Source organism: Rana temporaria, chromosome 1 (genome assembly GCF_905171775.1).
Source record: "Rana temporaria chromosome 1, aRanTem1.1, whole genome shotgun sequence".
NCBI lineage: Eukaryota > Metazoa > Chordata > Amphibia > Anura > Ranidae > Rana > Rana temporaria.
In genome coordinates this window covers 236664990-236953347 of record NC_053489.1, presented here as the reverse complement: position 1 = coordinate 236953347, position 288358 = coordinate 236664990, and the positions used below count along the sequence as shown (strand labels likewise).

Here is a 288358-nt window from a genome sequence, read left to right as displayed (position 1 = left end):
GTATGGATCAATGTCTATTTGGTTATATAGATAACACTAGCCATGCCTTCTCTAATAAGCATCTTCTATTCACTACTAACAAGCCAACATTAAAACAACAGCACAGGAACTATGGCCTACCGTAACACAGTCCTCTAGGCCTTAGCTGGTATCTGATTAAGGGAATATTTCTATACCAAAAGAAATGCTGTCACTTTACCTATTATTGGGCTCCATTGCTGTAATAGATCTAGGCTTCTGGGAATGGGGGAGTAAGTGACCACTCCGATGTGACAGTACTTGCATTTAAGTGGCCAATTGCCATACCAGGGTAGGCTCCTGCATCAGGGAGGTGCCAAGAGAGCATGGATGGGAAGGTATACCTTGTTGTGGGGGGCTACCAGGAGACACTGGTCACTTTGCCCTAAATGCATATTGACATGTTTAATAAATATCCAAAAAGTAAAATTTTTCGTTATAGATTACAGTTATTATCAAACTTCTGAAGACGTGGAGCTGTCATGGCGTACCATCATAATTTATATTAAGACAGTATTCATAATATAGCTTTTTGTGAACACATGCAAAATCTCACAAATTTGCCTGTGGTTACAAAATTTACAAAAACGTGTGTCGCATTGTGGTGCCATTCATTATTAACAGCACCCCCATTGTGGCAAAGGAGACACACATTTTTCACGTGAATAAACATTCAACAAACACATCTGGCATTACACGTCAATGAGTGAATGGGGCCTAAGACAAGTAGTAGCTGAAAGGCTGGAGGATGTATCAGTATCAGTATCATCAGTATCATCAGAGGATGAACAAAGAGATTAAAAAAAATGCCTATTGTTTATAATACACAGTTCGTTAGTAAACTAATAATCAGTTAACGTGTATATCTACTTCAAAGTGTATCTAAGCCCAAAACTTTTTTTCATTTTTTGTGTAGTTTTGGGTAGAATGGGGAAGAATTAGATCTGTTAGGTTTTACTGCAATTGAGGGGCTCCAATGGAGAGATTCCATTGCTGCCTACCTAGCAAAAAGGCTGTCCTCAAGACAGGAAATTAGGAAAACTCTCTTTAACAACAACAGCACAGACAGAAGTTTTTTTTTTTTTAAGTAAGGGAATGCTACAAAATGACTTACGCCGCGTACACACGATTGGGCTTTTGCCTGGCCAAATCACATCGGAATTCCATCAGAAAAAAATAGAACATGTTCTATATCTAAACTCCGATGGAAATTCATCGGAATTTCTGATGAAAAAACTCAGATGGGGCTACACACGATCGAAAAATCTGATGGAAAAAGTCCATCTGAAATTTCGATCGTGTGTACGGGGCATAAGTTGTTTTTTTTTTTTTGCTTGTTTTCCTGTTGCAGGTTTCCCTCATTTCCTGAAAAAAATTGCTTCCACAGCAGAAATCTTTCTAATGATCCCAGACAGCAGTAAAACCTGAGAGGGGTTCCAACCTTTCCCCATTCAATCTAAAACTAAAAAACATTTTTCATATAAATAAACTAATAACTGCATTTTCTTTTTTTGTTTTACACTGATGTGCACCTGGCTATATAGTTTGTTTTTCATTTCAGCAAAGAATATCCAGTAGTTCCAAGAAGTACAGTGCGACAGAAAGTTTCATCCAATCATAGTCCATTTCCCTCTGAATCCCGAAATATTTCCAGTTCCTCCAACCTCAGTTCTCAGTTCCAGTGTGAGAATGGTGTTAGCAGCACCTCTCAGGACATAATGCCTCCTTCCAACTCATACCAACCTCTTCCTCACGAACCTGGGCCTATATATCACTGCACAAAAAGAAAAGGTATGTGCAATTTACTTTGAAGAGCTCTCTATTTTTGGTTGGAAAATTGATCATTGAAATGTAAAGAAGTAAACCTGCCATGCATTTTGAATGTTAAAGGGAACGTATAAAAACAGAAAAGAGGTGCCTTCCATTACCATAGTAAATCAGAAAAACACTTTAAAACTAGGATCAGCTAGTATTAGCACCACAACAGGGCGGACATACTGTACTTATAAACACAATTCCATTTTTTTTCTAGCTTCCTACAGCAAAGCTGGTATATCACACAAATAATGTAATAACCATAGGTGTGCACAGCCTATTGCATTAGGGTGTGCACCTCAAAGCTCAAACACATATGCATGTGGTGGGACATATGTACTGGCCTCTTCCCCACTATCCATCCTGAAACAATGGAGGGGTTGCAAGGGGGACCCGGGCAGCAGAAAGAAGATGAACAGGGACAGGAGAGGTGGCGGCGGTGGCATATATTGGTACCGATCCCCCTTCATTTTGCTAATATAGCAGATGACGGGGAGAGATGGAGAAGCCTACTTTCAGCTGCTGCAGGAGGAAAATACAGATCGGCTCTACTATATCCCAGCCCTGCTGCCCTTCCTGTCCAGATTCTGGGGATCAGCAAGGAAGAATCGCGGTTTACCTGTTCACGATTGGCAGGTAGATCACGATTGACGGGTTGCCAACCTCAGGATTAGGGTGTGCCCAGGCACACCTGGCACACCCCTTGTGCACACCTATGGTAATAACAATTTTTACTGAATTAATGAAGGTGGGATAGCCACTTGCCTATATGCATATAAGCTGACGGTCCAAAACCAGTCACCCAGAATAATTTGTTGACAGTGCCTGCCTTGTTTTAAGACCATTGTGAGTCAGTGGAAAGCAAGCTGTGTCTCTGCCTGCCTCTGATGACATGCTAAGAAGAATAAACTCCAAAACTTTTTTCATTACATTCACATGATTACGATACAAAAATGCATGTTACTATCTGTTCTTTGTTATTTTATAAAGGTTAGGTTGCTACTTCTCAATGTATTGCTGAGTTCACTTGTTTTGCAGTCTGCCATTTTCCAAATATTTTGGTTGATTTCTCCCAGTTAACTGTATTCATAAAGTGATGTGCATGTGATTTTGGTATATTTGTTTTTTGACTGTACTTTTTTTGTGGTGAACATAGGTGTTGGAAGATAATTGTCCAAGGCATGTAATAATGATTAGAAAGGATTATTTTCTGTTTTTGCACTGATAAAATTCTAATAAGATTGTAAACCAGTTTCATCCCATTGGGGAATAGGGATTTTAAACCAAATAAAATAGTTTTAACTACGAGTTTGTCAAATGCCAATACTAGTAATAACAATTTATGGTTGGCATCCCAAGCTGTGGAATGAATCTAGATATTAAACAAAAATTATATACGTATATATACGGTATATATACGGTATATATTTTTGCATTATAGTTATTGTATGCAAAAATTTGAAAAAAAGGAGTGCATCCTAATGTCATTATTGGAACTGGAGAAACGTAATTAAAAAAATCTAAAACTACAGTAATTGCATTTTTTTTCTTATAAAAAACAATGCACACTCCTACAAATATGGTGTTTCTTCTTATTCCAGTTTTCAGAGAGGTGTAATGTTTTCAAGTCCAAGTCCTTGAGTTTTAAACTAGGCAAGAATTACATTTTGCTTGCATAAATTGGGTGGAAAATGACTGCCATATTTTTCAGACAAATGGTGTTCGAAAAAAAAAAAAACGGCAAACTTAAAAATTTTACGCCACTATTTATAAAGAGGCTACTTTGTTATCAGGTCAGCATAAGCGCAAACAATGCTTAGTGGACTTTACATTTTGCAGTGGGCTTTAGTTATGCCTCTGCTTACATGTCACTTTATTTATTTTTGCTTGCTCAAATTAACCAAAAAATGTCTGTATTTATTGGCATATAACACTCACTTTTTACCCTGAAAATAGAGGGTAAACTGTGCCTGCGTGTTATACGCAGGGGGCTGTGGAAAGTTTTTTCCTGAAACTTCCCTCTTAAAATTAGGGTGAGTGTTATACGCCTGTGCGTGTTCCTTTCTGAAAGCACACCAAAAGTCCTACATGCTGGAAGGTTAAATGGCTCCTCTCTAAATTGGCCCTAGTATGTGTATGCATGAATGTGAGTTGAGGACCTTAGATTGTAAGCTCCATGAGGGCAGGGACTGAGTGTACAATATATATGTAAAGTGTTGCTTAAATTGCCAGCGCTTTACATCTGTAATAAATAAATAAGTCTAAAGTTAGAAAACTATAAAGCCACACCAGTGAAATAAACCCTTCTAATGTTTAATTACACTATATTATGTTCTTAAAGTGTTGACCATTGTTAAGTAAGACATGATTAATTTGTGTTCTTTTGAATGAAAAAAAATTAACCCATTTTCCCATCCACACCTTTGATGTGGATGGGGGAATCACTCCCATTGAGCTATTGTATTCTGCCAGAGAGGAGCCTTACCCCCCCATCAGAAAACAATGATCAGTGTTGCTGGCTTCAGCTGGAGGAACTGATCGTACAAACCCAACAGGCTGGTTGTACACAAGTCGATCAGTAGATAATAAAGCAGACTGAAGGAAAATATGAATAACAGGAAATGTAGCCATTCAAAATGGAGATCAAATTATGATTCATGACAAATAAATGATTTTAATTTGTTTATCTATTTCATACAAATATATATTGATTGTACATTTGTTATTTATAATTAATTTTTTAGAAATATAATGAATCTGTGTTTTTTAGGTACCGGTATGTATTGAACATTTCTGATAAAAACATTATTGTGGGATAAAATTCATATAAAATATATACATAAATATTAAATACAATTAAAATGTATACATTTTGTTGAATACGTAGATGTTAAGTGCCCTTTTAGGTTTCTCTGTATGAAAAAACAATGCACAACTTTATACACATACTGTATGGGGGAGATTTACTAAAACTGGAGAGTGCAAAATCTGGTGCAGTGCTGCGTAGAAACGATTTAGCTTCCAGGTTTTAGCCTAGGTTCACACCGATGTGGGTTAGAAATCGTGCAAGTTCAGCTGAATGCGCACAATTTCAAACTGGCAATCCAGTCCGACTTCGGGGAAAATTTGACAGACATCTGTGCGGGCAAATGCACAGATGTCTATTCAAAACACCCCCAAAGTCACCAAAAGTAGTTTGGTGACAAAAGTAGTGTAGGAACCACATTAGGGAATCAGTGCAGCACCGCAAAGTTTGGCATGCCAAATTGGCCCAATGTGAACTTGAGCTTATTGTCAAAGCTTAATTGAGCAAGCTGAAGTTAGAAGCTGATTGGCTACCACGCCCAGCTGCATCAGATTATGAGTGCACCAGTTTTAGTAAATCTCCTCCTATGTGTCACTTCTGTTCATTTAATGAACTGGACAAAGCAGCAGTAAAAAGGTTAATAAAGATTTGTTCCCTCCTCTAGTTTATCTGGACTTAAACCTGTCGGCACCAAAAATGTGCTTAACATGCTGTGGCAGGGTTATGTAGGCACAGTGGTGTACCTTCATATAGGTGACTCCTCAAGCAGTCCTCGACTTTTATGAACATGCTAGGGCACCGCATTCTAACTTTACACTTCTAAAGAGGCCCCCATATGGGTAAACGTGGGTACCCAACGTTGCTCTTTTGTGGATTTCCGGACCCTTCCATGGCTCCCCTCTCAATAAAAACCTCCATCCCTGCCTCTAATATGACATCATTTAACTGTATGGGGTAACATCATGTCACCGTACTAGCCCATATTACCACTCTCAGGTAAACCATTTTTCTCCCCAGACCTGGAATTTCCTGCTGTGATTAATTGGTGGATCTTTCATAATTTTCTCAATGAATGCAAAGTTTTCTCTGATTGGATGATCTGGAGATTGTGACCTCACTGCCCCACTTTTCTTTTTCATCCAATCAGAGAACATTTTGTATTAATTGAGAAAAATTCCTTGATTGGCACCTGTGCTGAGCAAGCAACCTGCTGTGTTCAGTATGCAGAAATGCAACCACTTAGGAGGGGACCCAGAAGCTAGTGGTGACCACTGTATTAGCAGTGCCTACTACAGTGATATCAAGCTTCTACTGGGATCCCACAGGTATGGCATACACATTCTTACATTGGTCTAAGCAGGACCAATGTAACTATGTAAAAATTGCCAAACCTGGATTTTACCTTTAAAATAGGCAGCAGAAACAGGTTCTATTCTGACATGTTTCATGCTAGGCACAGTCATTTCTCAAATAAATCACCATGTCTATCCCAGCACACCTCAGAATAGAACCTGTTTCTGCTGTCTATTTTAATATTATTTAGTTAGTTATTATTAAATAATCAAATGATACTTTATCAATTAATAAACCTAAATAGCTAACAAAATATTAAACAATTTAATACTTGTCCCTGCCACAACCTAAACACAACTAAAAAGTTGTGTATGGCTTTAGTATGCCCTTGGTTCCAAGGTGTGCACTCCAGAAACATCAAACTTCCATGTAAATCACGTTATCACCCTAAATAAACTATTATTAAGTAATATCAGTTTATTCAAAACAACATATTACCTAGCAGAGAAGCAAACAAGTTTCTCTGGAGGTGACATCTAAGCACAACATGCAGATAGAGTTTAAAGTCCTGAATTTAAAAGTGGGGGTTATTTACTAAAACTGTGTGGCGCAAAATCTGGTGCACTATTCACAGAAACCAATCAGCTTCCAGGTTTTATTGTCAAAGCTAGAAGTTAGAAGTTGATTGGTTACCATGCACAGCTGCCCAGATTCTGAGTGCTCCAGGTTTAGTAAATCTCCCCCACTGTGTTGTTAAATATAGGACTGTTAAAATAAGGCTCACCCATAAGAATGAAGACGGTCACGGTGTGCATGCGCATCAAGAAAAAGAACCAGAGAAGGCATTTGTGGGAGAAAGGTTGTGCACCACCGGTCACGGCCGCAAATCACTGCAATAGGGAGGAAGGTAAGTATTTAACACATCACTCTACACTAAGGATGGGGGAGAGGAATTATTGAAACGACAAGTTTACTAAAAATGTATTTGTCCTTTGAATTATAGAGGAAAGTAAATTTGGTACTGTGTAGTAAAAAAAATATATTTTTCTTTTCAGCAAGTGAAGAATCATCTGAAAATCCTTATAAGAAGCCCTACATGGACACATCTCCAAACGAAGAAGATCCATATTACAGATCTGGGTATCCACAACCATCATCCTCTTCTTCATCCTCAACCTCATTTCGCACAGAGTCTGCTCAACGTCAGGCCTGCATGTATGCTAATTCAGCACCTGCCACAGAGCCTGTCACGGGCATAGAAGACATTTCATGTAATAGCTGGTCAAGTGTGCCATCTTATAGCAGCTGCACAGTGGGAAGTGGAATGCAACCTATGGAGCGATTGCCCTACCAGCACTTCTCTGCTCATTTTACCTCCAGCTCACTCATGCCCAGATTGGGCAACCATGCAAGCACACAGGCTGCAGATACCCACTCCATGTTCCAACATCAGCCTTCTCACCAAGCTATTGTAAGGCAGTGTGCACCTCAGCCTGCAGGGTTACAACCGGCTTCTTCCCTCCAGTCCTCTGAGTTCCTTTACCCACATGGAGTTCCTCGGACCCTATCACCACACCAGTATCACCCTGTTCATGGGGTGGGAATTGCACCAGACTGGATCGAGAATAGCTAACAGAACACAGACATTAAATATACATTGTTTTGAAGTAAAAGCCTAAAACAAAATGTTTGTAGGACAACATAAAGTGAAGATATCCTAAAAAAGACACACAAACTTGTATGCTGGATCATTGCTTCTTAAACACCTCAAACTTTCACCCAATTTTTCACTTTATTCCTATTCCTTCTGGCACCAGGATCACAAATGGGGTTAAGAGGAATGCAAGAAAAAGCAAGCTGGGAAATGCAAGCTGAACAGTCTAAAATGACCTAACTAGAGTTTTTGTACTTCACACAATGGGCTTTATTAGGATGATTGGTGCTTATATGTGAAAGCAGCACTTCATAAGTTCACTGACATGCCTCTGCCAAAACGTTGGGTGTTTGCAGTTTGTTACACTGTGTGACGTAGGAGGCTGGGAGAATAGTTTTCAAATATGTCAGAAAAGGGGGGGAACACAGCAAGAGTGTGTTGGAGAGGAGCAGAGATTCCATCAAAGCTACACTTCCCCTGTGTTCTTCTGTTCTTTCATTTTTTTGGGGTCATCATATCAAAAATATCGTACAAATGTTAAAAAAGGTAAAGCTTGTATATAAACCAGGTCAATAAAAGGTACAGCTAAGAAACAAAAATAAACGTGCTCTCAATCACCCAAGCACAGCAACAATTATGTTACCCTTCCTACTTTATAAAGGTAACATTTTTGATCATTTTGAGTTTTGGCATAGCACTAACATATATTTCTAGGGAATTCTCTGGTTCTTTACAAGAACATGCTAAAGTTGGTGACATTGGATTCCACTGTGTTTGAAAGTACATTAGCAATCAAAAGTGTACAAGAATATGTAAAAAGTGAACACTAAAAGGTAAATGAATGATGAATTAATGCGCTTAGTAAGGCTGCAATGCAATTAAGACATTTTCTTTTAAGCAATAGTCTTGTTGCCATTTTAACCTATTAAAGCATTGGACATTTGGATTTCTGCCCTCTCCAAATACACAGTGGGGTTGATTTACTAAAACTGGAGAGTGCAAAATCAGGTGCAGCTCTGCATGGTAGCCAATCAGCTTCTAACTTCAACTTGATAAAGTGGAACTGCAGTCTGCTCACATAATTTGTAATAAAAACATCTTTGCTATTCTGAAGCTTCCCTCTAACCACTTTGCATATTATTTTATATATACTGTGATTCTGTACTTGCCAAATATGCTGCAGAAATCTCCCTCCACTAAGTCTGGCTGCAGCCATTTTAACGATGGGCAGCTGAATCTGCTGCCTGTTCACTTCCTGTATTTACACAGACACACAGAGGCGAACCTCCAGCTCTGCAGTCCTGCAGCTCTCATTGGCCCTCTTATGACTCACCCCCCCCCTCCCTTCCTGGCAAACTCTCACGAGAGTGAGAAAGAGAGCTGTGCATGATGTCACAAGCTTAGGCTAATGACCAGACAAGAAACAGGAAGTGGGCTGTATAAGGTATTTACTGGCAGGAAAAAAAAATTACTACCCAAAGTTAAAACAACAAGGGCAAATGATGGAAAGATGAAAAAATTACTGAGGGTCCGCTTTAAATTAAGCGTTAACAAAAAAAAACCTGGACGTTGATTGGTTTCTGTGCAGAGTTGCATCAGATTTTGCAAACCTGTTTTAGTAAATGAACCCCACTGTGCTATGTTTGTAAACTGTTGCATTATTGACATTGTTATATAATAAAAAATAATATATTTTTCCTGCTTGATTGCTTTTTTTGTGACGTTCTAACAGTTCTGCAGTGGAAAATAAATAAAGTAAATTCAAAATGTACTCAACAAGACAAAAAATGTAATAGTTACCTTGTTTTAGCAAGGGAGTGGTTAAATATATATATATATATAGTAAGAGTGTGTTGAAGAGGATTAGTAAATTAGTACATCAGTTTGTGCTGGATATATTAGTAAATTAGTACATCAGTTTGTGCTGATGTGGTGTAACCAGTTATATGTCCAAAACATTTTTTGAAACAAAGTTTGCAAAATACTGTATTTATTGGCGTATAACACTGAAAATAGAGGGTAAACTGTACCTGCGTGTTATACGCAGGGGGCTGTGGAAAGTTTTTTCCCTGAAACTTCCCTCTTAGGCCTCGTACACACGACCGAGTTTCTCGGCAAAAACCAGCAAGAAACTTGCTGGGAGATATTTTTTTGCCAAGGAAACCGGTCGTGTGTACATTTTCGTCGAGGAAACAGTCGAGAAACTCGACGAGCCAAAAAGAGAGCAAGTTCTCTATTTCCTCGACGGGAGTCTCAAATTGGCTCGTCGAGTTCCTGGTCGGGCTGGTTTCCGACGAGAAACTCGAGCGTGTGTATGCTAAAAAAAAAACACGCTTGCTCAGAATAAAGTATGAGACGGGAGTAAAAGTAGCATTTGTACTGGAGATAACACATTTTTCACGCTGTAACAGACTGAAAAGTGCAAATCGTCTCTTACCAAACTTTTATTTAACACGCAAACACATGAAATTAGCAAAACCAGCCCCAAGAGTTTAGCCAGTGGAATCGAACTTCCCTTGCCGTTGTATGTGTTGTATGTCACCGCGTTTGAGAACGAGGAGATTTTGTCTTGACAGTGTGTACACAAAGCAAGCTTGTCGAGTTCCTTGACAAGCCTAACAAGGAACTCGACGAGGAAAACGATGTGTTTCGCCCATCGAGTTCCTCGGTCGTGTGTACGAGGCCTGCAAGTTAGGGTGTTTTTTAATACGCCTGTGCGTGTTATATGCCGATAAATACAGTAAGTTATTTTCAGCTAACTGTAGACAACGTTATCTTATTTTTTAATATATAATACACATTTGTACAGTACAGTTTTGCATAATATGGGATACTATTTCTTTACAGCGTATTCTGTAAATATATCAGTGCTGCTATTTAAAATGAAAAAACAGAGGTAATCACTGCAATAAATCTGAAATGACAACATGGCTTTACAACACAAGGGCAAAGGTCTATTTGAGAATACATATTTGCCAGCAGATATGCTTTTTCATGATTTCCATCATAAAGAAATATTAAAAGTGTAAATGCTTGTCAAATCTAAATGTATTCAGAGAAACAAGTTATGCCAGGGTTAAACATACAAGAGAGCGACAATTTATAGATGAAGGGCTTAAGTCATCATCGCTCTTGATTGCCTCAGGTTTTCTGCATTTGAGCGTGCACAGGAATAGAGAGAAAGGGAAAACCTCAACTATCTCTCAGGGGGGTACTTAAGAAGAGAGGCAGCGATGGATCCGCCAACATGAACCAAGAACCAAAAAACCTGGAATGTGTTCCAGAACTTATTTATGTTGTGATCACAAGGGAAAGACCCCAGCTAACCACAAAGCCCCCAACCCCCTCCCTAGTTAGGTGCAGTCACCAGATTTACAGAAAATACTTCTGAGCAAAGGGGTTGTACAGAAGCATGTGTAAAGGATATAATACATATAATATGGCATACTTGGGTGAAAAGTACATGCTTGTAAAAGAGCTGGTCACACAACTATTCGCAACAACGAGGTCTGACGATAGGATGAAAAGCTCAGTTTCAGGGGAGAAACATAAAAAAAATTGTTGCCGCACAAATGGGTGGAAAAAAAGCAAAGACTTAACATTAGGTATTATAGTAAAGCAATGCGAAATATTAAATCATGAGTAGGCTGATTTTAAAAAGTGTATGGTATATGTTAGAAAGATAAGAACTAATTAATAAAGGTTTGTTTGCTATGGCTACTGATAACTTATAACAAAATATAATGAGGTATAAAATGTATACAGTATATAAATTGCTTATTCCTAAATATTCCCATTATGCCATATTGCATCAGGCTGGAAGAAGGAAGCCAGCTAACAGATGTTAAAGCACATTTTATATTTATTTTTCATGATTAATTAGCAATGAAGGAATCTGTTTACCTGTACCAGTATTCAGTTCAGATTGAGGAGAATTGCAGATTGCAGACGTTAAAGCAGTATTAAACCCCAAATCAAAAATTTTATATATTGCCGTTTACAAATCCCTAGATGTGGAGAATGTGCATTCATTTTTTATGTTTTTTTCTTTATTTTAACCTGGTGATCTGGCCAGTAACACACTTCCTATCTTAGGGTGTCTCCACTCCACTGGAGCAGAAACAGAGACACCTTTGAACTACAGCATTGTCAATCTGAAGAGAGGGTAGTGTTAGGTCTGCACTAGCAGGTTTAGATTGACTTTACTCAAGTGACTAACTAATTAAGGCCTCTTTCACACAGATGTTCCAATCAGGTCCGTTCTTAAGGCGGACCCGATCGGAAACTCCATTCTTCTCTATGGAGCGGCGGGTGTAAATGGACATGTGTCCTTTTACACCTGCCTACATCCAATCCAATCCACCAAAAAGAGACGGTGGGTCCAGTGGATCAGATCGTATGGCAATCTGGTGTACACGGACAAGCAGTCTGTTAACATCCGGCTGCCCATAGAAGAGAGTTGTTTGTGTCTGTGTCTGTTCTGCTCCTTTCATTTGCCTGCTCAGCAGGGATCGGCAGAGGCTTCCCCTGCTGAGCAAGCGGATCACAGCCACAGTCCACCCCGTGTGAAAAGGGCCTAAAGCCAAACTCCAGCTAACACTTTTTAACCACTTTAGCCCCGGACCATTTTGCTGGTCAATGACCGGGCCACTTTTTGTGATTCGGCACTGCGTCGATTTAACTGACAATTGCGCGGTCATGCGACGTGGCTCCCAAACAAAATTGGCGTCCTTTTTTCCCCACAAATAGAGCTTTCTTTTGGTGGTATTTGATCACCTCTGCAGTTTTTATTTTTTGCACTATAAACAAAAATAGAGCGACAATTTTGAAAAAAAAATGAATATTTTTTACTTTTTGCTGTAATAAATATGCCCCAAAAATAAATAAAAAAATATGTTTTTTCCTCAGTTTAGGCCGATACGTATTCTTCTACAAATTTTTCGTAAAAAAATCGCAATAAGCGTTTATTGATTGGTTTGCGCAAAAGTTATAACGTCTACAAAATAGGGAATAGTTTTATGGCATTTTTATTAATATTTTTTTTTTTACTAGTAATGGCGGCGATCAGCGATTTTTATCAGTACTGTGACCTTATGGCGGGCACTTCGGACACTTTGACACATTTTTGTGACCATTGGCATTTTTATAGCGATCAGTGCTAAAAAAAATGCATTGATTACTGTAAAAATGTCACTGGCAGGGAAGGGGTTAACACTAGGGGCGAGGAAGGGGTTAATTATGTTCCCTAGGTGTGTTCTAACTGAAGGGGGGGTGGGACTGACTAGGGGAAATGACAGATCGCTGTTCATACATTATATGAACAGACGAACAGTCATTTCTCCCCCTGACAGGACCGGGAGCTGTGTGTTTACACACACAGCTCCCGGTTCTCACTCTGTAACGAGCGATCGCGGGTGCCCGGCGGTGATCACGCCCACCGGGCACACACGTCGGCACCAGGGGCGAGCAGGGGGCGCGCACACGCGCCCCTAATGGCTCAAATGCAAAATGACGTATACCTACGTGATTTTGCGCACCCGAGCCAACCTGCCGCCGTATACGGCGGCTGGGCGGCTAGTGGTTAAGCAGTTACAGCAGCAGCTTTTTTTTGGGGGGGGGGGAGTATTATGAAAATGAATAAAAGTTGATCATTGCAATCATCCCTGTCAGTGTTAAATGGTTTGTCTCAACCTTCTAACTGCTACTTTTGGTGTACAGCTTGGTCTGTTAACGACATTGAAAAATAACAGACCTACTGGTCAGAACAACAGATGAAAGGGGAGAAAACCCTAACAAAGCAAAATTAATACAATCACCACAACAAAGAATTTGTAAGTTGCAATATGTTACATTAACTTTTTGTTATTCACCAGTAACCAATTTGCTTGATATTTGAGCTGCTGGACACAGCTTATTACCAAATCACTGTGGCATCTAAGGCCCCTTTCACATTGAGGAGTTTTTCAGGCGGTACATCGCTAAAAATAGCGCTGCTATCCCGCCTGAAAAACTCCTTCACTGCAGACTCAGTGTGAAAGCCCGAGGGCTTTCACACTGAGGCGATGCGCTGGCGGGAGACAAAAAAAATCTCCTGTCAGCAGCATCTTTGGAGCGGTGAGAGGAGCGGCATGTATACCGCTCCTTCACTGCTCCTTCCCATTGAAAACAATGGGAAACCGCGGAAATACCGCCCGCAATGCGCCTCTATAGAGGCGCATTGCGGGCGGTATTAACCCTTTATCGGCCGCTAGCGGGGGCTAATACCGCACCGCTAGCGGCTGATTCCCGCGGCAATCCCGGCAGTATAGCGCCGCTATTTTTAGCAGCGCTATACCGCCACCGCGGCTCCCGCCCCAGTCTGAAAGGGGCCTAAGAGATAACATTTTAGGAAGTGCGCTAAACCAATTGAAAGTAACTATTTATGTTTATAAATGTCAGCTCTGTAATTAACTAATGCAGTAATGTGCAATCCAGCCTGTGTCTGTTGTTTGTATGTGCTTAGAATTACAGGGAGGTAATGCTTCTATCAACCAAAATGTAATATCCCACCCCCATTGTGTTTAGCTGTTTAGTGGACATGGAGGAGGAGGGAAGGAGTGGGCTTTCATTTATCACTGTGTATACACCCACATGTGTGACTTTATAGTCATGTGGGCTGCACAGTTAAGAAAAAGGAGTAAATGAGCAACTTAGAAGGGAACTAAAACTGGAGCATGCTCAGTCGATGTAACAACTGCTGGTCTACACGATCTCAGGCTGTAGTAGGGACACAGACAAGGAAGGGAGATACAGTGAACACATCAGGATCGACCATTGTTTTTTTCTTGAGTGAGTATGAACATCATAAAATACAGCAAGTACTGACCGTTTTAAATGTTGTAGGTTTAATGACACTTTAAGCCTATCCCTTCTTTCCTGGCAGCCCAACTGGATATTAGGACCAGGTAAACCACTGCTTTTACACAGATTGTAGCAGTCTGGATCTCCGGCCTACTTCTGGGGAAGTGGACATTGGCAAATGCAGGAGAGTGGATTAGGACGGGAGCACTATTAAGGAGAAAATGTTAAATATATTATTTTCAGCCTGACTTATTCTATCAACTAAACGTTCTAATGTTTGAGCACCTAAAGCATAGTTAAAGCACATCAATTTATTAATATGTTGGACCAGCAGCATGTTAGAATTCTATTTTGGGCATCCAATAGGATCAATTTTCTAAACAAATAGAGACTGTTCATTAAGCAAAATTATATTTTACTGAGTTCTAATCAACCGACATGCTAGCAAAATCCTGTTTTTTTTTGGTTTTGTTTTTTAATGGATTTCTCTCACATATTCTTAAGAATCAATTTTTTTTTTTCACCCAAGATTCGAACATTTTTTTTATTTTATTTAAAAAAAATGCATGAATCTTAGGTGAAATTTGTGGGAAGATTAAGTGAAAACAATAATAAACAGACCCCAAAGTCGATATAAGTTAACTTTATTTAATATCATTCATTTTGAAAAGTGAACACACACTTTATATAATATTTATTTTGTTAGGTGATAAGCCTTTAATAAATCAACCCCACTGTGTCATTATTCCGTAAATAACTGCCTATCAGAAGGTGACACTTAAATTCTTTGCAATGAAGTCTTGCTAAATAAGTGTTCCAAAACAGGCATGTGGTATAAACGTCCATATTGACTGATTAATTGCCCTACTAGCCCAGTAAATTTCTAAATCAAAATTTGAATTAGGACTCAAGATCTTATTTACTTAATAAGGTGTTCCTTCACTAAATTACACATCAACAGGGAATCTTCAAAGGTTTCATGAATTTATTCATCCAAACCAACAAAGCCAGTTACTTAGCCAGAGGTGACACAAAAAGTTTTAACTTAATAAATAGCAGAAGCTCAAATCTAACCTTAAAACTTTAGGCCTGGAGTTAAGCTTTGCTTTATACATCTATTTCCAATTAAAGTTCTACAGTGCTAGAATTCTACATCTAAAAATGTTTATTTAGCAACAGTTGAAGTCTAGTAAAATGGTTTGTGGATTGGCTCACTCAATGGATTACATGCTACTAGTTTTGTTATATATCTCTTTTGTTATTCCCTTAAATCCCTTACAACTGATACATCTCAGAGGCTTCATTATAAGCATTTAGTAATATTATTACTGGATTTGAATTGCAGCAAGATTTAAAGGGGTTGTAAAGGTAAAACGTATGAGGTAAGTGAAGGAGGACTGCACTAAGGTAAAGGAAGCTATTTAGGGATTTTTTTTTTTTACCTTTACAACGCCTTTAAGTGTCTATAACATGGAGCTAAATAACAAAAACAGAGGGAAAAAAACATATCTGTTGGTAATTGCAAACGGTTGTTACTATTTATCTTTTTTTCTAATATTAAGTATATGGATGAGGTTTGGGTCTATCATGGGTTTGACACTCACTGTTGTCTCTTTTTGCGGGTTGCAGACCCAATGAACTAATGTGGCATTTCATCCACCCAAATTAATTGTAATGCAATGCACTGCAAGAGCCTTTGAACTCTGGACAGTTGACTTACAGGGGTCAATAATGGGGTTTTAGTTATGTTCCAACCTTCTCACTATAAAAGAGAAATGCAGAGTAGCCATGCAGAGTAGCCATAGTGTCAGTATACTGGAAACTCACAAACTACATAGGGAAACATTAGGAACAGTTTGGAAACCTTACCTTAATTCTGAGCTTTTTGGGCAACATCAAAGTACCCCATTTGCTTTTCTTTTTTTGTGGGCTTATTTGTCTTCAAAACAGTCTTGTGGTTAGCTTAAAGTCAGAGACCACTTTCAGCTTCTGTCCTATAAAATAGATTTACCTATAAAAGAAGCTTTTGTTTTTGTGGGGAACAGTATTTTGGGGTTTTCATTTATTTGGAAAATGTATTGTTTTTTATTTTATGTATATAGTGCTTTTAATAAAGGTGAAATTGCCTTTTTTCTGCAAGGCTTTCCTTTAAAGGATAAATTTGTCTTAATGGAAAAGAATAAATGCACATATTTTTGCAGGAAAAAAATGTGCATTCACTATTTTTGTTCCCAGGAGCCTGAAAAAAATTGCATCTGTGATCAGTGAATTGTGGGTGCAATGTCAGGTTCCCAAAGACATTGCATACAGCTCTGTGTCTGTACCGCGGTACAGGCTGTCAGTTTTAGAGCTGTAGGAAGTGTAAATGGTCTATAAGGGGAATGATAAGCATTCTCCTACTCCATTGAGAGCTACAAGATGTCTGCTGCTATGGCAGAAAGGACTTGTGGTTTAAACATTCACAGATCACTGTCAATGAATGATGTGGCCATGCAGGTGGAAGAACCTCTGGTTGCTGTTACAGGGAGGGGGCTCTGCAGGTGGGAGGCAGGTAATTAGGATCATGTTGCATATTATAACCTAAATACAGGTGTAACATGTAACATGTTCCTAAAGGTGGCCTTTAAAAGAGAATTATGGCCAACACTTTTTTTTAGGTATGTCTCTCTTTTGGGTCAAAGGAGTACATTTACTTTTGTTCTTCTGTGACCTAGTCAATTGACAGCTGGCTACTGAATGCTATCAGCTGATATATAGCTTGACAAAATTTGTCAAGATCCACCAGGGGAATTTTATGAAATCAGTTGGACTGTGTGCAACATCATAAGCTGAGCCCTATTGCTTAATAAAAAGAAAAAAAAATTGCGGCATACTTAGTGCACTGTGGCAAAAAAGAGTGCATGGTTTTCATTGTGGCTGGGGTGTTGATAGGATTGTAAAATACCTGGGGCATATCTGGGAACCTCAAGTGCAATAGTGACTGCAACCTAATTGCGTTGACCCTGGGAGCAGCTTAAAGGTATGTTGTTATGTACCCAAAAAACATAACTCTTCTGTTACATATGATTTTGCATATGCTGAAAATAGTAAGAAAGCTAACACTTTATCTGAGCCTACCTTACAGAAGAACTCCATTAAAATAGCCAGGGACTGCTCAGCAACGAGTAACAGTTAAGACAATGAACAGTTTGGTGAAAAGAATGTAATGTACAATATAGTGCATATAGTGCAGAAGAGAGAATGTCTGCACATTCCCCCACCATCCTCAGGCTTCACAGTCCTCCCCCATCCTCAGGCTTCACAGCTCCTCACAGCTCCTTCACCCTCAGGTCTCACAGTCACCCCACCATCCTCAAGCTTCACAGTCCCCCCACCATCCTCAGGCTTCACAGTACCCCCCACTATTCACAGGCTTCACAGTCCCCCCACCATCCTCAGTCTTCATAGCCCCCCCACCACCCTCAGGTGTCACAGCTTCCCCACCATCCTCAGGCTTCCAAGCCTCCCCACTATCTTCTTCTGTGATAGGAGCCAGAGAGAGGGAAGTGACAGGCACAGCTGCAGCACCTCAAGCTTGTCCCATCCATGGGTGCAAAGTAGGTTAGAGCACAGTAGTCCCCATCCCCTTGGGGCCTGCGTGCACTTCACACTTTGCACCTATGAATATGTCACCAGGATCCACCCAGCTGTTGATAAAAATTCAGTAACATTTTTGTTGCCAATCTGTTATGATAGTTGCCTTTTGTTTGCATCACACTAGTGCACCTTGTGAAAGAAAAAAAAACACAAAAATTAAGAGCAAAATTCTTGTACATAAAAATCACCCCATACCACTACCCATGTTCACTGCATCCCCTATCCCCATAGCAAAATTAAAGGTTAGGCCTACAATTGATAGGCCTATTATCCCTGATTAAACTTGTCTGGTTGCTTTTCAATTTTACACAGCTGTATCCTCTGCAGTATTTTAATTACAGTATTTTAATAAAACACAATCATTGAGCTCCTTATCTCCATTAAAGTTAAGCCTAAATTGAATACAAATTTAAATTGTTCCATTGCTGGTCATTTTAACGCTGCTTTATCACATGTGGTCTCTTAAATCTTGTAGCTAAACACCTCCTCTTTGTTTATAGTAATGTTGGGCCTAAAATTGCCCTCCAAAGTTGTCCTAAAATTGCTCTTAAACCCAGACCAGCCATTGCATATAAATGGCCTTAGCGGAAGCTTCCACGGTTTGGCAGGATGTACCCATATTTTTCCACCTTCCCCGCCTCATATGCACCTTCTAGGCATGCAGCGAAGGCCTCTGTGATCACTGTGGGTCTCTATCATGTGATCACTGTGACCAATTACAGCATGATTGTAGCCTTTGAGACAATTATTCTCACAGCGATCAACTGTGAGAGGGAACAGACTGCTTACTATAGTCATTGGGACTGTAGCAAGCAGTCAGAGTGTAACAAACAAACAAAAATAATCCCAGCCCCCTGAACAGTACAGTGTTGCTATGGTGACATTGTACTACTCTCTCTGGTGATCAAAAACACTGGGTGCTACATTGCAGCAGCAAGTGTCTCTAATCAATTGCCGCTGCATATTGACACTAGTGACATTTGTAAGGGGTTAGCTCGGTAGCGGGGTGTGTGACTTCCTGAGTGGGTTAATTACACACTGAATTATACAGAGAGGCAGCCGTGTGTGTTGGAAAACAAGGGTTATGGTTTATTCTTCCATATTGCTGGAAACAAGTGCAAGCATCAAAACAGCATAAACAAAATAAAACATAACATAAACCCTGGCCACTTGGGCCGTCTACCTTCACAACACAGGAACCTACCTATGGAGTCTGGCACAGCCTACTGCTGGGCAGACACTGCTGGTCTTCCAGCAGAAAACAATAGTCTTTTTGATTTTCTTATCACACAGCAAAATTATCAACAACCACTTCACCTTCAGAAGTCTTTCTCTCTCAGCTCACTGCTCTCCTTAACTCAACAAGCCTCAGGATGCAGCATTCAGTAGTAATCCTCTGGACAACTTATAGAGGCCTTAATTTTCTCATTCTGAACAGCTGAAGCTATCCAACGTCCTTAAACCTTTCTGGCTACCTCGTCAGTCGACACCTGATAGTAATTGGTGAATTTTCGAAACAAGGCAGAAATGTATCTCCTGTCTGTGACAACACCCCCAGATTTACCAGACTTCCTGTCGCATACCCCCCCCTCGTTTCAACCCTAGGGTTGGGACACAGGTTGCCAGGCACACATGTACTCGGGACAAACCATCTGCATTCCCTATTTTAACTCCGGGGCGATGTGTTACCACAAAACTAAATTCCTGAAGGGCCAGGAACCACCTATTTATTCTCCTATTGGTCTCCTTGTTTTGTGCCATCCACTTCAATGGGGCATGATCCGTCACCAGTTCAAACTGTCTACCCACGAGGTAGTACCGGAGAGAATCCAAAGCCCATTTCACCGCCAAACACTCTCTCAATGGTGGCATAATTCTCCTCATGGGCCTTCAACTTTCGGCTGAGGTAAAGAACAGGGTGTTCCTCCCCCTTGATAATCTGGGACAGTACAGCTCCTAACCTCACATTTGACGCATCTGCCTGAACCACAAAGTCCCGTGAAAAATCAGGCGAATTTAAAACTGGCTGACTACATAAGGCCTGTTTTAAAGCCTGAAAAGCTGTTTCTGCTTCAGGAGTCCATTTGGTCATGACAGACTCCTTCCCTTTGGTCAAATTGGTCAGGGGAGCAGCCTGTGAGGCAAAATGGGGGATAAAACGGCGATAATAACCTGCAAACCCCAAAAATGCACGAACCTGTTTCTTATTGGCGGGACGTGGCCAATCCTGAATAGCCTCAACTTTGTTTATCTGGGGCTTGATTAGACCTATTCCAATGGTATACCCCAGATACTTTGCCTCCTCTAACCCAAGGGTACATTTTTTTGGATTGGCTGTAAACCCGGATTCCCAGATGGAATCCAACACAGCCTGAACTTTTGGTAAGTGTGAGTCCCAATCCTCACTGTGGATGACCACATCATCGAGGTATGCAGCAGCATAGGCTTGATGAGGCCGAAGGGTCTTATCCATGGTGCGTTGAAACGTGGCGGGAGCATTCTGTAACCCAAAAGGCATCCTCTGAAATTGGAAAGATCCTTCTGGAGTTACAAATGCTGTTTTTTCCCTGGCCGACTCCGAGAGAGGAATTTGCCAATAACCCTTGGTCAGGTCTAACGTCATCATGTGCCGGACAGTGCCTAGGCGATCAATCAGTTCATCTATGCGGGGCATAGGATTGGTGTCAAACTTAGTGATAATATTCAGGAGGCGAAAATCATTACAAAACCGCCAACTTCCATCTGGTTTGGGTACTAAGACAATGAGACTGGACCAATCACTATTTGACTCTTCTATCACCCCTAGCTCAAGCATTTTTTTTACTTCCTGGCGAATTGCCTCTCGCCGGGCTTCTGGAATTCGATAAGGCTTCAACTTGACCTTATCCCCTGGTGTGGTGATAATGTCATGTTCAACTCCGGAGACCCAACCTGGCAAGTCTGAAAACTTCTCCCTATTTCGGAGCACAAACTCTTTAGCCTCCTGTTGCTGAGTTTTGGACAGAGTCTCCGCTATCCCAACTTCAGGGACAGCCAGGTTAAACGGAGCAGAATATCGGGTAGTCTTAGCGACCAAGGACTCTCTATCGTTCCATGGTTTCAACAAGTTCACGTGATAGAGTTGCTCAGGTTTTCGTCTTCCCGGTTTGCTAATTTTATAATTCACCACCCCCATTTTCTCCAACACTTCATAGGGACCCTGCCATTTGGCTAGGAATTTACTTTCGACAGTGGGGACCAACACCCTATCACCAGGTGCAAAGGAACAGACCTGGGCCCCACGATTGTAAATTCTTTGTTGAGCCAACTGGGCTTGGGCTAAATGTACCTTTACAATCGGCATCACTTGGGCAATTCTATCTTGCATTTGTGCCACATGTTCAATCACACTTCGATGAGGGGAACTCTCACTCTCCCATGTTTCCCTGGCAATGTCCAGTAGGCCCCGGGGGTGCCTCCCATACAGTAACTCAAACCCAGAGAACCCTGTGGACGATTGGGGAACCTCTCTTATGGCAAACATCAGATAAGGGATCAGACAATCCCAATTCTTTCTGTCTTTATCCACCACCTTCCTCAACATTTGTTTTAAGGTTTTATTAAACCTTTCCACTAACCCGTCTGTTTGAGGGTGATATACTGATGTACGCAATTGGGTCACTTTCAGGAGTTTACAAAGTTCTCTAGTCACCCTAGACATAAACGGGGTGCCCTGGTCAGTTAGGACTTCCTTAGGGAGACCCACACGGCTAAAAACCTGAAATAACTCTTTAGCAATGGTTTTAGCACAGGTGTTTCTGAGAGGAATCGCTTCTGGGTAACGGGTGGCATAGTCCATTATTACCAAGATGTGCTGGTGCCCTCTAGTGGACTTCAGTAAGGGGCCAACCAGGTCCATGGCAATCCTCTCAAAAGGGACCTCAATAATGGGCAGGGGTACCAACGGACTGCGGAAATGTGGCATGCGCGCAGTAATCTGACACACTGGACAGGAAGAGCAGTACACTTCCACTTCCTTAGTGATCCCAGGCCAATAAAACCTCTGGGTGATTCTCTCCCGGGTTTTTTCTGCTCCCAAATGTCCCCCAAGAATGTGCCCATGGGCCAGTTCCCACACCATCTTGCGGTACGGTTTAGGCACTACCAGTTGCTCAATGGTGTCCTCTATCCACTGTGACACTCGATATAACAGGTCCCTTTCAATAATGAAGTAAGGCAGGGCAACCCTCTCGTCAGGGTTAACTAACTCCCCATCTATCTTCACTACATTCTCCCTTGCTCTTAGCAATGTGGGGTCCCTTAATTGCTCAGTGATAAAAAATTCTCTGTGCACCTTGAGGTCATCAAACCCTATCAGCCGCTGTTCCTCTTCTGAGGTAGCCGGCTCCTCCCTAGGGACAGGTGTTTCCCCTGCTAAGACTGAGAACGGAAACTCAGGAGAATCCTCACAGTTAGAGGATTCTGGAGTAGATGGTTCAGGCTCAGAATAACCACTTACTGGGGATTCTGGGCAATCCCAGAGTTCCCAGAACTTTGGGAAATCCCTTCCCACAATGGCGTCATGTGGCAGTCGGGGAACTAGACCCACTTGGTGACACAAGTTACCGAGGGAGGTTTCAAAGGAAACCGTAGTCACCAGATATTCTCGAGTGTCCCCATGTACACAAACTACAGCCATTTTCCTAGGATGTAAGGTTTTTCCCACCACTATATCACTTTTCACTAAGGTGACCAGGCTACCTGAATCCAACAATACCACAACATCTTTACCATCTAAGCACATTCTACATAAAGGTTTCTCATTCCCCTTTACGGCAGTGCATGTGGTTGCAAAAAGGGACTGTCGTCTCTGTCAGAAAGTCACACTGCATGGATTCATCAACTGCTGGGCAAACCGCTGCTACATGTCCCTCTTCCCGGCAACGGTAACAAATCAACCTTCTGGTCCTCTCTTGTGGGATGGGTCTTCCAGGCCGCTCTCGCCAACCACTAGCAGTGGTCCCGATAATACCTCTAGTTGTTCTTTGGTCCCTCTCTCCACCCCCATCCCTTGATGCAGTCTTACCTATAGGTGGGGAGGGTCTGGTCTTGGGGTGGAAAGTCTGTGCATCTCTGGGGAAAGGGGACAAATTTTCTGTTGTTAGGTACCTTTCGACCAGGTCTACTAGTTTGTCTGCGGTTTCCGGACCGCCATGGCTCACCCATTTCTGCAGGGTGTTAGGAAGAGACCTAAGAAATTTGTCCATGACTACTCGCTCCAAAATTTTTGGTCCGGACAGAGTTTCTGGCTGCAGCCATTTCCTGGCCAAATGGATGAGGTCATACATCTGCGATCGAGGTGGCTTCTTCAGCTGATAACTCCAATTGTGGACCCGCTGAGCATGGACAGCCAAGGTTACACCAAAACGTGCCAATATTTCCTCTTTTAACCGATCATAGTTTTTTGCATCTGCAAGCTCCAAATCAAAATATGCCTTTTGGGCTTCTCCAGATAATAGGGGGGCCACTAGTCCAGCCCACTGTTCTTTAGGCCAACTCTCTTTTTCCGCTGTTCTCTCAAACGTGGTCAGAAACATCTCAGGGTCATCATCTGCAATCATCTTTGGCAATAAGTGGCTTACCCGAAAAGTCGGTATGTTACTGGCTGCTGTCTCTGAAGCTGTTTCATGATGGCCTCCATTTGCTGCTGGTGTCTCTGTTCCAAGCCTGCAATGCTCTCTCGGTGAGCTGCAAGGCTCCGCTGCAAACCTGCATTTGTCTGCTGTTGATTTGCATTTGCTATAGCCAGCTGCTTCAGTATCTCCTCCATTTTGGGTTTACTTTAACTGCCGCAGCACTCCACCATGTGTAAGGGGTTAGCTCGGTAGCGGTGTGTGACCTCCTGAGTGGGTTCACTACACACTAAATTATACAGAGAGGCAGCCGTGGGTGGTTGAAAAACAAGGGTTAAGTTATGGTTTATTTTTCCATATTGCTGGAAACAAGTGCAAGCATCAAAACAGCATAAACAAAATAAAACATAAAATAAACCCTGGCCACTTGGGCCGTCTACCTTCACAACACAGGAACCTACCTATGGAGTCTGGCACAGCCTACTGCTGGGCAGACACTGCTAGTATTCCAGCAGAAAACAATAGTATTTTTGATTTTCTTATCACACAGCAACATTATCAACAACCACTTCACCTACAGAAGTCTTCCTCAGCTCACTGCTCTCCTTAACTCAACAAGCCTCAGGATGCAGCATTCCGTAGTAATCCTCTGGACAACTTATAGAGGCCTTAATTTTCTCATTCTGAACAGCTGAAGCTATCCAACGTCCTTAAACCTTTCTGGCTACCTCGTCAGCCGACACCTGATAGTAATTGGTGAATTTTCTAAACAAGGCAGAAATGTATCTCCCGTCTGTGACAACACCCCCAGATTTACCTGACATCCTGTCACACACTGCACTGCTCTGGTGACAGTATATAAATAAAAAAACATTTTACATACTGTCACTAAAGCAGTGTGGTGTCGATATAGTGACATAATACTGTTATAGCAGTTATCGTGTACAATGGCTGGCTGCCATGATATCACTGTAATTCAGTGCAGCCAGACATTATTTTTGATCACGGCCTAAGCAGTAAAATGTCACCAGACCAAAGCAGACAGTCACAGTGTCCTCAATTACCGTGTGTGGATCACTCTTCAGAGAGCATTTGACAGACTGTGACCCAAGGTTGCCACCTATGTGTTTTTTAGTGCATTTTTCAGTTTGCAGAAATGCACTACAGTCCATTTAACATGATTTCCTATGGTACACGTTCACATGTATGCATTTTGCGGCCTGTGCATTTTTGGAACAGGTCAGGGACTTTTTACTACGTTTTGCGTCTAATAGACTTCAATGAAATCACAACAGAAATTCACTTTTGTTTGTTAAGCGATTTTTGATGTGTTTTGCATTTTGCATTTTGCATTTTTCTGTTTAAAACACTGTATATAGCTGGTTGTTAAGGAGGGGGCGGGAAGCCAGCTGCCACATCCTTAACAACCTCTGACTCTGAGTCATCATCTGTCACTAGGGTTCTCTGGTCTAGTATTGATTCGGAGGAGACCCCCCCATGCCAGAACTGAAGAAAAAATGCTGTGGGGTTCCCCCCAAAATCCATACCAGACCCTTATCTGAGCATGCAGCCCGGCAGGTCAGGAAAGGGGACAGATGGATGAGCGAGCCCCTCCCCCCTCCATACCAGGCCTCATGCCCTCAACATGGGGGGGATGAGACAGCAGCGGGAGAAGACAACTCCAGGAGCAGACAGCTCTAGGAGAAGACAGCTCCGAAAGAAGATGACAGCAGCGGGAAGAAAACAGCTTGTCGAGAAAACAACTCAGAGAAAAGACAGCACTGGGAGAAAACAGCTCAGCGAGAAGACAGCTCAGTGAGAAGACAGCTTTGGGGCTTCTTTTTTAGTAAAAGACTTGTGAAAAACTGATTCATTTTTTTTTACATTCCACTGCTTTTTGGGGTGAGTGGGTAGGGGTACGATGTACCCTTACCCAATCATATAGGGGTGGCAGGATCTGAGGGCCCCCTCGTTAAAGGGTGCTTCCATATTCCGATAAGCCCCTGACCCACAGACCTCGACAACCACAGCCCACAAAGCACCCCAAAGCACCAATCCCCCTCCATGTTGAGGGCATGCGGCCTGGTATGGTTCGGGGGGTGCTCGCTCATCCCCTCCCTTTCCTGACCTGCCAGGCTGCATGCTCGGATAAGGGTCTAGTATGGATTTTTAGGGGGTAGAACGCACGCCAGTTAAAAAAAAAAATTGGCATGGAGGGGTCCCCTCCGATTCCATACTAGTCCCGAAGGGGCTTGTATGGACCTGGGGGGACCCCACACTGTTTTATTTTGCAATTTTTTTCTCCTAAAGGGACGTACAGGTACGCCCATTTGCCTGCCCGTGCCATTGTGTCGACATACATCTGCTTGCGGCGGTCGGCAAGTGGTTAAGCAAGTGACACAGCACTCAGTTGGTCAATGTATAAACCTTTTTCTTGAAATTCAATAGAAGAGTGGCATCCAGAGGCTGTGCCAAGGCTCTGAACCTGGAAGACTCTTGGTGGTTAACTAACACCATTCACAAAGATCTGGAAAGTACCCCAAGCATTGTCCAATGCCTAAAAGTCACATTCCAAGCAATCCCTGTGCTCGTCAGTCCAGCATTACATCCTCTAATGCTAGTGTGGAGGACATGCTCATATGGATAGCTGCCTGAAATTATCAGATCAAGCAGATAAGGTCTTGTCTGAAGCAAAAAATCTTGAAATATTATGAAATGGTATATAAAAAGTTGCACCATTCTCGGTAGAGAAAAAACGTCTATCCTCCTAGGACACAAGCAAAAAAATTGAAGCATGCTGGGGCTTTTCTTGTTGCCAGTTTAGCACCCTCTACATAGGTTGGTGCTAGATTAGGATTCTTTTTGTGAGTGTAGGTAAATTTAGGCAGGCCTGGCTGGCAGCCAAGCCTGTTTGTTTTGGTTTGTGTGGGCTGGGAGTGGCTCAGAGTTAGCCGCTGGTGATTCACAGGCAGTGTCACTGAGAACTCCCTCTTTCTTCTAGAGGATTCTAGAAGGAGAGGAGGAGAGGAGAGGTGGAGCTGGCTTGGAGTTCTAAGGATTCTAAGGATTGGAAATCATGGGGAACGACTAGCTATGCGACTTTGCAGTCCCAAGTCGTAGGACAAGTTGTACAAGTTTGAAAGGGGCCTTAGGGTGACTGAGAAGTGAATGTCGGGCTGGGCAGGGTGACAGGTGGACCACTAAACTCAGCGGTTCCTAGGGGGGCACGGCTACACCAGTGTCCAAAACATCCTTTAGGAAGCAGTATTAAACAAGTTAAAGCAGAGCTCCACCCTAAAGTGGAACTCCCGATGATTGGAACCCTCCCCCCTCCGGTGTCACATTTGACACCTTTCAGGGGGAGGGGGGTGCAGGTACCTGTCTAAAGACAGGTATTTGCACCCACTTCCGGCCACACAGTCTCGGGTAAACTGCGGGCATGACGTCACCTCCCGCCCCCCCTGTTGTGTTCTGGGAACACTCGGCTCCCAGTACACAGCAGGAGCCAGTCGGCAGGTGTAGCGCAACTCGCGCATGCGCCGTAGGGAACGGGCAGTGAAGCTGGAGCACTTCCTGGTTCCCTCACCGAGGATGGTGGGGGGGCAGCAGAGCGATAGCTCGTCCTCTGCTGCGGACAGCGCTGGACTCCAGGACAGGTAAGTGTCCTAATATTAAAAGTCAGCAGCTGCAGTATTTGTAGCTGCTGGCTTTTAATAGTTTTTTTTCAGCGGACATCCGCTTTAATGAATAACTCCAAATGTGCATCAACGTCAATTGTATTGTCCTGAGATGTAAACCACGTCAATCACAGCATCCTGTGATGTAAATCAATGTCAATCATGATGACCCATTGCCTGATAATCTTTACACAATGCACTCCAGTCAATAAATGGGAGATCTTTGGACCTGCAGTAATGTAAACACACAGCCAGGAATAAAGGGTGATGTCATTGAGCACATTTGTTCAATGCTGTCACATGGGACTGCCAGGGGTGTATTTACATTACCACAGCACCAGAGATCTGATGTGTAGGGCTTGCCATTTATCTGGCATTTGCCAAAGTGTTACAGATTATACAGAGGGGAAACTTGGATATAGAAGTACCAAGATAAAAATAACTCCAATGGGAAACACACAGTGGTGTAGCAAAATCACAAACTAGAAAATATTTATTAATTCAATAAACATTCCACAACAAAAAGAGCAACCTTGACCACACCATAATAAAAACTGTTTAAGACAACGTTGTCAGCAACCAGATAAAAGAAAGAGGACCCGGGCTCACATACATTACCCACTTGCACACCTCCAGATGACCAAGTGCTTAGGTTAAAAACAGTGATAGCCAGTGTCAGTACAATAGTTGTATGGTTAACAACAATTGGGGGCACACCCCCCCCCCCCCAACTATTCAAGCACCTGAAAATACAGCATCAGTCCACACAACACGGCCGGTTCGGTCCCCTCCCTATTGTTTTCAAGGACTATTTTTGATGTGCCCCCAATTGTTGTTAGCCATACAACTATTGTACTGACACTGGCCATCGCTGATTTTCACCTAAGCACCTCAATTAGTGCATATGGTCGTTTGAAGGTGTGCAAGTGGGAAATGTATGTGAGCCCGGGTCCTCTTTCTTTTATCCGATTTCTGACAACGTTGTCTTAAACAGTTTTTATTATGGTGTGGTCAAGGTTGTTCTTTTTGTTGTGGAACTTTTATTGCATTAATATATATTTTCTAGTTTTTGATTTTGCTACACCGCTGTGTGTTTCCCTTTGGAGTTATTTTTATCATGGTAATTCTATATCCAAGGTTTCCCTCCTCTGTGCAATTGCTACCTAACTCCAGGATCCCCCACCCCTCAATAGGGGTGAGTAGGTGGACCATCAAACTACTTGACCAAGTGTTGATTTTCCCTTTTTATACTTAATTTTATAGATTATACAACACATTATTCTGAATCATTCATAGGTAAATAAAGTATGTGTAGAAATTGCCATTAAAGTTGTGTCAATTACTAAATGGTGTTGACCTATTATGTACTACTCTACTGGTTTTAGTCATGACAATTGAGCTGTTATGTTATCTGGATAAATTATCTATTATCATTGATGTATAACTACTTCCTGTCATTTACTATGTTGTAAAACTTTAAAAACTCAATAAAAAAATATATATATATAAAAAAAAAAAAGATTATACAACAAACTGACAAAAATTAGGTTGTCATAAGTCCAATCTAATATTATCAGAGAACGGTTTCCGATATGCGTGTCTATCCCAGTACATGGGAAGATCATGCTGATATTAGTACTTATGAATGCAGAGTTCCCATGAGATAGCAAGAATGTAATTTGGAAATCATAAAAGACAAGTGGTGGTAAAGCAAAATTTATCAAACATACAGAATGTTTGTTTGTGTGCTGCTAAGACAGTTGCTTAAGATACATATGTACATGGTGGGAACATTCTATAGACTTGCAGTATCCAGTCTTATAGTAACAACATCCACAGGAGACAGTTCTGCATCATGCTCTACTTCCTCTGGTTCATCTAAGGTTAAAAACGGAGCACGTACACAAAATGAATAAAATCTTTAAGACAGTAGTGCAACCATTTGAAGAGCTGGGATCTATCTGATGTTGAGCAGATCCCTCTGATGCAAATGTCTGCAGCATTTTTCTTTAGACCGTCTGGATACCTATTGGTCCCCTCCCCTTATCCCAGCAGAACTAATTCCATATGGGTGTGTGGCTGCAGTATGGAATCCTGATAAATTGCCATGCATGTTGCGGGCAGCGCCAACATATGAAGGAGGGAGACAACAATGAACAAAAACGTAACCAAAGCGTTATAGGAAAAAGAAGGAGGGTGAAATTCAGAGGATGGGGGATGTCAATTTTTCTTAGTGGCAGGAAGAATTTTTATAAACATCTGCATTACCTAAGTGGACAGACGGGGGAGTGGGTGGATTTTCTTTTCCAAGGAGTGCGGAGAGGATGTAAGCCTCCTTGTATCTTTAATAATATATCCAGATAACATGGTTAATTGTACTCTGATTTATATATTGAATTCTGATGCTGAAAACTGCAAAACTATTCAAAAATTCTATTTGCCTGACATAAAGTGAGAATAGTAAGGTAGTATAATGGTGCAAAACTAAGCTGTTTATTAAAGGAACATGGTCCAAACTAGCTGCAAAGGTTCCAGGAATTTTATAATGTTGCCTAGCATCCATCAACAGGCCTGCCAATAATACGATTTTTTCTGAGTCTCTTGAGTTGCCATTATGTTTCTTATTGTCAAAATCACAATTTTTCTCTGATTATGATATATAAAGTGCTGCAATTGTGTGTTCACAACAGAATTCCTGTGACATTATCATCATGTAAAGTATTTTTCTACTTATACGCTATAAGTTAACTGAGAGTATCATACACAATGCTGCCAAATGCCAATCACATAGGGCCAGATTCTCGTAGATCGGCGTATCTTTGCGCGGGCGTAACGTATCCGATTTACGTTGCGCCTCCGCAACTTAGACGGGCAAGTGCTGTATTCTCAAAGCACTTGCTCCGTAAGTTGCGGCGGCTTAACGTAAATAGGCTGGTGTAAGCCCGCCTAATGCAAATTTGGAACAGGGGGGCGTGTCTTATGTAAAATAACCATGACCCGACGTGATTGACGTTTTTCACGAACGGCGCATGCGCCGTCCGTGGACATATCCCAGTGTGCATTGCTCCAAATACGCCGCAAGGACGTATTGATTTTGACGTGAACGTAAATTACGTCCAGCCCCATTCACGGACGACTTACGCAAACAACGTAAAAAATTCAAAATTCGACGCGGGAACGACGTCCATACTTAACATTGGTACGCCGCATGTACGCCACCATATAGCAGGGGTAACTTTACGCCGGTAAAAGCCTAACGTAAACGGCGTATCTGTACTGCGTCGGCCGGGCTTACGTTCGTGAATTCGCGTATCTAGCTGATTTACATATTTCTAGCCGTAAATCAGCATACACGCCCCTAGCGGCCAGCGTAAATATGCAGTTACGATCCGACGGCGTAAGAGACTTACACCGGTCGGATCTAATAGAAATCTATGTGTAACTGATTCTAAGAATCAGGCGCATAGATACGATGGCACAACTCAGAGATACGACGGCGTATCTGAAGATACGCCATTGTATCTCCTTTGTGAATCTGGGCCTTAGTCCATAACATATTCCAAAACCGACACATATTAACTGATCATTTATTCTAACAGTCTACAATTTCACAAGATACTTCCTTTTAGCTTCACCACCATAAGCCGTCATCTTGTGTTCTGTAGAATACATCTTGACAGCTTTCCATCTTAGAGAAAAAAAAAAAAACATTTTAAAGGAACCGTAACTCTAGCATGCAGCAATAATACAAATGCATTCAGCTGTAATGTAAAACATTTAAACCAAAACACTAAATGTAGAGCATTCCTAATTATTGTGTAGCACTATCGGTAGCCAATTTACCATATATTGAAGAGATACTGCTCTTCACCTACCCAACAGCCACATTATGAATGTCCCAGACCCACTTACTTGACAATAAATATCCCAGGGACATTCATACCAGGGTGGAGTTTTTTCATCTGAATGTTCAGAATGATGGGCACCACACCTAGGCGTTTTTGGGCGTTTTTCTGCTCTAAGCCTCAATACCCAACAAGACAAATCCTATTCATTTCAATGGCCCCTGTTCATCTAATGCCGTGTACACACGATCGGAAATTCCGACAAGAAAACCATGGATTTTTTTCCGACTAAATTCTGACTTAAACTTGTGTTGCATACACACGGTCACACAAAATTCCGACCATCAAGAACGCGGTGACGTAAAACACTACATGAGCTATGAGCCGAGTAAAATGAAGTTCAATGATTCCATGCATGAGTCGAATGGATTCCAAGCATGCATGTTTTTTGCATGTCGGAGTTGCTTACAGCCGATTGTAATTTCCGACAAGAACTTTTCCCGTCGAAAAATTTGAGAACCAGCTCTCAAATTTTTGCTGTCGTAAATTCTGACAGAAAAAGTCTGATAGGGCCTACACGCGGTCGAAATTTCCGACCAAAAGCTCACATCGAACCTTTCTTGTCGGAATTTCCGACCTTGTGTACGCGGCATTAGAGTTCTGTTGCCTAAAGCAAAATGCCTATCGCTCAAAAAAGTACATGAATTTCTATTTTAGCAGATCACAGGCGTTTTAATTCTTTTACATTGGTGACCTTTTGAACTTAAAATTGCCTGTACGAAAACGCTGCAAAAACGCCCGAAAAAACACCCGAAAAATGTCTGTAAAATAGCAATGACTAGATGTAAACAGAGCCTAATGCATGGAGAAGTAGGAGGTAAGGTGGACTGAGTACAGGATACTAGATATGTGCATTCCCGTTCGTACGAATGTTATTTTCGTACGAAAATGTTCATTTTCGTACCCGCAGAGTAATGTGTACATACGAAAAAATTAAAGCACCAAAATACGAAAACGACGGGATTACGAATGAGCCGCATTACGAACAACCGCAAATACGAACGAAAGATCTGACGAAAATACGACAAAACGAAAACGGCAAAAGAAGAAAATTACATCTATAACAAAAGATTTGCATTCTGTATCCTGTTTGAATCCCCTCTCTGTTCGTATCCTCAGCCGTATGTTCACACGACATCCACAACAAAAGATTTGCATTCTGTATCCTGTTTGAATCCCCTCTCTGCTCGTATCCTCAGCCGCATGTTCACACGACATCCACAACAAAAGATTTGCATTCTGTATCCTGTTTGAATCCCCTCTCTGCTTGTATCCTCAGCCGTATGTTCACACGACATCCACAACAAAAGATTTGCATTCTGTATCCTGTTTGAATCCCCTCTCTGTTCGCACCCTCAGTCGTATGTTCACACGACATCCACAACAAAAGATTTGCACTCTGTATCCTGTTTGAATCCCTTCTCTGTTCGCATCCCCAGTCGTATGCTCACACGACATCCACAACAAAAGACCCGCACTCTGTATTTTGAATTCCTTTTTTCTGTTCGTATTTTGGATTCAACAGAATTCAAATCTTTTGCCATAGATGTCACACAAACACACGACCGAAAACACCAAAAGATAAAGGACCCAAAATACAGAATAGAAATCTTTTATTATAGATGTCATTTTCGTTTTTTTGAATGGGCAGTGAGTGTAGTTAGTGAAGCAGCTTCTCTTTTGTGCTGAGTAGTACAGTAAAGCCAAATAAACTTTTCTGTGGATTTTCATCTGAAGGGAGATCAGTTGGCCAGACTTTTGAACCCAAAAATGGTTTTCTGATGGAGTTTAAAAACTAACAAATTTTCTGAGAACGAACGGAAAACTATCGTTTTTATGTTTGTTGTTAAAAAAGTCTGACCAAGTGTATGGGACTTAACAATCGTTAAAATGGATGAGCCGCGTGTTGAAAGTGCCGCGAATCACGCGATATATTTACGAAAGTACAAAATGACGAAAATCCTTTTTCTGTTCGTATTTTCAGTCGCATGTTCATATGACATCTATAACAAATTGTTATAGATGTCATATGAACATACGACCGAAAACACGAACAGAAAAAGGAATCCAAAACACAGAATGCAAATCATTGACGAAAATTCATGAAAATTATTGTCTAACAAGTAACGAACATGAATTAAACAGAATAACGAACCATCCCGCATGTACGAAAATAATACGGTAACGAAAATACGAAACGATCGGAATGCGAAAAAATCTCGTCGTACGAAAAATGAACGGGAACGAACAGGAAAATGGGCGTCTTACAAAAAACGAACGGAAACGAACCTACGGAACGATACGAAACAGAACAAAAAAAAACGAATTTTTTTTTTGTGCACATGTCTACAGGATACCTGTAATTCTACTTTAAACACAGTCATTGATCTTCTACATGCCTTTCTAAATTTCTGGGTCCCCTTCTTACAGCGCTATACTGGCTGAAGTAATAAACTTCAAAGTGTCAGGAGCATCTAGTGCTCCTGCTCCTCATTACAGCATATGGGTTTTGGCTATGGCATTCTCCCTGTCTGTCTGTCCACCTGCAAGGTGATTAATGTGATCAGTCTCTGGGTGGAGACCAGGCCTGTTATAAGCCAGCCCAACCCTCACTTGCATGCTTGTGATAGAGAGCGATACGTGTGTTATTCCTGATCCTGATCAAGCCCCCTGTGTGTCTGCCCTGCTCTGCTAGATTGGATTTCCCTGTGCATGACCTTGGCCCAGATTTTGGACTATTCCCTGAACTCAGACTGCCTTTTACCTGGACTATCATAGAACCACGCTACCTGTCTGCCCAACCGCAAGTACCTGTTTGCTTTGCTCAGTTCGCGCCTGCCTTGGCGTGGTGACCAGGCACTATATAATTGTGTATAAGACCTGGGGGCAACTGAGTTCCGGTAGGCCTGCTTGCCTTATGGGAAAGGGGGCTGCTGTAGGTAAAGTAGACAGTAGCCAGCTATAGTGTCTGACCACCTGCGTTGGGGTAGTTGACATTATCACAAGCCTTTAAGAAAAAAAAAAAATTCTGTGAAGATGGACTCTACACAGGCACTTTTATTTGCTGAGGGAATATGCAAACTGAAACGCCAAGTCCAGGAACTGTCTTTGCGTGTAAACACACCTCCAGCAGTAATGCAGGATCCAGAAACCCAAAGTTAACCCGCCTGATCGTTTTTCTTGTGTCCCCCATATGCTTTAAAAATAGTTGTATGCTATACTTTAAAGTAACTTAAGCCCCATTCCTCTGGTTCTGAAGCACAGCGGGTTGACCTGATTATTACATGGTTTCAGGGGGATCCCCAGTCTTGGGCTTTTAGTCTCCCCGCAGATGACCACCCAGTCAGAGGGTCAGTTGAATTTTTTTTCAAGGCCCTAGGTTTACTCTATAATGATCCTGACTGTGCCCATTCAACTGAAACTAACCTTAGGTCATTACGTCAGGATAAACGCACCACTGAACAACACTGTTCTGATTTCCACCGCTGGGCACCTGATTCAGAGTGGAATGACCCTACTCTAAGAAGCCAGTTCAGGTTAAGTTTATCAGACTCCATCAAGGACTCCTTAGTACACTACCCTGAACCAAAGTCGTTTAATGAAACCATGCAAGTAGCCATCTGTATTGACAGGCGTTTATGGGCCCCCTAGTACGCTGCCCACTTCTTTATCAACCCTTACTGAGCCCACTTAACCTCTCCTGGAGGATAAGTCCATGCAAATGGGCGCTACACATTTATCCTCTGGGGAAAAGGCTAGAAGAAGATGTCAGGGACTCTGCTTATACTGTGGCAACCACTTTGTCGCCAGCTGCCCTAATAAGCCGAGAAATGCCTTATTAGACAGGTTTGATTCTATAGACTATACTGTGTCAGTTTCCCTTGGAGATAAACTACTATTTGTTCCTGCACAAGTTAGTTCTGCCATGTTTTCTCATCACCTCTCAGCTTTCATAGATTCTGGTGCTGCAACTAATTTCATTGATAGGGACCTATCACAGCATCTACAGATTCCTGTGATGAAGGTGCACAGACCCCTTTTAGTCTTATATGTTGATAACTCTCCCTTGTCCATGGGCCTGGTCACCTTGTGCACGGTACCTATTACTCTAACCACGTTATGACATCACTCCCGGTACCCTAAAGTAAACAAAGCCGCAATCGCGGCTGTCGGAATGTGATCGGTGATTTTTTTTGCAGCTACATGCATCATTCAGATATAGCCGTCTTCAGCCGCCGATTCTGTGCCATCTGTGCCTTATAGGCAGCGGGAGGGGATGTCCCATCCGGTGCTTCTCCGGGCTCTCCCGTGCCATCAGGGGCCCGGAGAGCGAATCGGTCGGCGCTATTCCCTTAACTCAGCCTGCCTTTTACCTGGACTGGCATAGAACCACGCTACCTGTCTGCCCAACCGCAAGTACCTGTTTGCTTTTCTCAGTTCGCGCCTGCCCTGGTGTGGTGGCCAAGCACTATAGCATTGTGTAGAAGACCTGGGGGCAACCGAGTACCGGTAGGCTTGTTTGCCTTATGGGAAAGGGGGCTGCTATAGGTGAATAACACAGTAGCCAGCTATAGTGTCTGACCACCTGCATTGGGATAGATGTGACACAAAGTGGCTCTTTAACAACTGAGGTTCAAGTGGTACCTCCATCTTGAAATTCACAGGAGTACAGCAAGGAACATTAGTCGCTTACCAACTCCATGTGGGGAGCAACCACAGTCTGCTTCCTTTATGCCCAATGTAGCACTCTATGGCAGCTAGTATATACAATGATTCTTCCATGGAGGGGAGATCCTTGCAGATTACCACACCCCTAGTTCCAAAGTCCTAAGTACAAGACAGGTGTTTGATCAACATCCTCAAAGGGCAAAAACCCAGGAGGAAATTCCATGTCCCAGAAAGTGACTGCTGATGAAGTACCACCCACTGGGACGATACGCGTGCAGGGGAATCCACACCACGTCGACTGCAGCACCTCTCATTCATTTCATTTTATCACTGATCACAAGGTGTCTGACCGTATGCTGTTCATCCAGGCACTAGGATTTTAGTGCCTTGTATGTAAATGTAACCTGTTATCTTCTTAATAAATGCATACCTATAAGCAGAAAACACTATATATTCTTTATTGATTTTACATGATACAGTGCAACGCTGTCCCATATTGAGTTGGAAGATAAAGCTGACTTTCTTGAAGTTGTGTGATCTAAACCTCTCAGGATCTCCACAGAGGCAATCAGCATATACTACTCCCAGTGTGGGAAGGCTTAATTGACCTGACTGTGTAAACAGGGGTTCATTGAACAAGGTGAACGTGCCTGTATTTTTCTATGGTAGAAGCATTATTATGGATGCACTATAACAAGAAACGCATGACCACGCTTTGGGAATCTATTTTCTTGAAAACCTTTCCCGGCTCAATCTCTACATTTATGGACATTTTCCAATGAGGACTTTTTGTGTTTGCAATCTTGTTTAAAGACTATGTATTATATTATGCCTGTTTTATATTTCTCAGCAATTATTGATCTGATAATTGTGTTTAATGACGTTATATTTTTAGGTTTTATTAGTGCTGCACAAGTTACACCTAGGATTTGATATATTGACCTTGATTGCATAGCTGCTTACAAGTTAGTCAACATATTGCGCTGGTTAATTTTCAATTTATGTGCCAGAAAGTGCCTCAGATATTTAATAACACTCCCAGCATGCACCAACCTGGCAGCCCAAGCCTGTCGGATTAACAGACATTAAACATCCTTAACACAGAATACTACAGTATCTCTAGCACATTCTACTGCAGCAAACTCAACACAACATGCAACTGAGATAATATACTCAATGCTTAGAGAACACTAATATACTCTCTGCTTAGAGAACACTTGCCATCACACAGTTAAGCTTATTAAAGCTCACTACAAAATCACAAAATAGAATTTGGAAAAATATGTATTTGCAATAAAGATATGTAAATAAGAGGTGCTAAAATGATTAGAACATACCTATCCCGCATTTTCACAATAGTCCTGGAGTCTCGTGTACTGAGGCTTTATCCCACAAAGGCTCTGCCTCTGCTACAGTGTGCCCACAGCTCATTTATATGCAAATTAACACTGGAGCACCATAGATTTACACATTTTACATTTATACTATATTACCTGCGGGACCAAGTGACTGAGAGCGACTGTGGAGGCTGTGGACCCAACGGCTGACTGCTGAGAGTCGATGGTACTGAGAAGCAGCTACACAGGGTCGCAGCCACGGTCCTGGACAGGCAGCTAGAGCATAAGATTCCCCAGGGCACAGGGTCTAAGAGCCAGCAGGTTTTCACCAGGGCCTCTGATAGCGAGGTTGGACTTGGCTGTAGCTGACTCCAGATCACGGCCCCCAGGATCTCCTAGCTCATGCTCACGGCTGGTTCTGGTGGATGGAGAGGAAGCAGCATTCCAGGGCAACAAGGAACAGTCAGAACGTCAAGCTAAAGGTTGGGGCACCAGCTGATAGGGATGGTCAGAAGAACGAACTGAAGGTCAGGGCAACAAGCAAACAGGAGAACAAGCAAAAGTTGGTACACTGGAATCAAACGTAGAGCACACGCCAAGAATCACACAGAGAATCCTTGGAGAACCAATCCATTACCACCTAAATAACCATATCATTCTCAGACAGTGGAAGATTGGTGATAAAGTCCTTGGCAATGTGAGACCAGGGCTCCTTAGGAAGGGCATAAGAAGACCAGCAGGAGCTTGCGTGGAGGATTTAGACTGTGCACAGACATGACAATGTAGTCTTTGACCAACAAAAGGAGAGTAGGCTACCAGTAGTGACGACTGATGAGAAGGAAGGTTCGGAGGAGCACAGAATGACCTGCCACCTTGGAATCATGTCCCCAATGAAGGATCTTAGCTCTTAGCTCAGTGGGCATGAAGGTCTTTCCAGGAGGACTTTTTGACTCCAAGCTGGTAGAATGGGCAAGAATGAATGAGGTAGGAATGATTGGCTAAGGTTCAGAGGTGGGCTCCTCATCCATGGTGTCAAATGACCCCGACTGTTGCAGGAACCAGGTTTGTACGTAATAATTAAATTAAAATGTAATTACTGCAGATTTTTATGATCAGTGAAATATTTTATGGAGTGAGAGGAACCCTCCAAGAGATCACGCCACACCTCTAACACCAATTTAATTGAACTAAAAACTCAAAGAAGTTCCCGATCGCCAAAAGCGGAATTTCTTGATCATACATCACGGGATACAGAGCCTTAATTACTTAATGTGTTATGTAGTCACCACAGGTGATTGGACACTGGCAAACCCAATTATATAACCCCTCCCAAATGGAGAGTACCTCGGTTTTTTAGCCAGTGTTTAAGGTGGTTGGTCACATTCAACATGTGCTAAGAAGAAAGTGCTCTTTTGATGGCCTGTTTGTGGAGGCCTAGGAGCTATAACCGTATCCATACCTCGGCCGATATCAAAAGCCTCAGGCCCCATACTCACGACCAAACATGTCTGCTGAAACTGGTCCGCGGACCAGTTTCAGCGGACATGTTCGATCGTGTGTAGGCAGTAACGGACAGGATTCCAGCAAACATTCGTCGGCCAGACCGTTTCCCAACGAACAACTGTTTCCTGGTCTTGCTTTAAAACAGTCCGCTGGAATCGTGTCCGTCAGACATGTTCGGTCGTCTGTACACAAAAGCAGCGTACAAAAACCCTGTGCATGCTCAGTCAAAATGAGGAGACGGGAGCGCTCGTTCAGGTAAAACTCGCGTTTGTTTGGGATATGGCACATTCGTCATTTGAAAGCTTTTATTCTAGCAAGAGAACAATGTCTTAAAAAGGCGCACTAAACCACAGTTTCTTGCCTCGTTTTATTAATTCTTCTCTTGCTAGAATAACCCCGTTCTCTTGCTGATGCAATTTCAATTGAGTTGTCCCATACTGAAATGTCACATTTCTTGCTTGTGATGTAATCCTTTAAAAATGTTTTCTAGGCCAGACGTGTGTTTTTGTTGGTGGTCCTCCATAATTTTTTTTAATCATTTTTGTAAAGGAATGTGCATCTTTATTTTTTTTTTTGGTGTTACTAGTTATGTCACCATTTTCTTCATTTTTTTCTTACATGTTTTTTTTTTTTATAGTGCTTTTTTTTTTTTTTTGGGTTTCATTTGAGAATATTGAACCATGTTGGCACACCAAATGTCCCCCCCCCCCCAAGGAGTGTGTCCTTTGTAAATGACCCATTGTATATTTATTAAAGGTTTGCTGCCTAATAATCCCCACAGTATAACAAACAATAGACATGTTTTCAAATGATAGCAAAAAGACATTTATTTATGCAAATGTCATCCAAACAAAAAAAGAACGGCAGCACTAGAACAGATAGCAAACTATATGCAAACTTGCATTTCCAACATGGTGAAGGATAAACTACCAAGCCTCAGGAGGCAAAACCAAAAATATTAAGCAGCAGCACAGAAACAAAGGAACCCAAACTGTGGTAGTCCAAACAAGATGTCCTTTGTGTGGAAGTAAATGGAAGGCAGGGAATCACCGTTTCCTCCTCTTTCCAGCCTTCCCTCCAGGCAGCCTTCCAGCGGATCTTACACGGGCTCTTGCAGGTGGGGTCGATGTGGCAGCAGGAGGATGGTGTTCAGCAAGCCGGGCCGGGTCACATAGCCCAGTGTCTGGGGTCAGCAGGCCCTTCTGCATCCACCAAAGGACCTGGTTCATCAGGGCCTTTGCCAGTCTTCTCTGGTCCTCCTCCCCTTCATTTAAATCGTGTGCCAAGGAGGCACTGAAGGCCTCTGTGGGGTTGAGGGGGGCCCTCATGATGGCGCTTGCCTCCTGGATCATGCGGAGGCTTGCCTCCTCCACAGGCCTCAACTGCCTCCTTCGGCCTGATGGCCTCACCTGGGGGGGAGAAGACTGGCTGGTGGTGGTTCTCCTGGGCGGGGGGACCTGCTGCAGGCCACTGGGCCCGGCCTCCTCCTGGCTGCCACTGACCCCGGCCTCCTCCTGGCTGACAGACACGTGAGGATCTGCCACCTCCTGGCTGATCTCTTCTTCCTGTGTGCAAAAAAAAAGGACATTTTTTACAATTTCGCTAAATAAAACCACACTCATTTTCCTGTTTTTCGTTTAGTATTTTCGGTTCATTATTACTTGAATAGACTCTACTTCTGACCCCTGCAGTTGTCATCCCTGACACCTATTTGTCTGTACACCTTTTTTTTTGCTTTTTCCCAGCTTGGCTTTTCTTTTACAATATCAACTCATTAATCCACCAATAATTATTTACGCCAGAAATATAGAGGAAACTACTATACCTCCTCATCGAAGGGTGGCAGATCTGCATCTCTGTCAGCCAGGCCCTCTTCCTCCGACTCTGCAGGGCTGTGATCATCTGGGGAATGTCCGCTGGAAGGTAGCGTGGAGGGAAGGTTGGAAGCAAGACTAGACATCATTTTCCTGCCCTCCATTTCGTCCCGCAAAAAAGCCATCTGTTTGTAATACCACAGTTTGGGTTCCTTTGCTTGTGTTGCTGCTGCTCCCGATTTTTTGGTTTTATTAGCTTTGTATGCTCTTCTATATGTGCTTCTCAGGTTGGCAAGTTTATCCTTCACCATGTTGGCAGTGCATCCTGGCACCCATGTTTGCATATAGTTTGCTAGCTCTTCTAGTGCTGCCGCTCGTACATCTTTATTGCAATATAACGAGTGTTTTGAATCCCACAGGATGGGCGTGTCCTGAAATTTTTCTAGTAAGGCCTCTATTGATTCCTTAGTTTGTAGGAGGTCCATTTCCCGGTGTGATTTTATAATTGTTTTTTTGAGTCTAGATTCGCAAAACATAAACCAAAGAAAAATAGATATTAAAAAGGATCAGCGTTGACCTTGATATAATATGTGTCTTCAAATTTATGACCTATATCTAATTACAAACACAGTCTCTCTTGTTGAAAAAATGATTGGCAGCTCGGCCGCATTGGTTGTACCAAACATTGATTTGCTAGATGCAGAGCCATTGTTAACATTGCAGTAACTAATTTTAATATCGAAAACTAAACAATGATTACAAATGAGAGCATTCATCTAGGCACTCTTTCATGTGTAGATCTCCTGCCCCTGACAATGGATGACATAAAAGACACTTCCTAATGACCTCTGTACAACCAACACTTGAACAATACTTTGCCTGATCTGAATACACCATTCAAAAACTTGTCAATGAGGTACAGCATTGTTCACATCTCTATTTTGTGAGGTGTCCAAAAGCATTTGGACACCAAAATAACATTGTGGTACCCCATAGACAGAATAGCTTAAAAAGGGTGCAACCAACAGCCCAAACCCCCATCCCATGGCTCTCCATTTTCTAGGCCTCTGCTGATCCCATTTTTAATTTCCTTACCTTCCTGTCTCTCGCTCCTCGTTTCTCACGCTCGCCTAATTACCGCGTAAGCTGCGTAATCACGGCGTGCACCTTTTAAACACTCCGCGTATGTATGAAACGCCGCCCTCGTCACCTTTGCTAGGCCCCTAATCAATGTGTTTAGGAAATATGGCGTTAACTGTGTATGTTCTGGATGCGCTCGAATATTCTCCGCGTAACCTACGTAAACACGTTGTTTGCATTCTCTACACTCCGCGTATGTATGAAACGCCGCCCTCGTCTCCGCCCATGGCGTAACAATTCCTCTTTTCCCCGCCCATAATCTCTGTGGGAAAGGAAAGATGGCGATGTCACACGAGCGGGCACGATGCTCTCATGCCACAAGTGAAGGGACAGAGGCAGGGACGTCCCGATCCAGGCAAAGAAGATACAAAGCCACTAATATGCGGTTCCAGGAAATGGTGGAGTTAGTTTCCATCATGCGGAGGAAGGACTATGATGGTGAATTAGGGCCATACAAGACCCCTAACCGCCGAAAGGCACATATTATGGACAAGGTGGCGAGGAGAATGCAGAGGATGTTTGGGATCACCAGGTCCAAGGAACAGCTGAGGAAACGCTGGTCAGACTTAAAATTGAGGGAGCCACATCAGATGAAGAAGATCCTTAAAATTCTGCGTAAAAGTAAGTAAATATTTTTGGGGGTTGGGGGGGGGTTGATAGTCTGCAAGAATGTGTTGCCATGTATATTTCACCATCTGCCTCCTTGGCCTGCTTGTAATTTTGAAGACATGTTGTCATTTATTTTTTATTACATAAATACCTACATATTTACAAATAGTGTTCTTAGTAAACCACGTAACATCACATAGTTTCTCAGAAAGGCTTGGTTATTCCAGGAACAACACACCTGGACATGGCTCACTGGCCAAAAACTTTGTAAACATTGTGTAAAAGCTAGTTTAAAAAAATATAATTAAGAGAATGGGAAAGGCAAACAGGATTCATTCTAAAAACAGTGGTAATAAAGCAGATGTTTTCACATCTGCAATGCAGAGCACCTGTGTCTCCCCAACTAAAATTTTGTTTTTGGTAGGGTCTCCCAGAAATACAGTTTAGGGGGGACATCCATGTGTGTCACTTTGCTAAAAAGGGGCAGGATCAGAGCTTGCCATAGAAGTCTTTCAAAAATGTAGGTTTGGTGAAAGCTAAAAGTAAATAAATGAAAGCCTCTTCTAAGCAATGTGTGCGATTTCTGCTCTCCAATATCTGTGTGCTGATGAGTATACATTTTGTTTTGTGTTATTTAGGGGAAAGAAGTCGCCAGCATTTGGAGGAGGCAGAGAGGGCCAGACAAGGCCAAAATCTTCCATCTCGCCATGTGGAGGAGGAGGAGGATGTGGAAGGAGAAGAGGATGTGGAAGGAGAAGAGGATGTGGAAGGAGAAGAGGATGTGGAAGGAGAGGAGGAAGTAAGAAAGGAGGAAGGAAGAGAGGAGGAAGAAGTAATTTTGGACTTAGAATTTATAGCAGATGAAGGGCAAGTGGCGGAAGAAGAATTTGGCGAATTGAAAGAAGGTGGATTGATGGATGAAGGAGGAGTCGAAGATGATGGGGAGGTGGTGGAAGAAGGAGGAGTGATAGAAGATGGCGAAGAGGTGGAAAGGAGAAGCCCATCAGGTCAGTGTCACCCTAGCTTGATTTTCAAAAACATATGTAGATAGGCCTCATCAAATATTTAATTTTTGAATGCCCATTTTTTATTTTTTTAGGGGAGGAAGATGGTGTGGCAATATTTTCGCGTGCAAGTGCTGCTATAATTATTCAACAGGTAATGGAGTGCAGCACTGAAATGCACAATATGCGTGAAAGGATGGTTGTCATGGAACAGAATGTAACAAATGTCCTTTTGGAATGCAGCACGGAAATGGACAATATGCGGCAAAGAATGATGGTAATCGAAGCAAATTTTAAAAATATTATTGACATGATGGGCCGTGTCAAAGACTGAAACACCCCCCGCCCATCCCCCGCCCCACAACCATTTTTACTGTTTTAATAATGAATACGCCAAAATTTGAAGATACACACACAGTGTGCCAACATGTGCTATCTGCCATCACAGAATATCTAGTGTCTGTGCTTTGTGGGTCCAACCCCCTCCTCCATCCTCAAGTAGTTGAGAGGAAGGGTTTGCTCCCACAAAACACAGACATTGATCACCCATGATGTCAGATAGCACATGTGGCCATTTGTCTGTTGAACCAATGACATTTGGCGATTTTTCACTGAATGTGTGTATCTTCAAATTTTGGCGTGTTCCAGTGTGAAAGCACACCATGACTGACTGCTGTTGTGAATTCTTATATTTTTATAAGGTTTAAGTTCTTTTGTTTGTCCATTTTGTAAATTTTTGTATACTATAAAGTTTATACCATAAACAATCAAAGAATAAACACCCAAAAAAAAGTAAATATATATATATAGAATTATAAATCTCTATAATCACTTAATTTAGTGACGTCGAGATTTTACTCCTAAATCTCCCCAAAAAATATTCGTATTTAAAAACCCACAAAAAATTTGAAAAGAAAACTACAACAAAAAAACAAAAAAATAAATAAAAATTATAATATATTTGTAAAAAAATCTAAAAAGAAAAAATTTAGATTTGAATGTTTTTAAATATTTATCAAATTTTTTTTTGATTTTCGTGAAACAAAAGTAAAAAATAACAAATAGAGGTTTTTTGACACAAAAAATATGCCGAAAAGAAAAAATACAAAGGCGGTAAACACCCCACCAAAAATATTCTATATATATATATATATATATATATATATATGTAAACAATAAATAGAACTATATTTGATAACCAAAACTGTGAACTTGTTAAAAAATGTATATTCTTGATAATATTTTTTGTTTAATTACCTGAAAAAATACTACACAAAGTACAAAAAAAATTGTAAACTCCTAAGTACAAAAGCAGGGAGTACTTAAAAAAATATAAAATAATTGTTGTGGTCATGAACAAGCAGAAATGAAAAAACTTGACCTCAAAATTTTAAAATGGAGTGGCTTCTTATTTCTAGACTCAATACCCTGTTTGTAGATGAGTGAATACTGTGCAAATGTGGTTATTTACTAAAAGTGGAGAAATACATTTTGCACTATAAATGCAGAAGTTAGTTTGAGAACCAGGAAGACAGATAAAAAGAGAAAAAGCATTAATGACAAACAACTGTATAAAGTCCAATGGTCTAATTATTTATTAGTTGTGAGAATATTCCTTTCTATTGGGGGCCGAATTAGAAAGAAATATGATCTGGCATAGCAATGGCCCCCCGACCCATGAAGTACTCCACATATTTGTCGCGTACCTCACGAGCTGATTGGGGGGCCAAGCCAGCGCGACCAGTGTCCAGCCCGGGAAGGGGATCTGAGGGTAGTCTTGCCTCAGAACCGATGTCGGGTAGGTACGTCTGGGAGTGCCTGCGTAAAAAGTTGTGCAAAATGCAGCAGGCAAATACAACGGTGTTCAATTTATATTCCGCCAGATGTATCGATGTCCTGAACAGGCGGAACCGGTTGGTGAGTATCCCAAAGGCATTCTCGACTACCCTCCGAGCCCTGGCCAACCGAAAATTAAACACACTCCTCTCTGAGGTGAGGGTCCTCTGGGGAAAAGGCCGCATGAGGTGAGGACCAAGCCCGAAAGCCTCGTCCGCTAGGAACACAAACGGAAGTCCTTCCACATTATCTTCATCTGGTGGCAATGCCAGACCACCAGCTTGGAGACAATCATAGAAATCAGTCCGTGCGAACACTCCCCCATCAGACATCCGGCCATTCTTCCCCACGTCCACATATAGAAACTCATACTGTGCCGACACCACCGCCATCAACACAATACTATGATAACCCTTGTAGTTATAATAGTAGGACCCCGAGTGGGGTGGGGGCACAATGCGGACGTGTTTCCCATCTATTGCTCCACCGCAGTTAGGAAAATCCCACCGCTGGGCAAATTGGGAAGCCACAGACTGCCATTCCTGTGGTGTGGAGGGTAGCTGTGGGGACAAACAAATAAAGAGATTTAGTACTTTGGCACATAAACATTAAAAACATAATCCTACAAGCATCCTTGTGCTACTTCACAGTATTAAAATTGCATTTCAAAAATGTGCAGGGAGAATTTGGGGAATGAAATATATAGGGCCACTTAATTAAGAGACTCCACGGCCCTCTGATGGGGACTAAAAAAGTTTTAAGGGGGGGGGGGGAACACAAAAACCAAAAAGTCGTGTTTTAGAAATTGGCAAGGTGGGTTTGTCCCTAGGATAGCATGCTGGACAGGTTAATATTGGGTAAGGGACAAATATGCAGGTAGGCCAAGAATAAAACATTTAAAGCTTATATCAACATGCATAGGGAGAAAAGGGAACGTTAGTTAAACACACAGCATATCTGGGAATTTAAAAATAAAGTTAGTTGGCCACATTATTACAGCCAGGAAACTTACCTTAAGATACTCCTCATGCAGAACTTTGATGATGGCAGCACACGTGTCCGGTATGATGACCCCAAGCGCCTGCGGAGAGATGCCTGTCGAGAACTTGAGGTCCTGCAGGCTCCTCCCAGTCGCCAGGTACCGCAACGTGGCAATAAGCCTCTGCTCGGCCGTGATGGCTTGGCGCATCACAGTGTCCTGCCTCGTGATATAGGGGGACAGAAGATCCAGCAGACTGTTGAATACGGGGTCCGTCATGCGGAGAAAATTCCTAAAGTCATTAGGATTATTCTCCTGGATTTCCCTAAGCAGAGGCATATGTGAGAACTGGTCACGCTGGCGCAACCAATTCTTGGTCCAGAAACGCCTCCGCCCCCTGTTTCTGGCCAAAGTACTGGAATAATGAACATATCCAGCAGCCATCCCATAAACAGCACCAACTCGCGAAAATTGACGCTGCTGCTCCATCATGGCTTCAAACCGGCCGGCTGGTCAGTCAAGAACACACTCCAACAGAAAGCACTCGCAAATCCAGCACTACCTGCGACGAACGCGTGACAAACAGATACGAGCGCACAGGATGCAACTGCAAAAGCAGAAACAACCTGCTAGCCTATAGCCGAATGACAACTACGATCCCGCAAGCACACGCACTGAACCCGTGAATACACGCTGTCAAAGCGTGGAGACCGAGAAGCGCGAATCAGCTCTAACCAAACCTTCACTAACACGAGCAAACCCGTAACTAGCAAAAGAGGAACAGAGGGCGGCGCCATTAACTTTGGTCTTCCCCTTTATAGTGACGTCGTACGTGGTTTACGTGCACGCGTTCCGGTACGTCGGGAATTTGGTCCGCTGGTGTGTACAAGCCAGCGGAACAAAACAAAAATCAGCCTTGTACGCCGGAAACTGTCCGGCAGACAGTTTTCAGCGGACAGATCCGGTCGTGAGTACAAGGCCTCAGATGGGTGGTACCCGGGCCTTGTGTAATGAAGAAACAAGGTTTGCCTGTAATATCTCTCTGTGGAGGTCTGGGCTCTGGAATCCAGACTTTGGTGTACTAATGCAACTGTGGCACGAAAAGTTTCTGGCAGAGTCTTCTGACAGGTCCAGGTATGAGGTTTCTCTAATGGAACCCTTGATAAACCTGAAGGTTGGCACAACTTTCCCGTCGTGATGGGTGAAAGCTGGAACTACTTTTAGTAGCTTTTCCTGCGGCGTAGATAAGGTAAGAAGAGGAAAATGTATTTTATATTCATCTTCTGTGAGTAGGATGCCTTTCCTGGTTTTCACCACTGGAGGGAGTAAGTGCATACCTGGTGTATTCTTACATAGCCATCCAGGAACAAGCTCAGTGAAGTCGGTCAATTTAAAAGCCACTCAACTCCTCCGCTGCAAGCTCTGCCACAAAATGCATACAGGGGTCCCCAATGATGCCCCCAGTAATCTCTCCCTCTTTCCTCTGGGCGCCGCCATGGCAGTGGCACGTGCGCGCCGGGAGTGCGCTTTTAGCTGTCTTAATGAGAGATGGAGAGGGCGAGGGCTGTGGTTGCTAGTGCCCATGCGCAGACACGGAACACCTGTGTGCAGGCGCCAAGAGGCTGGTTTAAAGCCCAGCATACCAGAAGCCTTCTGTAAAGCGGCATGGACACAGAGCTGTGGGTTGTAAGCATCCCTGTGGATTGAACCAGGCAAACCTAAGACTTTTACTCAGCATCAGGTTGTGCAGTGAGCTGATATACAGGTGGTTCTCAAATAATTAGCATATTGTGATAAAGTTCATTATTTTCTGTAATGTACTGATAAACATTAGACTTTCATATATTTTAGATTCATTAAACACAACTGAAGTAGTTCAAGCCTTTTTATTGTTTTAATATTGATGATTTTGGCATACAGCTCATGAAAACCCAAAATTCCTATCTCAAAAAATTTGCATATCATGAAAAGGTTCTCTAAACGAGCTCTTAACCTAATCATCTGAATCAACTAATTAACTCTAAACACCTGCAAAAGATTCCTGAGGCTTTTAAAAACTCCCAGCCTGGTTCATTACTCCAAACCGCAATCATGGGTAAGACTGCTGACCTGACTGCTGTTCAGAAGGCCATCATTGACACCCTCAAGCAAGAGGGTAAGACACAGAAAGAAATTTCTAAAGAATAGGCTGTTCCCAGAGTGCTGTATCAAGGCACCTCAGTGGGAAGTCTGTGGGAAGGAAAAAGTGTGGCAGAAAACGCTGCACAACGAGAAGAGATGACCGGACCCTGAGGAAGATTGTGGAGAAGGACCGATTCCAGACCTTGGGGGACCTGCGGAAGCAGTGGACTGAGTCTGGAGTAGAAACATCCAGAGCCACCGTGTACAGGCGTGTGCAGGAAATGGGCTACAGGTGCCGCATTCCCCAGGTCAAGCCAATTTTGAACCAGAAACAGCGGCAGAAGCGCCTGACCTGGGCTACAGAGAAGCAACACTGGACTGTTGCTCAGTGGTCCAAAGTACTTTTTTCGGATGAAAGCAAATTTTGCATGTCATTCGGTAATCAAGGTGCCAGAGTCTGGAGGAAGACTGGGGAGAGGGAAATGCCAAAATGCCTGAAGTCCAGTGTCAAGTACCCACAGTCAGTGATGGTCTGGGGTGCCATGTCAGCTGCTGGTGTTGGTCCACTGTGTTTTATCAAGGGCAGGGTGAATGCAGCTAGCTATCAGGAGATTTTGGAGCACTTCATGCTTCCATCTGCTGAAAAGCTTTATGGAGATGAAGATTTCATTTTTCAGCACGACCTGGCACCTGCTCACAGTGCCAAAACCACTGGTAAATGGTTTACTGACCATGGTATTACTGTGCTCAATTGGCCTGCCAACTCTCCTGACCTGAACCCCATAGAGAATCTGTGGGATATTGGGAAGAGAAAGTTGAGAGACGCAAGACCTAACACTCTTGATGAGCTTAAGGCCGCTACTGAAGCATCCTGGGCCTCCATAACACCTCAGCAGTGCCACAGGCTGATTGCCTCCATGCCACGCCGCATTGAAGCAGTCATTTCTGCAAAAGGATTCCCGACCAAGTATTGAGTGCATAACTGAACAGAATTATTTGAAGGTTGACTTTTTTTTTATTAAAAACACTTTTCTTTTATTGGTCGGATGAAATATGCTAATTTTTTGAGATAGGAATTTTGGGTTTTCATGAGCTGTATGCCAAAATCATCAATATTAAAACAATAAAAAGGCTTGAACTACTTCAGTTGTGTGTAATGAATCTAAAATATATGAAAGTCTAATGTTTATCAGTACATTACAGAAAATAATGAACTTTATCACAATATGCTAATTATTTGAGAACCACCTGTATATGTATTGTAAGACTATAGCACAACAGTGATTGCATTTATTTTTGTGGATAGTACCTTTGATTTGTAGTAAGGACTATGTCCCCGAGAAGAAGAACAAGGGCTAGTAAAGGCATCAGAAAATCCCTGCTTACGGCTACGGATTCTGAGCTTGCCTGCAGTTTACCATCCCCCTCTGTCAGCCTGATAGCAGCCTCACAGGATGAGCCCCTGTTTGCTACTATTATCGCAACCTCCTTAAAAGATAGCAGAAAACGGGGTAGATCCCCTTTATCTGCTCTGGCTCTCTCATCGGATAAGCCTTCTGAGGGTGAAAAATCCCTCTCTGAAAATGAGGATCATGTGCAGTCTGATGACTCATATGATGAGAGGATGCCTGCTACCTCTCAGTCGCTAAAAAGGCAGGTGCAATATTATGCAGAGATGGTGCGTGCCACTTACAAATTGCCTCCTGTTGAAGCTTCTAGGTCCTCTGTTTCCTCTTTGGGATCTCGGAAATGCCTGCAGGCTGCATGCTCCTTTTCAGTTCATCCCTTGCTGGATAACCTGATGTATGATTACCCAGATAAACTGTTTTCTCCTCCTATGCAGTTTTCCCTCCTTTAACCTAAGGAGGAAGGTTTCACTAAGAAATGGGGGGTACCTGCTATTGATGCAGCTATTTCTTGTGCAAACAAAAACCCGACCTGTCCTATAGACAATGCGCAGGGTTTTAAGGATCCAACTGATAAAAAGCTGGAGTTCCTATTGAAAGCCTCCTCTTCCATGGCTGGGGCTGTAGTACAACCTGCAGTTGCAGCCATTGGTGTATGTCAGTTCCTCAAGGAACAAATGAAGCAGATGATTAACCTCCTCCCTACAGAGGAGATTGAGGTTTATGAGGACCTTCCTAAGGCCTTGTGTTTTGCGATTGATGTGATTATGGACTCTGTTCAGCAAGAATCCCGCTTGAATCTCCTGCAGGTACACATGCGCAGGTAAATACATCCAAAAGATTACCGGAGGCAAGTATACTCTGTTGCTGGTTAAGAAGAGTAAACGTCCTTCATTTAAGCGTTCTCTTTCTCCAGCCCCTGGAACCTCATTCTCCAGGTAGTGGCGACGGCCTCCCCAGTCTAACACTAAGGCAGTGGTTCTCAACCTGGAAGTCGGGACCCCCTCGGGGGTTGAATGATGATTTGCTAGGGGTCACCAAATCCTGGGCTGTTCCTGAAGCCTGCACCGCTCTCCCTTTATTTTTGCGGTCACCCAGCAGGACTATCTCTGGAGCCTGTGGCTGCCCACTCAGGCTTTTCGCAGCCGCCCATTCAGTTCATGGCATGGCTGGGGGGCAGAGACTAGAGGTCAGCTGACTGGTGAGTAATGTGAAGTGGGAGGGGCTGGAGGAGACCCTTTCTTCTGACTTCAGCATGTTACTGCTGGGAGACACCACAGAGCTGGAGACACAGTGAGTAACACTACCTGGGATTATATTTGCCATTAAAAGTCCCCACTACAGTTCTCAGATCAGCACATGACCTTGATCAAGAGCACCTAAGTTGGCTGATCAGAACTCCCCCCAGCACTGTCACTGATCCCAACTTCCCTCCAGCACTGCCACTCATCCTCGGCCCACACCACCAAGGTGTAAGAGAAGGAATAAAAATAGAGAATACGTCAGATGATGACACTTTTTCCGGAATCTCTGTATTCCTGTGATGACTTTTGAACCCTTTTCCAGGTGATGACTGTAAACCCCCATTCTCCCCCCACCCCCAAGTCTTGTATGTGCAGTCACAGCATCTGATCTTAAAAATAAATAATTAGAGAATACATGGAAGTGAGAGGAAAAAAAGGGGAGGAACAAAGAAAAAGAGAGAGAAAGAATAAGAGAAAGAACAAGAAATATGGCTAGAGAGAGGGATGGGGAAAAAAAACAAGATATTAGGATAGAGAGAGATACAATGGAAAGAAAGGAGAACAAAGAGAAAGAGAGGTACATCCTAAAATGTACCATAAGGGGTTTTAATACTGTGCGAGTGGAAGGGACCCAGGGAGCTCTAAATGGCTGTAAGTTAGGGGCGCAAATAACTTGCCTTGACTTGGGTGCTGACAACCCACGCTACGAAAATAATTTTACTGTTAGGGGTCCCCACAACTTGGGAAATTTTATCAAGGGGCCATGGCACTAGAGAGCTTGAGAACCACTGCACTAGGGGAAAGGCCCAGAGCCAAGTCCAAAGGGAAGAAAAAGACTTAAGGTTCAAAGTCGAAGCAGACCCCCAAAACTTCCTTATAAAGGGATGCCCCCGCTCAGCCGAGTGGGGGGAAGGCTGCAGCAATTTGCAAATGCCTGGTGGAACGAAGTTCAGGACAAGTGGGTCATCTCCACAGTGTCCTCAGGCTACAAGCTAGAATTCAGAGAACTTCCGCCACCCCGTTTTCTGAGGTTGCGAGTTGCCAAAGATCCAGAATAAGGAAGGCCTTTACTGTTGGCCTTGGAACACCTGTTGTCCCAAGGGGTAATCATGGAGTTAGCCCCAGAGGATCAGGGATCAGGATTTTATTCAAACCTTTTCACGGTTCCAAAACCAAAACGGGGATGTCAGACCTATCCTAGATCTGAAAAGCCTGAATCAGTTTCTGAACATTTGCTCCTTTCGCATGAAGTCTGTCCGTTCAGTTGAATAGACATTAGAGATATCTACATGTGGCAATATTCCCCGCTCACCAAAGGTTTCTAAGTTGCGGTGGATCAGCGCCACTTTCAGTTTGTGGCCCTTCCTTTCGGACTGGCTACAGCACCTCGAGTGTTCACAAAAATACTGGTCCCGGGCCCTATCAAGGCTAAGGGCATGAGGCATAGCAGTAACAGCCTATCCGGACGATCTGTTGATGCATGTTTCCTGGTGTGAACCCAGAAGGTGGCATCCTAGGAAGTATGCCATTAATAGAATTCTTGCCTTTCTTCAGTTGTGTCAGATCTCAGCCTTGTCAGTATTCTTGCCTCTCATTCCCTAGTCCGGGCCTTTGTTCAGGGAGCACTGGGTTTGAATCAGCCGGTTAAGTCTCCCGTGTGCCCATGGTATTTGAATTTGGTATTATCTGTTTTACAGAAGCTACCTTTTGAACCATTACACCAGGTTTCTCTAAGTCTTTTAACAAAGAAACTGTTTTTTCTCGTAGCCATATCCTCAGCAAGGAGGGTGTCAGAATTGGTGGCTCTTTCGTGTAAAGAACCGTATACGATAATTCATGATGACAGGGTGGTGCTGCGTCCTCACCCAACTGTCTTACCTAAGGTGGTTTCAGGATTTCATCTGAATCAAGATATAGTCCTACCGTCTTTTTTTCCAGATCCGCAGTCTGCGGAGGAAGAGAGTCTACACTCTCTAGATGTAGAAAGAGCGGTAAAGGTTTATCTGCAAGCTATGGCTCAGATAAGAAACACTGACTGTCTGTTTATTCTGCCACAGGGCCCAAGGAAGGGCCAGGCAGCGTCAAAGTCCACTATTGCAAGTTGGATTCGACAAGTCATTATCCAGGCATATGGTTTAGAAAAAAAGAAGATCCCTCCCTTTCAGATGAAAGCGCTCTCAACTAGAACAGTTGGTGCTTCATGGGCAGTGCATCACCAGGCCTCCATGGCTCAGATCTGTAAGGCTGCTACTTGGTCTTTGGTCCATACATTTACTAAATTCTACCTGGTAGATGTGAGAGGGTACGAGGATGCCGCCTTCGGTTTTAGTGTGCTGCATGCAGCAGTATAGATCCTCTGGCCCGATGGCGGTCTTATTTCTGATCTGTGTCTCCCTCCCCACAATTTTTGCATTGCTATGGAACATCCCATTAATTAATTAAGGCTCTGTGTCCCGTGATGTATGATCAAGAAAATAGGATTTTTTAATACAGCTTACCTGTAAAATTATTTTCTTGGGAATACATCACGGGACAAAGAGCTCCCGCCACTCTACGGAGTTAAACGTATTGCTTTGCTACAAAACTGAGGTACTCTCCATTCGGGAGGGGCTATATAGGGGAGGAACTCAATTTTAATTGGGTTTGTCAGTGTCCAATCACCTGTGGTGACTACATAACTCATTAAAGAGGAGTTCCACCCAAAAGTGGAACTTCTGCTTAAACCACTCCTTGCCCCCTTAAATGCCACATTTGGCATTTTTTTGGGGGGGGAGTGGGGGCTTAAGTAGAAGTGAAACTTCCTGTCCCACTTCCTCCTTCCCCCCAGGGACCACTTAGGCGATACGTCATATCGCCTACGCCGGCCCCTCCCTGTAGGCGATCGCCTGGGACATGTGACAGGTCCCAGGAGATCGCCTGACCACTCATAGAGAGCAGCGCCACTCACGCATGCGCAATGAGTGCCCGGCCGTGAAGTCGAAAGCTGTCACGGCCGGGTGCCCACACTAGGACTGAAGGCGCCGGTGGGAGAGGGGGGAGAGAAGCGGAGCTCCGGGCGGCACGTCGCTGGAATGTGGAGTAGGTGAATGTCTGTTTATTAAAAGCCAGCAGCTACACTTTTTGTAGCTTCTGACTTTTAATAAATATAAAAAAAAAGCCTGGAACTCCCCTTTTAGTAATTAAGGCTCTGTGTCCCGTGATGTATTCCCAAGAAAAGGATTTTACAGGTAAGCTGTATTAAAAAATCCTAATTTTTCTCTGCCTGAGAAAATCTTTTGGAGAAAAATGCACATAAAAGCTAAAGGTTAAAGTTTTTTCTTAAAGGCTTGAAGAAGCACAGCTCCCACCCCTGTCGAAGAAGCGTCCACTTCAATAAAAAAGGGATCCCCAGGATTAGGTCTCCTCAAGAGAAATCCAGAAACAAAGGCTTGTTTTAACTCATGAAATTCAGAGAAAGCTTCTGAAGGCCACTCCTTGGCATTTGCACCCTTCTTGGTCAAGGCGACAATAGGCGCAGCAATGGACGAGTAATTCCTAATAAACTTTCCGTAGTAATTTGTGAAGCCAAAAAAAGCATTGTGTCGCCTTGAGGCTGGCAGGGAGAGGCTAGTTAGTAATGATTGAGACCTTTCCAGGATCCATATGAAGACCCAAACTAGAGACAAAAAGGCTAAAAACAGGACCTCAGAACATTTAAAAGAACACTTTCCAACTTGGCATACAGATTATTACCCTGGAGTACAATCAGGACATGGTTTCTGTGAACCACCAGGTTTTCAGAAAAGATGGGAATGCCATCTAGATAGATGTCAACAACTTGATATAACAAATCCCTGAAGATTTTGTTGACGTTTTGGAATCTGGATCAGATTGTATGCACCCCTGAGATCCAACTTAGTAAAAATGGAGGGACCATTCAATCTGTCGAACAGTTGAGATATTAAGGGTAAGGCGTATCAATTTTTGATTGTTATTGCGTTTAAGCCACGATAGTCAATGCAGGGTCTTAAAGTACCATCTTTCTTGGTGACAAAAAATAACCCTGCTGCCGCAGGTGATGAGGATTTCCGGATGAATCCTTTTCCCAGATTTTTTGTAACAAATTCGGACATGGCCTGGGTTTCTGGGATGGACAGGGGGTAGGTACGACCCCTGGGCAGAGTTGCTACGGGAACAAGGTCAATAGCACAGTCAAAGGAACTGTGAAGAGGAAGCACCTCAGCTGATTGTTTGCAGAACATATGCCAGAAATCGCTAAATGCAGTGGTTGAGGCCTTGGGATAAGGAAGGATATCCAGTCCTGGTGGAGTACCCCTACCGACATCCTAAAGGGAGGGTCTGGAAGTGGATATGGCCCCCTAGAAGAACAGTGCCATCAATCGCAGAGACCAGTAGCGGAGTGGTGAGGGGCGAAAGGGAAATTTAAATGGAAGATGCCTTTCCCCAGTCCATAAAATTGCCAGCGGCTCCAGAATCCAATTATGACCTGACCGAATGAGAGGAAGAGCCAACATGGAGGAACACAGAAATAAAGATAAGAAGGTGAAAGTGAATCAATTGTTAGCCTCTTAGATAAAGAATGTATCAAAAGTTTAAGGTCGGGGCAACAAGCAGACAGGGATGGTCAGGAAAACAAGTCAAAGTTGGTACACTGGAATCAAACGTAGAGCACAGGGCAAGAATCACCCAGGTAAGCCTTCACACAATTGTTGATCGGCAAGACTGGCTTGCAGTGCATGGGGTTAAATAGTGTTTCCTGTTAGAGGCTGGGGTGGAGCCATGCTGAGAGAAGATTACTTAAAGTGACACTAAAGTTTTTTTTTTACTAACAAACATGTCACATGTCACCTCAAATGTGTAGTTCGTTTTGCACAGAGTGGCCCCGATCCTCCTGTTCTTGGGTCCCATGGCGGCTCTCGCGGCTCCTCCCCGCAATAGATAACCCCCTCTGGGAAGCTCTCTCCCGAGGGTGTTACCTTGCGGGCGTGCTCCCGTGTCATACAGTCGGCATCCATAGCTGCCGAGTGAATGAATCGGCCTTGCCCCCCGACGCCTGCGTCATTGGATTTGATTGACAGCAGCGGGAACCAATGACTGCGCTGCTATCAATCTATCCAATGAAGAGCGGAGAAGCAGTGGAGAGAGCGACTCAGGATCACGCCCACTTAAATTCGGGGCTCAGGTAAGTAAAACGGGGGGGCTGGGGGGCCGGACAGTGCAATGTGATTTTTAACCTGAAAAAACATGAAGGCTTACAACCCCTTTAAACACACAGGTGTAAGAGCACGGTCCCTAAAGCTGATACACAGACCAGAGAGGTAAGCAGACAGTCAGGGCATGAAACATTACTGCAGATTCATGACCATATCTCCATTACTAGACCCTCTGCCTGTAACCCGGACCTGCCTCCTGCCTCCTTGACTTGATCCTCTACTTGTGAACTCTTGTGTCTCAGCCAGTGATTGGGAAATAACTTCATCCTCCAGTGTTTGACCCTCAGCCTGTTCTGGACTTTTGTTAGAGAATCTTCCAGCGGGCCACCCTACCCGCCGGTCACCGCACAGCTGTACAGTTCTACCAAGACCATCTTGCAAGACCTATCCTACCTGCTGGTAGCCAGTGCCCCTTCGTGCCTTCCCCTCCCTGTACCACCTCTAGGGGGCGGAGTGCGCCTAGTCGCAAGGGTGAATGGCTCTCGGCATCTCAGCCTCGGTAAGTACTTACCTGACATTTGTACAGAAAAAGAGGGTAGATACTTGGTATCACGCAAAGGCTGCACATTATAACATTTGTATCCTACAGGTTCACTTTAAAGGCATTATATACATTTCTACCTCTACCTTGTGTTTTTCGCTCGCATAAGATGTACTGTATATAGATCATATAGTGTCATGGGGCCATTTGTTGGCCTGCACACAGAGGGGCAGATCCACAGACAGAGTACGCCGGCGTATCTACTGATACGCCGGCGTACTTTCAAATTACCCGCATCGTATCTTTAGTTTGAATCCTCAAACCAAGATACGACGGCATCTGGGTTTGATCCGACAGGCGTACGGCTTCGTACGCCTTCGGATCGTAGAGGCAATACTTTGGCGTCCGCTGGGTGGAGTTCACGTCGTTTTCCGCGTCGGGTATGCAAATTAGCTATTTCAGACGGTCCACGAACGTACGCGCGGCCGTCGCATTCTCTTACGTCGTCTCTAGTCGGCTTTTTCCGGCGTATAGTTAAAGCTGGTATTTTGCGGCGTATAGTTAGATTTGCCATGTTAAGTATGGCCGTCGTTCCCGCGTTGAAATTTGAATTTTTTCTTTTTTTTGCGTAAGTCGTCCGTGAATCGGAATGTACGTAAGTCACGTCTAAGTTTAAAAAATTACGTCCTTGCGACGTCATTTCGCGCAATGCACGGCGGGAAATTTAGAAATGGAGCATGCATATTTCATTCGGCGCGGGGACGCGCTTCATTTAAATGAAACACGCCCCCTAATCGCCGATTTGAATTCCACCGCCAGAAATACACTACGCCGCCGTAACGGCACGAATTCTTCCAGGATTCGAACCAGCAAAAAGTAAGTTACAGTGGCGTAGTGTATCTCTGATACGCTGCGCCAATCTAATTCTATGAGAATCTGCCCTAGAGTCTATAGTGGAGTAAATCTTCAAATTCTGGTGTCAGAAGTTTCTGTTTGTGTTCAAACATGAGGTATGTGGCATGGCACTTTAAAGGTTAATGCATGATCTCTGTCTGTAGCCTAAATACTGACACTTCCTGTGAAGAAACTATATCCCACAATCCCTGGGTCTCAAATGTTAGTGCTCTACAGGTGAGAACTAAATAGTAATTAGATCTGGCACAGCTACAAGCAGACAGATTAATTCCTGGGTCTCAAATTTTAGTGCTCTACAGGTGAGAACTAAATAGTAATTAGATCTGGCACAGCCACAAGCAGACAGATTAATTAACAGAGATCACCATGCAGTATTTAATCATATTAGCATCATAGATTAAATGGTGAGGCATGGATTGGGCACTGTGGGGAAATTATTCAAACCTGGAGTAAACAGAATGTAGAAAAGGTGTACAAGGTAACAAATCAGCTCCTAAATTCAGCTTTCTCAGCTGTGAAAATTAAAGCGGAGGTTCACCCAAAAATCCACTTTTGACATTAGCTGTAGCATACTGCTAACATCTGCAGTATGCTGTTTTTTTTTTTTTTACTTGTACTTATCGTTATATGAGCCCTTGTTTTCCGGCTCCGAGCGGGGAATCCTGCGGGGAATGGGCGTTTCTAAGCGAAGAGGAGTTGATTGACGGCTGCTAAGGTGCGTCTTGGCCTCTGTTTAATCTTCAACTGCCATGATGCTGCACATGTGATCAGTTATGACACCAGCCATTGGATGGTTTGGCAGTTTGGTTGAGAGCACAACCAATGTGACAGTTAGCATTCCCGGCATGCCAGGAATGTAACTGCTTTTTCAAACTGTTAAATTGATGGGTTTACTTCCGCTTTAAGGATGCTGGAAAGTTCATTTTGAGGGTGAACCTCCGCTTTAAAGATAGACGCTGCTTGGTTGCCATGCACAGCTGCTCCGGATTCTGCCTGCTCCAATTTTGATACCCCCCCATGCAAAGTTGTACAATAAATTGCATTTCCCTTTAGTGAATAGGGACAAGCTAGGTAAATTAATGCATGGATAATACAAACTGAAGGCACAACACATGAGCCCATCATTACAAGGTAAGGCAACAAACAACACAAGGAATATAACTACACTAATACTTAGTTAAAAACGTGGATGTGTACAATGCCTTTTAATTTCAGAAGATGGAAAAAAACACATGTATCAGGAAAATTTTAAACAGAAAATGCATAAACAATTTTTGGATCATCACATTATCCTGCTTTACATCATTCATATAAATGCATCTCTGTTCTCGAGTGGATCACAGGAGTGCAGTTCGTTCTGCACTCCTGTGACCCATTTTCAGCAGACAACGGGCTGAAGTAGCACGCTCTATAGCGCCGGGCAGGCACTCTTCAAGGGGGGATATTATACAATGTACAAATATATCAAAGGTGACTCAAATAACTGTAATAAATTGTTTATTCCAAGGTCCCTGAAAAGGGTCATAATTTGAGGTTAGAAAAAGGAGGTTTAACCTTAAATTGAGAAAAGGGTTTTTTACTGTTGGAACAGTAAAAATATGTAACTCCCTCCTCCAGGAAGTGAACTAGACAGGCAATGGCAAAGAGTTGTGTTCATTGGCTATGTCTTAGGCTGGTTTCACATAGGCTTTGTCAGTAGTCTGCATCTGCCTGAGCAGGCAGGTCCGTGTCTGCTCCGCTATGCAGAGTTGAAAGCGGACACAGCACCGCTCTATGAGGCTCATCCGACTGTCATCGGATGCCAGTGGGTTTCAGGTGCAAAGCTCCTATTCCCGAAGTAACGCTTTTAGCTGTCCATGAATTATGAGATTAATACTTCAGTGGTTGTACCTAAACGTATTATGATGAAGCCCAGAAGCGATTCAGTTCGCATGCGCCGCGCTTTATAAGTTTTTCATTCATTCATGACCAAATAGTAGGTCAACAAAGTGGTGCACCCTTTAGTAAAAAAAAAAAAAAAAAGCAGCAGTAAACTGCAGAAAATAGGATGTTTTAGAAAGACAAATGCATGTACCACCAGACAAACATTTGGCAGAACCACTGGCTGGCAAGGTTACATTAGCAGAGACATTGCTGAGAATAAATAATATACTCAATATACTATTTACTGAAGAAGTGATTGTTCAAGTGAGGCCTGAAATAATATTCCTCAAGATGTTGTCAAACATCATTTCAATTCAAAACATAACAAGTGAATATTTTGCTTCAAATGGAAACCATGCTGTTTATCGACTTTCATTAAATGAACTGAAGACACTTGTTTTAGAGTATTTCATTAAATCTATAAACCCTGCATAGATGTGGCAAGTTCTGTAAAAGCCTGAGTGCTCCAGGTTCCATTTACTGTTACTCTAATGGAAAAAAAACTCTAATAGTAAACTTTAAGTTAAAGATTAAGACTTTACAGAAATATGTAACTGCCCTTCATCGGAAACGATGATCTTCATTTGCCCCTGTTAATTATTTTTAATCCTGAAAGTTCATATTTCCTTTTAAAGATTCTTTGCTACATCTCTCTACAAATGCATTACGATTGTGTCACTTCTTGCCTACTGTCAGTATAGGTACGCACCCTCCCTCACCCCCATATTCCCTCAGGGACACATGCCAGGCACTGCGTGTTTTGACAAGGGACATGCAGCTCTGTGGGCATCGGTCTGTCAGACACCATGTTAACATCACTCTTCTTATAATGTTACGTGAGGCTCTTAGTCCAGACACAGCTAGAGGTCAGTGGGTCTTTCTTCACTCACCAAATTCTACCTGATCAATAAGCCATTAATACTACACGTCTGGAAGGGGGCTTTGGCATCACAACTTTCCAGAGATCCATTGGGAGTAAAAGAAAGGCAATTTAGTAACTTTTTTTTTAAATGATCCAGTGTAAAGCATCTCCAGAGAATCTTGTATGTCTATGTACCAGAAGTGTTACAGGACAGGACTGATGTGCATTGGGAACAGAAGTATGATGAATTGTATTGACAGCTGCAGAATGGAAAGAATAAAATGCTATTATAATAGAGTGGTGTTTGATTACAGTCAATGCATTCTGCACAAAATATACTTGTTTAAAAAGGGTGGTATCACAGTTAATGTGATCACTACAGAAACATCTGAGATATTTTTAAGACATTACCATTTTCAGGATTGAGCGTTCTATAGCATTAAAACAATAAAATAAATGCACTGTTTATTGTGATGAGTAAGTTTTTTTTAATTTAATTTCAGAATGGCACAGGAAACTAGAGGTACAATATGGCTGTCTGCCGAGAGCAGCAACATCACATTTACTCCACTGGTTTTGAAGCTTTCTCATGGAAACTTTACTTAAAGCGGAGTTCCACCCAAAAGTGGAACTTCCGCTTTAAGCACTCCTCTCCCCCTGACATGCCACATTTGGCATGTCATTTTTTTTTTTGGGGGGGGGGAGTGTGTACCATGCTTCCTTTCTTTGACCGCCTAGGCGACTCCTCCTCTCGCCCTAGGCAGCCCCTCCCTGCCAGCGATCTTCTGAGACACAACTCAGGTCCAAGAAGATCGGCTGGCCAATAGAAGAGCGCAGCGTGACTCGCGCATGCGCAGTGCGTGCCCGGCCGTGAGGCCGCAAGCTGTCATGGCCGAGTGCCCACAGTTACTATGTTATAAATATATTGAAGTAGAGTTCACAGTATCTCCCCGCAGGGATGTAGTCCCAAGGGAGGGGGCGAGCACGCTGAATAACCCCCAGCCAGAACGGCTCGGATGATGGGGGCAAGCTTACTGAGGAACAGGAAATGAGAAATTCAGACAAAGAAAAAAAACATTTAGAAAGCAAATCGAAGGAAAAGGTAAGTGAACCAACATGCACTAGCTTAAATTAACCTTTTCAACCCCTTTAAGCACACAGAACACAGTTTTAGCACAGATTATACACAATAAACAAACGACACAGAATATTTTGAGTGTTTACCCTAATGCAAACTAGTCTGCAATGCTGTAGGAGGTTCTACTGAAAGAATATTTGAACGTTTGCTGTTGATTTTTATACTAGAACATTTTGGTTATGCACATACATAATTAAGAGCAGATCCAGTTGCGAACCTAAAATCGTAAAAGAAAAATAGAGCATAAACTATAACAGACAAACTATAAAATTTCACATATGTCTGTAGTCAAATGTGGCTATAAAAAGTAACAAGTACTTTGTTGTACTATGCAGGCGCGTGATTACCTTTTGCCCACTTTTTATTGTGTACACTTTTTACAGTACTACTACTACATATCTCTGTACAGCCCCTATTGTGGTACAAACATGTATGAGACAGGAGCTTATACATCCAAATGACCCAACACCCAAAGCAAAGCAACCTGCTATACAGTATCGAGTGCAGTGTAGTGAGAAATGCAAAGACCTGTACATTGGGGAAACATAACAAACTTTTTAATAAACAGATGTTCTAAGATAGGAGAGTGAACTCTACAGGTCAAAATTTTGCAGTTTTCCTACAACTTAAAAAAAAGGGACATTCTTTTATAAAAGTGAGGGGCACATTTTTGACACAGGGTTAAAAAAAAGGCTATCAACTTCATAACGTCAGGTAGCACAGTGGTGTAGTGGTTAGCATGTTTGCCTAGCAGCAAAAGGGTCGCTGGTTCAAATTCATGGCACTACCTGCCTGGAGTTTGCATGTTCTCCCTGTGCCTGCGTGGGTTTTCTGAGAGTCCTTCTGTTTACTCCCACACTCCAAAAACACATGCACAAATGCTGGTAGGTTAATTGGATCCTGTCTAAATTGCTCCTAGTATGTGTATGAATGTGAGTTGGGAACCTTAGATTGTAAGCTCCTTGAGGGCAGTGACTCATGTGAATGTACAATGTAAATGTAAAGCACTGCGTAAATTGACAGCATTATATAAATACCATAAATTAAAAAAAATTAAAAAAATAATGGAACAACCATCCCTGCATGGAGCTGGGGGTCTTTAACCCACATATAATGCGTTTTTTAACATTGGTACCCCAGAAATTTTGCAACAAATCACACATTTAGTCATGGTAATCAAAGGATTAAGACCTGTTGCAGACCTCCTACCACCAAGGAATTGGATTATATACAGTAATTGGAACAAGGTGTTTCCACAAACTTTCACACCTCCCAAACTGTTCTTGGACAGTCATCATCTGTCTTGATACATTCCATGGTGATTGGATTAATAGGCTGAGTAACAAGTGTGACTATAAATACTGGTGTATGATACTATTTCCTGACACTTATTGAAACTGAAGAAGTTGTTTGAACAAGCTATGAAACATCTTCAACTGTACAGAACAAACCCAGTTAAATGGGCATGGGTCTACTACTACTAGCTGAGCAAGATAAAGTAACCCTTAACTCAACCAATACTTTTCACAAGCTCATTACTGTTTTCTGTGCCTTACTCTATAAGACCATTGAGCTGATTTCCAAAAATTGGAGAGTACAAAATATGGTGCAGCTGTGCATGGTAGCCAATCTGTTTTGACAATGAAACAGGAAGCTGATTGGTTTCTAAGCATAGCTGTAACAGATTTTGCACGCTCCAGTTTCAGTAAATCAACCCCCATATGTTTCTATGATCTTTAGATAGTTTGTGAAAAGCTAAGAATTCCTAATTACATTTGGTCACTTCTTAACTGTAAGGAAGTATAATTGTATGAAAATATAGTACCATATAGCAATCAATCAGAATTTTTTTTTACAGAAAATCCAGTTCTGACTAGTAATAGTTAGGTACCTCTATATAATTTATTCCGCATTTTGAATAGCCTGGCAGCCTCTTAACTTAAGGCACACTTAACTTTTCTAATCTCAGCTATTGTCGAGAAAGCGTTGTCCTACTCTTCCCGTAACTCCCTATTGGTTATTAATCACTTAAGGACCGCCGCACGACGATATATGTCGACAAAATGGCACAGCTGGGCACAAGGGCGTACATGTGTGTCCCCTTTAAGAACCCAGCCATGGGTCGTGAGCCCGCCGCTGGCAGCGCACTCGCGACCCGGTCCGAAGCTACGTGTCCTAGCCAGGGCGGGACCCGCGGACCCGATCGCTGCAGGTGTCCCGCGATCGGGTCACAGGAGCTGAAGAATGGGGAGAGGTGTGTTAAACAAACCTTCCCCGTTCTTCTCTGTGGCTTGTCACTGAACGTCTGTTCCCTGTCATAGTTTATAGCGCAAAAATTAAAGACCGCAGAGGTGATCAAATACCACCAAAAGAAATCTGTATTTGTGGGGAAAAAAGGACGCCAATTTTGTTTGGGAGCCACGTCGCACGACCGCACAATTGCCAGTTAAAGCGAAGCAGTGCCGAATCGCAAAAAGGGGTCAGATCCTTTACCTGCATAATAGTCCGGGTTTTAAGCGGTTAAAGTAATGAGATGAAAGTTGTAGGGAGTCGCATGGGGCAACCCATGACTTTTTCTGTAAAAGTTGAGATAATATCAGGGCACCTCGGGTTTGATGGCAACCAGGGCACTAATGATGCTGGATAAAGAATGTGCAGGTAACTGAGGGTGCATTGTTTTAACCCTTTAAATGCTTTGGACTTGTGCTATTTACCACAGGAAATAAAAAGGTTTAAATAACCTCACAGCCATAAGTCTATATTGAAATTCATAAGCCAACTTTTTACTACTTACTAGAGGTGATTGAGGAGGATACCCCCTTCTGGTTCTGGCACCCACCAGGTTTCTCTGTGAGCTCAGGAAGTTGTTGGCTGCCTCAGGACAAAAAGTGGATGAGATTGGTGAACTACTGTGAGGGCCTGGACTTGAAATTGGGACCGCTACTGTGTCTGGAAATGACTCTTCTCGTCAGGGGCATACCTAGAGCATTTGGCACCCAGGGTGGATCCTACAACTGGCACCCCCCCCCCCCCAAATTTTAAACATTGCCTTTTGAAGTCCACCATGCATGATTTACTGGAGCACATACTGTATTGAGATTTGGATAAACAAGCATTGAATTTTTAGAGACATTTTTTTCTGGTTATATAATTTACTTAGGTATAAAGGACACATTGGATGGACTTTGAATACAATTTGCGGTTTGTCATTGGATATTTACCACGTTAAAGGAGAAGTCTGGCCTGAGCTGTTTAGGCTGGGCTTCTCCTATGGGTCGCAGAAGTGCAATTTGTTTTGCACTTCTGTGACCCATTTTCAGCGGAGATCGGTCTGAAATCCGCTCTCCACTGACGTCACTGCCTTCAGTCGGGATCCGCCAGCTGCACTGATTGATTGCAGTCTCAGCATGCCTCTCCCTGCCCCTGAGAGAGCCTCTCCCTGCCCCTCCGCGGCTCAGCGATCCAATGAGCGTAGAGAAGCAGAGCAGAAAGACGCTGACTGACAGCAGCTTTCCTCTCAGGGATCTGTGAGAACCGAGCCATCGGCGATGTTCGGTGGCTCAGTTCTCAGTGCAGAGACAGCGGGGGGACAGATGGAGCATCAGCCTGATGCTCCATCCACCGAGGTAAGTATGAATAAAACCCATACTTCTCCCCCTCCCCTTATCAGCTACTTCAGGTGGGTAATATATAGCACACACCTGGATTCTGCACCCTGTACATAGCACACACCTGGATTCTGCACCCTGTACATAGCACACGCCTGGATTCTGCACCCTGTACATAGCACACGCCTGGATTCTGCACCCTGTACATAGCGTGCGCCTGAATTCTGCATCCTGTACATAACACGTGTCTACATTCTGCACCCTGTAAATCGCACGTGTCTGCATTCTGCACCCTGTAAATCGCACATGTCTTCATTCTGCACCCTGTACATAGCACATGTCTACATTCTACACCCTGTATATCGCACATGTCTACATTCTGCACCCTGTATATCGCACATGTATACATTCTGCACCCTGTATATCGCACATGTATACATTCTGCACCCTGTAAATCGCACATGTCTACATTCTGCACCCTGTATATCGCACATGTCTACATTCTGCACCCTGTATATCGCACATGTATACATTCTGCACCCTATAAATCGCACATGTCTACATTCTGCACCCTGTAAATCGCACATGTCTGCATTCTGGGCACAGCAATCACCCCCCCCCCCCCAATCAGGTCAGCTACTTACAGTGCTAGTACACATGGCAGGGGGTGGTGGAGACAGCAATCACCCCCCCCCCCCAAATTCAGGTCAGCACATGGTGGCAGAGCAGACAGACACACACTTCTCCAGGCTCTTCTTCTTACAACACCCCCCCCCCACTCTCCCCTGGCTCTCAGACTCAGTCTCAGCTAGGGAGGAACTTGGGAGGTCCGGATTAGATTCCTGATTCTGACTGTGTCTGTGTGAGGTAACAGCAGCTGAGCCGCCCCAGCAAAGAGGGCTGACAGACACAGGCTTAGGCCGCAGTGGTGGGTGGAGGCGGAGCTAGCAGGAGGGAATTCAGTCACTGAACGTGTGGACGGTCTGGACCAGTCCATTGCGGCCGCGGGGCTGGGGGTGTTCTAAAAAACACCTAAAGGGAGCAGCCAGAGGCAGCAGGGATGCCCTTGGGATAATCGGACGGTGTCACCCGACTCGGGTGCGGAGAGCACCCATATAGTAAAGTCACTCGGCCACTGGAACCTGGGGCGGAGCGCACTCCCGCCCCCCTATTGGTACGCCTCTGCTTCTCGCTGAGCTACCTGAAATTCTGGAAAGCAACCCGTCTGAACCACTGGACAACCCCGCCTTGTGTCTTAAAGTGGTTGTAAAGGATCAATAAAAAATAAAAAACATGTCATACTTACCTCCACTGTGCAGCTCATTTTGCGCAGAGTGGCCCTGATCCACCTGTTCTGGGGTCCTCGGCGGCTCTCGCGGCTCCCCCCTGCATTAGATAACCCCCTAGGAGAAGCACTCTCCCGAGGGAGTTACCCTGCGGGCGCGCTCCTAAATCATTCATTAGGCATCCATAGCCGCCGAATGTATGACTCGGCCCCACCCCTGGCGCCCGCATCATTGGAATTGATTGACAGCAGCGGGAGCCAATGGCTGCGCTGCTATCAATCTATCCAATCAGGACACAAGACAACAGCCATAGGTGTGTGCTCGTCCTCGAGGAGAAGAAAACCGGGCTCAGGTAAGTAAAACTGGGGGGCCGGTGACTGCAAGAAGTTTTTTCACCTTAATACATAGGATACATTAAGGTAAAAAAACATGAGGGTTTACAACCCCTTTAACTCCTGCCAAACCTTTAACTCTTTGCTCCTCCCATTAACATTCTGATTTCAGCCATGTCACTGCACTTCCAGTTTGCCAGGTTATTGTGCTCTCTCCAGCAGTATCTCGCTCTCGTCTTCCCTGCTGCTATCCATATTGTGTTTAATCCTTACCTGCTTATCTGCTTCTGGACCCTGGCTTGCTCACCTCCAAGTTGGGCGATCCTGAGGATGGTGACCTGGTGCTAACATGCAGAAAAATCCATATCCACCAGGCCCGGACTGGCCATAGGGCACTTGCCCTTGAGTCTCACCGCGGCTGGCTGGCCGGCCGGCCGGCCGGCTGCCATTTCGGTTCGGCCGTTGGTACGGGGGGGGCGGCGACTACAGGTCACGTTACCTGTGACCACGAAGAGGGAGGAGATCTACATGAGATGCAGCTGCCGGACAGGAGGGAAAGTGAGTGCGGCTCCCCATGCGTGCACCTGGATAGGAGAAGCAGCTGCATACACAGTAGAATAATCCATCTCTTTATTTTTCTCCTACAGCCTCTCAACGCCTGATCCTCATTCCCTCTCTCCTGTGGGCATTCAGAAGCTGTAAGAGAAAAATAAAGAGATGGATTCTTCTACTGTGTATGCAGCTGCTTCTCTCTATCCAGCTTCTTTCTACTGCCCCCTAGTGCTCTCAGGCTCCCCCCACTGCTCTTTGGCCCTTCTCCAGTGATCTCCAACTTCCCCAGTGCTCTCCAGCCCATGTACACTCTGGCCCAACAGAGCTCTCCAGCCCCTCCCAGTGCTCATCAGCCCCCCTGTGCTCTCCGATCCCTCCCAGTGCTCTCAGGCTCCCCTGTGCTTATCAGCCCCTGTACTCTCTGGCCCCCCCAGTGCTCTCCAACCCCTCCCAGTACTCTCCAGCTCCTTTACTGTCCGCCCCCCCAGTGCTCTCCGGCCCCTCCCAGTGCTCATCAGCCCCCTTGTACTCTCGGGTCCCCTAGTGCTCTCCAGCCCCCCAGTGCTCAAAGGCCCCCCTGTGCTCATCAGCCCAACTGTACTCTCTGGCCCCCCAGTGCTCTCCAGCCCCTCCCAGTGCTTTCCAGGCCTCCTGGAAAATATCCCATGGGCTGCTTAGTCTAAAATGCCCGGGCCTATTTGTTGTCTCAGTCCAGGCCTGATATCCACCATCAGGAGCTCCGGTACACACCAGTCAATTTTTAGACTCCGCACCCCAGGTGAGCCAGAGTCATCCACCAGGGTGACTGCCTGTGTACCTATCCTGCTGGTGAGTGGTAGTCCCACTACTGCTACAAATGGTCTTTGAGCCTGACCCCTGATCGTGACAACTACCACTTCCCTGCATTGAAAACTGAAGTGCTCTAATAACGTCCAAGTTCAGACATTGAGTGTAAGGTATATTGGTAACAATGACTGGTTAGGGTGCAGTTCAGAGACTCTGATCAGGGACCACACATGGCAGAGGTTAAATCACCTCTCACCATCAGTTTAGGCAACTCTAAAGTAATGAGCTGTAAAGGGTTTTTTATTTCCAGTCTTGGCTCTGTACAATTCTTGTAGCCTTTGCAAGCACTTGCAACTCCGAGGCTAGATATATTAGGTATTTAATATACAGTACAAGATTATATTCACATACAAAACCAGAGCTAAAATTCAAACATGTGCTACAAATAAAAAATACAATGTTGCAAGGTCCACAATCTTTTAGTGTAATGCTGGCCATACACTATTCGAAAATTCGGCCGAAAATCGGTCGTAAAGAAAGATCTTTCGTTTTTCGGCCAGTTAATGGGCACAAAATCGAAAATCGTTTGGACGTTTTTGAGCCGAAAAAACGAAGGACAAGTTTGGAAATGTTCTGCTGAACGAACGATAAATCGGAAGGTTAATGTGTTTCCCGTCCGAACTTTCTGCACTAGGTATATGTAAAAAAAAAACGAACCATTTTTTTTATGTCCACTGAACGATTTATTGCCCATTACATGATGGCACTATCGTTTGCACTCACGAAAGAACTTTCGTTTTTCGAAAGTTCTTTCGGACGATTTTTCGTGGAGTGTATGGCCAGCATAACTGTGGTGCATTAACCAAACAAAGAATGTTCCCCATTAAATGAATCAACCTTTATTCAGGTAAATAATCAACAGTGCAGTGCAGTGCTGCATGTGACTGTCCAGAACTCCACATCAGAAAGACTCACTAACCCGATGGGATGGACCTTAAAATATAATGGACAGATGTTCTTTTTCACAATTATCTCGAGATCTATGAAAGGAAAAAAAAACATCCAGATAGGAATACCAAATTATTTCATAAAGAATCTTATTTAATTTCAATGTAGGAAGGATATAACCATACAATGTATTATACTCAGTGTCTGAAAACACTTCTATTAAAATAATAGATGCCTCATACATTTCTATTATATGCAGTGCTTCATACCCATGTATAATGCACAGTGCCTCGTACTTCTTTAGTATACACGATGCATAATACCTCTCTATTACATACAATGTCATATCTCTCTGTTACATGTAATGTTTAATACCTTTGTTTAGTACCCCTGTTGCATATTTTCCCCACTCCCTGTCTGTTAAAATGGAGTTGCCAAAACAGACCATTAGGGGAAATCTTCTTATCCTTCCCCACTCCTTTACAACTAAAAAAAATGTTTTACCTATATATTCACTTTAATGCCACTAGGGCAGGGTTTATTAACAATTCTCTTTTTGAAATGTAATGTATTAGATTATAATGTTGTGTTTATATGAAAAACGAATAAAGATAAAAAAAAATACTAGCTGCTAGCGATAATCGCATGCAAGATCCAGCAGGCTGGTACCCAAGTTGATCAATCAATCAACTTGGTACATTCATCCTGCCCATGCTTGGTTTGAATCTCGGCCGGTTCCTGCATCTGTCTATGGCCTACCTTAGTGTGTGGGCAGTGCTCTGATCTAGCTGCAGTAAGCCCGGTGTAGGGGTGGTGTAATGCACATTTTACTGTATCGCACAGTTTTGTACAAACTTTATCTGAAGTGCACAAAAGTGATATTTAATTCATGTCACTGTACAGCAGGATGGTGCATTGCACTGCTGTACAGTGACATGTAGTGCTTTCCAATGCGCTGCAATAAAATGTAGCTTGTCTGCATTTTATCACTGCTCACTGCACCAACGTTTCCAGCTGTGTTGCAGTATGGGCAAGGCACGTTGAAAACAATTGTTTTATGTGTGTCTTAGCAGTGACAGTCGTTCTTCCAGTGCAGAAAATCCAATGCAAATCACTGCAATATATGAGAATAGTCACTTATTTGTGTGATTTGTGGAAAACAACAGCAATTGTTACCTAGTACCTATGCAGCTTGATCTATAATAACTATACCCAGGTGTAACAACTTCGAATTAATACAGGTACTGAATAAAGCTTGTACAACATGGGAAGGTGGCATGATGAAGTCGATATAAATGAAAGACATTGCATGGAACAAGGTACACTGTAATCCCTATGACACACAGTGCTTCAAAGGGAGTTCTTGGCTACTTTGCCACTGCATCAATTAATACCAACGGTATTGCTCTGTTCCTTCCTGGAAATGGTGATGCCACATTACCTGCCAGGAAATGCAATTCTGCTGTAGTCAACTGTTTTTATTCTTTGATTTTCCAGTATAAGGCAATACTGTTATTTGCTTTTCTCTATAAATTAATTCACATCCACTTATAAGAGACCTGAAACAGTGCTGCTATATTGAAAGTAATACATGTTTTACTCATCCTGGACTTGCTGGCTGTTGCTTTTATTAAAATGCAATAAAGTATTATTTTTAAATATAGTGCTTTGTGCCATTTCTTCGTATTTTTAGTTTATTCCCACCCAGGACTCATGAGAAGAACCTTAGTTAATGTGTACTTTGCCAAGTATGGTTCACTGCACATCAGGGACTTTAAGCGGTCAGTACTTACCTTTTATGTGCCTCCTCACTACCTCAATCTGTTGCCACACTGTCCAAGATCCTAAAACATAATGGAACATTGTACTGTCTACAGCAGACCAATACAGTATGTGCTCCCAAAAGTCTGAACAATTAAATGCTGTTTTTCTTAGGTAACAGCATAGGTCATATAAGGTTCCCATTTAATAATTATGGGTTCCTATCTGAGATATATATGTATGTTTACATAGTTTTGGCCTTCATGTATTTCTTTGTTGGGTTAATTCAGTATGCAAGCATTTAAGTTCATTAACCTCTTTCCCAGAGGCTTCCCAAATTCAATACCCAGACAGCTTGTCACATCAGAATACTCTGATGACCAAACAAGAGAAATCTACAGATCATTGATATTGATTCAATCAATTAAAGAAAGCAGATGGGGCCACCCATGTTTACAATCTTTGGAGACTAAATGCTACAGTGCTGGCCAAACTGACAGTTATTGTAAGTTTATTTATTGCGCATGACCTGTTTTGAAGAATCACCCTGATAAGTACTATTTGCACCCAAAATGGCAACCTAAAAATTTAAGTTCATCCCTAGGCAAAACATTTATTTTATTTTATTACCTGGTGCAGCTTTTTAAACCAATTTATGTCTGCCAACCAAGTCTGTCACCAGAGGAACAGCATTTCATTGCTGTAGTTGAGCCTATGTTGGCCAGTCCCAGACAGTCCCCTCGCCCTGACATCATCACCTGCAGACTCCTACCGGATCCAAAGAGGACCACAGTGCTAAAAAATAAATAGAAAGTCACCTGTAAACAAAAGGTAAAATGATTTAAAAATATCACATGACTACAGATGTTAGTCTCCTGTCAAATCCTAGTTCTCATTACTGGCACGTGCAGGGTCAGAGCAAGGTTTATGTACTCAAGCTTCTTTTAAAATGACTAAACTACTGTGGTTGTAGTGCTCAAAATTCTGGAGGAGCGCAAACAAACTGGAAAATTTTGGGGAAAAAAACAATTGCAGCTTCACTGTGCCCATCAAACGCAGCCACTGTGCCCATCAATTTCAGCCACTGTGCCATTAAACGCAGCCAATGTGCCATCAAACGCAGCCACTGTGCCCATCAATTGCAGCCACTGTGCCCATCAAACGCAAACACTGTACCCATCAATTGCTGCCACTGTGACATAAAATTCTGCCACTGTGCCCCATCAAATGCTGCCTCTGTGCCATCAAATGCTGCCACTGTGCCATTAAACGCTGCCACTGTGCCATCAAACGCAGCTACTGTGTCATCAAATGCTGCCACTGTGCCCATCAAATGCTGCCACTGTACCCCATGCATCTTCTCCTGTCCTCCCATCCTCTTTTCTGATAGGTGTCCAATCACAGCGCCTGTCATTTCAACCAATCAGGTGACGGGTAACAGATTCAAGCACCTGATTGGCTGAAAGGCGGTTCAATGTTAGGAAAGCGAATATTCATTATAACACACCTGAGTGAGGTCAGCTTTTTTGACGCCTATTAGAGCCTATGGCTCTAATCAGGTGCTTCAAAATGACCCCCTGCCTCTGTAATTGAAAAGGGGCTGGGCGCCTGAATAGGGGGTGGCAGCGGCGGCTATGCATAGATATGCATGAATCTATCCATTGGTCATAGAGGGGGGTGGCTGGAGAGAGGGGGCGGCACCCCTGCGACCTTATGGATGTACCGCCACTGGTAGTAGCAAATATTCAAACACTACACTAACAATTGACGCAAACAGACTAGTATGTGTCAAAATAAAATGCTGAAAGGGAAACTTGACTTACATGTTTGTTTTAGCTTGGTGAGTCGCTAAGTAGAGAGTAGCAAGTATAAGTATGATAGCCCCAAAGTATAGAAATGGTAAAAGTTTTGAAAAACTTACTACAGAATATGCTTTTTACTCATTCTTTCTAAAAAAAATGTAATGCAAGTACATACCTGTGCTACTATTTGCTTCTCCATTGCAAAGACCTTGTTTTTCTCAAGACTGCTGGTAAACTAACTTCCTGGGGAAACAGTCTTTCTGGCCCCCCTGTAGGATACAGTAGTGACCTGGAGTATATGTTTGAAATAAAAATGGAATAAGGTGATGGGGTCTCCTATATATGTATTAAGATATGTACTTATTTTTTACTGTAAAAAAAAAAAAAAGATATGTACTTATTACCTCTCACATACAGTAGGTCATAGTGCCACCCCTGATAACCATTTTTCCTTCTCCTCAGAAGGCTGGTACCATCTATGTTCAGGCATCAACTACCATCTACTTCCAGGACAGAGATGTGGACTCAGAGATGATTTAAAGGGTTATGTCAGCTTTAATACTACTACTGATAATATTCCCCACCTCTCATTTCCCACTGCACGTACCTTATAAACTGTTTTTTTTGTAATTCCTTTATTTTTTCAAAAAGTTGCAGTTTACAGTCAGGTAAACAAAATGGGAAAACACAGTATTTATCAATTGACAATAACCAAGAGGGTCACACCATTTAGATCCAAAAGCCAACAGGCTAGGCAAGACACAGTATATATGGGACATAAGACATTACCAACATTAAAATGATCATCAATGTGCAGGGTATATAAGGCATATGAGGTGGCGGCATGGGAGACCCAGAACGAATACTCGTAGACTTAAAACTGTGCAACTATATAGGACACAACATTATACTGGGAAGCTGGGCATCCCGATGGCCACCCAAACACAGACAGGGAACAGTGAGACTCGGATAATGCATAAAAGGATATTCAAATACCTGAAAAATAAAACGCCCATGGCTGAGTATATGGGGGTGGGGGGGATGGGGAGAGGGGAAGAAAAAAAAGTGTGAAAAGGGGTGGGAGGGGACATTAGGGAAGAGAAGGAGTAAGGGGCCAGGTGTCCCTTGTTAGAAGAAAAAGTACAGATTTAGAACGATAGATAGATAGTGCCTCTCGCCCAGGGAATCCGAACCAAGTCCAGGAGGTCAGCAAGGTTGCGAGACCTCCTGAACCTAGGCATCGGTGTATACGAAGGTCTCCAGGTATCACGGAAGATCTCCTCCCGGTTGTTCAAGGTAGCTGTGATATCCTCCATATACCCAAGTTCATTGACTTTTGAAAACCACAGGGACTTTGACAGCGGGTTCTCGGATCTCCAACACAGGGGGATGTATGCATTAGCTGCGTTCAGTAGCTGAATTGTAAGAGAAGTCTTATACTTCTTAATAGGTCATTTTGATGGCTGTAACAAGCATGCCACAGGGTTTCCCTCCAAATCAATGTTAGTCAAGTGCTTGACAGTACAGATCACCTCTCGCCAGAAAGGCCTGAGTTTGGGACAATCCCAGGAAATATGTAGCATCGTTCCCTCAGCATTGCCACATCGTCAGCAAGTACTAGGGACCTGAGGAAAAACTAGTCTCTTGAACTCTAGTGGCAATGGAAGATTTCTGGGCAAAATGAATGGTTTTCTCCTCCTGTGAGTCAGTGCATTGGGTTTCAAGGTCTGATTTCCACTTAGTAAGGAACATAGGGACATAACCTGTCTCTGGTCGAATCAGGGCGGGGTAAATCATTGAAAGACAATGACAGATCGGTTCCCTCCTATGACAGATGCGCTCCAGTTCTGTAAGCTGGCAAAGTATACCCGGAGAACGCAAACACTGGCAAAGAAAATTACGTAACTGGAGATTGCTTCAGAAGTCTAGCGGAGGGTCAGTCGTGGTCTCTCCGGCAGAAGAAGAGAGCTGACCGTCAGATCCTGTAAACTCACAAAAATTAAGGCGACCACTCAAAACCAGACACTGGAAATTAGAGTTCTGGAGGCCTGGTTCAAATTCTTCATTACTCAGTATTAGGGATGAGCCGAACACCCCCCGTTAGGTTTGCACCAGAACCTGCGAACAGACCAAAAGTTTGTGTGAACTTTAGAACCCTGTTAAAGTCTATGGGACTCGAACGTTTGAAATCTCAAGTGCTAATTTTAAAGGCTATTATGCAAGTTATTGTCCTAAAAAGTGTTTGGGGACCTGGGTCCTGCCCCAGGGGACATGTATCAATGCAAAAAAAAGTTTTAAAAACTGAAGTTTTTTCATGAGCAGTGAATTTAATAATGCTTAAAGTGAAACAATAAAAGTTAAAATTTCGTATTTGGGGGGGGTGTATAGTATGCCTGTGAAGCAGCGCATGTTTCCCGTGCTTAGAACTGTCTCTGCACAAAGTGTCATTTCTGAAGGAAAAAAAGTTATTTCAAATCACTCGTGGCTATAATGAATTTTCGGCTCCCAGGAATCTAGAAAAAAGTCATTCATAAAAAATAAATTGAAAAATAAGCATGGGGATCCCCCAAATTCAATTACCAGGCCCTTCAGGTCTGTTATAGATATTAAGGGGAAGCCGGCCGTCAATTAAAAAAAAACTAGACGTGGGGTTCCCCCCAAATATCCATTCCAGACCCTTCGGGTCTGATGTTGATTTTAAGGGGAACTCCACCCCAAATTTAAAAAAAAAATGGCACGGAGTTCCCCCAAAAATCCACACCAGACCCCTTATCCGAGCACGCAACCTGGCCAGCCGCAGGAAAAGAGGGGGGACAAGAGAGCACCCCCCGCCCCTGAACGAACCAGGCCACATGCCCTCAACATTGGGAGGATGCTTTGGGGGTCTGTGACCTCATCCCCACAACCCTTGCCCGATGGTTGTGGGGGTCTGCAGGCAGGGGGCTTATTGGAATCTGGAAGACCCCTTTAACAAAGGGGACCCCCAGATCCCGCCCCCCCATGTCAATTGGTAATGGGGTATATTGTACTTCTACAATTTCACTAAGAACGTGTAAAGAACTGTAAAAATAAAACACACACACCGTGGAAAAAGTCCTTTATTAAAAAAAAAAATCCAGCGGTGGTAATCCACTCTCAGTCCCCGCTCCGACGTTGCCGATATCCCGCGACGGGTGATCTCCTCTCCGCCGGGGTCCAGCGATGAGAAGATCTCTTCATCCAGATCCGGGATCCAGAGCACACTCATCGCCGGAAGCCTGTCTCCACCGGAGACAGCCCGACGAATGACGCGGCTTGAGCCAATGACAGCTCTTATATAGGTTAGGGTGGGGTCACCCGTCACTTGACCCCGTCCCCCTCTGATGCACCCTCTGACTACGTCACTGGGAAGCCCAGGCTCTCCCTTGCGTCATAGGGGGACGGGGTCACGTGACGGGTGGCCCCGCCCTAACCTATATAAGAGCTGTCACTGGCTCAAGCCGCGTCATTCACCGGGCTGTCTCCGGTGGAGACAGGCGGCCGGCGATGCGTGCGCTCTGGATCCCGGACCTGGAAGAAGAGATCTTCTCTTCGCTGGACCCCAGTGGAGAGGAGATCACCCATCGCAGGATACCGACAACGTTGGAGCGGGGACCGAGAGTGGATTACCACCGCTGGATTTTATTTATTTTTTTAATAAAGGACTTTTTCCACGGTGTGTGTGTTTTATTTTTACAATTTTTTACAAGTTCTTAGTGAAATGGTAGAGGTACAATGTACATTACCAATTCACATAGGGGGGGGATCTGGGGTCCCCTTTGTTAAAGGGGTCTTCCCGGTTTCCAAACCCCCCCCCCCGCCCACAGACCCCCACAACCACCAAGCAAGGGTTGTGGAGCTGAGGCCCTTGTCCCCATCAACATGTGGACATGGTGCTTTGAGCGGTCACAGACCCCCCAAAGCATCCTCCCAATGTTGAGGGCATGTGGCCTGGTACGGTTCAGGAGGGGGGCGCTCTCTCTCGTCCTCCCTCTTTTCCTGCGGGCAGCCAGGTTGCGTGCTCGGATAAGGGATCTGGTGTGCATTTTTGGGGGAACTCCACGCCGTTTTTTTTTTTACATTTGGGGTGGAGTTCCCCTTAAAATCCACACCAGACCTGAAGGGTCTGGAATGGATATTTGGGGGAAACCCCACGTAATTTTTTTTTAAATTGACAGCGGGGTTTCCCTTAATATTCATACCAGACCTGAAGGGCCTGGTAATTAAATTTGGGGAGATCCCCACGCTTTTTTTTTTTTTTTTTATGAATGACTTTTCTCTGAATTGCCGGGAGCCGACAATTCATTATAGCCGCAAGTGATTTTAAATTACTTTTTTTCCTTCAGAAATGACACCTGGTGCAGAGACAGTTCTACGCACTGCTTCACAGGCATACTATACACCCCCCCCCCCCCCAGGTATGAAATTTAAAGGAATATTTAACTTTTATTATTTCACTTTAAGCATTATTAAAATCACTGTTCCCGAAAAAAATGTTAGTTTTTAAAACTTTTTTTTGCATTGATACATGTCCTCTGGGGCAGGACCCAGGTCCACAAACACTTTTTAGGACAATAACTTGCATATTAGCCTTTAAAATCAGGACATTAGATTTCTCCCAAAGACTTTAACAGGGTGTTCCGCGGCTTTTCGAATTTGCCACAAACTCCCTAAATTGTTCACTGTTTGCCGAACTCGAAGCTCATCCCTACTCAGTATAGGCAACATGGGAGAAGGTAATGGTGACTAATTTAGGTCCCTGGGTCCCTCTGGTGGCAGTGGCTTCCCAAGTAAGTGTATCAATACAGTTCCACTCTGATATAACAGTGAGCTCTGGACATAAGTATTCCACCAACTGTCTCTCCTCACCCTCCACATGAGATTTTCAAATTCCAGGTTTCTCCTTTTTCCTTCTCTCTCTAGCCCACCTTCCTCCTATGACTTGTAGTCCCACCAAGTCTCTCTTAGTATAAAGTCTCCAGGTGGGAAACACATATCCCACAAATCCCTGCAGCTCCAATAAATCATATGCAGCCTCCTGGGTTGGCTTTCTCCTTCACTCATGTAGCTAATCACAGTGTCTCACCTGCTGTCCTTCTGTCAGGTGGCTATGGCTGTAAAGCAGCCTTTCACAGCCTCTGGCTAGCTCTCTCTACTCTCCTCCCTTTCTCCCTGTGAATCCACTCAGCACACCTCACTAGAGGGGACATTACAAATGACAATGTGCTGGTAGTTGTGAGCCGTCATAGCTCAGTTTGTGCGGCTACAGTCCTGGGAGTGCCACAAACTAGGCTTCACATATATACAGTATCTCACAAAAGTGATTAAACCGCTCACATTTTTGTAAATATTTTATTATATCTTTTCATGTGACAACACTGAATAAATGACACTTTGCTACAATGTAAAGAAGTCAGTGTACAGCTTGTATAACAGTGTTAAATTGTTGTCTCCTCAAAATAGCACACAGCCATTAATGTCTAAACTGTTGGGAACAAAAGTGAGTACACCCCTAAGTGAAAGTGTCCAAATTGGGCCCAATTAGCCATTTTCCCTCCCTGGTGTCATGTGACTCTTTAATGTGTTTCAAGGTCTCAGGTGTGAATGGGGAGCAGGTGTGTTAAATTCAGTGTTATTACTCTCACTCTCTCATACTGGTCGCTGGAAGTTCAACATGGCACCTCATGGCAAAGAACTCTGAGGATCTGAAAGAAAGAATTGTTGCTCTACATAAAGATTGCCTAGGCTATAAGAAGATTGCCAAGACCCTGAAACTGAGCTGCAGCACAGTGGCAAAAACCATACAGCGATTTAACAGGACAGGTTCCACTCAGAACAGGCCTCGCCATGGTCGATCAAAGAAGTTGAGTGCACGTGCTCAGCATCATATCCAGAGGTTGTCTTTGAGAAATAGACGTATGAGTGCTGCCAGCATTGCTGAATAGGTTGAATAGGTGGGAGGGGGGGGGTAAGCCTGTCAGTGATCTGACCATACGCTATACACTGCATCAAATTGGTCTGCATGGCTATCGTCGCAGAAGGAAACCTCTTCTAAAATGATGCACAAGAAAGCCTGGAAACAGTTTGCTGAAGACAAGGACATGGATTACTGGAACCATGTTCTGTGGTCTGATGAGACCAAGATAAATGTATTTAGTTCAGATGGTGTCAAGCGTTTGTGGAGGCAACCAAGGGAGTAGTACAAAGACAAGCGTGTCTTGCCTATAGTTAAGCACGGTAGTGGGTGTGTCATGGTCTGGGGCTGCATGAGTGCTGCCAGCACTGGGGAGCTACAGTTCATTGAGGGAACCATGAACACCAACATGTACTGTGACATACTGAAGCAGAGCATGATCCCCTCCCTTTGGAGACTGGGCTGCAGGGCAGTATTCCAACATAATAACGACCCCAAACACTGGCTTGCTAAAGAAGCTGAGGGTAAAGGTGATGGACTGGCCAAGCATGTTTCCAGACCTAAACCCTATTGAGCATCTGTGGGGAAGGTAGAGGAGCGCAAGGTCTCTAACATCCACCAGCTCCGTGATGTTGTCATGGAAAAGTGGAAGAGGACTCCAGTGGCAACCTGTAAAGCTCTGGTGAACTCCATGCCCAAGAGGGTTAAGGCAGTGCTGGAAAATAATGGTGGCCACACAAAATATTGACACTTTGGGCCCAATTTGGACATTTCCACTTAGGGGTGTACTCACTTTTGTTGCCAGATGTTTAAACATTAATGGCTGTGTGTTGAGTTATTTTGAGGGGACAGCAAATTGACACTGTTATACAAGCTAGACACTCACTACTTTACATTGTAGCAAAGTGTCATTTCTTCAGTGATGTCACATGGAAAAATATAATGAAATATTTACAAAAATGTGAGGGGTGTACTTACTTTTGTGAGATACTGTAGTACTGAGGACATTTTGAGACATTAGAAACGGGGAAGTGTGAAGAAAAAACGATAAATGTTTTTTTTTTGTTGTTTTTTACTATTTTTGTTAATACTGAAGGTGGGACTTACATTATCTTTTCATAAGTGTACTGAAAATAAGATATCATTTAAAATGCAAAGAGACCATTAACTGGGTCGTTAGGGCAGATGTACTGCACACCAATCCAACTTAAGATCCCTGGGCCTTTGCTGTCCTGTAATTTTTCCATGTAATTTTCTTGTTTCAGTGCCTGCACTAGCAGGTTATTGGCAGATTTAACTGTAATTTGGCATATCAGAACATTCTTCTTCACCTATCTTCTTTACAAATGCCTTACATGAAGAGCATGCAATACAATGGGTAAGCGGCAGAATGATCAATCAGAGAGTAACTACACTAAACAGGTGCAAAGTTCAAAGTAGCTTAGTAAGGGTAACATAATTTCCCAGTGTGTGCTTGAGAAAAGCGGAAGTAACCTAACCGGAAGTACCCCAAGCATTTCGTCACTCATGTGAGACGTCCTCAGGTGCTCCTGAGGACATTGCGCATGAATGACGAAATGCATAAGGAGAGACTTCTGGTACATCACTTCTGCTTTAGTGGAACACACGCTAGAGAATCAGCGGCACTTCCGGTTTTGTTGTAGTAAATACCTGGTTTCACTTAATAGTCTGCAAGTGAAATTTTATATTTGCTTGCAATATAATAAAATGTGTTTTTACTATGGGAGGTTACTCCTTTCCTTCTTAATCGACCTGCTGTCCGGTGGCTCTGGGAGGATTTAAAGGAGTTGTAAAGGCAGAAGGCTTTTTTTATCTTAATGCAGTCTATGCATTAAGATAAAAAGCCTTCTTTGTGCAACAGCCTCCTCAGCACCCAATTCATCTCTGTCCACGAGTCTTTCAGCCATCCGAGACTCTCCCTCCTGGTTGGCTGAGACACAGCAGCAGTGCCATTGGCTCCTGTGGCTGTCAATCAAAGTCAGTTAGCCAACCAGGAGAGAGATGGGGCAGGGCCAAAAAACATCTCTGTTTCTAAATGGACACACAGAGCTGCAGCTCGGCCTAGGTGCCCCTAGCAATCTGCTTGCTGTGGGGGCACTCAACAGAAGGGAGGGGCCAAGAGCACAGAAGAGGCACCCGATAAAAGAGAAGCATCTGGGCTGCTCTGTGCAAATCCACTGCACAGAGCAGGTAAGTATAACATGTTTGTTATTTAAAAAAAAATAAAAAACAAGACTTTACAATCACTTTAAGAAGCAAAGTAATATAGGTTGAAGAGGTAGTGGAAAATGGCATCCTGGGCAATCCCTCTGATTTATAGATAGCACAGTGTTCCTGGTCTCCAACTCTGGTCCTGAGGTGTACATTATATCAACAAGTGTCATGAAATACCTCAGCCACCAGATGGCGCTAGCGGCACATCGGCGCGCGCGGGGCACACGCAATCGCGGCAACGGCGCGCACGGGCACGCGCACCGGCGGCAACGGCGCGCACGGGCACGCGCACCGGCGGCAACGGCGCACGGGCACGTGCAAACGGCAATTCGGCGCCAAAACAAGGTACTTAAGGCGTCCTGGGAGTCTGGCCCCTTGCTGTCCGGTCTGAAGTGTTTCCTGAACCTGCCAGTACCTGTTACCCCTGCTTGAATCCTAATCCTGATACCCGGCTTGTTCCTGTTGATCCTGTCTTCCGCCTGCCCTGACCTTTTGGCTTGCTCCGACCATCCCTCTGCCTCATCCCTGGTACTCTGCCGCCCGCCTGTTACTGACCCGGCTTGACGACCCCTCTACCATCCTGACCTCCCTGCGCCTGATCGGCTGGTCCAGCTTCTCTCCGGCTTCTGGGACTTGCACTGTCTTCTGGGACTTGTTGCTGCTTGATCTTCCAGACCTCTTCCCATCGGTCTGCTACTTGCCAGGCTGCACCTGCCTTCCAGAGACTCCATCAGACCCTGCAGAAGCGACCAACAGCCCTGCATCAGCGTCTCTCCAGGCGCTTGTGCGACTCTGCATTTCCGTTCCCCCTGTCTACTCTATCAGGGGTCCCGGAATCAGAGGAGTAACGGCTGCCACTTCCTGCACGTCGGGCTCACCCTCTGAGGTACGTGACAGTACCGGACAGCCATGTCCGAGCCCGCGCAGGGAGTGGATCCTATGCAGGAACTTTGCCGCCATCTTGAGGGACTGACCCAGGCCGTCCGAACCTTACAAGAAGGCTACACGCGTTTGGAGAATCGTGTCCAGGCTCTATCTACTCCCACCACCGCTGCAGCGGCTTCTGGGGCATCTGCTTCCCCATCCGTGATCATGCTACCGCCCGAACCCAAAGTCCCTATGCCCGAGAGGTTCGCGGGTGAACGTAGTAGATACCGGGCCTTCCGCAATGCTTGCGAACTGTACTTTGCTCTGCAGCCACGGACCTTTTCGTTAGAAGCCACTAAAGTGGGTTTCGCCATCTCACTGCTGTCTGGCGAACCGCAAGCTTGGGCCCATCGCCTCCTGGAAAACAAAGATCCATCACTTGACAATGTTACTACCTTTTTCCAAGCCATGTCTCTGCTGTATGAGGACCCTCACCAGGCCGCCTCCGCGGAGGCCGCTTTGCACGCCCTGCAACAGGGTCGCAGACCAGCAGAGGACTATGTGTCCGAGTTTCGCAGATGGAGCTCAGACACAACCTGGAATGACTCGGCCCTCTGCTACCAATTCCGCCTTGGTCTTTCTGAGCCACTGAAGGACGAACTGGCCCGGGTAGGAGTTCCAGGGACCCTGGAGGCATTAATTAACCTGACCATCCAGATCGATCGGCGCCTGAGGGAGCGCCGAACGGAAAGGACCACTACCCCATCTCGTCCGGTCTGGATGCTGCCACGGGTGCCTCCCGTTTCCAGTATAGTTCCTCCGGTTCCTTCAGCCTCACCTATTCCTGACACCTCAGAGCCCATGCAGTTGGGTCTCCTCCGTCCTTCCCTGACGCCCGAAGAACGACAACGCCGCAGGGTCAACAACTTATGCCTGTATTGCGGAGAGGCCGGGCACTACGTGAGGACCTGTCCTGCCAAACTTCGTAAGTGTCTGTCCATGTCTTCCGTTCACCTACCTGTTCTGCCAAGTAATTCCGCTCATCTGGCTATTCCTATTCTCTTCCAGCTTCCAGGAGAGTCCATCCAAGTCAGCGCTATAATTGACTCAGGGGCCTGCAGCTGCTTTTTGGACCAGTCTTTCGCCATCAAGCATCGGATCCCTCTTCGTCCCAGGACTACTGGACTCTCTGTTTACCTAGCGGATGGCTCGGTGCTAAAATCCGGACCAGTCACCCGAGAAACCCAGCCTCTACCCACCACCATTGCTGAAAATCACCATGAATTGCTATGCCTAGATGTGATTCACTCTCCCCTGTTTCCTGTCATACTGGGGGTACCATGGCTTCAAATTCACAACCCGCAGATTGACTGGACCACGGGCAAGGTCAGCTTCGGTTCTCTGTTCTGCCGACAGCACTGCTTACAAGTGTCACCTCCTCCTCTGCCTTTACTTTGTATGGACTTCGACATCGAGACCCGTCAATCTGTTCCAGAAGCTTACCACGACTACCTGGATGTTTTCAGCAAGAAGGGGGCTGAGACCCTTCCACCACACAGGGCCTACGATTGCCCCATTGAACTCCTTCCAGGTGCTGAAGTTCCCTTCGGAAGGATCTTTCCCTTAACAGGACTTGAACTAGAGACTTTAAAAACATACATCGATGAAAGTCTGAGGAAGGGGTTCATCCGCCCATCCACATCACCCGCGGGAGCAGGCATCTTTTTTGTGGAAAAAAAAGACCATTCCCTTCGCCCTTGTGTGGACTATCGGGAACTTAATAAGATAACAATTAAGAACCGGTACCCTCTCCCCTTGGTGCCTGAACTGTTTCAACGTCTTGGGTCCGCGGTTGTCTTTACCAAACTAGACCTCCGTGGGGCCTACAACTTAGTCCGCATACGTGAAGGGGATGAGTGGAAAACCGCTTTTCGTACCCGTTTCGGGCACTTCGAATATTTAGTCATGCCCTTCGGGCTCTGTAACGCCCCAGCAACGTTCCAACACTTCGTGAATGACATTTTTAGAGACTACCTGGACCTCTTTGTCATCATTTATCTGGACGATATCCTGATCTTCTCCCCTTCTCTGGAAAAACACCGGCTACACGTCAGGAATGTACTTGAGCGCCTCCGAACCCACGGACTGTATGCCAAACCCGATAAATGCGAGTTCGAACGCTCAAGTATACAGTTCCTGGGGCTTATAATTTCCATAAAAGGCGTTGAGATGGACCCCCAGAAGGTCTCAGCGATTCTCGACTGGCCAGCACCTACGGACCGAAAGGGCGTTCAGCGATTTGTCGGCTTCTCAAATTTTTATAGGAAATTCATCAGAGCTTTCTCCAGCATCATTGCTCCTATAACGGATTTGACCAAACAGACTGCTCGTTTCCGCTGGACTACGGAAGCCCAAACAGCCTTTGAAACCCTGAAGAACTTGTTTACTTCGGCATCCATTCTCAGACACCCCGACGCGAGTTTGCCATACATTCTTGAGGTGGATGCGTCTGAAACCGCGGTTGGGGCAGTTCTTTCGCAGAGACAGGGCCCCAAGGCTCTGTTACACCCCGTTGCTTACTTCTCCCGTAAGTTGTCTGAAGCAGAAAGAAATTATGACGTCGGGGACCGAGAGTTGTTGGCAATAAAGGCCGCTCTGGAGGAGTGGCGTTACCTCCTGGAGGGCGCAGCGCACCCAATTTTAATCTACACTGACCACAAGAATCTCGAGTACCTGAAGGTGGCCAAGAGACTTAAACCACGCCAGGCCAGATGGGCACTTTTTTTTACGAGATTCTCTTTTCATATCACATACAGGCCAGGGTCAAAAAACACCAAGCCGGATGCTCTTTCCCGCATGTACGGAGATTCAGGGTCTCTCAGTCCCCCTGACACCATCTTGTCATCTGGGAACTTTCTATTGTTACAAAGGGACTTATTACCGCAAATCAGGCAAGCCTCTGCTGGAATTTTCCCTTTATCTGGTTCGGAGCTGCAGTCCAGGGACGGTTTGCTATGGCATCAGGACAAGATCTTCGTGCCCGAGAGTCTACGAATTGATGTTCTGAGCTCTTGTCACGATCATGAGTTGGCCGGTCACTTTGGGATACAAAAAACCTCGGAACTTTTGCAACGCACCTTTTGGTGGCCTCAACTTCTGAAGGACTGCAAGGACTATGTGGAGTCTTGCACCACGTGCATTCGCAACAAGGGAAGCAAGCTTAGAGCCTGGGGACTCCTTAAACCGTTATCAGTGCCAGAGAGACCATGGAGAATGATCTCCATGGATTTCATTGTGGAACTTCCCCCATCAGAAGGCTTCACCACTATCTTTGTGGTCGTGGACAGGCTCTCAAAGATGGCACACTTTGTCCCTTTGAAGGGCACACCCTCTGCCCCGGAAACAGCCAAAGTTTTCATCAGGGAAATTGTTAGGCTTCACGGCGTCCCAGCGGACATCGTGTCCGATCGGGGGGTGCAGTTCACGTCTAGGTTCTGGAGGGCACTCTGCAGTAGTCTCAAAATCGGTCTCTCCTTTTCATCAGCATACCACCCACAGTCAAATGGGCAGACGGAGAGAACAAATCAAACTCTTGAGCAGTATCTCCGCTGCTTCTCCTCGTTCTCTCAAGAAGATTGGGTGTCCCTGCTGCCCTTAGCGGAATTCGCTTACAATAATTCTATTCACTCCGCCACCAAACAGTCACCCTTTTATGCCAACTACGGGTTTCATCCTCTGTTCCTGTCTAATTCTATTCCGGAGAGTACGGTACCCGCTGTCCAGGATACTCTAAATTTTTTCAACACAAATAACAGGATCCTGCAGGAGACAATGACTAAGACACAGGAACGCAATAAAGAGATCTTTGACAGGGGAAGAAGAGGAGAACTCAATCTGGAACCTGGAACCAAAGTTTATTTGTCCACTCTGAATCTAAGACTTGCATGTCCCACGAAGAAGCTAGGCCCTAAATTTGTGGGCCCCTTCTCTGTTAAAAGAAAGATAAATGAGGTAGCCTACGAACTTGATTTACCAGAAACCTTTCGAATTCATCCAGTCTTCCATGTTGCTTTGCTCAAGCCGGATGTTCCCAATCCCTTTCCTGAACGAGATACTGGTCCCCCAGAACCGGTATTAGTCAATGGGGAAGAAGAATTTGAGGTAGAATCCATCCTTGATTGCAGGAGGAGACGCAACCAAATTCAGTTCCTCGTTAAATGGAAGGGGTATGGGCCCGAGGAGAATTCATGGGAACCAGAGGACAACATACATGCTGAGAGACTAATCCAATCATTTAAAGACTCGCATCCACTGGAGATGTCTCGATTGGGCATCCGGAGGCTGCCCATTGGAGGGGGGCAATGTCATGAAATACCTCAGCCACCAGATGGCGCTAGCGGCACATCGGCGCGCGCGGGGCACACGCAATCGCGGCAACGGCGCGCACGGGCACGCGCACCGGCGGCAACGGCGCGCACGGGCACGCGCACCGGCGGCAACGGCGCACGGGCACGTGCAAACGGCAATTCGGCGCCAAAACAAGGTACTTAAGGCGTCCTGGGAGTCTGGCCCCTTGCTGTCCGGTCTGAAGTGTTTCCTGAACCTGCCAGTACCTGTTACCCCTGCTTGAATCCTAATCCTGATACCCGGCTTGTTCCTGTTGATCCTGTCTTCCGCCTGCCCTGACCTTTTGGCTTGCTCCGACCATCCCTCTGCCTCATCCCTGGTACTCTGCCGCCCGCCTGTTACTGACCCGGCTTGACGACCCCTCTACCATCCTGACCTCCCTGCGCCTGATCGGCTGGTCCAGCTTCTCTCCGGCTTCTGGGACTTGCACTGTCTTCTGGGACTTGTTGCTGCTTGATCTTCCAGACCTCTTCCCATCGGTCTGCTACTTGCCAGGCTGCACCTGCCTTCCAGAGACTCCATCAGACCCTGCAGAAGCGACCAACAGCCCTGCATCAGCGTCTCTCCAGGCGCTTGTGCGACTCTGCATTTCCGTTCCCCCTGTCTACTCTATCAGGGGTCCCGGAATCAGAGGAGTAACGGCTGCCACTTCCTGCACGTCGGGCTCACCCTCTGAGGTACGTGACAACAAGCGTAATTCTTGTTAGTCTGGTGAGTGTGGTGTGTGTTGATTTGGACATGGTGGAGTGAAGCACATATCCTTTAACTTGTGAAGTACGTGGGGTGTACTGAACACTATTTTGTTTAAACCACTAAAACAGCAGAACTAGAGAAGGTCCTTCTCACAGTAGCTGGAACTAGTAGCAATCAAGAAGGGTTTCCTCGCAGTAGCTGGGTCTTTTGGCGAATCCGCCTGCTAGTAGGCTGTGGCCCAGAACAAACAAGCCTGTTCTGACAGTGTAAGGCAGGGGTGCCAAACTCAATTTCATCGTAGGCCACATCAGCATTATGATTGCCCTCAAAAGGGCCAGTTGTATCTGTAAGATTAAATGTCCAGCACATCCCTTCCCCTTTTCATTAGATGTCAAGAGCCACCCCACCATCAGAAGTTGAGTCCCCCACTCTCCCTTACATCACAGTGCACCCCACTTTCAATATGCTGCAGCTGGGAAGAAGCTGGATGCATTGCTTGAAAGCAGAAAGTAAGGGTCTGGAGTAGGACCAGAGGAGGGCTGGAGCTGTCCTGCAGCTGCAGGAGAGGTGCAAAGGCCACATGAAATGGCCTGGAGGGCCGAATTCGGCCCACGGGCCTTGTGTTTGGTGTAAGGCCTCTCACCTAGCGGAATATCACTTGCCTAGCTACCTCTGTCTCATCAGGTGTTTCTTCTCTGAGCTGGTGAGGGAGGGAGACAGAAAACTGTATCTTCCCCAGGCATGTCCAGGAAACCAGGTAGTTTGGGGAAGAAAAAGCTAAAAGGGCATGTGCCTGCATCTGAGCATGGTGAGCAAATGGACACCCTGCTACAAGCATAGAGAGAACCTGTCATATATTATCAACTTTACAACAGTCACCAACATGTGCTGGCAAGGACGCTTACAAATCTGCATTTTGTTTCTTTATAGCTTAATTCCTAGAGCATTGTGGAAGCAGGTCCCATCTTCACTCCATTGTAGAACTCCGCCACACACTGCACAAAAGAAAAATAAGCATGGGGGAGCTCAGTGCTGGAGCAAAGCCAAGGTCCTCCTTCCAGTATCTAAAAAAAAACATATTTACTGTGATAAAGGTACATTTTTATTAGTTTCTACTTCACGTGGCCATTATAATTAGCACATCCTTAAGCAAGAAACAACACCGTTTATACCTTTGTATCTTATATAATCTGAAAATGGTAACCAGTAAGATCAGTCACAGGAGGCCTTTAAAGGAATGCGTTTTGGCTTACCTTGAGTTGTTGTGCAATTATACATTTTATAAGAAAGGTCAGTTACATAAGGCAACCATTTGTGAGAAACCATACAGGACATGAAACATTTCTTTTTCCCAGAATAATCTGTATATTGCTCGTGTTTCTTGTGTTTATATTAATGTCCAAGAGGAATTAGAGGCAAGCTATAATAGCCACACTCTGTATATATTATACAGCAGAAGGGGGGCTCACGTTCCCTTGAGGCGCCCACCTCAAAGCATCTCCCAGGAATCTTGTTTTGACATTCAAGCATTAAGGGTCTGAATGCGATAGCCCCAAAGCCAAGGTCCCTTTGATCAGTCGGCACATAACTGTGTAGATAGACAGACTGTATATATTAGTCACAAAATTAATTTTATTGCAACATGGGACACCACTTCTCTTATACCCTCCAAAAACAGCTTAGATTCTCATCTTATGTAATACATTTCATATCAAGTCACAGTGCAGTGAGGATGAGACTTTGAGAAAAGGGACGTTCTAACCCTTGGATGACACTGATAAGCAGACCTTGCAAATGACTTGTGAAAGTTTGTCCTGGTTGCTGCACAGGTTAAAAACTGTAAAACTCTCAGAGCTTTGTACTGAACTACACAAGTAAAAGAACACTACATGAAGAGACTGTAGAGAAATAATAAACACATTATTTAAAACAAAGACTAGTCCATTCAATATAATATTTGTTCAAAGCAGTCCAGGGTTTCAAGCATTGTATGCCAACTGTTCAAGCTTAGTTAACAAAAAATCAATGTATTATGCATGCATTAATGCCTCTGATAATATCTTAAAAAAAACAGCACAGCAAAAGACTACATACCAGATTAAACTACAAAAAAGTGCACTGTCTCTTGATCTGTCATATGTTATAACCAATATGTGATAAAATATACAACGATACATATAAAAGCTGTATCACATCATGTGCAAAAAAATGCCAAAATATATTAATTTAAATAACACTTTGTGAACCCAAGTGCTAAATTATTAAATCAGAAAAAGTGCAAAAGAAAATTCATACGTAAGTGACTAAAAATATTAATTAATATATTTTAAAATATTAATTAATATATTTTAAAATATAATCTTTGAATAAAGTCCATCCAAGTGATTAAAAAGTGCTCTGTGCTGAAAATTCACGAAAGGTGCTTCAGTACCTCAGAGTCAAACAATATACAAATTTCCTTTGCACTTTTTCTGATTAGATAATTTAGCACTTGGGTTCACAAAGTGTTTTTTGAATTAATACATTTTGTAGTTTTTTTTGCACATGATGTGAGATAACTTTTATGTGTATCATTAAATATTTTATCACATATTGGTTATAACACCCTCTAGATAGGTTTGTTGTTATTGTAGGTAAAAATTTGTTTGGCTGAGGGCCAAGCCTGAGCTGGATATCTGGGTCAGGGTTCAGTGACTCAGGGCTGGGTGACTCATCATAGCAGCTTCTCTGGTGCCTCCCCCTGGTCTCTGGGATATTGGAGAATGTTTTAGATACTGGGTGGAGGTACAGCGAAGCTGCTTGGAATATTTATGAGGGCTTCAGCCAATCTCCACCAAAGGGCTGGCAGGGGGAAGGCCACCTCATATATAGGCAGGAGTCATGCCAGGGAGGTGCAGTTGGGTGGAAGATGTGTTTTCAAAGTCAAACTCTAGGCAGATATAAAAGGACACAATGCAGCTCTGTAATCATTATTTTTTTAACCACTTCAGTACACTTTCACCCCTTTCCTGCCCAGGCCAATTTTCAGCTTTCAGTGCTGTCGCACTTTGAATGACAACTGCGCAGTCATGCAACACTGTATGCATTTTCATAAAAAAAAAATTCCCATAAATAGGAGCTTTCTTTGGGTGGTATTTAATCACCACTGGCGATTTCATTTTTTGGTAAAAAAATAAAAATTCTGTGGCTACTGCTCCCAGTACCACCTCTTCAGGCACTGCCAGCCCACCTGGCTGTAACTGCCCCCTTACCTTCCCATTCCACCATAGTCCTACAGACTGACTCTCTGTCTTCCCGACTGTGTGTCACTCACCAGCCCATCTGGCTGTCTTCCTCCTTGGAGATTTGCCCAGCAGTGTCCTTCTGCTGTCCTCTCCTTGCTCCCATGCCTCCTGGACAGGATCTGTAAGAGAAGTCCGGTTAACAGACACGCATTGGCGCGCAGGTGCACACACACTAGTGTGTGCACAAGGAATGACTTGTATTGGCGCATGCGGGATCGCGCGCACGTACTGGCGCCAGTCAAGCCTATTTAAACTGAGCACTGACACACGAGTGGTCTTTCAGCTCCTTCCCGTTTACCTGAACTGTTCCAGTTTTCCAGTGTCTTGAGCCGGCTTCACCTGCATCTTTCCTTGGACCTATGACTGCCTATCTGGGACCTTGGCTTGTGTTTGACTCTGCTCCCACCTGATGCTCCTGTACCTCGCTGGCCAACTGTGTAAGCCTCTGCCTCACGTCTTAGTACCTGCTCTGCCCGGCTTTTGATGAACCCCTGACTTACGTTCTGGATACACCTCTGCCTTTTAATCCAGCAACACAGAGTTCCAGTTCTTAGTGCCTGTTCGGTGATCTTTAGCCATCAGGATCCTGCCAAGGCCCAGCCAGTACCATCTGCTACATCGGTTCTCGTGCCACTCCGTGTCCCTCACTCCCTGTCACCTCTACCAGGGGCATGGGACAAAAGGTGGAAGAGAAGCCCTCTCTACAGCTCGATCTCCACCAGGTACATGACAGGATAACTCTGTGTGTCATGAAAAGGGTCCTTCCACACTGAAGCCCAGGCCTGAGTCCCACCCCCCAGACTGGGGGTTACTCTCAAAGGCCTCTGACAGCTAACACTCCATCTCCAGCTTCCATCCAAACTCCACTGTTCCCAGCTGGGCTGACCCTGAGTATTTGAGGGGGCCTGCCAGCTGCATACCCATTTTTTGGGGATTCGTCAGGGCCCTCATGAATACTCAAGGCAGCTCCACTTCACTTCCCCTCACATTTCCAGTAAGTTTTAGAAGTAGGGGGGAGGTCTCAGTGGTGCTGCCTGTGAGTCACCCAGCCCTCCCTGGATCTCTGCCCAACCCAGGAAAAAACACACAGGCTTGGCTGCCAGCCAAGCCTGCACAAAACCCTGACTCTAGAATGCTAGAAATGCTAGGGGGTGCGATATATTTTTAGACCCTCTCACACGCTAGTTGTGGGCCTTTTTGCAAAGGCTGGCGAGTTGACTAAGCAGAATTCTCCTTCAGATTCCTTCATCAGGCAATAGGCCTGAGATGTATTATCTAGACTTGTCTGGATAGATATACCCTTTCCAGTCAGCAGTCCAAAAAGCAAGGGCACTAATCTCACAATAAATCTCTGCAGGTAAAGCTTTAAAGGCAATGGCTGGGTCCCTGAACTCCAATCCTCTCTAGTCAAATCCTGGAAGGCAAAAAACTCTTCTAGAAAGGCTTTCCAAATAAATCAGAGCTCACTGAATTTAGATTAGTGGCACCCCCAATCTTGGAAGGGCTGCCACACACACCACCTCCCTCTTAAAACAACATCGATGAGAAATCTACTGAAAAAATCCCTCTAGGGTATAATCATAGTTGAGGTCACAAACCCCCACCTCCCTGAGGTACACCGGGGGAGTCTTCCTCTCAGTTGTATCTGCTGCCCAGTATCTACAAAAGGCTCTGCCACCAGACCACCAAGTGTGTTCCTAACTTCCATCATTTCACCAGCACAAGGTAAGGTTGCAGCAGCAGGTGGTTAAATGCACAGTCAGTGTTGATGGGGGAATTCCTCCTACAGGGCCATGGTGTTCTACCGGCGGGGAGAGCAGTCCCCACCAGGAGAACACAGTGATTACTGTTAGCATTTATAATAGCTGCTAGTGATAAGCGCATAGAAAATAACAGGCTGGTTGTACCCAAGTTGATCGATTTCACAGCCTGCCCATACATGCTTCAAATCTCGGCCAGTTCCAGCTTAACTGGCTGAGAATCTGTCTATGGCAGGCTTTAGAGAGGGTTGGAGACCCTTTAAGATTCTTTTTTCTATCTGTGTCCCTGTTGCAGATTTTGCCTTAATTCGTGTCTATTGTCTTCAGAGCAGAAAGTGAGGGAAAGTTTCTCTAACAGAACCCCAGATAACTTTAAAAACTCAACAGGAATTCTAATCCTTTCCTACTATCTAAAACTAGAAAACTTAATGGTGGGCTTGCTATTTTTAACTTACATAAGTACACCCATATATGTATGCATATATATCTGATTGTGTATGTGCATGTCTTTATAGTTATTTAAAAAAAAAATCCTAATATATATATATATATATATATATATATATATATATATATATATATATATATATATATATATATATATATATAATCAGCAGTAAAAACAAAAACAACTTGCCTATAGTATAAGATAGCACATACTTCCTAAATGAAATACTATTAAGTATAATGCACGTTTAATTACTTTTAGCCACATTGAAAGCCATAGTTTTCATGTGAGAATATTCTGGAATGAGTTCAGTAAAGTAAATCAGTGCATCTTGCATACACTGAAAAGGTAATGTAGTTGTAAATGGTAACATTTTAGTCTCATAAAATGTACTTAGGGAGTTTTTTCCAGTATAAATTAAGAGATATCATTGCCATTAAGTTAGGATCTGAAGTGTGTTTAAGAGATAATGTATCCAGTATCAATTCCAGAAATGTGAATGTGGATTTGGAGGAGACAGTCTTTTAAGAATAATAGAAGAGAAGCAGACAGATCATAAGTGCTTCTTAGTATTGCTCCTTATTATCAGAGAGAGATGAGACTTGTACTAGGGTTTATCTATATGCTAGTGACTCCTCTCCTTTGCTCCTCAGGACAGATGACCTCGAGGTCAGCAAAATGAAAGTGAAAAGCAACAGGTCCCAATGAAAGGTCAAAGGGTGAAAGACAAGTTAGAGTTATTTAAACGATTGCACTAGTGAATAAGTGCAAGGAAAGTTCTATGACTTGAGTTAATGAGGTAAAATCCAACTAAATGAACAGAAAGGAAGATATCTTTGTAGGCATACCCATACAAAATGTGATTTTTAAGAATGATATATTTATATAAGCCTTGCTTACAAAGATTTGGCAGTGCAAAGCAACCTTGAAATGCATTAGCAAGCATCAAATCATCAATATGTCAATCACTTATCTCCCTTTTTGATGTGGGAGAGACCTGTTCATCTATGTAAATGCTTGGAATGGTCACACATTGTAGGACTCTTACCCGATTCAAGCATTTTTCTGAAATCATGTGAGATTTGGGCCATGTAGGGCTTAGGGGCAGTATGGGCAACCTCAAATTACTGGGATTCTTTTCTAATCACAGAAATTTTCCATCTTGTTGGAAAAACTTTGGTGCGATATAGTCTGTATTTTCCTCTACTACACCTCCTTGGCTGAGTCATCGACCAACAACAGGTCCAGGCTGGCTGGAAAAGTGGTAGAGGTCTCATTCCCAATCTTTCCCAGTAAGACATCTGCCAATATTAAAGGGGTTGTAAAGGTTTGTTTTTTATTTTCTAAATCGGTTTCTTTAACCACTTGCCGACTGCCGCACACAGATGTATGTCGACACAATGGCATGGGCAGGCACACTGGCGTACCTGTACGTCCCTTTAAACTCGATGTTCCCATTCGATCGCGGTCAGCAAAGGCAGAATAAGGCAAACAAGGCATTGTAATGCCTTGTAAACAAGGCATTCCCCTATTCTGCCTAGAGACACTGATGGTTGTTCCCCGTGACCGGGAACGGTCATCAGTGACGTATCATGTCTAGGTACGCCCCCTAACAGTAAGAATCACTTCCTAGTACTGACTTAACCCCTGCAGCGGCACCTAGCGGTTAACCCCTTCACTGCCAGTGTCATTTTTACAGTAATCAGTACATTTTTATAGCACTGATCGCTGTAAAAATTACAATGGTCCCAAAGATGTGTCAAAAGTGTCCGATGTGTCCGCCATAAAGTTGCAGTCACAATAGAAATCGCTGATCGCCGCCATTACTAGCAAAAAAAATTATTAATAAAAATTCCATAAAACTGCCCCCTATTTTGTAGCTGCTATGACTTTTGCGCAAAACGATCAATAAACACTTATTGCGTTTTTTTATATATTTTTTGGGGATATTTATTATAGCAAAAAGTTAAAAAATATTGAATTTTTTTCAAAATTGTCGCTGTATTTTTGTTTATAGCGCAAAAAATAAAAACCGCAGAAGTGATCAAATACCATCAGAAGAAAGCTCTATTTGTGGGGGGAAAAGGACGTCAATTTTGTTTGGCAGCCACGTTGCACGACCGCGCAATTGTCAGTTAAAGCGACGCAGTGCCGAATCGCAACAAGTGGCCTCGTCTTTGACCAGCAAAATGGTCCGGGGCTTAAGTGGTTAAGCTAGTGCATTGTTGGTTCGCTAACATTTTCCTTTGATTTCCCTGTTTTCTTTGTCTGAATTTCTCACTTCCTGTTCCTCCTCAGTAAGCTGCTCTGGCTGACTAACCCCCAGCCAGAAAAGCTTGGATGATGGGGGCAAGCTTACTGAGGAGAAACACGAAGTGAGAAATTCAGACAAAGAAAAAAACATTTAGAAGGGAAATCGAAGGAAAAAGTAAGTGAACCAACAATGCACTAGCTTAAAGGAACCTATTTAGAAAAAAAAAAAAAAAACCTTTATAACCCCTTTAAAAATATATACAGTATAGTCCGATTGACCATATCATAAAATCTTCAAGGGGTTGTAAAGGATTTTTTTTCCCTAAATAGCTTCCTTTACCCTAGTGCAATCCTCCTTCACTTACCTCATCCTTCCATTTTGCTTTTAAATGTCCTTATATCTTCTCAGAAATACTCACTTCCTGTTCTCCTGTCTGTAACTACACGTAGTAATGCAAGGCTTTCTCCCTGGTGTGGAGAAAGCCTCTTGAGGGGGGAGGGGGCGAGCAGGAGTGTCAGGACACCCACTAACACACAGCTCCTTTCTCTATCTGCAAAGTAGAGAGTGTCCTGACCCTCCTGCTCGCCCCCTCCCCCCTTTAAGAGGCTTTCTCCACACTAGGGAGAAAGCCTTGCATTACGGTGTGTAGTTACAGACAGAAGAACAGGAAGTGAGGATTTCTAAGAATAAATAAGGACATTTAAAAGCAACATCGAAGGATGAGGTAAAGGAAGCTATTTAGGGAAATCATTTTTTACCTTTACAACCCCTTTCAGATAGTTTATCAGTTAAATATCTGTATATAAGGGATAATTTGGAAAAACCCACATGCAGACAGATGTTTTTGATGACCAGATTCAATACTTGTCCAACATTCAATTGATACTTGGCACCTTCTGATGTACAGATTTTGTTAATTTTGTTTGTAAAAGGCATTTGCACTGAAAAGGAAAACTGGCCACCCCTGATTTTGCAAAATACTTTACACTATAATAATAACAGATTAATATAACTGAATTAACGGAATTATAGCAGTACATTTAACAAATAAGATTGATCTGTTGAAGTTATTACTTCATAACATCCGATTATAGCACGGCTGTGTCAAGAGTATATATCTAGAGTAATAAGACCTCATGTACAGTATCTCAAAAAAGTTTGCTACAATGGAAGTAGTGAGTGTACAGCTTGTATAACAGTGTAAATTTGCTGTCCCCTTAACCACTTAAGCCCCGGACCAATACGCTGTCTAAAGACCCAAGGTGTTTTTACAATTTGGCAATGCGCTGCTTTAACTGGAAATTGCGCGGTCATGCAATGTTGTACCGAAACGAAACTTGCGTCCTTTTCTTCCCACAAATAGAGCTTTCTTTTGATGGTATTTGATCGCCTCTGCGATTTTTATTTTTTGCGATATAAACGCAAAAAGACCGTAAATTTTGAAAAAAAATGATTTTTCTTATAACAAAAAGTAAAAAATATCGAATAAACTAAATTTTAGTCAAACATTTAGGCCAAAATGTATTCAGCCACATGTCTTTAGTAAAAAAAATCGCAATAAGCGTATATTTATTGGTTTTCGCAAAAGTTATAGCGTCTACAAACTAGGGTACATTTTCTGGAATTTACACAGCTTTTATTTTATGACTGCCTATCTCATTTCTTGAGGTGCTAAAATGGCAGGGCAGTACTAAACCCCCCCAAATGACCCCATTTTGGAAAGTAGACACCCCAAGGAAACTGCTGAGAGGCATGTTGAGTCCATTGAATATTTTTTTTTTTTGTCCCAAGTGATTGAATAATGACGAAAAAAAAAAAAATGTTTACAAAAAGTTGTCACTAAATGATATATTGCTCACACATGCCATGGTTATATGTGGAATTGCACCCCAAAATACATTCTGCTGCTTCTCCTGAGTACGGGAATACCACATGTGTGGGACTTTTTGGGAGCCTAGCCGCATACGGGGCCCCAAAAACCAAGCACCGCCTTCAGCATTTCTAAGGGCACAAATTTGTGATTTCACTCCTCACTACCTATCAAGGTTTCGAAGGCCATAAAATGCCAAAATAGCACAAAACCCCCCCAAATGTCCCCATTTTGGAAAGTAGACACCCCAAGCTATTTGCTGAGAGGCATGTCGAGTCCATGGAATATTTTATATTTTGACACAAGTTGCGGGAATATGACAAACTGATTTTTTTTTTGCACAAAGTTGTCACTAAATGATATATTTCTCACACATGCCATAGTTATATGTGGAATTGCACCCCAAAATACATTCTGCTGCTTCTCCTGAGTACGGGGATACCACATGTGTGGGACTTTTTGTGAGCCTAGCCGCATACGGGGCCCCGAAAACAAAGCACCGCCTTCAAGATTTCTAAGGGCATAAATTTTTGATTTCACTCCTCACTACCTATCACTACCTATCACAGTTTTGAAGGCCATAAAATGCCAAGATGTCACACAACCCCCCCAAATGACCCCATTTTGGAAAGAAGACACCCCAAGCTATTTGCTGAGAGGCATGTTGAGTCCATGGAATATTTAATTTTATGGCCCCAAGTGATTGAATAATGACCAAAAAAAAAAAATATGTGGAATTACACCCCAAAATACATTCTGCTGCTTCTCCTGAGTACGGGGATACCACATGTGTGGGACTTTTTGGGAGCCTAGCCGCGTACGGGGCCCCGAAAACCAAGCACTGCCTTCAAGATTTGTGTGAGTGAAATCAAAAATTTATGTCCTTAGAAATCTTGAAGGCGGTGCTTGGTTTTCGGGGTCTCATACGCGGCTAGGCTCCCAAAAAGTCCCACACATGTGGTATCCCCGTACTCAGGAGAAGCAGCAGAATGTATTTTGGGGTGCAATTCCACATATAACCGTGGCATGTGTGAGAAATATATCATTTAGTGACAATGTTTTGTACATTTTTTTATTTTTATTTTTTTTGGTCATGATTCAATCACTTGGGGCAAAAAAATTAAATATTCCATGGACTCAACATGCCTCTCAGCAAATAGCCTGGGGTGTCTACTTTCCAAAATGGGGTCATTTGGGGGGGTTTTGTGCTATTTTGGCATTTTATGGCCTTCGAAACTGTGATAGGTAGTGAGGAGTGAAATCAAAAATTTGCGCCCTTAGAAATGCTGAAGGCGGTGCTTGGTTTTCGGGGTCCCGTACGCGGCTAGGCTCCCAAAAAGTCCCAAACATGTGGTATCCCCGTACTCAGGAGAAGCAGCAGAATGTATTTTAGGGTGCAACTCCACATATAACCATGGCATGTGTGAGCAATATATCATTTAGTGACAAATTTTTCTTTTTTTTTTTTTTTTTTGTCATTATTCAATCACTTTGGACAAAAAAAAAAAATCAATGGACTCAACATGCCTCTCAGCAGTTTCCTTGGGGTGTCTTCTTTCCAAAATGGGGTCATTTGGGTTTTTTTTGTGCTATTTTGGCATTTTATGGCCTTCGAAACTGTGATAGGTAGTGAGGAGTGAAATCAAAAATTTACACCCTTAGAAAGCCTGAAGGCGGTGATTGGATTTTGGGGTCCCGTACGCGGCTAGGCTCCCAAAAAGTCTCACACATGTGGTATCCCCGTACTCAGGAGAAGCAGCAGAATGTATTTTGGGGTGTAATTCCACATATGCCCATGGCATGTTTGAGCAATATATCATTTAGTGACAACTTTGCGCAAAAAAAAAAAATATATATATATATATTTATATTTCCCGCAACTTGGGTCAAAATCTAAAATATTCCATGGACTTGAGATGCCTCTCAGCAAATAGCTTGGGGTGTCTACTTTCCAAAATGGGGTCATTTGGGGGGGTTTTGAATTGTCCTGGCATTTTATGCACACCAATTAGAAGCTTATGTCACACATCACCCACTCTTCTAACCACTTGAAGAAAAAGCCCTTTCTGACACTGTTTGTTTACATAAAAACATATTATTTTTTTGCAAGAAAGTTAAGTTGAACCCCCAAACATTATATATTTTTTTAAAGCAAAGGCCCTACAGATTAAAATGGTGGGTGTTGCAATTTTTTTTTCCACACAGTATTTGCGCAGCGTTTTTTCAAACGCATTTTTTGGGGAAAAAATACACTTTTTTTTATAAAGCACTAAAACACACTATATTGCCCAAATTATTGATGAAATAAAAATTATGATCTTAGGACGAGTACATGGATACCACACACGACATACTTTAAAATTGCGCACAAACGCGCAGTGGCGACAAACTACATACATTTTTAAAAGCCTTTAAAAGCCTTTACAGGTTACCACATTAGATTTACAGAGTAGGTCTACTGCTAAAATTACTGCCCTCGATCTGCCCTTCGCGGTGATACCTCACATGCATGGTGCAATTGCTGTTTACATATGACTCCAGACCGACGCTTGCGTTCGCCTTTGCGCAAGAGCAGGGGGGGACAGGGATGCTTTTTTTTTTTTTTTTATATATTTATTTCGCTTTTTTTATTTTATTTGTTAACTGTTCCTTCCATTTTTTTATTTTTTTACCATTTTTATTGTTATCTCAGGGAATGTAAATATCCCTTATGATAGCAATAGTTAGTGACAGGTACTCTTTTTTTTTTTAAATGGGGTCTATTAGACCCTAGATCTTTCCTCTGCCCTCAAAGCATCTGACCACACCAAGATCGGTGTGATAAAATGCTTTCCAATATTCTCAATGGCGCCGTTTTTATCCGGGGGGGGGGACATTCCCTCCCACTGAATGTAAAAGCAGTCTAGAGGCTAATTAGCGGCTAGGACTGCATTTACATGAAAGCCGACCGCTGGCTGAAAAGAATGATACCAAGATGATGCCTAAACCCGCAGGCATCATTCTGGTATAACCATTCAAAGTCCAGCAACATACCAGTACGTTGATGGTTCTTGTTGGACATGTATTGTAATCTTTTTTTTTCATGCAGCCTGTTGGCTGAACGAAAAAAAGATTGATCGGTGGGTATGCCCACCATTAGAATACCTCCCTTCATCCACCCACTTCTAATGATGGGCATACATGCACCATTTATATATGCCGAAGCATGGGGGCATCCTCCCGCAAAAAAGTTATGCCGCGTACGGTCGGACTTTTCTATGCCGCGTACACACGGTCGGACTTTTCTATGCCGCGTACACATGGTCAGACTTTTCCACGGGAAAGCCTCCGTAGGAATGTCAACCGTATGTATGCGGCATTAGGAGCAAAATCGCTCCTCCGCCCCTAATGCCCCCATTCTTCGGCATATATGCTCTTTTTTGAACTGTGGTGGTGAAATCACCTCCTACAGCATTGGAGTCGCGGCTTTATATATATCGTGGGAGCAAACGCTGTTGCTGTCACGCTAAATAAATCCGCACTGCAACTGAATGGCGTACCTGCTAAGCAAATGATGGTTAACATTAAAACAAAGTAACATTCCAGTATAACAGTAAGATCATACCATACCTGCAAAGCAAATACCTATAAAAAAAACATAGTAAAAAATAAAACATTTTTTAACGCAACCTGTGCCTAAAATATATATATGCCGAAGCATGGGGGCATCCTCCCGCAAAAAAGTTATGCCGCGTACGGTCGGACTTTTCTATGCCGCGTACACACGGTCGGACTTTTCTATGCCGTGTACACATGGTCAGACTTTTCCACGGGAAAGCCTCCGTAGGAATGTCAACCGTATGTACGCGGCATTAGGAGCAAAATCGCTCCTCTGCCCCTGCTGCCCCCATGCTTCGGCATATATGCTCTTTTTTTTAACTGTGGTGGTGAAATCACCTCCTACAGCACTGGAGTCGCGGCTTTATATATCGTGGGAGCAAACGCTGTTGCTGTCAATATAAATAAGTCCGCGCAACAGCTGAATGGTGTACCTGAAAACAGTAAAGTAAATTACATACCTGAAAAGCAAGCATGAAAAAACATAACAACAATAAAACTTTGCAGAATAGAATACAGTAAAAAAGAGAAGAACAATAGAGAGAGAATAGAGAGGGAGAGAACAATAAAACAACAACTATTTTTTTTAATTTTTTTTTCCTTTTTTTTTTTTTTTAACACTTTTTTTTGTAACTGTTCAACTTTTCGGTTCCAGGTTTGGGTCTCTCAAAATGCGATGGCATCTTGGGAGACCCTCTGTAAGTGAGCCTAGCCTGTGTAATGTTTTGCCCTACGCTAATACTTCACTAGTGTGTGGAAGCGTTCAAAACATTCCCCAATACAAAGACCAGGATTGTCAAGACAGCGGGGACAAAAATAACGGGTGTCACGCCTAAATCCGCGCTTGGTACAGACACGACATCTTCTTTGGGGGGCTCGTTGGGTAGGGGTACTCTCGAGGACATAAGAAAAATGCCTCTCATGCAGTCGGCTTACTGCATTTGGTAGGGGATGGTGAGGTACAGTACCGCCTGGATACAGGAGTTCTGTGATGATCTCCCTCTGGAATTGAAGGAAGGATCCATTCTGTCCTGAAGCTCTGTATAAGACGTGAGCATTCAGTAGAGCCAATTGAAATAAATGTAGAGACACTTTTTTGTACCAGCGTCTCGTCTTGCGGGCAATATGATACGGCGCCATCAGCTGGTCGTTGAGGTCCACCCCTCCCATGTTTTGGTTATATTCGTGGACACAGAGGGGTTTCTCCACAACACCAGTCGCCGTACGAATTTGTACTGTCGTGTCTGCGTGAAGGGTGGTAAGAACGAAAACATTCCTATTGTCCCGCCACTTCACAGCGAGCAAATTTTTACACTTGCAGCAGGCTCTCGCCCCCAGGCTAAGACGGGCATCTACAAGCCGCTGGGGAAAGCCCCGGCGATTAGGTCGCACGGTGCCACATGCTCCAATCTGACGATCAAACAAGTGGCTAAAAAGTGGCCCGCTGCTGTAAAAATTGTCCACGTATAAGTGGTACCCCTTTCCGAATAAGGGTGACACCAAGTCCCACACGATCTTGCCAGCGCTCCCCATGTAATCTGGGCATCCTTCCGGCTCTACCTGACTATCTTTGCCCTCGTAAACCCTAAAGCTCCATGTGTAGCCTGTGGCCCTGTCACAGAGCTTATAGAGCTTGACCCCGTATCTGGAACGCTTGCTGGGAATGTACTGTTTGAAAGACAAGCGGCCAGCAAATTTAACCAGGGACTCATCAACGCAAACAACCTGCTGGGGATTAAACAAGGCTGCAAAACGTTCGTTGAAATGGTTTACGAGGGGCCGAATTTTGTAGAGCCGGTCAAATTCAGGGTCTCCACGTGGACGACAAAGTGCATTGTCACTGAAATGCATAAACCGCAGGATCGCCTCGTATCGTTTCCTGGCCATGTGAGCAGAGAACACGGGCATATGGTCGATGGGATGTGTGGACCAATACATCCGCAACTCCGGAAATGTGTGTATGCCCATGTTGAGGGTAAGGCCCAGAAAGATCTTAAATTCGGAAACCTCAAGAGGTTTCCATTCTTTGGCAAGGAGAGACTGGGGGTTAGCGGCGATGTAGGTACCAGCATATAAATTAGTCTGGTCCACAATAGATCTATAGAGATCTTCCGTGAAATACAGCGAATAAAAATCAAGTGACGTAAAGTTCGCTGTATCCACCTGAATACCGGGTTGGCCAGTGAATGGGGGAAGTACGGGTTCTGCAGAAGTGGTGGGGACCCAATCAGGATAGGCGAATTCTGCAGGAAGGGCACTATGGGCACGACGGGCCTGTCTTTGTCTTCTTCTTGGTGGCAGCGGGACACTACTTGTGCTTGCCACCTCGCCAGCTTGAACTGCACTTATGGGACTCGCCACGTCGCCACGTCTTACTGCAGTGCTGGATGAACGACCAGGGTGTACTAGGCCGCTGGTGCTTGCCAATCCACCAGAAGGAATAGCGGCGCTAGTACTGGCTCTCTGCTCCATACGAGGGACCTGCGGTTCTTGCTGCTCAACAACATCAGAATGGGGTCGGGTACGCCTGGCCTTAGCAGGGACCACTACTCCGTCGTCCGAGCTATCTGACATGGAGCCGCTGTCGTAAACAGGATCGTATTCTGAGCCAGATTCTGTCAGATGCGTGACCTCCTCTTCTTCACTATCTGACATGCACAGAATCCTGACGGCCTCTTCACCACTGTACATTCGCTTTGCCATTTTGGGTTTTAAATTTAGTGGTACACTGGTGATGATTCACAGGTAAAAAAAGCACCTGACTATAGAAAGGAAAATGTAGAAAACGCTTCCAAAAAAACTGTTAGCGATCGCAGGGATCAACCTGTCTCTGCGAACGCTGCAGTTGTGTGTTGTGTTTTTGAAGTGACAGTGATCGATCGATACTGCACTTGGGTGGGTTGGGCTGGGCAGAGGGGGAAAACGCAGGTGCTAGCGGGTATCTGGGCTGATTCCGCTAACAATGCGTTTTTGGGTACCCTAAACTGCTGGGTGCGCTAGTATAGATCTGATCAGATCAGGTATCGATCCGTTCAGATACTATACCACTAAGGGGGGTGTATGCTTTGCGAGTGGGTGTAAGCGGTACTGGCACTTACCTAACACTGCCTGGGGCGACGCAGACCCTGACTGACGCTAAAATTTAATTTATATCACCCGCCGGGCGATCAGGGGGTTAAACCTTTATTGGGTTATATACGGCGGGTGCCCTGATGCTATAAACAGCAAACTAACTAACCAGCGTCAACCGTAAAACTTATACGGTGATCACTGGTGAAAGGGTTAACTAGGGGTTAATCAGGGGTTAAAAACTTTATTTATGGGGGTACCTAACGCTATAGAACCTGGCGGCGAACCTCAAAAACAACTAACTGCCTAGCGGCAACAGTGACACTAATACAGCGATCAGAAAATCGATCGCTTAGTGACACTGGCAATAGGGGGTGAAAGGGTTAACTAGGGGGCAATCAGGGGTTAAAAACTTTATTTATGGGGGTACCTAACGCTATAGAACCTGGCGGCGAACCTCAAAAAAAAACTAACTGCCTAGCGGCAACAGTGACACTAATACAGCGATCAGAAAATCGATCGCTTAGTGACACTGGCAATAGGGGGTGAAAGGGTTAACTAGGGGGCAATCAGGGGTTAAAAACTTTATTTATGGGGGTACCTAACGCTATAGAACCTGGCGGCGAACCTCAAAAAAAAACTAACTGCCAAGCGGCAACAGTGACACTAATACAGCGATCAGAAAATCGATCGCTTAGTGACACTGGCAATAGGGGGTGAAAGGGTTAACTAGGGCGGTGATCAAGGGGTTAAACCTTTATTAGGGGGGGGTAGGGGGCTACCCTGGACCTAAAGGGGGCTAAAACTAACTGCCCTAACACTTTTTTTCTGTAACACTGACACTAAATGCAGAAATCAAAAAATAAATGATCCCTGCAATCAGTGACAATGTTACAGGAGACTGGGGGGGGGCGATCGGCGGTGACTGAAGGGGTTAAAAGGGGGTTAAATGTGCCTAATGTGCTGGTGTCAGTGTGCTGCTTGGTGCCACTTACTTTTGTGATGTCTTCTCTCCTCAGCGGTGGTCGATATGACCACCACGAGGAGAGATCACACACTTCCTCCTTCCTGTTGTTTACACTGAACACAGGAAGGAGGAGGGGGGAGTGCAGGGATAGGCTGAGAGCGATCGCAGAGGGGGAGCTGAAAACGGACAGCCGCCCCCTCATCACGGATCGCTTCTACAGCTTACCGACCCGCGCCATGTACCGGGGGGGGTCCCGATCGGACCCCCCACCGCCGTCAAGCAGAGGACGTACAGGTACGTACATGTGCCTGTCCGTGCCATTCTGCTGACGTATATGTACATGAGCAGGTCGGCAAGTGGTTAAAATAACTCAACACACAGCCATTAAAGTCTAAACTTCTGGCAACAAAAGTGAGTAATACCCTAAGTGAAAATGTCCTAATTGCGCCCAAAGTGTCAATATTTTGTGTGAGACCTTGTAACGCTAACGAGTCACATGACATTGGGGAGGAAAAATGGCTAATTGGGCCAAATTTGGATATTTTCACTTAGCCCAGGTTCACACTGGGTACGATTTGCTTCGATTTGAGATGCGATTTCACATGTCAAATTGCATCTCAAATCGGCGGCATTTGCCAGCAATTGTCGGCAATGACATCGTCCTAATCGGTGCGACGCCGCATTTGCGGCGTTGCACCGATTTCAAAAAGTAGTTCCTGTACTACTTTTTTGCGATTTCGGGCCGCGATTTACATTGACATCTGTGCAGAAACCTGCACAGGTGTCTCTTAAATCGCGGCAAAACCGCAGCCGAGAAATCGCTGTAAAATCGCGATTTTTACCGCGATTTTGAATTCGCAGCAGTGTAAACCTAGCCTTAGGGATGTACTCACTTTTGTTGCCAGCAGTTTAGACATTATTGGCTGTGTGTTGAGTTTTTTAGAGGGGGACAGCAAATTTACATTGTTATACAAGCTGTACACTCATTACTTTACATTGTAGCAAACTGTAATTTCTTCAGTGTTGTCACATGAAAAGATAGAATAAAATATTTACAAAAATGTGAGGGGTGTACTCACTTTTGTGGGTAACTTAATATAAATACTGTATATAGGATGTTAACTTAACTGACAATTACTGTTGAACTCAAACACTCTATCTTTGAATGAATAGGATAATAGGAGTAAATATGATCAAATAAAGTGTGTTGTGCTGTGCTTAGCGAGAAGAAATACTTCAAGTTCCTTTGAAGACAAACCAAGAGGGAAAATTAATTGAGATAGCCAGTTGATAAGGATGATGTGCAGTGACTTATAGAAACTCCTAGGAGCACTGGTGATATCACCTATACTCAGGCTTTAATGAGAATACATTTTAAGTCCAAACACTATGAGCTGAGCTGCCCTCTTTCTTTACCACCTGCTGGTATCCATATTGTAATCCAGTCAGCTTCTGTTAGCGGACCAGAGCTGACAGGGCGAGAGATTTCCTAATGAGGGAAGGCAGCGGCTCCAGGCCTGGGCGGGGGTATTAGGAAGAAAGAAGGCATCCTGTCTGTAGCTGTTGGCCTTAACCCTTGTGCTGTCCCTATATACTCAGCCCACAGGACTTGATCAGATAGAGAATGTACACCAAGCTTTGCTTGAATAAATCTATATGTATAGTCATCTGCACAAAAAATGAGAGATTGGAATGACTAAGCACTATTACAATTTAGTTATCATTTAGGATACCTGAAAATGTGCATGTCTTTCTAGCAAAAATAATTTATCACTGTGCAGTTATAGCCATTCAGATCGTAGGTGGGATTTTTTCGAGCACTCACTACACTTATCAAAGGCAACCTATACCCACCAAGGAACAAAATTTACACCAAATTGGAAAATGTAGCTGTGGTACAGCACTACCAGATTTAAAGCAGAGTAACTGGTTGAGGTGTTTCTTTTTTTTCAATGGAAGAGGATTAAAAGCAGCTTCCCAAGTTGAATTTGAAATAATTAGGTGTCGCTTTATGGTAATAATTGGGCAAGCACTTTACTACTATGCTAAAGACATTAGACTGTAAGAGCAATGTAGGTTAGCATTGATATGAATTATTCAGTATTCACTGTCAAGCAGTGTGCAATATGTCGCCAGTACACTATATAACCAGGAGCAAAAGTGTGCATTAGAGTAAAACCTTTATGCATTGCTTGTTTTTTTTACTAGTTATTTCTGAGGAAATAACCATGGCCAATTTTTTTTCTCTATTCTGTACATTTCATATTTGGTTTTACACGTCGGGCCAGATTCTCGTCCAGCAGCGTATCTTTGCGACGGCGTAACATATCCGATTTACGTTACGCCTCTGCAACTTAGACGGGCAAGTGCTGTATTCTCAAAGCACTTGCTCCGTAAGTTGCGGCGGCGTAGCGTAAATCGGCCGGCGTAAGCCCGCCTAATTCAAATTTGGAACAGGGGGGCGTGTTTTATGTAAATGTTCTGTGACCCGACGTGATTGACGTTTTCACGAAAGGCGCATGCGCCGTCCGTGGAAATCTCCCAGTGTGCATTGCTCCTAATACGCCGTAAGGACGTATTGGTTTTGACGTGAACGTAAATTACATCCAGCCCCATTCACGGACGAGTTACGCAAACAACGTAAAATTTTCAAATTTCGTCGCGGGAACGACGGCCATACTTAACATTGGTACGCCGCACTTACACCACCGTATAGCAGGGGTAACTATACGCCGGGAAAAGCCCAACGTAAACGGCGTAACTCTACTGCGTCGGCCGGGCGTATATTCGTGAATTTGCGTATCTAGCTGATTTACATATTTCGACGTGTAAATCAGCGTACACGCCCCTAGTGGCCAGCGTAATAATGCAGTTACGATCCAACAGCGTAAGAGATTTACGCCTGTCGGATCTAATGGATATCTATGCGTAAATGATTCTAAGAATCAGGCGCATAGATACGACGGCACAACGCAGAGATACGACGGCGTATCTGGAGATACGCCGTCGTATCTCCACTGAGAATCTGGCCCTCAATTTCTCTGAGGCCCCGTACACACGGCCGAGGAACTCGACGTGCCAAACACGTCGAGTTCCTCGTCGAGTTCAGGGATGAAGCCGCCGAGGAGCTCGGCGGGCCGCCTTCTCCCATAGAACAACGAGAAAATAGAGAACATGTTCTCTATTTTCTCGACGAGTTCCTCGGCGGCTCCATCGGGCCAAAAGTGTACAGACGACAGAGTTTCTCGGCAGAATCCAGCTCTGACCGAGTTTCTCGCTGAATTCTGCCGAGAAACTCTGTCGTGTGTACGAGGCCTGAGGTGGTCTTGGAAGTTTCACTGTTTTCCACAAGTAGGGAGAATAAACAATCCCCCTTTAACTAGTGTCAATCTCTGGGGCTCCCCTCCGGGAATCTCTCTTATCTTACTAACAAGCTTTTCCCATATCTTTTAACAAAAAAAAGTGTAGAATTTCTCTTGATATGGAAAATAGAGTCTTCCTATATTGAAGTTTAACTCCAGACTAAATGCACGGTTTTACTTCTAAAGGATTTGTAATTCTGATTGACTAAGCTTGTGAACCAGACATTCCTGCTAGCTGCAACTAACAGATCCTGGACTTTGCTGCATACTTTACTGCAGTTAAAGCATATCTCTACCTCATCCACCCCATTTTTTCATCCCTTTGCATACCTTGCTCTAAACATTTCAGATATTCGCCTGCCCAGTGGATCCATAGTCGTCCCACGTAATCCTTTTAGAATTTTGCCCCCACACTAACATCTTCTTGAATGATGTCATTGGAAGGACCAACCGGCTCTTTCGGGTTCAGCCATCGGGCTTCACGATGACGTGCCACTAGGAATGCCCTTCATTAAGAAAGAAGACTTTCTTTGAATGACAATTGCGCTGTCATGCTACACTGTAAATATGAAATTTTATCATTTTTCCCCCTCCACACAAATACAGCTTTCTTTTGGTTGTATTTAATTACTAGGTTTTTAAAAAAAAAAGACAAAAAATAAAAAATAAAATTGAAAAAAAAGTTTTGCTTAGTTTCTATCGGTAAATTGTTCTCCTTCACTTATGGGCTCTGATGAGGCGGCACTGATGGGCACTGATGAGGTGGCACTTATGGGCACTGATGATGTGTCACTGATATATGGCACTGGGCACAGATAGGTGGCCCTGGTGGGCACCGATAGGCAGCATGGATAGGTGGCACTGATGGGCAGCAGTGATGAGCATTGATGGACAGCAGTGATGGGCATTGATGGACAGCACTAATAGCCAGCACTGACTGGCTTCACTTGTGGGAACTGATTGCTGGCACTTTTGGGCACAGATTGGTGGCAATTGTAAGCACTGGTTTAGACTGATTGCTTGCAGTGGTGGGCAATCATTGCTGGCACTGGTGGGCACTTAATTGTAATCAGGACACTGATGATCAGTGCCCCGATTACATACCTAGCTGTCCCCTGTGAGGAGATGCCGCTGATCGGCTCTCTTCTTTTTTTTTTTTTTTTTTTTTTAAAGTGTATTTTTGTGCGTGTACTCGAGAGAGGAGCCGGACTGCAGGAGTTGGGAGTAGGCAGGCCTCCCCCAGAGGCAATCTGCCACCTTTCTCCATGCCCCAGGTGGCAATGGCGGGTGTGTGAGGGGGTCCTCCCACACAGCCCGCCCTACCTGCTCCGCTTTGAAGCCCAACAGGGCAGAGGGACTCCCTATAAGGGAGTGAGAGGATTTTGCCCGCTTAACCAGCCCCGTTAGTCCTTCGCCTCTCTTTTTTAGAGACCGCGTGGTCAAAGTGCGTGCATGTTAACCCAATTTCGAGTGCGTGTAAGTGTGGTGGTTTTTGTGGGAGGGGGGTGGGCGTACTAAGCGCAGGCTTACCTCGCATAGCACACCCACCGGGAGCCGGGCTGAGACCACCAAACTCAATTCACATGTAGCCGAGACCGGGATCCGAACCCCTAGCTGCAGAGGTGAATGGCTTATCAGCGCAGTGCCAATCGCGTTGAGCCACCGCAGCTCCGATTGGCTCTCTTCTCCTCACACTCTGCGGCATCTCCGTGTTTACATGTGACCGGCTGTTATTGGTCACAGCCGATCACATGGTTAAAGAGCCACGGCTCTTTACACAAATCGCGGTCGCGCCGTGTCCTAGATCAGGGGCGCGCTAGAGAGGCCGTCATATGATGTCCACCCAGAACGAGAGCCGCACCGCCTAGCTGTCATTTAACGTGGGCGGGCAGCAAGTGGTTAAGCAATGCAGCATGTTCCCCACCCAGTGTGTGACTGGACAATAAAGGTGCAGCAGCACACCATTGAAGTCATCCATGTGCTTACCCTAGAGAAAAATGTGAGACTAGATCACCAGACACAGGATGGAGAGTAGGACAAAAAGAAAAATACAATACAAAAAAAAAAAATGTAAAAAGGAAAACAAAAAAAAACAAAAAAAAACCACAGAAACAACTGCGGTGACAACAGGTTATTCCAATAATGATCCAAGACAAGTCATCAAAACTCACAAAGGATATGCATGACTATAATAAATGGTAAGGCGTATGTTAGCTCGACATGTTTCGGAGACCGCTTCTTCAGGAGCTAGTAATGTTTCTAAGAGAAAACAGACCATTATTGTTTTTTAAAGCGGAGTTCCAACCACAATTAGCATTTCCTTTCATCCTGCGTTTTTATAATATAAATCTGGACACTTACTATTTTACAATCCGCCGCCGATCCGCATAGATATTCAAAAAAGATAGTTTATAAAACTATATCTACACCGTTGTCATTTTGCTTGTGGGCATTGTGAAGCCTACAGGCACTTACTTCCTGGAAGTCTTGGATGGGGAGTGATAATTGGGTAGCGCACTGCATCCTGGGAAATGATGACACACATTTCCCAGGAGCATTAGAGGGAGATGATGTCAGAATCCTAGGTGGTTTCAAAGGCAGATTTCGTGAGACCGCATAGCAACAGGCATTTCCAGATGAGTAAAAAAAAAAAAATTCTTATTTTTTTTCTTTTTTAGTCGTAAGCTACAAGTTTAAAGCAAAATAGTTTTTTTGATGGAACCTCCACTTTAAATTATAACAGTAAATGAAAATAAAAACAAGAATATATTTATTTATGTATAAAAATAAAAGGATTTGATATATCACGTGCATTAAAGCACCATAAAACTGAACAGGACATGCGAGTAAGACATGGAGCCACCCAAGCCGTCAACAAGAGAGGACCGCATGCATAAGGCCCAGGGAGAGAAATGTGGGGACACACCAGAAAAAATGAAGTAGGAACAATAGAGTGTTTGGTAAAAACAATATGTGGATATTTGTTAATTGGATAACACAATCCACATAGGTAGTACATCCATAAAATAAGTGCTAATCAACAGTGTGCGCTGATAGAGATATATTCAAACAGCCACCAAAACAGTGAATAAATATACAAGTCTATATACATGTACATTAGGGTGGAACTAAGTATGCCTACCATAAGGAGTAGTAACATATAGGTAGATGGTTTTAAAAAAATAGTTGAAATTGAAAATGCCTCAATGTGCTTACCCTATGTTACTTGTGTTAGGCCTCAGACACACAGACGCTTACCAGCACCTGTGTGCTGAGGCGAAAAATCCCTGGCACTTTCGGGCAACCAGGAGACCCGCATGTACTGTGTACAGCAGACAATACACGTGAATGGCTGTGCAAGAGCATGCTCAGGTTAACACTAATGGCTTTTGCATAGGCATTTACCTACGCATTGCCTTAGGGCAGGGGTGTCCAAACTTTTTTCAAAGAGGGCCAGATTTGATGAAGTGAACATGCGGAAGGGCCGACCATTTTGTTAACATTCTTTGAACCATTAAAATTTGGTTTAAGTGTGTTTATTCGAGCACTAATACACTGCCCAACAAGAATTCTCTTGTCTTTGTGGCTGTGTGTGGTGAAGAGATGAGCTTGGGCATGTTATTTGGAGATACCGTATTTATACCCTTCATTTTAGGAGGGAAGTTTCAGGAAAAAAATTTAAATAAAGAACTGTGAAGCAAAATAAGGGTCATTGCCCATCAAAGCAGCCCAATGAGTGCCCATCTGCAGCCTCACCAATGCCATGAAATTCAGCCTCGCCATTGCCATGAATGCAGCCTCTCCATTGCCATGAATGCAGCCTGATAGATGCCCATCTGCAGCCTCGGAGGGGAGGGCGGGGGGCAGGACGAGCATCCATCAGATTACATACAGGAGAATCTCCTGTTTACACAACAGCCTCTTTAATACAATGTCCCGCCTCCTATGATAGACAGAAGAGTCATCCAATGGCAGCCCAGGAGACGAGACATCCTATTACAGATGACGCAGAGTAAACAGGAGATTCTCCTGAATGTAATTTGACAGCACTCGTCCCCCCACCCCCCTTGTCCCCTCCAAGGCAGCACCGATAAATACAGTATATATCCAAATTACCAGGGGGGCCACATTAAACTGGAAAGGGGGCCGCAATTGGGCATGCAACTTTCATGTTTAGGAAGAAGCGCTGTATGAGCAAGTAAACACCATAGCAGAAGCCATCTGCATTTGCCTGAGCGCAACCATGTACAACCATTCAGTTCCCAGCTGTATTTAGAGCTGTACATGGCACTTGCAGCTCCTTAGGAACCTAAAGCGCTGTTTTTTTTTTGCCTCAGCACACAGAACCTGATACGCATCCATGCACAGGAGGCCTTAGATCAGGGGTGGGCAATTATTTTTTCGATGGGGCCACATGAGAAACTAAAAATATTTTGGAGGGCCGGGCCAAAAGGCTAAACTCAATACTGCATAAAATCAATTGTATTTCTTTATAAAAAGCAGTTAATATCATTGTTGGACAACTGGTACGAGTACTTGTTATAGACATGGCACAGGAGGGGGACAGAGGCTGGGGACATGGCACAGGAGGGGGACAGAGGCTGGGGACATGACACAAGAGGGGGACAGACGCTGGGGACATGAAACAGGAGGGGGACAGACGCTGGGGACATGACACAGGTGGGGGACAGAGGCTGGGGACATGACACAGGAGGGGGACAGAGGCTGGGGACATGACACAGGAGGGGGACAGAGGCTGGGGACATGACACAGGAGGGGGACAGAGGCTGGGGACATGACACAGGAGGGGGACAGAGGCTGGGGACATGACACAGGAGGGGGACAGAGGCTGGGGACATGACACAGGAGGGGGACAGAGGCTGGGGACATGACACAGGAGGGGGACAGAGGCTGGGGACATGACACAGGAGTGGGACAGAGGCTGGGGACATGACACAGGAGTGGGACAGAGGCTGGGGACATGACACAGGAGGGGGACAGAGGCTGGGGACATGACACAGGAGGGGGACAGAGGCTGGGGACATGACACAGGAGGGGGACAGAGGCTGGGGACATGACACAGGAGGGGGACAGAGGCTGGGGACATGGCACAGGAGGGGGACAGAGGCTGGGGACAGGCAGCCACTGTTTAATCAATAACAATGGAATAAACAGTGGCTGCGTGTGATGGCACAGTGGCTGCGTGTGATGGCACAGTGGTTGCGTTTGATGGGCACAGTGGCGACAATTGATGGCACAGTGGCTGCGTGTGATGGGCACAGTGGCAACAATTGATGGCACAGTGACTGCGTGTGTTGGCACAGTGGCTGCGTGTGATGGCACTGTGGCTGCGTGTGATTGGCAGAGTGGCTGCGTGTGATTGGCAGAGTGGCTGCGTGTGAGGCTGCGTGTGATTGGCAGAGTGGCTGCGTGTGATTGGCAGAGTGGCTGCGTGTGATTGGCACAGTGGCTGCGTTTGGGAACAGTGGCGACAATTGATGGCACAGTGGCTGCGATTAATGTTAATTCACGCCGCTGAAATGAACCGGCACGACCAACTGAATAGGGGGGGGGGAGCGACGAGCACACAAAGTGACAGGAGGAAAGGGAGCCAGGAGCGCACTCGGCAGCCAGGCAGTCGGCACACAATGTGTAAAATGCCGCTGCCAGTGGCCCCGCGCTGTGACAGTGAGTGACACACTGGCTGGTTGCGCCCCCCTCCTGCACTAAATGGTAGCGCCCGGCCCTGCCTACTGTTATCACCGCGGCGGGGAACATTACAGACAGCGTTCGTTTAAACAGCTGTTTTCCCCGCCGCGCATAGACACTCCCCCTTGGACGGATCTGTCCAATCGCGAGCAAGGGGGAGTGTCTATGTGACTCCCCCTTGCTCGCGATTGGACAGATCCGTCCAAGGGGGAGTGTCTATGCGCGGCGGGGAAAACAGCTGTTCAAACGAACGCTGTCTGTAATGTTCCCCGTCGCGGTGATTAACGTGGCGGCGATTTCGGCGGCGGGGGGGGCGGATTAAAAGGTCCGCCGGGCCGTAGTTTGCCCAGGTCTGCCTTAGATGGACAGCACTTTGATGGCCCTCTATTTCTTAGTACTGCTGTGAAGGTGATCGCATGTGGATATCAAAACAGATTCAGATTCTTATGGTAGCCGTATGTACAAATACATTTTTTAATGAATAATTAAAGTGAGCTTCAGTCGAGGAATATCCCCCTCAGTTTTTTTTTTTTTGCTGCTAGATGTCCTCAGTCAGATGACCAGCATGTCCTGCTCTACATGGACTGCAAGAGGCTGATATTAAGTCAAATTCAGGTACTTACACTACATGCATTTAAATAAATATGAATAAATGTACTGAGGTATTCATGGTTACAGAGCTACATTAACCCCCTGCTTACGTGTGTGCACATATGCAGGTCTCACTGAACGGGGTCATCTTCTGTGAGGCTGCCCACATGAGTAGATGTCACTGTGCACACCCCCAGCACAGGAACTGGGCCCATAATGAAAGCCCAAGATCTAGTACTAATTAATGGAAACTGAAAGACCAGTTCCTGATCACATTATCACCGTGATCAATCACTGGAAAGCCCATCACTGTGTATGCTTTCTCCTGTGAATTGGAAGAAAGATACATTGCATCTTACTCTCCATGCTGGGGGAGAAAATGTAAATACACAAAAGTGTGTGAGGAAAATATAATTAAAGCAGAGCTCCACCCAAAAGGGGAAGTTCCGCTTTAAGCATTCCTCCCCTCCTCCTATGCCACATTTGGCATGTCATTTTTTTGGAGGGGGGAGCTGGTACCTAGTTTTGACAGGTACCCGCTCCCACTTCCGCTCGAGCCACCTAGGCAATCCTAGTGGAAGTTCTCCTCTTCCCCTCCCTCCCTGCAATTTTCTAGGACACAACACAGGTCCCAGAAGATTGCCTAACCATTAAGGAGGCACAGCACGTCTCATGCATGCGCAGTGCGCACCCGGCTGTGAAGCCACAAGCTGTCACAGCCAAGTGCTCACACTTGTAATGCCGTCCCCGGGGAGAAGAGAAGTTGAGAACCGAGGGTTCGAGCAGCCACATTGCTGGACCGTGGGACAAGTGAGTGTGTGTTTATTAAAAGTGAGCAGCTACACTTTTGTAGCTGCTGTGTTTTAACAAAAACACAAAAACGAGTGCTTGGAAAAAATATAAAAAAATAAAATAAAAGCTAGATAAAGGTTTGATCTAGGTCAGTGTCAGGATTAGAGTTAGGGCCCTTTCACACGGGGCAGATCAGTAATTGCTCAGCGGGGATTGCTCTGTTGATCCCCGCTGAGCCGGCGGATGACAGGACGATCCCCGCACACTGTGCAGGGACCGCCCTGTTTTTTCCCTGCTCTCCCCTATGGGGGGATTGGATGAACACGGACCGTCTGTCCATGTTCACCCGATCCGATGACGAAAGGAAAAATAGGGTTTTCCTCCGTCTGCAGAATCAGAGGAATGCGGAACCGGGCGAGATCAGGTGTCATAGGGACCAATGTATGTCCCTTTTTCATCCGTACACGCCCGTGTGAAAGGGCCCCAAGGGTCAAAGGGTCAGAGGTCAATGGTCAGTGTATTTTAGGTACGAATTTGAAATTATTTATTTTTTGAATTTGTAACAGTGTTTTAGGTAGGATAAAAAAAGCAAAATAAGCACGGTTGTTTCTGGCATCTGGAGTGGGAGAATTTATTTTGGGTTGTGTGACAGGAAGTCAGGTAACTCTGTGGGTGTTGTCACAGTCGGGACATACATACATTTCTGCCTTGTTAGACAATACACCAATCATTATTAGGCGTCGGCTGCCAGAAATAGCCAGGAAGGCTAAGGGCCGTTGGAAGACTCCAGCTGTTCAGAGTGAGGCAATTAAAGGCCTCTATAAAGTAGCCCAGAGGATAACCACTAATTGGCTGCATTACTCCTAAGGCTGTGTGAGTAGGAGAGCAGTGCCAGAAGGTCTTCGGTGGAGGTGAGAAGACCATTGATTTTTCTGTGTGAAAAAAAAATCAAAAGACTATTGTTTTGTGCTGTATGACCAGCACAGTCTACCCAGCAGTAGGCTTTGTTAGACTTCATAGATAGGTTCCTGTGTGGAAGGTAGACACCCAGAGTGGTTAGGATTTATTTTATGTTTGATTTTGTTTATGCTGTTTGGATGCTTGCAATTGTTTTCCAGCAAGATGGAAAAATAAACCAGAAACTTTGTTTTCAACCGTCTTTGACTGCTAGTCTGTAGAAATTCAGTGTGTGGTGAACCCATCCAAGGGGTCACACACCCCGCTACCGAACTAACCCCTCACAGTTGTCTTTGGTGGTAGGCTATGGCAGTAGTAAGAAACATTCAGCTAAAAGTAAAAGATATATATTTATTCTACTATTTTGGTCCAGTTTTCCTATGATAATAAAGAAAAATTAAGGGTTATCTGTTAACATTTACCAACAAATGAAAACCCTTACTACTTACCTACCTATAAAATACATTTCTTGGAGTACATCACGGGATACAGAGCAGGCTATATACCATGGCTCCCTGGGTTATGCGCCACTTATAGGTGAATGGACACTTGCAGATCAGAGAGGAAGTCCTCCCCTACATAGCCCCTTCTACTCATGGAGCTCCTCAGTTTTGTAGCAAGCAATAAACCCCAAGAAAAAAATGGGAGGGACCCGTCGTGTCTATTGATGTACCCAAGAAATATATTTTACAGGCAATTACAAAAAAACTATTTTCTTTTTCATACATCATGGGACACAGAACAGGCTATAAATCATGACTACATGGGATGTCCCAAAGCAATGCACTTGAGGGGAGGGAGACACGGAAGCCACTGTCAGTTCCAAAGAAAACTATTCTGTTGCCCATAAAACAGTGCGGTCAAAAGTTGTGTCCTCAGCAGCCTTTACATTCACTTGATAAAAACTCATAAAAAAAAAAGATATGTATCAAAAACACCATCTTCTCCAGCAGGCTCCTGCAAAGACGAATAGATGAAAACCTGAAACTCCTTAGAATTTGCCACATGAATTCTCAGAGAAAGGCCATTTCCAGGAGGAAAAACATCTTTGCCTGGACCTTGTCCAGGATCAGGCCTAGATACTCCAGGCTCTGTGCTGGCTCCAACTCTGACTTTTCCAGATTGAAATTCAAACCCAGACTCTCCATCGTACGAATCGTGAGGGATACATTTTGCAAGAGCTGACCATGCACTGATCAACAATTAATCCAAATATTCCAGGATGCAAACACTGTGGACTCTCAACAAGCTGGTACCAGGTCCAGCACCAAAAGGCAGGGCCACAAACTGAAAGTGAAAATGCTGGTACTTTATCGCAAAGTATAGGAATTTTTGATGAGAAAGAAAAATGGGCACATGGAGATAAGCATCCCTAACATCTATGTATTCCAGAAAATCTTCCTGGTGGTGTAAGGCCACCACTGAATGGTCCGAATCCATATAAAAAGACAGAACTTTGAGAGGCTTGTTTAGACCCTAGTGGTCCAGGATTGGCCACACATCCCCGTTCTGCTTTGGGAATGTGAAGAGACTGGAATAGAAGCTGAGGGAACTTTTGGTCACCGAAACCGCCTTGATTACCCCTGTGCACAAAGTCGATCAAGCGTCTGAAAACAGTGAAGCTCTCGTTTGCAGATCACCAAGTACATAAACCATGGAGGAGAAAAAAAACGAAACTCTAACCTCTACCTTTGGGAGACTGTGAAAAGATCCTATCTGTGTGAAACTGCATCCTACAAGATCTCTGCAAAAGCTGGAAACCTACCCCCCACCCGCAAGAGTGGGGGCGCCCCTTCATAGAAAAGAGGACTTATCTGGCTTAACAGACTTAACTGAACCCCTTTGACCCTGACTCTGTACTTTCCCTCCGGGGAGCACTTTTTCCTCTGGACACAGCTGATATCAGATTGGGGTAAAGAGCTTATCACTGTGTCCAATCTCAGCTGATCACAATGTAAACACGTCGGTTATGGGCATTCCTTTTCTTACATTGATAGCGTGATGAGAGGAGAGCCAGTAACTGGCTTGTGTGAAAGGGACATCTACACCGATAATCAGGGAACTGATTATCAGTGCGGCCCCAACAGTGGCCATCGGTGCTGCCTATCAGTGACCATTAGGGCTGCTAATCAGCAGTAATCAGTGCTATCAATCAGTGCCACGTATCGGTGCCCTTCAGTGCTGTCTATAAGTCCCATCAATGCCACCTATTAGACATGTGCACTGCCAAAAAAATCATTTTGGTTTATGTTATTTCGTTTTTTTTTTTTTTTCAGAAATTCGGAAATACGAAAATTCAGAAATTCGAAATTTCGGAAGTCCGAAAATTGAAAAATTGTAAATAAAAAATTCGGAAATACGAAAATTCGGAATTAACGAATTTCCAAATTTTTGTTAAAAAACGAATTAGAAACTAAACGAATTGCACATGTCTACCACCTATCAGTGCTGCCTCATTAGTGCCCATTAGTGTAGCCTATCAGTGCTGCCTGATGAGTGCAGCTTTATCAGCACACATTAGTGAAGGAGAGAAATTACCTGTTTTATAAACATTCAACATATCCAACATTTTATAAAACGTTTTCTTCAAAAAACGTTCAGTCTTTTTTCATTTATTTAGCAAAAAAAAACAAAAAACTGTGGTGATTAAATACCACCAAAAGAAAGCTCTATAGGTGTGAAAAAAAAATTATAAAAATGTCATATGGGTACAGTGTAGCATGACCACGCAATTGTCATTCAAAGTGTGACAGCGCTAAAAGCTGAAAATTAGCCTGGGCAGAAAGGGGGTAAAAGTGCCCAGTAGGCAAGTGGATAAAAACCTGGACATTGCTTGCCGGGCAAGTCAAGATACTGCCCCATCCACTGTGGGCATACTCCACTTTTTCATAAACATTTCCTTTAGCAACACAAATACCCTATCCGGGTGATCACGTTCAGCATACAACAACCCTTCCAAGAGAGGATGCAAGGGAAAAACTTGTGAACTCTGAGGCAGACTTAGGCTACATGTACACTAGCCTACCCTGACCATGGTGAAACGCAATTGCGGCAAAAATGCAAACTGTTAAAAAAAATGTTTTATATTATATATATATATATATATATATATATATATACACACACAAATGTTTCTTCTTTTATTTTAAACTGAATAGGTTGTTTTACAAGGTAAGGTTTCACATATACTTTAACCCCTTCCCGACCGCACTATAGCTGAATGATGGCTACAGCACGGTTGGCCAGTTCTAGGAGGGCGTCATATGATGCGATGTGGTGCGTGGGTGGCGCGCTCTGTGATTGTTGTGTCCTCCGGACACAGCTGATCACAGATTGGGGTAAAGAGCCAATCACTGTGTTTCTTTATCATGTGATCAGCTGTGTCAAATTTCAGCTGATCACCATGTAAACACAAGCTGGTTATTAGCATTCCTTTCCTCGCGCTGACAGCATGAGGAGAGGAGAGGAGTACTGGTAACTGGCTTGTGTAAAAAAGGACATCTACACTGATAATCATGGCACCGATTACCATTGTCCTGATTATCATTGCAGCTCCAACAGTGCCCCTCAGTGCTGACTATCAGTGCCCATCAGTACCACCTATCAGTACAGCTGCATCAGTGCCTCTTCATCAGTGCCCATCAGCGCAGCCTCACGAGCGCATATAAGAGAAGGACAAAATTACCTGTTTGCAAAATTTATAACAAATAATGAAAAAAAATATACATTTTAAATTAGCTTTTTGGTCTTTTTTCGTTTATTTAGCAACAAAAAAAAAACCCCAGTGGTGATTAAATGCCTCCAAAAAGAAAGCTCTATTTGTGTGAAAAAAATATGTCATATGGGAACAGTATTGCAAGACCACACAATTGTCATTTAAAGTGGGACAGCACTAAAAGCTGAAAAATGGCCTGGGCAGGAAGAGGGTAAAAGTGCCCAGTAGGCAAGTGGTTAAGGAAGGGCCTGTGTTAACAAGTTTTAGTTTGTGGTAGATGGGCTTTACATTCTTTTTAAAGTGTAAATGATTGCAAAATCCACTTGGAGGAGGTCAGAAGTAGGTCAACTGCAGGACAAATGGACCTATCAGTGAATTCTGAATGATCTCAGAAGCGTCTCAAACTGTTAAAGTAGAACTAAAGAACTGTAAGGGAGGACTATAACCCATGTCAGGTGATCATCTGCCATCTGTGTCCCTTTGGGGAGATTTACCTCAACTTTCTGTCCCAAGCAAGTGGGGCCCAAGGTGACATCACTTCAAAGTGAGGGCAAACCCTGGCAGTCACCAGAACTAGTGTCCCCATTAGAAGATTTCCCCTCTATTCCTGATCTGGACACCACTCAAAATTTTTAGTGACAACATTTATCAGGACAAATATAGGGAGGGAATCTTCCTAAAGAGAAGACACAGACAGAAATAAAAACGTGCAGGCGTTCTAATCCCTCTCCACTCCATCCAAAACAACAAAAACTTTAAGCTGATGCTATCAATACAAGCCTTATGCATTGCTAAAAACACAGGCCTAGATTCACGTACGGCCGTTCTACGTTGCCTGTATCGGCCAGTGTAATTATTGCAACCCAAGATACGACGGCGTAGGAGACTTACGCCGCTCGTATCTTGGCCAAATCTATGCGTAACTGATTCTATGAATCAGGTGCATAGATACGACGGCAGCCATTCGGACTTACGACGGCGTATCTGGAGATACGCCGTCGTAAGTCTTTGTGAATCTGGGCCACAATCTTTAACCACTTCCACACTGAGCCATTGTAAAATGACGTCGGCGGGGACCTCTCGTCCTTCAGACTGGACGTCATATGACGTCCTGTCTTTTCCGGGCGCTAGGGCGCGCGCCGCATTCCTCCGGACCCGGTGTGCGTGCCCGGCGGCCGCAATGTTTGCCGGGCACCTGCGATTACCCGGAATCACGGCAGGACCATGGATCTGTGTGTGTAAACACACAGATCCATGTCCTGTCAGCGGTGAGGAGACGGATGTGTGTTCCCAGTACAGAGGAACACACATCGATCTCCTCCCCTAGTCAGTCCCCCTCCCCCTACAGTTAGAACACACTTTAGGGAACATATTTAACCCCTTCAGCGCCCCCTAGTGTTAACCCCTTCTCTGCCAGTCACATTTACACAGTAATCAGTGCAGTTTTATAGCACTAATCGCTGTGTAAATGTGAATGGCCCCAAAAATGTGTCAAAAGTGTCCGATATGTCCGCCGCAATGTCACGGTCACAATAAAAAAAAAAAAAAAAAAAAAAAAAAAAAAAATCGCAGATCGTCGCCATTACTAAAAAAAAAAAAAAGACATAATTCTATTCCCTATTTTTTAGACGCTAGAACTTTTGCGCAAACCGATCAAATACGCTTATTGCGTTTTTTTTTTACCAAAAATATGTAGAATAAGTATCGGTCTAAACTGAGGAAAAAAATTTTTTTTTTTTAAAAAAAATATGATATTTATTAAATCAAAAAGTAAAAAATAGTGTTTTTTTTTTAAAAATTGTCGCTCTTCTTTTGTTTATAGCGCAAAAAATAAAAACCGCAGAGGTGATCAAATACCACCAAAAGAAAGCTCTATTTGTGGGGAAAAAAGGGTGACAATTTTGTTTGGGAGCCACGTCGCACGACCGCGCAATTGTCATTCAAAGTGCGACAGCGCTGAAAACTAAAAATTGGTCTGGGCAGGAAGGGGGTGAAAAATGCCCTGTATGGAAGTGGTTAAAGTGGAAGTAAGGTGTAACTATAACTATTAAAATGTCCCCTCCCCCTTTCCCTACTTCTGCCTAACCTGTATGCAAAAGATGGGTGTACTTACCTATTTTTGTATCCTCTCTGGTCCAGTCACATGATCCATCATTCCACACCTCCAGCTAACCAGTGTTAGTGATTGGCTGCTGCAGGGGAGAAGAGGGAGAGCCGACAGTGGCTGGACCATAGGAGTCTTGGAGTGATGTCACGGCTCCAGAAATCCGAGCCATTGTTGAGCAAACCATGACATAGAGCTGTGAGATCATGTGAACGTGGATGCACCGGAACCCTGCTGTGAGCCTTAGTATAGCCATGGGGTTGGATAGAAGTCTATTCTGATCCTTGACCATTAATATCTGGTCATTTTGCACAGTTTTAAAATTATATTTTCATTACACATTATATGCAAGTTTTTCTTCATTACGTATAGTATTAGTGTTATACTTTATTTAATTTATTTCTTAACCACTTGCCGACCATATACATCGGTAGAATGGCAAATGTGGGCAAAGCAACGTACCTGTACCCGTACTTAGCTTTGAAAATCCCACTGTGCAGGCCTGCCGTGAGCTCCATGGCCATGCCCACAGGACCCGCAGACTCGAAGTCCGCTGATGTCCCGCGATCGTGTCACGGAGATGCAGAACGGGGAGATGCCTTTGTAAACAAGGCATTTCCATGTTCTGTCTAGTGACAGGACAGTGATCTATTGTTCCCTGCGATCAGGAGCAGTGATCACTGTTGTGTCACTCATAGCCTAGCCCCCCCCCACAGTTAGAATCACTTCCTAGGACACACTTAACCCCTCTCTTGTCCCCCTTGTGGTTAACCCCTAGCCTGCCAGTGTCATTTACACAGTAATCAGTGCATTTTTATAGCACTGATCGCTCTATAAATGACAATGGTACCAAAATAGCGTCACAAGTGTCCAATGTGTCCGCCATAATGTCGCAGTCACGATAAAAATCGCAGACCGCGGCCATTATTAATAAAAATAAAAATAATAATAATAATGCTATAAACTATCCCCTATTTTGTAGACGCTATAACTTTTGTGCAAACCAATCAATATATGATTATTGTGATTTTTTTTTACCAAAAATATGTAGAAGAATACATATCTGCCAAAACGGAGGAAAACATATTTTTTTATATTTTTTGGGGGGATATTTATTATAGCAAAAGGTAAATATTGCTTTTTTTTTTTCAAAATTTACGCTATTTTTTTGTTAATAGCGCACAAAATAAAAACCACAGATGTGATCAAATACCACCAAAAAAAAGCTCTATTTGTGGGAAAAAGGACATCAATGTTGTTTGGGTACCACGTCACAAGACCGCGCAATTGTCAGTTAAAGTGGCGCAGTGCCGAATCACAAAAAGTGCTCTGGTCAGGAAGGGGGTAAATTCTTCCAGGGCTGAAGTGGCTAAATGTACAGTGCCTTGCAAAAGTATTCATCCCCCTTGCCATTTTTCGTGTTTTGTTGACTCACAACCTAGAATTAACATGGATTGTTTGAGGATTTGCATCATTTCATTTACAGAACATGCCCACAACTTTGAAGATGTTTTTTTTGTTTTTATTATTATGAAGCAGACAACAAATAGGGCAAAATAACAGAAAAAGTGCATAATTATTCACCCCCCTTAAATAAATACTTTGTAGAACCACTGTTTGCGGCCATCACAAAGTGGCTTTGGATAAGTCTCTATGAGATTGCCCACATCTTACCACTGGGATTTTTGCCCATTCCTCCTTGCAAAATTGCTCCAGCTCCTTCAAGTTGGATGGTTTACGCTTGTGAACAGCAATCTTTAAATCTGACCACAGATTTTCTATTGGATTGAGGTCTGGGCTTTGACTAGGCCATTCCAACACATTTACAGGTTTTCCCTAAACCACTCAAGTGCTGCTTTAGCAATGTGTTTGGGGTCATTGTGCTGCTGGAAGGTGAACCTCCGTCCTAGCCTCAAATTACACACAGAGTGGTACAGACTTTGCTCAAGAATATCCCTGTATTTAGCACCATCCATCTTTCCCTCAACTCCGACCAGTTTCCCAGTCACGACTGCTGAAAAACATCCCCACAGCATGATGCTGCCACCACCTTGTTTCCCTGTGGGGATGGTGTTCTTTGGGTGATGTGATGTGTTGGGTTTGCCAGACATAGCGTTTTCTTTGATAGCCAAAAAGTTACATTTTAGTCTCATCAGACCAGAGCACCTTCCTCCATATATTTTGGGAGTCTCCCACATGCCTTTTGGCAAACTCAAAATGTGCCATTTAGTTTTTTGCTGAAAGTAATGGCTTTCTTCTGGCCACTCTGCCATAAAGCCCAACTCTATGGAGCGTACGGCTTATTGTCGTCGTCCTATGTACAGATACGCCAGTCTCTGCTGCAGCTCCTCCAGGGTTACCTTAGGTCTCTGTGCTGCCTCTCTGATTAATGCCCTCCTTGCCCGGTCCGTGAGTTTGGTGTGTGGCTGTCTCTTGGCAGGTTTGCTGTTGTGCCATGTTCTTTCCATTTGGTTATGATAGATTTAATGGTGCTCGTAGGGATCATGAAAGATTTGTATTTTTTTTTTTTTTTTTTATAACCTAACCTTGACTTGTACTTCTCAACTACATCGTCCCTTACTTGTTTGGAGAATTCCTTGGTCTTCATGGCAGTGTTTGGTTAGTGGTGCCTCTTGCTTAGGTGTTGCAGCCTCTGGGGCCTTTCAAAAAGGTGTTTTATATGTAATGACAGATCATGTGACACTTCGATTGCACACAGGTGGACATAATTTAACTAATTATGTGACTTCTGAAGGCAATTGGCTGCACTGGAGCTTTTCATGGGCTTCAAAACAAAGGGGGTGAATACATACATAGGGCAGCACAGTGGTGCAGTGAGTAGCACTTTCGCCTAGCAGCAAAAGGGTTGCTGGTTCGAATCCCGACCACAACACCATCTGCCTGGAGTTTGCATGTTCTCCCTGTGCCTGCGTGGCTTTCCTCCGGTACTCCAGTTTCCTCCCACACTCCAAAGACATGCTGGTGGGTAAATTGGATCTTGTCCAAATTGGCCCAGTATATATATGTATGACTGTGTGTCCCAGGCATGTCACGATCCTACGGGGTAAAATGACCGCACCAGCCTAGCAGACCCTGGCTGGAAAAAGCGCCCAGAGGCGATTCAGTTCGCATGAGTAGCGCTATACAAGTCATTCATTCATTCATTCATTCATACGTACATGACAATTATTTTTTCTGAAAAATAGTTTATGTATATATTTTTCTAATTTTACTTCACCAACTTAGACTATTGTGTTCTGATCCATCACAGTTAATTCAGATAAAAAAAAAACATTGAACTAAAGGCTGTAATATGTAACAAAATAGGTAAAAAGCCAAGGGGGGTGAATACTTTTGCAAGGCACTGTATGCATCACAAACATATCATGAACTGTTTACAAAGTACATAGTATATTTCCATCTATCCCATTCCAAAAAAAATTTCCCTCTCATACTGGGGCCACTTAAGGTCAAAGCAGATTAACCTACCTGTACAGCATGTTTTGTTTTTTTAATGGAAGGAAAGCAGAGCAACTGAAAGAAACCCATATAAACATTGGGGAAAAAAAACTCCATGCCGATAGCTTATGAACCTAGAGTGCTAACCACATAGCTACAATGCCGCCATGCTGCCTTCTTTATCGGTTTATAACCAAAATATGCAAATCGTTACTAGGTAAAGTAAAAAGGACCGTTTTTGTTTTTTACAGTATTTGCTAAAAGTAATTGTAATTCTTAACCACTTAAGCCCCGGACCATTTGGCTGGCCAAAGACCAGGCCACTGCGTCACTTTAACTGACAATTGCGGACGTGCGACGTGGCTACCAAACAAAATTGACGTTCTTTTTTTCCCACAAATAGAGCTTTCTTTTGGTGGTATTTGATCACCTCTGTGGTTTATATTTTTTGCGCTATAAACAAAAATAGAACGACAATTTTGAAAAAAAAATTGAAATATTTTTTACTTTTTGCTATAATACATATGCCCAAAAAATATATCTAAAAAAAAAATTCCTCAGTTTAGACCGATAACGTATTCTTCGACATACTGTATTTTTGGTAAAAAAAAAATCGCAATAAGCGTTTATTGATTGGTTTGTGCAAAAGTTATAGCGTCTACAAAATAGGGGATAGTTTTATGGCATTTTTATTAATAATTTGTTTTTACTAGTAATGACGGCGATCAGCGGTTTTTATCGTGACTGCGACATTATGGCGGACACGTTTGACACCATTTTGGGATCATTGACATTTTTACAGCGATGAGAGGGAGCATTCGATCAGTGACATGTCACTAGGAAGAACGGGGAGATGTTGTGTTTACAGTGACATCTCCAAGTTCTTCAGCTCCGCGACACGATCGCAGGCGCGGGCACGGAGCTCACGACCACACGGCAGCAAATTAAAGGGGACGTACCTGTACGCCCATTTGCCCAGCTGTGCCATTCTGTCGATGTAAACGATCGTGCGGCGGTCCTTAAGCGGTTAAATGAAGTCATATCTAAATTCTAATGCAGTTAATATGTAGGACAAAATTTTACATAGCTATATTCACCTTCGTGAAAATGGATATCTTAACTGTTACTGAAACATCAAAACAAAGTAGATTTCTACAAGTGTAAAATCACTTCACTAGGCTTCTGCAATCACTTCTAATGCCTCGTACACACGACCAGTTTTCCCGTCGGAAAAACTGCCATGACAGCTTTTGGCCGGGAAAACTAGCCGTGTGTATGCTCCATGGCAGTTTCCCTGACAAGAAAACCGCCGGGAATTCCGGCAGGAAAAATGAGAACATGTTCTCTTTTTTTTTTTCCTGCCGGGATTTCCGGCAGTCTTTTTCCTGGCAGTTTTCCTACACTGCAGTGGAGCACACACACGGCCAGGTTTCCTGACCAAGGCTGTCATGGCAGTTTTCCTGCCAGGAAAACCTGCCGTGTGTGGGGGGAGAAAGCTGCGAGCAGGTCCTCGGTTTTCCCGGTGGGAAAACCGATCGTGTGTACAAGGCATAAATGTCATTTCTACTTGTACTCTTTGTAATACCAGCGCCACCCAATGGAGAACAAAGATAATTTGACGATTTCTGAAGTACTGCAATAAGGGCAGTATTCATTATGTACATATGAAACATATATCAAGAATATAAATGTAAAATATGCTACAGCTAGTAAGAAAAATATCAAGAAGTAGTGCCATGCTATTTAAGTGTTTCCTTTTGAGATTCTGATGTGTTCTATAACAAGAAAATACTGTATATGTAAAGTTATCTTGGGATTTGGAAAGCTCTGTAGAGTGGTCAAAAAAGATTGGCAATGCTTTATAAGTGGCAATAATTCAGAGTAAAAAGGCTGTTCATATAAATTACACTAATTGTGTTTTTTGCTATGCAATAATTAAACCAAAAGCCAAGCAAAATGCTTATATTAACTGATCAGTTAGATAAATTTAGTGAATGCGCTAGCTTGGTGACTTTGTTCACTTATGTTGGTATACAAAAAGCCACACATTTTTAGCATTATTTCATAAAAGATGCACCATACTATTTTAGGGTTCTTGCACAAGCCAATTGAGCCCGTTTAGCGCAACTGTAAATGTATTTTCTCTATTCAGACCTGCCCAGGAGCGGCCCGTCATTGACATAAATACCTGAGCACCGCTGTACTCATATAAATGATATTACCAAAAGTAGTGGGACGCATCCCAGTCCTAGTCCGTAGGGTTCAATATTGAGTTGGCCCACCCTTTGCAGCTATAACATCTTCAACTCTTCTGGTAAGGCTGTCCACAAGGTTTAGGAGTTTGTTTATGGGAATGTTTGCCCATTCTTCCAGAAGCATTTGTGAGGTCAGGCACTGATGTGGACGAGAAGGCCTGGCTCGCAGTCTCCTCTCTAATTCATCCGAAAGGTGTTCTATCGGGTTGAGGTCAAGACTCCTCCACCCCAAACTCGCTCACCCATGTCTTTATGGACCTTGCTTTGTTCACTGGTCCAAATTATTTGGTGGAGGGGGGATTATGGTGTGGGTTGTTTTTCAGGGGTTGGGCTTGGCCCCTTAGTTCCAGTGATGGGAACACTTAAGGCGTCAGCATACCAAGACATTTTGGCAATGTTTAGCTCCTAACTTTGTGGGAACAGTTTGGGGTTGGTGCCTTCCTGTTCCAACATGACTGCACACCAGTGCACAAAGCAAGGTCCATAAAGACATGAATGAGTGAGTTTGTGGTGGAAGAAATTGTGGTGGAAAAAATTGACTGGTCTGCCCTGAGTTCGGACCCCAACTCAATATTGAACCCTACGGACTATGACTGGGATGCCATTAAAGTTCATGTGCATGTAAAGGCAAGCATCCCAATACTTTTGGTAATACAGTGTATATGGTGGTAATATCATACAACACAAGAACAGCATACCGGGGTATCTACAATATAGAACATTTTCAAATTTTTTCATACACCCAAATGCTGTACTTGGGATTTATGATAGTGCTGCCATATACACAAGTACAGTAGGGCACAGCCATTTATGGCAATGACGGGCTGTATGCCGCACCTGGGCTGCCTGAGAAGAGGAAATACATCAGCAAATTATGCTAAATGAGCTCAGCCAGTCCATGTGCAAGACCCCGCAAAGGGGTTGTAAAGTCCGAAGTTTTTTTTTATTTTAACCACTTCCCGCTCGCCCTACAGTTATGGCCAAAATTGTTGGCACCCCAGAAATTTTTCCAGGAAATCAAGTATTTCTTACAGAAAAGTATTGCAGTAACACATGTTTTGCTGTACACATGTTTATTCCCTTTGTGTGTATTGGAACAAAACAAAAACAGGGAGGAAAAAAAGCAAATTGGACATAATGTCACACAAAACTCCAAAAATGGTCTGGTCAAAATTCTTGGCACCCTTTCAAAATTGTGGATAAATAAGATTGTTTCAAGCATGTGATCTCCTTTAAACTCACCTGGGGCAAGTAACAGGTGTGGGCAATATAAAAAAATCACACCTGAAAGCAGATAAAAGCAGAAAGCAGATAAAAAAGGAGAGAAGTTCACTTAGTCTTTGCATTGTGTGTCTGTGTGTGCCACACTAAGCATGAACAACAGAAAGAGGAGAAGAGAACTGTCTGAGAACCAAAATTGTGGGAAAATATCAACAATCTCAAGGTTACAAGTCCATCTCCAGAGATCTAGATTTGCCTTTGTCCACAGTGCGCAACATTATCAAGAAGTTTGCAACCCATGGCACTGTAGCTAATCTCTCTGGGCGTGGACGGAAGAGAAAATTTGATGAAAGGTTGCAACGCAGGATAGTCCAGATGGTGGATAAGCAGCCCCAAACAAGTTCCAAAGAAATTCAAGCTGTCCTGCAGGCTCAGGGAGCATCAGTGTCAGCGCGAACTATCCGTCGACATTTAAATGAAACGCTATGGCAGGAGACCCAGGAGGACCCCACTGCTGACACAGAGACATAAAAAAGCAAGACTACAGTTTGCCAAAATGTACTTGAGTAGCAAGCCAAAATCTGTCTGGGAAAATGTCTTGTGGACAGATGAGACCAAGATAGAGCTCGTTGGTAAAGCACATCATTCTACCGTTTATCGAAAGCGAAATGAGGCCTACAAAGACAAGAACACAGTAGCTACAGTGAAATATGGTGGAGGTTCAATGATGTTTTGGGGTTGTTTTGATGCCGCGTACACACGGTCGTTTTTTGGCATGAAATAAAATGACATTTTTAAAAACGTCATTTAAAATGATCGTGTGTGGGCTTCACATCGTTTTCCGTCTTCTGAAAAACGTCAAAAAAAAATTTGAACATGCTTCAATTTTTTATGTCATTTTTGAAAATGTCGTTTTTTGTGTTGTAAAAAATGATCGTGTGTGGGCTAAAACAACGTTTTAAACCTGCGCATGCCCAGAAGCAAGTTATGAGACGGGAGCGCTCATTCAGGTAAAACTACCATTCATAATGGAGTAAGCACATTCATCACGCTGTAACACAGACAAAAAAGCGCGAATCGTCTTTTACTAACAAGTAACCAGCTAAAAGCAGCCCAAAAGGCGAATAGAACTTCCCCTTTAGAGTGCCGTCGTACGTCATCGTGCTTTGTTCATCATTTTTCAAAAACGATGGTGTGTGGGCAACGTCGTTTTTAATGATGAAGTTGGAAAAACTTCGTATTTTTTCATGATGAAAAACGTTGTTTTATTTCATGCCGAAAAGTGATCATGTGTACGGGGCATGAGAGTTCTAAAGTGGCCAGCAATGAGTCCAGATCTAAATCCCATAGAACACCTGTGGAGAGAACTTAAAATTGCTGTTTGGAAAATGCGCCCTTCCAATAAGAGAGACCTGGAGCAGTTTGCAAAGGAAGAGTGGTCCAAAATTCCATGCGAGAGGTGTAAGAAGCTTATTGATGGTTATAGGAAGCGACTGATTTCAGTTATTTTTTTCAAAGGGTGTGCAACCAAATATTAAGTTAAGGGTGCCAAGAATTTTGACCAGCCCATTTATGGAGTTTTGTGTGACATTAGATTTTTTTCCTAATTTTTTTGTTTTGTTCCAATACACACAAAGGGAATAAACATGTGTATAGCAAAACGTTTTACTGCAATACATTTCTGTGATAAATACTCGATTTTCTGGAAAAATTTCTGGTGTGCAATCAATTTCGGCCATGACTGTATAACAGAATCACGTGCGCAAAGTGGTTAAGTTATCCTGACTGGACTTCATATGACGTCCAGCAGGATAAGCGATTGCCCATCTGCTGGGGCGCGCAGCGTGGCGATCAGTGGTGTGGTGGGTCACTCTGACACACCACAACTCCGATCATGGTAAAGAGCCTATGACGTAGGCTCTTTACCACGTGATCAGCTGTGACCAATCACAGCTGATCATAGTGTAACCAGGAAGTGCCGGTAAACGGGTTTCCTCGGTTCGTGCTGATGGTAGGGCCAATCGCCGGCCCTCCTGTCAAAGAGGAGGGTCTGCGCTGACAATCGGTGCATTTATTTTCAGCTCAGCTTCCATCAGAGGTGCCTACAATCTGCCAATCACTGCCCATCAGCTGCAAGTCAGTGCCCATCAAAGTGCCAACCAGTGCCCATCAGTAACGCCTGTCAGTGCCTTTCACAGATGCCAATCAATGCCCATCAGTAATGACTGTCAGTGCCCATCAGTGCTGCCTGTCAGTGGCACCTATCAGTGCTGCATATCAGTGACGCCCATCAGTGCTAAAGCATATTGCTTATAGCCACATAGGATGTAAATTTATAATTTTGTTGTAGACAGTGGAACCAGTGCGCAGTCTACATGTTCATAGCCTTTTACTATTTATTTTTTCTACAATTATGTCTGCTGCATATAAACTGTACATATCACATTTATCTACCTATAGAAATTCAATGGTTAAAAAAAAAAAAAAAAAAACTTGATCTAAACCAACATTCTAATTGGTAGAATGTAAGGGAAAGGGTTTAGGAGTTAATGGGTTAAGATTACAAAGAAAGAAAAAGACATCTATGGGTTATCACTTCCCTGCCAACGATTTCTCTCTTTTTCCAGCTGAATGAATAGAAAGGTATAAGATATGTTATTTGTGTTACAAAATAGAGTACAGAAAGACAAAAGCCAAAAAGCTTTTATTTCCGAAAATAACTATGGACAAAACGAGCAGGTCAGAAAGTGAGGAAAAAAAAAGCAGCTTTTCTTCTTTAAGCTCTATGACCCATAAAGGATAAGGCAAGGAAGAAATGGTGAATTCAGTCAGCAACGTACTGGGAGATGCATCACAGTACCATAACATCCTAAAGTATACACAAACCTCCTTCCCAGGAGGATATAGCATATTCTTTATATCCCCTCTCGGAAATTGTCAAATATGGTTAGCCAAAATGAGCTACAAAACATAGAACAAGAAAGTTAATTAATGTAACTTAAATGTAAAAACTATATACATAAAATAACTCAAGAGTGGTTGTAAAGGTTTTATTACAGAAACCCTCTTCTTCAGGCTCTTTTCAAACTTGCAAGTGTAATTCCCGGGACACACGATCAGAATTTCCGATTGACTTTTTCCATCGGATTTTCCCATCGTGTGTAGCCCCATCGGAGTTTTTTCATCGGAAATTCCGATGAATTCCATCGGACTTTAGATATAGAACATGTTAAATATTTTTCCGATTGAATTCCGATGTGATTTGGCCGGGCAAATGCCCGATCGTGTGCACGAAGCATTAGGTGCATTGGAAAAAGTTCTGCTTGCTGCATCTTTGCTGCCATTACATAGAATTCAATTGTAGGATATGTAAAATCCACCTAAAACATGTATACAACATACTGAAGCAAAAATGCACCTCAATGATTAACAGCTTTAAGGAAATCTGTCATGAGAGTAAAAATGCTACCACTGTGTACCTCCTTTGAAAATTCTGTTTGCTGAATGTCTTGGTCGAATTCTCTGATCCAAAAAGAGCATGCAGGTAAAAACTTGTCGGGAAGTGACTTAGAAGTAATTATGGGGTAAGAATTGGGTTTTAATTTGCCAGAATTTGTTGATGGGTTGGGGAACAATATTTTCTAAATTTACATGATGAGTTACTGTACCTGAAAAAAAAAATGAAATAATTTAATTAAAAGAAAACCAAATTAACACAACAGAAAAAATATTCTAAAGGCCATATACAATATGATGCAATAGTAGCAGTTTGGAAGAAAGGAACATTTTCAATTGCATCTGACTACCATAAATAGAAATGGGAAATTGTTCAAGGGTAAGTTCACCCTTAATGCCCTGTACACATGATAGGTTAGTCTGATGGATTTTTCCATCAGTTATCCGATGAAGCTGACTGATGATCGTGCCTATACACCATCAGTTAAAAAAACGATCGTGTCAGAATGCGGTGACGTAAAACACAACGACGTGCTGAAAACCGATGGGGCCCACACACGATCGGTTTGGTCTGATGAAAACAGTCCATCAAACCATTTTCATCAGACTAACCTATCGTGTGTACACAGCATAAGGAAAAAATGTGCATTTATTATTATTATGTTTTCATGCAGGAGTCTGCAAAGCATTGTACCCATGATCAATGGGTCGTGCAAGGTTAGGTTCCTGTACACTCTCCCTCCAGCTTTCTGCCCGTACCTCCATATGGGCTTTCTATTAGAAAGCTGGAGGAAGCTGATCAGCGCACTTGTAGTCCATTTAGAACTACAAGCCATCTGCAGTGGTAGAAGACTGGATTTATAATTTCTGATTGCTGACCACGGCGGGGCAGAAGATATGGGAGGGGGGTGCTGAAACATGTTACATATGGGTGCAACATGTCTTTGAATCTATAACTTTATTGATAGTATCAGTTGCAGTATGTAGGTCTACTGTCATGGAAGAAACAGAATGTTAACCTCTCCTGAAAATGCATACTGATCACCTTGTTCATTATTTTGAGTCAATGACCTGGAACAAAATATGCAGATAAGGCCTTTACATGTCCTCAGTCCTGCAGCTCAGAAAATATGGAAGCCAGAGCATCAGTATAACAGCCAGGCTACTAGCATTTTCATGAGAAAGTCATTCCTATTTATTTTACTCATTGCAGGGTTGCTTTAGGATCCATTAAGAGATATGTGAGAGTGCGTATGTGCATACACATCACGGGTAAGAAGGAAAGAAGTTCCCAACCCATCTAATTTGCACAATAAACCAGGGCCCCTCAGTTTTTCATTACTTAGCACCCCCTGACCCTAAAGGCATTGTGGCAACTGCAGAGGCAGGTGTGGGCTAGCATTTCATCCCCAGGGCTGTGCCCATGGCTAAGATGAGAGACTGAGACAGAATAACGGACAGTCAATTTTAAAGTTTTACTGAACAGCCCAAGGGGTTGAAGGTTAGGCATCCTAGATACCTGTTGAAAACTTACAGACTTCCTCCATGTTCAGCTTCACAGCTTTTTCCTAGGCTTCAGTGTGTCTTTCTCGAAGTGAGTGACCAGGCCCTTGCAACAAGAAGAGTGCTCCCCTGGGTCTCCTCCTTGGCACAACTTTCCCCATCAAAAGGCAGGAGAGCTCCAGGACCACTTCAGGCCTATCTCCACATCAGGCCCCACACAGGCTATAGGGCCTAATATTGCATGGCTCTTCAACAATAAAGAGCATGCCAGCTCACACGTTGTAACAGTAGAACCTTAGTTTCACTTTAAATACCTGAAATAAAAATAAAAATAAACAAATATTTTGAAAATCTTCAATAACACCCATCAGGAAAATCAAATACTTTAATAATGAACTACTGAATATTGAACTTTGATAGAGATATCATTCTGTATTAGGAATGTTTAATACCTAGCCAATAAGCAGGCTTGGGGGGTGCTTGGAGTGTTAATAAACATCCTGTCATTTGATCTACACTCCTGGGATTTCACCCTGTGGGAGATTAAGGGGGGATATGATCAACATGTACAAATATACAAGGGTGAACTTGGTGTTGAGTTATTCACTTTAGGGTTAACACAAAGGACAAGGGGGCACTCTTTACGTCTAGAGGAAAAGAGATTTAATCTCCGAATACGGAAAGGTTTCTTCACAGTAAGAGCTGTGAAATAGACTCCCTGCAAAGGTGGTTCTGGCCAGCTCAGTAGATTGCTTTAAGAAAGGCCTGGATTCTTTCCTAAATGTACATAATATAACAGGGTACTGACATGTATAGGTAAAGTTGATCCAGGGTAAATCCGATTGCCTCTCGGGGGATCAGGAAGGAATATTTCCCCCTGCTGTAGCAAATTGGATCATGCTCTGCTGGGTTTTTTCGCCTTCCTCTGGAAGAACTGTGGAATGGAAATGGGTATATGGGATTGTATGATATTCTTTTTTTTTTATGGCTGAACTGGATGGACTTTTTTCAACCTAACTATGTAATTATGTATGTACTGTTGCTGTAACACCAGTCTTGTCCTTAAACTTGAGGATGTGGAAAGCTGCAATGATCTCCCCTTCTGGGAGGAAAACTTGAAGATACTGGCTGTCATAGTCTTGGACATAGAGGAAGCACAATGTGGTTGTTCCCTACATGAATGTGGTAAGTGACTGACTGAGTTGGAAAGCAACTCAGGAACCTTTCCACACTGTGCTGCATTGAATTGTAAGGCATCACACCCTATGTTGTCAAGGAGCCACTTTAGAAGTTTAAGAGACCATCCAGTAAAGCTCTGAGCAACACAGGAGGTTATAAAGACATACAGAAGAGCAAAGACTGTGTTTTAAGTAGAACTTACTGGTATCCTGCACCCCCTTTACCTTCCTTCCTATTTCTCCATGAATATGTGCAATACAATCCACAAAAATCCTAATCAAAGTAACTGGTGTCCCTTATTCTGAACATCCAGAACTGCACCACGGGAGGAATGTGGGACATTTATTGTACAACCAAGTGGGTCTGGGACAGTTGCAATGTAATTGGTAGAAAGCTGAAGGTCAAGATTTAATCACACCTCTTTGAAGGTCAGTCAAAATAGCGGTACCAGAGTAAAGACATTAGATTAACCAATATTCATTTAGTGAGAATTAAAAGTAGTAGATTATGTTGCAGAATCTTTAAATTTTACCATCCAGGATAAATACAGAGAAAAAAATTTGGCAATGAAGATAACATTTAGTCAGGGTTGCAATTACAAGATGGGCCTTCACTCTTATCTTTCTTTCAATAAGTTTTTATTAAATATTTCATATAGGAATACAGTCATCATATATACTTTTCAAAGATAGATATGGCACCTAGGATCATCACATAGCCGAATGCTAATGAATCTTGTAACGTTTAATACAATTAAATAAAATAATTCTTTGAGGAAAAAAACAGAAGAAGTAGTGACTGTCTGGTAGGCTAAATAAAGTAGTAAAATTAACCACCCTCATGACCTAAGAAGGTCGTTCTAAATAAACTGTGGCTCGGATTCGAGGGCAACGCGGAGACCAGACCCTCAGCACCCCGTATGGGATCCTGCTGTGCTAAGGGAAAGGTCCCCGACCCCCGTCCCTCGCCATCCCCCCCCCGCACCACTCTCACTAGTGCGGGCGAGTGGAGTGCAGCGGGATGCGAAAAACCCACTATGAAATTCCCCCTACAACACTTGCTATAAATAGAGGAGTCTAACAAGACATTAAAGTGTCAGTATCATCGACCGTAATCCTGTAAAGATCGCTTGGTTAAAAAAAAAGAAAACAAGAGGATCTAGTACCAAAGGGATAGTCACATAAAGGTAATAGATTAGGAAATATATAGAAGAAGAGGGAAAGAGGTCAGGGAAGGGAGGGGATCTAGAATGTCTAACATAGGGCTAGGCGGCAGTCAAGCTGTGACTTAAACGGGTGCCAGAGGAACACCGATATAGTCAGCCCAAGGTCCCCAGGTCTCAAGAAACATCTCAGAAGAATCATCCAGTATGCTGGATAACTTTTCTTGGGTCATGACCCATGAAATTTTTTGCTTAGCAACCGATACCATCGGCTTGGGTTGTTTCCAGGATTTTGCAATGGCTATTTTGGCACCCAGCAGAATAAAGTGCATTCATTTTTGAATAGGTTTGGCCAGTAGAGGGATATGGGCATTCAGGAGAGCTACTTCTGGAGACCTAGGAATCCGGGTCCCTGTCACTGTGAAAATCATGTTGAAGATGATTCTCCAGAAGGAGCGGATCCTAGGACACTCCCACCATATATGAGCCATAGTGCCTCTCAGCTGACAACCCCTAAAGCAATTCGGGTTTCCACCTGGGTACATGACCGCTAATCTGGAGGGTGTGAGATACCATCTAGTAATGACTTTAACACTAGCCTCCATCAAGGACGTTCCCTGTATACCCCGGAATGATCTAAAGAATGCTTTATGCCAGGATTCTTGGCTAATCTCCATACGGAAGTCAGCCTCCCAGGCCTCCATATAGGGTGTTTTGGTTGATGGATGAGTGAGGGCCGCATAGATTGCCGAAATACCACCTCTTCGCTCCATGGCTTGGCTGCACCAGATTTCATATGATGTAAAGTTAGGGGGTAGAGGTTTTGATTTCCAAATGGCATGCAGGAATTGTGAAATCTGCTGAAAGTGGGCCTTCTCCGATTCAGGTAGTTTCAGGGTGTGAATACAGAAAGAAAGGGAAATAGGACCACTAGGGGTAAAATACTGTCCTATCCGATACAGCCCCTTATCCAACCACCATTGAAACTCCTCAGAACGCATTCCGGGAGGGAAATCAGGGTTATTAAAAATACGAGCTAAAGGACGGATAGACGAGGTAAGGTTGGAGTTTTGTCTAAGGCGATCCCATAAGGCAAAAGATTGGGACAACACTGGGGATAAGATAGAAGGGCGAGATTTAATAGGGATCCATAGAAGGCAGTCCAGCGGTATGTTGGGGACTGCTTGTTCCTCAATGTTGACCCAATCCGGTATATTGTGTTTGTCATATATAGATGAGAGCTGTACTAATCTAGCTGAGAGGAAGTAGTTGTAAGGATCGGGAAGACCAAGCCCACCTTTGCGTTTATGTCGAAAGAGTGTGTCCTGGGGTATACGATACCCCGATGCGCCCCATACGAACTTAAGTAGTTTACTTTGAAAAGATTTTAAGTGATTCCTTCTGATTGGGATAGGAAGGGAGCGAAAGAAATATAGGAGTTTGGGGAACAGAGTCATTTTGATCGAGTTGATCCTACCAATCCAGGAAAGGTTTAATTTAGACCAATTAAGCATGTCAGTTTCCAGTTTTTTGTATATGGGGGGATAGTTAAGGTTATAGAGAGCCTCGGTCTTGGCTGCTAAGGTGATGCCTAGGTATTTTATAGTCGACTCACTCCAGATAAATTTAAAGGAACGCTGGAGGCCCTGAACTTCTTGGGGACTTAGAGATATATTTAGTGCTTGAGATTTGGAATAGTTGACCGAGAGGCCCGATAGCTTAGAAAAGTCGTCTAGAGTACGACATAGGTTGGGGAGGGTGGTAATGGGAGAAGTCAAGAACAATAGTATGTCGTCCACGAAGAGCGCACATTTATGGATCTGTTCCCCACACTTGACTCCTAATATATCGGGATTCTGTCTTATGGCAATAGCGAGAGATTCTATCGCAATAGCAAATAATAATGGCGACAGGGGGCAGCCCTGTCTCGTGCCTCTCTTAATTTCTATGGGTTTGGAGTAGTGGCCATTTATCCGAACAATCGCCCTAGGGTGTGCATACAGTGCTCTGACTATACCTAGAAACCCGGACCCAAACCCCCAACGTTCGAGAACGTTGAAAATGTAAGGCCAGGAAACAGAATCGAAGGCCTTTTGGAGATCCAGTGACAATAAAAACCCCTTCTGGGGGGTCCCTCCCATCCAATTGGTTTGTAGGATCGATATTAAGTCTATTGCCCGTCTAATTTGATCTGGGCCTTGTCTGCCCGGTATGAATCCCACTTGGTTACTGTGTACATACTGTCCAATAAACCCCGCCAGTCTGTTGGCTAAAATTTTTGTGAGGACCTTAAGGTCATTGTTAATAAGGGAAATTGGACGGTAATTATGGACATCTTCTGGATTTTTGTCAGGTTTGGGGATAACTGAAATGAAAGCCGTGTTAATCTGGGGGTCAAAAGGGTTGCCCATGGTTTTGGAGTTAAAGAATCTGACCATATGGGGTGTGAGTATATCTACAAAGGATTTATAATAAGGAATGGAAAGACCATCCGGTCCCGGAGCTGACCCCTTACGGAGACCCTTGATCACCTCCCTCACCTCATCCCCTGTGATTGGGGAGTCCATTATCTCCCTATGAGCCCTCGAGATAGAAGGGATGGGGAGGCCATCAAAAAATTTTGAATGTAGGTTCGTAGAGGGCGGTGTATGAGAGTCATAGAGGCTTGAATAAAAGCTATGAAAAGCTTCCAAAGTCTTGGAGGGATTGGTCGTGGGAGGATCCCCCCCTATTTTAATTTTAGGCATGGAGATCAGTTTGGTTTTGGGGGAAAGTTTGGATGCGAGCATGGGTCCGATTCTGTCAGCTTTGGTGAAGAATTTGTGTGCACCCCATCTAAGTGATTTTTCTGCTCGGGTTGTCAGAGCTAGGTTCAGAGCCAACCTGGCATTATCAAGCAGGGTAGTAGGGACTCCCGTCGGATTCTTTTTATGCATTTCCTTGAGGGAAGAATATTCCTTTTCTAATTTCTCTATATCAGCTAATCTTTCCTTCTTAACCCGCGAGGAGATCTGTATAAGCTTACCCCTGATATAGGCTTTGTGGGCCGCCCAGAGTGTTTCCTCCGACACTTCTCCAGTGTCGTTGAGCTTAAAATAGTCCAATAGGGCAGAACCTATCTCCTTGACTCTGGCAGGCTCAGAAAGTAGCGACTCATTCAATCTCCATAACGTGCGCGAGCCTACCCTAAGGCCTAGTTTAAGTGTGATAAGAACTATGGAGTGGTCTGATATAGCAGAGTCCCGTATGGAAGCAGATAGTACTGCCGGTAAGGTGGTGGAGGGTGTAAGAATGTGATCAATGCGAGCATAGGTGAGATGTGGGTGGGAAAAGTGAGTGTAGTCTCTCTTAGAGGGGTTGAGTTCCCTCCAGGCATCCGCAAGGCCAAAGCTATGCAGAAGCCTGGCGATTTTGAGGCTTTCTCTCGACGGACGTATTAGGCCGGGTACACACGGACAAACATGTATGGTGAAAGCGGTCCGTCGGACCGTTTTCACCATACATGTCTGCCAGAGGGCTTCTGTACGATGGTTGTACACACCATCGTACAGAAGTCCGCGCGTAAACAATACGCGGGGCGTGTCCGCGGTGTCGCCGCGTCGATGACGCGGTGTCGCCGCGACAATGACGCGGCGACGTGGGCGGCCCGCCTTTAAAATGCTTCCACGCATGCGTCGAAGTCATTCGACGCATGCGAGGCACGGCGGGCGGCTGGACATGTACGGTAGGTCTGTACTGACGACCGTACATGTCCGAGCGGGCTGAATTCCAGCGGGCTGTTTTAAAACAAGTCCAGGAATATTTGTCTGCTGGGAAAAGGCCCGGCGGGCAAATGTTTGCTGGAATTCGGCCCGCTCGCGCCCACACACGACCAAACATGTCTGCTGAAACTGGCCTGCGGGCCAGTTTCAGCAGACATGTTTGCTCGTGAGTATGGGGCCTAAGTCTAGACCCAGGCGGTTTAGTTTTGTCTAATCCGTGATCCAGGGCCATATTGGAATCACCACCAAATATTATAGTGCCTTCTAAGTTAGGGGATAGGGCTTCAAGCATCTCCTTGAAAAATTTTGCTTGTCCCCTATTCGGGGCGTAATAAGATACAAATGAGAATATTTGATCCCCTATCTTTCCTTTTAAAAGTAAAAACCGCCCATCCGGGTCAGAGATGTCGGAAGTCTTAACAAATGCACATTTTTTGGAGAAAAGAATAGCCACCCCTTTCGTTTTGTTTTCTGCACTGGCTAAATAAAATTGGGGGAAATGCTGATGAAGAAAAGTAGGGCTGTATCGGATAGGAAAGTGAGTCTCCTGTAACATAATGACATCAAAATGGAGAGATTTATATTGATCCAATACCTTCCTTCGTTTAATCGGGGAGTTGATACCTTGGACATTTTGGGAAGCAATGCGGAGCTTAAGATCACAGGAGCTAGCCATGGAGTTCAGAGGTGGCCCCCCAGCGCAAGCATCCCTCACTCACCTGCTGCAGTCTCAGGACCAAGAAGGATCTGACCCAGATCGCAGCAACCTTCACGAGTTCTGGACCCCCCGAGCTGATTCTGTTAACTGAGGTACCTGGAAGCAAAACACATGTTAGACGAACAGAAAGATGCATAGGGATCACGGGAAGAGGGAGGGGAAGACAGGAAAGGACAGAACCAGAAAGGTCTCCTGAAATAAGAAGAAGGAGCGCTAGGGAGGAGAGGCCCCAGACGCTCATGTAAGTGAATTCACAATCAGCTCTCCCCAAACCAGGGAGAGCCGTCCATCCCTCGGGGACCATAAGTCGACCGAAGGCTGGAAGGAGGCGCATAGGGACCAGGCCCAGACCGGGCGCCCCTGAAAAAGGAATGATCACATAAAAATAATGGAACGGTGCACGACCTACAATACATCCTTAACCTGGGAGTATGAGTGAGAAACCCCCAAATACCTTTGCGGGCCCCCCCCACGAAAAAAAAAAAAAAAAATGAGCAAAACCCAGATAAACCTCTAGTAAGCCTAAAAAGTAGCCTCCCCAAAACCCAAAGGGTTCAGCTGTAGTAAAAGGGACTATATAAAGTAACCAGGAGGGAGACATAGAAAAAAGACAACCGGTCTAGCATATCTGGGAGTATAGAGCACACTCGAACCTAGAGTCCAACATTTTTGTAGAGACTAGGAAATAAAAAAAATGAGAAGAGAAGAAACACCACACAATGGATGAAATCGAGTGAGACAAATCAAGTCAGTTTGTTCAGCTCAACCAAGGTTTAGCACAACGGTGAACAAAAACCTGCTATTCAAGCAGGAGAAGTACTACTTCAGGTAGTTCCATCATCTTTAGCCTTCTTGTTTTTGTTCTTCACCCATAATGGAGATGGAGGGCTAGTGGGAATGGCTCGTTTATTAGATCCCTGTCCCGTGTTAGACGTGTCCATTTCCGCTTCTTGCGCAATGATCTTCAGGCGAAGGAGCAATGCCTCACCGTCTGGAAGATTGGAAAAAGCGTAGGATTTGCCTTTGAATTCAAACTTGACTGCAAAAGGGAAGGACCATTTATATTTGATCACTTTCTGGGTAAGAGCTAGGAGCAGGGGCTTCAAGGATCGACGTCTCTGGATGGTGGACGGAGATAGATCGGTGAAAAGTTGTACCTGATGTCCCTGGCACATTATGTTTTGATTAGATCTTGCTTGCCTCATGACCTCCTCCTTTATGAAGTAATGATGGGGTTTGGCGATGATATCCCTAGGGAAACCGTCTTTTCTGGGAGGTCCCAGGGCTCTATGGGCTCTATCCAGCTCCAAATGATGGGGAGCAACAGACGGGATGAGATATTTTATAAGGTCCTGCACTGCTTCTGGCACATTCAAAATGGTTTCAGGGAGCCCACGGATCCTAATATTCGCTCTTCTCGATCTGTTCTCGAGGTCATCGATACGAGACATTGCAATGTCCAGTTGGTCTTGTAGTGTTTGTAATTGGCTGAAGTTCTGTGAAGTAGCAGCCACTGTCTCCTCCATTTTGCTTTCAATAGCTTCAATTCTGGAGCCTAGTGAGTGAAAGTCTGCCTTCAAATCACCTGTTATTTTTGCAGCAGTTTGAGATAGTCCTCTCTCCAGAAGCATAGAGAATTTGAGGAATAGGTCATCCATTGAAGCTGCAGAGCCCTGTAGCTGCGTGTCATGGCTGAGGGGATTTTGTGTCAGCAGCATGTTAGCTCCCAGTTGTAAGGGAGGAGATTCAGCCCCCTCTGGCGTTTTTAATAAGCCTATGGCCTCCTGAGACAGAGAGCACCTCTGAGGGGAACTCCCCACTGCCTCTGGGGAAAACTGCGGGGGGGAGAGGAAGGGCTGCATTGGCCTGTGTGTCCCCTTCTCAATCAGGCTGTGTGTGAGGGCTTTAGGCTGCTGCGTGGCGGCCATCTTGATTTTACCTCACAGTTTTCCTTTTCCTATAACTGCCCGAATCTTCCTCCGTTTTTTTCGCCGAAGGGGTCAAAATGTGCCCGATAGCCCGAGGAGTCTGCTCGTATCGACCGTTACTAGCAACGGCGGCCGTGGACCGAGCTAGGGGCGCCGCTGTCCGGGCCTGGAGCGGAGCGCACGGGTCAGGCGTCCATCACCGCCGCTCGCGCATGCGCCCCTCGCCTTCACTCTTATCTTATTTCATCTGACATCTTCGCAAATGCTGCCAATAGTTAGTATTAACCACTTCCCACCCGGCCACTGTACATATATGGCCAGGCCGGCGCTCTCTACTTCTGAGTGGACGATCAGAAACATCCCTCAGAAGGAGGGGGATCATGCGCGTGCGTTCCCGATGCACTCGTGTCACCCAGACACGGCGCATCTCAGATAAGCAGGAGGGCTCTGTGATTGGCTCTCCTGATCACGACGGCCATGTCCAATTACAGCCATCATGTGGTGTAAACACAGAGCCGGTTGCTAGGCGATCAGCTCTCCTCACACAGAAGTTGTCGGTGAGGAGAGGAGAGGGATCGCTGCAGCCCAGCTGTGATCAGCGAGTATGAGCCGTTTTTTACAGCTTTTTACTCACTAGCCTAGTGTCACACACAATGTAAAATACACACAGTAAACACGCATGTCCCCCAAAACACATGTCCCCATACACACGTCCCCACATAGTAAAAACACCTGGTGCCCACATATGCAACAGTAAAATCACATGTCCCAATGATCATTTGCACACATTTGTCCGTGATCTCCTGCGCACATTACTGTACATGATCATTTGCGTACATATGTCCGTGATCACACAAACCAATTATACACTTAACCAGACTTTTTTTTACCAAAAACATGTAGCAGAATACATTTTGGCTTAAATTTATGACATTTGATTTTATTGAATTTCTTTTAAAATAGGAAGAAGAAATTATCGGGTTTTTTTCTTCCAAATTTCTGCTCTTTTTTCGCCATCGCAAAAAATAAAAAACTGAGTCATGAATAAATACCACCAAAAGAAAGCTCTATTTGTGCAATCAAAATTATAAAAAAATTATTTGGGTACAGTGTAGCATGACCGCGCAATTGTCATTGAAAGTGCGAGAGCGCTGAAAGCTGAAAATTGGTCAGGGAAGGAAGGGGCATATAGCTAACTCGACTAAGACCCCCTGCGTCTTTCTTGGAACAGACGCAGAGAAGGCCTTCGATCAGTTGGGATGGGGGTTTATGTTCTCGGTTTTACAATATATAAAAGTAAGAGATAAAATGATTAATTGGATTGCGAGTATGTATAAAGGACCCACAGCGCAAGTGAAAGTAAACAGAGTGGTCTCCCCCCGTTTTGAAATATCAAATGGGACAAGACAAGGATGCCCGTTGTCCCCTTTGATAGTTGCATAAATCTTGGAGCCCCTGATGTGTAGAATACAGTTAAATAAAGATATTAAGGGAATTGAAATAGGGGAATTACAGCATAAAGTCTCAGCATATGCAGACGATATGCTGTTTGCAACGAGCCGGTCTGAAGCTCCGTGACCACGGGACCCGATCGCCGCCGGTGTGCCGCGATCGGTCACCGGAGCTGAAGAACAGGGAGAGGTGTGTGTAAGCACACCTTTCCCGTTCTTCATTGTGGCAGTGTCAGTGATCGTCTGTTCTCCGATATAGGGAAAGACGATCACTGACATCACAAATCTAGCCCCATCCCCCTACAGTTAGAAACACATATGAGGTCACACTTAACCCCTACAGTGCCCCCTAGTGGTTAGCTCCTAAACTGCAATTGTGGTTTTTTTGGGGGGGGGGGGGGGGGGTTATAGGTAGGAGAGCGGAAGTGGACTGCAAATTAGAAGGAGTGGATGGAATATTCTGGGACAGAAGCGGAGTAGGAAGAGCTATGGTGTAGCGCCCCCCAGGCTTAATAATAGGAGATGACATGTGAGATGGGGAGTAGAGAAGGAAGCAGTATTCTTTGTAGTTGACGGCCTCCTGCACATTTAGGTCAGCAGAATGGCACGGCTGGGCAAATGCAAGTTTAGGTATGCCTGTGCTAGTACCCAGCCGTGGGTCGCGCTTGTGACCCGGTCCGAAGCTCCGGGACCGATCGCCGCTGGAGTCCCTCGATCGGTCCCCGGAGCTAAAGAACGGGGAGAGCTGGACTCCAGCGGCGATCGGGTCCCTGAGCTTCGGACCGGGTCGTGACCCACGGCTGGGTACTAGCACAGGACATACCTATACTTGCATGTGCCCAGCCGTGCCATTCTGCTGACGTAAATGTGCAGGAGGCGGTCCTTAAGTGGTTAAAGCTCTGATTTTTTTTGGGCCAAAATCGCCCAGCTCTAAGTCACAGTATATTTTCAGATGGGGTCACAGTATATTTTCAGATGGGGTTCACAGTATATTTTCAGATGGGGTTCACAGTATATTTTCAGCTTCCCCGTTCTTCACTGTGGCGGCATCATCGATCGTGTGATCCCTTTTATAGGGATACACAATCGATGACATCACACCTACAGCCACACCCCCCTACAGTTGTAAACACACATGAGGTCACACATAACCCTATCAGCGCCCCCTTGTGGTTAACTCCCAAACTGCAATTGTCATTTTCACAGTAAACAATGCATTTTAACTGCATTTTTTGCTGTGACAATGGTCCCAAAAATGTGTCAAAATTGTCCGAAGTGTCCGCCATAATGTCGCAGTCACAAAAATCGCTGATCACCGCCGTTAGTAGAAAAAAAAAAAAAAATTATAAAAATGCAATAAAACTATCCCCTATTTTGTAAACGCTATAAACGCTTATTGCAATTTTGTTTACCAAAAATAGGTAGAAGAATACGTATCGGCCTAAACTGGAGGAAAAAATATGATTTTTTTATATATTTTTGTGGGATATTAATTATAGCAAAAAGTAAAAAATATTGCATTTTTTTCAAAATTGTCACTCTATTTTTGTTTATAGCGCAAAAAATAAAAACCGCAGAGGTGATCAAATACCACCAAAAGAAAGCTCTATTTGTGGGAGAAAAAAAAGGATGCCAATTTTGTTTGGGAGCCACGTCGCAAGACTGCTCAATTGTCTGTTAAAGCGACGCAGTGCCGAATCGCAAAACCTGGCTGGGTCCTTTAGCTGCCTAAAGGTCTGGGTCTTAAGTGGTTAAAAAAAAAAAAAAAAAAACTCGATTCACGATTCGAATCAAGTTTTTTTTCCTGATGGACACCGCACCAGTCCTAAGGAGCTGCGGGCAGGAGTTTTCAGGTTTCGGCCTAGTCCACCGCGATCCTGGTAAAAGGCTGCGGCTTCTGCCAAGTCCACGGCGTCCGGCCTCGCGGCCATTTCCCAGGATCGCGGCGAGCTGTGGCCAGGATTTTTTAGGCGAGGCTGTGGCTTCGGCCAAGTCCGCGGCGCGCCGGTTCTTTGGAAAAAAAATAGATTTGGTCAAGATCTGATTCGATTTGCCCTTGCAACTCAATTCCAGATTCAAAAAATTTTTTCCCCAGCCCTAGCCCCCATCTGAAAATATACTGTGAACCCCTATCTGAAAATATACTGTGACCCCCATCTGAAAATATACCGTGACCCCCTCATCCGAAAATATACTGTGAACCCCATCTGGAAATATACTGCAAACCTCTATCCGAAAATACACTGTGACCAACACAAATCATCATATATCCCCTATAGAAAAAAAACAGATTCAGTAGCAGCAATCTGACAGAGTAATTAATCTTTTAATTGTCAACTTTTGAATTGTGTTTGGGCAGTGTGTCATGGTGTTAGCAAGCCGCACTACCAGTGCGGACAGCCCCAGGTTCCAACCACCATGGGGCTGCTACAAGAGTAGGGCCCAGTCATTTATTTTTGTTGTAAAAAAAAAGTTGAAGGTACCCTATAATAGAAGGTTTAAAAATACCCCTTATTTTTAAATAAAGAATTCTTTAAATAGGGCCAGTTTTGAGAGTAATTTCGATAATAACATGACTATATAGCCATAGCCTAATACCAGAGTTCACTAAACATTAGTCCTTCTTAATCACCTCATACTGCAAATGTTGATCGATTTTATTTTTGTAAGCATGCAAAGATGAGAAAGGTGGTAGTTGAGCCTGCAAACAGCTAAATACAAATGAACCTACTGTGTTCTGTTAAAAGTTGAAGTTTCAGTATAAATTTTATTGCATATTATACATATCTCACACTTAAAGTGGAAGTAAACCCATCAATGTAACATTTTCAAAGAACAGTTAAAGTGGAGTTCCACCCATTTTTTTATGTTTGTCTGTGCTGCATGCTCTAATCTCATAGTGTTCAGAATGGACAATTTTTATTTAATTTGTTGCTTGTAAATACCTTTATTTTGTAGTCCTTCATTACTTCCTCCTCCTTATTTGCCTAGGCTATTTGCAAGGGTTTCTGGGATAGGCATCATGTTTCCCAGTAGTCCTTGCAAACCTGACTGAAACCTATTACATTGCTTGTGCACTGAGCATGTGCGAGATATGCAAAGCTGAAATCCAGGAAGTCATACTGTCTGGCTTCATGATGCCCACGCTTAAGATGGCCACGGTCTATTTCTAGATTATAAACTATCTAAATGCTGTAACAACCTAACAAAACGGACCTTAGTTTACAGACTAACTTTACTAGAATACATTAAGCTTGTGTATTACAGGGGTATTTATATTTAAAAAGTGAAATTGTGGGTGGAACTCCCCTTTAACATTCCTGGCATGCCGGGAATGCCAACTGTCACATTGGTTGTGCTCTCAACCAAACTGTCAAACCATCCAATGGCTGGTGTCATAACTGATCACATGTGCAGCATCATGGCAGTTGTAGATTAAACAGAGGCCAAGATGGCAGCTTCCTTGGCTGAAAATCATAGGAGGGTTTACTACCACTTTAAAGTAAAAAAATGTAACATTAGATTGAGGCTAATTGTGGGAAGCACAATCGGGTGGTTTTTTTTTTAAATCAATGCAGTACATACCGTTTTAGAGATGGATGTTCTCTGTGGCTTCTGGGTATGGTCTGCGGGACTGGGCGTTCCTATTTAATTGACAGCCTTCTTGCCGAAAGCCGAACGTCGGTGCGGCTCTATACGGCGCCTGCGCACCGACATTCGGCTACTTTCGGCAACTCATGTCGCGCTGTATGCGACGGTCAGAAGGCTGTCAATCAAATAGGAACGCCCAGTCCCGCAGACCATACCCGGAAGCTGCGGAGAACATCCATCTCTAAAACGGTATGTACTGCATTGATTTAAAAAAAAAAAAAACACCCGATTGTGCTTCCCACAATTAGCCTCAATCTAATGTTAAAAATTTGTTTTTCGGGTGAACCCCCGCTTTAAGCAGTGCTGCCATTCACAAAACACCTTGTATTTTATTCAGTGAGTACAGGGCATTTTCTGATGGGAGAAGGCAGAGATCATGACATCACCACCCCACCTCTCCATCTCTGAGCTCCATTTACAGAGCTACAGTTTGATGGTTTAGTCTTGCAAAGTGCAGGACATGACTGGGCGATGCAGGAGAAACTCCCACCTCTGGAGCACCTCCTTCAGCATGGCTCCTAAGATGGGTGCCATTTCTGTCTTTGCCTCAGCCGAGCTCTGGAACTATGTGCAGAGGAGGAGTACACAGGTTATGACAGTGGGCAGTACAGTCAACCTTTTGACTCACAAATTGTGGTTACTGATCTTTTCATGATTAGCAACAAAATCACTTCAAAATATGGTCACAGGTTTATGACAGGGGCAAGAAAGTGCATCCCACAATAAATTTGTAACCCTTTTACAAAAAAAAAAAAAAAAAGACTCATTGTAAAGCAGCAACATGGGAGCCAAGCTCTTCACGCAGATAGTTTTACGAAGGGAGAATAATGAGCAAAATAGGTGTCCAAAAAACAAGCCAACTAAAACTGAAGTTTTTTTCTAGGACAGTGGAAGTGTGTTGGCAGCTCAATGCACTGTAAAGGGGATGTGGAGGACACTAAAACTTAAACAGGAGGGGCATAGTCTGGACATGGCTGCAGGTAGTCGCATGTAGCTTGTGCTCCCGGCTTTTCTCCACCTACCCCGACTTATTTTGATCTGATTACAATGGAATGCCCTCAGCCAAGAAGCAAAAGGCCGAAAGGAAGCAACCACATTTCTAAAAACAAAAAAAAACAAAGCTGAAGGGACTTTGGACCGCTTTTTCCGGAACACTCAGATGGCCTCCCCAGATCCCAAGATGGCAGAACCACAAGGCTTGTCCAACGAGGTCTTAGGTCCGCACACTCAACCTGCCTCTCCTGCTGCTTCCTCAGCCTCTGACGCTTACTAGGACACTCCACCCGATCTGTCCCTCACCACACCCCTGCACTCTCCGCATGGACACTGAGCTGTCAACACATGCATTGACTAAGTTCTGCTCTCCTCTATGGGGAAAGCGGGTGAAAAATGGTCAACTTGTCTGTTTTGATCCAATCCGATCCACCAGACGGATGGAAAATGGGACCACCATCGGTCTGGATTTTGCAGGCAGGATCGAATGGAGGCGGGTGTCAGCGGACATGTGTTGGCCGCTCCATAGGGGAGACTGGAGGGTCCGATCAAGTCTGCCTGAAGAACTTACAAGTGAACCGGTTTGGAAAGCCAATGTGAAAGGACACTTGCACACAGGTAGCCGAGTCTGTTCAAGGTAAATGCCAGCATTTTTCCTGTGCTAGGAAAGCCCAGTTGCAGCATACAGCCTTCCATTAGGGATGAGCCGAACACCCCAACCCCCCCGGTTCGGTTCGCATCCAGAACATGCGAACGGCCTGAAAGTTCGCGCAAACTTTCAAACACCGTTAAAGTCTATGGAACTCGAAAGTGAGAAATCAAAAGTGTGAATTTTAAAGGCCAATATGCAAGTTATTGTCCTAAAAATGGTTTGGGGACCTGCCCCAGGGGACATGTATCAATGCAAAAAAAAGTTTTAAAAACTGCAGTTTTTTTGGGAGCAGTAATTTTAATGATGCTTAAAGTGAAAAAATAAAAGTGATATATTCCATTAAATATCGTACCTGGGAGGTGTCTATATTATGCCTATAAAGTGTTGCGTGTTTCCCGTGTTTAGAACATTCGCTGCACAAAATGACATTTCTAAAGGAATAAAAGTCATTTAAAACCGCTTGCGGCTTTAATGTAATGTTGGCTCCCGGCAATATAGATGAAAATTATCAGGCCCTTTGGCTCTTGTATGGATATTAAGGGGAACCCCGCACAAATTTACAAAAAGAAAAGGCGTGGGGCCCCCAGGCCCTATATACTCTGAACAGCAATATACAGGCGGTCCCAAGAAACACAGGGACTGTAGGTTTGTTCTTAAGTTGAATCTGTTTGTAATTTGGAACAGGTACATTTTGTAAGTGTAGCTCCAGCCAAAAAAATCTCATCACCTCTGTAACAATTGTTTTGCTGTCTGTGCCCCATTTCAGAAGATTTCAGCTCAATTTCTGTCGCAATGACAACTGGATTTAGAAAATTTGGGGTTATTAGGGAAACAAAGATTGGTGATAAAGCATCAGTGGAGATACCTTTTTCCCATATTAACTCTTAGGCCTTGTACACACGGTTGGACCAAACCGATGAGACTGGTCCGTCGGTTCGTTTTCAGCGGTTCACCTCTGAAGTGGCCTGACGGCCTGAAATGTGTACACACCATCAGTCCAAAATCCGAGCGGGTCAGAACACGGTGACGTAAAACACACGACGTGCTGAATAAAACGAAGTTCAATGCTTCCAAGCATGCGTCGACTTGATTCTGAGCATGCGCAGGTTTTGAACCGATGCTTTTCTGTACTAACCATCGGTTTGGTCCGATCGCCCAGCGGTTCGGTTTTGAAGCATGTTTAGAAATTTTGGACCGAAGGAAACCAGACCGCTAGCCTATACACACGGTCGGTTTGGTCCGATGAAACTGAACTTCGGTTCATTCTCAGCGGACAAAACCGGCCGTGTGTACGAGGCCTTACAGTAGAGAATTTCCCTCCCTGGGGGTAGATTTCCTCTCACTTCCTGTTGTCTACCTCCGTTTGTTAGTAGGAGTCGTTTATAAGTCGGATGTTTGAAAGTAGGGGACCGCCTGTATATACTATACGGCCTGCCCTATATACTCTGCAGAAAATTGGGCCTTAGGTCCTGGTGGTACCAGAACACTTTAAGCCCTTACAGTTACTCTTGGTGGGCACTGGAACGGGCCCTGCTTTGAATTATATAAATAATTGTAATTACATGCCCCTGTTAAAAAGGGGTAGAAAAATTGGACCTTTGATGGTAGTGGTGGTGCCACAACACTGTAGCCCCTAACAGATACTTTAGTTGTCCGCAGGAACGAGCCCTGCTGCAAAATATTACAGCAAAAATTGTAATTACACGCCCCGTGTTAAACAGGGGCAGACACATTGGGCCTTAGACACTGGTGCTGGTGCCACAACACTGCAACCCCTGACAGATACTCTATTTGAGCACAGGAATGAGCCCTGCTGCAAAATATTACAGCAAAAATTGTAATTATACAAGCCCCTGTTAACAGGGGCCAAAAAATTGGGCTTTAGGCACTGGTGCTGGTGCCCAGAATGAAAAATGTTTGGTTACATCAGCATCAGGTGCTTGGTAGCTGGTTATCCAAGACGGATTCATTTTTTAAAGGTGAGAGGATCAACTGAGTCGGTGGACAGGCACACTCTGTGATCGGTTACAAAGGACATATGCAGGACAGGCCAGTAGCTCAATTGCATACTGTGCAAGCTCTGGCCAGCGATCCATCCTCAAAACCCAGTGGATTTTCGGTTGGAAAGGTCTCCACCTCTGATCTTGCCCCTAGGTATTCCTGCACCATGTAAATCAGACGCTGGCGATGGTTGCTGGAACCGATCAGACCTTGGGGCTGCGGACTAAAAAATTATCTGAACACATCGGTCAGACGGCCACCTTCTCCACCGCTCCTTCTGTGACAACACATTGTCCAGGACCAGGAATTTTTAACCTCCCAGGCTCTGGAAACATGTTGCACAACCCTTTCTGCAAGGCCTCCCAAAGATGTTTCCTCCTCTGCTCCCTCTGCGACGGCTGGATAAGTTACGCAACCTTACCCTTGTAACGTGGATCAAGAAGGATTGCCAGCCAGTAATGATCCCTCTCCTTGATCACACGCATCCGAGGGTCCTTTTAGAGGCTGTGCAGGATCAGTGAGTCCAGGTTTGCTGAGGCATTCGGTCTGGAGTCCTCTGGATCGCTAAGGACGAAATGATCCGCAGCCACCTCTTCCCAGCCACGTACAAGTCCATGGGTTTCTGGGGACTGTGAAGACTGCTGCTGATGCTAAGTGCTAGGCTCCACCTCCATGCGGACACAATCCTCCTCTTCCTGTGTGAACAGCAGGCCTGCAGGAACACTGTTTGGATAAAGGGGGCCTTGAGAGGTAAGGAAGTCCTTCTTCCCCCCCCCTCTGTTCTGCCTCAAGTGCCCTGTCCATTATTCCAAGCAGCGTGTGCTCTAACAGGTACACAAGAGGGACAGTATCACTGATGCATGCACTGTCACTGCTCACCATCCTCGTGGCCTCCTCAAATGGTGACAGGACAGTGCATTGATCCTTGATCATGAGCCACTGGCATGGCAAAAAAGCCAAGCTCCCCTGACCCTGTCTTGGTGCCATAGTCACATAGGTACTCATTGATGGCCCTCTGCTGCGTGTGCAGCCACTGCAGCATGGCCAACGTTGAGTTCCACCTGGTGGGTATGTCACAGATTAGGCAGGTTGTATTCCTTTTGGAGGCTAGCCAGCCGAGCACTGGCATTATATGCAAATGCACACAGACTTTCCTGGCCTGCCTCAGGAGATCCTGTAAGCCTGGGTACCTGCACAAGAACCGCTGCACCACCAAATTAAGGACGTGAGCCAAACAGGGCACATGGGTCAAGTGTCCCTGTCGGAGGGCGGAGAGGAGGTTGGTGCCATTGTCGTAAATCACCATTCCTGGCTAAAGCTGGCTTGGCGTCAACCACCTCTGAGCCTGCCCCTGCAGAGCTGACAGAATCTCTTCCCCAGTGTGGCTCCTGTCCCCTAAGCACACCAGCTCAAGCACCACGTCATCTTTTTGCCTGAGTGCTTACATAGCCCCTTGGAGAGAGGTGTGTCAGAATCACCACTAGTAGCATTTTGGAGGCGTGGTGGCGGAACAAGCTCCAACAATACTGCACTCTGTCCTGCATTCTTCCCAGCAGAGTCACCCAGTGCGTTGGGAAAGATAGACAACGCCCCTGTCCATGCCTGCTGGACCATGAGTCAGCGGTAATATGCACCTAACCGCCCTGTCCAGCGAGGCCAAGACATTGCCTTCCACATGCCGGTAGAGAGACGGAATCGCCTTCAGTGGAAAAAATTGGTGTTTGGGATCCTGCCACTGAGGTACCGCACATTCCACAAATTCACAAAAGGGGGCAGAGTCTACCAGCTGAAAAGGCAGCAGTTGGAGTGCTAGTAATTTAGCCAAGCTACCATTCAGCCGCTGGGCATGTGGATGGCTGGGACCAAATTTCTTTCACCGGTTTAACAACTGGGGTAGGGAAATTTGCCTGCTACAATCGGACGTTGGTGTAGCGATAGCAGATTGCCCGCAAGTACCTGGCACACCTAATTCTACACCTTCATTCCTCTCAGTGCAGGTTTCTGAGAGAACTGAAGGTATAGTGGGGTTGGAGATCCCAGCTGATGAGGATCTTTGGTGTGGGTCTTTTAAGTACGCTTGCCAACGGACTGCATTGCAGGTGGACATATGTCTGGTCAAGCATGTGGTGCCCAAGCGGCTGCTGTTTTGGCCACGCTTGATACACCTTCGGACATATGTTGCACACAGCAACGGTGCGATCTGCTGCACATGTCTCAAAAAAGGCCCACACAATGAAACTTTTGGAAAAACATGCAGAGTCAGCAGCGCCCTGCAAATGCGGAGCTCTACGGTGTGATGCAGTTGGTTAGCTGCCCTTAATCTGGCCCCTGGAGGGCATCCTGCCTCGTTGGAGATATGCCTCCTCCTCTCTCCCCACATAGAGTCAGTGACCTCATCATCCCCTCCCTCCTTGTCACTGGAGCAAACCTGACAGTATGCTGCAGCTGGGGGAACATGACTGCCAGTTTGTTGTCCTTCTTGGGCACCCCTCTCTCTGGGCTTACATTACTGCCTTCCTCCAGCTGGGTACCATCATTGGAGCCTTCAAAATGCTGCACATCCTCCTGTAGCATGTACCCAATACTGTGGTCGAACAGTTCAGGGGACTCCTCCATGAATTATAGTGGGGGCTAGGAAAGGAGTAACTGATGACCTGGAGCCGATGGATATACTATATATATATATATATATATATATATATATATATATATATATATATATATATATATATATATATATATACATACATACATACATATACACACACACACACACACACACAGCTGGGATATATGTATATGTATATATATATATATATATATATATACTGAATATACTGCAGCTAACTGAATCAACTGCCTGCCTGTATTATATTAGGAACAGTACAACAGGAAAGGTCTATCGTGAGATCTAGCTGTACAGGATACAGTATACTGAATATACTGCAGCTAACTGAATTAACTGCCAGACTGTAGTATATTAGGAACAGAACAACAAAAACGATCTGCAGTGAGATCTAGCTACACACTGTGCACAGGATACAGTATACCAGGGGTGTCCAAACTTTTTTCAAAGGGGGCAAGATTTGATGAAGTGAACATGCGTGAGGGCCGACCATTTTGCCTGACATTCTTTGAACAATTAAAATTGTGTTCGTTCGATCACTAATACACTGCCCAACAAGAATTCTCTTGCCTTTGTCGTGCTCGTCCCCGACACACAGACGAATGCTCTGCTTTTTAGGGGTACCATTAATTCTTAATGGTACCACCACACATTGGAAATTGTGGGGTGCTTTTGGTGCAGTGCAATTAAAGAAAAAAAAAAAAAAAGTTGTGACTTCTTTACCTGCATTTTTGTGGGTAGGGAAGCCCATTGAAATGAATGGGCTGCCCTACACGCAGCACACAGATGTGAACCAAGGGCTTGTTCCCATGTCAGGTTGGAGGAGCAGTAAAACCACATAGTTGAGCGTTTACCACCCCCAACTTCTCCCCCATTAGCGGCACAGGCAGCAGCTGGGGGTGTACATGTTCTGTGGCTGCAGCTGGAGGTATACCCAGGCTGAATGGTGCTGCACTGCAACTACCCCGCAACTATGTGCACTGCACTGTTCCGGTATAGGCTTTACTGCCTGTCAAATGCCTCTGAAAAGCGATCTGTGCATTGATTGCTTTTCAGAGGAGCAGCAGTCCAGGCTGCTATCACAAACAAGCTCTACAAAAGCAGTTCTGATGGTACAGGAATGGGGGGGGGGGTCCGGTTTAAAAGTAACATGCACGCACACACAGACACATGCACACAAACACATACAGACAGACACTCACATGTATAAAGCCCATTTTAAAACAATTAATCTAGCACAGTACCTTTCCATTTTCCTCATTCAGCCGGGTACTGCACTCTAGGGGGAAGCAGAGAGCACACTCCCCTGCATTTACTTTCACTTTTGAGGCTGACGGAGCTTCTTAAAGTGCCGATGTATAGTTCGGCAGGGGTTTAGGAGATCGGCTCATCTGACAGCCCTTATCTCCCCTGATACCGCGGCACACCTGAGAACCAGGCGGGCCGTTCAAAACCGGCTTGCGATTGGCCCGCGGGCCGGACTTTGAACATGCCTACAGTATACTGAATATACTGCAGCTAACTGAATCAACTGCCTGCCTGTAGTATATTAGGAACAGAACAACAGGAAAGGTCTGCAGTGAGATCTAGCTGCACAGGATACAGTATACTGAATATACTGCAGCTAACTGAATCAACTGCCTGCCTGTAGTATATTAGGAACAGTACATCAGGAACGCTCTGCAGTGATATCTAGCTAAACTGAATACAGTATGTTATGGCTCTCTGTGCTGACAGCACTGTGATTGGCCAAAGCATGCGGGTCATAGTGCATGCTTGAACAATCATCAGCCAGCAATACACTGCGATGACGCAGTGAATTATGGGCTGTGACGCACCACTCTAATTTGGCACAAACAGCCCATAATGTTCAATCTTCGAACGATCGAACAGCCGATGTTCGAGTTGAACTCATGTTCGACTTGAAGCTCATCCCTACCTTCTATCGACATGAATGGCTGTGCGCTGCTGTACTTGAGTATACAATGGTGCTATAAAAAAAAAAAATGTTTGCGTGCATCTGTACGTGTGCTTCATACCCAAGTGCAGCAGCACATAGCCATTCTTGTTTATGGAAGGCACTGTACGTTGCACCTGGGCATTCCTGGTTGAGAAAAATTGACAGCATTTACCTTGGATGGCCCAGCTGCCCATTTACAAGAATCCTTAATCAATACGTTAAAATACACTTAAAGCAGACAACATAGTGGAAAATAATAATAAAATGAAGAAAACAAACATCACAGCAGAATAAGCAAGAAACAGCAAGGGACAAATCAAGACAATTTAAATAGGTTTTTACATTTTTAGAGTCAAGCAGGCAAATCACATCATCATCGGAAGCTTTTTTGTCACTATTGTTTGTTTTCAGGAAGCATGTCATCTTCTTGAGAAAAGGTCTCTTTAGCAGAGGTCAGGAAGTGGGTTAGGTTAATTCTTTACATGGTAGCAATCAAAAAAAAAAAAATCTGCCAGGGGCCGTTTTAACTGCAAAATGTGGTGGCACTCTAGAAGTACACGCATAACGACATCAGTCACCTTAGGGGACACAAGAACCAAAAGAGCAGGTCTCTCTGTAACTGTCCCTGCTCACCTTCATGGTACTGTGAACCCTGCAGGCACCATGTGCCCTTCTATGGCAGCTTGGACAGCAACAGTGACAGAAGCTGCGAAGGGAAAGCTGTACTGTCACTAGGCATGCCAAATATTCTCTCAATGCCTGTCCTTCTGAACATCAGGAAACATTTTGAGGCCTTGGCTGCCCTCAAGTAACAGGTCACCTTCCTCACGACACACGTGCCCCATTCCTGGCTAACCCTTTTACACCTTTACATTTTTCACTTAGCTCAGTTAAGGTTTTTGAAATGTATGAACTAAAAATGTCAATCACAGGAAATTGGGAAAGGATGATAATCAGATAAGTATACTTTGGAAGTAGTAAAAATGTAGCGGTTGCTAATGTCATACATACGGGCATAAAAACTGCCCATCTCACTGAATTTCCTCATCCAAAAAAAACATTCATATATTTCACTTTTTGTACTCAAGAAAAGATTTTATTTGTAGAAGAAATGTATTCAGCTACAAGAATTTAGGAAGCTGAAGACAATCATGAATGCAGCCAATTCTACTAAATGAAAGTCACATAAAATCGCTTGTCACAGTCATAGAACTTCACGTGCACTAGGCTGTAATGCTTACTGCAGCCTAATACAATGACAAGCTGAAATCCTTTGTTTACAATAGGTCTACTTCCCACCAACACAGGTGTTAGCAGGTGCAGTTACATACCTCCCAACTTTCTGAAATGGGAACGAGGGACACCTTTTAGCAAAAGTATGCAGGCTTAGGACATGCCCCCTGCCACACCCTCCTTAAAGGAGGATTGAGTAAAAAAATTATTGGCTAAACCCACAAGTGCTTTATTACCACTACCATTACATTTTATTGGCCTTTGGAATTTAGAAATGCAGCAATTTAGAAATTGGATGAAAGGTTTAGCACTGGGAAACTCTTTTTGATAAAATTTTATTTACACATACATAAAATATATATATATATATATATATATATATATATATATATATATATATATATATATATATATATATATATTGTGACAGGAAGTCAGGTAAATCTGTGGGTGTTGTCACAAACGGGACATACATTTCTGCCTTGCTTAGACAATACACTAATCATTATTAGGCGTCGGCTGCGAGAAATAGCCAGGAAAGGCTAAGGGCCGTTGGACGACTCCAGCTGTTCAGGATGAGGCAATTAAAGGCCTCTATAAGAAGTCCAGAGGATTACCACTAATTGGCTGCATCACTCCTAAGGCTGTGTGAGTAGGAGAGCAGTGCCAGAAGGTCTTATGTGGAGGTGAGGAGAGGATTGATTTTTCTGTGTGATAAAAATCAAAAGACTATTGTTTTGTGCTGTATGACCAGCACTGTCTACCCAGCAGTAGGCTGTGTCAGACTTCATAGATAGGTTCCTGTGTGGAAGGTAGACGCCCAGAGTGGCTAGGATTTATTTTATGTTTGATTTTGTTTATGCTGTTTGGATGCTTGCAATTGTTTTCCAGCAAGATGGAAAAATAAACCAGAAACGTTGTTTTCAACCGTCTTCGACTGCCAGTCTGTATAAATTCAGTGTGTGGTGAACCCAACCAAGGGGTCACACACCCCGCTACCGAGCTAACCCCTCACAATACATATATATATGTGAGATCAGACCACAATGAGGGACAAATGCAGAAGAAATAAATCAGGGACAGTTGGGAGCTATGCAATTAGCTAGTCTGTCAGTGCGTGGCTCTGTCCCAGGATAATGTGCAGTGATGGAGATTAATTCAATCAGGTGCTAGGTTCCTTTTAGTTAGAGCCCTCCTGTAATCACACATCCCAACTTTTGTTTTTTAGATGAAAACGAGGGACACCTATTAGCAAAAGTAGGCATAGGACACACCCCTTAAAAGAGAAATGTGCAATAAAAAAAAATAAAAAAATAGTTATACTCACGATTGCATTTTTTTTTACATAGTCCGTAAGGCTAAAAAAAGACACCAGTTCATCCTGTGTGGGTGTGTATGTGTTTATGTCAATAGTAAATCATATGTCCCTGTATGTTGTGATCGTTAAGCTGCCCATCTAATAGTTTTTTCAAACTATTGATGATCCCTGCTGATACCACTGCTTGTGGAAGGAAATTCTACATCATTACTGCTCTGACAGTAAAGAACTCTCTACGCAGATTAAGATTAAACCACTTCTCTTCCAATTTCTCCCTATAGTTGAGATCCTCTAATTCCTTTATTAGCTTTGTTACCCTTCTCTGGACTTTTTCCAGTTCTAGCACATCCCTCCTGAGGACTGGTTCCCAGAACTGGACAGCATACTTAACCATTTGCCGCCCGCCCTATTACAAAATGACGGCAGCAAAGTGGTTGACCAGACGTCATATGACGTCTTCAGGATATTGAGCCTCTGCGCACCCCCGGGGGCGCGCATCGCGGCGATCGTTGTTGCGGGGTGTCAAACTGACACCCTGCAACACCGATCTAGGTAGAGTCTGACGGAATCTCACTGAATTTCATATATTTCACTTTTTGTACTCAAGACACAAGAAAAGATTTTATTTGCGGCGATTGTTTTTGTGGGGTGTCAGTCTGACACCCCGCAACACCGATCTAGGTAGAGAGGCTGCTCCTCTTATGGGTGGGGGTTTGTGCTGATCGATTATCAGCGCAGCCCCCCCGAGGGTGCCCACACTGCACCACCAGGGATGCCACTAGACCACCAGGGATGCCCACCACAGGAATGCCACCCTAGACCACAAGGGATGACAATCAGAAACTGATAATGGATGCCAATCAATGCCCACAATGGATGCCAATCAGTGCCCACAATAGGCATCACTGATTGGCAGGCATTATTGTTTGGCATCCATTAGTACAACACATTACAGTACATTAGTGCCACCTATCAGTGCCGCCAATCAGTGCCGCATATTAGTGGCCATCAGTGCCGCATATTAGTGGCCATCAATGCCACGTCATTGGTGCCACCTCATCTGTGCCGCCTTATCTGTACCCGTCAGTGCAGTACCATCAGTGCCCATCAGTGAAGGAGAAAACATACTTATTTACAATGTTTTGTAACTGAAACAAAAAAAACACGTTTTTTTTCTTCTAAATTTGCGGTAATTTTTTTAAGCAGAAAATAAAAATCCCAGAGGTGATCAAATACCACCAAAAGAAAGCTCTATTCGTGGGAACAAAATGATACAAATTTAGTTTGGGTACAGTGTAGCATGACCGCGCAATTGTCATTCAAAGTGCAACAGTGCTGAAAGCTGAAAATTGGTCTGGGCAGGAAGGTGTATAAGTGCCCTGTATGGAAGTGGTTAAGATGTTTTTTTTTTATATCTATACAAAACATTTTTGTTTTTCATTTCTATTTTAAATTGATTGGATTTATTTACAAGATGATCATTACCAATCACTTTAATACTGCGTCCTCTTACACCAATATTGGTTGTTATTATTGCATCCACTGGCATCAATGCTAAGGGTTATTATGACATCCATTGGCACTACTGTTGGTGGTTATTACTGTGTCCACTGAAACCAATTCTGGGGAATCTTCAAGTTGACCACCACTGCTACATAAATGTGTCGAAGTGACAGGAAGGTCAGGAGCTAGGGTAATTAGAAACTCCCATAAGGGGATAAGGCTGTGACATGCAAGAAGGATGGAGCTTGACTAGGTAATTGACACTTCTTGAAGTATTATTATTATTATTATTATACAGGATTTATATAGCGCCAACAGTTTACGCAGCGCTTTACAACATCAGGGAAGACATTATTGTTACAATACAATTTAATACAGGAATGATCAGAGGGCCCTGCTCGTTAGAGCTTACAATCTAGAAGAAGAAGTAGACATTGTTAGCAAATTCCGAGGAACATTACAAGTCAATAAAAAAAAATTGGATGCCACAAACAATCATTTAAAATACTTATGGGCAATAAAGTGTGGTAATATCTATAAGTACAATCCAGCCATCCTCACACATCTGTCTTCTAGGCCCCAAACACCCATCAGGTGATCATTCACTCTCAGCTTCTGAGACCTCCAATGCCGGTATATCAGAGGACAGCTCTTCTAACTGTCAGACCGCTATTCTCCTCTAAAGTTTAGAGGCAGTTCATATCAGTTAGATCAGGGGTGCCCAAACAATGGGCGAAGCCCTCTGATGTAGCCCACGACCTCTTGCTCTGGGATGGCGGGTTGGCAAGTCCAGATCTCAGGATGCCAACTCATAATCCAGACCATCAGTGTTGTGAATAGAGCCGGCAGTAGAGGAAGCAAGCAGCTGCGGAGCAAAGTCACATAAGCCGATGCTTCCTGTATAGCGCCAGCTCCTGTCACAGGCGGAATGGTACCAAATGCACTCCGCCTGGGACAGCAACAGCCAACGATACCTGAACAGAAGACCATAATTAACCACTTCCCGCCCGGCCCATTGTCAAATGACGTCCACAAAGGACCTCTACCGATCCGGGTGGACGTCATATGACGTCCTGGGCTTTGTGGGGGGATATCTGAATGATGCCTGCAGCTAGAGGCATCATTCAGATATCCTTATCTTCTGCCGGCGATTCTGCACAACGTAAGAACGATCATAGCGGCGGTTCCACTGCTAGATCGTTCTTACAGGCGGCGGGAGGGGACATCCCCCCCCTCCCGCCGCCATCCGGTGCTTCTCTGGGCTCTCCCGTGCCATCGGGGGCCCGGAGAACGAATCGTCCGGTGCTGGCAGGAAGCATAAAGATGACTGGTGATCAGATGGTCACCAGTCATCTCTATGACCGTCGGAGGACCCGGGCGCGATGTGATGACGTCACGCCCGGGTCCCCGTAAGTAAACAAAGCCGCAATTGCGGCTGCTAAGCAACAGCAAGCATTAGATCTGTGAATTTTTTTTCACAGATTTCATGCTTTCCAGCCTGGAGGAGAGATGTGGGGTATTATTGACCCTGCATCTCTCCATAAAGAGTACCTGTCACACACATTCATATTACAAGGGATGTTTACATTCCTTGTAATAGGAATAAAAGTGATAATAAAAAAAAAAAAAAAAAAAAAAGTGTAAAAAAATAAATAAATATGTAAAAAAAAAAAGAAATAACATTTTTTTTTTTTTTTTTAACACCCCTGTCCCCAGTAGCTCGCGCGCAGAAGCGAACGCACACGCAAGTCCCGCCGACATATGTAAACGCCGTTTAAACCACATATGTGAGGTATCGCCGCGTGCGTTAGAGTGCCAGCAACAATTCTAGCACTAGATCTCCTCTGTAAATCTAAACTGGTAACCTGTAAAAAAAAATTCAAAGCGTTGCCTATGGAGAAGTTTGGCGCCATTCCATGAGTGTGCGCAATTTTAAAGCGTGACATGTTAGGTATCTATTTACTCGGTGTAACATCATCTTTCATATTTTACAAAAAAATTGGACTAACTTTACAGTTTTGTTATTTTTTTAATTCATGAAACAATTTTCCAAAAAAAAGGCGTTTGAAAAATTATTGCGCAAATACCGTGCAAGATAAAACGTTTCAATGACCATAGTTTTATTCCCTAGGGTGTCTGCTAAAAAAACATATATAATGTTTGGGGGTTCTGCATAATTTTCTAGCAAAAAAATTATGATTTGTACATGTAGGAGAGAAGTGCCAGAATAGGCCTGGTATGGATGTGTGTATAAAAGCCCTGTATGGAAGCGGTTAAAGGTCAGATTATTACTAAAATCAGTGTGTATATATAAGCATATTTGTTCTGAAGTGGTTACTGTGCTGCTTTCAAAATGATCCACAGGTGCACTGTGCTGATATCTGCCATAGACTTCTGTTATTACCTGTGGCTCTGGTGTGCTTTCTGAAAGCTCACAAAATTCCTGAATGCAGGAGTTTTGGTGCGCTTTTTATAAAGTGCATCATACCTGCAGGACATAATAGTAGTCTATGGCAAAGAGCAGCTAACCCGCAGGAAAGCTACGGGTGGCAGACCCAATCAGATCCTCCATTCTCCTCTATGGAGCAGCAGATGTAAACAGACTTGTGTCAGTTCACACCCGCCTACCTCTAATCCGATCCGCTAAATAAAAAAAAAAGGGGATCTGCTCCCTTCCGTCTGGGTGGATCAGAGGGCCCATAAAATAGAACGGGCTGTGTACATATGCAGAGTAGACACAGACCTGTCATACGCCTCCTCCGCTTATTGTGGCCTGCGACCGGTTACCAAACCACTTAAGTGGCCCTCTCTCTTCAAAAGGTTGGGCACCCCCGAGTTAGACTGTTGGAGATCTCAAATCAAACAGTCAGTGAAAGTAGTTTTTTAGGCTACCAATTCAAACCTGCATTGGAAGTTTAAATGTGATTGGTTATAGGCTACTATAAAAGGTTACTTTGCTTCAAGTAGATCTTAACCCTAAATAAATTACTTTTACTGTGGATCGTAGACGTTTTCCATATTTTTAACATTTTGACCCTTTGTTGCATTGCATTAGATTCCTTCCAGTCACTTCCTGTTTGCACGCGCCCTCTAGATGCAGTGGTTTGCTGTACGTAGGCACCTGAAAAAATAAATAAAACACATTACAGGGTAACATTTAAGTGGAAGTAAAAGGCATAACTTTTTTTTTATAATCCCCTCAAATATTTTTCCATCTCTGTCCCATTGGGGGGATTTTCCCTCACTTCCTGTCCCATAGCCAAGACAGGAAGCGAGAGGAAATTCATCCAATGTGAGGAATCCCTGGTTGTTTTACCAAGGCCTCATTGGAAGATTTCCCCATCATTACTGTTCTGGGAACAACCCAAAATTTAGGATTTTCTTTCCCTTTCACCCTCAATGCTAACCATAAACAGGACAGCTGGAGAGGGTAAATCTCCCTAACAGGGGCATAAACAGCAATAAAAACTGACAGTTCTAATCCCTCTCAATTCTATCCAAAACTAACCAATCAAGTTTCCTCTTCAGTTATACTGAAGAGATGAGCAAATTGGGTTTGCAAAATCTGAAAATGGCTCAGTGGGTTGATAAAATTCAGTATGTGCACACTTACTGTATATATCATTATACTGTATATGTCATCTACAGTATTCACTATATTTGCTCAATCCTTGGAATTAATTGGCAAAATGTGAAACCTTTTTACTTGTATTAAGTATCAAATCGCAAATATTTGAAAATTGATTTGATTTAACTTTATTATCCCCATAGATGAAATAGAGCAACTCCTTTTTTTTTTTTTTTAAATGGGCACCTGGGTCTGAAATGGCTAAAGCTCAACTTCAGCCAACTTTTCTAGTTCCCCAACTCCTATATATTTTGACAGATGTCAGACAGAAGTAGTAAAGAAAAAAAAAAAAGTGACAAAAACAAGTGTTTTTATCGACTAAAAAATGTAGGCTAAAGTTGGGCTCGAACAAAGCAGAATGACATTTTGTTCAAGCAAAAACACCCATTCCATCCAATGAAAAAAGGAGGACATGTGCGCTTAAGCCCTGTACACACGATCGGTTTGTCCAATGAAAACAGACTGATGGACTGTTTTCATCTGACAAATGATCGTGTGTGGGCCCCATCGGTTTGTTTTTCATCGGTGAAAAAAAAAATAGAACATGTTTTAAATTTCTCCTATAGATAAAAAAACGATAGAAAAAAACGATCGTCTGTGTGGAAGTCCATCGGTCAAAAATCCATGCATGCTCAGAATCAAGTCGACGCATGCTCGGAAGCATTGAACTTCATTTTTTTTTCAGCACGTCGTAGTGTTTTACGTCACCGCGTTTTGGCACAGTCAGATTTTTGACTGAAGGTGTGTAGGCAAGACTGATGAAAAGTCAGCTTCATCGGATATCCGACGAAAAAATCCATCGGCTTAGATTCCATCAGATATCCGATCGTGTGTACGAGGCTTAAGTTGCTTGTGGACATTAAAAACTGCATTGTCAAAACTGACAACAGCTGTTCTCTGACTCCTGTGTGAGCTACATAAAAAACTGGAAGAAACTATATACTAAAAAGTAGGGTTGTCCAGATACCGATACCAGTATCGGTATCGGGACCGATACCGAGTATTTGCGCTAGTACTCGTACTCGTGCAAATACTCCCGATACCAAAATAGAATACTTTTTTTTTTTTTTTTTTTGTGACATCGAGCGGTGCATAGAGGCAGGGCCGGATTAACCGTGGGGCTGATGGAGCTGCAGCTCCAGGCCCCCATCATAATATAGGCCCAAACTGAATTCTCTCACCAGGGCCCGGCGGCCGGCCGACGACCGCTATATAATAAATCCACACGTCCAGGCATTGGATAGCACTGATAGGTGGCACTGGCATTGATTGAATGGCACTCATAAATGGATGGCACTGATAGGTGGCACTGGCATTGATTGGGTGGCACTGATGAGATGCACTAATAAGCTGCCTCCCTGCACTGATGCACTAATGGGCACTGATCTGCACTGATAGGTGGCACTGGCTAGCTGCACTTTTGGGCACTGGCACCGATGAGCTGCACTGATAGGTGGCACTGGCAGTGATCACTCCTTCAATGACATGTAGTTCTCCAGTACCGTATGCTAAAAAACAGCCCCACACCATGATGTACCAGTTCTTCATAATTCTAAAGAAAATATCCTTAGTCTGTATTGTGGTTTGAAAACGGTCACATGACATTTAAAAAAAGTATCGGTATTCGGGATCGGCGACTACTTGAAAAAAAGTATCGGTACTTGTACTCAGTCCTAAAAAAGTGGTATCGGGACAACCCTACTAAAAAGGAACAGCAGCCTAACTTGCATTTTATTCGAAAAGCTCCAATGTAATCTAAATACTACTTTATAAGGTATTCAAATTGTAAAGGTTTACAGATAGAAATCTATAAATGCTAACACTGACTTGTAATACTCAAATCTATTTCTACAGACAGGTTTGCATACAGCCAGCAACCAGCTGTATATTAGGACAAAACTGTCTGGTCTTTTTCCAATTGTTCACTTTGGTACAACATTGCCCTCTGCTGTTTGCATTGTGATTAATTATTGCTATGCACATCTCAACTAGTGTTGCTCACGAATATTCGCATTGCGAATATTCGACTCGAATATAGCATATTCGAGAAATCGCGCTATATTTCGAAATTCGCGGTGAATATTCGCAATTCCGAATATTCGATTTTTTACAATTTTTTTTTTTAATCAGATCACATCCTAGATATCTCCATCGACGTCTAAAAGCATTGCTGGTATCATTAGAGACCCTGGGCCGAGTAGCTGAAGCGTTCATTGAATTTTCCAGAAAGATCGCAATGCGATTATTCGGCAAACGCAATATCGCGCGATTATTTTCCTCGCCCCGATCTTCCGCATCAGAGCGATTTTTACAGTTTCATTTTTAAAACAGATCACATCCTAGTGATCTCCATAGACGTCTGAAAGCATTGCTGGTATGATTAGAGCCATTGGGCCGAGTAGCTGAAGCGATCATTTTATATTGCCGAATATTCGCAATGCGAATATTCGGCAATAGGAATATTGCGCGATTATTTGCTCCGCCCTTTTGCATCAGAGCCAATCAGAGTTCTCCTTCCACACTCGTCACAGGTTAGCAACCAATAGGAACCTGCCTGCATGGACATTATATAAGCTCACTCCCAGCACCATTTCATTGCAGATTCAGAAGCTGGCTATAGAGTGGAGGCTGTTTCTGTGTTCCTGGTTTCCTGTGTCTTTGTTCTTGATTGATTTAGATCATCACCAGCATTGCTATTTAGTGATTCCAGTGGATCTTTTCCAGTATATCAACTGCTTTTTTCAAAGCAATAGACCCAAGAGCTTTTTTCAAAGCTACGTTTTGTGCTGTTTTGTGCTGTTTTTTTCATTTGTGTTACTGTTTGATCCTGCAATCCTCCCTGTTCAGTTATATTTGCAAGAGATTTCAGAACACGTTTTGCTGAGCTTTATAAAAGAGCTTTTCTAAAAGCTAAGTTTTGTTCATCTTGTGTTACTGTTAGATCTTGCAGGTTCGCTGTTCAGTGATATTTGATAGGCATCTCAGTTCAAATTTTGTTTAGTTTTCCCTAAAGAGCTTTTATAAAAGCTAAGTTTTGTGTTCAGTTTAGTTAAATTTTGTGTAGTAAGTGTACACACTGTTAGTGTACATTTATTTCATCTAGCTTAGCTTAGTGTGTGTTTAGTGTCTGTGTTTTGTGTTTAAAAAAAAAAAAAAAAAAAAAAGTTAGTGTTTGTTTAGTGCTTTTTTTTTTTTTCTTTAATTTTGTAGTCCTTGTCTGGTGTACTACTTTTCTTATAGTTTAGTAGCTGTCTGTGTACGTCTTTGTCTGCGTGCCTGTCTTGTAAAAAAAACACAAAAACACATTTTGTTCACATTTTCCCCCCCAATAAAGTTTAACCCCCCCACACACATATCAGCAATAATGAGCGGCATCCGTGGCCGTGGCAGCAGGGGTAGGGGAGTTACTCCCAGTGCTGGATCGCTGCCAGCACGGGGTACCTCTCGTGCCCCTACTAGTGGTAGAGGATCGGGTGCAAGGGGAGTACGCCTGATCCGGGAGTTCTTCCCATCGGGCAGCCGCCCGATATTGCCATCTCAGGCTCAAGTAGTGGTGGACTACATGGGGCACAGCAGTGCCACTGAGTCGTCGGTCCCGACTCACAGTAGTACCACCATTACACCGTTGCCTGTACTACCCCCCCCCCCAGCCCCCAAGAGTCCAGCATCTTACTGTTCGACAGCGACAGTGATAGGGATCTCTTGGGGGAGGCCATGCATCAGGCAGACCTCCAGCTCTGTCCTGATGGTCAGGACCTTTTTGAAGGGATGGATGAGGAGGATGGGATACCTGCTGGCAGTATCCCAGAGACATCCCTTCAAACTGGTGCTGCTGTTTTGGTGCAGGAAACAGCAGCACCTAGTCAGACCCAGGCGTGGGTGAGGGGACAGCGGAGCCAGGCTAGAGGCTCCATGTCACGTGGTTCCCTCAGACCAACACATCTCAGCCCTTGGTCTGACATCTCTGGGGGCGAAGAGGGTGACCCATCATGGTTGCCATCTGACGCGTCGGCTCACTACGTCAGTGACGACGGGGAAGGTAGGCACCCTGGTGAAACGGTGCGCCAGGTCACCACCAGGGAGACCATCGTCAGGGTCTCCACTGGTGATGGCAGCAGGAGGTGTCAGGAGGAGGAGCAGCAGCAGCAGCAGCAGCAGCAGCAGGCAGCTCCACCTGTGCGCACCGAATCCCAGCAGGTGCAAGTAAGCGTCACCCCATCTGACAGGAGGGCGGTGCTGAAGTCACCTGTCTGGAATTTCTTTACCCTGGTGGCAGACAACCCTACCGTGGCCATCTGCCGGATTTGTAAAGTGAGGGTGAAGAGAGGGAAGTGTTTGGCTCGGGTGGGTACCACAGCCCTGAACCAGCACCTGAGGATAAACCACTGGGCGTTGTATGACGAGATGAAGCGTGGTGGTGGTAGCAGCGCCACCACCACAAGTGAGCAGGGTACAGCAGCCCCTGCCACATCTTCATCTGTTTCCAGCAGGTCATGCCCCCCCGCTCCCTCTAGTAGAGGTACTGGTACCGGCAGCCAGACCTCTACTTCCACAGCACCCTCCACGTCTGTGTCCCGCACTGCCGTCCGGCGCCAGGCGTCGATTTCAGACGCCTTTGACCGCACCACTCCCTTCCCCCCTGGAGACCGACGTGTGCGTTCCCTCAATGGGCTCCTGGCAAGGGTTATTGCCCAACATCTGCTGCCCTTCAACATAGTTGACAGCAACCCCTTCAGGCAGATGTTGGAGCAGGCCCAACCCCAATGGCGTGTCCCCAGCCGCCATTTCTTTGCCAGGACTGGTGTCCCTGCCCTACACCAGCACATTGTGCAGAATGTAACCCTGTCGCTGGATCACGCTGTCAGCGACAGGGTTCATCTGACAATGGATGGCTGGACCAGCAGGCATGGGCAGGGACGCTACATCAGCTTCACGGCCCATTGGGTTTCCCTCCGAGGCGTCGGTGAGGGATCGTCGGCAACCGATCTTGTGGTGCCGCCCCGGGGTGTCCAGGGGAGAACTGCTGGTCTCCCTCAAGCCACTGTCTCCGCAGCTGCTGAGCCTCCCAGCAAGCGCCCCCGTAGCTACTCAAGTGTGGGGCACGTGCGCTGTCAGGCCGTGCTCCAGCTTGTTAGTTTAGGGGACCGGAGACACACTGCAGAAGAAGTGCTGAAAGCACTTCAAGCTCAGGTCCAGAAGTGGCTGACACCCCGAAGGCTCCAGCCAGGTATGGTTGTCTGCGATAACGGCAGCAACCTACTCGCCGCCCTCCATGCTGGCAGTCTGACGCACGTGCCCTGTCTGGCACATGTCCTCAACCTGGTGGTGCAGAAGTTCCTGCGCACTTATCCAGGGTTGAGTGACATTGTGGCAAAGGCGCGTAGGATTGCCAGCCACTTCAGGCGCTCCCCAACCGCTACCGCGTCCCTGTCCAAATTGCAGCGGAAGTACAATCTGCCCCTTCACAGGCTGATTGTGGACAGTGTGACGCGGTGGAACTCCACCCTCCACATGCTGAAGAGGTTGTGGGAGCAGCAAAGGGCGGTGAGGGAGTACCTGATGGAACTAGGCACTCAGAGGGCTTCACCACAACTCCCTTTCATCGCCTGTGCGCAGTGGGGGCAGATAAACCAGGTCTGCCAAGTGTTGTCCTCCTTCGAGCAGGCGACCAAGATGGTCAGCAGTGAGCAAATTGGCCTCAATAGCGTGCTGCCAATACTGTTCATGCTGGAGAGGACACTAGATCGCCTGCTCGAGGCTGGGGAGAGTGCCTTGGTGGAGCAGGAGGAGTCAGCAATGCTCCACCGAGACCAGGGCCAGGACCAGGAGGAGGAGGAGGAGGAGGAGGATGATGATGAAGAGGAGGAGGAGGTGGTTGCTGGTGTCGTCCCGGAGTCAGGGCCTGGTCAGGAGGGAGAGCCGGTGTTGGGGGCACCGATAGTCCGGGGGTTGGGCATGTCTGAGTTTGACCAGCAGCGCCTCAGGGAAGAAGAGTCGCACCTCATTCACCTGGCCAGCATTGAGGAGTCACAGCGGGCTGTGCTCTTCCCCATGGCTGCCCACATGCTGAGATGCCTCAGGAGGGACCCCCGGGTTAAGACCATCAAGACGAGGGATGATTTCTGGATGGCCACCCTTTTGGATCCCAGGTGCAAGGGGAAACTGGAGCAGTTCATCCCAGCCAGCCGGAGGCAGCACCGGATGGAGGAACTGCAGGCAGCCATTGTCAGACGGTTGGAGCAGGCAACTCCCCGGCCTCCAGTTGTCCCCCCTCATCTCACCCAGCAGGTGGCTGCACCCAGCTGCAGCCGAGCAGGGGACCTAATGGAAGAGATGAGGATGTTCTTCCAAACCGAGCGACCCAGTACCACCACCAGCAGCAGCAGCAGCAGTCACCACCAGCGGCTGGCCCACATGGTGGCAGACTACATGGCGTCCGTCGGTGCTTCTGACAGTATGAGCACCGACGACCCCATGGAGTACTGGGTTGCCAGATTGGACACCTGCCGCGAGCTCGCTCAGTATGCGCTGGAGTTATTGTCTTGCCCCCCCTCCAGCGTACTATCTGAGCGGACATTCAGCGCGGCAGGTGGGGTGGTCACGGACAAGAGGACCCGTCTGTCCACAGACTCCGTGGACAGACTCACATTCATAAAGATGAATGAGTCCTGGATCGGCGGTGACTTTCTGGCACCCGTCGTCGGTTCAGGGCGCTGAAGGGTCCCTTGCCATGCATTCCCTGATGAAGCCCCGGACCTGATGTATTTACAGTGCTGAATATAACTATTTCAACATCAGAGAAAATCAATGTTAATATTTGGTACAGTAGGCTTTCTTTGCAATTACAGCGGTCAAACATTTCTTGTAGTTTTACACCAGCTTTGCACACACTGGAGGAGGGATTTTGGCCCACTCCTCCACACAGATCTTCTCTACATCAGTCATGTTTCTGGGCTATCGCTGAGAAACACGGAGTTTGAGCTCCCTCCAAAGATTCTCTATTGGGTTTAGGTCTGGAGACTGGCTAGGCCACGCCAGAACCTTGATATGCTCCTTACAGAGCCAATCCTTGGTTATCCTGGCTGTGTGCTTTGGGTCATTCTCATGTTGGAAGACCCAGCCTCGACCCATCTTCAAAGCTCTAACTCAGGGAAGGAGGTTGTTGCCCAAAATCTTGCAATACATGGCCCCGGTCATCCTCTCCTTAATACAGTGCAGTCACCCTGTCCCATGTGCAGAAAAACACCACCAAAGCATGATGCTACCACCCCCATGCTTCACATTAGGGATGGCGTTCTTGGCATGGTACTCATCATTATTCTTCCTCCGAACACGGTTAGTGAAATTATGATCAAAAAATTATATTATAGTCTCATCTGACCACATGATTTTCTCCCATGACTCCTTTGGATCAGTCAAGACAATTATGTCAGCAGTTATTTCACACCCTATATACTCTTATTAAGACTGCTGTACATCATGGCAACTCCTGCCCATGTGATATGACTCTGTATCAACTACTACTGTTAATACTGCTACTGCTGCTTCTGCTGCCCAGTCAAGACACCTATGTCAGCAGTTATTTCACACCCTATATACTCTTATTAAGACTGCTGTACATCATGGCACCTCCTGCCCATGTGATATGACTCTGTATCAACTACTACTGTTAATACTACTACTGCTGCTTCAGCTGCTGCTGCCGCCCAGTCAATACACCTATGTCAGCAGTTGTTTAACACTCTATATACTCTTATTCCTACTGCTGTTCATCATGGCACCTCCTGCCCATGTGATATGACTCTGTATCAACTACTACTGTTAATACTACTACTACTGCTTCTGCTGCTGCTGCCGCCCAGTCAATACACCTATGTCAGCAGTTGTTTCACACTCTATATACTCTTATTAAGACTGCTGTACATCATGGCAACTCCTGCCCATGTGATATGACTCTGTATCAACTACTACTGTTAATACTACTACTGCTGCTTCAGCTGCTGCTGCCGCCCAGTCAATACACCTATGTCAGCAGTTGTTTAACACTCTATATACTCTTATTCCTACTGCTGTTCATCATGGCACCTCCTGCCCATGTGATATGACTCTGTATCAACTACTACTGTTAATACTACTACTACTGCTTCTGCTGCTGCTGCCGCCCAGTCAATACACCTATGTCAGCAGTTGTTTAACACTCTATATACTCTTATTCCTACTGCTGTTCATCATGGCACCTCCTGCCCATGTGATATGACTCTGTATCAACTACTACTGTTAATACTACTACTGCTGCTTCTGCTGCTGCTGCCGTCCAGTCAATACACCTATGTCAGCAGTTGTTTCACACTCTATATACTCTTATTAAGACTGCTGTACATCATGGCAACTCCTGCCCATGTGATATGACTCTGTATCAACTACTACTGTTAATACTACTACTGCTGCTTCTGCTGTTGCTGCTGCCGCCCAGTCAATACACCTATGTCAGCAGTTATTTGACACTCTATATACTCCTATTCCTACTGCTGTTCATCATGGCACCTCCTGCTCATGTGATATGACTCTGTATCAACTACTACTGTTAATACTACTACTGCTGCTTCTGCTGCTGCTGCTGCCCAGTCAAGACACCTATGTCAGCAGTTATTTCACACCCTATATACTCTTATTAAGACTGCTGTACATCATGGCACCTCCTGCCCATGTGATATGACTCTGTATCAACTACTACTGTTAATACTACTACTGCTGCTTCAGCTGCTGCTGCCGCCCAGTCAATACACCTATGTCAGCAGTTGTTTAACACTCTATATACTCTTATTCCTACTGCTGTTCATCATGGCACCTCCTGCCCATGTGATATGACTCTGTATCAACTACTACTGTTAATACTACTACTGCTGCTTCAGCTGCTGCTGCCGCCCAGTCAATACACCTATGTCAGCAGTTGTTTAACACTCTATATACTCTTATTCCTACTGCTGTTCATCATGGCACCTCCTGCCCATGTGATATGACTCTGTATCAACTACTACTGTTAATACTACTACTACTGCTTCTGCTGCTGCTGCCGCCCAGTCAATACACCTATGTCAGCAGTTGTTTCACACTCTATATACTCTTATTAAGACTGCTGTACATCATGGCAACTCCTGCCCATGTGATATGACTCTGTATCAACTACTACTGTTAATACTACTACTGCTGCTTCAGCTGCCGCCCAGTCAATACACCTATGTCAGCAGTTATTTGACACTCTATATACTCCTATTCCTACTGCTGTTCATCATGGCACCTCCTGCCCATGTGATATGACTCTGTATCAACTACTACTGTTAATACTACTGCTGCTTCTGCTGCTGCTGCCCAGTCAAGACACCTATGTCAGCAGTTATTTGACACTCTATATACTCCTATTCCTACTGCTGTTCATCATGGCACCTCCTGCCCATGTGATATGACTCTGTATCAACTACTACTGTTAATACTACTGCTGCTTCTGCTGCTGCTGCCCAGTCAATACACCTATGTCAGCAGTTATTTGACACTCTATATACTCCTATTCCTACTGCTGTTCATCATGGCACCTCCTGCCCATGTGATATGACTCTGTATCAACTACTACTGTTAATACTACTGCTGCTTCTGCTGCTGCTGCCCAGTCAATACACCTATGTCAGCAGTTATTTGACACTCTATATACTCCTATTCCTACTGCTGTTCATCATGGCACCTCCTGCCCATGTGATATGACTCTGTATCAACTACTACTGTTAATACTACTGCTGCTTCTGCTGCTGCTGCCCAGTCAATACACCTATGTCAGCAGTTATTTGACACTCTATATACTCCTATTCCTACTGCTGTTCATCATGGCACCTCCTGCCCATGTGATATGACTCTGTATCAACTACTACTGTTAATACTACTGCTGCTTCTGCTGCTGCTGCCCAGTCAAGACACCTATGTCAGCAGTTATTTGACACTCTATATACTCCTATTCCTACTGCTGTTCATCATGGCACCTCCTGCCCATGTGATATGACTCTGTATCAACTACTACTGTTAATACTACTGCTGCTTCTGCTGCTGCTGCCCAGTCAAGACACCTATGTCAGCAGTTATTTGACACTCTATATACTCCTATTCCTACTGCTGTTCATCATGGCACCTCCTGCCCATGTGATATGACTCTGTATCAACTACTACTGTTAATACTACTGCTGCTTCTGCTGCTGCTGCCCAGTCAATACACCTATGTCATCAGTTATTTCACACCCTATATACTCTTATTAAGACTGCTGTTCATCATGGCACCTCTTGCCCGAGTGATTTGACACTGTATTGTCAATGTCTACTACTACTATTACAGCTCAGTCAAGACACCTGTGTCCCAATTTTTTGGTACACTATTGACTACTATGACCACTACTGATGCTGTAAAGTATTCCCCAAGTGTTTTTATGCTATGTATTACTATTACCACTACTGCTTGTAAATCATGCCTGTGTGATACTTAGTGGGAATGCTTTAATAAGCATTCCTAGTATGGATACCCGTAAATGTATTAATCTTAATTAGTGTGAATGCTTTAATAAACATTTCCAGTATTGATATCCGTAAATTTAGTAATCTTATTATTCCTTACGTTTTTTGGTTCTGCGTAACTTCGGCATACTTTCAGCTATTGAGACCATTCAACTGTAAAAATGTTCGTCTCGTTCAGCTAATGATGGGACTTCTTCAAGTTTTTTTCTACTTTTTACACTTTTATGAATTTTAAGCTTTTAGACCCTTTTTTTAAACATTGAAGTCAATGAGAACATCCTTTTCCCCTTTGAATTCACATGCCATGCCAAAAGTTTCAGCTACTTCATACTTTCACTTACAGACACTGAAAAACCTTTAAAGCGGTCACAAAATATTTAGCTATCCGGCTATGACTTTTCAGATCGTTATCGTTTACAATTTTTTGGTGAAAACGCAATTTACGTTTTGCGAATTTTTCACAAAAATGCAATAGGTTATAATGTAATCCTATGGAGGGGATTTAGAGTCTGTCATGTGACCTTAACATTGGAGATCTTTGTAATTAAAAATATCTTTACAAAAAGGGGAAACAAATTGGTCTCACGCCCACAAGATCTACTTTTCATACACAATTTTTATATCAAAACGTAGCTATGCTTGTCTGGTTTATGGCAATGTGACCAATTCTGCGATACGTATTTTAGTTTTAATTATTGGAGCAACAGCCAGAAATTATGTCTCATAGACTCTCATGTGAAATTATCTAAAAAATGTTGCTGCAGAACTCACAAAGACGCTCTTTTCTAAATCGCAGACATGGCCACATTTTTAAGTTTATCTACATAAATTTCATATCGATGCGTTTACAAGGGCCGTGTATTTCAAACGGTGTAGTCGTTGTATCAATTGCATGTACGTTTGAGGATTTATTAAGCTTTGTTTGGAGGCTTAAATCATGTATTAGATCTGTGAATTAAAAGCGTTTGTAATGTTATTTCTTTCCATAAATAACTTTCCTGACCTCAGTGCAATATTCCTCCTCACTGACCTGGGGGGGAGGGGAAACCTATTGAGGGGGGAGGGGCGACCAGGAAGTCAGCATACTCTATACTTTGCAGATAGAGAAAGAAGCTGTGTGTCCTAAAGATAGTGTAGTGGTTATGGTGAATGTCTTTGGCAAGGGGCTCACCAATTAAGCTATTCAGCATTCCCACTCGCATTTTCCTCAGGAAATGCATTGTCTAGTTATATTATATTTTAATACTCCTGCTGCTGCCTCCATGCTGAGTAAAGCTTCATGACCTTTCTGGCACAGCGGATCCACCAACAGCCTCCGCTACAAGCTACCAGACCGGACTACCAGACCGGATCTAAACAGCAAGTGTAACTATAACAATGAACCTTATGTTAAACCCTGTTTTGCGGCATTTATACTGCAACCATTGGGCTGACTGCAAGAGCTCATCTGCATTCTCTCTCTTTCTTGCTCTCCCTCTCTCTCTCTTTGTATATATATATATATTGTTGCTTTTGTTATGTTCATTTTTCAACAGTTTATTTTGTGTTCGTCGTGTCTGTGTCGTGTGCTTTAGTTTGTCCTAGGTTAATGTTAAATAAAATAATAGTATAAAATGTTTTTGCTTATTATGAAGTTAAATGTGTTGATGTTGATTTGTTTGATGTGAAGTTAGATGTGTTGAAAAACCTACAACTCTATCTCAAAAAGAAATGAAACATTTCCAAAAAATAAGTTTTTTTAATACAAAAATAAATTTAAATATAGCTCTCAATCCGTTTCTGAATGCGGTGCATTTCCGCAATCTGACCCGATAGCTGCTGCTCTAGCAGAGCATTTTGTTGGTTGAGGTAGCTCATCTTCCGCTGGTTCTGAAGGATCTTCTGGTGCGTCTTTTCGATGAGTATATTTTGCCTCCTCAGATCTCTTGATGCTTTTAGGATATAATAAAAAAACATTTGGATTTCAAATAACGTTACCAAATAAATAAATATTTTTTTTTGCTTATTAATCAATCATTATCATGTGTATACACTTGTTATGTGTCTAACACATCCCGGGAGTGCAGAATTATTAGGCAAATGAGTATTTGGACCACATCATCCTCTTTATGCATGTTGTCTTACTCCAAGCTGTATAGGCTCGAAAGCCTACTACAGATTAGGCATATTAGGTAATGTACATCTCTGTAATGAGAAGGTGTGTGGTCTAATGACATCAACACTCTATATCAGGTGTGCATAATTATTAGTCAATTTCCTTTTCTTTGGCAAAATTGGCCAAAAGAAGGATTTGACAGACTCTGAAAAGTCCAAAATAGAGAGATATCTAGCAGAGGGATGCAGCACTCTTAAAGTTGCAAAGCTTCTGAAGCGTGATCATCAAACAAAAGAAGCGTGTGGAAAAACAAAGGTGCAAAATAACTGCCCATGAACTGAGAAAAGTTAAGCGTGCAGCTGCCAAGATGCCACTTGCCACAAGATTGGCCATATTTCAGAGCTGCAACATCACTGGGGTGCCCAAAAGCACAAGGTGTGCAATACCCAGAGACATGGCCAAGGTAAGAAAGGCTGAAAGACGATGACCACTGAACAAGACACACAAGCTGCAACGTCAAGACTGTGCCAATAAATATCTCAAGAAAGATTTTTCTAAGGTTTTATGGACTGCTGAAATGAGAGTGAGTCTTGATGGGCCAGATGGAAGAGCCCGTGGCTGGATTGGTAAAGGGCAGGGAGCTCCAGTCCAACTCAGACGCCAGCAAGGTGGTGGTGGAGTACTGGTTTGGGCTGGTATCATCAAAGATGAGCTTGTGGGGCCTTTTCGGATTGAGGATGGAGTCAAGCTCAACTCCCAGTCCTACTGCCAGATTATGGAAGAGACCTTCTTCAAGCAGTGGTACAGGAAAAAGTCACCATCCTTCAAGAAAAACATGATTTTCATGCAGGACAATGCTCCATCACACGTGTCAAAGTACTCCACATCGTGGCTGGCAAGAAAGGGTATTAAATAAAAAAAAGTAATGACATGGCCTCCTTGTTCACCTGATCTGAACCCCATTGAGAACCTGTGGTCCATCATCAAATGTGGGATTTACAAGGAGGGAAAACAGTACACCTCTCTGAACAGTGTCTGGCAGGCTGTGGTTGCTGCTGCACGCAATGTTGATGGTGAACAGATCAAAACACTGACAGAATCCATGGATGTCAGGCTTTTGAGTGTCCTTGCAAAGAAAGGTGGCTATATTGGTCACTGATTTGTTTTTGTTTTGTTTTTAAATGTCAGAAATGTGTATTTGTGAATGTTGAGATGTTATATTGGTTTCACTGTTAAAAATAAATCATTGAAATGGCTATCTATTTATTTTTTGGTTAAGTTGCCTAATAATTCTGCACAGTAATAGTAGTCACCTGCACACACAGATATCCCCCGAAAATAACTAACACTAAAAACAAACTAAAAACTACTTCCAAAAAAATTCAGCTTTGATATTAATGAGTTTTTGGGGTTCATTGAGAACATGGTTGTTGTTCAATAATAAAATGAATCCTCAAAAAATACAACTTGCCTAATAATTATGCACTACCTGTATACTTCTAGCATCAATACCATATTATGGTTCTACAATCTGACAGGTGCGCTTTATATGTTGTCCATTTTTATATCTACATTTTGTTGTTGAAATGTTATTAATCATTGTGCACATATTTACCTTCCTGAATGAGGCTCACAGGACCGCTCTCTTCCTCCTGATCTTCTGCTTGAGAAGTTGGGGTGGTGGGGGGGGGAAGCTCCTCAGCTTGCTCCTCAACAGGAGCTGGGGTTGGGGAGTGGGAGGGCCCTGGCTGCTCCTCCTCATGCATCTCCTCCTCTGCCGCATCCTCCTCTGCCGCATCCTCCTCCTCCTCATCGGCCTGGCGCCTTCTGCGCTTGGCGCGGACAACTGGCATTGGAGCTCCTATAATAACACAATGTTCATATATTATAAAAATGTTTTCTAATGACGTATGCAAATTCTGTGTACTGTGCTGTATTGTATATGAATACAAATTGATTTATATAGACAGTTAACCAATGGGACAATGTTATATTAAAGGGTCTTGTGGGCACTACAGGGGACTGAGCGTGAGCTGGGATGCAACCATGTTAAAATGAGCTGTTTTTGTCTCCTTTGTTTTGTTCAGACCATCTCATGTTAAAAAAAGGGCCTGATGGAGCACACGGGATTACTATAACAACCCCACTCCTAACACAGGAATTTAGTGGTAATCTATATATATAAAACTCAACGTGTGTGTGTGCATAAATGTATGTATGTATGTATGTATGTATGTATGTTCCAGCATCACGTACAAACGGCTAAAGATATTTATATGAAACTTGGCACACAGGTTACTTATATGTCAGCCACAAACATAGGATAGGTGGTTTAAACCTTACCCACCCCCACTTGCCATGGTCGGGGTTTTTCTTTAAAGTCCCATGCAAAGCAATGGGAAAATTATGTTCCCACATAACTTCTGTGTTCCTGTCTGCTGCCCCATGTCTTTTTTCAACAGTACTATGAATACCTTGGCCGGTGGTGATATATGTTAGCACAACATGGCATCTTGGTTAACAACATCTGACCTTACATGAATTACATATGACCTTACATAACTGTCACCAAAGGAGCTGCGGTGGCTCCACGCGATTGCCACTGCACTGACAACTGATTCACCTCTGCAGCTAGGGGTTCGGATCCCGCTCTCGGCTACCTGTGAATTGAGTTTGGTGGTCTCAGCCCCGCCCCTGGTGGGTGTGCTATGCGAGGTTGGGTTGGGAGGACCCCCTCACACCCGCCATTGCCAACCGGGGCATGGAGAAAGGTGGCAGATTGCCTCTGGGGGAGGCCTCCCAACTCCTGCAGGCCGGCTCCTCTCTCTTTCGAGTTCACGCACAAAATACACTTTTTTAAAAAAAAACATAACTCTCAACAATAACTTACCTGGATGATATTTAGCCCGAAGACGTCTGACATGAACCATTTGGCGCCTCTTCAGGTCAGACCACTTCTTAACAATGGCCTTGTGGTCATGTTGGCCGCCAAAGTCAGCGATTAGGGCGCTGACCACAGCCCTTTTCTGTGGCTGCCTCCGCAGCTCATCGTATCCTGTTTCCAGGAACTTCTGCAAGATGAAGAACAAAGTATATTGTAATACTTCTGTTGACAGCCTTATGGATATATGACGTAAATGTATGCTATTCAACAATTGGAAGCATTCTCGCCTTATTAATCAATGACAGGGGTAACATGAAAGATTTTATATCCTGCCATTTCGGTCGCCACCTTTTTTGCATAAATATAGCAGCCATTATCATTTGCATAATTATGAATATATTATTAACAACACAGGATACACGTATAGGGGAGATATGCGTTGCTAACTCTTTTCCCTGTCAGGAGCCTAACGCCCCGGGGGGTCAGAGACGGGACCTTTTTCGGAGGACCACTGACGTATGTACCCGTCGCAGTTTTTTGTGATGTCACTCTTTAGGTGTGTGCACATTTTTCACTGCATCCGGGTGGAGTTTTTGGGTTGTGTTTTGCACGCCACAGGCTTTTCAACAGGAAAAAAACAGCTGGAGGCAGAATGGTTGCAAAACACTACGTGTTTGTTACTTAACTCTGGGTTTCAAGACCAGTCCACCTCCAGCTGTTGCAAAACTACTACTCCCATCAGCCACGGTCTGTCAGTGCATGCTAAGAATTTTACTTTTGCTGCATTTAGGGTGCCACAGTTTAGAGACCTGTGCATAAAGGCCTGAAAAATGGGGGCCTGCAGAACTTACAATACTAGAAGTGCCAGCATTCCCAGGCATGCTGGAAGTTGTAGTTCTGCAACATCTAAAGGGCAATATGTATTCGAACGTCCTTGGGCCTTGAGGACACTGAAGTCAGGACGTTCGCATACGTCCTATGTCCAAAAAAATTTTAAATTCATTATGCTAAATAACAAGGAAAAGTGCCTAAATACACATTTGCCAACCAGGGTGTCTGCAGCTGTCCAGGCATGCTGGGACTTGTAGTTTTGTAAAAGCAGGAGACACATTTTTTGTGAAATACTAATATATGATCATATATACTAACTTTTAAACTAGACTAAAATGCTGGGCTGGGCTGGGACTTGTAGTTTTGTAAAAGCAGGAGACACATTTTTGGTTAAATACTAATATCTGATCATATATACTAACTTTTAAACTAGACTTAAATGCAGTTGAAGATGATGAAATAACAGTGGTCAAAATACTTACACAAATCAGCAACTTTTCCTCAGACTTAGTGAAATTGCTTCCAACCATGTTGCTGTGTGATTGCGCTGCGATCATAAGTTGGAAACTGGCAAGGCTCCAGGAAATGGTCGCGTGTTGTTCGCGTGTTGATTGCGCTGCTTGGACCGAGATGGGTCCATATGGCTTCGGCTGTATGGACCACAGTAACTCTTTTCCCTGTCAGGAGCCTAGGAGCCTAACGCCCCGGGGGGTCAGAGACGGGACCTTTTCGGAGGACCACTGACGTATGCAACCGTCGCAGTTTTTTGTGATGTCACTCTTTAGGTGTGTGCAAATTTTTCCTTGCACCGGGTGGAGTTTTTGGGTTGTGTTTTGCACGCCACAGGCTTTTCAACAGAAAATAACCAGCTGGAGGCAGAATGGTTGCAAAACACTACGGGTTTGTTACCTAACTCTGGGTTTCAAGACCAGTCCACCTCCAGCTGTTGCAAAACTACTACTCCCATCAGCCACGGTCTGTCAGTGCATGCTAAGAATTTTACTTTTGCTGCATCTAGGGTGCCACAGTTTAGAGACCCGTGCATAAAGGCCTGAAAAATGTGGGCCTGCAGAACTTACAATACTAGAAGTGCCAGCATTCCCAGGCATGCTGGAAGTTGTAGTTCTGCAACATCTAAAGGGCAATATGTATTCGAACGTCCTTGGGCCTTGAGGACACTGAAGTCAGGACGTTCGCATACGTCCTATGTCCAATAAAATGTTAAATTCATTATGCTAAATAACAAGGAAAAGTGCCTAAATACACATTTGCCAACCAGGGTGTCTGCAGCTGTCCAGGCATGCTGGGACTTGTAGTTTTGTAAAAGCAGGAGACACATTTTTGTGAAATACTAATATCTGATCATATATACTAACTTTTAAACTAGACTAAAATGCAGTTGAAGATGATGAAATAACAGTGGTCAAAATACTTACACAAATCAGCAACTTTTCCTCAGACTTAGTGAAATTGCTTCCAACCATGTTGCTGTGTGATTGCGCTGCGATCATAAGTTGGAAACTGGCAAGGCTCCAGGAAATGGTCGCGTGTTGTTCGCGCAATTGCGCATGCGCGATCGAAAAATCGCAATCGCAATATGTATTTTGGTTAAAATATCATACATATTCGATTTCAGAGTGCTGCTACAGCAGTTTTCGAAATATCTGCAATAAATTTCGCATTCGCATGTTGCGATATTTCGATAAAATATCAGGAATATTCTGAGCCAATCAGAGCGCTCCTCCAGCATATCTCGAAATTGCGCAATAAATATCGCATTCGCATGTTGCGATATTTCGATAAAATATCACGAATATTCTGAGCCAATCAGAGCGCTCCTCCAGCATATCTCGAAATTCCGCAATAAATATCGCATTCGCATGTTGCGATATTTCGATAAAATATCACGAATATTCTGAGCCAATCAGAGCGCTCCTCCAGCATATCTCGAAATTCCGCAATAAATATCGCATTCGCATGTTGCGATATTTCGATAAAATATCACGAATATTCTAAGCCAATCAGAGCGCTCCTCCAGCATATCTCGAAATTCCGCAATAAATATCGCATTCGCATGTTGCGATATTTCGATAAAATATCACGAATATTCTAAGCCAATCAGAGCGCTCCTACCGCAGTTATTAAAAAAATCGCAATTATTTTCGCATTCGCAATAGCGAAAAATCGCATTCAATTAATTTCGATAAAATATCACGAATATTCGAATTTAGCGAATATATCTCGAATATTCGAATATATATTCGAGATATATCGCGAAATCGAATATGGCATATTCTGCTCAACACTAATCTCAACCACTTCTTTCCACCAGCACTAATAATTACAGAGCTCATGGGTGACTAAGGGCTTCTTTACACTTGCGGTCGGGGGGAGGCATAATCAGCTGTTTTTCAACTGTCCACTGACTGCCCCCCTTAAAGTATTATTACTATAGGCAAAAACTCCCCCCCCCCCCATATTGGATAGATAGACTAAGGGAGGGTTATTACCCCTGTCGGGTTTTGTTTTGTCATCTGTCACCTGTTTTACTTTCACGTTCATTGATAATGGTAAAGTAGACTAATAGAGAGGGTGAATCCCCCTAACAGGGGCAGAGGTAGTAATAAAAACCTGACTTATCGCTCTGTCATAAAAAAAAATACTCTAGGCTACAAAAGGATGCCAGGTGGGGTTGTGCACATGCCACAGCCAATTATGTTGCCTCTCGCTTTCGTCAGGTAGTAAACCTTGCTGATCATGACCCATTCAATTGGAATAGGGCCACACCACAACCACGGCAAGCAATGTACATGGTTGCGACATAGTGGTGCAGCATTTACAAGGTTAAAGCAAGTGGCTAAGGATGACATATCACCTTACCACCTGTCAAATGCTTCTGAAAAGGGATCCCCCATGGATCACATTTCAGAGTGGCAGCAAAGTCAGCTGCATGTGTAAACATAGCCTACGGCCTGATTCACACCTAGGCAGGTTGCAGTTTGCATATTCCAGATGCATTTTGCGTTTTTCAATACACATTTTTGATCCATTGAAGTCTATGGAACCAAAAACCAGGAAAAAGTCCCTGGCCCTTTCCATGAAATGCACAGATGTGAACTACATCCACAGGAAACCATGTTAAATGGACTGTAGTGCATTTCTGCAAAACTGAAAACGCACTAAAAAATGCATAGGTGTGAACCAGGTCTCAGGCCCCATACACACGTCCGAGAAACTCGACGGGCAAAACACATCGTTTTGCTCGTCGAGTTCCTTGTGAAGCTGCCGAGGATCTCGGCGAGCCAAGTTTCCCCATTGACTAACGAGGAAATAGAGAACATGTTCACTTTTTGGCCCGACGAGATCCTCGTTGGTTTCCTCGGCGAAAAGTGTACACACGACCGGTTTTCTCGGCAGAATACGGCTCCGATCGAGTTTCTGGCTGAATTCTGCCGAGAAACTCTGTCGTGTGTACGGGCCTTAAAGATGTATCCACACATACAGTATAAGGCTGGATTCACACCTAGGCATTTTTGGTGCTTTTTGCATTTTGCACTACAGAACGTGTTCATAGGAAATCATGTAAAATGGACTGTAGTGCAAATCTGCAAAATGCACTAAAACTGCATAAGTGTGAATCCAGCCTCATACTGTATGTGCGGACTTATTTTTGTTTCCATTGCACACCTTACAATCTTGTTTGTTTTTCCCAAAAGGGAATTACGTATGTTAAAGCACTTTCTCATTTTCAAAAAAAGAAATCACCGCTCTAGGATACTAATCAGAAAGTCTCCTCACCTGATCCAAAGCCACGGGTGCTGGCAATGCATGGAATGATGCAAAATGAAGGAAAAACTTTCTGGACAGCCGTACTCCAAAAAGAAATTGCTTTTATTTTAAAATGTAAAAAAAAAACACACACACACAAAAAGCATGCCACAGCAGACGGGGTAAAAAGCTGACGCGTTTCACACCAAACATTAGTTCTTATTCATAGCTTACCAAGCTATGAATAAGCACTAAAGTTTGGTGTGAAACGCGTCAGCTGCACATTTAATAAGTGAACCTGTAGGGAAAGCTAAAAATAACAGAATGCCTTAATACAGAGCTGAAGGTATAAACTGTCAAATATACCATTTATTTTATCATTTGCCCCCCGATATCACAGCCTGAAGCTCCCCTAAGGTATCTTTGTAGACTGAATTCCTTAAAAGTTGTATCTTCATAGCTATAGGTACAGCTGCATTCATGACATTAGGCCTGCTAAAAATAGGTCACTGAGTTGCCATGTACTGCAAAGCACACCTCCCAACTTTTTGAGACGGGAATGAGGGACACCTACCAGCAAAAGTATGCAGGTATAGGACACACCCCCAGCCACACCCCCTTAAAGGATAATGATACAAAAAAACAAGATTCGGTAAATCCACAAGTACTTTTTTTACCACTACTATTCCTTTATATTGGCTTTTTAAATTTATAAGACACCTTTCACACTGGGACGGTTTGCAGGCGCTATTGCGCTAAAAATAGCGCCTCCAAACCGACCTTAAACAGTGGCTGCTGTTTCTCCATTGTGAAAGCCTGAGGGGCATACGGAAGTCGCGCCCGTATGAAAATGGTGATCAAATCACACATCTGAGGTATCGCCGTGATCGTCAGAGTGAGAGAAATAATTCTAGTACTAGACCTCCTCTGTAACTCTAACCTGGTAACGGTAAAAAAAAGTTTAAAGCGTCGCCTATGGAGATTTTTAGTTACCGTAGTTTGTCGCCATTCCACGAGTGCGTGCAATTATAAAGCGTGACATGCTTGGTATCTATTTACTCGGCGTAACATCATCTTTCATATTATGCAAAAAAATTGGGCTAACTTTACTTTTCCATTTTTTTAATTCATGAAATTACATTTTTCCCAAAAAGTTGCGTTTGAAACACCGCCGCACAAATACCGCGAGACATAAAATATTGCAACAATCACCATTTTATTCTCTAGATTCTCTGCTAAAAAAAATATATAACGTTTGGGGGTTCTAAGTAATTTTCTAGCAAAAAAATATGGATTTTAACTTGTAAACACCAAATGTCATAAATAGGCTTAGGCATGAAAGAGTTAAAGTGGAAGTTCAGACAAATACTAACTATTCCTAAATCTGCTTCCACCCCCATTCTAAGCTTATTCTATCTGTCCTGTCAAAGGAAAGATGTCTATACTTACCTATTCTGAGGCTGCGCCCGTCTGGTCACATGATCGGGTCCCCTTGTCTGCTTCACTGTAGATGAGGGGCAACTGACAACAGATGACTCATAGTAAGCTTATGGGTGACGTTATCGCTCAGCGCTAGGGTAGCCACCTTTTCCCCAAGCCAAACCCAAACACTTTAGCGGCGCACTGCAATTTTATTTTTTTAAATATACACTACAGGATTGTAACAGACCTGGGACACGTTTGGGAACTTCATTGAGAATAGTATTGCAGCGCACATAGTTCTTCCCTAACTCTCCTGTCAGGCCTTGTTTCAAATCACATTCCTCAGCCAGGTGGACTGAAACCCGGACAAATGATTCAAAACCTGGACAGGTGGCAACCCTACTCAGCGCTCTCAGACCCTAGAGGAAAAAAAAAGGGGGTCCTGCACCTTTTTGGTGCGGATGCGATATGAGCCATGCAAAACGTATTTCTCAAATCTCACCACACAGTCGCCGCATGTGATGTGCACAGGAATGCAGTGCGCTTCCTGTGCGAATCACATGCAGCGTTTTCCACACACCAGTGCGAACCTAGGTTAAAAGGACACTTACCTGTCCCAGGGGTCCAGTACAGTGCTCACCCGAACGGTTTTTGGGTCCCTGGAATGTTTATTGTGGGCAGTCAGCTGTGATTCCTTGCAGCTGCACATGCACAAGTCATGCTGCGCTTTGTGATTGGTCTAATGTGTCCCAAAGGGTTCTGGGGGGATAAGAACTTCCAGTGATCCCTGTGGTGATCCACCGGGTAGTAGGAGCGAGCACCCACCCACAAAAATAGAAAAATTAGGCAAATTACCTTGGAGAGGATAACAACATCAATTTCCCATAGGCCACCATTATTTCCTGATATTACAGCTAATGCCAACTTCCAATAAATCACATTACTAAAAACATTTTAGCAAATATGAGGAATTAGAGTCATATCATAGGGATGCCCCCCTGAAGTAATTGCCATTATATTACTTGTCATGAAGCGGGTGGGGATGGCCGTGCCCAGTGTTTATTTCATTATAGTACAATATATGACTGCACCGCTGCACACATCACCTCCGCTTTATCTCCGAGCCAAACACAAGTGCTGCGCGCGCAAACAGTCGTCCACGTGATCCTCACCAAGATGGCGGCGCCCAGTAACACAACGTGAAGCTAGTTAGGGTGTTCAGCAATCTCCATTAAGATGTCACGATTAATTATAAAGAATCTCCCTAACGGGGTATGTATTACAGCTGTGATTGGTTAGAACGATCTCTGTCGCAGCGATGTGACCGAGCACTGTGTTCCAGGCTTTTATACACCGGCTGCACGCTGGCCCCTGTCTGCTCACTTCAGTCTTATTCCTGTGCTCGGCACATCGTTTTAGCTGTGTGGGTCGATGTATTATCCCGATGTATTCATTTTATAGGTTGCAAACACTGAGATAAATATGTACAACTCGAGTTAGCTTTCTTCCGATGTCAGTGTACAATAGTTCATACCAGGGTGAGGACTGACCTGGGGTTAGGTGGATGGAGGGCAGCTAACACGTCATGCCACCAGTAACTGGATACATAAATGTTCGTTCTGAGTGAGAACGTGTGTACTATCTGCATTATAGTGGGCGAATGTTACTGTCACTTTAAAGTACTGTTTATCTAAAGCCAGGGACAGATTACAACCTGTGCTGGGACAAAGACATCCGGTGCCCAGGGCAATGTTGCCAAATTGTGCCCTCTTCACAGTGATGTGTGTGCCCAATCGTCTAATGATATGCATTCTCAATTGTCATACCCACATACAGATTGCGGGGGTCCGGAGTGTGTAGCGTACAGATTGCGGGGGCCCGGAGTGTGTAGCGTACAGAGTGCGGGGGCCCGGAGTGTGTAGCGTACAGAGTGCGGGGGCCCGGAGTGTGTAGCGTACAGAGTGCGGGGGCCCGGAGTGTGTAGCGTACAGAGTGCGGGGGCCCGGAGTGTGTAGCGTACAGAGTGCGGGGGCCCGGAGTGTGTAGCGTACAGAGTGCGGGGGCCCGGAGTGTGTAGCGTACAGAGTGCGGGGGCCCGGAGTGTGTAGCGTACAGAGTGCGGGGGCCCGGAGTGTGTAGCGTACAGAGTGCGGGGGCCCGGAGTGTGTAGCGTACAGAGTGCGGGGGCCCGGAGTGTGTAGCGTACAGAGTGCGGGGGCCCGGAGTGTGTAGCGTACAGAGTGCGGGGGCCCGGAGTGTGTAGCGTACAGAGTGCGGGGGCCCGGAGTGTGTAGCGTACAGAGTGCGGGGGCCCGGAGTGTGTAGCGTACAGAGTGCGGGGGCCCGGAGTGTGTAGCGTACAGAGTGCGGGGGCCCGGAGTGTGTAGCGTACAGAGTGCGGGGGCCCGGAGTGTGTAGCGTACAGAGTGCGGGGGCCCGGAGTGTGTAGCGTACAGAGTGCGGGGGCCCGGAGTGTGTAGCGTACAGAGTGCGGGGGTCCGGAGTGTGTAGCGTACAGAGTGCCGGAGTCAGGAATGGGTAACATACTGAGTGCAGGAGTGTGTAACGTACAGTGTTGGTGTCAGGAGTGTGTAACGTACAGAGTGTTGTTGTCAGGAGTGTGTAACATACAAAATGCATGAGTGTGTAACGTACAGAGTGTTGGTGTCAGGAGTGTGTAACGTACAGAGTGTTGGTGTCGGGAGTGTGTAACGTGCAGGAGTGTGTAATGTACAGTGTTGGTGTCAGGAGTGTGTAACGTACTAAGTGCATGAGTGTGTAACGTACAGAGTGATGGTGTCAGGAGTGTGTAACGTACTGAGTGCAAGTGTGTGTAACGTGCAGGGGTCAGGAATGTGCAAGGGTCAGAAGTAGGGTTGCACTGGTACTGTTTTTTGACCAGTGAGCAGGAGTACCAATACTTTGGTTAAGTACTCACCGATACTGAGTACCGCAAAGAATTGCATGTGATTTTCACAGAATGCTGTGCGATTCCTGTTCGAATCGCATGCGGGTTCCTGCTCTGCTCTTGATTGTAACCCAAGCTGAAGTTTCTATGACAAGCCTGGGTTCACACAGGAGCAGTGGGGAAAACCCCATGTGATTCAGACATAAATCGCACCACATTTATGTTTAAATCAAATGCACCCTTGCACGCGGTACGTTATTCACTCTTGACCCCTGCACGCTATACATTACACACTCCTGTTGCCTACGCTTGTTTGTGTCAAATCGCACCGCAAAGGTATCGGTTTCAGGTATCGGAGCATATTTGCAGGAGTACTCATGCAAATGCTTAGTATCAGTGCAAGCCCCCCCCCCCCCAAAAAAAATGACATGCCAGGGGGTCACCAGTACTTAAAGCAGAAGTTCCATTTTTGGGTGGAACTTCGCTTTAACTGTCATGTTTGTAAATAATTCAGACTGCCAGGTCCCTGCAAGGTAAAAGCTCAACTCTCTGAAGGCCCATGTTTTCTAACTCCCCTTTGTTCTAGCACTACAGCTTCCGTCAGGTTTGGCAACATTTCTGGGAGTGTTGGACATCTGTGTTCCCTCAGACCCCTTTCACACTGGGGCCGCATTCGTGGTAAAGCGCAGCTCGTTTTAGCAGCGCTTTACCGCCGCCTTTCAGACGCTTTTATCCCCAAAGAAGGGGTTAGAAACTCCGTTGTTGCAGCGCTTCCGAAGCTCTTTTCATTGCCCATTCACTGCAACCCGCGCCAAAGATGCTGCTTGCAGGACTTTTCCTAATGTCCCGCAAGCGCACTGCCTGGGTATGAAAGCACCCATTGCAGAGAATGGGAGGCAGTTTTCAGGTGCTTTACAAAGCGCTATTTCTAGCGCTAAAACACCTGAAAACTGCCTCCGTGTGAAAGGGGTCTCGCTGTGCGCTGTGATTCCTTCCTATGACTTCTATGTCACTGCCAAACCCAGTGGTAATGTAGGGGTTGGAGGCAGGAGCAATGACACGCAGGCAGGGGACCCACACATCTGACAATCCTATAACTGTCAAATACTGAAAACACAGATTTAGGCTAGAGTTAGAACACACAGGCTGCCAGAGAGGTGAGTGAGGGGGCTCGTCTCTTGTAGTGACCAGAACATGTAGGTTAACTGTGCGCCAGGTTAAGGTTCTTTTTTTTTATTTATTTTTTTCTCGCGGCGTGATATCATTTTTCACATTATACAAAAACAATTGGGCTAACTTTACCGTAAAAAATATAATTGGTATTTTTAAAACACAGCTGCGCAAATACAGTGTGACATAAAATATTTGAATGACCGCAATTTTATTCTCTAGGGTCTCTGCTAAAAGTGGTTAAACTGGCCTCATTTACAGACTAAAGTTCATCCCTTTTGATCTAATTCTAAAATAACTAAATGCTACTTTGTATCTCTTCTCTACTCTACCATAATTTTTCGGGTTTTTCAACTTCATCTTAAAAAAAACGTTGCCTACACACGATAGTGAAAAAAAAAGTGAAGCGATTTTTTTGCGGGCAATTTGTCAGCCCATTAAATGGTTCAACCCACCATAATGCAGAATCAGTGGGAGCTTTAAGCGTGTCACTTGCCATGTTGCCTGCCACCAAATGCAGAATGTCACTTGCCACGCTGCCTGCCACCAGATGTGGTAGTGCCCCCCCACAGATGAAAGTAGTGCCCCCACTAGGCCCTGTACACTCCATGCACACAGGTGTCCCAGTCAGTCCCTGCTCACACTCACCCTGTCAATGGTAGTGTTGTCATACTCGGGACTCCCCCAGGCCTCTCCTACGGAGCTCAGCCACGTTGTGAGGGCTGAGGATTAGCAGCAGGTAAGTATATGGAGGCATCAGAGGGGAGGGGGCGGCTCCCTGCTTTCCCGGAAGAAGTATGGACTCGTCTCCTCTCAGATCTATCCAGCCCCGTTAACAAGGGACACCAGTGGCTTCCCTGTTACTGTGGGCTGTCCTGGAGGTGACAGTGTGCTGCGCCTTCCCCTATGACAGAAGGGTGGGGCGAGCTCCGTGAGGAGGCGGCACGTTCATTCACACTGCACGGGGAGTGTCCGTGTGAGAGATGGAAGGAGGGGCCACGGTGCATAATAAACAACACTGTGTGCTTCACTCTCACCCTCCCCGATATTGTTCATCCACTCCGAGGAACTTGATTTCATACAGCCGGCCACCAGGCTCTCTCATGCCGCGCACCCGCGGCCCGGCTGCAGAAGGGCCATGGCCCGGTAGTGGGCTGCGGACCAGGGGTTGACGACCCCTAATTTAAGGGATCAACTACAGAAGTGGCAACTTTTTTTTTTTTTCTTGACCAATCGGTTTGGCAAAGCAAAGTCACAGCTAACACAGGGCGAAGAACAAGTCAAGTCAACAAGGACAGAACTATAAAGAGCGCTTCATCTGTTTATGGGTTGGGTCTGTAAAGACAGGTGTATCTTCCAACTGGAATGATGGTTGTTTTAAAGTAGAAGTAAACCCTTTCTGTAAACTTGTACCTACACATAAGCCTATATTAAAGTGGATGTATACCCAGTAAAGTGAACAGCCTCAGACGTTACACAGGGATGAAACAAATCTCTCTACATAAGTTTTACATGTATATCTGCACTCTTTAGCTTGCTATATTCTTTAGAAAGTGTACATTGTGTTAGAATTTGTAGTTCCTCTTTCAGCAGTGGGAGGGGAGTCTTTGCATATTGTATACACTGTGTGACAGCTGATTGGAGGAAAGAAACCCCCCTCCGCTCCGCATAGGCAGAGGAAGAAAGAAACAAACATGCAGAGCTGTGCCGTGAATAGACAAGCTCTCTGCTAATCTATTTATAGCAACCTCCCGAACACAAATTTCTAGCTACTTCTATCTCCCGTGTCGGAGAGCTTGTCAGAAGTTATCACGACGATAACAGAGGAAGGAAACAGCAGAAAGACATGGGACTTAGGGCATGGGACTTAGGGCATGGGAGAGAGATAAGTAAACCCTACAGATATATGTGCCAAGGTCAAATTTCATGAATCAGGTTTACATTCACTTTAAGGCTTACGTTTAGGTACTATGAATATCTTCTAAACCTGCATGGCTTAGGATATATTCACACTGCATTCAGCCAGTGATTTCACCGGCGCATGCACTCTGAAGGGACATTATACCCGTGCCATCCTTTCAGAGCTCCGTGCCGTTGTCCATGACATCATAGCGGCGCAGCATGGCCAGTCAGATGACTGGAGGACGTGAATCTGGAAGGAAGACCTGGTGAAGATGGAAGTGACTGTCTGCGCTGCGCTTCGTTTTAAGGTAATTATTTTTTATAATGTGCTAGCATGCGATGCATACTAGCACATTATGACTTTACTTTGAGGGTCCAAAAGAAAAATTGTTATGGTTTACTACCGCTTTAAGGCAGGACACTGCCAGATCCACAGTTGGGGCAGACTAATTTTTAACAAAGTCCTCTTCAAACGGATACAAGGTTAATAATTGCTTATGGGGTGCAAACGTCTTGTTAGGGTGTTTCCAATCTCCATAAAGCAGATGCGTTGTGAAAGTCTTTCTAGACTTAGGGGCTCTAAAGGACTTAAGACTGATGGAAGTAACAGGCTGATACTCTAAGCCTCAAGTGATACACTTTAAACCAATCCTTCATAAATTGTACCTGTTTTTATGCAGCCCTCTCTTCTATACATCCTCCTAAAACACACAGATCGAAGGCTATTTCCCAGCAATAGAAGGCAGAGGCCAGGGACCTGACTTCTCGCACAGAGCTAAATGAGACCTAAAACATGAGTGGAGGGAATAGACACAACTTTCTACACACAGTCGTATGAACATACACACAACTGAAGCTGTCAGTGACCTGCTATGTGCTGGAGGCAAGATGGCTGTTACCTGGGATGCTGTGAAGTCAGCTTGGACTTTTATCAGTGACTCATGCGGATAGTAGAAGGAAGAGACAGAAGAGATAAATAACACTCTGTGCTTTGGATTGAGGCTAGTACACACTATTGAAGGATATGCTTTGCTCATGTTTCATGTTATAACCACATTAACATTTCTGTGTCCCTCAATGGACGAGGAGGAAAGAGACATTACAAGTGCACACATGAAATACCAGCTATGTTGATGACAGCAGTGAATGCTTTTTGATTAGTTCAGTTTATTTTCATAAGTGTGGGAAATGCTTGAGTTTTGTAATACACATTTAATGTTCTCTTGTGCTGATTTTCCTGCAGATGAAAGAAGACAGATTCCGAGACCTGTTTGCAGCATTTGGGACTTTAACAGACTGTACCCTTAAATTTACAAAGGATGGTAAATTCCGAAAGTTTGGCTTTATTGGTTATGGCTCAGAAGAAGAGGCCAACACAGCACTTAACCATTTCAACAAAAGCTTCATTGACACAGCCCGCATATCTGTGAGTTCTGCAAGTACTGAACACGTTTGTTTTTGTTGTGAAACTAACTTTCGCCTTGTAAAAACTGTGTTATTTTTCAAAGGTGGAAATCTGTAAATCATTTGGAGATCCTTTGAAGGCCAAAGCTTGGAGCAAATACTCCAAGAATGAAGACAAGGAATCTGCCAAAAATCAGGATGCAAAGCAGTCGTCAGGCGACAATAAAACGGTGAGATCTAAGATGAAAACAAATAAATTCACATAATATACTTTATTAGTAGCAGTAATATATCTTACACATGAGATCAATATATGTTGGGACTGTAAAAAAATATCAAAGTAATCACAAAAGTTAATGGAAAAACATAAAATGTACTAATTATATACTATCACATTAAGTTTGCATGTGGATTTTAATCTTTAAAGAGATTGTCAACTTGCCTATGCAGGGCAAAGTGTTCCTGCAAAGGGTCCCTACCAAACAAATTATACTTGCTATACCAGGGCTTCCCTGCTGCTCCCTTCCTCTGCAGTCAGGAACAAAACCTGGCACTGACTGCTAATAGAGTAGCATGTGACCACCTCTCCTGTGGCAATGCTGAGGATCAGCAGCCAAGAACACTGTTTCATTAAAGGGGGTTGCAGACACCAATCATTTCAATGCTGGCTGCAGGGAAGGAAGGTGTGATCAGCATTGGTAAGTTATGTATAGGGGGCATTTGCAGAGTCGCTGGTTATTGTGTGTCTTTAAATCCTAAAATATAAGTTACTCTGAATTTGATGGTTCTCCCAAAGTAATGTAGGTTAGTAATAAATGTAGCTTACTACAAAGTTTAAAAACATGGTAAACATTACTACCCGCACACTGTGTTTTCAACCTGCATAAGATGTATATGGATCATGTAGTTTCATGGTATCATTTGTTGCTCAGTACACATAGCCTATAGGAGAGTAAATCTTTACATTCCTGTGTCAGCAGGAAATGATGCATTTGTTATGGCGCTGCACAGGTTAATGTGTGACCTGTCTATAGTGTGAAACTTGACACTTCCTGTTGGGAAACTACTTTTTCCACATAATCCCTAGGTCTCCAAGTTTACTGCTTGTGCAGGTAAGAACTACACAGTAAATAGATCTGGCACAGACACAAGTAGGCAGAGCATTCACGAACACCAAGAGAGCACAGAAGGATATGAGGCATGCATTGGACACTGTGAGACCCGAACTAGGACGTTTTCCTGTCACTTTGGCGCATAGGGACCAGCTAGCTAAAGCAATACATGGACATGGGGGAATGCATTACCATGACACTACAAACTCCGGCCACAACATGTGGGCCCGTCATTACAAGATGAGACAAGAACAATGCAGGGAACATAAATACACTAAAACAGTTGGAAGTGTACAGTGCTTTTAATGGTTCTCAGTTATGTATTTACCACACCTGCTCCCCATTCACACCTGAGACCTTGTAGCACTAACGAGTCACATGACACCGGGGAGGGAAAAGGGCTAATTGGGCCCAGTTTGGACTTTTTCACTTAGGGGCATATGATACGTTACAATAAGGTTTGATGGTGGAGTACCTTAGCAAGTCATCACAATGGATAATTTCTGGGATTTTTATATTTTAAAACCTCAGACTGCCTTGGAACGCTTTATCAATTAACTTGAAAGCATAACTCAAGAATTAACAGCTACATTCAGGCAGGTACTTACCAGCTATAGTACCACCTTGCTTATTTTATTGACCTTGCCTCTATATCAACTACAGTACCATTACTGTTTTCATAAGAATATTTTTAGGGCTCATTTTCCAAATTCCTGGAAGACAAATCATCTGTGTTGGCCACTGTGGACAATACAGTCGGCTTTTCTTTCAACCAGTTTGAAAAAAAAATCCTTCTGTTTACAAGACATCTGTCATACTTTTTCTTGCCTAACCGGATCACTACTTATTTTTTTCAGTTAAAGAAAAAGAAGAATGCAGCTTTGGAAGAAGTAAGTTTTCAGTTAGTTTTTAATATGGGGACTTCTTTGATATCAGTCTTCGTGTTTGTGAACTAATGATTGATACTTTTATCAAAATGAAACTGTTGGCCTCTGCAGTACTTATACACAGTATAATGGATAGATCTTATTTGTAGTTGCCAATGTATTTGTTTAGAACAGTGTTTCTCAACTCCAGTCCTCGGGGCGCACCAACAGGTCTTGTTTTCAGGCTTTCCATTATTGTGCACAGGTGATTTTATCAGTTTCACTGCCTTAGTAATTACCACAGCAGTTTCATCTGAGGGAAATCCTGAAAACATGACCTGTTGGTGCGCCCAGAGGACTGGAGTTGAGAAACACTGGTTTAGAACATGTGTTTAATGAAAACTGTTGGGTTTTTTGTGCATTTCTGTGCTCATGTTGTCGTATGACAGTCATCCTATAGGAAATTACATCATAAAATTCAGTCAGCCCTCACAAAAAATGCATAAAATTGTCTAACAATCCCAAAAGTAGAAGTTATAAATTCACTCCTGTTGTAATAATGCATGAACAGGAATGTTAACCACTGAAACAGTTACAAAAGTATTTGGCGGTGCTGCAGAGGAATAAATGTAATAATAAACCCACAGACTTTCTGCTATTGATTTCTTGATCATGTAGTATCCAGTTTTCCAGCCAAGTAGACAATGCCTTTCATAGAATTCATACGTTGTTTCAGGGTAGGAATCCCTGGGAGAAAGAGCATTACTAACCTACTTGCAGCCCTGGCCACTGGCATGCTGACAGATATAAGTGAAGAGGATCTGCTAGCACACTGTTAGTTGATTGATTCAGTGAATGCTATTTTGAAAAGCATTATTATGGACAATTAGGCTGCAGCTTCCTAATGGTGATCAGAGAGTCTGTCCTTTTAAAGCACAATAATACTACATCTGAGCACCAGAAATGCTGTCGAATTAAATTTTTTTATTTTCAAAGCAAACTCACCCATCCATCGCTCCATGCTTTATTTTGCTGAGAAATCACTTTTAAAAAACACCTCCCCAGTAAGGATGAGCTCCGGCGTGTTCGCATTGAACACGTGCGGAGCCCGCCAGGAAGTCGGCACCCGCGCTGCGCTAATCACAGCCAGGCAGACATTTCCCGATGCTCGGCTGCAGAGATTGGGAAATGTCTGCCTGGCTGTGATTAGCACAGCGTGGGTGCCGACTTCCTGGCGGTTTCCGCACGTGTTCAATGCGAACACGCCGGAGCTCATCCTTACTCCCCAGCAAGGGAGCGAGGCTACCGCTAAGATGGCCAGACGTAACTAGAGGGAACTCCACTCGCCGCATTTTAGAATCTGCTACTATCTTGCATCGGCAGCTACCACTCTACTGACTGGCTAGGGTGATCACGGAAATTCTCAGCCATCAGTATGAGTAAAGACTGTCAGTCTTTAGGGGCGGAGAACCTCAAAGAACTTGCTAGTTTAGACAAGCAAGATGGTGCCCATAGCCCTCTACACACTTGGAGCAGGCCTGGCTCCGGACATACAGTATCATTGGTATCCGATGATTTGGAAAATCATATGCAGAGAAATAACATCATAATGTTGAGCTGCGTTTATTAGTGTTTGATAAATGATATGTGGTTTCTGATACAATATATTTGCTGTGATGTTTGCAGCTGGAAGAAGATAGTGGCTTCCAAGAGTTCCTTACAGTTCACCAGAACAGGAGCAAAACTGCTACCTGGACTAACGATACAAAAGTGGAGACTGCAGAGAAAGCGAAAAGCCTCTCACGAGATGATTACCTGAATTTTGACTCTGAATCCGAGCAGGAGACCGATGATGATAATGAGGATGATTTAGAAAAAGGTAAGTCGCAAACAAGGGGTATGGCTAACCCTACATAGATAATTGTCTTTTTTGAAATTGCTAAAACATGAAAATAATATAAAGAAATAAACTTTACAACAGGAAGTAATGTCATCAGAATTGCAATTAAATACTCCACTTTACATTTTTGATTATACATTTTTTATAATTGCAAATCTTCAATATTTTATCCAGTGGAAAGACATTTAATTTGAATTTGGACTTGTTGCTCAAACTGCCAGTATTCTGCTAAAGAAAAGTCTAATGAAGGATCATTTCTGCACAGTATCGTGGGTCTCCTGAAGTGTGTAATTGTCATAACTTACCCAACATTTGGTACTTTTCCGTTTCTAAAACATTATGATGGTGATGAGAAGCAAGATAATATCAAACCTTTAAGATATAGATGCTGTGGTGTGATCAATGCCTGTACTATTTAGGGATCAGCATGTTGCATTCACGGACAGGTAAGAGTATTCATGAGCAGGAAAAGGAGCCAGTCTCCTGTATACTATATTGATTTTGCCAGCTGGTGCTATAAACTCCATTCTTCAATCTACCCCACACCCCTCTGCCACCAAACTGGCCTAAGGATGTTTTGTCCTTTTACAGATAGCTTTGGCAAATGCTGAACTAATCTTTATGATCTTATATAATCAATACCAATCATTTTCAACTAGATCTCTGATAATCTGCTTTTCATCAGCAAGACTTTACAAGCTCATGTCTCCACTAAACTCAGTACTGGGAAAGGCTGGTCTAAAGTGGTTGTAAACCTCAGTCTGGAAATCTGAGAAAAGCACATATATCCGTAGTGTTTATTTATCTCGCTCCAAAGCTCTAAATGGAATTTCTCTCTGATGCTTCGGGCCTCTATTATCAGCATGAGTCACTTCTGAGAAGTTTTCCTGACACATGAGATAAATTTGTGATGGGAAGGGAGCTCAGCACACAGCTTGTCTATTCAGAACACAGCTCTGCATCCTTCCTTTGGTCTTGTTTGCTGTGTGGAGGAAGGCGTGTGCATTTTTTCCAATCCGCACTCATACAGTGTAACTGCACCCTCCATCCCCTCCTCTAACAGATTGAGAAGGATTTTAACATGATTCTGCCATTTTGTATAGATGTAGGGAAAGAGAAGACTGCAGATAAACAAGTAAAACCTACGTAGGAGGATTTGTTTAATCTCTGTGTATCATTTGAGGCTGGTCACTTCACTGGGTATATGAGATGGTTTACAACCACTTTAAGTCCATTTTTTAAATCATTTTACTGTCCCCCAAACTTTTCCTTTTTATGTCTCCTTATTAGATCAACTTCCGCTTTGTGTGACCAGGCGCTGCTTTTTTTTCCCTATAGAGAATTGTCTCTTGGTCATGTTTCCTTCTCTGTGTAGTTTACAGAAGGAGGGCGGTGAAACGTTTACATCACACTTAGTTCTGTACGTGGGTACGACTGCACCTGGTCACAACCTGCCCACATCCATTGATTTCTGTGTGTGGCTGGCGCCGCTCATAAAACCCTACCAGTTAGAGAACTCCTACTGTTTCATGTGACATGTAGTACCCTCTGAAGAACGCATTGGTTGTAACGTGCGATACTTGCTCAGATCCATTTAATGGAAAATGTTATTAATGAGTAGCTGATGTAGCGAGGGAAAAAAACATGAACTTAAATATTAATTGCATATGATATAAGTAATAGTGTAAAGGTGATGGCGCTTCAACGTGGGTGATCCTTAAAAAAAACAACTACATACAAATGTAGTATTTTGGAGAAAAAAAATTGAAATACAAAATAAAGTCCAATGTGACTGCGCCCAACACCACTGGTATAAAATGCTTCTAAATGCATGTATATTCTGATGGCTTCACCACGGGTGCTCAGAAGGTAGATGGCAACTCAACAAAGGAAGTTTGACCCCTTGTTACAGGAGATCAAATAGCGATTTTAGGAAACCAGGCACTAGGGATCTACAGCATGTGTGGATGTAGTCTGTCAGTTTAATGCCGGCATGCGCTCCACGCGTTAAACTGACAGGCTACATCCGCACATGCTGTAGATCCCTAGTGCACCAAAAAGTCAGGTCCATAAAGATGTGGTTTTAGCAGTTTGAAGCAAAGGAACATTTTTTGCCTTCCTCTGGATCAACTGTGGGTATAGAATTGGGTATATGGGATTGTATGATATATTTATTTTATGGTTGAACCTGTGTCTTTTTTCAACCCGACTATGTAACTATGTAACCTGGCTAGAGCTTTGTTCTCATTCCCTACTGAACACCATTGAGATGAGTTGGATTGCCAGTTGTGAGCCAGGTCTTTGTGCCCAACATCAGTACCTGACCTCACAAATGCTTCTTTGGCTAAATGGGAACAATTTTCACACACACTCCAAAATCTTCTGGAAAACCATCTAGATAAGTGGAGGCCAGTAAAGCCACAAAGGGGTACCAATTTCATATTCATGCCCGTAGTTTTGGAAAAGATAGTCCGACAAGCTCTTGTAGATGTGTGGGTCAGGCTCCCAAAAAACATTTGGCTATCTAGCATAGACCTGTTTTAGATTATTTGAGATGTGGTGGTTTACTGTTATGTTTTGTCATATTTTGGTAATACGTTTTTACTAAGACAGAAATAAAAATCATGTTTTACTGTTTTTCAATAGGTGGAAAGCTTGCATTGCAGAGTGAAGTTTCTGACATGGAATACCTCAAGTCTAAGGTAGTATCAGATGCCTCATCTGGAAATAAGAGCGAGGCAGAACAAAATGAAAGTAACAAAGAAATTAATCTGAATACTCCAAGCGGTAAGACCAAAAGTCTGGAATCGTCTCCAATGAACAAATCTGCAAAGAAAGAGGTAAGTGTAAGATAACTTTCTAGATGCAGTGGCTAAGTAGAAAGCATTCTTAAATATAAGGCCTCGTTCACACTAATGTGATTTCTCCTGCGTCTGCCATAGTGCTGCAATGCGCGACAGTGGAAATCACATTATTCTCTATGGTGCCCATTCACCACAATGCATTATGTGCTTCTTTTGCTGCAGCATAATGTTTTGGCTTCATATACTTCAATTGGAATGCATAAAAAGTGTATGAAAAATACTTTAAAGGCTAAGTTTACCTTTTCAGGCAGAATTTCACTTTTCATAATAAATGTATGCCTTTTCTAATGTCTTTTATGCCCAAGCCATCCCAATGTGCTTATCTCTCACTTACCTAGTCCATGGCAGCCTTCAATCTGCACCCTCTGTTCAAAATGTAAAAAAATGCATTCCGAGTCCTGAGTTTTTATTCCCACCCGCTTACCTTCCTTTAACCTCTTTTCGCCGACTGCCTCCTGGCCCTTTGAGTTCTAAAAGCTGGGAGGCGGAGGTAGGTATTTGGGTCATGTGAACCCTGCGATAGACTGTTGAGTTAAGTGGCATCTTGATATAGTGCGGTAATTTACCCCGTAGGATCCCGACGCCCTGTTACAATCTAAGGTCCCTAACTCGCATTCATATACTAGGGCCAATTAACCTACCAGCATGTCTTTGGAGTGTGGGAGGAAACAAGAGTACCCGGAGGAAACCCACGCAGGCACAGGAAGAACATGCAAACTCCAGGTAGTGTCGTGGTTGGGATTCGAACCAGCGACCCTTTTTACTGCTAGGCGAGAGTGCTACCCACTACACCACTGTGCTGCCCATAGCGGCCACTTGACCAGAGAGTTCCTGACTGCAAGTATGCATCAGGAGCTTACCGATCCTCGTAGGCTACCATGCTGGGAGCGAGCGGGGAGCACGCTCTCAGTACGGTAAGTTGTTTACACAGGGCTGCATTTATGCACAGCTTTAAGGCCCACCTGCCAAACATATACATATGGCCGGTTGGAGGTGGTTACGGTTGCCATAAACTGTACAATCTGATTATACAATCTCCTTTTGGTCTACCATCAACTATGTGGTGCAAGGACCTGTGAGATTTGATACAAATTGAATAGATTGTTTAGGTGGGTCCTCCTATTACATATACAAACAAAAAACTCAGACTCCTGCGCACGAGTGGGATCCTCAGCGATTAGTCAATTGTCTGCATACAGATATCCTCGAATGTCAAAAACAGTGGTAACAGAGGCCTTGCTGCCCTTCATGGATGGGGGGGATCCTGGCAAAAAACAAAAAGGGAGAAAGAAAGGCGCACCAGCCTCGTGTACTACCATTTGACAATTTATTGAATAAAAATAGTATTAAAAACTACTCGCAAACAAATGATGATAAAAGGCTTGTCATAAACGATAAAATAGATACCCCTCGAACCACACTCCGGAATGTAGGGGGGGGGTTTTGAGGTGCGTCACTGCTGGCTCACGCGTTTCGAGGCGTCAGTGGCCTCTTCCTCAGACTGCTGGGCTCTAAAATAAGCCCAGCAGTGAAATAAAGGCAACGATTGTTTGGAGTGCGGCTGTCCAGAACGATATTTATTTTTCTGCCTTACTACATGGCTGATGTTGGCTCTAAAGGAGATTGTTTTATCAGATTGTATAGTGCATGGTGAGCTTTACAGACTGTGTTTTTTTTTTTTTTTTTTTTTATGCCTTTTTTATTTTATTTTATAAGTATTTTGGACTCTCTTATGTGATTTTGGTTTGGCCCTGCTCTATGTATATCTATGGTTTGAGCTACTGTTGGGTGTCTGTCAAGGGAAACAGCTGTGTGGAAGCCACCTCTCCAGACCTATTTATCTTGTTTTGAAGTTCTCCTTTATCTGACTACACTTGCAAGTCTGAAAGTTTCCAGTGCCTCTGAGTAGGTTGTTTTTGGCAGGGTTTTGTGTTAACCAGTCTTCTCCTACATGAAATGCAATAATAATAAAAATGCACTACAAAAATACACTGAAAAATGCATTAAAAATGATCCGATTCCCTGTGGATGAGGAAATCCTACTGCAATGCCATTGTGTTCTGATGATGGGGCAGTGCCAGCAACACTATTTGATCATGAAAAACCCAACAGGCTGGTTGTACACAAGTCAGTCGATATACATGGAACGAAATTCGGGCGGTCTCTGTTTAACTGGCTGAATTTTGATCCATGTATGGCTGACTTTAAGCTGATTCCCACAAAGAACAGTATCGGCATAGGTTTTGTATGTTTTTCCTGTGTTTCCCCCCCCCAAACACTGAAATTTCCTTTAAACTGTACATTTTTAACGTTTGTCAATCTTTCTGGTTCAAACTGCTGAAGATGTTTTGTAGCCATATTTACATAATTACAAATTTATTTTTTCCCCACAGAAAATAGCTGTTCCAACTGAGCCTACAACTCCATATACTATTAAGCTGAGGGGTGCACCCTTCAATGTAACTGAAGTAAGTTTATCAACGATTTGTCCAAACAATACTGTGTGTGTGGGGATGGCTATATATGGGTATACACACCGATACATACACATCTATAAGCTATAACATTATGACCTCCCACCTAATATTGAGTATGGCCCCCTTTTGCTAAAACCGTTTTGATTTACCGCGGCATGGACACCAAAGTAACATCCACATAAATGGCAGGACCCACGTTTTCCCAGCAGAACATTGCCCAACGCATCACACTGCCTCTTCCAACTTGCCCTCTTATACCGCATTCTGGTGCCATCTCTATCTAAGGTAAGTGACACACACTCACCTGCCAGTCCACATGATGTAAAAGAAAACCCTGATTTATCAGACCAGGCCACCTTCTTTCATTGCTCCATATTCCACTTCTAATGTTCATGTGACTGTTGTAGAAGTTTTTGGCTGTGGACTTGGGTCACCATGGGCTTCACAGCCCCATACACAACAAACTGCGATACCCATTTTTTTCTGCTTTTGCCACATCAACTTCATGGACAACATGTTCACTTGCTGCCTTATATATCCCACCGATCATTTCCGATGCCATTGTAATAAGATATTACCTTTACCTGTCAGTTGTCAGAATGTTATGGCTGATCGGTGTATATATGTTCTATTTATGTAAAATGATCATGTGCCTGCTGAAACGCCATTTCATTTGTTTTGTTTTGTTCTCTTTTTTTTTTTTTTTGGAATTGCTATTTGTCACCACCACTTTTGCTTGGTTTGCATGTAAATTTGAAGAACAATCTAAGAAATTAAAGTGGTTGTAAACCCTTTTGTTATACTTTTATCTGTAGGTAAGCCTATAATAATACTTACCTATAGGTAGTGGAAATATCCCCTAAACGTGCGCCAATGTCATCATCGGCGCATGCGCTGTGAAGAAACAGACCTCCGTGCCGTTTCTTCCACAGCGCGTGCCGTGACTTGACGGCTCCCTTGAGTCCGCAGCCGGGTTTGCATGGAGCAAGAGGAAGTAAAACCCATCAGGGTTTACTACCTCTTTAAAGAAAGCAGCATTCATATATATATTCTTCTCAGTAATGGTCCTTTAATAATGTCCTTTGTACATTTTGTACATTTCAGTAGTTACGGGAGTTACTGGATACATAAAAACATTTTCTTGTCCATTGGTATTAAAACCAAAACCAAATATTTTATATTTTGCAGCTTACCAGCCATTAGAATTGGTGGCTGCATTTGTTTTTTTTAATCTGAAGGTCTGGCCAGAATCACACCTCCTGTGTTAAATTGGCTACAAATTAAGGGGTTGTAAAGGTTTGTTAATTAGAAAAAAAAAAAATTATTATTTACCTCCACTGTGCAGCTCCTTTTGCACAGTGGCCCCGATCCTGGTCTTCTGGGGCCTCTCGGCGGCTGCCTCGGCTCCTCCCCACAAGAGCTAACCCCCTTCATGGGAAGCGCTCTCCCATGGGGGTTGGTGTGCGGGCGCGCTCCTATGATACAGCCGCCGACTGTATCATTTGGCCCTGCCCCCCGGCGCGCCGTGTCATTGGATGTGATTGACAGCAGCACGAGCCAATGGCTGAGATGCTATCAATCTAGCCAATCAACAGCCAGACTCCGTGGGGACGCGCACAGCAGGTGAACGGGCTCAGGTAAGTAAAACAGGGGGGCTGGGGGAGCCGCCATTGCCACTTGTTTTTTCGCCTTAATGCCCAGGATGGAGGAATATCCATTCCCCTGTCCCCTCTGTGATGAGTAAAGCCGTAAGCAAAACATTTTTTGCTAATTTCCTAGTTTTAGTGTTGTGTTTGGCCATGGAGGGAGGCACCCGATCAAACAGATCAGAGAGCAAAGGAGGGATCAGGGGTGTAATAGACCTCAAATCTCTTTATGAAGAGTACTTCTCACAGCCCAAGCTATCACAAGGGGTAGTACTCGCCCCTTGTGATGGCAAAAATGTTGAATGAAATAAATACAAGTATATAAAAATAATAATTACAGCACACCTATTCCCTTGCAAATGCAAACGCTCATGTAGGTCCTGCATGCATATGTAAACATTGCTTGCACCACACATGTGAGGTATCTCTGTGAACAGCAGTAAAAGCAATAATTCGAGCACCAGAGCTCAATTTTAACTCTAACCTGGTGACCCATAAAGGATTTTAAAGCATTGCCTATGGATAATTTTAAGTACCGTAATTTGTCCACATTTCACAGGCGTGCACAATTTTAAATCTTGACATGCTTGGTATCTGTTTACTCGACGCAACACCATCTTTTAAAATTTATTTAGGTGTATTTTTAACTGAACATTTGCATTTGATAAACAGTTGCGCAACAACCACCGTTTTATTCTTCAGAGTCTTTGCTTTTAGAAAATATATAAAGTTTGGGGTCGTTTTATAGCAAAAAAATGCTGATTTTGTATTTGAGAAATGTTAAAATTGCCCTAGATTGCAGTAGTTACGGCACAGGCTTGATGTTTTTATATGTACAAATGTATAGATTTACATCCAGGCTGTATGCTCACTTTTTTAGGCTAGACTATAAATACATTCATTATTAGTTTGAGTCTGGTGGTTTTCTCAACCCCTGATCCCTGGGGTTTACAGAAACGGTTACATTTCACATTTGTTTTTCACAGCAGATATCCGCTATACATTGTACAGCATATGATATATCTATGTCAAGATTTTGGTATATGATATATCTATGTCCAGTACATTTGTCTTTATTAATGTGTAATTCTGATATTATGTCTAAAATTTTCCACATTTTACTTTTTAGCAAAATGTACGTGAATTTCTTTTGCCACTGAAACCAGCTGCAATTAGAATCGTGAAAAACTTCCATGGCAACAAGACTGGTAAGATTCTGTTTGATCTTGCTGTAAGGATTTGATGAGTAGGTGTTTGCTATCCTGGGAATTAAAAAAAAAAAAAATCCCAATCTTGATTTATGAAATGTAATATATGAATATTGCATTGGAGCAATAGTTTCTATTTACCTAAGCCATTGAACTAAGTTCAGTACAAAAATTGACAAATTGTAACGATCAGAGGAACTCAATAGGGGGAAGCACATCAGTGAAGCCAAATTATTTTAAGACCAAGGTCAAAAACTGGATAGAGAGGTAATGCTACCCTCTGCCTAGCAAATGCACATACCACAAAGACTAAAGGATAAGTTCACTTTAAAAAAAGAAAATAATAAATGCACATTTTTTTGCAGGTCAACAAAATCTGCATTTATAATTTTTTGTTGCAGGCGCCTGTAAAGCTTTGTACCAGCGATCAGCAGATCACTGATACTATGCAGGTCTGCTGCAGATCTGTCAGTGTATCTACTTGCTTGACCTCGTACAAGGAAGCCAATGCATTCTGACAGGAAGAGTCAATGGACTACATTGAGAACTGAAAGCTCACAGCTGCAAAGGATGTCGGGACTTGTAGTTCATACACAGAGCTGTGTGTATGAATGATGTGGGCGGCACCCGAGACGGCCACGCTGTTTTAAAAAAAGTGACAGCTAGTACAGGGATTGTCTTCCCATACTGCTGCCACAGGGAAAACGAGCAGCGGGTGGCGGCTGCAGCCGTGGGAACATGTTATATGTTGCATCATAAGAACGGGTGGAACATGTATCATGTTCCCAAAGGTGAACGTATCCTTCAAGCATCTCTTGAATGCAATCTTTACCATTTCTCAGGTACCTTCTCATACCCAGGTATAGACACCAATGTAAAGCCTCGTACACGCGATCCAATTGTTGGCAGGGGATTGACTGTTCGTTAGTACGCTCCTTTTGACAATTGTTATCCAACTTTCTGCCAACAAATGTTGGATGACATGCTAGTAAATTTTCAGTGGACAACGGTTGGTTGTCAGATTTTCTGATGGTCAGTACACAAGTCTGTCGCACAAAAGTTGAAAGTACAAACATGCATGTTCGGAATCAAAGCTCACCAAATACGAAATTAGCAGAAGGGGCCCAAAGGGTGGTGCTCAAGAGCTGAAATTCCTTGTAGTACGTCACTACATTTGTTTCACAAAAATTGTGTACTGTTGGTATGCAAGACACGCGCCCTTAAGACAAAAATCTGATGCTCGGTTGGCCAACAATTGGATCTCGTGTACGAGGCTTGAGCTGCAGCAATAAAGCTCACAAAAGTGCAGAAGATGTGGCCATAGTGATGTGTACAATAATAGAACTTTCCATGAAATACAATAAAGGTAGTTTTGTCAGAAGTACAACAATTGTACACTTTTTTATTTTATTATTGGAGCTTTATGCTGGCTATACATGGGTCGAATGCGTGAAAAAAATTTGGGGTTCGAATTTTACATTATTAGTGGGCCGCAGCAATGGCTGATTTTTTAGGTGGCCATCGAATTTGCGTGATCAGCAATGTTGGAAATGTTTTGAAAAACTAACAAATTTCTTTACAATGATGGGAGAGTCATGCGAGAAATATAATTGAAAAAGAAATGAGCATGAGCTGTGACCTTTAAAGAAAAGAAAATTCATGGACCACAAAAAAAAAAAAAAATCTGTAGCAAAATGAGTTGAAATTGAAGGCTTGGTTGGTCGAATTTCGAAATCAATGGTGACACCATCAGATTACAAAACGCATTAAATTTCTGAATTTCTAAAAAAAAATAGTCAGGTCCTAAAAATTGTAGAACCTCATAGCTGGAGACTTTCAGTCAGTCACAAGTTCAGACCTACTTACCCCGTATTCACACTGTAACGCCGCGTACGCGGCGTATTTTGCCGGGATTTGTTTAATTTTTTTTTTTTTTTTTTTTAACAAGACATTGCATTGATGTCTATGGCCGAACGCCAATGCCGCCTGAAAAAAAGGGTCCGGGACTTTTTTCAGGCGAGATGTGAACTATCTCATAGACATCAATGCAAATTCGCCCCTCCGCCGTGTCGGGCGTTTTGTCGCCTAGGTGTGAATGGAGCCTTAGTGCCATGCAGTATTTTAATCTAGCACAAAACAAAACATTGGTGTATTCATTCTTGTACGTCTGTTCTCTAGGTTATATCTTTGTGGATTTTGAAAGTGAAGATGAGATTCAAAAAGCCCTTAAAAAAAACAAGGATTATATGGGTGAGTGACTAATACTGTGATTTTGGAGGATGCAGTGGCATTTATTTGTTTGCTGTCACTTGATCTGTAACTGAGTTTTGCATTCATCTGCAGTTTTATTTAATATATACAAGGTAGTGCTGCACGATTCAATCATTAAAGAATCAAGATCGCGATTCAACTCTCCTCACGATCTTAAAATCGCTTTTTCTTATGCAACAAGTGCAGAGCGTTCTCTGCTCATTTTTGACATCTGAAAAAAAAAAATGCCAGGCAGACTGCCAAGTTTTATCACAACATTGCTTAGGCGGAGATAGAGAGAAACATTGTTACATATAGTTCTTTTAGATCAAAGGAATAAACTTCTATCTGTAAATGAGGTAATTTTAACCACTTAAAGCCTTTTTCTGATACTTGTTGCCTACAAAATAAGTATTTTTTTGCTAGTACATTACAGGGAACCCCCAAACATTATATATATATATTTTTTTTAGCCTAGAGAATAAAATGGTGGTTGTTACAATATTTTATGTCGCACTGTATTTGCGCAGTGGTCTTTCAAACACATTTTTTTTGGTAAAAATTACACTTTAATGAATAAAAAAATAAAATAAACAGTAAAGTTAGCCCAGTTTTTTTTGTATAATGTGAAAGATGTTGTACCGTAAGAATCGTGATCTTTATTCTAAGCAAAGAAAATTGTGATTCTTATTTTAGCCAGAATCGTGCAGTTCTAATACAAGGTGTTAATATGCATGGCTCAACAAATTAATTACATTACAATTGTTATATATTATTGTATATGATTTGTATTGGTTGGCTAAAGATGTTGTAGAGTCAAGTGAAAGAATTGTTATTACTTTTGATAAGTATTCTGCGTGACTCCACACGCAAGTTGCCCAGTTTTGTTAATAATATGAACTCTGATTGAGAACTCTTGATAATAGAAGCTTGCAAGGAGCTCTTTGTACTATCTATGAAATGTTAGAGCAGTCTTCTCGCTAAGCTATTGTGTTCTGACAGAGGGATTGCCCCCCCCAGCCATTGGCCGCGAGCGCTGATCGGATGCCGATTTGCAGGTGTTTTTCTGGCATGCCCACTCTACAAAAGCCAGACATTCGGCTGGCTTCTGTCGAACAGGTTCGCCGAATGTCAGCCGGTTTCTGTTAAACCGGCCAATATTTGGCCCGTATGTACCAGGCTTTAGTTAAAGCGGTTGTAAACCACAAATAAAAAAAAAAAACCCTACAAGGCAATGGCATAATGTGCTAGTATGCATCGCATAAATACTCGTCTTGTAACGAAGTCCTCCAAGTCGCTGCTGAGATGGCGGACAGGTTTCCCCTGTCTTTCTTCCCTTGGTTCGCAACAAAGCTCTGAAGTTCCGGCAAGGTACACCAGACCTTCAGAGTGCATGCTCCTAAACGGTGCACGTTTAGGAGATATTCATTTTACCTACATGTAACCCTTCTTATAGGCTTACTTGTAGATAAAAATGACCAAACGGGGTTTATAACCGCTTTAATCTCATGTTAACTGACTGTGATTGTTGATACTGTAGCAATGTTTTATAGGTGGAAGATACATAGAAGTGTTTCGGGCTGAGCAAGCAAAGGCCAATTCAGTCTCGGAGAAAATACATAATAGACCATGGGAAAAGAAGAATAGTGATTCCGAGCTGCAGGAGGATTTATCAGAATCTGGAAGACTGTTTGTCCGAAATCTGCCCTACAGCTGCACTGAGACGGACCTAGAGGCCTTGTTCTCCAAATACGGTAAATCTTTGTAAAAAAAAAAAAAAGTCTTCCCAGTTGGTAATATATAAGTAGAATGTTATGGTATTAGAATTGTATCCTTCATATTTTTTTCATATAGGGAAACGGAAGGATCGACAATTGATTGTTAAGGATGCAATCTTAAAGGGGTGGTTCACCCTAAAAACTACTTTTTCTTATTACACTTGCCCCCCACATTACAATACGATTAAGGCTATTATTTTTTTTTTGATGCTGTACATACCTTTGTACAGCATATTCACCCGTGGCATCCGGCTTGCGAGTCCCGCGGGAGTGGGCATTCCTAACATGTCTGTGATTGACGTTTTGACCAAAAACGAGCTCCCCCCCCCCCGTCGCGTAAGCCGCGTCACGGTTGGCGAAAGGAGCCGAACGGCGAGTCGGCGCTATACTGCGCATGCGCATCGCCGTTCGGCTCCTTTCGCCAATCGTGACGCGGCTTGCGCGACGGGGGGGACGTCAATCACAGACATGTTAGGAACGCCTACTCCCGCGGGACTCGCAAGCCGGATGCCACGGGTGAATATGCTGTACGTACGTAAGGTATGTACGTAAGGTATGTACGTAATGTATGTACAGCATCAAAAAAAAAATAATAGCCTTAATCGTATTGTAATGTGGGGGGCAAGTGTAATAAAAAAAAGTAGTTTTTAGGGTGAACCACCCCTTTAAAGTGATATAGGTGATACTAAAAGATTTTCTTTTTTTGCTTTAAAATAAAAAAAGTCATACCTGCTCTGTGCAATAATATTTTACAGAGCAGTCCCTTACCTTCTCTTCTGGAGTCCCCCACTGGCGCTATCCATTCCTCCTTCCTGCAGGTTCCTCCTCGGAAAGCCATGTTCTAAGGGGGTACCCGTGTAGGCACGCTTCTGATCCAGGCTGTGTGTTTATTTATTTATTTATATATATATATATCTATATATATAATATATTCTATATAAATATATAAAAACACACACACAGTGCTGGTAGGCCACATTCCGGCTACCTCCTCACAGGTGTTTAACTTACTGCTGTCTGTGTGTCTTGTGAGACCAGGAAGTGGAGGAGTGGTGCTGTTGCCTGGACAATGCTGGATCAGTGACAAGAGCCAGGTAAGTGGTTAGGGTCAGGAGGGGCTGGGACAGGTAGTGGGATGTTTTTTTACCTTTTAATGCCCAGAATGCATTAAGGTAAAAACACTTTTTTACTTTAAGGGAACCACCACACATATAATCCACAAATTTACAATTTGTGTATACAAGATCGATAATTGTTCAGTAACCGGTCAGGTTGCCTGTCCATGGATAAACATGTTACTAGAACTCTAATTGGATTGGTAATAAAAAGCTGTTATTCACAACGCAACTGTTCTCCTTGTTTTTCCTTTCTTGGGGGTAGAGGAAGATATTGTGACATTAGGGAGAGATGGAGCAGAAGAACTGTGTATAGGATGGTCATATGAGGTGGATATTAGAAGTAAAGCAAGAAAATAAAAGAAAAAATGTAGGGTGGTAGGAGGATAGGGGTATCTACTTCTCCCCAGACCACCCCTCATCAGGGGGTTTGGTGGTCAGGCATTTTAAGACCAGGTGGTTCTGGTTGAACTGGGGTCTTGGCATCCTTATATAGAAACCAAGGTGTCCAAATATGGAAGTATTTCTCTTCTTTTTTCAGGGCTAACGTAACATTCCCCATCTGCTGAATCTTTCTAATTCTGTTATACCACTGCATCTTAGTGTGGGGGTTAGCTGCAGTCAGAAAATGTGTAAGGAGGGAATTCTCTCTTTTTTGGTAGCGCCAGCATAATTGGGAGGCCTTGGGGTATATCTGATGTAGTTACTTAGGGATCCTCCACCATCATGTCAGCAGTTTATATCCACTATCTTGGTGCTTGTTGGCCAAAGAAGCTTTGTGTGGGAAAGGGATAATGCAGTTCCTTCAGGCCTGGGACAAATATAGTCCTCTTCCAATTTTTGTAAGAATTGGAGGTTTTGTTGGTGGTTATGGTAAGTAAACTGAGAATAAAGAATGTCAGATTGCGGTTTGATCTGTGCATAATTTTTCACATGAGTTTCTAGTGCAGATTACGTTCAGTGCATCTGGTAAAAATCTAAGATGAAAGCCAAGTTGAAAACCTCTTATGAAATCAATTTTTTTTTTTGGTAGGGTGACATAAGTTTTTAGTGCTGTTCATCACTTTTGTTTTCAAAGGAGAAATGGGCCAGCCTAAAAATGCACTTCTTTGTTAGCGTTGACATTTAAGGGGCTAAAGTACTGAGAGAGGTGTGGGGATCCCAGGACCAAGGGCTTGGCATGGAGCCTGATTGTCTTGATTGTGGGGCCAAAGAGGGTGATTTGTGTACTTGGAGGTATCGAGTCGTCTCTGTCTAAACAAGAAAGGCTGGGCTTTGAGGTCAAAAGGAAGGATTGTTCAAGCCATATCCAAGGCTTTTTGTCTCAGTCTAGAAGTTTGGTAAGATGAATGGCTTTAATATTCACTGGTCAAAAAAATTAAAGGAACACTTTGAAAACACATTAGATCTCAGTGGGAAAAATATCATGCTGGATATCTATAATGATATGGACTTGGTATTGTGTTAGGAATGAAAGGATGGCACATCGTTTGATGGAAATGAAAAGCATCAACCTACAGGGCTGAATTCAAAGACACCCTGAAAATCAAAGTGAAAAAATTATGTAGCAGGCTAGTCCATTTTGCTGAAATTTCATTGCAGCAACTCAAAATGGAACGCAGTAGTTTGTATGGCCCCCTGTGCTTGTATGCATGCCTGACAATGGGGGGCCATGCTCCTAATGAGACGACGGATGGTGTCCTGAGGTATTTCCTCCCAGATCTGGACCAGAGCATCACTGAGCTCCTGAACAGACTGAAGTGTAACCTGGCAGCGTCAGATGGGCAGAAACATAATGTCCCAGAGGTGTTCTATTGGATTTAGGTCAGGCAAGCATGGGGGCCATTCAATGTTATCAATTCCTTTATCCTCCAGAAACTGGCTCCATACTCTCGCCACATATGAGGGGGCATTGTCGTGCACCAGGAGGAACCCAGGACCCACTGTATCAGCGTAGGGTCGGACAGTGGGTCCAAGGATTTTATACAGATACCTAATGACTGTTAGGATGCCATTGTCTAGTCTGTAGAGGTCTTTGCATCCCTCCATGGATATGCCTCCCCAGACCATCACTGATCCACCACCAAACGGGCCATGCTGAACGATGTTACTGGCAACATAATGTTCTCCAGGGCTTTTCCAGACCCTTTCACTTCTGTCACATGTGCTCAGGGTGAACTTGCTCTCATCTGTGAAGAGCACCAAGGCGCCAGTGGTGGACCTGCTAATTCTGGTGTTCGATGGCAAATGCCAATCAAGCTCCACAGTGCCAGGCAGTGAGCACAGACAGGGCCCACTAGAGGACATCTGGCCCTCAGGCAACCCTCATGAAGTCTGTTTCTGATTGTTTGGTCAGAGATATTCACACCAATGACCTGCTGGAGGTAATTTTGTAGGGCTCTGGCAATGCTCATCCTGTTCCTCCTAGCACAAAGGAGCAGATACCGGTTCTGCTGATGAGTTAAGGACCTTCTACGGCCCTGTCCAGCTCTCCTAGAGTAACTGCCTGTCTCCTAGAATCTCCCCCATGCTCTTGAAACTGTGCTGGGAGACACTGCAAGCCTTCTGGCATTGACAAGTATTGATGTGCCATTCTGGAGGAGTTGGACTGCCTTTGCAACCTCTATAGGGTCCAGATATCACTTCGTACTACCAGTAGTGACACTGATCCTAGCGAAAACAGTCAGAAAAGATGAGTAAAATGTAAAACCTTTCCTGTTTTGGATGTTGTCTCATTTTTGTCCATCTAGTGCACCTGTTGTTAGTCAGTTTTAGCTGCTTTGATATTAATGAGATTAACAACCCACTCTGTATACACCCCTTCCCCTCTGCGACTTAACTGACCAGATCAATATCCCAGGAGTTTAATTGACTTGATGCTATACTCTGATTAAAAAGTGTTCCTTTAACTTTTTTCAGCGGTGTATTTTACAGGATCTGGGAATCCAAGACTGCCACCAAATTTTGGGAGAGTAAAAATGTTTTTTTAAGTCCTAACTTTTTTTCCCCCAAATCATATATATCACAAGAATTGAGTTTGTAAGACTTGTAGGAATCTTGCAGGGAGCGGTATTGGGTTGTATTCATCCTGAGAATTTTAACTGTGCTGTACATTTTTAAAAAGATTGCGAACAGGCAATTTGTTTTGTTGCACAAGAGAATGAGCAATTCACAAATTTTGGAAACGGTAGCCGTTATTCATTTGAGTCCAATGAGACATATTACAGTCACATAGCTTAAAATAAAGATCCTTATCCGTGTGTTAAAGCTTTTCATATTGAGTTTATAGTATGTAATTTCTGCAATAAATAAAACGCTCTCAGCTGTTTCATTTTAAATACAACTTCCTCTTTAAAAAATCTGGCAAGGGTTCTAACGTTTAATGCATTATATCTAAAACAAAAAATAACAAGTATTAGCTATAGAATTTTTTTTAGATTTAGAGTAAAAAAATCTTTTTGTGTAACATTGTAGAGCTCTTAAACTACCACTTTAACCATATGTGATGCCAAATTTTCTTTGACTAAAATGGCTTCTTTTTGTTTTTTCCCTTCAGGACAAATTTCTGAGATCCATTTTCCTATTGACAAGCTAACAAAGAAACCAAAAGGCTTTGCCTTTGTTACGTTCCTTATTACAGAACATGCTGTAAAAGCCTACGCAGAAGTTGATGGACAGATATTTCAGGTTCGTCAAAAAAATTCTAAACTTTTTGAGACTTACTTAGTCTTTGTAGTGTTACAAGGCCTGCATTTTAAATCTAGGTATTATGCTGAATCTGTAACTTACTGTGACTGGCTTACGCCTCTGTTTTGACACCAATGAGCAATTCTCAAATGAAGATTGAGCTGTAGGTCACTCAATAGTTGTTACAGGAATTTTTTTTTTACAGTACAGGGTCACCATGAACTCTGCTGGGAGCCGGGATTTGTGGAGCCCTTATTACTCTTTCATAATTTTCCATTGCAGACTGTACTGTAGACAATTGTCATCACATAATATGTCATTATATAATGGTTCCTTGCTGCCACTATTAAGAAAAAACAATTTACTATTGACATAGGCCCGGATTCACATACATCGGCGCATATTTATGCCGCCGTAGCGTATCTCCTTTACGCTACGCCGACGTAGCGCAGAGAGGCAAGCACTGGATTCACAAAGCCAGTGCTGCCAAATCTGCGCTGGGTGTCCTAGGCGTAAGCCGGCGTATCTGGAAGTGGGCGTGAGTCATGCAAATGAGGCGTGACCCAATGCAAATGATGGGCTGAGTCTCAGACCGATACGTATAATGAACGGCGCATGCGCAATCCCGTGGACCCTTCCCAGTGCGCATGCTCAGAATCCCGTCGGAACTACTCCCTAAGATACGCCGGATCACTGCCTACGGCGTGAACGTAACCTACGCCTAGTCATATTCACGTCCTACGTAAAATACGTCGGCTTGTGTTCCCTGGTGCAGCCATTTGCATGGATGCTGCTGAGTTACACCTGCTTTATGGGGCATAACTTTACGCCGGACATATGACTTTACGCGCACTGCGTCGGAAGTACGTTCGTTCGTGAATCGGCGTATCTCCCTCATTTGCGTAAGTGAATAGAAAATCAATGGGAGCGCTAAATGCGTCCAGCGTAAATATGCGCCCACGATACGCCGGCGTAGGCAAGTTACGTCGGTCGGATGAAGCCTATTTTCAGGCGTATCTCAGTTTGTGGGCACGGCGCATAGATACGACTGCGCATATTTGCACTTACGCGGCGTATCTCGAGATACGTCGGCGTAAGTGCTTTGTGAATCCGGGCCATACTTTTTAAATTGACAAATGGTTTTACTATGACAGGTTTGAATGTCTATTGCAGTACTTTGTGTAACAAAGACATGGACTAGTTGGAAATGTATGTTTTCTATAGATATCTGTACAAGCTTAATCAATATTTCCTGTATGGGAATTATAGCTATTTTTTATGTAAAGGTAATAGCAATAAATAGATGAGCATTTCTGTACTTTGATGAATGCGTATGCTCTGATGTATTGGATATATCGGTTTAGCTCCTAGATCATGGGTACTCAACCTGTGGCCCTCCAGCTGTTACAGAACTACAAGTCCCATAAGGCACTGCAAGCCGCTGGCACTTACAAGCATAACTCCCAAAGGCAGAGGCATGATGGGCCACAGATTGAGCACCCATGTTCTAGATGATTGCAATCTGTAACTAATACCCAAAGAGAAAATTGCTTGTTGCAGCTGTGAACGAGGTGCAATCTGTGTAGGTGCTTCTAGTTCTGAAACCACGCTGTTGCCTGCACCTGTAGGTCTTAGGCCGCGTACACACGGTCGGTCCAAACCGATGAAAACGGCCTGAAGTCCAGTTTCATCGGTCCAAACCGACCGTGTGTACGGCCCATCGGTCTGTTGTCCTTCAGACAAAAATTAGAGAACTTGCTTTAAAATCGAACCGATGGACGGCTGACCATCGGTCCAAACCGATGGTTGGTACACAAAAGCATCGGTTCAAAACCCGCGCATGCTCAGAATCAAGTCGATGCATGCTTGGAAGCATTGAAGTTCGTTTTTTTCAGCACGTCGTGTGTTTTACGTCACCGCGTTCTGACCCGATCAGTTTTTGAACTGATGGTGTGTACTCGCATCAGATCATCGGTCTGCTTCATCGGTCTGCTTCAGCGGTGAACCGATGAAAACAGTCCGTCGGACCATTCTCATCGGATGGATTGGTCGTGTGTACGCGGCCTCAAAGTAATGATCAGGAGCCAATCGGTATGGTTCCTGATCAAGTGAGCAGTGTAATAGAAAACCATGGTGATCACTGGAAGTTTGTTTACAAATAAACTGCTCCAAATTGCAGTACCTGTCTTTCTGCATGTCAGTAAGCCCTAGTTGACACTACAACGCAGTGCTGGAAACCCACGATGCATGCGTGTTTCCCGCACTGTGTTCAAAACACACTGCCCTTGTGGTTTGCAGTAGTGTAAGTGCAATGTTGATGACATCCCAAAACGCAGTGGGTTTGCCTGCATCGGATCGCATGGTACAACCCTACCATGCTATCGGGCTACAGTTTGTTTCCAAAAGTAGTGCATGCACTCCTTTGGTGCAATGTGTTGCAAATAAAGCCCATTCAAATTGATGCACTGTCAATGTAAATTGCATAGGAATGCGGTTCACATTTCTGTGCAACTCATAGGCACTTCATAGTGTGAACCGAGGCTTACTCAAATCCACTTTCTGTGTTTTGCACCCAAATGGACATTCCCAGGAGATAGCCATGAGGAACTACTAAGAGTGTGGCGCATACTGACAAGTTATACTATTTGGGTTAGATGATCTTATAGTCATGGCGGCATTTTTATGAAGCAAATAATGGGACGTTAACCCATCTATTCAATGCATACAAATCTTCCAGGTGCATGTGTTTGAAAATTACGGCAAATGATTAGCCAACTGTGAATGTTACCTTTACTGCTTTATAAATATGTCCCAAGGAGTTAACTGATGTTCCTGGTAAACTTAGGACTGGTTTCTGGGCTTCAGTGACCTCAGTGATCTAGCCGTCAGTGATTATAATAGGATTTGTAAAATAATATATAAAATCACTATGGGCCAGATTCAGGAACGTTTTTACGCCGGCGTATCTATTGATACGCCGCGTAAATTAAAGGATGCGCCGTCGTATCTATGCGCGGTATTCTTAAAACAAGTTACGCCTGAATTTTGGCTTTATACGACCGACGTAAGTCTCCTACGCCGTCGTATCTTAGGTGCATATTTACGCTGGCCGCTAGGGGCGCTTCCGTTGATTTACGCGTTGAATATGCAAATGAGCAAGATACGCTGATTCACAAACATACTTGCGCCCGGCGCATTACTATACGCTGTTTACGTAAGGCGTACGACCGGCGTAACTTTACCCCTCATAAAGCAGGGGTAAGTCATGTTAATGTATGAACGTCGGAACAGCGCCGTATTTTACATTGTTTGCATAAGTCGTACGTGAATGGGCATAGGTTACGTTCACATCGACAAAGCATTGAGGAGTATTTGCGACATGATTCTGAGCATGCGCCGTTTGTTCGGCCCCTAATTTGCATGGGGTTACGGCTCATTGTAATACAACACGCCCACTGCCTTGATAATTTGAATTAGGCGGGCTTACGCCGGCCCATTTACGCTACGCCACCGTAACTTAGGGCGCAAGTTCTTTCTGAATACGGTACTCACCTCTCTAAGTTACGGCGGCGTAGCGTATATGAGATGCGCTACACCCGCCTAATAATACGCCAGTCTTTCTGAATCTGGCCCTATGTATTTATTTTGTTGTTACTAGTAAGCGTGCCATTGTGTTTTGTTTCTCCCCATTGTGTTCAGCATGTGCGTTCTTTAAACTAGTGTTGCTTTTTTACATTGAGATGTATTTGGATACAGTTGGGTAAGACTCCTTGTTAACAATAACTTTGCTCCACAGGGCCGAATGTTGCATGTTCTTCCCTCAACAGTAAAAAAAGAAGAGGAGGCTGAGGGGGCTACAGAATCCGCCGGATACAAGAAACAAAAGGCTCTAAAGGAGAAAGCCAATAGCTCCAGGTACAAATGTTGACTTTTAGGTGAAGCGCCTTGAGGCGATTAAGTTCGCATTTGTTGCGCTATACAAGTTACTCACTCACAATTGTATCAAGTATTTTGCTTGTACCAAGCATCATTGGTCTAATTTATTCATAGTACTATAGTCTTGTATAGGACTCTAAAAATATTCTCAATAAACAAAGTAGAGACAGAAGAAACCATGCTTTTCAGGAACAATTGTGTCACCAGAAGGTGTACAATTTGGCGTCGCCATCAAAATACCATCCTGTCAGACCTCTGTGGTCAGAATGCCGTTCATTTTGTTTACAATAAGCGGATGCACTGCATACCCAAGCATGTTGCATCATTGTTTCCTGTTTCAGTTTTGGCCCTTCCCGTTTATTTTGCCAGTTCGTTTTTTTTACAGTAAAATAAAAAGTTGTTTTAATTACCTGCTCTGTGCAAAGATATTATACAGACCGGCTCCTTACTATTTTGGCAGCCCCCTGCTGCTGCTCTTCTCTCCTTCTCTTCTCTCCTTCTTGTGGGTGCCCCTATAGTAAGACCTGTGTAGACTTTAGAACCACATTTACACAACTGTTTAACTGCAAACTGTGATCATTTATCTGTGCATTTTGTTTTAGCTCCCACAACTGGAATACACTGTTCATGGGCACCAGCTCAGTGGCCGATGCGATTGCTCAGAAGTACAATACTAGCAAAAGCCAAGTGTTGGACCATGTAAGTGCTGCCCAGACCATAATGAATATAATGAGATGTGTGCTTTGTATATTTTCAGCTATATGTTCATCTATTTTCCCTTGTTTCTGCAGGAGGGAAAGGGAAGCGTAGCTGTAAGAGTTGCTCTAGGAGAGACACAATTGGTGCAAGATGTTCGTCAGTTCCTAATGGAAAATGGAGTCAGTCTGGATTCTTTCAGCCAGGTTATTTTCTGATATTTATTAAAATCTTTTTATGTGGTTTGCCTGCTAATGTAAAGCCACTGTAATGCTAATTATTACTTCATCTTTGTTTCTCTGTTTTTATAGTAGTATTTGACAATAAATTTGAATTCATCTATCCTTACTCCACCACCAATGTTCAACTGCACACTTTGGTAATGTTAAAATGAATCTCCACCCTCCCCACCAAATCAGAACTTTGTTGCAGGTTAAAACCGTTTCAGATACTCTCCCGTCCAACTGATCCAATGGTGTCCTGCAGAATCCTTTCAAAATTTTACCCCCACTCGGTCCTGTGCTGCCATCTTCCTATGTGATGTCATTGCCGACTCTTCTGAGTTCAGCCGCTGAAGCGCCACTAGGGCCAGCCCCCTTTTCCTTTCTCAATAAAGGACAATGCCTCTTAGGATATGTTGCGTGCATATCCCAGAAGGTACAGCGGGCATAATGCACATCATTCGCCTCGATGAGTGACTGTGCATGGGGGGGCAGGCCTGACATTTTTACACTAAAAGAAAGTAAACAAAAAAAAAGTGTGCTCTGGGTGGAGGGGAGGGGACTTAAATTTTAAAGTGAAGATCCACTTTAGAGCAGAGGTCCGCCTACCGCTGCAAAAATTAAAAGGCCTAGTACACACGAGAGGATTTATCCGTGGATACGGTCCACCGGACCGTATCCGCGGATAAATCCTCTCGAGGATTTCCACGGATTTGGATCCGATGGAGTGTACTCACCATCGGATCGAAATCCGCGCCGAAATCCCCTCGCGATGACGTGTCGCGCCGTCGCCGCGATGATGACGCGGCGACGTGCGCGACGCTGTCATAAAAGGAATTCCACGCATGCGTCGAATCATTACGACGCATGCGGGGGATCCCTTCGGACGGATCGATCCGGTGAGTCTGTACAGACCACCGGATCGATCCGCGGGAGCCAATTCAAGCGGATAGATTTGTAGACATGTCTACAAATTTTTATCTGCTGGAATTGGGAAATTTACGTGGATAAATATCCGCAGGAATGTACACACCATAGAATCTATCCGCTGAAACCGATCCGCTGAGATTTTTCAGCGGATGGATTCTATCGTGTGTACGGGGCCAAAGCCAGCAGCTACACACACTGCAGCTGCTGACTTTTAATAATAGGATACTTACCTGTCCTGGCGTCCCACAATGTTGGCACCACAGCTTTTGCGGGTAAGGGAACCTGGCAGTGTAGCCTTATGGCTTCAAGGCGGGGACCCTACTGCGCATGCGCTCCACTCCTCTCCTCTCTCCTACTTGCCCGGCGGCAGGGGAAGGAGGAGGGAGCCAAGCAGTGACGTCAACAGCAGTGGCTGTGGCTCCTTGTAGTGGAAATGGGATACCCGTCAAAGCCATGTATCTGCCCCCCCACGAAAGGTGCCAAATGTGGCACAGGAGGGGGGAGAAGAAAACAAAATAGCGGAAGTTCCAATTTTGAGTGGAACTCCGCTTTAAACTGTAAACTAGAGGACATGTATCTCAAAGACACGTTTGTTCCTGCTCAAGGAGAATGATGGCTACCCTGTATGGCTTCTTCCATAAAACATAGCTGTTTGAGAAATGAAGGGTGCTTTCTGCAGCTCTCCAGCAAAGTGGTGGTGTTTATAATAGTGACCTATACGTTTAGTATGTTTTGAATGCTTGCCAGCAATTTATAGAATATGTTGGAATATGGGGTGATGAGTGTCATCCTTAGTCACGGAGGTAAGGATTGGAATAATCTGTCATGCAATAGTCTTGTGAGATGTTTTAGTACTAGTTCTAGTAGTATCTGAGGTCTGTTTTGTTATCTTTTCATTAGGCCTCTGCACCACGCAGTAAAACTGTAATCTTAGTGAAAAATCTTCCAGCTGGTACTCAGATTTCAGAACTACAGGAAGTTTTTGAGCGGTTTGGAGACCTGGGCAGGGTGCTGCTGCCAGAAGGTGGAATTACTGCCATTGTGGAGTTCATTGAGCCAACTGAAGCCAAGCAAGCATTCCGTAAACTGGCATATACAAAGGTAAACCTGTGCAATTCAGTAACTTATGCTTAGATTCACTCATATTATCCAATTTGCATACCCGTCATATGTGCATTCTTGTACAACCATTTTACATACTCTGAAGAGGCAAAATAAATATGACAGTACGTTTAATAAACCATGAATAAGCCGAGATAATGATGATCACGGCTTATCACAGAGCATTGCCGGTTTAATAAACGGAGATAAGGAGCAGAGAACATGTTCTTCACTTCTCATCACAGCACATGGCTGTTTTGTCACAAACGGACAGTTTAATAAGCCGAGATCTGAAGATTTCACTGCTCTTCTACTGAAATATCTCCCTTCCAGATTCACCAGCTCAGAGGTGGAGAATCTGGGAGAGAAGCTGGTGTGATAAGAGGAAGAAGGCTTATTTCTTCCTAATATCAGCACCAGTGGGTTAAAAATGAATATTAACAACATAAAATATTTTTATGTACGCACACATACATACATACATACATACATACATACACACACACACACGCACGTACGTACGTACGTACGTACGTACGTACGTACGTACGTATATATAACTGTGTGTGTGTGTGTGTGTATATATATATATATATTTATATATATAATATATATATATATAATGTGTGTACACACATATATACAGTATCTATATACACATGTGTGTATGTGTGTATTATTTATATATATATATATATATATATATATATATATATATATATATATATATATAATATACACACACACACACTATATATATATATATATATATATATATATATATATATATATATATATATATATATATATATATATATATATATATATATATATATATATATTGGCCCGGATCCACATACATCGGCGCATATTTATGCGGGCGTAGCGTATCTAATATACAGTATTATGCTATGGAAGCCTATATTCTCTTTTTCATATCGTATCTATAACTCCGAGCAAGAGGAATCTGCAGTGTATCCTGTCTGATTGATGTGTATGCAGACACTAATCTGCACAAGCTTTATTTGACTTTCTTTCTCACCAAAGAAGTCAAATACATCTGGTAAGCGCAGCAAATATTTTGAGCACTTTTGGGTAATTATAAAGTATCGTATCTGGTGCAGGAGCATCTCACTATAAGCAAGATTCACGTCACTTTATTTCAAGTGTTTTTTTCACTGGAGAGATTGGAATCTATTCAAGTATTGGGACTATATATCAGTATATATTCAGTATACTGTGGTGATTTTATCTGGATGTTGGACTCATCACTAATTTTTCGCATATGACAAAGTATTTTTATCTAATGTATTTTATTATTTGTATAACAAAATATTGTCCCTGATCAATGCCGCACCAGTCATATTGTCCCTGATCACTGCCGCACCAGTCATATTGTCCCTGATCACTGCCGCACCAGTCATATTGTCCCTGATCACCGCCGCACCAGTCATATTGTCCCTGATCACTGCCGCACCAGTCATATTGTCCCTGATCAACCCCACACCAGTCATATTATCCCTGATCAACCCCACACCAGTCATATTGTCCCTGATCACCGCCACGCCAGTCATATTGTCCCTGATCACTGCCACGCCAGTCATATTATCCCTGATCACTGCCACACCAGTCATATTGTCCCTGATCACTGCCACGCCAGTCATATTGTCCCTGATCACTGCCACGCCAGTCATATTGTCCCTGATCACTGCCACGCCAGTCATATTGTCCCTGATCACCGCCACGCCAGTCATATTGTCCCTGATCACCGCCACGCCAGTCATATTGTTCCTGATCACCGCCACGCCAGTCATATTGTCCCTGATCACTGCTACACCAGAAGCACATGTTTACATGCCTGTGTGTACAATGTGAGCATTTTCAGGCAGCAGTGTGCAAGAGGCATTAGGGGAACTAACTTACAAAACCTTAACAGCACCACAGGCCCTGGCATTGAAGGAACTAGTAGCCCTGTGTGCAGATGACATGTAATATCTGACAGGTCTGGTTGACTTCCTTTTTTATTTGAAACTTCAGAATTTCCAGGAAAATTGGTCCATTGATTTTCGCTTAAAGACTTGTGTGAGCAATATGACACAGCACTTTGTGAAATCTAGTTCATGTATTTACTTGGTAGTCATAAAGCAGTTTAACTTGTAAAATGTGTACAACCACATGCCATGAAAAATCACAGCAACCAGATTGTGTATGTTGATAAATAAGCGCAAAATCTTCAACATATTTTGCTACTTTCCTTTTAATGCTTGACTATTTAATTTACTTTGTTTCATGATACTTTTTATTGGAATATTTTTTTGCCTTTTTTGTGAAATTGATAAATTGTGTACATTGCATGCTGACTTCTGCCCTTCTTTTTCAATTCCAGTTTCAGCATGTGCCTCTGTACCTGGAATGGGCTCCCATGAATGTGTTTAACACCCCACCTGCAGGGAAGAAAGCTGAACTGGTAAATGAGGACAAACCAGAAAAAGAAGAGAAAGGTGAGAAGACAGAGAATAAATGTGCTGGTTTTGTTTTCTTCACAGCATTGAAATGGAAGATGTAGAGCTAAATCTTTACTCTCCATCTTGTCTGGATCCCCATGAATCCCTTTAAAGTACTTCTATCACCACCTTTATCAAATTGGAAAAAAAAAAAAGCTGCCTGCTGGAAAACAAACCTTTTGAGACTCACCAGCTGCACGCTCCATCCGCTAACCCCCCTACGCCATTACTGTGTCCTATAGTGACATAGGTGCAGGCGGATGAAACCAGAGAGTGCTGAGGGAGGACCATATATCCCAAAGGTGTTGAATGCAGAAGTTTCTTCAGTACCTACAAGGGAGAGAAAATGCAGGCATTAGAACAGGTACGGTAATTATTTAAAGCTGCCTTTTCCAGGCAGCGTTTTTTATTTAATTAGGATGGTGATAGAGTTGCTTTAATATGGTAATGTGTCTTGCTTTCTCATCTATTGAGGCACACAGTAAAACTTTTGGGTTGGATTGGACACTGGCAAATAAAAACTGTAGGCCAGTCCAGGATAACTTCAGCATTAGTCTTTTGCTAGTGTCCTTGGAAGATGGGTGTCTTCTCTGCAGCTCTACTGTGTTCTTGGTTTTTGCTAATACCATTTTTTAACAACTTTTTTCTATGCTCAAGAATCTTCTCTTCATCGCTGCTGAAACTTTTTCTTTTCAGTTGCAGATCCCTGTGCTTGCATGCGCAGTCTTACTTTTTAAAATACGACATCTGGGCTGCACTAGACTGAATGTTATGGGGCAAGACCAAAGTATTTCATATATGAAGTGGGACTTTAAAGGGGGTAAAAACATGTTTTCCCTAAATAGCTTCCTTTACCTTAGTGCAGTTCTCCCTTACTTACCTCATCCTTCGATTTTGCTTTTAAATGTCCTTATTTCTTCTAAAAAATACTCACTTCCTGTTCTTCTGTCTGTAACTCCACACAGTAATGCAAGGCTTTCTCCCTGGTGTGGAGAAAGCCTCTTGAGGGGGGCAAGCAGGAGGGTCAGGACGCTCTCTACTTTGCAGATAAAGAAAGGAGCTGTGTGTTAGTGGGTGTCCTGACACTCCTGCTCGCCCCTTCCCCCCTCAAGAGGCTTTCTCCACACCAGGGAGAGAGCCTCGCATTACTGTGTGTAGTTACAGACAGAAGAACAGGAAGTGAGGATTTCTCAGAAGAAATAAGGACATTTAAAAGCAAAATGGAAGGATGAGGTAAGTGAAGGAGGACTGCACTAAGGTAAAGAAGCTATTTAGGGGAAAAAAATGTTTTCCTTTACAACCCCTTTAAATATATCTCCAATGGTTTTATACCAAAAAAAAGAACGTTATTAAAAATAGTCATACATCTTTATTTGTACATATTATTTTTTTTTTATCCAATCTTTAAAAAAAAAAAAAAATTATATAAATTTCATGCCAGTTAACCACTTAAGACCCGGACCTTTATGCAGGTAAAGGACCTGGCCAGTTTTTTACGATACAGCACTGCGTCGCTTTAACTGACAATTGCACGATGTGGCTCCCAAACAAAATTGGCGTCCTTTTTTTCCCACAAATAGAGCTTTCTTTTGGTGGTATTTGATCACCTCTGCAGTTTTTATTTTTTGCGCTATAAACAAAAATAGAGCGACAATTTGGTTTACACACAGCTCTCCCCGTTCTTCAGCTCCGGGGACCGATCACGGGACTCTGGCGGGGATCGGGTCCCACGGTCACGAAGCTTCTGACCGGGTCGCGGGCGCGCGCGACCGCGACCCACGGCTGGGCACTTAAAGAGGACGTACAGGTACGTGCTTGTGCCCAGCCGTGCTATTCTGCCGACTTATATCTGCAGGAGGCGGTCCTTAAAGTGGAGGTTCACCCTAAAACAATTATATAACATTACATCCAGCATACTTGCGACATGAACAGTATACTGGTATTTTTTATTTATTTTTCGCCGTACATACCGTTATATTCTTCTTTTCCCCCCCGGCTTCCGGGTTCTGATTCCCGCGGGACTGGGCGTTCCTATTCAGGAGGTAGATGATGGACGTCTGGTGAAAAACTTCCCAAGGCGCATAAGGCGCGTCACCAGTTTTCCGTAAATAGCCGACCTGCGAGTCGACTCTATACGGCGCCTGTGGCCTCGCAGGTCGGCTATTTACGGAAAACTGGTGACGCGCCTTGGGAAGTTTTTCACCAGACGTCAATCATCTACCTCCTGAATAGGAACGCCCAGTCCCGTGGGAATCAGAACCCGGAAGCCGGGGGGAAATAAGAATATAATGGTATGTATCGCGAAAAAATAAATAAAATACCAGCATACTGTTCATGTCGCAAGTATGCTTGATGTAATGTTATGTAATTGTTTTAGGGTGAACCTCCACTTTAAGTGGTTAAATTGTAGGGTATACAGGGACTTAAAAATCGGGGTCCCTGGAGACCGTTAGATGTGGGTCAATGCGTCAATGCTGGATGCAGGGGGTGAACAGGACTGAGCACTGAGATAACTTGCTGGGTGCAGGGGGTGAACAGGACTGAGCACTGAGATAACTTGCTGGGTGCAGGGGGTGAACAGGACTGAGCACTGAGATAACCTGCTGGATGCAGGGGGGTGAACAGGACTGAGCACTGATGTAACCTTCCAGATGGAGTGTCACACACTGTGCTTTTTTTCTGCCATACTGCTCTGAGAAAGCAGCTTCTCGCTGCTGCCTCTGCTTGCAAGGAGACACATAGAAATTCAATCTTCTTTTTGTGCTTCCCACCTACGGGAACTTTTGTCACCTTTACCTGTCAAACCCCCACATGCTACCAGCTGTCCAGGTTTTGTGAGTACCTGAGGCTTTTCTTCTAACTCTGAGCCTATATGTTGTCCTACTGTGAGGCAGTTGCAACATGTCTGATTGAAGACACAGATTAAACAGTACTGATGTATCCAATTCTAGCTTTACTTCTACTAGTGGTTCTGTGGTCTGCTTGGAGTGAGCTTTGTGACTCTGCCAGTGTCTGCAGCTTGGAATTATGTTTTCCTCTGTTCTTAAAAATCTCTTCCATCCTCGGAAGTCCTCTTTGGGTCCACTGGGTATGGCTGGACCTACTCCCCTCTCTGTTGAGATTTTTACCATGGTAACACAAGACTTTATGATTTTATTTACTGACTCTGACCATAGAGGCCACAAGCGTTCTCCCATATTCCCTATTGCTGATTCTACATCTGATTTATACATGGCCTTGATTACATCCAAGCCAATGTCCACAGAGCTTACCCCTGAAGAGTAACAGTCCACTTCTAATACTTCCAGACTAAAGAAGCTTATTGATGCAGTGTGCACTACTCTGAATATAGAGGCTTAACCTGTTGCTTCCATCAGACCTTGTACACACAACCAGACATGTCCGATGAAAACTGTCCGCGGACGGTTTTCATCGGACATGTCTGCTGGGATCATTTGGTCTGATGTGTGTACACACCATCAGACCAAATTCCCCGCGGACAGAATACACGGTGGCGGCGACGAGCGCGAACCCGGAAGTTCAATGCTTCCACGCATGCGACGAATCACTTTGACGCCATGTGCAGGTTCTCGGGCCAGCGGACATGTCCGAAGAGTTGTACTGACCATCGGACATGTCCGACGGACATGCTGTCCGCTAGGCCGGAAAACTGTCCGGTAGGCCCTACACACGGTCGGACATGTCCGCGGAAACTGGTGCGAAGGACCAGTTTCCGCGAACATGTTCGGTCGTGTGTACAAGGCCTCAGCGCTGTGTCCAGTCTTGGATTGTTTAAAACTCCTAAGGCCACAAAGACTTTTCTTTTGCAGCAGCTTATTTAACTATTTCTCTATGGAGATTGGCAGCATCCCGATAAGTGAAAAATCTGATTCTGGCTGTAACTATACTTTGTCAAACCCTGTCTGACTGGTTAAAATTCCTTAAAGGAGATCTAACCAATGTCTGCCAAATCCTCTGACAAGCCTTCCTCTACATATTTTTATGTTGACCTTGGACAGCTTGTTTCTCAGATTACGGCATGGTGGTGTTCAGTCCCAAGATTTCCTGCCTATGTTTCCACCTTTCACTTCAACCAGATCCCGTCCCTCTGTCTGGCTTCAGTTCAGCAGAAGAAAATTTCCCTTCATTGTTTGTTTGGATGTTGTTCCAGCTGTAAAAGTCTCCCTCTCTCCCTCTCCCTCTCTCCCTTTTGAGTGCTTCTTGGGTCTTTTGCCATTTATTTCCCAAATTTGCAAGACTTCCACCTGGTCTTCTGTTTATACATTTTTTTTGTTCTGCCAAGTGGCTATTCCTTTCTAATATGAAACTAGCTTTTGGCTAGTTTGCAGCTATTTGTTTTCTTGGGGCTGTTATTGGTTGTTTTCTGTGTTGCATACCTATAAGTAAGACTTCTTAAGGATGTCCTGTGTCTCTCAATGGATAAGAAAGAAAATATAGGATTTTTGTATTCATCGTAAAATCCTTTTCTTGGAGTCAATTGAGGAACACAGGCCTCACCCCTCTGTTTTATAATCATGCTCTTGGTACTGCTTTGCTAATAAACTGATGCATGCTGGTAGTGGGAGGGGTTATCCTGGGTTGGGTTACAGCTTTTTGTTTGCCTGTTCTCTCCTGTAGGTAACAGTACACTAGGTTAGACTTTCTGTGTCCCTCAAAGGTTTCTAAGTAAAGGATTTTACAATGACTATAAAAATCCTACTTGACATTAGCACATGTACATACAGACCCTTAAAATAGTTATATTTTTTTTGTAGATAACATTTCCCCAGAACATGAAGCTCAGACTGACAGACAAAGTGAATCTGAGGAGGAAGACACGCTTCCTGGCTGTACTTTATTTATTAAAAACCTAAATTTTAGCACCAGCGAGGAAAATCTTCGAGAGGTAAGAAATGTGCCTTTTCCTGTTTTTGCTTGGTAAAGTTTTCAGAGAATACATAGAACATTTTAGACCCTTTTTATAAAATGGATTTATATATTTGTGTTATAAACAGGTCAATGTAACCTTGTATTTTTCATCTTAGGTCTTTTCGAAAATTGGGGCTGTGAAATCGTGTAGCATTTCAAAAAAGAAAGACAAACAAGGTGAGGTGACTTTGGTGGGCAGCCAGGCTTTTTGTCAGTCTGGGTGAATTAGTCAATGAAATGTTGCTTGGGCCTTTGGTAATATGTGGATTTCTGGTAATCTGGTTAAATGAGTCTAGGAAATGTTACCTGGTATTTTGGTAATGAATCTGTAGGATGTTACCCAAACCATTTTGGTAATTTTGATGAATGAGTCTATGGGATATTAAATTAACTTTTGGTAGTCTGAGGGGGTTGTGACGGTAGTAGAATGATATCCCCGTCAAACATTCCCTTCTTCCCATAAAGAAAATCACCCAATATTCCACGAGGAGGAATATTCCTGGAATCGCCCAATAAGCCACACATGAGTCAAGCTTACTGCTGGAACAAGAGACTTTAATGGCACAACACTCAGCTTATATGTGGTTACAAACTGTTAGGAACAATGACAATCTCCTCCCCCCTCACACAGTGGGGGGCTTCAATACAGATTATAGGAGACACTTTGGCGCCGACCATGAAGACACATTTCTTTAGATAATGACATCGGTGGAGTTAATAACTAGTTGTAACAGAATACGTTATCTAGACAGCTTGGCCCCCGCATATAGAAGAGGTAATTACCACAATGAAGCAATCAGAATAATTAAAATGAGCCACTTGTCTAATCATTTAGCCTGACGATAAAATACACATCTTTTAAGGGTAAACACAGATCTTCTTCACACACACAATAGATCAATTAACCTTTAGAATAGAGATCTGGCTGGTGAGGGGACATTAGCACTTCAACAGTCTGTTAGGCAGAGGAATGAGTCACACATGAAATCACCTTCTACCTGTAACACACACAGCATTAAACTAGCAGGGAGAATTAAACTGAAGCATATAGGCAAAAAGTCCTTCACAGGGGTGACTCTTTAATCTTCAATATTTGAAACGTTACTGCCTTTTGGGCACCTGTGTGTGTGAAATCATAGAATGTTATCCAGGTTTTGGGTAATCTGATTGAATGGATCTGTGGAGTGTTACCCAGACATTTAGTAATCTGGGTAGAAAGTTGGCAAGAATTTTGATCATGTTGGCAAATAAGTCTGTGAAATGTTATCTGAACCTTTTGTAATCTGGGTAAATAGGTCTGTGGAGTGTTACCTGGACCTTTGGTAATCTGAATAAATTTGTCTGTGGAATTTCACTGGGGGCTCAATTCATTAAAACTAAAATACTGCAGTAAAAATGGCAGTAAAATAGTGCAGGATGTATTTTCTAAATACTCTAAATTCATAAAAAAACTAGCACTGCCTTAACTCTGGCCATGTAGTTCACCAGAGCTTCACAGGTTGCCACTGGAGTCCTCTTCCACTCCATGATGACATCACGGAGCTGTTGGATGTTAGAGGCCTTGCACTTTTTCCACCTTCCGTTTGAGGATGCTCAGTTTGATCAGCTGCTTTGGAGGGCAGACAACAGATGTGTGATCTAATAGACCACAAACGAATGGAAACCACCCCAACCCATAACTAGCCCCTGCAGCAAGGAGCACATGAAAGGGCGATGCACATCAAAAATAAACATAATTTCTTTATCGTACATCACGGGACACAGAGCGGCATATTCATTACTATACGGGTTATATGGAGTACCTTCAGGTGATGGACACTGGCAATCTCAAAAAACAGGAAGTGCCCCTCCCTATATAACCCCCTCCCATAGGAGGAGTACCTCAGTTTTTACGCCAGTGTCTTAGGTGTTGGTCATGGTTTAGCTTGCCTCCACATCCTTGGGATTAAGGTGGGCTAACCGGTTCTGTCCAAAGGCCTCAGCGCTAAAGTGGTCAGTAACCGGACCCCAAACCAATGGGGTATAGCCCATAATGCTTTCTGTTTAGAGAGCTGGACCCTGGGCCCAGAACTTAGAAACCTTTGGGGGCCTAATGTTTCTGTTGCCAGAGTGCTATATGGGCCCAGGACAGTGGATCCTTCATAGGAACCCAGGGCCTGAAGGTCAATGCCCCACGGAGATGGGGGAAGATTGGGCCTCTTGCTGTGCAAAGTCCTGCGGCATGGAGCAGGTAAGTGAGGGGAAACTTGCGGAACTTGGTTCGCAGCAGGTTTTCTGGGGGGGGGGGGGTCACAGTGGGACATGCCTAAAGTTATGCACTGCATCTGGCAAAGTGAGTCACATGTCTTAAAGATAGGATGGCTCTATGTGTATTTCCCCATAAGGGTGACCTCCTTGATAGTATTGTAAAGCATTAGAGAGAGGCCTGTGTGTGTGTGTGTAAGAGAGCTGTGCCTACCTGCAAAGCCTCCAGACGATTGCTGCCAGGGTCTTCCTCCTAGCCTGGATGACAGGACAAGCTGCCTCCTCGTGTGGCCTCCTTCCCCCCACCGGCGGGCACGCGCGCGCGTCCCCGTGTTATGGGCGCAATTTCGCGCCGTTAGCTGAGGGGGGAAGGGCGGGCCAGCATGTTAAAGGAAGGGGCGGCCCTTCCATTCGTTCCCAGCTCAGTGTTTGCTGGAACTGAGGAGGAAGAGACCAGAGCGGCAGCGCGGGGCGCCGAGGACACACAGTGGCCAAAAAAGATATTACAGTCTTGAAAGACTGTCCTGGAGCCTAGAGATAGGCTGTTCTTTTTTTTCTCCTCTCTCAGCAGTTTTTTGGCAATACTACTAAGGGGGACAGAATGTTTTTTCTCTCTTTGGTTTGAAAAAAAAAAAAAAAAGAACCATTAAAAGGAGAGAAGACATTTTTTATCCCCCAAAGGGTTTTTGGGTAAATAACTATTATAATTCCAAACACCGTTAAGTTAGCGGGTGTACCTCGGTATTGTACCATGGCATCTGGTTCAGAGGGTACAAGAGGTGGGGATTCCCCCCGAGAGTCTGAGGTCTCGGACAAAGTCATGCCGCTGCTTTCCCGAGAGGGAGCCTTGGTGGGACCATCGGGATCTGGGGCTGGGGCTGGCACGGGTCAGTCCAACCCTAGGGTGGTCACGGACGAGGTGCTGTCCACCTCTTTAAAAGAGATGGAAAAAAGAATGGAAAAAATGATAGCCAAGGCTATACGGGGCAGAAAGCGGAATAGATCTCCGTCGCCCGAGCGTGGACCCTCAGAAGAGGAGGTCCTTTCCGCAGGGGAATTGGACGACCTCTTGGACAGGGACCAAGCAGGTTCGGGGATCGAGGACCTGGATACGGAAGAGTCTGGGGCAGCCTCCCAAGGGGAGAGCTGGTGGGTTCAAGCCTTAACGGACTTGGTCCATAGAGCATTCAACCTGCCAGTACCAGATCTCCAAGTATCGACGGTTTCAGCTTTGGGCTCACTAAGGACGCCTCAAAGCAACGCAGTTTTTCCGATCCATCCTCTGCTAGAGGAAGTTATGTTCCAAGATTGGACCAAACCAGATAGAATCTTTTTACCTCCTAAAAGATTCTCTGCCTTATATCCTATGGGAAAGGAATTTTCCAAGAGATGGGCAACCCCGGTGGTGGACGCAGCCATCTCATGTGTTAACAAATCTTTAACATGCCCTGTAGAAAACATACAGGTGTTCAAGGATCCGGTTGATAAACGCTTGGAAACGCTACTTAAAAACTCCTTCACTACTGCAGGGGCAGTAGTGCAGCCAGCTGTGGCTGCGATTGGGGTTGCACAAGCATTATCGGATCAAACTAAGCAGATGCTTAAACTTATTCCTGCCCAGCAGGCAGAAGAATTTTCGGATGTCCCTAGGGCCATACGCTTTACGGTAGATGCGATTAAGGATTCTATCCAGCAAGCGTCACGTTTATCGTTATCCCTTATCCATATGAGAAGACTCTTATGGTTAAAGAGCTGGGAGGCAGAGCCCCCATGCAAGAAGCTCCTGGTAGGGTTCCCCTTCCATGGAGGACGACTCTTCGGAGAAGACCTGGATAAATACATTCAGACCATTTCAAGCGGCAAAAGTACTCTTTTGCCAACCAAGAAAAAGTTTCGAGGACCTGCGTTTAAACGACAGTACTCCCCTGGGCAGGGGCCCTCCAATACCAAACAGTATCGATGGCCTCCTGCAAGATCAAACTTTAACTTTAACAACAAATCGCAGGGACAGGCCGCTGGAGGCAAGAAGCAGTGGTTTCGCAAACCAGCTAAACCAGCCCCCAAGCCGGCCTTATGAAGGGGCGCCCCCACCCACGAGGGTGGGGGGAAGGCTGCGTCTCTTTTCCGAGGTTTGGAAGGCCAGCATTCCCGACAGATGGGTACGGTCTTCCGTGGCTACGGGCTACAAACTAGACTTCCTAAAGTTTCCTCCTCCTCATTTCCAGAAGTCAAGGGTACCAAACGATCCGGGGAAGGGAGCCGCAATAATGGCGGCATTGAATCATCTACTCTCCCAGGAAGTAATAGTAGAGGTACCAGTCCAAGAACAAGGGCTGGGTTTCTACTCCAACCTATTTATCATCCCAAAGCCCAACGGCAATGTCAGGCCAATTTTGGACTTAAAAATGGTAAATGCTTACCTAAAGGTCCGCTCATTTCGGATGGAATCCGTGCGGTCAGCAGCTGCCACACTCCAGAAGGACGACTTCATGGCATCCATAGACATAAAGGATGCCTACCTTCATGATCCAATTTATCAGCCACATCAAAAATTTCTACGCTTTATGGTGGCTTCGCGTCATTACCAATTCGTGGCGCTTCCCTTTGGGTTGGCTACGGCCCCCCGGGTGTTCACGAAGGTCCTAGCTCCAATCCTAGCCAAGCTGAGGATCCAAGGGGTCACGATCCTAGCGTACCTGGACGACCTCCTAGTCATAGATCACTCGTCTCCTGGCCTGGAACGAGCAGTGGCCCTCACGGTCCAGTACCTCGAGAGGTTCGGCTGGGTCCTAAATCGAGAAAAGTCAGCATTCCAGCCCACAAGGCAGTTGGAATATCTCGGCATGAGGTTAGACACAGAACAACAAAGGGTGTTTCTACCTCTGATAAAGGTCAAAGCCATCAAGGAGTTAATCCTACTGGTTCTTAACAAAAGAGAACCAACGGTTCGCCTATGTATGCGGTTACTAGGCAAGATGGTGGCCACATTCGAGGCGGTACCGTACGCCCAGAGCCACACTCGCATCCTGCAGGCAGCCATCCTGTCAGCATGGAGCAAGAGGCCACAGGCCTTGGATATCCCTTTTCCGCTCTCATCAAGAGTCCGACTAAGTCTGTGTTGGTGGTTAGACCCTCAGAATCTACTGAAGGGGAAGTCTTTCAGCCCAGTGGCTTGGAAGATAGTAACCACAGACGCCAGCCTGACGGGCTGGGGAGCAATTTTGGATGGTTGCACTCGCCAGGGTACTTGGGCAAAGCCAGAGAAGCAGTTGCCCATCAACATCTTGGAGCTCAGAGCTGCTCGACTAGCCCTCAGGGCTTGGACGTCCAAATTTGCAGGGGTTCCCGGTGAGAATTCAATCAGACAATGCCACGGCCGTGGCATACATAAATCACCAAGGGGGAACCAAGAGTCAAGCCGCTCAGAGAGAGGTGAGCTTGATTCTCCTGTGGGCAGAGGCTCATGTGCCCTGCATATCGGCAATATTCATTCCAGGAGTGGACAACCTTCAGGCGGACTTCTTAAGTCGCCAGACTCTGTTGCCGGGGGAATGGTCTCTACATCCACAGGTCTTTCAGACACTCTGCCAAAGATGGGGAGTGCCGGACGTGGATGTCATGGCATCGAGACTCAATAAGAAGCTAGACAGGTTCATATCCCGCTCAAGGGATCCGATGGCCTGCGGAACCGATGCGCTGGTTTGCCCTTGGTATCAGTTCAAACTTCTTTATGCATTTCCCCCGCTCCAGTTACTACCCCGCCTGCTGCGCAGGATCAGGGTGGAGCACATACCAGTTATCCTGGTAGCTCCAGCATGGCCCAGAAGGGCATGGTATTCACTAATCCTGAAGATGGTAGTGGGAGACCCTTGGACTCTTCCTCTACAGCCAGACCTGCTATCACAAGGTCCGATCCTCCATCCTGCCTTACGGCATCTAAATTTGACAGCCTGGAAGCTGTATCCCTGATTCTCAGGGGTAGAGGTCTGTCTCGGGAAGTAATCTCTACCCTAATCAGAGCCAGGAAACCGGTCTCTAGGGTGATTTATTACAGGGTCTGGAAGGCCTATGTAGGCTGGTGTGAGTCCAAGCGATGGCTTTCTCGCAAATTTACCATCGATAGAGTATTACGTTTTCTCCAGCTAGGAGTGGATAAAGGACTGGCATTAAGCACAATCAAGGGACAGATTTCAGCTTTGTCAGTGTGGTTTCAGCGGCCGCTGGCCACCCACTCGCTAGTTAAGACCTTCATTCAAGGGGTCTTGCGTATTAATCCTCCAGTTAAATCCCCGCTTTGTCCGTGGGATTTAAATCTTGTTCTGTCAAGTTTACAGAAACAACCTTTTGAGCCGTTGGCTGAAATTCCTTTGGTTTTACTGACAAGGAAGTTAGTATTTTTGGTCGCCATAGTTTCCGCCAGAAGAGTATCGGAACTGGCAGCCTTATCCTGTAAGGAACCATATCTTATTTTGCATAAGGACAGGGTCGTTCTCCGCCCTCATCCTTCCTTCCTACCAAAGGTTATATCCAGTTTTCATCTAAACCAGGATTTGGTATTACCATCCTTCTTTCCTAAACCTACTTCCAGAAAGGAAGGGTTGCTGCATACCTTGGATATTGTCAGGGCCATGAAGGCCTATCTTAAAGCTACAGAGAAGATCCGGAAAACAGATGTGTTGTTCATTTTACCGGATGGGCCCAAGAAGGGGCAGGCAGCTGCAAAATCCACCATCTCGAGGTGGATTAAACAGTTAATCACTCAGGCCTACGGCTTGAAAGGGTTGCCTCCGCCGTTATCATTAAAGGCTCATTCTACTAGGGCCATGGGCGCCTCCTGGGCAGCACACCACCAGATCTCTATGGCTCAAGTTTGCAAGGCGGCAACCTGGTCTTCTGTCCACATGTTTACAAAATTCTACCAGTTGGGCGTAAGAAGGAATACTGATACAGCCTTTGGGCAGGCAGTGCTGCAGGCTGCAGTTTGAGACCCTCGGATTCCGGGGGCTCCCTTTTGAGTTTAAATTTAAAATTTAAAATTATTTTTTCTCAACTAAGTTGGATTTATTATGATTTGAGTATATCTCTAAATTAAATCCTTTTGTCTTGGGAAGATGTTCTCCGTCCCCTCATTGTAAGCATTGCTTTGGGACATCCCATATAGTAATGAATATGCCGCTCTGTGTCCTGTGATGTACGATAAAGAAAAAGAGATTGTTAATACAGCTTACCTGTAAAATCTTTGTCTTGGAGTACATCACGGGACACAGAGCTCCCACCCCTCTTTTGGGGACCATTTTGGGAGGCATACTGCTTGCTACAAAACTGAGGTACTCCTCCTATGGAAGGGGGTTATATAGGGAGGGGCACTTCCTGTTTTTTGAGATTGCCAGTGTCCATCACCTGAAGGTACTCCATATAACCCATATAGTAATGAATATGCCGCTCTGTGTCCCGTGATGTACTCCAAGAAAAAGATTTTACAGGTAAGCTGTATTAAAACTCACTTATTTCCAGCTCACTTACCAGTTAGCCTGCAGCAAAACCAAATTGGCCCGGTCTAACAGTTCACGTTAAAAACAAATGGATTTAGATGCACATATATGCAAACATATGCGTAAGCCGCAGTGGCCACGTCAAGGCAACCCAGTTTACTGTGGTCCTAACGCTATAATTTTGAGAGACTCCAAAACTGAAGCACATATATAGCAGTTGGATAGATTAAGGACAGGTGTGCCTGGAGGGAGCTCACCCCTCCTTACAGATATAGGGACACAAAGGACACTCAGCAAGGGCACAGTGGCAGCTGAAGGTATCCCGTAAATACTCGCATCAATTCACAAACAAATGGCAACCACCCCAACCTCTAACTACACTTTGCAACAAGAAGCACATGGAAAGGCAACAAACATCATACACTAACAGAATTTCCCAGCTCACTTACCAGCTAGTCTGCAACAAAACCAAATTGCCCATAGGCTCTTAATCATTAGTAGAGACAGGGCTGTCTTTGACAGCTTGGTCACTGTGCTGGGTGCAAGCATTGAGCACTCTCTCAGTACAGAGAGCTGTGCTGCCCTTTGCAGCAGGTGGGCATTAAAACACACCCTCTCTGCTGCTGCATATATGCGTTGTGTGGGGGGCAGAAGGTAACTACAGCGAGTGTTTGGATTTATATGATCTGCCCTCTTTTGAACATGCTTAATCTGTTAGCCTTCTGTTCTCTAAGGGCTTTACCTCCACTACAGTTTAGTTGAGTATATTAGAAACTGTTCAGCTCATGTAATATTAAAAAGATTTCTTAATTTTGACTTGCGTTTATTATGACCCTTTTTGCACAAGTGTTTTTCTTTTTCAACTTTTAAGGTGTTTTCTTTCTTACAGGTGTACTCCTATCTATGGGCTTTGGTTTTGTGGAATATAAGAAGCCCGAACAAGCTCAAAAAGCTCTGCGACAGTTACAGGTATGTCTTTTTATGTTTTTTTTGTTGGCTGGTGCAGATGATGCAAAGAATAATCAGACATATATGGATGGCTGTAGTTTACTTGGATTCATTTGTATTGAAGAGACATACAGCAGAGAGCATGGTGCTCATGTTAGCACACAAGATATAGAAGAACAACAACCATAGATAACAGGAAAGATGCAGTAACAGATAGTTAACACAAAGAACATTATGATAGACTATCTGTGTATAGTGACATCTAGTGGACATACTCCAAATACACAGGGAAATAAACCAAGCAATGTATAACATAGCATGAAACAATGTTCAGTCTCCAACACCCCTTCTCATTGTGAAGTGCTTAATTAGACAAACCGATTCTTCTTGTAAGATCCATATGTCTCTTTGCAGGCAAAGGCTTAGTAAGGATGTCTGCTAACATTTCCTCAGTGGGACAGTATTGTAGATCCATCTGTCCTTGCTCTTGCAAGTCTCTTAAGAAGTGATATCTCACGTCTATGTGTTTGGTTCTCGGGTTTATCCGCTCTGTCTGTGCGAGTGCTATACATCCTTGGTTGTCCTCATAGATTGGCGTGGAATCTTTCTGGATCTGATCTAGATCTTCCAGCAATTGTCTCAACCAGATTACCTCTTGCCCTGCTTGTGATGCGGCCACGTATTCTGCTTCGGTGGAGGACAGTGTCACTGTGGACTGTTTTCTGGTGGTCCAGCTGATCAGACCGTCTTTAAATAGAAACAGGTGTCCACTGGTGGATTTCCGATCACTGGGGTCACCTGCCCAGTCTGCATCCACATATCCAGTCAGACCACTCTTCCCTGTAGATGAAAATTTCAGTTTAAAGTCTATTGTTCCCTTCAAATAGCGTATGATCCTTTTTGCTGCGTTCCAGTCCATCTGGGTTGGCTGGGATACTTTTCTGCATAAGAATCCCACTGCTGTAGCTATGTCAGGCCTTGCCACTGTAGCTATGTATAGTAACTTTCCCATTGCCCTTCTGAATTGTGAGTCATTTTGCAAGGGGTTAATTGAGTTGTTTAATTCTTTAAGATAATTTGTCTCCATAGGCGAGTTGACTGGTTTGGCATCATTGAGCCCAAAAGTTTCAATTACTTCCTGTATTTTGTGACTCTGGTTAATAAGAAAACTACCATCTTCTTCTCTTTCTATCTGCATGCCTAGGAAGTGTTTGACATCACCTAGATCTTTTGTTTCAAAGTCCATGTTTAAGACCTCCAGCAGTCTGGAACAATCCCCTTCTTGCTCATAACATACTAACAGATCATCTACATAAATGAGTACAAAGATCCACCTACCATTTAGTTTCTTGGTGTATAGGCAGGGATCGGCCTTGCTCCTCTGAAAGGATTCTCTCAAAAGCGCCTCATTAATCTTCATGTTCCATGCTCTGGCTGCTTGCTTGAGCCCGTAGATCCCCTTCTTAAGTTTACACACCTGTTCTGGCTTTTGTGGGTCTACAAAGCCCTCTGGTTGCTCCATGTAGATGTCTTCTGTTAAGTCACTGTGTAGGAAAGCGGTTTTTACATCAAAGTGCTTTACTAGCATTTGTTTTGTAGTTGCAACTGTGAGTAGAGCTCTGATTGTGGTATGTTTGACGACTGGGGCAAATGTCTCATCGTAGTCTTCTCCATATTTTTGGGAGTATCCTTTGGCTACGAGTCTCGCTTTATATCTCTCAACTGTGCCATCAGTGTTGTACTTGACCTTGAAAGTCCATTTACACCCAATTGCCCTCTTTTTGGCCGGCAGTTGCGTTAGTACCCAAGCCTGCGTGTCCTGTAGTGAGATGATTTCTTCCTCAGCTGCCTTTATCCATCTCTTGGCTTCCCTCTCTGGGAGTTGTGTTATGTCTTTCCAACAAGTGGGTTCTCTTACGCAGGATGTTTCTACTTTGTACGAGAGTCTGTTGGGGGGTTTACCTTTGTTTTCCCTCACTGAGCGTCTTGGTTCAGCGTCATTAGCTGGTTCAGTTTGTTCCAGTCTTTTCTGTGACACAGTATCACTTTCGGGGGTTCGTTCCATGGGAAAGAAAACCTGCTCAGCGTTATTTGGTTCTTCTGCTCTTGGCATGGCTGGCTCCGTTACTTCATTTCTCGGGTCCTCGATAAATGTTACGCTGCTGCTGATTGTCACTTTATCGGTCTTCGGGTCTATGATTCTATATCCTTTGGTGTTGTCGGCATAACCAACAAAGACACCTTCAATTGCTCGATTCTGGAGCTTGCTGCGCTTTTCTCCCGGAATGTAAGCAAAAGCTTTGCTTCCAAATACCTTGAGGTGTCCTATGCTTGGTTTTCGACTGTGCCATAGCTCGTATGGAGTTTTGGTTGTTGCCTTGGAGTGTAATCTGTTTTGTAAGTAGGTGGCCGTTTGTGCTGCTTCTCCCCAATATTTTTCAGGGAGTCCAGAATCAGTCAACATGCATCTGATCATTTCAGTCAGGGATCTGTTTTTCCTCTCTGCTACCCCGTTCTGCTCTGGAGTATATGGGACAGTCTTTTGATGTTCTATTCCTAGTTCCCTGAGTGTATTCTCAACTTGAAACCCGGTGTACTCCCCACCATTATCACTTCTGAGTACTAATGGTTTTCTGTGAAATTTATTGCTTACTTTGGTAACATAGTCCTTCAGCTTGTCGAATACTTCTGACTTATTCTTCATTAGGTATGTCACTGTAAACCTTGAGTAGTCGTCTATAAAAGTTAATATGTATTTATTTCCTCCTGGGGTGGTTGTTCTCATAGGCCCGCATACATCTGTGTGTATTAGGTCGATCGGTCTTGTTGCTCTGCTTTCACTTGCCTTTGGTGGGGTTACTCTGGTGGCTTTGGCCTTGATGCAGCATTCACACCTTAGCGTGTTTGGGCAGCCTGTTAACTTGAAGCCTTTCGTTAAATCCCGTCTGGCCAGCTCCTGTATGCTGTCAGGGTGCCTGTGGCCCAGACGTCTGTGCCATAAATGAATACAGTTCTTGTGTTTATGTGTGCAGAGCTTTGTTTCTTGCTCAACAACATCAAGTTCATAAAGGTGCTTGCCCGCTTTAGCTGTTGCTATCACTCTTTCCCCATCTTGGATAGTGCATTGGTCACCTTTAAACGTTGTGGTTAGTCCTTTGCTTGCCAGTCGCCTGACTGATATAAGGCCGCCATTGAGTCCGGGAACATACAATACATCCGTCATTGGTATTTTTAACACTTGTCCATCCTCATTTTTACAAGTGACTATTCCATGTCCTGTTCCTTCAGCAGTTGTGCAACTCCCGTCTGCAAGATATATGGCTTCTTTCTTGTCTGGATTGAGCTCTACAAAGAATTCTCTGTCGTTAGTCATGTGACTTGTTGCTCCAGAATCTATATACCATTTATGGTTGGTGACGGCATCTGTCACTTTAAAAGTTCCGTGCCACGCTGCTTGGTCGTTGTTTTTCATCATGGTTATGAGTGCCTGATTGGGATCTTTTTCCCTCTGCTCATTCCTCCACAATGGACAGTCGCGCTTGAAATGCCCAGCCCTGTTACACCGGAAACATAGTTTGGCCTTCCAGTTTGGCATCTTAGTGTCTGTTGCTTTAAGTGCTGCTCCTGTATCGCTCTCTTGCCTGTGAGAAGCTTGCTCCTTTCTGCGCTTGTATTCATCTGAAAGTCGAGATTTCACTAACTGTAATGTGAGTTCTGCTTCAGATCTTGTCTCTAATGCATTAATCAGAGGGTTGTATGACTCTGGCAGGCTGCATAAAAGTATTGCTGTCACATGGTTATCTTTGATCTCCTCTCCGAGGTCCCTGAGTTGTGCAACAATCTCCAGCACGCTTCTTATATGTTCTTGCATATCCCCTTCTGGAGTCAGTTTGGACTGGTACAGCTTCCTTAGTAAATATAACTTGTTGTTTAAGCTAGAGCTCTCATGTAATCTACGGAGTGCAATCCACATACCTTTGGCAGTATCTTCCCCTTTTATGTGGATAAGCTGTTCATCTTCTACCAGTAGGGCTATTGTGGCTCTTGCCTGTCTGTTTTTCTTATCCCACTCCTGGTTGTCTACATCCGGCCTGTCTGTGGTGAGGACATCCCATGTGTCATCTTTGCTCAGCAACATCTCCATCTTGAACTTCCACATCTGGTAGTTGTCACTATTTAGCTTAGTGATCCCCAGTTTAAGATCCCCGCTGCTAGCCATGATTAATGTACCTTGCTCGTATTCCAAACACCTGGATACCTCAGAGCAGATTTCCTCCGCAGCTTGATCAAAGATGGTGTGCAGATGAAGACTAGGCCTCTGTTCCAGCTGTCTGATGATTCACGTTGTCTGGGCCCATAACCTTTGTTGGCTGGTGCAGATGATGCAAAGAATAATCAGACATATATGGATGGCTGTAGTTTACTTGGATTCATTTGTATTGAAGAGACATACAGCAGAGAGCATGGTGCTCATGTTAGCACACAAGATATAGAAGAACAACAACCATAGATAACAGGAAAGATGCAGTAACAGATAGTTAACACAAAGAACATTATGATAGACTATCTGTGTATAGTGACATCTAGTGGACATACTCCAAATACACAGGGAAATAAACCAAGCAATGTATAACATAGCATGAAACAATGTTCAGTCTCCAACATTTTTAACTAGACCTCTGTACTGTAACATCAAAGACCATTTAAGGCTGGTTTCTAACTTGAAAGTTCTTTGTCGCTATATTGTTTTCAATCTGTAACAATGCAGCATTTCTACTACTACCTTTTGTAAGCAATAGTTTCTTTGGTGCTTTCCTCTGATTCACTTTGCAAATAATATCCTAACTTCTTTAAATTTTGAGGCCAAGCCATACCTCTAGATTTATAGGCATATCTATATTGCTCCTCTAGAGTCAATAACTTGCCACTGATTGTTCAAATGTACAATAAGAACATCTCAGTGACCAGTAAGGCTGCTCTATTTTGGACATGATGGCGGTGGTGAGTTTGAGGGGCTTTGCCTGAATTAATTGGCCAGTGTTAGGAATTCTGGTGCCAGAATAGGTGAGGCACATAGAGTTGGCTATTGACAGATGTTTTGTGGTGCCTGCTTTAATGTAGAACTACAACAATTCATTTTGTGTAGGGTAGGTAACTTTTGTCTGTTTTTCCCCATATGTGCCCCATTGAGGTTTCACTTCACTTCCTGTCCCATAGCCTCAGGGAGTGAGAGGAAATCCCTGAAAAGCGAGGGAAATCCCCTTTTATCAATAGGGTCGCCAAAACTAGTGTTCACATCGGAATATTTCCACTCTGTTCCTGTTTTGATAACAACTTAAAATTTGGGACTTCATTAGGACATCATGGCATGATGGAGAAGTATCTTCCTATATTTCTTAGCATTGAGGAACCCATTGATTCTGACCAAATCTACAACTCCATTTGCAGAAATGCAGCCCCAAACTTGCAAGAAACCTCCACCATGCTTCACTGTTGCCTGCAGACACGCATTATTGTACCACACTCCAGGCCTTTTGGCGAATACACTGCCTCCTGTTAAAGCCAAATATTTCAAGTTTTGTCTCCTCAGTCCAGAGCACCTGCTGCCATTTTTATGCACACCAGTTCCTATGTTTTTATGCATATTTATGTCGCTTAGCATTGTTTCCATGTCAAAATATGCCTTTTGGGCCTCAGTTTCTTTAATGAAGACTACTTTTGGACAGACTTCCCTAGATAGTACCTGAGTCCCACTGGTTTCCACCAGTTCTGTGCTGATGGCACCGTTGGACAGTGGTTGACCTGTGACATGAAACTGTCTCCACAACCTCAGCTTAGTAGCAGAGTTTGGCTGTTCCTCACCCAGATTTACGTTTCCTACACAACGGTTTCTGTTTCAGTTAATGATTGTGTTTCAACGTTCATATGAAATTGATGTTCATTAGCACCCGCACCTACTTTTGGTATAATGGTTTAATCATACACCTGACTCTAGTCCTACAAAATCCCTGACTTTTTCCAAGTGTAAAAAGTGTGCAAGTGTAAGAATTGATGCTGGTTTGAAGTCAAAGGGTAGTCGCACAAAATTTTGATTTGACTTCTGTTCACTCAGTTTACATTTTGTAAATTGATAAAAATAAAGAAATTATATATTTTTCAAATAATTCATACTTTACAGTGTTTCTTCACATCTTCTTAAAGCTTTTTCAATACTATATGTTTTCAATTACTTTGAAAAACACTATATTTGAATAGCAAGATTCATGGGGCAGTTTGGTGCAGTGTATGTAGATAAATAATCAGTAATATTAGAATTGTTGGAACACAATGGAAATCTCTTTGGTGAATCTTTAAGAATGTGCATTTTTTTTCCCAACAGCATTGCACAGTGGATGGCCATCAGTTGGAGGTCAAACTGTCGGAACGAGCAACCCGGTAAGTCTGCATGCAGTACACTGTACAAGTAAGCTTCACAGGCTGTGCATGTGGTGTGAAAGTAAGTTTCTAAAGAATAAGGCTCCATGCACACTGGAGCTGATAAACTGCAGTTTATTGGAGTTTGGGCTCTATGTTAGCCTATATGTCCATGCGCACACATGGACGTTTTTCAGCTTTAATGAGCAGTGGAGTTTATGGGCTTTTTTTCTGAACGCCCGAAAATCGTGTTCAAAGTGTCGTTTTTTTTACCTCAGAAACCGCCAAACGCTAAAAAAAAACGTGGCTCGCCAGCTAATGCAAAAGCTTTAAAAAACGTTGAAAGACTCCCTGCAAAGCTACTGCCGTTTTTTATAACATTATTTTAGCGTCCAGTGTGCATGGCGCCTAATGCAACACCGTCTTAAGATTGTATCAGCCTGCATGTGTTTGTTTTAGGATACATAAAGCAACAGTTGTGACTGACCACCAGGAGATTAATAAGACCTTTCTTCTAATGATGATGTAACATTAGATAATACATACATTGCGGAAAAACAAAGCCACTTTGACATAATTCCATTTCATTTCAATACTAACACTACTTTTGTAATAGTAAATTGTTACAGAATTTGAAAAAAAAAAATACATGTTTAATCAAATGATAAAAATAATTAAACAAACCATTACACTGTTCTGCCCCCAGCTTCATGTAGTACTTTGTTCCATATTTCTAGGTGCCAAGTCTTGTTATGATTTATGACCTGTTCTTGTTCAGGAGGTGTGGGGGGGCTGCTGGGCTGCATGCTCAATCCATACTAAACCTTGAAAGACATGGTATGGATTGGGGGGAACTGCACAGCTTTTTTTTGCGCTCATTCTGCTAAAAGTCACTGGTTGTTAAAGAGGTTGTAAACCCTCCTGTTTTTTTTCCACCTTAATGCATCTGCGAGTAACCGCCCCAGCCCCCCGTTTTACTTACCTGAGCCCTAAAATGTCCCACGGCGAGGACGCACTGTATCTCTGCCCGGGGATTCTCGGCTCTTGATTGCATAGATTGATGGAAGCGCAGCCATTGACTCCCGCTGCTGTCAATCAAATCCAATGACCCGGGGGGCGAGGCCGAGTCATACATTTTGGCGGCTATGGACACCAAATGAATGACTCCGGGGGAGTGCCTGCAAGGTAACCCCCCAGGAGAGCGCTTCTAGGGGGGTTATCTGATGCAGGGAGGAGCCGTGAGGGCTATCGGGGGACCACAGAATACGGCGTTTGGGGCCACTCTGTGCAAAACGAACTGCACAGTGGAGGTAAGTATGACAAGTTTCCTTTTTTTTTTTTGTGAATTTGCTTTTAGGCTGGGTTCACACTGGTGGGACAAAAACGCTCCGACATTGGGAGCTCATGTCGCATGACGTGTGAAAAACAATGTTTCCCTATGGGAGCCGTCTTAACTGGTCCGACACATGTCGGTCCGACTTTGAAAATGCTCCCTGCACTACTTTGGTCCCACTTTGATCCTACTTTAGCCCATTGAATATCATTGAAGTCGGATCAAAGTCGGAGCGCCGTCTTGCATGATCTGACTTTGGAATGCGACTTGTGCTTTGCTAATCTTGAGGGGGAACTCCACGCCAAATTTGAAATACAAAACCAGCATGGGTTCCAAGAGCATACCAGGCCCTTGGGTTATCCAAGCACCCAGCCTGGCCGGTCAGGAAAGGGGGTGGGGACGAGCGAGTGCCCCCCTCCTGAACCGTACCAGGCAGCATGCCCTCAACATGGTGGGTGCTTTGGCGCAGGGGGGCGCCCTATGCCCCCCACCCCAAAGCACCATGTCCCTATGTTGATAAGGACAAGGACCTCTTCCCGACAACCCTGGCCTTTGGTTGTCGGGGGTCTACAGGCGGCTTATCGGAATCTGGGAGCCCCCAGAACCCGACCCCCCCCCCCCACCCTATGTGAATGAGTATGGGGTACATAGTACCCCTACACATTCACCTGAGGGGGAAAAAGTGTCAATCTAAAATACACACTAGACATGTTTTTTAAGGTAATTTTATTAGGCAGCTCCAGGGGTCTTCTTCCGACTTCTCCGCTCTCTCCGGTGTCTTCTCCGCGCTCTCCGGTTCTTCTCCCGCTCTCCGGTGCCTTCTGCCAGGCTCTTCCGCTATCTTCTACCGGCTGTTTTACTAGCCTTGGCCCGGTCTTCTCTGTCGTCTTCTTCCCTCTTCTCTTGTTCCGATGTTGACACGACCCTCTCTCCCGCTGTAACGACTTATATAGGCATAGGGCGTGGTCACCGAGTGATGTCACCCGATGGCCCCTCCCCTTATGACGTCACCACCCCAGCATGCCCCGGGCGGTGACGTCATAAGGGGGCGGGGTCACCAGGTGACCATGCCTATATAAGTCGTTGCGCACCACGCACACGGCATTGCAGCGGGAGAGAGTGTTGTGTCAACATCAGAAGAAGAGAAGAGGGAAGAAGACGACGGAGAAGACTGCGCCAATGCTAGTAAAAGAGCTGGTAGAAGATAGCGGAGGAGCCCGACAGAAGGCACTGGAGAGCACGGAGAAGACCCTGGAGCTGCCTAATAAATTACTTTAAAAGTCTAGTGTGTTTTTTATTGACACTTTTTTTTTTGGACCCCATACTCATTCACATAGGGTGGGGGGCCTTGATCTGAAGGCCCCCTTATTAAAGGAAACTCCCAGATTCCGATAAGCACCCCGCCAACCAATGGCCAGGGTTGTTGGAAAGAGTCCTCCGCCCCAAAGCACCCACCCCCCATGTTGAGGGCATGCGGCCTGGTATGGTTCGGGGGGGGGGGGGCACTCACTTGTCCCCACCCCCTTTCCTGACCGGCCGGGCTGCGTGCTCGAATAAGGGCCTGGTATTGATTTTGGGGGGACCATCACACAGTTTTTTCGGTGTATGGGGTTCCCTTTAAAATCCATACCAGACCCAAGGGCCCGGTATGCTCTTGGAGGGGGAACCCATGACATTTTTTTTATTTAAAATTTGGCGTGGAGTTCCCCCTCAAGATTCATACCAAACACAGTGCCTGGTATTGGCGGGGATCCAAGTCAGATCCCCGTTCATTGAAGTCGGACAAGTGTTGTATCGCACCAGTGTGAACCCGGCCTCAGAGAGGTTTATGCAGTATTTACTGAACATTTCTTAAGGTAAATAGGTTATGAACATGTAGTGAATTGACATTTTTCATATCACATGAGATGTTTGGGGTAAATGTGTCACATGACCCAAAAATCTCATGTAATACCCTTTTGTGAATTCATCCTATTTTGTTGACATCCTTTTTGTCAACATCCTTTTTGTCCTAATCCTAAGCACCCAAAAGAGGTGGTGTGTAACACTTTGGATGTAGTTTGGGCTGTTCGAATTTATCTGAAGTCTATGGCTTCACAGTCTGATTCCATGTTTATTCTGTCCGAAGGGTCAGACAGCTTCTAAATCAACTTTTGCTAAGTGGATTCATGAGCCCATTCCTTAAGCCCATGGGATCAAAGGTAAGGTTCATCCCTTCCTGGTTAAGACCCATTCCACAAGGAGTATAAGTGCTTCCTGAGCCATTCATTCTCAAGCTTCTGTGGTACAAATTTGAATGGCTGTTACCTGGTTGTCTCTTCACATATTTACAAAATTCTACCAAATTGATGTCTCTGCCCCTGCTGATGCCAGTTTTGGACAAAAGGTGTTGCATGCAGCTTTGTAAGGGGGTCTTGTTGTTGTGTTTTCTTGTTCTTCCTAAGATCTTCTGCTCTCTAGCTTCCTTGTCACCTTCTACCATGCTCACTTCAGGACTTCTCCAGAGCCTCCCTTATCCTTTGTAACTCCCTACCCCAAACAGTTCTATCAATAGACCCCTTTTGGATCAATTGACCCTCCCTTTTAGGTGAGTGAGTGAGAAACTTATATAGCGCAACACATGCGAAGTGAATCGCCTCTGGGCGCTTGGTATCCATTCCCTGGGCCCTCAGAAGAGATGGGTCTTGATCTTTCTCCTGAAGGCCAGGTGGTTTACCTCCAATCGGATGGTGGTTGGTAGAGCGTTCCATAGTCTGGGTCCTTGGACCGCAAATCTTCATTCTCCTTTGGACTTGTATCTGGCTTTGGGTATCTGGAGTAGATTTTGATTGGTGGATCGCAGAACGCGATTGGTGTTGTGAGCTTTTACTTTCTTGCATAGATATTGGGGGGCATTTCCCAGAATACACTTTTAATGCGTTAGACAGAGTGCTTTGAAAGTGATTCTGTCTTTTACGGGCAACCAATGAAGGGATCTCAACGAAGGTGAGATTGATTCCCATGTTTTTTTCCCAGTCACAAGTCGAGCGGCCGTATTTTGAACGACTTGCAGACGAGTGATTTGGTATTTTGGGAGTCCAAGATAGAGGGCATTTGCATAGTCAAGTCTGGAGTTGATAAGTGTCCCCACCACGACTGCTATGTCTTTTTTTGGGATAAAGGGAGTGAGTCTGCATAGAAGGTGCAGCAGATGGTGCGATCCGCTGACTACTGACCCTATTTGTGCATCCATTGTCATGTAGGTGTCGAAGATGACTCCGAGACTTTTGACTTTGGTGCTGGGGGTGATGGATTGACCCAGAATGGGTGGGGGCATCCATGTTGTTGCGGGATGAATCTTCAGATTGGCCTGAAACAGGAGAAGTTCTGTTTTTGAGCCATTGAGTTTAAGGTAACTCTTTGTCATCCACTTTTCTATTAAAATAAGGCATTTCTCTAGTCCGAGATAATGATTGTTTTTGTTGCAGATGCGAAAATATAGTTGTGTTGCATCTGCAGAAGAGTGGTAAAGTAACTTCTGGTTGCTGATGATTTCAAAAAGAGGGCGGAGATAGATATTGAAAAGAACAGGCGACAGAGGGGATCCCTGGGGGACTCCGCATGACACAGTGCGTTTTTCAGAAGTCCTCTGGCAGCAGGTGCTTCAAACCTCACTGCAAGCAGAACAGAGGGCAAATGACAATTGATTCCTCCTGGTGATCCTCCGAGTGAGAGCAGACTCGTGCAGTAGTGGGTGTGTCTGATACCATGGACTTCTGGCTCAGACTGACTCTCTGGAGGTATCTTGCAGGGACTGCTTAGCCCTCTAAAAATCAATGGCTGCTAGTTGTATGCTCTAGCGAGCAGGGCCCTCTGATTCCTCTTTTGTTGAATTGTATTGTAACTGTACTGTCTGCATTCATGTTGTAAAGCGCTGCTCAAACATTTGGCAGTATATAACTCTTGTATAATAATAATTATCGGATAGTTCTCAAGTCCTATGTCCTGGAATTTTTGAATCTATGCTTCTATCTATATCACTGGATTATCCCCTTGGCTGGTCGCCTAATTTGGATGTAGCTGGACAACACGATAGTGCTGGCTTTCCAGAAAGAAGGAACAGGAGATCTTATGCTGCGTACACACGACCATTTTTAATGGTCTAGGAAAAACAAAGTTTTTTTCGACCTGATTCTTGTCAAGCCTGCCTTGCCTGCACACGATCGTGAAAAAAAATGCTTGAGCACAGCGCGGTGATGTACAACACATACAACGGTTCCATTCGGATGGCGCCACCCAAAGTTTGGTGAGAGACGATTCGCGCTTTTCAGTCTTCATGCTTTTCAGTCTGTTACAGCGTGACGAATGTGCTATCTCCATTACGAACGCTAGTTTTACCAGAACGAGCGCTCCCGTCTAACTTGCTTCTGAGCATGCGCATTTTTTTCACGTCGTTAAAGCCTACACACGACCGTTTTTCACGATGTGAAAAATGGCGCGAAAAAATAGAGCATGTTTTAAATTTTTAATGCCCATTTTTCACACAATGGTTTTTAACCACTTCAATACAAGGCTTTAATACCCACCTCCATACCGGGCCTATTCTGGCACTTCTTTCCTACATGTACAAATCATCATTCTTTTGCTAGAAAATTACTCAGAACCCCCAAACATTATATATGTTTTTTTAGCAGACACCCTAGGGAATAAAATGGCGGTCATTGCAACTTTTTATCTTGCACGGTATTTGCACAATAATTTTTCAAACGCCTTTTTTGGGGAAAAAATGGTTTCATGAATTAAAAAATAACAAAACAGTAAAGTTAGCCCAATATTTTTGTAAAATATGAAAGATGATGTTACGCCGAGTAAATAGATACCTAACATGTCATGCTTTAAATTTGCGCACACTTATGGAATGGGGCCAAACTTTGTTACTTAAAAATCTCCATAGGCGACGCTTTAAATTTTTTACAGGTTACCAGTTTAGAGTTACAGAGGAGGTCTAGTGCTAGAATTGTTGCACATGATCTAACGCACGCGGTGACACCTCACGTGTGGTTTGAACGACGCTTACATACGTGGGCGGGACTTGCATGTGCGTTCGCTTCTGAGCGCGAGCTACCGGGGACAGGGGCGTTTTTAATTATTTTATTTTTTTTATTTTTTTTTTATTTATTTTACTGTTTGTTTTTTACACTTTTTTTTACATTTTTTTATTTTTTATTTTTTTCGATCGCTTTTATTCCTATTACAAAGAATGTAAACATCCCTTGTAATAGGAATGGGTGTAACAGGTCCTCTTTAAGGAGAGATGCGGGGTCAATAAGACCACACATCTCTCCTCCAGGCTGGAAAGAATGAGATTGTGAAAAAAAAATTCACAGATCTCATTCTTACTAGCCGCAATTGCGGTTTGTTTACTTATGGGTACCCGTGCGTGACGTCATCACATCGCGCACTGGCCTCCGACGGTCATAGACAGTCATCTCTAATGCTTCCCATCCGGCGCACGGCGATCATCACTCCGGGCCCCCGATGGCACGGGAGAGCCCGGAGAAGCACCGGATGGCGGCGGGAGGGGGGGGGGATGTCCCTTCCCGCCGCCTATAAGAACAATTAAGCGGCGGAACCGCCGCTATGATCATTCTTATGGTGTGCAGGATCCCCGCCGGAACAAAATGATATCACAGCACAAAGTACAGGACGTCATATGATGTCCACCCGGGATAAGAGATCCCCTTTGTGGACGTCCTATGACGGTGTTGGTGTGGTATTGAAGTGGTTAATGACATTTAAAAAAAATTGCATTTTTCACATCATGAAAAACGGTCGTGTGTACGCGGCATAACTGTTACAATAGTCAGTTCCAATTTGACCTGTTCACTTTGCTCATCTCAAGTGCGGTCCACTGAAGGTCATTGCATCTGGACATGATAGAGTAGTCCTCTCAATAGAGTACATTCCATGACCTACAGTGCAAGTGACGCATGTGGGCCCCATGTTCAGCTGCATGGTGAGCAGTCTCCAGGTGCAGGAGTCTTTTGACGGTAGCAGGGAATGTTCTGGTCTTTTTGAAGGATCTGTACACCAGGAGCTAGGCCTTTCCTCCTCCAGTGCTTCTTTTCATTTGCTTCACATAATCAAGTGGAAGGACTTTCTGGCAATCTCACCTGCTGTGGATTGATCAAGGCAGCTGTTCTATGCTGGCCTAGTAAGGCTTCTGACTATTTCTTTATAGACTCTGGCACTCTGTTGGATCTTGGGAGTCAGGAGCATCTCTGAACTTGTGGCTCTTACGATCTTCAGGATAGGCAGAATTTTACAGCAAGACTTACTATAGGGCTTCACCTAAAGGTGTGTTTTTTTTTTTTTTTTTTTTTTTTTACTTTCTTGCAGATAGGTGGGTTTTGGTCTTAGTCATCAGTTCTGTCAAGTCTGCATTCTTCCTTGCTATGGTTTGGTGAAGAGATAAACCTCCTTTCCCTTGCCTACTAGTTGTATGAAAATTTCATTGTACCTTCCTCGTTTCCACTTTGAGATAATTCTACCTCCATTCAACCTCAAAGGTTCTTTTGTGGTAGGCAGTGCTTCTGTGAGGTGAATGTCTGCCCTGACAGCCATTTTTGGGCTTTTAAATGGAATAGGTGACTTTAGACCTTTAGACCTTAGACCTTTGACCTTCTAAGGGCCCTTTCACACGTGCGGACCGTATGTCCGCATTTTCATCCATCTATTGCGGATGAAAACGGGACATACATTGGTCCCTATGTGATTACAGGTGTCAGCAGGTGACCATCCGCTGACACCCGTAATCGTCCGCCTCCGCAAAGATCCGCATTTGCGGACGGAAGAAAATCCTATTTTTCTTCCGTGTATCGGATCGGATGAACACGGACATACGGCCCGTGTTCATCCGATCCCCCATAGGGGAGAGTGGAGGAAAGACGGGGCGGTCCCTGCACAGTGTGCGGGGACCGCCCTGTCAGCTGCCAGCTCAGCAGGGATTTTACAGGGGATCCCCGCTGAGCTTTTGCGGACACACGGAGCGGATCATTACTGATCCGCCCGTGTGAAAGGGCCCTTACGCAGGGCAGTTCTGATCTTCCCTCCACCAGTGCATTGGTTTTTTTTTTTGGTCCCTCAGTTCAGCCCAAGCTCTCTGATAGGAGGTCCCTTTTGTGTTGACCACAGTTTGGGCTGTGAACTTTTTTTTTTTTTTTCTCAATGTTGAGTGTCTGTTGGTCATCTCAGTTGATTCCTGTAGGTTGTTCAGTTTTCTTATACCATTCTGGATAGACCAGGTAGACCAGTGTGTGTCAAAGCCATATCAAAAGCTTCCTCACTGATTACCTGTTTTCTTGTTTTTCTGGCATCAGGCATTGGTTCCCCATTCTAGGTTGCCACCTCCGTTTTTTATTCTCACGTGTTTTGTTACCGGGTGGAGGTCACAACTTCATCTGGTTCCAGCTTCAGAAATATTTCCACCCCTCACTTGGACTGTTTTTGTATGTGTAAGACTTCCTTTGATCCCTAATGGATGTTCTTATTACTACAAACTGGGGCATACTGGTAGTAGGTGCTGACCTTCAGTTTTTCCAGTGTCCATTCCTCTTGTAGATAGAAGTATAACCCGAAGGTATAACACTTCCTGTGTCCCCCAATAGACTCCAAGGAAAGGATTTTACGGGGAGTACAAAAACCTATTTTGTTATCCTAACTATAAAAACGATTTTTACTTTAATCTTGTTCCCCAGCCATTTAATCTCCTGTACGTTTTCTCACAGAAGTCTATTACAGGTGTAGATCTGGCCTATTTAACAACATGTAAGAACTTTAACTCTCATCGGTATAAGTGCTGCAGGTCACAGTTGGTGAATTTGACTATTTCTTTAGAACTGTTAGTCTGAGAGATGCCAATTATATTTTTAGCCTTGGAAACTGAAGATTATAATTAAACGCGACTACATTCAGCTGATTTTTTGCCCATTGTTTCTTTACTGAATAATTACTAATAAATAGGGGAATATTTACACCCAAATAGATTTTGCATCTTTGAATAAACCCTAAATAGATAATAAACCAGTAACTCTAACGCTAAAAGCATTGTGTAGAAGTAGTTATTAGCATAGAGGAAACATGTAAAATAAAACATATATTTTGCTAATTGCAGGGAAAAAGCGCCTACAGATCACAAGAAACAGAAAAGCAAAAAACAGAAGACCTCGAAGATTCTGGTTCGAAATGTCCCTTTCCAGGCTACTGTTAAGGAAATCCGAGAACTGTTCAGGTCAGTAAATCTTTTTATGCTGTGTTGCTATAATAAAAAATGTTCACCAGGGGGAGCTGTGGTATTGTGCGTATGGAACGTGCTTTGGAATTTTGCTTTGAGAAAGTATATGTGGAGAGAGTCCTACATTAGTATGCTGTATGTAATGTTACAACATCTTGTCATCTTATTACCACCTGATTGTGAATATCTGTGTATTGTGATGTGCAGTGTATGTAGTGTTGTGCCCAATGAAACTGAGTGACCTTGTGTCTTTTTTCATGTCACTGTTTGGCAACACTGCAGTGTTCACGCTTGACTATCTTTGTTGTTCTCTACGTCCTTGGTATGCACTGAAGACACATTGTGTGGACTAAACACTATTTTTAAAGATCTCAGGGGGGATAGTGTCTTTTGAGGTGTTCAGGGGGCTCTGAAAGGAGTTGGCTCCAAGATTTAATGTCTGGGGCAGTAAAGGCTTTTTTTTGTAAGAAAAACATTCCTGCAAGGATTTAATGCATCCCACATTCGTTCTGTTATTTTTCTGTAACAGGATTATTGCCTGTAGCATGAAGTATAGGTAGAGGAGGGAGTGAGACCTGGGGAGAGCAGGGCAAAGAAAAATGTTTCATATATTCTTCTGAAAACTGCTTTGTTATGGGCAGTCATGGTAGTTAAAGGGCCAGCAAACCTAAAAATTTGAGTTGTGATGTATAATGAACCGGTAATTGTATCTTATTATAGACTAAATTACCGTATTTATCGGCGTATAACACGCACCCTAACTTTAAAAGGGAAGTTTCAGGAAAAAACCTTTCCACAGCCCCCTGCGTATAACACGCAGGCACAGTTTACCCTCTATTTTCAGGGTAAAAAAGTGAGTGATATACGGCAATAAATACAGTATATTTGAGAGAAGAGCTGTTACAGGTTTCCATGTTTCATCTGGTCCAGTCATCCCACAATTTTTAAGTACTTGTGCTAAGCTGCTGAGCTTTCACGTGTAAATTGCTGTACGGCTTACTGTGCTGTTTTAGCTGAGGGCATCAGGAAGTGCTAGCAATGCATGTTAGGTGCCCCGTTTTGACACCCATACCTAGAGGCCCTAATTCCTTGTACAAACTAATGCCCAAGGGAGCATTTTAAGAATATTTAACACGTGTCTTGGTATAGATTTGCTTAAAGCAGAATATTTCTTTATTTTGTGCCATACCCAAGCACTAAGTAAATACTTACTGTGTTCATGAGGGTGCTGGATGTGAATCTGCACTGTGTCCATCTTTTATAAGCCCTAAAATATTCTGTAGGGAACCTCCTTCTTTTTTTTCTTTGTTTTTTTTTTTTTTTTTTTTTAATGGACCTTGCACTCCTTGCATCTCTATCCTTCTAAAGAGATCCCAGGAAATGTAAAATAGCCCAAATCTGGTGAAGTGACACTACAGGCATCCCCCGAGTTACGAACTGTAGGTTTGTTCGTAAGTGGAATGTGTTCGCAAGTCGGAACACTGCTTGAAAGTGTAACATCCGCCTGTGCAAGGATGTTCCGTCTTCCACCTGTGCAGGGATGTGGCATGTTCTGGGCGCTTCTGGGGCTCTTCTGGCCCTGCAGTACATAAAGTACTGCAGTGTGGAATGTGGCAAGATAGCTACTCAGGGGTATCCAGGACCAGCGTGGAGCACAAACAGAGGGAATTGAGGCCGTTCGTAAGTCGAGCGTTCGTAAGTCAGGGACTGCCTGTATAGAACAGATCACTAGCATCTTCTAGCAAGATTTGAACTACTCAGCATCCCTTTTATTGGAAGGAAGTTGGTCCACCTTGCCTAGGTGCCACAGATAACCTGTGGTAAGGTAGATATATTAACAATTTTTTTTTTTTTTTTTTATCCCCATACTTTTTTTTGCGATGGGGGTTCACACTAAAAATGGGAACTTGCATGGTAAAAGAGAAGTATGGGATTTTTTTTATCCCATATTCATACTTCCCTAGGTGCCACCTCTTCACTGAGAACCGAGCCACGAACACCGCCAATGGCTCGGTTCTCTCACCTCCCTGAACGGAGAGCTGCTGCCAGTCAGTCAGCGCTCTTGCTCTGATCCTCCACGCTCGTTGGAGCACTGAGCTGTGGAGGGGCGTGGAGTGGCTGTCTCACCGGCTCGTTGAGATGCTGAGACAGCCATCAGTCCAGGCACCTGGCAGATCCAGACTTTCGAAGCTTTAGCTCACTTCCTAAGCTCTGGAGCGAGTGCATTTGCAGTGCACAGTATATTTGCCCTTAGTAAATCCACTCCAATACCTCTCAACCTGCCTTTTGTGGTCAAATAGGAACACAGTATGAATTTGACTTTGAGGGACCCTCTTTGGAGAAAATGCAATCACATTGACACATATGTCATTTTTATGCACCTCTTATGAATCCCTGTTACTTTCAATGGCACCCAAATCGTGGTGAGATTTTGCCGCGATTGTGGCATTATAAATCATCGAGCAAACAAAATCACTGGACACCTGTCGTCAAAAATAAGTTCTTTTGGGCGACAGGCACCCCCTGATTTTACCGCAATTCGTCGGGCGACAGTCTTGGCAAAATCGCGGTGCGATTTGGATGCCATTGAAAGTAACTGGAATCGCAAGCATGTTTTGTGGCTTTTTGGAGTCGCAGACAGAAATGCAGTGATGCCACCGTGATCCGGAACGCTATGGTGTGAACAGAGCCTCAAGAGAATTAAACAAGGAATGTTACAGTTTTTTCTCAAAGCAGACAGAACCGTTATCCTATAACACTAGAGCGCTACCACAACTCCATTTATCGCAGAGTGGTTTTAACAATTTAAATGTAATTCATAAACTAGAACAAATAATCTCCTGGGAGAAAGATATGCAAGACCAGGTCATGGACACCAGGATCTCCTGGATACAGTTTAAATCCTCAGAAAGCATAATCTTACTATTTAATGACCGATATTTGGAATGGAACATTATTCATCCCTTTCCAATCCCTACCCTCCTATTTTCCATTCTTTTTTTAGCCTCTTCTGCTGGAATGTGTACAATTCTCTCTAAGATAGCTATTTATACCTAGTATACACCCAACACAAATTCTCACCTAATACATTTATTTCTTTTGATCGTCTGCTCCATCTAGTGACCATAAAGCTCTGTTTTCCCATTGAGCCAGTTCAGGAAAATACCACATTATGGCAAATGGATGGAGCTGATGATTGAAGGAAATGTATTTATTATGCAAGATACAATTAGAATTTGTGACTGCTCAGAAAATGCTTGGAGGAATACAAAGGATCTTAATGCCTTGTCCACACGATTGGGCTTTTGCCCGGCCAAATCCGACGGAATTCCATCAGAGTAAAATAGAACATGTTCTATATCTAAACTCCGACGGAATTCATCTGAATATCCGATGAAAAAACTCAGATGGGGCTACACACGATCGGAATAAGTCAGTTGGACTTTTTCCATTGTAAATTCCGATCGTGTGTGCAAGGCATAAGACTATACAAAATACTCAGACATGCGGTTTATGTATACTAGTAATTATTGTAACTTCAAGAAGAATTCCATTTTATATTTCCATGCTAATCAACTTTTATGGAAACCATTTGCACAATTCCTTCAAGTTCAGTATAAGCTGCCAGAATTTATTGTTCTGTTATCTTTGAGGCCCCATTCACATCTGTGTGTTTTTTGTCAGAAGCATAGCCTGTTCACTGTTCTACACAAGACAAAGGTGTCAAAGAAGTTCTTGCACCTTTTCCAGGTGCAGAGCTTGGGGCGTTTTGTATTTTATTTTTTTATACCGCATTTGACAAAACCCGTGCCTGCTAGCCACATTTGGGTTGGCATGTTTTTCTCGCATTCCCAGAACATTCAGGTGTGAATAAGGCTGTTTGTCTTGATGTTGTCTAAGACATCTTTAGGAAATGAAAGACAGATTACACAAAACAAGAACCTTTATGGCAAGATCACAGTGAACCCTTGGTGGTTTTACCAATATTTGCAGCTGCGTTGTGCTTTGCATGCTCAGTTTTTCTCTTCTCCAATCAGTTTTTTCTTGGTGCCGGTGATGGACAAGATGGTATAAGTGACTTTCACTAAGGGCCTTATCTCCATTACTTATTTAGCCCTTTTTGAGAAATTCCCCCTGCCTTTTAGGGCAAAGTGGGAACAGGATATTGGGCCAGTTTTAGACATGCTTGGGAGGCGATTTTTCGGCTCTTCCAACTTCGCAATGGCTAACCTAGTTTTTATTTTTCATATGGTGTGCAGGACCCCAGAATTTTTGTGTGCTATTGGGTTAGGACCTGACCCAGCCTGTCCCAGATATGGTAATTCAGGGTATCTAAAACACCTATTTTGGCGCTGCCCAAAGTTCTGGATGTATTGGGTAAAGGTTGTGGGCACACTTAATGGGCTTCTAGATGTGAGTCTTTTAGTGGATCCACTTAAATACTTACTGGGCTACGTTGACCATTCTGTGCTTAAGCCACCAGTGCAGATCGCTGTTGTGCATGCGCTGTTTGTGACCTGTAGGCAAATTGCCCTTAAGTGGACTTCCCTGCACCCCCCGACCATTTCCGACTCGACAAATCTAATAAGTGTATTTCTTATGAGAGACATACCTTTTTTTTTTTTTTCCTCCATAAACTCATTAAAGAGGTTTGATGCAATTTGGTCATCTTGGGTTAGATCATTTGAGTTTGGGATTGAGTTACTTTTCAACCCTTTTTAAGTATTGCTGCCTTGTTTATGTTTAAAAGAAAGTCCCATATCTGGCTTTCATTATGCCATTAAGACCCCTTTCACACTGAAAACCACCTCCCATTCATTCCAGTGTGACTTTTCACACTCGGGTGGTGCGCTTGCGGGACATTCTGAAAAAGTCCTGCAAGAAGCATTTTTGGCGCTCCCAAATCGCCCTGTCCATTGGAATGAATGGACAGCGCTTTCAAAGTGCCTGAAAAGCGTTTTGAAAGCGCCTCAAAACGGGAGTTTTAAACCCTTTATTGGGGTTAAAAGTGACACAAAAGCGCCGCTTCATCAGTGCTTAAGCTTCGCTAAAACGATCAGTGCTTCAGTGTGAAAGCAGCCTTGCTCTTCTTGTTGCGCTGGCATTTAGGTATGCTCTTATGTGTTTGCAGTTTTAGCAGTGTATTGTCTCCCGCATGTTTTTGTTATTTGTCTTACAACTTTTTCAAATAAAATCTGATGGGCAATGAATAATTTAAATGAAAACTGCAGGTTTAGAAATTCTGAAACTCAATTTTTAGTAACATCCTAAAGCTTATATGAGATTTTAGCGTTGTGTTTACTCATTGTTCCAAGTTGAAATTAGGTTACAAAAGATAAACCATAAAAAAAAAGGTAACTATAAGGGGGAAAGCTAAAAAAAAAAACATTTAGTGTCTTGTATTTGTAAATGGTATTAGACAGCTGGAATATAGATTTAGATCCTCACATCTATTGCCGTCCCTCAATGTAGCACTTTCGGTGAACTGAAGACTGTACGTCTACCAAAGAAGATGGCTGGCACAGGAGCACATCGAGGTTTTGGCTTTGTGGACTTTGTAACTAAACAAGATGCTAAGGTAAGAAAATATAGGTCAAGAGAAGGCACTGATTTACATGGCTGTAGATCCCAATGTGCTAAAATCCTCTTCCCGCATATAGCTCTCCCTTTCATTAAATAATGATGAGAATAATGAGGCTCTTGGCAAAGTAACAGTACTCCGTTGCCATTTGCCCGTTCGTGCTTTTCACACACAGGTCTTACCCCACCTTTTGCTCTTACCTTTTATACAGCAGTGCTTCAGCTAGTCTTTTTTCTGTAGCTCTTTTCCATTATTTTCTGTGCCTCACTTTTTTCTTCCCTCCAGACATGGGGATCCTGTTTTCAAATTCCCACCTCCCCCCCCTAAATAGCTGTTTTCACACTGCCTGTTTCTCAATTAACAAGTGATGCATCTGTGTAAATAAACAGGCAGAGGGGGGTGATGTTTAGATGCTGTTTATGTTGAGCAAGACCTCCCAATTACATCCTCATTTGTACTTGCATTCTCAGTTCTAGTAATATTTGGCTCACACTGTGTCTCGACCCGGTCTCTGTCTTCAAATCTGTTGTGCCACAGCCTCTTCTACCTCTGACACAGGATACAAGCAAAGGCAACCTGTGACCCATGAAAGAAAGAATGCTTTCCTTTAATTATGTAGAAATCTGTGTGCATAATGGTTTACGTCCTTGACCTATTTGATTTTTGTTATGGTCTGCCTTGTTTGTGGGGTTCGTAAGAAAGTTAATGTTTTTTTAACATAGCAAAACATCAATTGACACATTCCTATACAATACTTTTATCATTGGTCTTCCGAGGATATGATTTTAAAAACTATACTGTTTGAAATTTGAAGCTACCCGTTTTGTTTTAACAGATTCACTATTCATACATGATGTAAAAGTACACAAACAACTGGATTTAATGCAAAAATGTATATTTATTTATTTTATTTTATTATAGGTACTTGTATAGTGCCATCAATTTATGCAGTGCTTTCTATGTATCTTGTACATTCACATCAGTCCCTGCCCTCAAGGAGCTTACAATCTAAAGTCCCTAACTCACATTTATACATACAGTACACATACTAGGTCCAATTTAGAGAGGAGCCAATTAACCAACCTTTGGTGTGTGTGAGGAAACCCATGCAGGCACAGGGAGAACATGCAAACTCCAGGCAGTTAGTGCTGTAGTTGAGACTCGAACCGACTACCCTAGTGCTGCTAGACGGAAGTTAGATGGAAGTGCTAACCACTTATAACACACACACCTCAGGTCCAATTTTTTAAGTGTGTGTGTTTTTCTTTTTTCTTTTTTTTCTTTTTTTTTTAACCCTTATCCTTTCTTCAAATTGGTTCCATTGTTTAAAAAAAATGCTGGGCTCAAATGTGTGTTCACAAAGTACCAAATTAGTGCATCTAGTCAATAAGTGACAAAAAAGCATAACAGTTCCAAATAATTTTCAATTAAGGAATAGTATAAGAATCCAATAAGTGATCATGTGAACCACTGCTGAAGTGAAGCAACACCACAATCTCCTGAAAAGGACATGTCCTCACACAAAATGCATAGAGGGGGAGCTATGTGCTAACGTCAAAAAGCCACTTCCACATCTGGAGTCGACGGCCATCTTTGTAAGGACTCTTTCTGTATTTTATGATGCGATTGCTCCTGGAGATATATTGATATAATTGTCATTCATTTGAAAAAAAAATTCTCCCTTTTTAATCTATATTGAGAGTATATTTTGTGTCACCGGCGCTAAACAATATTGTGTGTGTGTGTGTATGTATGTATGTATATGTATGTGTGTGTGTGTGTGTGTGTGTGTGTATATATATATATATATATATATATATATATATATATATATATATAAGAATATATGAACTAGTGTATACTATTGATCTGCTGCAGTACTGTGAGCACCTCAAGATAGGGGTGTATAAAATCATAAGCAAAATATGTTACTGCGCCAATCCTAATTTTAGTGAACCTATAATTAATTAATTAATTAATAAACCACCAGCATATTGCGAACTCAAACTCCCAATTAAAAAAAACACTATAAATAAATAAATACACCAAAATCCAATGTGACTATATATATATATATATATATATATATATATGCAACTATTCCAGAATAAATCTGAAAAAGTGAATAAATAAATCAAATAGCTCTCAATTCAATATGTAAAAGTACAATGCTCAAAAACTCAAAGTGCTCCTTAGTGTGAATAAATGAGTAATGAATCTTCCACCGAGTTGTGCCACCGCCACTAACTTCCAAAATGCACACTCGCAGACCCAGATATAACAATTGCCTTTAGAAATTGGGGTGGATGTCTCCTCTCTTTAAAGCCAACACGCTATTTTCCTCCTTTCATGCAAGAGGTGGTACCTTAATTGTCTTAAAACAAGGGGCTCATCATGGTGCAGTATGCTCAAAAACCGCTTTATTTGTATAAAACATGTAAAAAAAAAAACTCACTCCTATGGTATTGTGCCTCCAGACCGGCACCAGTCTTTCTAGCAGTACCGAGCGCCACCAACGCTCCACGCCTCCGTCTCTATGCGGTTCAGCGGCAGGGGATGGCGCGTTTCCGCCCAACCTGCGTTACCCAGAAGCCATTATGAGTTCACAATATGCTGTTGGTTTATTAATTATAGGTTCACTAAAATTAGGATTGGCGCAGTAATATATTTTGTTTTTTAATCTATATTGAGCTGCATTAAGTGTTTAATAATAAAAATACTATAAACTTATAATACTATATACGGTATAAAAATACTATTTACTGAGTAAATATGATTGTCAGTGTGGCAGACACTTGGGGTGTTGCACATCCCTCCAGTGGTGGAAACCACTCATTAATTATTGAACACTCCTAGTATCATCTGTTGACATATGCAGTGGAAGCTCATACACAGTGAGTGCATAGTGGTGTTGGCTTGAAGGCCACTCTGGGTGCTACGTATGTCTTCAGTGGTTGAATTTAAAGGGGTTGTAAACCCTCAAGGTTTTTCACCTTAATGCATTCTATGCATTAAAGTGAAAAACCTTCTGTAGTGCAGAAGCTCCCCAGAGCCCTCCTTTTACTTACCCGAACCTGATCGTTCCAGCAACGGGGACGAGAACAGCAGCTCCAGCCTCTGTCTCGGGTCCATATTGGATAGATTGATAGGAGCAGGAGCCATTGGCTCCCGCCGCTGTCAATCAAATCCAGTGACATGGGGGCGGGGCCAGGTCCTGCTGTCTGTGTTAATGGACACAGCAGCATAACTCGGGAGCGTGCCTGCATGAGTGCCCCCATGGAATGTGGCTCTCCATGGGGGGCACTTGAGAAGAGGAGGAGCCAGGAGCGCCGCTAAGGGACCAGTAGAGGAGGATCGGGGCCGCTCTGTGCAAAACCCTTGCACAGAGGAGTGTAAGTATAACATGTTTTGTTATTTAATAATAAAAAATAAAAAACCTTTAAACCCATTTAAGGAACAAGAAATCATTATTTTTACACAAAAATAACTTTATTGTTTTGTTTACTGGGAAGATCATGTAAAGGACTTTTCTTTTTCACTTCAGCGGTAGTTCACATGATCACTTATTGGATTATTATTCTATTTGTTAATTAAAAATCATTTAGAAATTTTTGCTATTTTGTCACTTATTAACATATATTGACTAACATCTAGTCTAATTTGGTACGGTGTTATACACATTTGAGCGCAGCATTTTTTTTTTAAACACTTTGAGGTTTATATAGTGACCTTTAATGCCAGCTGCCACTGTTCTTCTCTAGCGCTGACTTTTGTTCTTTTGAATTTTACATATTGATTATATTGCTGCACAATCGCTTCCAGGCTAAGCACCACTTGGCATTTATGCAGTGATCCCAGATGCCTTCAACCAACATTCCCTGTATTGTATCTTACAGGATGTCTTCACAGAATGGAGCCTTCATGTAAGGTCCATGCCTAATTTTCCAACCAAGAAAGTGTGAACACCAGTGAATGTTTATGTGCGTTATTTAGGAACTGTTCATTTATATTGATGTCTCTCTCTATTCTTATTATATTGAGACCTTTTATTATAGATAGTTTGGCCTTCATAAACCAACAGGAGTATGCTAATTCCAGGCTCTAGGTAGCAATAATTCATTTTGGACTCTGAGTTTAGGAAGTCATGTTGGCTTGTATAATTTATTAAATATCGTACTGCATTATAATTTAATGTTTCATGATCTCATTTTCTATACTTCCTAGAAAAGGCCTACACCTCCTAAAGGCTTGATTTTCACATTTGTGTATTTGTCAAGTCATTGATCTTTATTTTAATACCCAGTTCCTCTCCCCCAACACAGAGGGCTTTTAATGCTCTGTGTCATAGTACACATTTGTATGGACGAAGGCTGGTTCTGGAGTGGGCAGACACTGAGGAGAGTTTGGAGGATCTAAGGAGAAAGACAGCAGAACAGTATCACGGTAAGAAGCAAATGTGTTACATACCTGATAATGTTGTGATGCAAGTTACGCTTATGCTCTCTGAAACTGAGAGGACCCAACTAGAATATGCTTTATTTGTAATCTAAATACCGTATACAGTATTTTCTTATGACACTGTAATGAAATATTAGTATTCAGTTGTTGGATCTTTATAACGTAATGTCCTGGATTGCACCCATGTTGCCATGCTGATTGACGAGGAGGGAAATACTATACAGTGCTCTGGATTTGTGGAATCATTTGCCTGCATTTAACATGCATTAAGGTGCTAAAAGCGGATCTCCACTCTAAAGTGGAGTCCCGCTGATCGGCACCCTCCCCCCCTCCGGTGTCACATTTGACACCTTTCAGGGGGGAGGGGGGGTGCAGATACCTGTCTACAGACAGGTATCTGCACCCACTTCCGGCCCTACGATACGGGCAAAAGACGGGTTTTTTCTTCGCTTCCCGTCTGTCCCCCGTTGTATGCTGGGAACACTCGGCTCCCAGCACACAGCGGGAGCCAATCGGCGGGCGCAGCGCGATTCGCGCATGCGCCGTAGGGAACCGGGCAGTGAAGCCGGAGCGCTTCACTTCCTGGTTCCCTCACCGTGGATGGAGGGGGGAGCAGCAGGGTGACGAGCGATCGGCTCGTCATCTGCTGCGATCACCGCTGGACTCCAGGACAGGTAAGTGTCCTTATATTAAAAGTCAGCAGCTGCAGTATTTGTAGCTGCTGGCTTTTAATATATTTGTTTAGTGGCACATCCGCTTTAATGCAGACATGCATCCAGCAGCACCTGTTAATTTGAGATCGTTAAACTTCTTTCTGTTTGATGGGAGGGCTTGTTTGGGGGGGGGGGGGGAGCAGTACAAGTGACTCTGATTCCAGCATCAAACCTGTACAGATGCTTTAGTCTACATCTATTGAAACGTGTCAGAGCGTAACCTGAAGCAAGCCTTTCATGGAGTGCTCATCTGTATCTTAATTAAGCCTTTATGAACCGACTGCCAGGGATTGCATAGTCCTTGTCTGGAATTCATGATAAGTAGTCCTGTGTATGAAGCCAGTGCAACAGTTATTTTTTTTTTCCTTTTTTAGGGTATTACATCCAAAGGCAAACATTTATTATATTGCAGCTTACCAATTCCTAAACAAGCATTATCTTTAAAGGGGTCTATCAATCTACAGTATAATATGCTGAACTGGTTACAAAAGCTTTTTATTGCCTATTTGCTATGAAGAAGGTGTTGCTGCTGCTAGGTCATGTTTCCAGAGCTGATGCATTGGTTAGAATAACAGACCTATACATCAATTCTTCCCACAGGCAGAGAACAAAAGACTTGGGGCCCATTCACATCAGATACATAGGTGCTACATATGCCTTGTTTCCTCTGTTGTCAGTTCATACTACAGCTATGCTTAAACTGTTTTGTAACTATACTATCTCCCTTTTATTTTGCAATAAGAGCTAATGTAACAGTTACATTTTAATAAAGTTCTGGCTGTCATACTGATCCTCGTACTTTGAGCCCTTAAATTGCAAGTTTGCTGATAAGGACTTCTGGCTTTCTAATTCAGCATACGTGTTACAGTTCAGTGAATCGGAGAACTGACGCTATTAGATAATCATAACTAACAAGTTGTTGGTACTTTCAGAAGGAGGTCAGCAATGCCACCCAGCTATTATTATACATGTATAAAGCAAAAACAATTTGCTCAGCACTTTGCAAAAGTAATGGAGACAATACACTCACAAAACAGTTCAAGACAAGAGAGCAAGAAGAGGCCTGCACGTGAGAGCTTACAAACAATTTTCTTTGTTTACAGGTTTACAGGACTAACGGCTTTATAATGTAGTTGTACACCCTGTACAACCACTTTTCCCTACAGGTAAGCCTATAATAAGGCTCACCTGTAGGTACTAGAAATATCTCCTAAACCTCTACGGTTTAGGAGATATTCACCATATACGCAGGCGCCAACATAATCGGCGCATGCACACTGAAGAAAGGGCACGATCTGTGCCGTTTCTACAGTGCTTGCACCGTGACCGTCAGCTCCCACGTGACTCTGGCCAATAGCAGAGCTTGAGTCCACGGCCCCGGAAAGGAAGAGGGGTTGAAGATGGACACTGACATTGCAGGCTTCTTCTGCAGGTAAGTGGCACATAATGGGCTAGTATGCAATGCATACTAGCCCATTCTGCTTTTACTTTGCAGGGCACAAAAAGGAAGTAAAACCCATCAGGGTTTACTTCCTCTTGAAAGGAGTTGTAAAGTCAGAAGTTTTTTTTTATCTTAATGCATTCTATGCATCAAAATAAAAAACCTTCTGTATGTAGCAGCCTTCCCAGCATCCCCTAATTACTTACCTGAGCCCCATCTCTCTCCAGCGATGTCCACATGTGTGTGTTAACCGTCCGGGACTCTCCTCTTGATTGGCTGAGACACAGCTGCAGCACCATTGGCTCCCAAGGCTGTCAATCTAAGTCAATTAACCAAACAGAAGAGAGACGGGATGGGGCCGGGTCAGGGCTCCGTGTCTGAATAGACACAGGGAGCTGTGACACAACTTGGGTGCCTCATAACAAGTGGCTTGCTGTGGGGCACAGGAGGGAGGGACCAAGAGCACCAAAGAGGGACCCGAGAAGAGGAGGATCCAGGCTGCTCTGTGCAAAACCAACTGCACAGAGGAGGTGAGTATAACATGTTTTTTTATTTTTTTAAAACAAGAATTTACAATCACTTTATTGCCTTAATCTCTAGATTGATTAGACAATGGTTCCCCTTGTGGAATGTTTTTTCTTCCCTGTCCTCTTCTTTTTTTTTTTTATCTCTTAATTTAGGTCCAACTGATGTAATACATACCCTAGTGATCCAAAGACTTTTTCTTTCTCTGACTTCTCTTCATCTTTACTCTGTTCGACTTAATTTCTTTTTCCTGTCTCCCGCAATTTTTTTTTTCAGTTTTTATGATAAGTTGCATTGCATTTGTATCTTATACTAGGGCTGGGATCCCTCCAAGATAGCCAATGTACCTAAAAATTACTTCTGGAATCTAACTTTTGAGCCTTTCTCATTATTAATGAAATCAAAGCTTGTCTTTGGCTCATAAAATTTTGTTGGCTGCTAGACTGGACAGACTGGCATCTGAATACCAAGTTAAATCACCCATACCAAGATTTTAAAATTGCATATGTAGTCTATTGCCTATAATGTTCTTTAACATGCGAATTTAGATTTTTTTTTTTTTTTTTTTTTTTTTTTTATACTATACAGTGCTTTCCATAAGTATTTGATTTATACAACATGCTTAAAAGAGAAGTATGGGTTTGGAGTTTTTCCCCCATCATACTTACCTAGGTGGATGCAGCGTCTGTCCCCCGACGCCTCTGCACTGAGAACCGAGCACTCGATCTCTGCCGAGCTCAGTTCTCACAGCTCTGCAACCGCAGAGCTGCTGCCTGTCAAAACAAATTGCACTCCTGTGACCCATAGGAGAAGCCCAGCCAAACAAGCTAAGGCTGGTCATCTCCTTTAATACTTAAAAAGAATTCAAATATTTTGTTTATTTTAAGACAAAAAAAATGACCTGTCTCAGGTCTTGCTTTAAACCAATAGTAGTATATCGGTTATATTGAGGTTCAATAGTGCAATTGTCAGTTAAAGCGACGCAGTGCCGAATCGCAAAAAGTGGCCCGGTCATTTAGCAACAAAATGGTCCAGGCCTTAAGTTGTTAAATCAATATTCTTCTGTACATCGCTGATGGAGGTTTCTCCTCTCATCAGCAACTATCCAGCCTGTTTTCCTTAGTCTTGCTTTTGGCCCAAACTGCATCCAGACGTCACTGTACTGCACGTTGCAGGATTAGCCTGGAATTGACCTTCAGGCACTGGATTTTGCGTTCCAGACTATGGGGGTTATTTACTAAAGCTGCAGAGTGCAAAATCTGGCGCAGCTCTGCATAGAACCCAACTTCCAGGTTTTATTGTCAAAGCTTAATTGAACAAGCTGAAGTTAGAAGCGGATTGGCTACCATGGACAGCTACACCAGATTCTGAGTCCACCAGTTTTAGTAAATCTCACCCATAGTTTGTAAAACTTATCTGCAAACTGCTTTCTTGGCCCAGAGCTGCTTGTCCTGTCTCAAGACTCACTTGAGTAGGTACAGCCGATCCCGCAGCTGAATCAACGGTAGGAGATTGTCCTGGCACTTGCTGGACTTTTTTGGACGCCATGAAGCCTTCTGCACAAGTGCAGTGGAAATGTTTTTTTTTTTATGGGATTGTGTTAATTTTCATGGAAAAGAGGGACTTTGCAATTAGATGCAATTCATCTGATCACTCTTAATAACATTCTGGAGTATATGCAAATAAATAAATACGTGTATTGTACTTTAAGCAAGTTCTTTCTAAATCCCACGATAACTCGCGGCAGACCTCCGAAATGTCTCCTGGGAACAATGACAAAAGCTCCCAGGAGACATTGCGGCATCGAGGAAGTGACGGAATACTACCCGATGAATCCATATACAGGAAGCGGCCAGTAACATAAAGAATTACTAAGGTTTGCCTGCCCCTGACAGTGACTCGAGCTGGGCATCGCCGCTTAGTGAAGGATTGGCTCGAGTGGCTCGGCTGCTCTAGTCCTGCAAAGGGAACTGCGTTCCTGCTGTGAAAAAAGTGCAGGAACTCCGTTCCCACACGTTCCCGCAGGACTTGAGCCCTGGTATGAGGTCTCACTTTCCATTTTTATTTTTTTATGCATTTGGCTGTTGAATCTTGATCAGGCTATGAAACTGGGACTTTAATAACTAATTTCCAACAACCTCCTGATTCCTCTCCTAGAATGTAAGAGGTCTACATGAATCAATTACAAGGAAATCATTGTTTTGTGCTTTGGCAAAATATCAGCCAAATTGTGTACCTATAGGACGCACTTTTAACAAAAGATACTGCCAATTAATCTCCTTTGCAGATCACAATATAAAATTTCCCTTTACTGCTGCTGTACTTCTTGTGCAAGAGGAGTTAGCATTCTTATACATAATGCCGCGTACACACGGTCGTTTTTTTTTATGAAATAAAACAACGTTTTTCATCATGAAAAAAAAACGAAGTTTTTCTAACTTCATCATAAAAAACGACGTTGCGCACACACCATCGTTTTCTGAAAATGCTTTAGCAAAGCGCGGTTCTGTACAACACGTACAACGGCACTCTGTTCCATTCAAGATCCCGTCTCATAACTTGCTTCTGAGCATGCGTGGGTTTAAAACGTCGTTTAAAGCGTTGTTTTAGCCCACACACACGATCATTTTTTATGACACAAAAAACGACATTTTGAAAACGACATAAAAAATTGAAGCATGTTCGAATTTTTTCTTTTGGTCGTTTTTTAGAAGGAAAAAACGATGTGAACCCCCCACACGATAATTTTAAATGACGTTTTTAAAGACGTCGTTTTATTTCATCACAAAAAACGATTGTGTGTACGCGGCATAAGACTATACTGATCACCTGTGGGTGCACCAAACGAAATGAGCTGGTAGATATATCTTTGTGCATCGCACTGTGGGTAATACTTAATTTGCACTTGCCAATGTTTATGTGCCCCCACCCAGGGCAGCCATCAGATATTGTGGGGCCCCTCACACAGCTTTAGGCCTGGGCCCCCCCCCCCCCCCGTGCCTGACCACCAACATTCCCCAGGGCCCGCCCACTGGCCGTCCCACTGAATCCGCCCACAAGCCATCCCGAATGCTGATGGGAACTGCACACCACTCAGGTCACGCTGTGAGATCCGCGTGCATTCCACTGCCACTGGGGGACAAACCAGAAGCTCAGGCTTCCTGATGACGTAGTAATACGAAACCTATGTCGAGGTGCTTTGCGCTTTCTGATGACGTAGTAATATGAAATCTGTATGTTAAAAAAAAAAAAAATGGGTGTGATCTGGATCTCTTGTCAAGTGGTGAAGAACTTTTAGCACATTTTTGTTTTGATTCACCAAATTTTTTTCACTGAAGATTTATGGACTTATTCTCAATATTTTTATTTCACTTCATTCCATGTCACATGGTCCAAAATTGTATTGTTGGCACGTATAAGTTAGTGTCACATATCCAGCGCCCCCTACTATCACTTTCATGTTGCACAGTAGCTTGTGTGCAGTATTTGGGGAGCAGCTATATCGTTATTTAATCTATTTATATTGGCGCAAGGTTTGTTTACTTTTTGGCTACAGTATATGGTATACAGATTAGTCCTGTCATTTTAAGAAGATGCTCCTAATGACAACTCGTTATGTGTATAAAAGACACCTGTCCACAAAATCTTTCTTCTATTCAAACCTCACTATCATGAGCAAGACCAGAGCGCTGTCAAAGGACATCAGGGACAAGATTGTAGATCTGCACAAGGTTGGAATGGGCTACAAGACCATCAGCAAGAAGCTTGGTGAGAAGGAGACAACTGTTGGAGCAATTATTCGCAAATGGAATAAATACAAAATGAGCATCAATCTGGAGCTACATGTAAGATATCACCCCATGGGGTCAGGATGATCATGAGAAAAGTGAGGGATCAGCCCAGAACTACATGAGAGGAGCTTGTGAATGATCTTAGGGCAGTTGGGACCACAGTCACCAAACAAGTCATTGGTAATCAAATACGCTGCCATGGATTGGAATCCTGCAGCGCCCGCAAGGCTCCCCTCCTCAAGTAGGCACATATAGAGACCCATCTGACATTTGCCAATGATCATCTAAAGGATTCGGAGAAGGATTGGGAGAAAGTGCTGTGGTCAGATGAGACCAGAATTGAGCTCTTGGGCATTAACTCGACTTGAGTAATTGAAGAATGCTGAGTATGACCATAGGAACACCATCCCTACAGTCAAGCATGGAGGTGGAAACATTATGCTTTGAGGCGGTCTCTCTGCTAAAGGTACAGGCCTACTGTGCCACATTGAGGAGCCGATGGACAGGGCCATGTATTGTAAAATCTTGGATGAGAACCTTCTTCCCTCAGCTATAACACTGACGATAGGTCGTGTATGGGTTTTCCAGCATGACAATGACCCAAAACATACTGCCATGGCAACAAAGCAGTTGCTCAAGAAGAAGCACATTAAGGTCATGCAGTGGCCTAGCCAATCTCCAGACCTTATTCCTATAGAAAATGTATGGAGGGAGCTGAAACTTTGAGCTGCCATGCGGCAGCCAAGAAACCTTAGTGTTTGTTAACCCCCCCAAAAAATATATGCAGATTCTGGTCCCTTAAAGCAAATTGCACAGCACAGCGCTTGTGCTATGTGATCTTCCCCCCCTCTAAACTGTAAAAAAAAACAAAAAACCTGAACTGGGCACTTCCTGTATGGCCTCTCTAAATAGACCACGATAACCAGGGCTGCTCCGCCCTGATCACTGTGGTCAAATAACCTCCCTCCATGATAGGCTGCCTGCTCCTCTCTCCCCCCTCCTTCCTGCCTGTCACCCCCCTTTGTGTCGGTCTCCGGCTGCCCACGCCCCTCCGCCGCTATTCCTGTAAAATAATAATTTTTTTTCACTGCCAGCCCCTCCATTAGAGGCTGACATAGCACACTCTGTTACTAGTTTTAAAAAACGAGCAGTGTAAATGCCTAATTTGGGCTGTCTTTAGGACGGTCTTGTGACTCGCGTCCGCTTTACAGCTACGATACACGGCTTCTGTGGAGGAGACGAGTGGCCACGTGATCTCCCCATCTGACGTAAGAGGTAGATCACGGCCCCTCCCATATAAGCAATAAATCAGAGCTGTAAAGCAGCCGTGAGTAATGTGACCGGCCTGAAGACAGCTAAAATAAGGTATTTACATTGCTTGTTTTTTTAAAACTAGTGACCGTGTGCTATGCCAGCCTCTAATAGAGGGGCTGGCATAGTTTTATATAGATGGGTTGACAAACCCTTTTAAGGATTTAGAGAAGCTCTGTAAAGAGTTGACTAAAATCCCTCCTGAGATGTGTGCAAACCTAGTAACCAACTACAAGAAAGATCTTACCTCTGTGCTTGCCAACAAGGGTTTCTCTTCCAAGTAGGGCTGCAACTAACGATTATTTTCATAATCGATTAGTTGGCCGATTATTGTTTCGATTAATCGACTAATCGAAAAATCTTAAAAAAAAGTGTGGTGTACAATTTAGTTAATATGTAAATTAAAAAAAAAAGGCAATTTATTCTTAAATATCCATATGGCACTGGTAAATATAAATAACCAACTACAGTAATTGTAATGCCTATTACCTCCACTTTCTTTGGGTTCAGATGCTGATCTTCCCTGCACAGAGTCTTTAAAGTGATTTTTTTTTTTTTTTAAACATACTTGTTATACTCACCTGCTCTGTGTAATGGTTTTGCACAGAGCAGCCCAGATCCTCCACTTCTGGGGTCCCTCACTGATGCTTATGGCTTCTCCTGCCTTCAGAGTGCCTCAATAGCAAGCTGCAAAGTATAGTTTAGAGCACCCGCTATAGCAAGGTAAAAATACTTCTGCCTTTAGAACCACTCACTTTCTGCCCAGGACTACATGTTCCATGAGGCATTGCTCCTCACACTTTCACATTCACAAATTCTCAGGCACTTAGTGACATGTATGGATGGTGTACTGAGCTGTATGTGTGATGCACTGTATTTCCTGATATGTAAACAAAGAATGCATACTATATGCAGGCAAACTAATTGTGATGCAATTGCCTATATGTCTCAGTCTAATTCTCCCTGCTTGCCCTGTGTAATTCTGTCCTCGGTTAACAGGTTATTGACGTGCTAATGTCCCCTCACTATTTCTAAAGGTTAATTGATCTATTGTGTTGTGTGAAGGAGATCTGTGTTTAAGTGGCTTGTGTTAATTATTCTGATTGCTTCATTGTGGTAATTATCTCTCTATATGCGGGGTCGAGCGGTCTAGTTAATGTATTCAGTACAACTAGTACTCAGCGTCCTTGATGTCATTGTCTAAAGAAAATGTGTTTTCAGCATCGGCTCCGTCGTGTCTGCCTAATCATCTGTATGGAAGCCCCAGTGTGAGGGGGGGCGGAGATTTGTCATTGTAACAGTTTTGGAAATGACATATAAGCTGTGTGTTATAACATTTAACTCTGTCTTGTTCTAGCAGTAAGCCTGGACTAATGTGTGGCTTAATGGGCGATCTCAGGAATATTCCTCCTAGTGGAATATTGGGGTGATGTTCTTATGGAAGAAGGGAATCTTTGACGGGGATATCATACCAATACCGTCACACTAATCAACTGGCCGATTAATCGATTATGAAAATAGTTGACAACTATTTTCATAATCGATTAGTTGTCGATTAATCGATTAGTTGTTTCGGCCCTACTTTCAAGTACTAAGTCATGTTTTGCTTGGGGATCAAATACTTATTTTACTCACTGAACTGCAACTCAATTTATAACATTTGTATCATTTTTGGTTGATATTTTCTTCATTTCTTTGTAAAGGGGCAAACTTGCAAAATCTGCAGGGGATCAAATAAATATTTTCCCCACTGTATACTATAACCAAGATATATAGATTAATGTACTCATTGCATTCACATTCAGTGATCCAGACTTGACGGGACCATATCATCAGGACTAAGGATGAGCTCCGGCATGTTCGCATAGAACACGTGCAGAGCCCGCCAGGAAGTGAGCACGGCGCTGCGCTAATAACAGCCAGGGAGACATTTCACGATCCCTGCAGCCGAGCATTGGGACAATGTCTCCCTGGCTGTGATTAGCACAGCGCCGTGCTCACTTCCTGGCGGGCTCTGCACGTGTTCTATGCGAACACGCCGGAAAGCATACTGAAGCAACCTAGGGGGGATAGTAAAGGGTAAGAGAAGTCATTCATATATCTAGTATGGTAATCTTACAGCTATATAAGAATATTATAGGAATATCAATTTGATTGCCTACATGGTTTTTTAGATCTTCCTGTGAATCATGCAAGACCAGTGAGTATGCATTGTAGGCGACAAAGATTTTTTTCTGATATGTTGCCTGACCTGTTACCAGATTGAGCATATTACAATCCCGATTGTAAGGAGAAAATGGTGTGACTAGAGGAGAAATGAAAAACAAAATATTGTTATTTTGTATTTCTTCTGAATTGCATCTGAGCAGTGTTTACAAACACTTTTCAGAGGCGTTTGGCAGCAGCTGCTGTCTAAAAGTCCCAGCTTTCAAAATGACAGCTTGGAATTGCCATTAAGAGCCAGGGGAAGCTGTAGGAGGGGGGAGGGACAGGGATGCTCCTATGCTTTTGTCCAGCACAGTGTTGAAACCAGAACTGCTCATAAATGAGTATTTCCAAGTTTAATTAAACTAAAGGAGTTCAGTGAACATAAGACACGTTCACTGATCTCCCCACTCGCCATCCTGAAAGTGTCATTCATAGGACTGGCGTCATTAGCTAGGGGAGAAGTTTTTACAGCTGGGCAGAGATGCTGTGAATGTGATCAGCTGCCAAATCATATTCACGGAGTACCGCACAGCAGCCTGACACAGGAGCTATGCCTTGCTCAGTTGCAAGGATGTTGATAACGTGTTCAGCAGCCATTCGGCTGCTGGATGACATCGACAGAGCTGTCTGTGCATCCCATTTAGGCTGCAAGCTCACTAATTGTAGTGTAGTAGGTGGGCTTGCATGATGGCAAATAAAAAGGATGATGGCTGTACTGTCTAGAACCAATGTAGACAGGGACCAGTGCTGTCCATGTCTACATTGGTTCTGGACAGTACAGCCACCATCCTTTTTCTTTATAGCTTGTAACACAGGAAGGGAACACAGGCTGGAGAGGTATAAGGGCTGGAGCACAGGAAGTGGACACGGGGTGGAAAGTGACGGGCTGGAGAGGTAAACTGGGTGCAGACCTGTGAATGTGAGCAGATGCCATTATGGCATAGCTGGATAGAGGAGCCACCACATTTACAGACTTCTGGATGTGATTGTGGGCTTGTTAGCCACTGATATTATCCATTTACATGACAGCAAATTTTAAGGCACCATTTTGTGACCATGAATGGTACAGCCTTGGGTAATGCAATGGACATAAGGGTTACTGAGCTAGCTTGCTGCAAGCAGTTATGACCGTGGCAATCAAAGGGTTAAATCTTCCTATCAACAGTATAATTTTATAATACTGTTAAATGTACTGCCGTCTGTGATAGACTAATTAAAAGGTCAGGAAACCTAAAATACAAATTTTATTTTTAAGTAACGTTTTCTAAATTTGTATATACTGTGCCGGGCACCACCAGTACTAAACGTGACATGTTCACCTGACAAATCATTTTTACCCCAACTGCTATTCCCTTGGGTTATCCAATCAGGTACTGTGTAAAGTTTATTCAGATCTATACCTTGAACCTAGTTGGAAAAGAGAAGCCATATTCAATAGTATTTGTATTAGTGTATTTGTATCAGCTGGTTAAACGTATGTCAGTCAGTGTCTCTCAGCAGATCAGATTGTTACTTCACGTCTGTTCTTTTATGACAAGCTTTGGAGATGTTTTCCCTACTCATGTTTGTGAACATATTCGTAGTAAGCCAATGTGTATTGACCCTTGCCATGTATCGAACAAGAGATTATAATCAAATGAATAGTGCTGCCCATGGCTCTTGTATAAACACAATGAATAATATTGCAGAGTGAGATATTAATGAACATTTACAACCAACAGTGTCCTTTATCAACTATCATTGATCCCCTTACAAAATACATTTTGCTGTATCTCTTCCTGATTTTGTATTTCAATCCAGATTGCAATTGCTGCTTTGTGTTTTGGTGCTCCCTGTACAGTGCTGGCTATGAAATCACTTATTATTTTCCGGTTTCTATCCCTCCTGCCACATGTCCACAGTGCTAATTATTAATACTTTTGTAGTCTGCATATGGGTGTCCTCACCTTTCACACACATTTCTGCACATAGCCCAACATGTATCATCCCATCACATTCATTTATACAGTACTTCTGTTTATATGGTTTCCCATAGTTCATCACCTTTTTTTTATATACTTCTATTTGTTCTCTCACATAGCTTTAGAGCTCAGTTGATATCCACCAAATTATCAGCAAAAGAAAATTACCTTATCTGGTCGCCTGTTTTTTACTTATTCAGTTTCTTTAAAATTTTCTATAATTGTTTTTTTTAAAACCATATGCCTTTTTTTTTTTTTACCCTTTTTACTTAACTTTCCTAATTCTTCCACTCTTTTTCTCCTCCTCCTTTCTGTCTTTCTCTCCCCCTCCTTCACTTTCACTGTCAGCAACTGTGTCTCCTAGCAGGTTAATTAGTATTGACTAGTTTTCTGCATTCTGTAAACATGTCAGTCGAATGGGCCTCCCACTCCATCCTCAAAGGATGGAACTTCCCTGGAGAAGACAGCAGGGCAACAGTGAGAAATAATGCAGGGGATTTGGGGAATACTGGCGTGCCACTCATCCAAGAAGTCACCATTCAGTGTGCAGGATACTTGAACACCTTTTGTGGCTAACTTAAGAACGGCATAATATTCCGTTAAGGTGCGAGTGTAATAAAGCGGAGTACTTTCTGCCATTTTGAAAACGTTTTTTTACTAATGTAACATAATATTGTATATTCAGTATTTGCTTTGTTTATAAAACAATAGGGATTATTAGCATTGCACATCTGACTTCTTGACATTGCACATGCCATTTTGCCATAACGCTAATTTGCACCTTGTCCTCTTTGCCTCCTTTTCACACAGGTCCTCCAAAAAAGAAAAGCAAAGCTTCTGCGCTGATGGAGGATTTCATGGAGAGCCTAGAGCCAGATGCTGTGGATGAATAAAATGTAAGGATTATGGTCCCAGGTTCCCTTAAAAATTAGAACTGCCTAGACAATATTTAGATAATAACACAGTCAGTGAGGGTATCCCAAAATATACTCTTCTGCAGATCTAGACCTCATGTTATTTGTCCAAGATATAAGATAAGATAAGATATAAGTATATTGCATGCGCAGCATTTTATAGACTGGACCAACAGATATTTAGGATATAGTTTAAATGCCTGCATGTAAATCGTAAACACATGCACACAGATCATTCTTAGTAAATCGCACATGTACTTGTCTCATATATGTATTCAAATCCATATTGTTGTGCAGTTAATGTGCTCTGTCTTCATGTGTACGCATGCTGACAGGTGGTGACTGTAGATACTGTAGGTAGCTGGGAAAACCTGGTTCAGCTAGAGCTTTATGCTGGAACAGATGAAGTAGGATGATGCCCCCCTTCTCTTCCCCCTGGGCACCATGTGATTGACACTTACAAATGACCCAGCTGAGCGCGCAGCGCTGTGACAGAGCCGCTCCTCCCAGACTGCCAGCGTTTTGTCATCTCATTACCAGCCGTCCCCTGATTCCACTCAGCCGAGAGAACCTTTAATACCAGCAATCTCTGTGTAACACTGTGGCCAGATGGGCTCCTCTCCCCCTTCTTTTCCAAGTGCAGCCTCCCTCCTCCGGATGCCCAGTCTGTCCAGTGTTTGTATTTCCTCTCTCCTTTTCTAGCATCATCATCTCCCTGTCCTCTTTTATATCTACAACCTTTTTCTAGACTTAAATCCCAATTTTATATTTCCTATGTCCTTTCTTTGGCCCTCTTTCTGTCTCATGTAGGTAATTTCATTTCCAAGGCTTTTTGGCTGTCTTTCTAGTTGTCCTTCCAAATGTGGTTTCTATATTTTCTCTTCATTTGTTATTATTTATTCATAGGAGGGACACACATTTTTACCAGTACTTTTTGTGACTATAATATACAGAGCCATTTTCTAGAATGCTATTACAGCAGTCGACACAGTGTATATAGCAAGCTGTTTGATTTGCAGACATGCCTCTGAACGCACAGCTAAGCACAGTTTCTAGCCTCAGGCTTTGCTGCTACTGAGCTGATTTTTCTTGGCTGTCTGGGTTAACTGTGGTCCTCCTTTTTCCCCACTTAGGTTCTGTGAACTGATTTTCTAGAGTCTGTCGTCATTCAAATTACACCAGTTTAAGAAGTGATTCTGACCCCCCTGTGACAAAGCTTTTTTGGAACATTGATGGACCTTTGACTCCAGGACTTGGAATTCAACAGGACACTTCTGTGCTTGATTTTTATGCAAGGACATTATACGTTTTTCAAATGTTTCAAAAGAGAGCACAATTTTTTTTTCTATTTTTCTACTTTTTATTTTTAACAGCCAACCTACAGAAACTATTGTGACAATCGCATACAACTCTTCACCCAAAAGCCTATTGGAAATAGTGTGATCTCAGGCTTTTGAACCAAATAAGCCAATGCATTTCTGGTGCATTATGGCACTTGACAGATCCCAGGGTCTGAGAGTGGAAAAAGAGATGATCGAAGCCTGTGCCCTATTTATATTTAAGATAACAAATGCAGAGCCAGTGATGTGTTTTGTTTAATAAAAAGTCAAATTTTATATATTTCTGGCTTTGATTCTGTTTCAGGTCATATAGCTTGTGCTGAAAATCTGATAAGAAGGGGATCAACCCAATCTTTATGGGCAGTGGGAAGAATATATAATGATCTGATGGAGGTCAAGACGAAAACAGTTTTACAAGTAGTCTGAAAGTTCTACAAAAAGGTGTTGCTAGGAAGGATTACAGTTTGTAACTGAATCCAGAAAGCAAAAATCCTGATGTTTATAAAGAATATATTATGTTGAAACCATCCAAGTGTTAAGAAAAACATTCTATGTATCAAGAACAAATGAGTTAGTTTGTAGACTACACACTCCTTTGCAGACTGGCAGGGGTTAATCCCAGGGTTGTGGGGCAGTGTGAAGATGTTAACGCAATGTGACATTTGTGAAATTGAGCCCCAGCGTTGCCACGGTGACAACCGGACCGCCATGCTGCCTGATGAGATGTTAAATGGTTTTGGCCTCCTGTCAGTACGCAGCCCATCCCCAGGGTGGGGGTGGCTGCTCAGGGGACCCTTCATTCTATCCGTGCTCATCCAAAATTAGGCAAAGGTGATGTCCAGCAGGAGCCGAGCACACTCTATTTATCTGTGAGATACCTGCTTTATAATCAGACCAAGGTATGTTTGCAGTACTGAGTCTGATCCAAACCGTGCTGTTCCTGTATTAGCAGACAGCCACATCTGAGAATACATTTAGAAAGAGTGCTGCAATCTGAGAAAAAAAAAAACCATGTATACAAAATTTTGTCATGACTGCTGCTACTTAACACTACTTTGATGTATACGTCCACACATGGATGATACTGTCACTGATCTCCAAAAATGATACTTGGAGTACTAATTTGCAAATGATATAGAAAGACAAAATTTCTTTCCGTCTCTGATGTGCTACTTTAAAGGAATTCTAGGCTTTACCTAAACATTTATCCAGTCCCAAACCTTCAAATGAAGGCTGTTATGATAGAAATGTGGTAGCTGGCATTGCATATTTTTTATTATTGTTTTTATTTTGAAGGGCAAGCTTTGGGTCCATCATCCTTATCCTTGCTTTCACTTTTTTCCAGTGACTTGGGACAAGTATGCACATAGCAGGTGTTACAACATCTGAAGCACTTGTTCCAAGAAAATGATTTTCTTTGTAGTAAGGGCCAATTTACACCACATGCAGTCCAGTGAGTTTTTTTATTCTGCATCAAAAACACATTCCAATGGCATAGTTCACACCAGTGTGGTCAGTTTCAGGGCATTCCAGTTCCAGTAAAAAAAAGTAGAACGTGCTGCATTTTTCCTGCACTGGACTGTACTGAAATGGTAAAAAAAAGCACCTGGAATGCATCCGAAAACTCATCAAAAAAGCACCTAAACACGTTAAACGTATTAAAACCGTGCATGCAGAAACACATCCAGAACGGATCTGGAGTGCGTTTTTGTGGTGTGAACCAGCCCTAAGGAAAGAATGAGGATGACCAGTGGTCGTAACTATCCCTAATTGAAAACACCTACTGCTCTTGGGTTTACAAGTGCTTAGGACCCCTTTCACACTGAGGAGTTTTTCAGGCGGTACAGCGCTAAAAATAGCGCTGCTATACCACGTGAAAAACTCCTTCACTGCCTACTCAATGTGAAAGCCCGAGGGCTTTCACACTGAGGCGATGCGCTGGCGGGAGAGAAAAAAAAATCTCCTGTCAGCAGCATCTTTGGAGCGGCGAGAGGAGCGGCATGTATACCGCTCCTTCACTGCTCCTTCCCATTTAAAACAATGGGAAACCGCAGCAATACTGCCCGCAATGCGCCTCTGCAGAGGCGCATTGCGGGCAGTATTAACCCTTTATCGGCCGCTAGCGGGGGTTAATACCGCACCGCTAGCGGCCGATTCCCGCGGCAATCCCGGCGGTATAGCGCCGCTATTTTTAGCGGCGCTATACCGCCACCGCGGCTCCCGCTGCAATGTGAAAGAGGCCTAAGAGAATATAGGGCATGATGACCAGGTGGATTCAAAGGCTGCTAATTTTAATAACAAATAGGTCCCTGGTGTGCAACTGATCACCTCATCATATAGTTCCTCTCAGGTGCACATATATGAACATGCACTATGCATGTACAGTATGTCCTGTAAGAAAGTTGCTTTAACGATGATTCAAACTTTTACCACATCTATGGTAATTAGAAAGGTTCTTTATTTGCACATTACATCTTACTATCCTGTTGACAACAGTTTAAGGGCCACTACCGAAGTTTGTGGGGTTTATTTCATTTTTTTCCCAAAGCACACTTCTTATGCCATGGTAATGTTTATTTTTATATATATATATATATATATATATATATATATATATATATATAGCTTGTTGAGAAGGCTTAGCAGTGCAGTATAGGTCTGCATTGAAGTCCCAACTGCAAAAATGTTATTACTTGTCCGAAGGTAGTTTGAGAAGAGGCAGTATAATGGCGCCATTATACACAAATGTAAAAAAAATAGCAGTGCCAAATTCTCATGTAGTTTTGACAGGCATATTTACCATTGTTCCCTATACCATACATACAAACGTTACACTCATGTAAATGATAACAAATTAGACTCCTAACTGCTTTGCCTCCTCTATATAAATTGCTGTTGCTAATAAACATACATGTTTTCTTATTTCTCGGTCAATCCAAACCTAAACTGTGTTAGTAGTATTGTGTCCTTCCTAGGGTAAATTGTGTATATTATTAAAAAAAAATGTTTTAAACAATATATTTTTATCGAAAGTATTTACTTAAATGATGTATATTAAATAAATATTTCTGAACATGAGTCCACTAAACCAGCAATGTACCTACACTACCACAGAAAATAAAGCCACATCGAAAACCACAATGAAGCAAGCCATGTTTTCTTTTTCAGCTATTGAGTGTCACTGGAATTCAGAAACAGTTGGGTTATACTGCTGCCTACAGAAGGTTTGGATACTGGCAAACAGAAAAAATGTAAGCCAGTCCATCTTAAAACATTCCTCTACCCTCTGTCCAAGGAAATTTAATTATCTTCCGATCTGCAACAAAAAAATAAATTTTTTGCTAGCCTTCTAATTTTTGGGGTATTTTTTCCTTGCTGACTTCAATCGAGATTCTCACTACTACTTGCTACACCTCTGGTTGAGGTGGTCTCTACAGTTATCCAAATTGGCAGCAATTCAGCACTAGCTTTGGAGGCTGTACCCACAACTTTTCGACTGGACGGTGCGGGGAATGCCTGCAATGTGTCTTATGGGCATTGTGCTCTGCAATGTGTTGTTTTCCATAGAGCACTTTCTGGGCCCAGAGCTGATGCAACGCTACAGATGTGACCTTGTCTCTAAACACTCAATGAGTAGGGCTTATCAGGATGAAGCATCAGGAGCTACCTCACTGTTGCATTGTTGGACACTATTTACATTTTTAGTTACCCTCAGTTTACCCGTATTGTTATAGGGTTGCCCTAGTCTAACTCAGTTTCATCATTGCTGGCAAGGCCTCCCCTATGGCCATAGGGACCCCCCATGTCCACTTTGTACTTCTTATCTGCTTGTGCTAGGATACTGAATCATTCTGCTCTTATCACACTGTGAAAACCATCACCTACAGAGTTTGGCTCTAAACGTCCTTGGCCTTCTACTCAAGCTGGTCCTAGGGTCTTGTCTCTGATTCAGATTCAAAGTCCCAAGAGTCTCTCTTGGATGACACTGTGTTGTCTATGCCTTGAATGTTTTAGAGCTCCTCTTGTTGCAAAGACCTTCCTGCTACATGAGCTATTTGACGGACTCTACAGCTCTGCACAGACTGGAAACACCCTAAAGGCTTCTGGGCTTCACCTGAGAATGTTTTGGAACATTTTCCCTTTGTCCAGGGAGTATCTGATTTATTACCCTTCAAGGAACATTGTTTCTTTGGACCTGCTGTTGACAGTGTTATAAGCAATGCCACAGGTGGGTGTTGTATGCACCACATGCCTCAATGCAGGAGGTCTGTAAAGAAGGCAAAGAAGTCCCACCCTGTTTCTTCATCTACCTCAATGGTCAATACACATTGGCTTTCAATGCCTACCCCCGTCCCATTTAAGCTGTAGGGCTCAAGGCAAGAGGTCCGTTTACTCCTCTGGTAAGCCTTCTGCAGGAAGGTGCACCCCTACTTCTACAAGTGGGGGCTGTTTGCAGTTCCAGATAGGTTCTTGTGTTGTGTTGCTTCTTGGCATTTGAAAACACTAGTTACCCTTGTAGCTCACTGGCTAAGCTCTTGTATCTAGCATGTATTTATCAGCTGTCCCCCACATTTTTTTTTTCAGGGTTACTGCATTGGGTAGAGTCTTTTACTAGGTCTGTCAAGGACCTCCATACCTTGGGACCATTTTTTTTTCCTATTCTAGTAAGTACTACTTGTCCTGATACCCGACATGGATTCACACTCCTTTCTTCAGGATTTGGTTGCACCTCCTAGGTTCACACCTATGCGTTCTGCAGTTTGCAGAAACATGCTACAGTCCATTTGACATGGTTTCCTATGGTACATGTTAACATCTATGCGTTTTTCAGCAAGTGCATTTTTGGAAAGACTCTGGGACTTTTTTTTCCCAGAGAAGATTTGTGTGTAATAAACTTCAATGGACCCGCACCAAAAATACAAGTGTTTGATGCGTTTAACACGTGGTTTGCATTTTGTTTCGTTTTTTCTCCATAAAAAAACTGTATAGCTGGTTGTTGAGGAGCGGGGCGGGAAGCCAGCCACCGCGTCCTTAACTGATGAGTCATCAGCTGTCCGTTTTCTGACCTGCTGTGCTCCTTGCTCGGATCTGCTATGGATTTTGGGGGGGGTTTACCATGCCATTTTTATTTTTTAATTTCAGCGTCGGTTTCCCCTCCAATCCATATGGTATGGATTTTAAGGGAAACTCCACGGCAAAATGAAAACAAAAAAATGGTGTGGGGTTCCCCCCAAAATCCATACCAGACCCTTTTCCCAGCATGCAGCCCGGCAGGTCAATAAATGGGAGGGGACAAGCGAGAGCCAGATCCCAGCCCCCCCTCCATGTAAATGACCGTTCACCCAAAAAATTGCGTAAAGACATAACACAAGTCTTTTATTTAAAAATGTAAAACAATGTCACCTGATGTAGATCCATCATTAATCGCGACACTCACCGCCGACCCCAAAAAAGCTGTCTGAACAGTCCTTAAATAGCTAAGGGGCGGTGTCATCCGGCGTTGTCACCAGGTGGCACCGCCCCCTGTTGCATCATCGACCGATGCATGCTGGGTCAGTGAAGTCACAGGGGGCGGGGTCACCCAGTGACGGCCCCAGCCCCTTAGCTATTTAAGAACTGGCAGACAGTGGGAGCTTCTTTTTTTGGGGGGGGGGGTTGGCGTTGGACGTTGTGATTGACGATGGATCTACATCGGGGGACGTTGTTTTTAATTTTTTTATAAAGGACTTGTCAAACACTCATGTTTCTTCTCTCACCTTTTACACTTTTTTGGTGAATAGGTAGGGGGGTACAGTACCCCATACTCTTTCACATGGGGGGGCGAGATCTTGGGCCTTGTTAAAGGGGGCTTCCAGATTCTGATAAGCCCCCTGCCCTCAGATCCCCACCACCACTGGCCAGGGTTGTGGGAAAAAGTTTTCCCCTGCCCGAAAGCACTTGTTTGTCCCCTCCCTTTCCTGACCAGCTGGGCTGAAAAACATTTTTTTGGACTTGCGGTTCCCCTCAAAATCCATACAAGACCCCAAGGACCTGGTATGGATTGGGGAACCCCACACCCCCCGATTGTTTTATTGCAGGCAATAATTTTTCTCACGTTCAACTGTTAGCGGGGAACCCCTCTGACAAGCTGATGATTCATCGGTTGTTAAAGCGAAGTTCCAGCCTGTAAAAAAGATAAAAGTCAGCCGCTACAATCCCGCGATGTTGGCACTCCTAGCCGATTCGTCAATCGGCTTTGGGTGAAGGCCCCAGCAATCTTAACTAAGGGAAACCGGAAATAAAGCCTTGCGGCTTCACAGCCTGTTTCCTGCTGCGCATACACGAGTCGCATTGCGCTTTCTGAATGGTGCTGCTGTCTTCTGGGAACCGTGTGTCTCCCAGAAGACTGCAAGGGGAGGGGCCCGGAAATTCCAAGGATCGCGCCGATCTTACCCGGAAGTGGGAGCAGGTACCTGGTTCCAAATGTGCAGTGGAGAGGGGGAGGGTACGAACAAGCTGAGCATCCCCTTTTAGGTGGAGCTCCATTTTAAGGACGTGGCGGCCGGCTTCCCAGCCCGCTTCCTAACTACCAGCTTTTCACAATGCATGAAAACTGCATGCATAAATGCAGGTTGAAAAAATGCAAAACGCTCCAGAAAAACACAGCCGCATAGATGTGAACCTAGGGTTACTAAAGCTTATGCTTTTCGCCCTTGGTACTACATTCTCACATAACGGAGGACTAATGGGTAGGGAAGAGGTTATACTGGGACAGGCCTGAGTTGCCAACCTCCTGTACAGAGCAGTATAATCTGTTTCTGAATTCCTATGACTCCAAAGAAAAAGATGTTGCAGTAAGAAAAATCTTATTTTACACTACTCTCAGCACTTCTCCCTGTGGGTATGCAGTACCAGTTGCACTGTGCATTATACAGATCCTTATTTATTTTCAGATTCATGTACTCAAAATCTGAAATTGTTTAGAAACATGATGGGACTTTTCAGGTGCTACAGAGATATATTCCACATACACATTATATCTCATTAATAATCTTTCATTTTATTGAAATACTCATATGTTTAAAACATTTCATAAGACAGCCTTCCTAAGGAGGTCTATTTGGGCCTTGCTACATCCAAGAATCACAGTACTTCATTTATTCAATCCACCTTTCCACATAATGCCCTGGTTAACCCATATAACAGAACATTACTATGGGCCAGATCCACAAACGAATTATGCCGGCGTATCTATTGATACGCCGCGTAATTTCAAAGTTCCCGCGTTGTATCTTTGTTTTGTATACACAAAACAAGATACGACTAAATGAGGGAGCGATCCGACTGGCGTACGTCTTAGTACGCCGTCGGATCGTAGGTGCATATTTACGCTGGCCGCTAGGTGGCTTTTTTTAATCGAATTCCGCATTGAGTCTGCAAATTAGCTAGATACGGCGATCCACGAACGTACGTCCGGCCGGCGCATTTTTTTTACGTCGTTTGCGTTCGGCTTTTTCCGGCGTATAGTTACCCCTGCTATATGAGGCGTATCCTATGTTAAGTATGGCCGTCGTTCCCGCGTAAAATTTTGAAAATGTTACGTCGTTTGCGTAAGTCGTTCGCGAATAGGGCTTTGCGTAGAATGACGTCACCGTCGTAAGCATTGGCTTGTTCCAGTTTAATTTCGAGCATGCGCACTGGGATACTCCCACGGACAGCGCATGCACAGTTGAAAAAAAACGTCATTTACGTTGGGTCAAGACGTATTTGCATAAAACACGCCCCCATCACATACATTTGAATTGCGTGCCCTTACGCCGCCTAAGTTACGCTACGCCACCGTAACTTACGATGGAAATTCTTTCAGGATACCAAAAAAAATGAAAGTTACGGCGGCGTAGCGTATCATAGATACGCTACGCCGGACGGAAGAATGCGCCGATCTACCTGGATCTGGCCCTATGTTTTTATCTTCTATGGGGCCCTGGCTGACATACTGACCAAGGGTTCTGGCTCCTGTATGACTTTTCTGATGTGAATGCTTGTTCCAATTTAGTGACTCAGAAAGTGTTGCAGCCAAAGACAGCCAGACATTCTACAAAAGTAAAGTAAAAGTTTGGTGAGAGACGATTTGCGCTTTTCAGTCTGTTACAGCGTGATGAATGTGCTATCTCCATTACGAACGCTAGTTTTACCAGAACGAGTGCTCCTGTCTCATAACTTGCTTCTGAGCATGCGCGTTATTTTCACGTCGTTAAAGCCTACACACACGACCATTTTTTACGGCATTAAAAATGACAACGTGAAAAACGACACGAAAATTTAGAGCATGTTCTAAATTTTTAATGCCCATTTTTAACGTCGTGAAAAATGCTCTGGTGCCCACACACGATCGTTTTTAATGACATAAAAATTTTTTTTAATTTTTCACATTGCGAAAAATGGTCGCGTGTACGCGGCTTTAGATCTTAGATTTCAGAAAACGGGAACTGCTGAGGAATCTGCTTTGCTCAAATGTGTCCTTAGACAACCCATATATATCTGGAAACATTTTTTTTATTTTATTAACCAGTTAAGCCCCGGACCAATATGCAGCCTAAAGACCCAAGGTGTTTTTACAGTTCGGGACTGCGTCGCTTTAACAGACAATTGCGCGGTCGTGCGACGTGGCTCCCAAACAAAATTGGCGTCCTTTTTCCCCCCCACAAATAGAGCTTTCTTTTGGTGGTATTTGATCACATCTGCGGTTTTTAGTTTTTGCGCTATAAACAAAAATAGAGCGACAATTTTGAAAAAAATTCAATATTTTTTACTTTTTGCTGTAATAAATATCCCCCAAAAACATATATAAAAACATTTTTTTTCCTCAGTTTAGGCCGATACGTATTCTTCTACCTATTTTTAGTAAAAAAAATCGCAATAAGCGTTTATCGATTGGTTTGCGCAAAATTTATAGTGTTTACAAAATAGGGGATAGTTTTATTGCATTTTTATTAATTTTTTTTTTTTTACTACTAATGGCGGCGATCAGCAATTTTTTTCGTGACTGCGACATTATGGCGGACACTTCGGACAATTTTGACACATTTTTGGGACCATTGTCATTTTCACAGCAAAAAATGCATTTAAATTGCATTCTTTATTGTGAAAATGACAGTTGCAGTTTGGGAGTTAACCACAGGTGGCGCTGTAGGAGTTAGGGTGCACCTAGTATGTGTTTACAACTGTAGGGGGGTGTGGCTGTAGGAATGACGTCATCGATCGTGTCTTCCCTATAAAGGGAATGACGCGATCGATGCGCCGCCATAGTGAAGGACGGGGAAGCCGTGTTTACATACGGCTCTCCCCGTTCTTCAGCTCCGGGGAGCAATCGCGACGGAGCGGCTATAAACAAATAGCCGCGCCGTGGTCCCGGATCGCTCCCCGAGCGGACCCGACCTCCGCATGTAGCGGGGGGGGGGTCCCGATCGGACCCCCCACCCGCTAATAGGCGAGGACGTACGTGTACGCCCATGTGCCTGTACGTGCCATATTGTGGACGTATATGTACATGCGGGGGTCGGGAACTGGTTAAATACTGTATTGGCGTATAACAGTCACTTTTTTACCCTGAAAATAGAGGGTAAACTGTGCCTGCGTGTTATACGCAGGAGGCTGTGGGAAGTATTTTCCTGAAACTTCCCTATTAAAGATAGGGTGCATGTTTTACGGCTGTGCGTGTTCTGCGCCGATAAATACTGTATATAATATGTTTTGTGGGGCATAGCCCACCTTTTTTATACCAACCCATGTCCTTTCACCAAGTGTAACCCCAAAACTAGGAAAACAAATAGTACTATTCAAACAATATTGTCAAGAAAATAGAGAGTTAAGTCAACATAAACTGTAGTCCACATAAATTCTATCAGTTATCTGCAGGGTGTAGGTGAGTGTGATGGTCAATTATGTGAGGAGTTGGGTTAAAGTACTAAGTATATTGCTTCAAGTAAGGTCATCAGCTGTGCGTTAAAACATCTATATTAATCCTCATTCTTCAAGCCATATGAGTACCCACTACCATATTACTGTTTGTTACTGTTTTGCTGTAATGACTCCCAGGCAGACAACTTGGCATGCGGGTATCCTGTCTAACTTTTGTTTATTCTATCATTTTTAGGCTAACCGGCTTAAAATAACAGTGTAGTTGGCAACAGTAATGTGCAGATTACAGTAACCCAATAGGTCAGGATTTTGTTTTCTGTAATCAAATTGGTGAAAGAAGAATTCTGTTGGTCCTTGCCTTGTAAAATAGGTTCAAAGTGTTGCCCTCTACCCGGCCTGAAGATGTGATACAACCCACTGTCTAAGGCCTTGTACACACGATCAGTCCAAACTGATGAAAACGGACCGACGGCTGAAGTCCGATCGTCTGATGTGCCTACACACCATCAGTTCAAAATCCGATCAAGTCCAACGCGGTGACGTAAAACACAACAACGTGCTAAAAAAAACGAAGTTCAATGCTTCCAAGCATGGGTCGACTTGATTCTGAGCATGCGCGGGTTTTGAACCGATGCTTTTGCGTACTAACGATCGGTTCATCAGTCCGATTTTAAAGCAAGTTTTAAAACTTTGGTCTGAAGGACAAAAGTCTGATGGGCCATACACACGGTAGGTTTGGACTGATGAAACTGAACTTCAGTCCGTTTTCATCAGTTAGGACTGATCGTGTGTACAGGGCCTAAGAGGTGTTGTACATCAACAATTATTTCTTTTTTTTTTTGCAAACGGAACCTCTGTTACTCATTTTCTAAGTTTTGTGAGGTCCATAAACATGTAAAAATAACATCAGCATTTTTACATAATATAAATTTTTTATGTTCACAAGTCAAAAGGAAAACAATCGGCAGCACACTGTAAAATCCCTTGGTTAAACTTTATTGTTCCAAACATTATTGTGATACTCCAGGCCATCATCCAGATATTCCAAACATTATTGTTGGCACGTGAAGATGGTCTTTATCAGCAGAATACATGCAAAGTATATAAACATCTCGGTGTACATATACAGTACAATCTATTGGTACTGCTGTATAATGGTTTTTAATTCTCAAGATACAAACTATTTGTATGAACTCTTTTAATTGTTTGTTATCTATAAAATCATAAAGTTTTATTGTATATGTTTCTCACTCCTTGTCTGGCTTGTACAGTGTGAATTTTTTTTTCGTTCTTTCCAAACATAAACTTTATTGTTCTGCACAAAAGACATAAAGCTCTTCTTGGGGCCTTTCCACGCTAGACACAAACAGAATTGTGAGTCAGCAAAATATGTAAACCTTCCAGAATAAATGTCTCAAAGCTGTTGAATATTCTGTATAATGTTGGATATAAATGGATCACAAATTGAACAGGTTCAGCAGAAGTTGCAGAAACCTGCCAAATTTCAATCTGAGTGTGTTAAATAGACACTCTGGAAGCTTTTATCGATTAGCCGCTGATCAGTGTATTCTCACAGCAGTAGGAGCCGCTGTCAAAATACAATGTCCCGGTGAGGAGGGGGTGGTGGTGGCATTCCTCCTTTATCCTCACTTATGTGGATGGTGGAATCTGTTCTTTTTTCATTCAGCCAGTGGGCTGGCTAACTGTCTATGCTCAGCCTAATAGTCTAAATCAGGGGTCTCCGAACATTCTAAACAAAGGGCCGGTTTATTGTCCTTCAGACTCTTGGAGGGCTGGACTTTGGCCAGCGGGGTTGGAAATTTTCCTGGCATCAGTGGGACTAAACATCTGGTATTAGGGGAGATATAGTGCCCCATCGTTTGCATCATAGGGAGGAATAGTGCCCCATTAATGGTGTTAAGCCCTGTACACACGGGCCAGAATCTCGTTGGGAAAAAAAACGTTTTCCCTGACGAGATTCTTGGCAAGAATCTCTTGCCGCCCGAGTGTACAGAAACTCCTTTCTAAAGAACCGTGGTTCTCTTGAAAGGCAAGAACACGGTGATGTCATCGCATACGACAAGCATGCGCTCATCACATTCGATGCCGTCGCCGCCATCTTGCTGCACCCTACCTATGCCTAGGAAGCTACCGCTCATGTGTCAAAGTCATTTCGAGCATGCGCAGGTTTTCACGGCGACAGGTAAATACACACACTCTCGGGTTTCTCTGTAGGAAAACACTGCCGAGCATCTCACGACAAGAAAAATAGAGAACATTTTCTCTATTTTTCTCGTCTAGATTCTGGGCAGTTTTCTTGTCGAGAAACCTGAAAGCCTCGTACACACGCTCGATATACTCGGCAAGAAAGCTCTACCAGCAGTTTTCTTGCTGGTTTTTGCCGAGTAAACCGAGCGTATGTACGAGGCTTAAGTGGGAGGAATGGTGCTCCACTGTCGTTGTCAGATGGCAGAATAGTGTCTTGTATCAGTGGGAGGGATAGTGCTCCAATAAAGGAAAGTAAAGGGCCGCATCCAGCCCTTGGGCCGCAGTTTGGAGACC

General features: G+C 43.6%; 2 protein-coding genes, 1 long non-coding RNA gene and 1 other non-coding gene across 5 annotated transcripts in view; 3 read left to right on the top strand and 1 right to left on the bottom strand.

The window, feature by feature from the left end:
- TBX5 (T-box transcription factor 5) overlaps window positions 1-8626 on the top strand; it is an 89655-nt gene extending 81029 nt beyond the window's left edge. For both annotated transcript variants that reach the window (XM_040351911.1, XM_040351912.1), the window contains 2 exons: window positions 1580-1809; window positions 6988-8626. In XM_040351911.1, the coding sequence (XP_040207845.1) occupies window positions 1580-1809; window positions 6988-7565 (808 nt within the window). In that variant the 3' untranslated portion in view covers window positions 7566-8626. The remainder of the gene's footprint in view (window positions 1-1579; window positions 1810-6987) is intronic.
- A 42554-nt stretch (window positions 8627-51180) lies between these two features.
- On the top strand, window positions 51181-51261 carry LOC120925398. Its single transcript, XR_005746673.1, has one exon. It is a non-coding gene; the product is annotated as a small nucleolar RNA MBII-202 (small nucleolar RNA).
- An 80038-nt stretch (window positions 51262-131299) lies between these two features.
- Window positions 131300-185533, bottom strand: LOC120938776. The gene is made up of 4 exons (XR_005749225.1): window positions 185453-185533; window positions 162157-162288; window positions 133063-133345; window positions 131300-131740 (listed from the first exon to the last, which is right to left on the bottom strand). It is a non-coding gene; the product is annotated as an uncharacterized LOC120938776 (long non-coding RNA).
- Window positions 185529-276176, top strand: RBM19 (RNA binding motif protein 19). Its single transcript, XM_040351910.1, has 25 exons — window positions 185529-185618; window positions 191570-191752; window positions 191835-191960; window positions 193700-193732; window positions 195395-195587; window positions 198255-198448; window positions 200866-200940; window positions 203725-203803; window positions 205982-206053; window positions 207607-207807; window positions 212503-212633; window positions 216430-216548; window positions 217172-217268; window positions 217361-217471; window positions 219317-219517; window positions 221904-222018; window positions 226797-226927; window positions 227067-227127; window positions 235576-235655; window positions 242014-242069; window positions 251534-251650; window positions 257126-257231; window positions 261557-261677; window positions 274453-274538; window positions 275690-276176. Exons 1-24 carry the CDS (start codon window positions 185583-185585, stop codon window positions 274533-274535), a joined length of 2721 nt encoding a protein of 906 aa, XP_040207844.1. The 5' UTR covers window positions 185529-185582; the 3' UTR covers window positions 274536-274538; window positions 275690-276176.
- Window positions 276177-288358: the final 12182 nt, after the last annotated feature.

Excerpts from the sequence above, each read along its gene's own strand:
- RBM19 (XM_040351910.1), top strand. The coding sequence starts at position 185,583 with ATGTCACGATTAATTATAAAGAATCTCCCTAACGGG. Across the intron at positions 206,054-207,606 it reads AAAAAACAAGGATTATATGG|GTGGAAGATACATAGAAGTG; the intron begins GTGAGTGACTAA and ends AATGTTTTATAG. Across the intron at positions 257,232-261,556 it reads TAACTAAACAAGATGCTAAG|AGGGCTTTTAATGCTCTGTG; the intron begins GTAAGAAAATAT and ends CCCCCAACACAG.